Source organism: Tachypleus tridentatus, chromosome 12 (genome assembly GCF_004210375.1).
Source record: "Tachypleus tridentatus isolate NWPU-2018 chromosome 12, ASM421037v1, whole genome shotgun sequence".
Classification (NCBI taxonomy): Eukaryota; Metazoa; Arthropoda; class Merostomata; order Xiphosura; family Limulidae; genus Tachypleus; species Tachypleus tridentatus.
The window spans coordinates 2,848,440-3,118,355 of record NC_134836.1 but is presented as its reverse complement, the minus strand read 5'-3'; the positions used below and the strand labels follow the sequence as shown (position 1 = coordinate 3,118,355).

The window sequence follows — 269,916 nt, the reverse complement described above, 5'->3', positions numbered from 1 at the left end:
TTTGGCTTATGGACATGACAATGGCGAGAGAGAACCAATAAAAATTTCTTTTTTCACATTTCTCTTTCATGTCGGTGCAATTCATTCATAGCAAATGTTTACCCTTGTTTTATGTTGGAGTTTGTACTTTGATTGTGATTTATATTGTTATATGTTGATTGCATCTTTGTTGACAAATTCAGTCATGTCCATACTCCATGACACAATTTTTCAAACCCTATGTTAGTGGACTTTGCCTCTTTATCTGCAGGTAATCCATCTACTTGAACAAAGCACAAAGCTAAGAATGATAAACTGCCACTTTATTTTAATCAGCCTTGGTTATAATTTATAAATTGATAGTGTATCGTTTCCAAATTTTTTCTGGTTTTTTTTTTTTTTTTTGCTTAATTTATATTTTCTGAGAATTTTGTTATAATAGTAACTGATGCATTATGTGTATGCTAAGCTATATGGTTTGGCTTAGCAACCTGACAAAATGATGTCAAAGCTATATTTAAAGAAGCAGAATTGATAATAACTCGTGGGATAAACAAACGCCCATGGGTAGATCCACTCACTCCAACAACTACTGTATCAATAGTTATGTTGATGTATACATAAGGTGAGTGTGTTATATCAACACAATTTTGAATATGCAAATCAGCAAGTCATTTGATAATCACAGTTGATTTACAGTTGCAGTTGAAAGGCGTGTATCGGAACTACATTTGGGCATTACTTAGTGTGATTCAATCAAACATTGATTGCTTTTGAGAATGATTAACTCTTGTCTAGACAAAATATTCGTACACAAAGGTAACAAAGGTATGTTTTGATTGGGGATTTACAATTTTCTAGACAGGAATACCCTTCTTGCCTTAATGGTATTGAAAAATAAAAGAATATAAATCAGTTTGAGGCACCCTATTGAGGTATTATCTGAAGCTAAGCAGTTAGCCATTCCCCTTCTTATTTTAAAAGATCACATAAGATGATCTGTAAGTTGGACCATTTGATTTTCTAGATTTTGCCAATTCCGCAGGAAACCTCTGTAGCATACTTTGCATATGTGTGTTAATCCTGCTTGACTAGAAAATCTAAAAAAAAAAACAGCATGAAGAAGGCGTCACCATTGTCTTCCTCAAAATGATGCCTCAGGTTAATTCTACTTCGTTGATTGGTTAAGAGTTGCCGCCAACAGGTTACCTTCCCTGTGATAAGTTTTTCAAAATCAGTGACGTCAGCAGATAGTTTTATTAGTAGTTGCCATAAACAAACACTCCGTTTGGCTAAAATTAAAACCAACTACACGATTTTTAACTCCTTTTTAGAAGCAGGAATGCTCCTTTATTCAGCATTACTGTACATTGTATGTTTTACACTAAAACTGCGACAAGCAGCGAACTCTCACTAATAAAGTGAAATTTCTAGGCTTAACATTTGGTTACCGATTCGCGTAAAATATTCACTTAAATATCTTCATCAACCAAAAAAGTAGGGTAATCTATAGTTAAAAAAGGCGTTTAAAGTTTAGCCTTCCTTTATAACAAATCTTTGGAACCTAAACCTTTTCCAGCTTATTTCCCGCCTATAACTGCCATTGCGGCAAAAATACATATCGCTATACCACTTAATCGATGTATCCAATGCTTCCTGTAGAACTGTAAACAGATTAACAATTACACTTAACACAATAGTTCACATTCTCATACGATGAAGCTGAAACATAAATCATCTTCATTTACACGCCACACAGTGAAGTACAAGATCCATTAAAATATTCTTATCTCTGATCACCTATGGATCCTACCAAGATTTCACGTTATCACCACCTCTAGTCTTGCTCTATCTGACGACTTTTAACTTTGACAATAGACTTAGTTTCTATTGCAAAAGACCCGAGTAAGGTTGTCACGTTCAAAGTACAACACTCTTGTCTAGTTGCTTTCCATGGTCTATTATTTCGTGGATGAGGAAGAATATTTCTCAGATCTCGTTTCAACAGTTCAATCTTACAGAAATTCATAGACGTTAAGTCCGGAAACTTGATCAGTCTGTCTTCGCGTGAAGTATCTTCAATATGCGTTTCATTCTCCAGTTCTGTGAGATGTGCAACAATTGAATTGGTTTGTCATGCAAGCAATCTGTGTATAGCCTGTGTGGCCTTTCTTTTTTCAGGCATTGGTTATTCTTGATTATTTTATGAACTGTTGCCTGGGACATGTGAAGCGATTTTTCCGCTAACCTTTGTGTTCCTGAAATCGTACTTTTTACAAAACGCTGCGTCTCGCTGAGATATGGCTTGTCGCAGGTCTCTTTCTGAACAAATTTATTAATATTCCACCATTCTTCAATGCTGTTAAATACAATTCGTCTTGGAAATTATATATCGCCGATCTCCCACATCTTTATGACTTAAGTGTATAAATATTTTGCATTAGAAAGAACTGTTCCATATCTATGTAAAGCGATCAATTTTCTGTTTCATCACTTTATACGAAACGCAAACTGTGAAAATGGAGGTTGATACATTCTTTTCTATCGCATCCTCATAGCAACTCTGGCTGTGACGTGACTTACGGAGTTACACATTCAAAATATTTTTAATGTACTGCACTTTCTGTACTCATTTGTATTTCTTATCTATAGTTGTTTAAAACATCTGTAAAACCTAGTTTGGAGCATTTTAAATCCGGCTGAAGTCACGTCTTAAATTCAGCCATAAATGTTCGTTTTCAGTTGTTATAATTTTCACGTTTCGCAACTTGGGTGTACACCTGCGTGTCCGTTTAAAGAATGGTGGCCAAATCCCAGTATTCAATTGGCCTAAGAGTTGGTGGTGGGTGTTTTTGACTAGTTAGTCTTTAATCTATTAATTGAAAATTATGGACAGCAAGCGTATATTGCCTTGTGGAAGGATTTTTGGCAATTCTGAATATCACAAGTTTCTGAAGTTGCGATGCTGCTAACCTTTGAGAATGTATTTGAATACTTTTGAAAAATAAAATGTTAGTGCGCGCTGAAATGATGTAAGTGGGTTTGGGGGTTTACTGTATTTTAACATGATTCTAAATATGAGGTCGATCCAGCAGGTCTAGGCTCGGCATGGCCAGATAGTTAAGGCACTCGACTCGTAATCCGACGGTCGCGGATTCGAATCCCCGTCGCACCAAACATGCTCGTCCTTTCAGCCATGAGGACGTAAAAACCTGATGGTCAATCTCAGTATTCGTTGATAAAATAGTAGCCCAAGAGTTCGCGGTGGGTGGTGATAACTAGCTGCCTTCTCTTTAGTCTTACACTACTAAATTAGGGACAGCAAGCGCAGATAGCTCTCGTGTAGCTTTGCGCCAAAATTCAAAATAAACACTACTAAGATTATTAACTGTTGTTTGGACATGAAATTTGATTAAATTATTTCTCCTTTAACCTGATTGACACATTTCTGTCAGTTTTTGAGGATTTTGTACACTTTCTTACAATACGTAATTTTTGCGCGAAAAAAGCGAAAGGTATAACGTGTTTTCTTTAAAAACTGTGCATCCTTTATGGTTAAAACATGGTAAAATCATTTGTTTAGTGTCTTCTTTCGGACACACAAATATAACTGAAACGAAATTTAACATTACATTAAATAAATATAATAGCAACATGACGAAATACTGAAACGTAGATTCGTTGAACCTTCTTTGAACACCGTTATACAGTTGTTAAAGTGGGGCGATTAGCGCCGGTATGCATATCGTTAAGGAAAATCCAAAATGACGGTATGGCATAACGGCAAAAAAACAAACAAAAAATCTACTCTGCTAAAACATGCCATATCCCACACCTGTTTGGTTTTACGTGAAATCACGTTTGGTTTTTGTTTTTCTACAACTATAACTGGACTATGTTTCTTCTCAGGTCAAACACCAGTGCACTCCACCCTCCCCCAAGTATGCGTTCACTAGCACCTCTACTGTAAACACGGTTTACGTATCAGGTTTACCTACATTTGTTGGAAAACTGAGAATCTATCTGCTATACTTCTTTCGACTAGTACCCGATGACAGTATGACGTCAGGATGACAATTCAAACGTCAGAGTGACAAATACTCGCGGTCATGCTTCTTAGGATTTAAGAATCTCGTGTTCTTCCTGAACAATGCTTAATTCGTCTATTTATAGTGTTGCAACTGCAAACATGTTGTTAGCGGAACTATTGTTCTCTCTTGTCCTTGTGCCCTGCCGGTCGTTTAGGTAAAACTATACCATTCTGTAGTTCCTTTTATGTAATTTAGTTAAAGTTGCCGTCGGGCTTATAAGCACAAAGGCGACGATCTTTTGGGTTATTTTGGAGCAGTAAGCAAGGGATCTAAATGTTGTTGGTTATTTCTTTTAAACACTTTTGTCTAAATAGGGCCCAAGGACATCTCATGAAACAACGGTTTACAAGTATATCTTGTTAAACCATTTTTGAACATCGTAAATAATGTGTTTTCTATTTGTCCATTTCAAATTAAGTGAAGTTCTAGTACACTTACAAAAGTATGGAAGCGTATTTTGAAATATTCAGTTGTTATATATCAGCTATTAAACAATTGTCTTGTTATTTATTTCTTAAAATATGAATAATGAACAACTCGTGAAATACAATGCAAAAATAATTTACGTGTTAATATAAGGCAGTGAACTTGACGTATACTCAAATTCATTAGGAACAACGGTGAATGAGTGTTAAAAGTGACACGGAGTCATACAATTATTATTTTCTTTTATGATTTTGAATATTCACAACCATAGATGATACAGGTGTATTTGATGAAGATTCATGCATAGTACTTTTAACTGTAAGGATCATGTTTTTGTTTGTATTTTTAGCAAGTCCCCTACTTAAGAATAACCACAATAAATCATTTTGCATTCTTTTAACTATCCTGAAGTGGTTGAGGTACATAGATACCTAATAAACACATAGAGCAAAAGGGTATAGAGACTTGTTGTTTTTTTTCATTCTAGTTATTGTATGTAAACTGTTATTAACATTAATAAAGCTAACATATATATCAGTTATTAGGCTTTGATTTACTGATCTTTTAGCAACTTTTTTATTTTAATTTAATCGGGATAAGGAAAAAACCGGGGGGATTCTGACAGTTTACAAATGGGTGATAAAATTGATCTTGGAGGTGTCTCGGTGTCGAACAGAATTGGCTTGGTGGTTGAGGAACTTGATGCGCAATCTGGATGTTGCGGGACGAAACTCGTCGCTGAACATGCTAGTCATATTTGTCATGAAGGTATTATAATGTTACAGTCAACCTCACTATTCGTTATAAAGAGAAGCTAAGTAGCTGATAATGAGTGGTGTTGACTAACTGCTTTCTTTATCACCTATAAATTAGGAACGGCTAGCGCAGAAAGATTTCGAGTAAGTTTGGGCGACTATCCAACAAACAAACAAATATATGAATTGCTTGTCTTTATTTTTATCGCAAAGTGGGATTTTTGTACTCCGTCCATTAGTGAAAATCTAACACCAGATTTTAGCGTTAAAAGTTCGCGAACTTACGCTAATTTACCAAAGGGCCAGCAAGGATACCAGCCTAGAATTTGTATAATGAAATAATTCCCGATGATTGTTTTAACGATCATTTCATTATCCAGTCGAGCTAGTTATGAAACATCTTGACACCAGGCTAGAAATCTTGTTGAATTTTAACGAGTTAAAATTGAATTGAAATAACTATTGGTGATTATTTTATCTGGTTTCCAACCAGACCGATTAAACTGTGGATTTTTAGCAATTTCCCTTAAAGCATGGGAGTTATGAAGTAATTTAATTTTAATTCTCGTCTGTCAGTATAGGGGCGTCAGATTTTGTATCCGAAACCTTGTATGCAGACGTTTTACACTGATGATGCATGAAGGTTGATTCTGAAACAACGAAACATTTCTAAAATAGCAAGAATATTGGTAGACACCTTCAACAATTCGTAAATTTACAACTTTTTTATTATGTAATGCAATGTCACATATTGGGTTATCTGCGCTATTTGTCGCGAGGATTGAACCCTGATGTTTTGCGTTTAAGCCCCAAAGCTATGCAAAGGCTATATGCCCTACCCGTGTCCAGTTTTGAACTGATGTGCTAGAGAGAAAGCAGTTAATTTTGGGCTATTATAATGAAATGGTAGAATAATTTGTCATTTATATCACGTCCCCGTAAAAATGCGGAGTGTAATTTTGCTGCAGTGATACAGAAACCAGAAATCCTGGAACTCAAAGTCCAGCGCACTAACCACTTCCGGACTTCACAAAAAAACTTGAACCAATGGACAGCAATACTTATCAGATTATAATAACATCACAAGCCTTGGATCCCCCTAGTGGATCGGCGGTAAGTTTGACTTTTTACAACGCTAGAAACTGGGTGCGATACCCGTGATAGCCACAGTCACATAGCTAAGAAGTTTTTACAACTGCGCATGACCTAATGGTTAGCGTGCTCCGACTGCGAATCTGAGGGTTCGTGATCTAATTTCTATTGTTAAAAACACGCTTTGCATTTTTGGACTGTGGGTGCGCCATTGGTATAATCCAAGAGCTAGCGGTGGGTGCTGTTGAGTAGCCGTTTGTCTTGTATAATTTATCAGTTCAAAATTAATGGCAGCTACATGTATATGATATTTGTGTACTTTTGCGCAAAAAATTCTAAAAACAACTAATATTCTAATATATCAACTTTAGTAAGCTTTTGAAACGTTCACAGTGTTTGTCAAGTTATTGTTGGAAACATATATGGAAGCCGATATCCGAGAACCTCCTGTTTTTAACAGACCTAACACTACTGTGCAACCAAACCATGTGATACCACAATTCCATAACAGATAAATCCATTTTATTGTGATATACCGAGAACTAGCATCATAATAGAGATTTTGTATTACATAGTAACAAATAGCTTCCTTAAAGTTGTTAACCATATAGCTACATTAAAAAATCACTTTTGTATAAAATAAAATTTTACACACTTAAAATGTATTGTCAGAGTTTTAAAACTAAATTGTTTTCATGAAAATGTTTGAATAATAATAACAAAGGCATGTGATGTTTTTGTTGGCTTGAAAGTTTTACATTTTATACAGTAATTTATGCACGCTGAATCCGAAATTGATATTCATTTTTCTTCACCACGTACAGATTTTTCACAAAACGTCACATGTGCTTTTATTACATAAGTGAATAATTTTCATTGAAATCTGGTCACATTTTGTTATGCTTAAAATGTTGACAACCACTAGCTATAGATTTCTCCAGACCAATCGCGACGTGAGCGTCTTATCGATTGTTCGACAACTCGAACATTATAATAAGCAGTGCTCATTTTGGTAAAGGAAGTAATAATTTAATCTAAGTAAGACTTTTTTCTTTTCCCGATTTTAAATGATGGATAAAAATTAATATTATTTTCGAAATCTGAGTAGCTGATTTATGGAATGTTCGTTATTAGAATCAAAACAACTTTAAATTTGCAGGTTTGTGTAATTATGGGTTATTAAAGCAAAGTTATAAAGGAAAAAAAATGCGTTATAAGTGTCATTACTTTTTGTGGTTTTTAAAAAATAAATATTTTTTCTACCGTACATTTGTAAAGAGCTTAACTTATTTGCATCAATAATTGATAACCACACAGAGTTTCAGCTCATTTTGTTTCATATTGTTGTCCTTCGGTGAGTGAGCGATACGTTTTAGAGATTTACAGCCCGGTATGGCCAGGTGGGTTAATACGTTCGACTCGTAATCTGAGGGTCGCGAGTTCGAATCCCCGTCGCACCAAACATGCTCCCCCTTTCAGCCGTGGGGGCGTTATAATGTGGCGGTCAATCCCACTATTCGTTGGTAAAAGAGTAGCCCAAGAGTTGGTGGGTGGTGATGACTAGCTGCCTTCCCTGTAGTCTTGTACTGCTAACTTAGGGACGGCTAACGCGGATAGCCCTCGTGTAGCTTTGCGCGAAATTCAAAAAACAAAACAAATTTACAGCCCGGCATGGCAAGGTGGGTTAAGGCTTCAAGGGTTATTTATCGTTTTTGCTTTTTAGTTATTTACAAGTCGCAAAGAGAATTTAAAAGATCAAAAATTAAAAAATAAGGATTTTATATTAACAGCTTCGGAATTTGTTAATTACATTCAGATAAAAGACGACAGACAGGAATTAACAAAAGACGTTAGGAAACGTATTTTTTTTAATTCTTATTTTATCAATGTTGCGGCTGGCGCATCAGTAAACCAATGAATCATTTAATGTGGTCTTATTTATATGAGTTGATTACATTGCACATCAAGCTCCTTAACTATGGTACAGATTCAACTCAAAATCAGATTATGGTATTGTGAATGCCTTGTTTAACATTGCACTTAACACTGTTATGAAAAACAATATCCTCTTTTGTTTTGTTTTTCACGTTTCTTTTAGAAACAAATGTTTTGGCCCTCGGAGCGTTTTAAAGAGTGAATACCATTTACATATTCATTTAAAACTACCTTTTTGTTTCAAATAGGATTAGTTTGTTTTTAATTTCGCGCAAAGCTACTCAAGGGCTAAATGCGCTAGTCGTTCCTAATTTAGCAGTGTAAGACTAGAGGGAAGGTAGCTAATCATCACCACCCACCGCCAACTTTTGGGCTATTCTTTTACCAACGAATAGTGGGGTTGACCGTAACATTATAAAGTACCCATGGTTGAAAGGACGACCATGTTTGTTGCGATGGGGATTCGAACCTGCGACCCTCAGATTACAAGTCGGGCGCTTTAACCACCTGGCTATGCCGGACCGTTTTAAATAGGACTGGAAGCTATCTGCGGTAGTCGTCTCTACGTTTGAAATGACAGAAGGCAACAAGTCAACGACGCTAACTCGTGGTATTCTCTAAATGATAAGTGGAATTGTCCTTCATTTTTTACAATGCATTTACGGCCCCAGAGTGCTGAGCACGATTTATATTTTTCGGCAGTAACAGGGCACGAACAGTGGAAATCAGTTCCACAGTCCAACACGCTAATCATTAGGTTGCAACTGATAAGTGGTCATTTAGAATTTGCGTGTACTTGTCACGAAATTGCTTATTTTTGTAAATAAGTGAATGACAGCTGTTTGTAAAAAGAGTTTTTTTATGTACTATATTTTCTAACAAGTACAAAAGCTGTGGTTCTTGGTTGTAACCAAAGAAGTGTAGATACACATATTCAGTAATTAGTACTAAAAGAAAACACACGTTTTAATCAGTATGTCAGAGCAAGATTGTTTGTTTTTACGTTATTCTTCAGTAAGTGTTTATTATTCAGGCTGAAATATCAGTAAATCAAAGAGAGAGAAGTTTGTTTGTTTTTAGAGCAAAGCCAAAATAAGTTATCTGCTGTGTCCACAGCGGAGAATCGAACCCCGAATTTTAGCATCGTAAACCCATTGACTTATTCTGTCCCACAGAGAGAGTCACGAGAGAGAGAGAAAACAATTTTCGTTTTATTTTTTCTAGGTAATGAAATAATCGCCTCAGTTTGTTACTGTTTTTACAATTTAAAATAATCTATATGCAAATCTTTTAGTCCAAAACGTTTACTCCGAGACTGACCCAGATGTTTTAGTCTGTAAGGCTCGGGAGGTTCAAGTCTCGGACTGTTATGTTCCTCTTAACGTGTCCCACACTTTTACCCATGCGTAGGGTGTTGAAACTGTGACTGCCAATCCCGCTCTTCAATTTACAATAGCTGTATAGGTAGCGGGTACTTCTGACTAGTTGCTTTCCCTTTGATCTGTAGTTTTAAATTATGAACCTAAGGGCTCTTTTTTTTCTGGACGTTTAGCCCATGAGTCGCGTAAGGAGCCTTAAAAAAACTAAATATACTAAATAACAAACGTTCTATCATGTGCTTTTTGTTCTTCATAGTGTTTAAGCCAAAGCGGTTGGATCTCGGCGTGACTTTCTGGTTATCGTTTCGTAATGCGAATACGAAAATTTATAGTTCGCACTACGTTGACACAGAAACTTACTATGAAGTTGGTGTCGTGGTTGTGTAGCTTTGCACGAGAAACTAAAACTATAGCAGCTACTTGTGTTAAAATTGCAGTTTTTTTTAAAGACATCTTTATTTGCATGTAATGAAGTACGAGGGTTCATGGCCTTCAATTCAAAGTATAATATTTTTGGAATTTGACTTTCACTTTTATAACACACCTACTGTCCCACGGTATGAAACGCGATTGTTATTTTAATTTTTTGCAGAAACAAAACGTGAGCCATGCACTGCTGGATTCGCAGTCCGGTAAGCTAACCATAGGCCATGCTAAATCCTTTCCAAGTCGAAAATGACTTAAAACTATAAATAGAGGAGGACTAGGAACGTTTATTATCACGGTTTTGCTGGCTTTAGGAAAATCAGAAGAACACAGGATTAACTCAGAATCTAAAAGAAAACGACGACGAAGCTAGCAGCAGAATTTCCATTGTTTAAAACAATGAATTCCATTGCTATTTTAAGTGCGTTGCGCAGTTGTTGTTTTGAAACCTAGTTTGAGCATTTGAGGCTCCTAGGACTTTATTATTTACTTTCTTATTTTGTTTTTGAGACCATTTTTATTTTTCCCATCTCAGTAAAATGTATGTCGAAAACATTGGTTGCCTTTATCTGAACAATAACGTATACACACTTGCAGCAATAAGATATGACATTATTACAACAAAAAAGTTGCAAAAAGTTTCGAACTTTTGGTTAATATCAACCAGTGATGATAAAAGAGCTGTGACACGTTTCGAACATTTAGCTAATGTCAACCAATAACGATAAAATAGATGTGACACGTTTTCAGCTTTTAGCTGGTGTCAACCAAGTGTGATGAAACAGATAACACACGTTCCAAACTTTGTAGCTAAACCCAATCAATGACGATGACTGATGATTAACCATATGATCAAAATTTTGAACTTTAAGTCTCAACTAATTGAGCAACTGCTTATTGTTTTTTGTTTTCTATTCACAAATAACATGACTGGACCTTTGTTTTTCGTCAGGAATCAACTGCTGTATCACTTATTCATGGCTGGTGTACTTTATCGATTTTGGTTTTTTGATGGTGTTTCTTCTTACTTTTATTCTGACTGCTATAGTTTGCTTTTGTTTGTTTGTTTGTTTTGAATTTCGCACAAAGCTACTTGAGGGCTATCTGTGCTAACCGTCCCTAATTTAGCAGTGTAAGACTAGAGGGAAGGCAGCTAGTCATCACCACCCACCGCCAACTCTTGGGCTACTCTTTTACCAACGAATAGTGGGATTGACCGTAATATTATACGCCCCCACGGCTGGGAGGGCGAGCATGTTTGGCGCGAACCCGCGACCCTCGGATTACGAAGCGCACGCCTTAACGCGCTAGGCCATGCCAGGCCCTATAGTTTGCTACCTTATAATAGTTGGCCAAGGATTTATTTATGTTGCTTCTTTTTTCTTTTTTTTTATATTTGTTGAGTAACTAACATTTTGTTGTATCCATCTGGAAACGTTTATTGTCTGGGTCAGCACAACTGTTTTCTAGATTATGTTTTCAAGACTGTGATAAGCTCTTCTTCATTGTCGAACAGCTTATTACAAAACGTTGATTATTACAAAAAGTTGACATTGCAGAAACTTTGTAAACCTATCCGATTTAATTAGACTTAAACGTATGTTATAACTACTTATATTCATTTGGTTATTTTAATTCAGTGAAAGTTTCAAAACAAATGAATTTTTTTGGAGACTGCCATTTCCAAGCTGTTGTGAAATATTGTCTTATACGAGCCATATTTCATGGAAGAATTTTCAAAATTCCAGTTATAAGTTTAACGCTTAAAGTCGTTCAAGAATATTGGCATTTAGATTATCAAAGATCTATTTAAAAGAGAAATTTTCTCCATACCATTTTTGATTAATTATTTTGTAAACTCTGGAGTGAGATTAGAGCATCTGTACATCCTTTCTGCGGTATAACTTGCTGTGCCAGAGTGGAATCAAACATTTTGAAGTGATTATTGTGTCTGGGAGCATCTACAATTAGAAGTACTTTGAGGTAACTTGTTGTTGTTGATAGATCAGAGGTAGAACCAACCGCCACGCGTCTCTACAATGACGACTGAGGGATTAAAGTCTTTTACAAAAACATCAGAAATGGTAAAGTGACTCATGCTCAGGTTGCAGGTTCATAGCTATAATGGGAGAGCTGCAATTAGATTCCAGGGTTTTCAAGAACAATCTAGTAGCCACCTAACACAACCAACTGTAAAAATCAACTTGGCTATGAATCCTGGAGAAATATTATCGTTCTGACAACAAAAGAAAAGGAAGCGATCTAATTAGGCCGTTTGTGAATTAAAAGAAATAATTTCAAGTTTGAATAATGGATTTGTGTCATCCGCATGCATTGAACAATAACAATTTTTAACGTTTCTTTGCTTTGTTTTTGAATTTCTCGCAAAGCTACACGAAGACTAGCTGCGCTATCTGTCCCTAATTTAGCAGACTAGAAGGAAGGTAACTAGTTATTACCACCCGCCGCCAACTCTTGGACTACTTTTTACCAACAAATAGTAGCATTATAACGTCCCCAGAGCTGAAAGGGTGGGCGTATTTGGTGTAACAGGGATCCCAACCCTCAAATACGATTCAAGCGCCCTCACCTGCTCATGCCAGGCCTTTTAAAGTCTATAAACGCCTACTCTACCCACTGCAGTGAGTACAAACTGATTCATCAGTATGGCTGCACACTGGATTTTTAAAGCGAAGTATCAAAAATTAATACACATAGCGAGGCAAAAGCTATTCACCACAGTTCACTTTACATGGGTATTCAGTGTTTTACATATCTTCCTACAGAAGTTAAATATCCTTTCTTATCACAGTAATCAGTACTGTAATCAAATACGAAATTATATCCTAATTCACTATTTTAAGGGCAACTAATTTTTGCCTCGCTATATACGCATGTAGTATGAATCTTCTTGTATGACTACTTAAACCAAGTACCTAGAATCATCAGTACGCTCCAACTCCATGCTGTCTTAAACATGCTTTAAGTGGAGTGGAACTTGGTTTGACATTGAGACTGTCCTGTTTCAAATAAAAAAAATATTGAATAGTTTATATATATATAAATATATTAAGATGTCTATCTTGTATTATCAGGTTTACTGAGTTCCTTTAAATAATCTGTTTGGGTACGCAATATAGCAGAATAACATATGGTTTAAATAATCTGTTTGGGTACACAATATAACAGAATAATATATAGTTTAAATAATCTGTTTGGGTACGCAATATAACAGAATAACATATGGTTTAAATAATCTGTTTGGGTACGCAATATAACAGAATAACATATAGTTTGAGGAAGAAATATTTGCAGGATTAAACTGAATTCTCTTGATTTTGGCTTTGCTTAGAAGAAAGAAACTAGTGATATTGTTAAACACGATGAAATCAACCGTTATTTAACAGTTAAACTCTATCAAAATTGGCAAGTGCATAAGGTGAAACACAGTGTATTAATTCTCCTAAGAGCTTAAGAGGTTTATGAGGGAACAGTTAACATTATTTGTTAAACGTAACTGAGAATTGCACTAGTTAAACAAATAACATAAATTCGACTAACCACTCTGGAGGCCTAAGTCTGAAAGAGAAAAAGAGCTAAGTGAAAGAGTATAGCGTTATATACAAAGTTCTATAATTTTATTCCTTTTATGTACTACTTATGTCATTGTTGTTCATTCTAATAGACAAAATAAATGATATCAATATGTAACACAAATTTTGTTCCTGGACAGTATGTGTTATTTCTTCATTGCTTATGTTGTAAAAGTACAGAAACTGACCATTATTCCCTTCAAACTTTGCTTTTGTGACCTGTATAATGAAATTTAATAATTAACCTATTTTATGTTAAAACAGGCAAATTTGCACATTTTTATTTACATAATGTCTGAATAAATCAATACCAATCAAGATTTACATGTATTTATTCTAAAGTTATACAAAAGTGAACAAAAATGTTTAGAAGTGAGTAGTTTTTCGAGATATGCGACTAATGTAAATCACTTTCACGTATCAGTCCCCAAATACTGTCTCCCATCATGTTTTCGTTATAAACTTCCAGGTCACAAAACCAAAGATTGATGAGGAAAATGGGTCTTTCCCATTTACTTTAGGCATAAGCAATTGAGAAAGAACACTTTATGCCCAGGAACAAGAAAAAGTAAACATTTTATTACATAGTGTAATTTATCCTTGGAGTATCACCTGACACATCGGTGGAAAAAGACTGCTGACCATTTTATTCATGATATTTTTAACCAATTTTACAAAAAATCTTTCTCACGATAGCGTTAATGTGATACCACATATAAATGCCCTAAACCACTAGATAACTAGAGCAAAAAGAACTTCGCCATTTCCTTGGTTAAAGTTCTATGTGAAACTAAATGCACTTATGTGGATGGAAAATTTAAAAATGTTTAATAATATATATTATTACTGTATACTACATACATAATAAGTTATATTTTCATTGATTTAAACTTCATTTATATTAATTAAATTACAACCTTTGATTTTTGTTTAATTTAATATTTTTTGTTAATCTCATGAATTATTCTAAATATTCTAATTTAACCTCGTCATTTCTTTCTGTGTTGAAAACTACATACATTTTGATGGATTACGGTATCAGTATCTTCCATGTTTAGTTTTAATGAATTCTGTAAGTAAGTAATTCCTACCATTCTATATTCCGTGGTGAGCAGAACACAGATAGCCCATTGTGTAGCTTTGTGCTTAATAATAAACACCAACAACCATTCTATATTCACGATTAAAACCTTATATAGACAGTATAGCAGAGACTCCGGGCTGATGTAAATTAAACTACATGTACTTAAGATGATTCTTATCTTAGTAAGAAAGTTCGACACAAATCGTGAGATTCGTCACTGAAACAGAACCGTTTAAAATAACAAATAGTTTCTTTCTTCATCTTTTTAGAAATAAATCATTGTGATTCTTTTACACAAACTTCAGTTTTTGTTGTTTTTTTGGAAAACTGCCAGATTCTTCATTTTGTACCTACTCTGCATGTTAGATCGGAAACGGTGCTAAAATAAGACAAATCAGGTCATGATAAAGAATTTACCAGAAAGAAGCTTCGAAAAACATTAGTTAGAAAAGATTGTTTAAATATTATTGTTTATGCGCTTTTATGACGGAAAAAATAATACAACTGTAGTGTTTGAAGTTGTTTAACCACATCATGGGGACAACCGCAGTTCTAAAGTTGCAGTTTCAGGTTTAAACAATCCTTTTGAGCGGTTAATAAACGAAAACCACCACCTATAACACTAGGCTTCCGTGGGATTGATACTAGAATTTATCTTTGTGATGTCAGAAAAAATCTTACTGGTAGTTTTGTCGTGTGTGTGTGTGCGCGCGCGTTTTCTTATTGCAAAGCTACATCGGGCTATCTCCTGAGTCCACTGAGTGGAATCGAACCTCTGATTTTAGTGTTGTAAATCCGTAGACTTACCGCTGTATCAGCGGGTAACATTTTGTCATATATCTTGAAATATTTGAAGGTTTGGATTTCACGCAAATATACACGAGGTCTATCAGCGCTAGCGGTCCCTAATTTAGCAGTGGAACACTTGGGCTATTTTTACACCAACAAAAAGTGGGATTGGTCGTAACTTTATAACGTGTCGTTTATTTTTCACTTTAAATATATATTTATCAAAATATGATTATATTCGTGGTTATCAGACTGAGTATCTTGGTAGAAAATAGAACTTTCAGTTACTTTTATAACCTACTATGAACTGGTGAAATTTCAATTATAGGTATGATATCTTAAAATAATTTTAATAGATGGCCGATTAAAAAGAACTATGAAGGTGCCTTGAAAGATTTATAGAAATGTTGAACCTCCCTGTTGAAAATTTATGCAGTCATAAATTCGCTCAAATATTTTCATTTGTGATATTTCTGAAAAGTGTGCTTTTTAAAAGGTCCACTCAGCAACGTTTCTTGTCTGTTGTTAATTTATGAACTTTCACTAAATAATACTCTTCTTTTTACGAAAATTCACTTATCGTGAAGCCACAACAAAATGAAAGAAAAGTAGTAAACAAAACCCCCCAAAACACAAGGCAAATACGTAGGTGGTTTCGAGCGAAATAGCACAAAACGAGTTTTGTGTGCAAGTTTGTGACTTGAACAGTATTCATTTTTGTTTAGTGTCTCCTCTGTTTGTACACTATATCTTACACTAAGTAGGTGAATTATAATAGAGTTAAATAAAAACTTTCAAAAAGTAAGTAAGAGAGTAGAGCTGACATTTGCATCACACCCACATAATAGCTCAGGTACACAGTGTAGTAGAATGCTAACAGGCAAAACCAGAATACATTAAATTCAGTTGCGATAGAGTAGTTATATATATGGCTATATGTTAATTCTCGCTTGTGCTATTCAAAATAAAATGCAGTGTCAATTCTACTTTGTCGACAGAACAAAGATTGTTCATTATGTTGCTTTGTGGTGAAAAATAATAATAAAATAAATAATAAAAATAAATAGTTTTTTTAGCTAAAAAGTACTCATTGGTAGTATACTTTAGAAATTATGAACATTGTTTTATGTAATTTAAAATATTGACTTATAATGTTCGCTTTTACTTGGCAAATGACAAGATTTAATTTGGTACTTGTTTATAAAACATGAATATTATTGTTATCAAACTGCTAATTAAAGTAAGAGAATATAATATTAATTTATAGATTTAACAAAATAACTCAAAATGAGTATGCAATTTATGTTGATACCTATACACACGTATATATTTTCATTATTAAAGAGAATTGGTTGATAGATCAAAACTGAGGTTTCTCTCTCACTTATAATATTGTAAGAGGTAATATTAAATCACTTTATTTCAATGTAAAGAACAAAAACTAAATAATGACCGGGAAAAGAAAGAAGAAAATTCAAGCAATATCAGATATTTCAAGCTTAACTGGGTTGATAATGGCGAGAATCACAGAATAGAGTTTCATTCGTTTTCGGGTCGAGAAGACTGCTTCTTGGTTTATTTATTCTATATACAAGTATTCAAATATGTTTTAAATACCTGACCAAATATAATTCTCAGTTTCTTTCAAACTGACGTTTGTAAATGCAGATATAAAATAATTTTATTGGAATGATTTGGTTGAAAGCTGTTTTCTTTTCTTTTTCAGTCGTGTAACCTTAAAATTAATAGCAATAGATTAAATTAAATGAAAAAATAATTTGTTTTAGATATATATATATAGAAATTCCGCAATGTTTTGTATAAGATATTATAATTTACTAGATTCCTAATTTATATTTTGTTATAAATAACTAGCGGCTGATAGAATGGTTCAGTAATAAAAGAAATGTACACCATTGTAGAGAAATATCGGTGCTTGAGAGTTGTAAAGTAATTTTATTCTAACACACTCTTTATATAATATAGTAGAATAAAAGTACTAAAAGTTAACTATTTTCCGTTTCAATTCTATTATCGTTAATTTCTGACGTAAACAAACTGTATACATAGATTAGAACTAAATATTAGACTAACATTAATATAGACAGTTTAATACTTCGGCCTAACTCAGAATATGTATGTCTTAAAATATACATTTTTAGTGTTTAGAATGCATTTATTCTTCAGTTCCGTACTCTTGCCGATATATAAGGATTTTTCTTTTATTGATGTTTGTTTTTAATAAGCTTATCACGTTTATCTCTACGATTATCGTTAGATCTTCATCAAGCTGGTTAAAAGGAATAGCTTTTATTAATTGAAAAATTTTCTTAACAAATTTTCCATTGCTCATAGCCTTAAGGTAACTATTTTCTGGGTATAATTGACAGAAAAAAACGTTGGCTATTTTGAATAAGAAGTGTTACGGCATTTTGAGCTGTGATAAGATTATATAAAATGGTTTGAAAGTGCAGGAATTGCTACATTAGGTGTTATAAGATGTAGCACCAACGACATGTTACATCTTAACGACGTAGTCTAATTGGTCGTTTGGGTCAAGTACTGAGTAACACGTATTTGTGTAAAGAAAAATAAAGATTTATTTATATTCGTATGTGTTGATTCATAATAATTCTACAAAGTTATTTAACTATACAATTTGTTTGATTAAAGTAGAAAGAGTTAGCTAAGAGAATATCTGAAAGCCCTAACTGTTTGTCTTAAGATATGCTTTAATACCTCTCATATTTAGATTGAGCCATTCATATTTCTTAGTAAAGGCGTTTTTAAGACTTCAAAGTACTTAGTAAAATTTTCTAGTATTGATCAGCTATAAAGTGTCGAATTTAATTTCATTTTAAAATGTTCACAGTTTCAATATTCATTATAACATAAACTAACGTACCTGAAGACCGATAAAAATAGTAAGACTTCTAATTGTTTATGCTTTTACCATAAAGTTGTAAATAACACAAACTTACTACTCAACACTGACCCCTCCCGTGATTTTATAGAGATTTTGTTTGCTTGTTTTGGAATTTCGCACAAAGCTACTCGAGGGCTATCTGTGCTAGCCGTCTCCAATTTAGCAGTGCAAGACTAGAGGGAAGGCAGCTAGTCATCACCACCCACCGCCAACTCTTGGACTACTCTTTTACCAACGAATAGTGGGATTGACCGTCACATTATACGCCCCCACGGCTGGGATGGCGAGCATGTTTTAGCGCTACGCGGGCGCGAATCCGCGACCCTCGGATTACGAGTCGCACGCCTTACGCGCTTGGCCATGCCGGGCCTTTTATAGAGATAAATTTCTCCAAAGGAATCTGTACTTTGCCACGTTCAATGCTTAATACAGCCAAGACAGAAGTTCTTTCAGTTTGCATTGTGTTTCTTAGGTAATTCCTTAATCTGCGCACAAAACTAAAAGAATAGTCACAACGCGATATTCCAATAGTCAAAGTCACAAACATTCTCAAGAGCAATTCAGTGCTTAGAAAGATATCCAAAAATCTTTTGTCCACTAAAATACCACGATCAATGCAGACATCTCATTGGGAATTGTAAATGTCCTGGAAATGTACTCTCAGAACTGGAGATAGGAAGTCGAATTATCACAAAGATTTTGAGAAACTCGTTTTATCTCTTCATCTTCCATTATTCTGAAGTGATGTGGATTGAGAACACCCAAAAAGTCAATAACTTCTTTTAATCTCAATATTATTCCATTCAGTTCGTTTGTCGTTCCATCAGTGGTTTGGAAAACAACTTCGATCTTGAACTGGGTATTAGGGTCTTTGAAGAACTCATCTTCAATAATCTCATTTCTTTCCTTTCTTCTCTTTCTATTTTCAGAAAGTAGTATTTCACTAGACGACATGTCTGGCTGCAACCACTCAGTTGATGCAGATCTTGATGACAAGAAATCCACTTGAAATAAAAATGTATCTCAGAACGACTGGTATGGGTATTAACACTTTTATTGATAAGGAGAGAACAACGTTTTAACCTTCCTAGGTCATCTTCATCTTTTTCATCACCCTGAAGATGACCTAGGAAGGTCGAAACGTTATTCTCTTCTTATCAGTCGTTCGGAGATACAAATGCAGATCTTTTTATGTTTTCAAATGAGGAATTAGTTCTCAGTACTTGCAACTTTTGATTAGCCATTTCCATAAATGAAATTATCTGTTACGGACCATTTTATTTTCTTCTGAAGAAATTGAAAGGTTATATCTATTATTTGTAACACTTCATTCCAAAATACTAGTGAATCTAAACATTAAAAATTTAAGTTATGAAAAAGTGATATAGCTAATATCGTGTTTTAACTCAACCAAATCTTTTAAACAACAGATGATATTCTTACAGTTCATAAGCAATGCACATGTTGCTTTAGCTTTAGATAGCCATCTTGTTTTTGACAGGCCTTTCAGTGTTGTAATTCTGATTCGGAGTCGAATTTCATCACCACTTGAGAAATCATCATTGTTTAAAAACACTTTATTGAAAAAATTTCACAAATATAAATTTGTGGAGAATCAGCAAAGAATGTACACATGTTTTGATAATATTTTGAGAGTAGCTTCAAATGAGAGATAAACACCACAGTCTGAATGTGCAATATTTGAATATTTGTCTTTTAATGGTAAATTTAATCCAATAATAATTCTGATGAGATCAAACTGAACAGTCAGAACTTCTTCCCATATCCTCTGACCTTCAGGTAACTGCTTTTTTTAGAGCTACATTCGATAGATTTGTTTGCCAAATATGTCTTAATATCAAGAACTGCTACTGCTTGAAAATGAGACTTATATTTCAGATGTTCTTGATTATGAGTTGATAAATTAATCCAATCTCTTCACAATACCACCTAACCATTTCCAAAGAGCTAGCATCCAAAACTACGCCCCCAAGTAGCAAAGCGATATGTCTACGGACTCACTCCGCTAAAAAGCGGGTTTCGATACATGTGGTGGGCAGAGCATAGATAGCCTATTGTGTAACTATGTGCGTAATTCCAAACAATCAGTCAATCAATCAATCCATGCTTACAGAACATGAAAGCCACCAACGATTTCTCTTTTCATCCAAGTTCTTATAAATTTCATAATAATCCTCAGAGAATCTGTGATTTGCGTTCTTTGGAAACTTTATTCCACGTGGCTGACAAGCACATGCTTCTGTCAGATTGTGTCATTGATTTTCTCTAAATTTAATGTCTTTGTATAGTTCCATGTCCTCTTTATTAACAGATGCTTTAGAATCTAAGTTATTAGTGAATGCTGTTGCCATTCCATGTTCTAGAATTTGTAATGTACCAACGTTTGATTCTACGTGTAACTAACTACAAGGCAGTCTCTCGCTCTTCTACTGCCTCTGTGTTATATGAGTTATATTCTACTACATTTTGTGTTGTACTGTTAGAAATGTGAGCAAAGCTATGAAATTATGATAATTTTCTCTATTTCTTGGAAATTGCTCCTCGTTGTTCTTCACTTCGCTTTGCAGCCTCAGGTTTGTGTTTATACATACTTATCTTCTTTTTTACCCTTGGGGAAAAATTAAAATACAATAAATAAACAGCTTTCATATATATAAGTACATTAAAAAAACCAACAGATTTTGAAGAAACACCTTACAGTCTGTTATTTCTTATATTACTAGTGAGTTAGCAACCACCGCGGAAAATCAAACCCCGGATTATAGTGTAATAAATCCGTGAACTTACCGTTGGCCTACCAAGAGATGACCAGAGAGGAGACAGAAAAGTAAAGATGCTCTAAAACCCACCATCCACATGAATGGATTGATCGTCACTCGTACAACGTACATATTTTGTATGAGAGACATAAAAGCGCATTTTAAATTATGCAGAGTTGTGTCACGTATCATATAAGGCACATTTACTCAGAACATTCTCTCTAAACTTTTATCTACTCTTCATACAATTTAGTCATGAGTCATGTTCGATGTTTTAAAATGCCTGACGTCTGTTTGCTTCTCGATTATTATCACAGAAAATACTGTTAAACCTAAAAATATATTTCAAAAAAATGTTCAGAATTACATGGACTTAAACATAAAAGTTCTTTGGTGCTAGTTTTAAGTCGGAAATTCGTAGCAGTGACCTTTTACAGTGTTACCAGTAAAGATACCATCATTACCTATGATGTTTTCTACATATATTGAATACTGTTTTACATCAGAGGGAAGCTGCACAGTTCATTTTCACACGAATAAGTCGAGAAATAGATTTACTTAGATACGTTTTCTTTACTATTCGTTTTATTTCTCTACGTTTACTCGGCAAAATTCCAAATACTGCAGGAATTTTTATTTAAAAAAAACACTCCACTGCTCTAAACATTTCTGGAATAACATATAATAACCACACAAAACTAAACTAAATCCCGTATGTATTTCATGCAGAAATCAACAAACATTTCTCAGAGTATATGGCGTTGATAATATAAAACATCACATGTAAACACATAGCTTTCACCAGATGCATTCTTCCGTTTCTGACAAGAATCGATGTTTTGTCTGAAAATGGTTATTTTTAGAAGTGGCGCTGTACTAGAGTGAGACTTACTGATGGGCGAGTTTATTTGTAAATTGGATGGGGAGAGGGAAATTTTGACAACTCAATATTAGCCACTGATCCCAAAATAGCTTTAGAATGTTTCGTTGCTTCAATCTATCCTGACAGAGTCTGTTGTCTATTTTTATTTATGGAACCTAACTAACTCGTGATTGGGTGGGAAATATTTGTGAAACGACTCATCCAAACTTCGTCGTCGAATTAAGAGTAGTGTCGTATTTCATTCTTTCACACTTACGCAGTGATAGTATCTCGGATAAGTTTAAAAAGAGAAGTGCTCCTCTTTCTGTTTCAGAACGGCTTTCGAACGTAAGTGGTGATTTTTTTTTATCTTTAATTGTTTTCTTAAATATTTATTCTGACGGTAATTTACTTCAGACTAGTGTGAAATATATCAGGTTCTACTTAGTCAAGAATGTTACCATCTGTGTGTGTGACTGGGAAACATCCGTTTGATTCATATATTGGGTATTTTCTCTGTGTTCCATTTCTTCAATTACGGTGAAATATTTTATTTACCTGGGCTAATTTTATCACCCCGTTTTCCTCAATACCCAACGTGAACCTTCATCACTCCAGACGTTGTGCTGTCTTCAGCAAGTCTCAATAAAAATGATTACTTATGTTTCCCAACAAGCAGTTTTGTATAATCTTTACACATGAATTCATCATTTAAAACTTGTATGTATGCTATGTCCGAGGTGAGTTGATTACATAACTTCGTCGGCTCATCTTCCTCTCCCATTTTGATCATCTATCGTGTCTAGTTTACTAAGTTTATCTAATTTATCACAAACTTCTTCTCTTTCCTAAATACACATTAATTATGATATTGTTCGTTTTATACACTCTAGGAGTGAGAATAACATAGTTTTTTTTTAATTTCATTTTCAATACAAATATCTGGTTATACATCTCAAGACGACTCGTATGGGTATTAAAACTTTATTCGAACAATGTTTCGACCTTCTTAGGTCATCTTCATCGTCATCACGAAATATCTGTTAGTGTGTACTAGCTTTGATATATTCGTTCCAACACGTTCCTTGGGCGGTTACTGTTTGCTAGTTTCTGTTAGTTGTCTGTTTCAGGCCAGGCATGGTCAGGTGGTTAGAGCGTTCGACTCGTAATCTGAGGGTCGCAAGTGTGAATTCTCGTCACACCAAACATGTTCGTCCTTTTAGCTGTAGAAACGTGATAAAGTGACGATTAATCCTATTGTTCTTCGGTACAAGAGTAGCCCCAGAGAAAACAAATAAATAGCATTTCCACCACTTACAATCCTACGTTTTTCTTTAATTTTTACTATGTTTTTCTCATTAAAAAAAGGGTCAAATCTCTTGGATGCATTGCTTATATTATGTTTGTTTAAAGAGGAAAGGTTTGTTTGTTACGTGCTTTTAATAAAAATCTGTAACTATGGCTGATTGAAGATAGATCCAAAAAATTTTGTTAATGCATTTTGATGAAAACTTCACGATTAATTTATATTTTTAGGCAAGCTCCAGGGTGGTTCCGCGCTTGTAGGTCTTCTGAAGATACTTTAATTCAGCTAGGGTTACATCTTTTTCTTTGTTAAACAAAAATCAACAATGTCTCAACATGAGGAAGACCCTGATCCAAGCGAGTACTTATTTGTCTCCCTCGAACAAAAACGCAAAGATCAGACTAAGCCTTACGATGGCAAGAAGATGGTCTGGGTTCCTGAAGAGAAAGAAGGCTTCGTTATCGGTAACATCGTAAGCACGAAAGGCGACCAAGTTACAGTTGACTGTCCAGGCGGTGAGGTAATTCATTTTTGAATTGTTTCTACGAAAAGACATCCAAGTTTGAGAATATAAGACAGAGGATGTTTTTTAAAATGTAAAGTAAGTTTCATTTCAACTATTTAAAAAAATTCCATTGTAGTTTTCCGAGAGATAATTTTTTGACAAAGTAGTTTTAATACATTTCATTGTGTTAAACAGTCAATGTCAGATATCAGTGTAAGAAGAATAACTCTTTAAAATAACTTAATATAGCTGTAACTTCATTGTACTTCAAATATGACTTTATTAGAAGTTTGTTAATAGGCCTGGCATGGTCATATGGTTAGGGCGCTTGTCTCGCACTCTGAGGGTCGCAGATTCGAATTTCCATCCCACATAACGCGCTGACTTTTTCAGCCGCAGGGGCGTTAAAATGTGAAGATCAATCCCACTATTCTTTGGTGATGGCTCTTACACTGCTAAATTAGGGACGGCTAGCGCCGATAGTCCTCATGTAACTTTGTGTGAAATTCAAAACAAAACTTTTGCTAAGAAATGTGAAAGTACTTCAATGTCATCACTGAAAATAATATCGAGAAATTACAAGTCAACCAATAATTGAACTTTTTTTCGCTAAACCTTATAAAATTATTCTCTAACTAGCATATTCGTGAAATGAGTGGATATCATTTGTTACATGACGATTTTAGTAAATTTTTAAAGCTTCGAAAAGCATGCTATTTGTTGTGATCATTGTAATAGGATTTATTCTTCTTTGTTGTTACTTATTTAAATTCACTTGGTAATGAAAAGGTTGATTTAATTGAACATATGTTAGCATTCCAATAATATATTTATACGTAAATTATCATAGGAAATGCTCCCACTGGTACATCGGTATGTCTGCGGACTTACAACGCTAGAAAGCGGGTTTTGATAACTGTGACGGTCGGAGCACAGATAGCCCATTGTGTAGTTTTGTGCTTAATTACAAACAACAACAACCAAAAGAAATCAGGTAAAGTTCTTAGACTGAGATACTTATTTCGTTTAAATACGTAATTCAGATACTACCAACAACACTGTTCAATTCTTAAGTAACAAATATGTGAAAATCGTTGTCTGCACGTATAGTGTTAAAGCTGGTGTTTGTACAGCGATTGTTTGTTTGTTTTATGAATTTCGCGCAAAGCTACTCGAGAGCTATCTGAGCTAGCCGTCCCTAATTTAGCAATGTAAGACTAGAGGGAAGGCAACTAGTCATCACCAGCCACCGTCAACTCTTGAGCTATTCTTTTACCAACGACCGTCACATTATAACGCCCCCACAGCTGAAAGGGCGAGCAAGCATGTTTGATGTGAGGAGGATTCGAACCCGACCCTCAGATTACGAGTCGAACGCCTTAACCCACCTGTCCATGCCGGGCCCCACGAAAAGACAAGACCATACTCGTGAGATGATTGGATAACATTTGTTACATGACGATTTTAGTAAATTTTTAAAGTTTTGAGAAGCGTGTGATTTGTTGTAATCATTGTAATAAGATTTATTCTTTGTTGTTACATTTTATTAATTTTAGTTAATAAGACTAAATAATATTAAATATTTCTATCGCACTCACATCCACATCCATAATGCTCTGAATTTAAAAGACAAAAAAAATCAGTTTGTGACCATAATAAATCCATAACACATATTAATATGAAGCTACATTTTTTGTTGTTTTTTCTTCTATTTTCCCTACAGATATAAATCGGCTAATATTTTCTGCAGGTAAGATTGAACCCACTAAATAAGGATAAGTGGATCTATTTTACAGAAGATTCGTATTCTTACAAAATATTTGCAAATTTTCTCGCCAATAGCCTTATATTATGTGTTTGAGCTATTGAAATTAAACCATAGAATACATATAATCATTACTGGATTATTGGAATAACTATTGCTATACCTTGACATATAGTTTTGTATGACATAAGTTGTTTTTTCTTCCACAGCGAGTGGTGAAGAAGGATCAACTTCAACAAGTTAACCCACCCAAGTTCGAGAAAACCGAAGACATGTCCAATATGACCTACCTGAACGACGCCAGTGTTTTGCATAATTTGAAGGAGCGTTATTTTGCTAAACTTATATACGTAAGTGCCAACTATTTTCAACCATTTTTTATACATGCATTTAAAGGTAGATTCGTTTATTAGAAGGATATTTTTATCTTTCTAGTTCCATGTTTTCACGACTGTTTATAATGTTTCAGTATAATTTAATGAAAGATTCCAAGCTAAAAAAAAAGAAACGTAAACACCTTGCATTTTTTTGTGATTGAAATCTTTTATTAACGATATAAAAAGTAAAATAATTTGAAAAAAAATGTAATTTTTAAATTAAAGTTTATGTTTGGTGAATCATGTTTTTATTGGATTATGTTCACTTTAAAGTGAGAATGTAATTTATTTGTTAACAGTGGCAACTTATTAGAGTGTCTCATGCGAGAGTTTAAAAAAAAACAGCAGCAACAAAGAATGTAATAAACAAACACATCGTGTGTAGAAGTTTGTGAAAAACACAACAATAGATGGAATAAACTATAAAAAATTTGATATCACCGAAAATAGTTTCTACACATTTGTGCGTCTTCTTCAGTCTCACGTTTTCTGAACAGGATGTATGAAACTATTTTCTCTGATATCAGTTTGTTCCATTTACCGTGTTTTTTGTTTTACTTAAACAAACAATGACCATGGCTTTATTTTTTTCTCTGTTGTTACATGCGCGACATAATTATTGGATTGGGTAAGATAGAAAAACATAAATTTCATAGAAATGTTAATATACTTATGATGGTAGTTACGCTGTTCAATTCATTTTCAGCAACGTTCGCGATAACTCATAATAAATTACTTAGGCTTTCATTCAACTTGTGTTTTGAAGACTGACTGACATTGTTCACTACTCTCTGGAACATTCCAATAACTTGTGAGTGAAAACAAAGAAGAATATCTAACAATGCCAACCACACTGATTACTATACCCAGTTCCAACAAATAACAGACGTAGTAGTGACCTATACGATATGTGTCATGTTCTACACATGCAGTTATTCGTGATTTCAACTTTTCCACATTTTAAAATATTCTCACCGGATTCCCCCCTCTTCTCTTCTTTTCTCATGTCTAAAAGTACCGCCTGTACATCAACGTTTTGTCCATTTCCTTGGAGTATCCTGTATAGTACGACTGATCATTTATCACTTAGATAACAACCCACATTTTCTTTCTGTGTACCAAACACTGATATAAGCAAACATTTTTCTCTGAATCGAAGTCACTCGAATTACCGGATACCTCGGTAAAGACGTGTAACTCTCGGGGTAAAGGTAACAAGCAGTAGGGGGTGGGAAGGATATTAACAAAAGGATATTAATTGTATATTTCTCCATAAATAATAAATATGTCTTATTTTGTTATTCTGTACTATGCAGAGGATAGAAAAGATATGCTTTATTGCCTATTACTAATATATTTAACGGGTCTCTTGGCTTTTACAAGGCTTACAAGAATGAGAAGCAACTGCAGAAACTGATTTTCATATCTTAAGTTTAAAATTATTTCACAATAGAATTGTTTGTTTGTTTTGGAATTTAGCACAAAGCTACTCGAGGGCTATCTGTGCTAGCCGCCCCTAATTTAGCAGTGTAAGACTAGAGGGAAGGCAGCTGGTCATCACCACTCACCGCCAACTCTTGGGCTACTCTTTTACCAACGAATAGTGGGATTGATCGTAACAGTATAACGCCCCCACGGCTGGGAGGGCGAGTATGTTTGGCGCGAGGGGGATGCGAACCCGCGACCCTCGGATTACGAGTCGCACGCCTTACGCGCTTGTCCATGCCAGGCCCTACACAATAGAAAGTCATTAAAATATTGTGGTTCGAATAATACTGTAGACTGAAAATCTTCGTGAAATACTTTGGTAAGTATTAGTTTTAATATTTGATACTACTGTTATCTTGGCAATAACGAGCATTACAATATTTTTCAAAAGAGATTTCTGTAAAAAATAGCTCCAAATGTCTTCCAGCTGCTGTACCTCCCTACTTCCTAGTTGCCAGTTTCTGTTAGCTGTTCTTTGAATACCTTTATATCACTGAGGGACAAAACTATATTTTTAGTTAATACTTTGTATGTCAAATATATATATGTCGAAAAATGAGTAAGTGAACATATGATCTCCACTTATAACAGTTTGTACTTTGAACATAACATAATGTTTTGGGACGACAAGCAACCTGTTGGTCCAACTTGGCTGTCCTATCCTCTAAGCCAAACTAAAACTATTAAGCAAACAATAAAATTAATTTATAGCTAACCATTATCATTCATATGTCTATCAAGCTTTCTTTGAATCTCACTCAAATTTACTGCCTCCACAACTTTCAAAGACAACCCATTTCATAGTCCAAACGCATTATTTAAAAATAAAATGGTCTTAGCTGAAGACAGCTTCTACCTTGCCTAAATCTATATTTGTTTCCCCTTGATTCATAATTTTCGCTGCTAAGTATAAAAAATGTTGGTTTACCTTTTGAAGATATGTATCAAATGAGAGAATGTGTCTTAGTACTTTCTTTTTATTTAGACTTACTCTGGCCTCTTCTGTGTGGTTATCAACCCTTACAAACGTTTCCCTATTTACACGAACCGTGTGGTCCAGATCTACAAGGGCAAGAGGAAGACGGAAGTACCGCCTCACCTGTTTGCAGTATCTGACGGCGCTTACAATGCCATGTTGCAGAGTAAGTTTAAATAAGGCTAGAAGCCAGACTTCCTACAACTAATATTTTATAATATTATACAGAATGCCTATAACGTTTGGATCGTCACTGGAATGGATGAGTACTGTTTTATGGAATCTCTGTTTTAAACGAAAAAGATGATCAACACATCTGTGTGAAGAATAATAAGTTGCCTGTGGCATGCGTATCTTTCAGAACAATTTTATTCGTTCTTAAGTGTACATTGTAGTTAAACTTTTTGTCTTTCCTGGATAATTTCGCTCTATTTCACGTAGTTAAGTGAATGATATTTCTTTTTTAAGTAGAAATAAAACGCGTGCTTCAGAAATGTCATGGAGAAAATTTTGACCGCATACATGTACCACTATATTATTTACGCGTCACGAGAGAGTAAAATCAGAATCATTTTTTGAATATGTGTATGTATATGAATAATTCTGTAAAAGGAGTTGACCAGAACTAAAAATTAACGTAATAAATAACGTAGCTAATCTACTATATCTATCTAGCGAGGGATATACAATTCCATAAAACGAGAGCTTGAAATGATTTGAAAGGTGTTGTTTAATGTGTTATTTTTGGCCATAATCTAAATAGTATATCATGAGGTTCAGACAGCTTATGGAATTATCCTTAATCTATATACCACATAGCTAACTGTACAAAACAATAAGACATGATAAATAAACAAAATAATGGATGTATATACATTGAGCACTTTAAACCAATATTGTTAATTAAATTAAATTTTAAGAAAGCGTGGATTATAACTTTGGTTGGTTGTTTATTACTTTGAATTGGAAAAAGGATGATTGTGCTATTTCTATCAGTGGAATATTTGAGTCTCATATTTTACTAGCTGTTTGACCTTTGAACTGACATAACATCTAGATTAAAACACTAATAAAACTATTATTCAGAAAAAGTCAACAAGTCGATTTCCATAACGGATAAAACACACACACCCACATAATGTGTTACTGAAACAAATCTTGGGACATTTGTGTGGAGGATTCTCAAAGAAAATCTCTTGATTTTATTTCAGATAAAAATTAGATTATGACCATAGTAACAACAACAGAAAAAAGGTTTAACATTTACACAGAAAGAGTTCATCTTGTGGATCAGTTGTACTTTTTAGAACTTACAACGCTAAAATCTGTAATTCATTTCTCCATGGTCTGCAGAGTTCAAATACCCCAGTGTTTTGTGTAGCTTTGCGCTAAAAACAAAAATAATTTAAGTGAGATTGTTTAAAAACGAAATAAAAGAACAAACATGTATTAGCTAATATAAGCATGACTTGACAGAACACAAATATTGTAATACTGGTTATAATGAAATATCACGATAAATATTAGATTTATGTTGAAGATACTATCATATACACAAAATGGAAACACATCACTCTGTAACAGATCTAAAGAATACCAAACTTTCTGAATAATTTTCCTTCTAAAATGTAATCTAGAGACATGGTTTTAAGTTAAATGAAATAATTTTCTTTATCTATCAATGAGGATTTTATTTTACAAATTAGCCTGGTTCTAATCATCATTTACAGTCACGTGCTTTAACTTTAAGCAGAAAAAAACAACATTCTAATTATTAATTGTTCTTCAAACATACGGTTGCTGTGAATGTGCTTTGTATTCACTATGAGGAAAACCTATACACTGGATAGGTGAAGTGATAAGGAGTTGAATTCTCCAAAACATGTAGAACCCAATAGCATGCGTAGATCAAACTAAACCTCCCTTCAACTTAGACTTTGAAATTAAATAATTTTTGGAACAGTGAATTTGTTTATTAATTGTTCTTACAAGTAACTACATTTAAACTGATTATTTTAATATTTTTTTTCTTTTCAGATCGAGAAGATCAGTCCTTATTGATCACGTAAGTATCTTATTTGGTACTTTTTCTAAAAAAATATACCTTAAAATTGTTTGTTTCTTAATAAAAATAATAATAATTCACTTGTATTTGTGATATGGACAGTTGAAAAACTGAAAGAAAGAGTATTTTAATGGTGTACATTTCTTCCATTAAAAAAAATTGTAAACTTGGAAAGAACACACACACACAAACGTAACATCGTACACTAGATTAGTCATTAATACCCTATTTCTGTAATGTGAGAGATATAGGGTTTAAAACATTTTTCCTCCGAAAGTGTAGTTTTTAACATACCTAATTAAGGCTATTATTATCACGCCGTATGTATCATTCACTCACAACTTCCAAAAATCTGTAACTATTCCTAGAGAACATTAACTGTGTTATCGTTTGGTTTCTTTCATACGGATATTGTAATCGTTTCTCAATACAAATGAATTTATTATTTGATATTTTTATGATAGCTTTATTTTAAAAGTAATGTCAAGCTCAGTCATAATTTACATCGATCACTGTATATATATGTATGTATGCTTCTGTTTCTTTGATTAAACTACAAATATAAATCTAAGCACAAACACTTGTTTGTTTTTAAACCTCGTAATGCAGACACATTGAATCATTTCTACATAATTTAAAGTGAATTAGGAATACAAGAGTTTAGGAGAAACGTTTCAGAACTTTATCAAGACATCTTTTGGTATAGTAATATTTAAACAAATGGTTAATCTGAGTGTGCTTATCTGCACCTTAGTTTGAGATTTGTATCAAACTTAGTTGTTTATTGAAGCCTGCTTTTGAAATCTCAAATTATTCATTTGTTTTAATCTGGATAATATAAATGAAAATACACCCAAGAATCCCATCCCAATTCTTCTGTTGTTTAAAATTGGTCATCAGAGCCCACAGATCCCTTAAACCCAGTCTTCCAATGTCCCGTCCGTGGTACCGGATTTTATGTCCGATTTTGTTGGACGCAGGAGGGTCAGGTACACCTTCGACCTCTTTTCTCCTCCTCCAATGTCTGAAATTCACGTTTCGCTGTTTAAAAGTTTACCGCGTCTTGACTTCCTGACTCATAAAAAAAATCCTGAAGTTTGCTTCCATCTTCCTCGACCTTTTACAAGCCTCTCCACACCACTGTGAAATTAACATCTTAACGTTGGTATTTACCTTTCAAAAACAGTGGTGAGTCCGGTGCCGGCAAGACTGAGAACACGAAGAAAGTAATTGCTTATTTCGCAAACGTCGGCGCCAGCACCAAAAAGGAGGATCAACAGAAAACTTCTAAGAAGGTAACAGCTTGAAATCTTGCCCGATACACACAAGTTTAGGGCCCACGATTGCCCCTGTTGTGCTCATGTTACACATCTATCTTGAAATATCCCACGTACCTTTGCCTTCATAACATAATGAAGAAAAAAACAAACTTCCCGAATAACAAATTCAGATTTTACACGGTGGCGTTATTTTCTGAGTAACAGCAACTGTTACAGCACGTCAGAATATGACTCTAGCTTTAAGTTAATTGTAAATTACTACTTAATAGGAATAATTATTGTTTAATACATCCTCATAAAATATCCCGTTTTACCATTATCTGTGACTGGGTTTTCTTCGTGGTTATTTTTATTCTGAACAAATTGTATGTAACTAACATTCTAATTTCATTCACTATACCAACGTCAGTGGTATTTGTTTTCTAATCATCACTAACATCTTAACCGTCTATTATCAGTAATTAGGTGACTGCGAAGTGTTACTAATTTGTTGGACTTTTAAAAGCATGAGTTTATATATACACTGCTGGCCAAAATCTTAAGGCCAATGAACACAAAGAAAAAATATGCACATTGCGTTGTTAGTCTCAACCACATATTTGAGTAGAGCTCGAAAGATGAAAATACGAAAAGGGAAAATAAAAATGAAAAACTTTTTTAGCATTTAATAGAGAAAATGCCTATGAAATTAGCCTAAATACTAGCTGGTCAAAAGTTTAAGACCATACTGAAACGAAGTGTCAATCAATAAACACGTAACGAAATTTAGTCATTTGTGTTCAAGCATTAGCGTTGTCAACATCTCCCACTGATATCTCCTGTGTTATATTGGGTAAAACCATGGCAAAGGCTAAAAAACTGACAGAGTTTGAACGTGGCAGAATTGTCGAGCTGCAAAAGCAAGGTCTCTCTCAACGTGCCGTCGCTGGTGAGATTGGGCGTAGTAAAACTGGTGTTGCAAATTACTCAAAAGACCGTGAGGGATACGCAACGAGAATTTCAAGTGGTCAGCCCAAGAAAAATTCGCCGGCGTTGATAAGGAGGATTCGACGGATTGCCCGGTAAGACACCACCCGATCGTCGAACCAGATTAAAGCCCTTATGGACGCAGAATTCAGCTCAAGAACAATAAGACGGCATCTACAAGAGAAAGGCTTTAATAACCGTAAACATCTCCAAAGGCCACGCCTCCTTTCAAACCACGATACAGCTCGGTTACACTTTGCTGAAAAGCACCAAACATGGGACGTAGAAAAATGGAAGTAGGTTTTGTTTTCTGATGAGAAAAAAATTAACCTCGATGATCCAGATGGCTTCCAACGTTATTGGCACGGAGACATTTTCTACACGACACAGTGGAGGAGGTTCCATCATGATCTGGGGTGCTTTCTCCTTCCATGGAACAATGGAGCTTCAGGTTATACAGGGGCGTCGAAAAGCAGCTGGCTACATTGGCATGTTGGAGAGAGCATCCTTATTGACTGAAGGCCCTCGCTTGTGCGGAAATGACTAGATCTTTCAGCAGGACAACGCTGTAATCCACAATGCCCACAGGACAAAGGACTTTTTCATGGCGAATAACGTTATTTTTTTGGACCATCCAGCGTGTTTGCCCGAACTGAACCCCATTTTAAAATGTTTGGGGATGGACGGCAAGAAAAGTCTATAGAAATGGACGTCAATTCCAAACAGTGCATGATCTTCGAGAAGCCATTTTCACCACTTGGAATAACATTCCAGCCAGCCTTCTGCAAACGCTTATATCAACCATGCCAAAGCGAATGTTTGCAGTTATTCGCAATGACGGCCGTGCAACTCACTACTGAGACCTCTTGTTCGCCATTTCCTACCCTGTTTAGCAGGGGTGTAGATCCTGGGGGATGGGGGTATACATCTCCCCCTTCATTTTAGGTGGGGGTATGGTGCATACAATCATCCCCCCTTACAGTTTGGTCTGTTAAATTGTTTTATTGCATCACAGGCTTACAAATTGTGTGTTTGTTCTTATGATTTTAGTGTTCTGACCAGTCTAATTACATAATTAAGCCTAGATGTAGGCTTTTTCAATAGCCGAACTGTACATCTTTAATATAGGCGTGCTTCTAAGCTTTTCGATCTAAGCGATAGTTCGTAAGTATCAGTCAGTAGGCCTAAGTGTAAATGCAAGGCTTGCAAGCACTATCACAGAATCTACCTACGTCTTGTACGTAGTGTAAGATTAAGTAAAATTTTCATCACAACAGATTGAACAGAGCATGAAATTCGAAAATATTACTCCCAAACGTAAACTCCTGTGATCTAGATCTGGCAGGCCATTTGTAGCTTGTAGCTGCATCAATCTTATGTGTATATTGTGCGGTTTTCCTACGCCATTTGTTCTTATGCATGTCTAGCCGGTTTTATTGTCGAATGCCTTACTCTCCTTAGCTGCCGAAGCCGCTGACGTTTAGTACGTTTAGTTTACAATTAACAACAGGTTCGAGCCGCTCGGATCCAGACGTGCCCTACATCACCCCATCCGCTCCCTTTAGTCTGAGCCTTGATTTTACAACAGTGCTCATTAGACCTGTGTTAGTCCCAGCATGGCCAAGCGTGTTAAGTCGTGCGACTCGTAATCTGAGGGTCGCAGGTTCGCATTTCCGTCGCGCCAAACATGCTCGCCCTTTCAGCCGTCGGGGCGTTACAATGTGACTGTCAATCCCACTATTCGTTGGTAAAAGAGTAGCCCAAGAGTTGGCAGTTGGTGGTAATGACTAGCTGCCTTCCCTCTGGTCTTACACTGCTAAATTAGGGACGGCTAGCACAGATAGCCTTCGAGAATCATTGTGCGAGATTCAAAAAATGTGTTTGTGGCTCTCATTAATCCATGAAATTTCAGACTATCACCGCCCTCTAATAAAGTGCTGGTGCTTTATGGTAAAAGAACAATATATTCTCTTATCATAGATAGTAAAAGTATTGTATTTTCTTGTATAACTAGAACACAAAAGGAGCGATTTCAACGGCCTGAAGCCTCTACTCGAATTGTATTGCTAGTTTTTGTTTAGGTGTTTTTATTTAACAGACGTACTTATAGACATTATATCACAGTGTTTGCCTTTTGATGAGCTTTAACAGGAATATAATATATTTGCGATTGTTTAAGTATTTTTCGAGAAACTTGCAAGTACTTGTGTTGTAACTAGCACACACTATTGTCCCATCAATGCCCAGGCGGTCTGTCGGCTCGGTAGTCAATGTGAGGTTCGCACGTTCGACTTAAATACATTGTACAGTTCAGTCTTACTTCCATTTTGTTCTATCTTCGTTCGTTGCACGTTAGAGTTTTTCAATAAAGATTGTATTTTACCCTGTTGAGTCATCTGGGAAACAAATTCCAATTATGACAAGCAAGCGTCTGAAACTTTACGATATTAACAGTTCTACAAGCCAGTTACTGGCACTACAAGTGACAATGCAGGTGCAGATAATCCAACAACCTCAAGCAAAGGAATAAAAACTTGCCATACAGGGGAAATACCATGTTCATCAGAGGACGAGTCTGAAAATGCTTGCGCAACTATTGCACATCATGAACCACCAGATAGTTGTGAAACAAGTTTGTGCAGTAATGAAAAATCTGACACTCCATAGACACAGTGTGAAAGCTATATCATCCAGACGCACAACTAATACCACGACAGAAAGCAAAATCTCAAAATATCAACTTTCAGGGCAAGTGGTTTGATGAGTTCCCATGGCTGCACTTCGACAATCAGACTCAAAAATCATATGTTTTCATTGTCCCAAGACGGAAAATAGAGGCCTTTTTACAGGGAATTTGGAGAGGCCAATGGAGTATACCTTCTTATTCACCGGTTTTTGTAACTGGAAAAAGGCAAAATAGAAATTCAACGAACACCAATCCTCCTCTCAGCTATATTCGCTATATCTCCAGAAGGTTCACTTGATGTAACTACAGTGACTGTCCAGCTATATGATGGAAAAAAGAAGCAGCAGGAAGAATGCAAAAGAAGTCTAGCCAAAATATACAGAAGTTTACCTTCCTTACTGCGTCAAGGTTTAGCATTACGTGGACATACTGATACGGAGTGGAACTTCCTGTAGTTAATAAAGCTCCTGGAAGAGGAAGATCCTGAGTTGACGGCCTACTTGTCAAAGAAAACCACATTCACATCACCCCAGGCTCAGAATGAAATAATGGAGATGTTCATCCATCAAATACTGAGGAACATAGCACACGAAGTGCAGCAAAATAATGCATTATTATTATTCTTTGCATTAATGGTTGATGTCACTCAAGATGTTACAGGTGCCGAACAGGAAGCAATATGTGTACGATACGTAGATGAGAACCTTGACGTCCATGAGACATTTTTTGGTTTGTACAGTGTTTCCAATACAACTGGTGAAACAATATCCTTGACTATACTTGATGTACTGACTAGACTCAATTTACCACTGTCAGGATTAAGAGCACAAACTTATGATGGAACCGCTAACATGAGTGGTGCATACAGTGGATGCAAGGCAAAAATAAAAGAGAAGCAACTGTCAGCTTTGTTTTTTCATTGCGGAGCACACAAGACTAATTTAATAATGCAACATGCAACTGAAGCTTGTAAATGTGTTCGAGATTTTATCAAGTGGATACATGAACTTGATGTCTTGCTTCAGAGGTCAGGCAAATACAAGACAATCTTGTTATCGTCAGACAGCCACAATGATGATGTTAAATACATCCGCCCACTGTGTCCAACACGCTGGTTGTGCCGCCTATCTGCAATTACATGTGCTAATAATCACTAGAGTGTCATTGTTGATTCTTTGTCTGAATTAGCAAATGAAAAATCATATGTAGCGGTGAAAGTACGAGGTCTACTGGACAGATTTGAGAAATGAAAGACAGTTTTAGGATTGTTGATGGCTCAGCATCCATTAGCTGCATTAGAGGAACTAAACCGTGCATTCCAAGCAAAATCAGCAACAGTATCTGACATGATTGAAATATCTGCAATGACAGTTGAGCAATTGCGGGTATTGCGAACAGAGGAAAATTACAACAAGATATTTGATGAAGCTGAGAAAAAGGTTACTTCCCTTGATCTGGTGCCTATTGAACTACCACGCATTCGCAGACCCCCAAGAAGGATCACAGGTGATGGCTCAGCACACCATTCTGCAACAGCTAGAGATTACTACAGAATTAATATTTTGAATTTGTGGACACAGTCATAGAACATCTGACCACTAGATTCAATGCAGACAACAATGACTTGAGCCAATATCTGGCACTTGAGAACATGATCACATCTGGCAAGATTGACAACTCGGTTATAAACTTCTATCCAAAAATCTCTGCACAACGGCTCGAGTTTCAGTTGTCCATGTTCAAAGGAACAACAAAAGCAGTATCTCTGAAAGGTGCGAAGGATGCTTACTGTAAAGTGCATGAAACAAGCCAGCAGATGTTTAGTGAAGTGTTTCTTCTCATGAAAATTTTGCTTGTATGTCCAGTTTCCAGCTGCGAAGGTGAACGCAGCTTTACTGCATTAAGACGGTTGAAGACGTGGTTGAGGTCAACTATGTCTCAGTGCCGCCTGAACCATGTGGCAGTTTGTCACACTTACAATGATGAGGTCGACAAGATAAATATAGAAGAGCTTATGAAAGAATTCATAAACAGATCATCACAAAGGAGGTCTACGTTTGGGAACATGTAGACTAGAGGACTAAATGAATCTTACTTCAATGAAAAGTATGAATAATTATGTGCTACATTGTATTGATGTGTAATTTTTAAGACTTCGCAAAGACATTTTAATTATTTTTATCAAACAACATGAACAGTTTTTCAGTAGATATAAACTTATCAAAGGTAATTACTAATTTTATTAATATTTGAAGACGTAATTCATGCAATGAAAGTTATTAGTAACCTTGTCAAGTATAATGGTCATCTTTTATACTGTGCAGTGTGCAGAAATAAATTCATGTGGCAGTTAATTTGTGACATATTTGTCTTTATTCTATTAACATTTTGAAAACTGTTCACAACATCTCACTTATACAAACCTACATGGAAACCTTGAAGTATCGTGGCAACAAGATTACTCTGTGACTGCATGTTTACAGCTTTCAGGTTCACGTAATAAGAGATTACCAATTTGCAAATTGAACAGTCAACATAAGTGGTTGCAAAAATCATTCCCCTCATCGGGTGTAGAAAAATCTACGCCCCTGCTGTTTAGGACTTATTTTTGGTATGGTCTTAAACTTTTGACCAGCTAGTATTTAGACTAATTTCATAGTGTTCACATTTTCCCTATTAACTGCTAAAAAAGTTTTTTATTTTTATTTTCCCTTTTCTTATTTTCATCTTTCGGGGCTCTACTCAAATAAATGGTTGAGTCTAACAACGCAGAATGCATATTTTTTCTTTATGTTCATTGGCTTTTAGATTGTGGCCAGCAGTGTATAGATATTAAATCTAAACAACTAATCTTTATAGGTAGTTAAAATATTGTAGTTTGAAGTTTTTTTGAATATTGTAGGTTTTAACTTGTGAATTAGAAAATTTACTTTAGAACGTGGCTGGAATTTAATAAAACTGAAGAAGTAAAGAGTGATTTTCGTTTCTATAAAAAACGAATAACTAAATGCTGTTTCGAAATGATCGCAAACATAACATTTTTTTTTTTTTAGTATGAACTGATATTCTAAACATTAAATCTTAACCGAATTTCTGGAGCTTATGTGAGTACACTGAAAATTACTTGGCGCAATAAACATTCACTTTAATGGCCTAAGCTAACGCTGTAAAATCAGTACCGTCACCATGCGGAAGCATGCTACTTAGAAACCACATCTCTCAGCACAACGGCATGGCCTGATTTCAGTCGTTAAACATGTAATATTTTTTTAAGTAGGTTTAAAGATGGACTCTAGATCCAGTTTCATTTAATAAAATCAACTTACATCCTTAGGTGCCAAATAACGTAGAAGTAGTTCAAGATTAATAGTTGTATTGTGTCGCCATACTTAACATTTAATCGTATACTTACAAAGCGTGGCCAACAGCAATACTGAACTTTCTTGTCAGGCAAATTTCCAAAGCTTACTAGTCATCCCTCTATTTTCAGGGCAACTTAGAAGATCAGGTCGTCCAAACCAACCCTGTACTAGAATCTTTTGGTAACGCTAAAACCGTGCGTAATGACAATTCTTCACGTTTCGTAAGTATCTTTGTTTTTCACACTTCTTATGTCATTAGTATACATTGAACGTTAACATTATGCTGCACGAGTATACGCACTAGCTTTCCCCATGTGGTCACGTTTCATGCAATTGGTGATGACAAAAAGTTCTATGAACTACTGAGACAAAGTATCCAAACCTGAACTCATCTTACTTATTTTACGTGTAATTCAAATACATTTTAAAGATTTTCATAACAAACAGTTTGCCTATTGATTGTCAATAAAGTTATTAGATATATTGTTATTATAATGAAGTTTAAGCTCTTTTGTGAACTGAATGTCATTAAATGGAAAGTTAATACGACTTATAAATGCCCTATAAATGTGACATTGTCTTTAAGGTGGTTTATGGGATTGATTATTACTTTTCATGATTTTGTTTGCCAGTCCTCATTGCGTTAAAGCGAAATAGCATATCAGTTACCTACAATGTAACGTATAAACAAACGAATAAATAAATACTTCTGTAAAATATAAAATTAATTTTTATTTTGAACTGTCTTTGAGCAATCTTTTAAGCTGTCTTTTACTGTAAGTTCAGAATGTCAAATGACATCTCATCTCTTCCTTTATGTTAGGTTTTGTTGATCTAATAGTATATAACTAATCAACAACAAATGAGAAAATTCTGAGATTATGTGTTGTTATATGTTGGTTGAAAAAACCACATGAAGCAGCAAAGGAATAAAATTAATTTCTACATACAGACAATAGGTTCGTCATTTTTTTATATTTTCACTTCGTTTATTTTTGGCCTGGCATGGCCAAGCGTGTTAAGGCGTGCGACTCGTAATCCGAGGGTCGCGGGTTCACATCCCCGTCTCGCCAAATATGCTCGCCCTTTCAGCCGGGGGGGCATTGTAATGTGACGGTCAATCCTACTATTCGTTGGTAAAAGAGTAGCCTAAGAGTTGGCGGTTGACTAGCTGCCTTTCCTCTAGTCTTACACTGCTAAACTAGGGACGACTAGCAAAGATAGCCCTCGAGTAGTTTTGTGCAAAATTCCGAAACAAACAAACAAATCGTTTTTTTTTTCAGCAAATAAGCGATAAGTTTTAGGGCGTATAATGTTAAAAACCAGTTGTTTGATACTCGTGGTTGGCACAACACCGATAACCATTGTGTAACTTTGTGTTTAAAAACAAGCAAGTAACTAAAACGTTGCGATTTATTTTACTAGAAGAATTATAAGTAAATTAAGCCCGCTTGTTTTGAAATAGCAATTTATTTAAACATTTTTTAAACCAAGTGTTTGGACTTGTGTAAAAAAATGTTTTCATTTTTATTGTGACTCAGGGTAAGTTCATTCGAATTCATTTCGGTGGTATGGGCAAATTGGCTGGAGCAGATATTGAAACATGTAAGTGATGATTTCTTTTGTGAAAAATTAGTTTTATAAATTACTCTTAAGAATAGGAGCTACATATCTGAAGAATTAAGATAATTAGTTATATCGAAGTATACTTAAACTATTATATTATAGATTACACGTATAAAAACTTGTTATAGTAACATAGTTCATATAAAAGTATAATAATCGTATATTATATGCATAAATAATTAAGATATAATAATCGTAGATTACATCATATAGAGATGGGTTATAAAAATCACGTACATGAATAATTAAGATATAAAGATAACATTAAACACAAAGAATAAAGTCCAAAATCATAGATTACCCTCAAGTATCCAATTTATTAAGCGATTGTTATATTTTAATTCTTTAAATTAGGATATAATAATCGTAGTTTACTAGCCTAAATATTTATATATATATATATATATAATAATCATAGATTATTGTATAATAAATTAGAATATGAAATTGCAGACAACATGAATAAATAACTGTAAGTTACATATGTTCATGTAGCTAGACGCAAGATTACATTGGATATGTTCATTTACATATTCAGTCGTCAGAGGTTATCAGAGATATATGTGTTGACGATAAGAGTGATTCGATTTTGTTATCAATAGATCTGCTCGAAAAGGCTCGTGTGATTTCTCAGCAACCTGCCGAGCGTTCGTACCATATCTTCTATCAGCTCATGTCAAATGGTATTCCTAATATGAGAGGTTAGTATTTATAAAATCAGTTGCTCTCTCTTACATCTAATATTAAAGAACATAGTTGAATTTCTAGTTACATGTGAGCGAGATATTATTTTCTTATTGAGTTTAATAGTAAAGAGATACTATAATTTCACGCTTTGCTGTTTAAAGTGATATGGTTGAGTCAAGCGTGATTTATTCACTTTTCTTTAGTCTAAAATGGTTTAATGCTTAGGCGATCACCTTCATTGTTTTGCTTAATAGCCCTTGTGCAGCATTTCTCTGTTTCTTATTAGCAGTTTCAATGATGATATATTTTAGAATGTATTTAACCATTACACCCCACAAGTTGTACTGTGTGTCCGAAGGCTATCACAGTAATATGTTTTACAGACTTTTCTTTTATAGATCATTAAATTCTAATTTTTTGTTTACTTATACAGTTTGAGCTTGAAACAACATAACGTCTTGAGAAAACATGAGGCCTATTGATCCATCTTGGCTGTTCTACACTCTAAATTAATTTTTTTAAAAAAACAACCTTAAAGCTAGCCCTTATTATTCATGTATTTATCAAGTTTTTCCTTAAACCAGTTTAAATTTACTGCTTCTGCAACATCTGAAAGCAACGTATTTCTAAAGACCAACTACCCTGTTAGAAAAATAAAACTCTCTTAGTTGAAGAAGACTCCTTCCCTGCCAAACTTTATACTTGTGTAACCTAGTCCTAACATTCTCACTGTTAAGAATGAAAAAAAAAATGATGCATCAATACAATCAATTCCCTTTACAATCTTAAACACCTCAATCAGGCCCCCTCCTAATTCTTTTTTTCAAGAGAAAACAATTTGAAAAATTTCAGCTTCTCCTCATATGACAACCCCTCCATCCCAGACACCAGTCTAGTAACCCTTCTCTGAATCTTTTCCAACAATTCAATGTCTTTCTTAAGATACGGAACCCAAGACTGAACACAATATTCCAAACGTGGCCTATGCAATGAAATTATAACCTCTTTTGACTTGTGTCCAGTAGTTCTGCAGATGCATGCTAAAATCCTATTTGCCCTACCTCTAGGAACAGCACGCTGCTTGGATAGCTTTAGAAACTGATCAACTAATACACCAAGATTCCTTTCTTTTATAACAGTGTTAATGTTATACCCATTCAAAGTATACTCATAATTTAAATTATGCTAACCCACGTACATTATCTTGCACTTATTATAATCAAAACCCGTCCCTCATTTATTTGCCCAACACAATAAATTATCTAAATCCTTTTGTAAAGCAGCAGCATTCTCTTTACAGCTGGCGACACCCAAGATCTTAATATCATCTGCAAATTTAAGTAATTTATTAACTGTTCTTTTATCTGTGTCACTGATGTAAATCAAAAAGGACAATGGACCTAAGACTGATCCCTGAGATACTCCAATTGTGACATTAATCCAGTTTGACTGGATTCCATTTGCAACAACTATCCGTTTTTTCCCATCCAGCCACTCTTTTATCCAATTTGCTAATTTAACCTACACACCTACAGTGACAATTTTTATAAACCTTTTATGTGGCACTTTGTCATATGCTTTCTGAAAATCCAGATACACCAAATCTAGATCCTTGCTCTCATTTACATAAGCAGTAACGTTTTCAACGAATGTCAAAAGATTTGTAAGGGAAGATTTTCTCTTAGTGAAACGATGTTGACTATCCAATCAAATTTAAGACTTTGTTAAATGATTTTGCAAAGTATCTTTTAACACTCTTAAAGAGCTTTTCCCACAATTGATGTGAGATTGATGATCTATAATTACTAGAACAACTTTTATTACTTTCAATCCTCTGGTACTTGTCCAATGTTCAAAGACTGACAAAAAATAGTAGTCAGTAGCTTACATATCCGATCTTTAATTGCTTTTAAAACCCTTAAGGAAATATAATATGGCTCAGGAGACTTATCGTTTTTTTTAATTTCCCGATTTTTTCTTAACCAACACGGAATTAGAACAGTTTCCTTGTTCGATCTCATTTCCATCTATCAACTGTTCAAGATGTGGAATACTGTTTAAATCTTCATTCGTGAAAATTGTAGAAAAATCAAGATTTAATAACTCGGCCATTTTCATAATCATCAGATACTAGCCGTTCTTTATTATCTTTCAAGGATTTTACCTCCATTCTAACATTTTGTTTACCCTTAATGTATTTTTAAAAATCCTTACTCTTAATTTGTATATTTTTCGCCAACCTTTCGTCAGACATATTTAATGATGCCAAAATTTCCTGTTTCACCAACCTTCTTGATGTTCTATAATCTTTCAAGTTTTCTATTACATCATTTAATTTTTTTAAATGTATTATGTTCTTTAATTTTATCTCTCATATTGTTTGAGAACCAACCTGGTTTTTTACTTGCAGCTACCCTTTTCTTTCTATAAGAACTGTGTTTACCCTAAATGTTGAAAAAATTTATCTTTAAAACTTTTCACATCTGATCAGTGTCTCCAAGTAACTCATCTGCCCAATTCACAACAGATATTGCTTGTCGCATTCGTTCACAATTTGCTTTTTTATAACTAAAATATAATTATTTATTATTTCTGTAGCATCTAACGTCATAAATAATCTGCCTGTTGGTAATCTGTTATATCTTTAATTATAGAAACTCTTCTTCTCTCTGATGATATCTACGATTACCACTTTGTGTCCCAAGGAAAGGTAGAAATCGATGGTGTGGATGACGCAGATGAAATGCGATTTACTGATGTGAGTTTCGCAAATATAGCAGTTATAGAGTCAGATTGATCGTAAACGCTAAAAGTGTAAATTTTTAAGTTTAGTTTTTAGTATAATTTTTCAAGCATATTGTGGTACTACATTAATAATAAAAAATACAAAACCAACATTTTTTAGTAAAGTGAAAAGTTATATCGTTACTTTTCTAATATCAGTTACAGCTGATTAGTTTCAGTATCTCATTTACCATCATTAGGGCTAGTGTCCGCGATGGTGGTAACTGTGATACTAAAATTAATCGGATGTAACTGATAACAAATATTTTATCTTTCATTCTGCCACAAAATGTCGGCTTTTGTGTTTTTACTCGTAATATTGTTATTTAAAATGTTGAAATTGAAAAATTTTCTTTTTTAAAGTGTCTGTTGAATTTTTGATTTACTACAGAAGCAGGTATTTTAAACACATAAATCCTTCAGGTTATGTGTCTGAATGTAAGTTGATATTAAATTCTTAACCGTTTATTCGCTTAATTTGCCCTTAAATGTGGAGTAAATAACAGAAAATTAAAGATATCGTCTTACTTTTATAACAGTTAATAACTGTGAAATAGGGTAATAATACCCAATCTCTGTGTAAAATAGGGTAATAATACCCAATCTCTGTGTAAAATAGGGTAATAATACCCAATCTCTGTGTAAAATAGGGAAATAATACCCAATCTCTATGCATTTATCTGTTTACATGCAGAACGCCTTCGATGTATTGGGCTTTAACGATGACGAGAAAGATAACATCTATAAGATTGTTGGTTCCGTAATGCATATGGGTGAGATGAAGTTTAAGCAGAGACCTCGAGAAGAGCAAGCTGAGGCCGATGGGACTGAAGAAGGTGAGCGTATTAGTCATCTATTGGGCGTAAACCCTGCTGACCTGTACAAGAACTTTTTAAAGCCCAAGATCAAGGTTGGGAACGAGCTGGTCACCCAGGGCAGAAATAAAGACCAGGTAAGATCTGTTTTTACTTTATAGCATTGACCATGGTCAGAGCCATGGGCACCCGTAAGTAAGAGCATTTGCGTCCCCTCTTACATTTCACAAAAAATTTTCACGTATTATGATGTAACTTAACATCGTAGTTGAATTAAATATCTTTGTAATTCTTATTAAAACTATAAATGTGTGTGTGTATATTTACGTTTAAACACACATTAATTTAGTCTGTTGATGTGCACGGTTAAAGCTGATCCCCAACATACATGTTTTGTCTCCTCCTCTGAAAATATTTCTGTAGGTTCCCATGTTCAGACCTACCCGTTTAAAACAAATGCAGTCTCATCACCTACTTTGTATTTTACAAAACAATTAATACATAATATTTCACTACTTGAAGCCAAATTAAATTATAGTATGTGATGACTTTATAAAATTGTTAAACGTATTAAAAATAATTATCTTGTACCCGAAGAAAAAACATTTCCTTATCGTATAAAGCAAAAAGAGTGCGTTAATTATTGTGGTTACAAAAGTTTATGAAGACGTTTCTTTTTTTTAGTTGTTATTTTATTTTTCTCTTTCTAGTGTTTTTACTCCGTTGGTGCTATTGCTAAGGCTGTATATGATAGACTGTTCAAGTGGCTGGTGAAGAAAGTCAACGAAACCCTTGACACCAAGCAGAAAAGACAGCACTTTATCGGAGTATTGGATATCGCTGGCTTCGAAATTTTTGATGTAAGTCACGATATGTTTGATATTTTATTAATATTTATAACAAATAAAAATTCGACCTTTTAATCGCAAAGCGAATGTGACTCTAAGTTTTACAAAATCTGTTTTACTTCATCGGAAAGATACAGAAACTATACCCCTCAAACATAGTAATTTTATGATAGATGTAATGCTTTTAGTAAAACATTGAAACAACTGATTGAGAGTGTAGTCGAACAGAATTTCTATAAAGTACCCATTGCTGGGTCTGGAGTCGTAATGTAATACCCCCCCCCCTCCGATAGCTCAGCGGTAAATCAGGATGTTTATAACACTTAAAACCGGGTTTCGATACCTTGATGAGTGTAGTACAGATAGCTGTTTCTGTGGTTTTGTTTTATAGAATTTGCCCCACATGACGTTATATATCTATAGTTCTTTATTTGTAACAAAAAGGATTTTGTAATTCATAAATCAATCTCATAGAATTTCAATTAAAATATCACTGTGTAGTAGAACTATTGTCTCAACGATATAATTGGTTTGTAAATGATACTAAATAAGTAATTTTCTGCAAGTTACTGATTTGGTTACTAAAGCACAATTACTTATTGTTTTTGTAGCACAATGGCTTTGAACAGCTGTGCATCAACTTCACGAATGAAAAACTCCAACAGTTTTTCAACCACCACATGTTCGTGTTGGAACAAGAAGAATATAAAAAGGAAGGAATCGAATGGGAATTTATTGACTTTGGTCTTGATTTGCAAGCGTGTATTGAGCTAATTGAGAAGGTAAACATTATTGTACTTTTATTAATCGATAATTAGCAGTTAATCCATTTGCTGTTCTGAATCGTTTCAATTGTGTTTTGTTTTTGCTTGTTACGAACGAATTATATGAGTAATACTTGTAGCAGAAATATTCATCAGAAGAGTTAAATGCGTTTCATAGGAAATTAATCATCTGAATTATATCCCGTAGCCCATGGGTGTCTTGTCCATTCTTGAGGAAGAGTCTATGTTCCCCAAGGCTACAGATAAGTCCTTTGAAGAGAAGTTGAAAAACAACCACTTGGGCAAATCTCCTAACTTTATTAAGCCTAAACCACCTAAACCTGGACAAAGTGAAGCTCATTTCGCTATTGTCCACTATGCCGGAACAGTGAGTATATATGTAATGTACAGATAAATAGTAAAAGATAACAACAGCTTTTACAGATATCGCATATCACAATTATTTCTTCAGTTTATGCACGATAAATGTTTCGATATTCGATATTGGTTGTCTCAGTTGTAACTATCTATGAAGACAATATAATTTTAACTAGTCTTTTACTGAATAAATAAACTTGATACACTGCTATCGTCGTACAAGTTTTCTAGCAAATGAACAAATTGAACCCAGAAGAGTGCATTAATTATTGTCATTACAAAATTTTATGAAGTCCTTTTTTTTGTTTTGTTTTTCATTTTTCTCTTTCTTACTGATGTTTAGTAAGTTGTTATAAATAAATCAAGGACATGTATTTTTTAGATGAAGTTGTTGTTTTATTTTAACTAAAGTTTAACAATTAGTTATGTTAATTAGGCTGAATATGGCGGTGATAACTTGTTACATGAAACAATTAATGTTTCGTTATGATGCTAGCAGTTTTTTGTTACACTTAAAATTGTTGCTTTTTCAGGTTCCTTACAACCTCAGCCATTGGCTTGAGAAGAACAAGGATCCCTTGAATGACACTGTTGTTGATCAGTTTAAACATGCCCAAAATGCACTCATAACTATGATCTTTGAGGATCATCCTGGCCTTGGAGGTGGAGATCAAAGTGGTGGCGGTGGCAAAGGTAAATTTTAGCTGTGTATTATTTTGTGGTATTTAATTATAATAATAACTAAAGATGATTAAAAGCTATACATAAGTACCAAGTGAATGTAGTACTGGTAATCGTGATAAACAAAATTAATGTTATATATATTCGTAGAAGCACAATGTCGTTTTAAGCACAGGTTATTACAGCTAATAATCGAATGCCAAATTAACTGTAATGGCAATTTCATTCAGTCTTCGCACCATATAGTATGAAAATGGGATTAATTTTTTTTACATATAAAATATGAAAACAATGAGTAAAATGTGAACATTTCTGTTAGTATTTAAGTTGTTGTTTTTTATCGTAGATAACTTTATGATGATCATTCATGACTAGTATCATTTTTCAACGCCGTTTTTTTCTTTCCAGGGCGTAAGAAGGGCTCTGGTTTCCAAACTGTTTCTGGTTTATATAGGGTATGTATTAGTTGTAGAAATATGTGCCGTAACAAAGTAGTTAATATCTGGTTTTTGTAAAAGCATAAATAATACATATATAGAAGAAGCGAAACTCGTACATGTTTAAAAATTCGTAGTGTTAATAAAACTGAGATAGTTCAATAGATTAATAACTGATGTTTAGTAAGTTGTTATAAATAAATCAAGGCCATGTATTTCCTAGACGGAATGCGTAATTGAAAATTTGTATTCAGAAATTGTCATCTTGATGTTATATTCCAATATCAATTATTACGTTTATTTTTCTAGTATTACGAATTTCAAACAGATATAAGCAGATTCGTAAGTTACGTAAAACATTAGGTGTTATATTGAGGTTTCATTTTTCAACTAAGCTGTTAAGTACAAATCCGTTTTATGTTCGTAAAACTCGAGCGTAAGGTTGACAATACAATTTCATCAAAGAAATACATTTATTTTCACCTGGAGTGAACTTTCCTGATCCTTTATTTTCATTCCTCCTACAGGAACAACTGAACAAACTGATGACCACCCTCCGAGCCACCCAGCCCCATTTTGTACGATGCATCATTCCAAATGAAACAAAGTCTCCAGGTATCATCCTACCCATAATATAACATCCTTTGTACTTAAACGATTAATCCCAAGCATGGTTAACATAGACTCAAGAACTTGCCAAGTAGTAAAAATTTATTTTGGTATTATTGAATTTCAATTGTTGATTATTGTCATTTCATGGTAAAAATTTAAAGTTATCAAAATTTACATTTTTTGAAAGTGCACAAATAAACTATTTTTAAGGGTTCGTCGGCAACGTTGTTCTGTGCTACTTACCAAACAGAAAGGGAAATTTCTGATGCTATTTTACGTCTAAAGTATAATCAAACTAAAAAATTTTCCTCAAGAAAGCCTGAAAAAAAAAATTATTACGCGCTAAATTAGATGTGGCAAGTCATTAGTATTTAAGTTGTTGTTTTTTTATCATTGTTTTTCAATGAATCACACGAGTTATGCCATTCTCCGTGAACCAGGTGTCGTGTTACAGATAAACTTCAGTTGTGAAACACCTGAGATCCATTTTGCAAAAATCTCGAAAGATCCCACACCAATAATTGTTCTTGACCAACGTATTTTCCTGGTATGAAAATGTATTTATTTTTACATATTATTATGGCCCGGCATGGCCAGGTGGGTTAAGGCGTTTGACTAATAATCTGAGGGTCGCGGGTTCGAATCCTGGTCGCACCAAACATACTCTCCCTTTTAGCCGTGGGAGCGTTATAATGTGGCGGTCAATCCCACTATTCGTTGGTAAAAGAGTAGCCCAAGAGTTGATGGTGGGTGGTGATGACTAGCTGCCTTCCCTCTAGTATTACACTGCTAAATTAGGGACTGCTAACGCAGATAGCCCTCGTATAGCTTTGCGCGAAAATAGAAAAAAAACAAACTTCAGTTAAAGTAATTACACACTAAAGAAAACAATCATTTTTATATAAATAGTTTTGTTTAAAATTGTTGTAGTAGATTAACTGTTAAGCTTTAAGTAAACAGCTCTATAACTTTTCTTATCACCAGGTGTGATTGATTCCCACTTGGTGATGCACCAACTAACTTGTAACGGTGTGCTCGAAGGTATCCGTATCTGCCGGAAGGGCTTCCCTAACAGAATGATCTATCCGGACTTTAAACACAGGTAATACCAGGAATGAGAAGAGATTTGAATGTATTAAGTAATTGATATAGATGGTGTCAGTAAACGGTACTTTATCAAATATTTATGAAATATTTAAAATAATTTTAATAAAATATATACTTCTGATCATTCGAAACTTTTTTTCATAAATATTGGCTTGAAATACTGTTATCACAATACAGTTTTACTTTTAAATTGCCTTTTCAATTGCAAGGGTATTAAAAGTTACTACCAAATAATAAAGTTAGATATTCAGGTCCATTCAGATTTTTAGTATTATTTAATTATTCTACAAAAAAACTGCACCTTAATAAACGTGATGAAATCGATCGGTGTTTTAATATGTAGTAAAAATCACAAAAAGATAATTTACATGTTACGAAAGAAAGACTTGTTAAACATTTTAAAGTTTCTTTACTACAGTTATGTATTATATATTTTTTTAATTGTATATCAGACACTGATGTCAACCATTTTGCTTCATAGTTTTTTTCTAGTTTAATTAATACATTAATTTTATGTTTTAAAAGTTTCAGTCTGAGCGCCAATTCTAGTTGCTATTTTACGTGTCTTTTAGAAATTGACCCTTTTATCCCACCATGATTATTTCAGATATACAATTTTGGCTCCAAATGCAGTTCCCAAAGGAGCATTTGTTGACGCAAAACATGCAACGGAAAAGATCCTAGAGGAAATTCAACTCGAGGCCAATGATTACCGATTGGGTCACACCAAGGCACGTGAAAAATGAAACTTCAACCTACACTTTATCGAGTTTAAGTTTACTAATCATTGTTGACTAGAAGCCCGTATAGTTATTTTTTTACCAATTTCTATACACAAAATTGTAGCAAGAGACTGTAGACATAGACATAGCTTTATTAAAGTGTCTCTTTTGCATAATTCTTTCCTTTATTATCTGTATGGTACTGTAAGGAAGATTAACATTCAGTATTTATACCAATGCAGCTCGCATGGTCTACACCAGTGAAACATCTTACATTCTCTTTGCCCGAAATATCTTTCAGTTCTCTCCTTTAAGTGTGATTTCCAATGCGTGTATAACAGATAAAAAATCCTGCATTTTTTTAGCCCTAGAAGATCAAGCCCTTTCTTGACTGATCAACACACCTAAGGATAATTTGTTAATGTATCCTCCCACACCTGTTGAATACTTTTCCCCAAGTTTTCTTTTCAACATTGCTTAAAAATAGTCGAGAGACGATGATAGCCACGATTTAGCATTTCCTGACAGCCACGACATCTTTTCATAATATGTGTCATAGGGTCATACAACACCTTACCAACCTTTTCCTATTGCCATCCTTTGTGAACTTCTTTTATCTCTAGAATATGTTTTTTCATAGGTCGATCTATTGGTGTTTTTAGAAAAAAAATCATAACCAGTCAATCAATCAGTTAACACCACGAGTGAAAAACACACAAGTTTCTGTGTTGAATAAAATACCCGAATAATTTGTTGCTTTAACTGTTATAAAAGCCATATTAATTATATTTACTCCTTTCAATCAAGTTGATGGTTTTTCACGATCTTTTTTATTATGTGGTTTCATCTCCTAGACTATTTTCACTCTCCTTTCTCCTACAGTTTTATCATAGTGATAGTGACTGCTCAAAATTCAGTTTCGGTCATAGTTGGTTAATTCTTCAAAGATATTTATTTCTTATCCGAATTTACTAACGATCATTATTTTCATTTATCTCAGAAAAGTTGTCATCGCTAGTAGAAAGAAACAGTTGCGCTAACAAAATGTCTTTGTGTAGTACTCGAAAAACATTAATTTCTCTTAAACCTTGAGAGACGTTTTAAGTTCATTTTAGCTATCTGCCAATATATTATACGACAAAAATACTGTCTAGTTGTGGAAGTTAGTGCCATAGGGAATATTTTAGATTTCGAAAGTAAAACTATGGACGATGTTGAATTAAGAATGGTCTAAGCTGTTGTCTTCTGTTTATATGTCATTCCCTTTGCACTAGAAATAAACACAAAAATGATATAATTCTTGGCGTTTCTTATCAATCCTTTGCATGATTAAATAATTTTTTTCCTTCGCCTTTAAAATTTCCCTACCTGGACACTATTTTAGTTTCTACTGCTGCCCATAATTGATTTTTAAATAATGAAGAGGTTGCATAATAATTGTTTGTCATGCTAAACATTTAAAGGATACTTAGGGAAGCACGTGTTTCGTTTTGCTGAGTTAACTTTCCCTTAATATTTTTATTTAAACTGTTTAACTTTGAATTCCTGATACGCAGTATGTTGTTTAAATGGAACTTTGTATCAATTTTTGCCTGATTTTGAAATCGTTTTAGCCTTGTAAGATTCTCTAATAAAGAAGAAAGACTATAAACTTTAACTTTAATAAACAGGAAATGTTTATGGTAAATCTGTTGTGTTGTATCTCATCAAGTGTTTATCTTTTTCTTTTCTAAGCAGTCATTTTAGAAAGTTATTGTTGCCATCTCTGTGTTAGACATTTTCTTTAAACCTTTTTGAGGAAGCGTTTCTAAGTGAAATATACTGTTTGGCTCTACGACTACGTTTTTTCATGTAATCTTGGATTTAAAAATACAAAATATCAGAGTTTGTTTTTGGACTGTCATTGCAGGTGTTCTTCCGAGCTGGAGTGCTTGGTCGGTTAGAGGAAATTCGAGAAGAACGCTTGAGTAAGATATTCACATGGCTACAGAGCTGGATCAGATGGTATCACTGCAAAAAGGAATTCAAAAAGCTACAAGAGCAGAGGTAAAAAATACAATATAAGATTGAATTTTAGAGTGCTTATAAAATCTATTTTATGGTACATAATTTTTAAAAATTATAATTAAGACAATATTCATTTTTCCATGTATAGAAATTACGAGGAAAATTACAGCGCTCACATTGAGCAGATTGAGAGCGTTTAATGATATTAATATAATATATGTGAAGTAGGTGTGATCTAGTGGACCTGAGAGGCCATTGTTCGCATCCTGTTGTCGCAAAGACGCTCTCTGCACGTTTGGGTCGTGGGTACGTTACAATACTTAGAGTGAAATCCCGTTCTTTGATTAGTGTAGACCAAGGGTTTGCGGTGGCTACTGTTTACTAGCTGCTCCCTTCTAATCTGTTAATTCAAAATTAGGAACGGCTAGCACAGATAGCCCTTGTATAGCTTTACGCGAATGTTATAAATAAATTGAACACATACGCATTAAGCTTTTAATTGTTTAAACTTTTCGAACCATTTGTTATATTGTCACGTAGAAACAATAGTTTGTGCTTTCTTTTATAAAATAAAATATGTGATTTACAGAACTTGGAATGTTTACTTCGTGAGTTCAGCATTAAACTTAGCCTTATCTTTCTTCTCTCTTTAAATCTTTATTATTTGTTTTTAGAGTTGCTTTGCTTATTATTCAAAGAAACCTCCGCAAGTTCTTACAGCTTCGAAATTGGCTGTGGTGGAAACTCTACTCCAAGGTACGATGTTTATACTTAACTGTTACTTCAGAAAGGAATTTGTTTCAATTCACGAGTTAATTAGATTTATTTGCAGGATTCAGTTTACTCTCTTGTACCTATGTGAGAATCATAATTAGAAACGTTTACGCATTTTATAAGAAATTTTATAAAATTTTCATAATTGTAATCAGCTTTTGGAAGGTGGATTTAAAAACAAAGAACGTCTTAAGCGTGACACGATTTTTAAAACAAAAGTGTTAACGAACTTTGGATATCTTTACAGAAGTCAGTTCAACCATTCATGCTTATTAATAGAAGATGATTTATACATAACTTAAAAACACTCAACCCTCTTAGACTCAATGTAAGCATTGTGTATTTCTTAATTTCACTGATTATAACGAAATAAAAGGTTAATAAGATGGCACATTGAGGACAGTTGTATGTCTAGTCTAAAGCAATATCTTTATTGGAACAAAAGAAGAATAAATTAACTCTGTTGACGTAATTAGCTGGACACATTTTTCATTCCACACGAATTGATGTGCAGGTCAAGCCTCTTCTCAGTATGGCTAAGGTAGAAGATGAACTCAGGGCGTTAGAAGAAAAACTCAAGGCAGCTACTGAGGCCTTGGAAAAAGAGGAAAAGCTAAGAAAGGAATTAGAGGCTCAAAATGTGAAGATACTTCAGGAGAAAAACGACCTGTTCTTACAACTTGATGCTGAAAGGTCCTCTTCTGGAGATGTAGAAGAACGACTTGCCAAAGCCTTGAGTCAGAAGGGTGATTTGGAATCTCAAGTCCAGGTACGTTACGAGTTTCTTATGCAGACAATTGTTTGTTTGAGTCGCCTTTTTCCTTAAACATTTCACTACGATTAAGTGACTGTTGTTTTTGCCTTTTAAGCACTCATAAAAAACAAACGAATTTCTGTAAATATAAGTAATTTACAGAAAGTAAACTTTAATTTATTTCACGTGATTCCTTAATACCTAGCTTGTCTTTCAATTTTCAAATATTCACATCTGACATGTAACCAGTCAGCTTCATTAGAAAATATATTATGATGGAAATAATTTTATTTGAAAACACAAACTTTACAATTTCTAAACTCTTAATATACAATATAGTATAAAAAAAAGATATTCTGCTATCTACTGCAGCTGTTCACAAAACTTCAAATAACTTCTAACTTCACTGGTCCACACATGTAGATATGGCATAACCTAGTTATTTTGGCTAAGTATAGTGCCTTAGAATAAAGGTTCAAGCATTTTACAGTGACAAGAAGGAAATGTGTGTCGACAGTTGCTAAACAAAGGGAATTATAGTATTATTTCGAACATACAGACATGTATGTTTATTAAACAGTCATAAGATGGGGTGTGGGGGGTATTCTGGTATACCTCTCTTGCCATACCACTAGAAAGTTAGTTTTCTTACACAGTCATGTGCATTTATTAGACCAGTGTTTCTCAACCAAATTTGCCAGATGACCTCTGCTTCCAGACTTTGGTCATTACGACCCTCATTATTTCTGCAAGGATTAAAATATCCTTCATATTTCTTGGTACAGTTCGTCACAATTCATAACAAAGGTAATAAGTGCATCTCTTAGACACCTCGAAGACTCAAAGAAAAAATAATGACTCTGCGTGGAAACCTGCTCACCATTTGAGAGACACTCTATTGGATAGTTGGAGACTAAAGGATAGAAAATATCTTGTTGGTCTCACTTGTTGAAAATTTTCGGAGTGAAAGAGTTTATCACTTTAATTATTTATAGTCACACGAAGTACATGAAGTTTAAAACAATAGTGACACACTTTGAGCCATTCTTCAACCGAGATTTTCAATCAAACCACAAATATAATAACGGAAGTATTTTACATTTTACGTAAAGGATAAAATTTTATGCATTTTTTTGGGACCGAAAAGCCTTTGTTTTTCTTGTCAAGAAAGGTAAAGAATTATTTCGAAATTTCAAGAATGGTAATTGTGAAATCTGAACTAAAAAATGTCGGTGAAATTGTCTCTAACAATATTTATACTTTGAACTTCTCTACTGAATAGGACCTCAATGAACGTCTGAATCAGCAAGAAAACTCAGCAGCCCAAATGAATCAGAACAAGAAGAAACTCGAGGGGGACATCTCTTCATTAAAGAAGGAAATTGAGGATCTTCAACTTGCTCTGCAGAAGGTATTGATAATCATCTAAAAACGCCCTATTTATGCCCTAATAAATATGGCCACACACCTTTTTCATTTCTGAAACTGTTTCCCTGTTATTATAAAGCAAGTGTTTGGCGTGCCACCAATATCTGAACGAAAAATGATGCATATTATTACGGTTTTGTTTCATTCCAAATTATAATGTGTAAATACAGCGTATTATAATATAACACGCAAATAATTATATGTTCTATACTGCTGTTTTTTTTTTTGCTTAAAAGCTATTACTCTCAATCATTTTCTACAAAATATACATTCGTGAAATTTCGAATTCACACGACTGAGTCATAAAGTAAAACGGTAACATCATTATTACAGTATAAGGATTTTTTTTCAACATGACGTTGCCGTTTTAATACTTTTTACGACTGATAAGGTTACAAACAACCTTTCTGTACAACATTTTAAACTGTAATTTCCCATTTACATACACGTTTGCAGGAAACTGAAATTATTTACAATATTCTTTCAGTATGTATGTTACGAGATTTTGATTAGGGTGTGCTAGGTTTGGGTTTAACTGTGTTTGATGATACTTCTGAATCACTAATGTTACTTTACAGGCTGAGCAAGACAAGGCGACAAAAGATCACCAAATCCGAAACCTGAATGACGAGATCGCCCACCAGGATGAACTTATCAACAAATTGAATAAAGAAAAGAAAAGTTTACAGGAAATTAACCAGGTAGGCTTCGAAATTATGCTCTGATAAGTATTTGTATTTCTGTTTGTAGCGAGTAATTATTACTGGTGTTTTCTTTCAAAGTTTAAGTTGTGATTTTTTTCGTTTTTTTTTTCATCCTCTTTGTTTTTGTTTTCTCTTTCGTGCTAGAAAACTTCTGAAGATTTACAGAGTACCGAAGACAAAGTTAATCACCTCAACAAAGTCAAGGCTAAACTAGAACAGACTCTTGATGAGGTACTCTAAAGTTTTACATCAAGCAAAGGCTTAAGTTGCAGTGCTTGCATGTTGTCATCACACAAAGGTTAAAGTTGCATTACTTGCATGTTACTATGATACAAAAGCTTAAGTTGCAGTGCTTGCACGTTGCTACGATACAAAGGTTTAAATTACAGTACTTGCATCTTGTTATGACACAAAGGCTTAAGTTGCAACTCTTAAATGTTGTCGTCACACAAAGGCTAAATTTGCAGCTCTTGAATGTTGTCATCACAGAAAGGCTTAAGCTGCAGTACTTGCATATTTTCATGACACAAAGGAATATGTTGCAACTCTTGAATGTTGTCATGACACAACGGCTAAACCTACAGCTCTTGCGTATTTTCATCAAAATAAAGTTTACATTCCAGTTCTTGCCTATTTTTGTCACACTAAAGCTTAACTTGCTACTCTTGTATGTTGTAATCACACAAAGGCTTAAGGTTTAACTTTCGTACGTTATCATCACAGTAAGACTAAAATGCTCGTGCATTTTATTTGACCTTTTTTAAAAATGAAAAACATTTATTTTTAAGTTTGTTAATTTATCACATTTTATTTTACGCTTTGAGATATTAGCTTTTCATACGATACAATATTAAAATAATATGTTCATTAACCTTTTTCCTCAGAATGTGTTCGAATTTCCTAAACTTTTCAACAAATTTAGGCCAGGTCATGATTAGCGTGTTTGAACTATGAATTCACTGCCCGTTTCCTTAAGACTTTGGTACTTTGGATGTGTGATATAAAAGTGACGACCAAATCCCACTGTTCAATCAGAATGCTACAAAGGTTGACGGAGGATACTGTTCGCTAGTTACCTTTCCTATAGATAACTTTCAATGTAGTTTTGCGCGAAGACCCTAAAACTAACTTCCTAACCCACTATTGTAAAACTTCGGGTGCTTAATGAATATTTTTTGAACTGTATAGTTGGAAGACAACCTTGAACGGGAGAAGAAACTAAGAGGAGATGTTGAGAAAACGAAGAGAAAGGTGGAAGGTGATTTAAAACTTGCTCAAGAAGCGGTAATCGACTTAGAGAAGAATAAGAAAGAAATGGAACAAGCACTTCAGAGGTATGTAACTTAAATAACACAGGCCTGCGAATTTAAACTTATTGAAAGTTGTTTCAGTCTTAATAACAGATTTTTTTATGCTATGCAGATTTCGAAAGTAATATTCTCTTTTTGTCTACAACTTAATTGTTTTTTTTTCAGAAATCAAGTGAAATTATTATTTTGTTTACCACAATGAACAATTTTTATTATAATCCTTGCCATTTTTGGGCTGTAGAACGATGATTAAGACTTTCACGTCTCGATTGGTTTAGAAAATTCTATAATCAGTGGTTGTCAAGATTTTAAGTATAAAAAATTATGACTTAATTTCAACGAAAATAATTCACTTGTACATAGCGTTTTGTGAAAAATCCATACTTAATGGATAAAAATGGTATTGTTTTCGGATTCACTTTACAGTAGTTGCTGTTGAACATGTAAAAAATTTCAAGACAATAAAACCATCGCGGGCATGTGTAATTAAATAACTAATAGTATTAGCTGAAGCAATGAAACAAATTTTATAATCTAATGATTTTTATTTCAACAGGAAAGAGAAAGAAGTAGCTAGTATTGCTTCCAAGTTAGAAGATGAACAAAACCTGGTCGCTAAGCTCCAAAAGCAGATCAAAGAACTCCAGGTACGTGAAAGGTAGTTTTATAGTGTGTCTAGTGCCTGTCAGAAAATTAAATCATGGTTAAGCTTTCTTCTAATCGTTATCAAAAATAAGACTTGAAACATATTCAACCAAAGTGTCCGAAACATTTTTGTTTTCTTGTTAAAAATATGTAGATTGTTTATGCACATGTGTACCTGGATATGTAAGGTGCTGGGAAGAAGCTGTCTTTCATCGCTTAATTTGTTTGTTGCTTCTTTATGCACTTACTACATTCATCAGATATGTTATTTATTTTTACTTTGGCCCGGCATAGCCAGGTGGTGAGAACGCTCGGCTCGTAATCCGAGTGTCGCGGGTTCTACAATTACGACAGAAAGTATTCGTACCCCTGCGTCGTGAGTAGTTTTCTCTTCATAACTTAAAAAGTATCATGATTAGGATAATGAAAGTAGGTTATATTATAAATATTATATAAACACACATCTACATAAATGTTTATGTAAATTGAACGACAAATAAACTGTTTATAAACAAATAACCAAACATAGGAGGAGCAGAAACTGTTCGTACGTCTACTTTAATGGCCAGTTGTGTAGCCTTTTAGGTGAATTACTTGGCGCAATCTCTCCTCATAGCCCTCCATGATTGTTTGACAGTACTCGACTGGTATTTTCTTCCATTCTTCTTTACAGAAGGCCTCCAACTCTTGCAAGTGTTTCGCATGACGCTGATGAACCCTGGTCTTCAACTCATGCCAAACGTTTTCAATTGGGTTGACATCGGGTGACTGCGATGGCCACTCCAGCACGCTTATATGGTTCCTCTGCAACCAGGATTGCACATATCTCGATGTGTGCTTAGGGTCATTGTCGTGATGGAAGATCCAACGACGCCCGAGCCGCAAGTTCCGAGCATCATTCTTGATATAAGTGCCTAATATATCAACGTACTCTTCTTTTTCATGATTCCGTTGACGCGGTGAAGGCTGCCTACACCAGAAGAGCTAAAGGAACCCCATAGCATGATCGAGCCACCTCCGTGTTTAACTGTAGGGACGGTGTTCTTTGGAAGATTTCGTTCCCCCTTCTTACGGAAAATATAGCGAACATAATTGTGGCCGAAAAGCTCGATTTTAGACTCGTCTGATCAAAGAATACTTTTTCAATAGGTAAAGGGTTTATCTACATGCTTTCTTGCATACCTCAATGGTGCTTCTAAATGAACAAGCTTTGAATATGGAGTTCTACGAGGACGGCATGCTTTGAACCTAGAAGAGCGTAACATGTTCGTAACTACAGAGATTCTTACTTTAACCCCAGTTTCCCTTACCAGTTTCTGTATGTCATTACGTGTTAAACGAGGGTTCTTACTAACTTCTCTGAGAAACTCCCTCTTGGTTCTCTCTGGAATTTTGGTGGGGCGTCCGGAACGAGGGAGGTTAGCAGTTGATCCTGTAAGCTTTGAATAGTAGATTTCGGCACATTAAGTTGTGTAGCAATACCGGAAAGAGACACTCGAGACTTGTATTTTATAATAATTTGGTTTTTTAAATCGCTGGACGGTTGTTTCCTGTTCGCCATGATGACCAAGCAGATAATGACGGAGACGGCGCTAAATTGCCGGAAGTACATTTTTTGCTGGCTAAATTCCAATAATTATGAAGCCAGTGTCTAGTTCTGGAATGGTATAATGTAGTTTTTTCGCCAAACTAAATAAATTTTTTACGGGAATAATCTACATTATACCAGGGGTACGTCGTAATTCGGGACGCAGGTGTCGTAACTGTAATTCCCATCACATCATACATGCTTGTCCTTTCAGCCTTCGGGACATTATAGTGTTATGGCCAATCCTATTATTCATTGGTTAAATAGCTGCCCAAGAGTTGGCAGTGGGTGGTGATGACTAGCTGCCGTTCCTTTAGTCTTACATTGATCAATTAGGGACGGCTAGCGCAGATAGCTCTGAAGTTGCTTTGCTCGAAATTAAAAAAACAAACAAATTATTCATGTCACTGTAGTGTTTGTCAAATCCAAACACTAGTCACGCCACTGTAGTGTTTGTGAATCCCACAGATTTGTCATATCTCCATAGTATGTATTAAGCTGACAAATTATGTATGTAAATATAGTGTTTATCAAACCCACACATTAGTCACGTCTCTATAGTGTTTGTCAAACTCACAATTTAGTCCTGTTACTACAGGGTTTGTCAAACCAACATATTAGTCATGATACTATCATCATCATCATCATCATTCACCACTCGATTCCATCAAGGAATCGCAATCGCTTGCGGGTTCTTCAACAGGTATTTAAGTGAGTAGGTTGTTAGCCCACTGCACCGAGCCGTCCCTTATTTAGTAGTGTAAGATTAGAGGGAAGGCAGCTCATGATACTATAGTGTTTATAAAACCCAAACATTAGTTATGCCACTATAGTGTTTGTCAAACCGAAACATTAGTCATGTCACTATAATGTTTGTCAACCCTAAATACTAATCAAACCCATACATATTAGTCATGTCACTATAGTCAAATCCAAACACTAGACATGGCTGTATAATGTTTGTCAAACCACCACATTAATCATGTCGCTATAGTGTTTGTCAAACCCAAATGCCTTGAACTTTAACAGGATTTGCTAGTGTTTGTTAATATTAACACACAAAACTTTGAAACAAGAAATTATATAAGTTTCAACTCTCACAGCTATTTTTGTTGGCAAGAAACTTTAAAGAAGTTTTGAAATTATATTCAACACTAAGTATTTATGGCTCGGTTGAGTGATGGTTACCTGACTCAGACTCATCCGTTAGCAGATGATGTTTGAAAATTCTCTTTGAGTGTCAACAGTCCAGCAAATCCGTCCCTAATTGGGCGGTTCTGAAGATGGTCCACTGAGTAATGACTCACGAATCATCGCACTGGAATGTTGTGATAGTGTGCTTTTAAGGACTCACGTCGTTTCTGTGGATACGGTTACGCTACGGTATACCTGTTGGTAGTGATGATGTTAGAACTTTCAATCTACAGAAAAAAAGTGTTAGCGAATCCGAGCAGTCTAGAGAACAGTGTAGATAACAGTTAGTAGTGATGATGTTAGAACTTTCAATCTATAGAAAGAAAGTGTTAGCGAACCCGAGCACTCTAGAAAATAGTGTTGAGAAAACAGCTACTGCTTGAATTTCTCAGATCAAATACTTTCTGGAGACGCTAGAATCTTTACGAAATTTCTACATAGTATTTTTCATGATGGAAGTGCAGTCTTTACTGAAAGATCCAACTCAAGAACCCCAAGATACCACAGGTTTCCCAGAAGAAAGTGCATCGTTAATCACTAATAGGGGTTTGGTTCTAAAAGCAAAGTGTTCTGAGAACTTTGAAGTTAACATAAAACCCTCACAGGAAAATGTTTCGATTCAAGATAATTCATTGACTGAGAACGTTTTGTAAAAAGATGTGTTTTATCCTCTACAGAAATCTAACTATCGTTCCCCTGGGAGTTTTTTGTCTGTGACCAGCAAAAGAATTATTCGCAAAGCTCAAGAATCTACTTTCACAACCTCTTCTTGCATTATTCACTTTCTTTATGAAGTAGGGTTTGTTTTCTTAATTTTATACCCAATACTGAATGGTTACTTGGCGGTTAACATTTCTTTGCTGATTTGCGATCAACTGTAGCAATGTTCTGTTTTTCTCAACTGACAACTTACAAGGCTAATTTATGTAATTGAACTGAAATATTTTTAATCTTATTTGGCTTGGACGTCTACATAATTGATGTTAAAGGTACGGTACAATTATTTCTACAAATATATCAAATATTTTCTGCCTACAGCATGTTGTAATTAAACCATACATCCTTCAACCAGGCAGCCAGCACTTTATCAAGCTTTAGCAATGGAATATGAGAGTATGATGCATGAATATCGCTATTTAATTGAGAATGTTTTTTTCTAAATAATCCTTAACGTATTTAAATATACTTATATATGTAACAAATTCGTAAATCAGATTCAATATTTAAGGTTAAATATATAAATAAGTAATTTCCCGAATACAAACCGTAGCTGAACTCTACTGTAGGTTAATTATCGTTAGTCGTTTTGAAATAAGGTTGAAATACAACCACCCTAAAATAGAAATCCAATATATAAGTTTCGAAAAGATGCAAGACTGGGTACTTACATTAAAGTTACAAACGTACATTTAACTGGATTACTTTTCACTCAGAAAATTCATTTTCACGCTTATAACGTTAAAATGCTTGTTCTCTAAACCACTCAATATATATAGTCCAGTATATTATAAAACCTAATTCACCTTTTGTTTTCAACAGGCCAGGATTGAAGAGTTAGAAGAAGAACTTGAGGCCGAAAGACAAACCAGAGCAAAAGTAAATATTTTAGATTTTATCTTTATAACTTTAAATAGTTATCATGCAATTGAAAGCCATTTTCTGAAAAAAAAAAAAAAGTTATCTTATTATTACACTGTAATAGCTACATAGGTATTGATTTTATCATTATTGTATGTAAACTGAGTTATGTTTTCTAGGCCGAAAAACAAAGAGCTGATCTCAGTCGTGAACTAGAAGAACTCAGTGAGCGTTTAGACGAAGCTGGTGGTGCTACCTCTGCTCAGGTAAGTTTATTTATGCACACATTATTGCTTCCATACGCCTAAAATGTAGCAAATAAACGAATTTTTATTTAGATGTGTGTTGTTAATATTCTTTAATAATTGTTGCAGTGCTGTCTTATGTCTATCGGGTTTTTCTGTTTCTTGTTTTTCTAACACTTAGGTCGTATATTTACGAAGTATCGAAAGTGGTATTTGTTGTCTAAAGACCATGTGAATGATATTTTTAAAGAGTTCCTTGTAAAAGATGTGAGATAAGTTGCTTGTTACTAAATATAATAACAACATGTCACTAAAATATTGATTTTACTGGACTTATCTGATAATTGGAATTGATGATGTTAGCTATAGTGTTCAGGTTTGTCATTTGAATTGTCTTGCAAAATAAGTAAATCTTTGTGTTTGTCAGATTGAACTGAACAAGAAACGGGAAGTGGAACTTTCCAAACTAAAGCGTGATCTTGAGGAGGCCAATGTCCAGCATGAACAGATCCTCTCGAATATCAGGAAGAAGCACAACGACTCTATTGCTGAACTCAGTGAACAATTTGAACAGATGAGCAAACATAAGACAAAGTAAGCAATATTATAAAACCTTATTAATTAAATGAAAAAGACATCCATGCTAACCACACTGTAGAAAGCTAGTTCATTAGATATTTTTAGTAATAATATGTAAAGATAACAACACAACTTGTTATGTCCATGTTTTAAGTATTAATATGTAGAGGTAATCACACCACATGTATACCTATGTTTTAAGCATTAATATGTAAAGATAATAACGTAATGTAATATATCTTTGTTTCAACCTGTGCACATATCTTGAACTTTGTGTCTTTCTATGACTACTGTATGAAATATTTTAAAGACTTCTTATAAGGTGAATTCGATTAAATGGAACTAGTGTAATTTGTGCAAGATTAGAGTGATTTGGAATAAATGGTGAATTCTGTGTAGGATTGAAAAAGAGAAATCGCAAATGAAGGCCGAATTGGATGACATGCGGGCTAGTCTTGACCAAGTGAACAAAGAAAAGGTCAACTAACAGTTATTTTTTATAGTGAGACGCAGAATAATAGTTTATATTACAAGCATTTTTATATCTAAACTTAGAATAATATTTGATATTACAAACATTTATGTAGCTAAACTTAGAATAGCAGTTAGTTTATATAAAAAGCATTTTTATAGCTAAACTTAGAATAATCATATTTATCAGGTTTTTTTTAATAACTGTAAAACCCTTAGAAGTTAATTTGTCAGAGTTTTGGTGAGTTAATTAAATGAACCTTTTAGATAATAAAACCAAAATGCATTTATTAAATTTTACTTTACAAATAACGAAACGTGTAACTTGATGCGGTCTGAATGTAGGCCAATTCCGAAAAGAACGCTAAACAATTGGAAGTCCAACTACAAGACGCTCAATACAAGTTAGACGAAGCTAATCGTTCATTGGGAGATTTCGATTCTAACAAGAAAAAAATAAGTGGAGAACTCGGCGAACTTCAGAGACAGCTAGAGGAAGCTGAATCTCAAGTTAGTCAGCTCAACAAGCTAAAGATGTCCCTTCAGACTCAGCTAGAAGAGACCAGGAGAGCAGCTGACGAGGAAAGCAGAGTGAGTTCAACTCGAACATATCAATTATACTTTCGAATCTTTATATATTGTATCATGTAAAATCTAATTCAATTTATTTTAAGCAGCTTCTCTGATAGAACTATTAGTCGGAGTCCAATGACAAGTGTTTTATTGGTAAAGTTCATTACAAGTAAATATTTCTGGAAATTGTTGTTGCAAAGTGGTTGGTTCGTGAAATAGTTAAATAACAAAAGTGTAATTGTTAAACGTACACTCGTTACCTTGGTGATGATTAACTCCACTTAATCTGAAAATCGACGTGTAGCGTTACTGAAACCCTTTGAGCCTGATACTGATGACTAGAAATGACACAGTGTGAGCGTTAATGTTGGGTGTACTCACGAGCACTTGGTTCTCTGTTTCTCAGGAGCGCGCTGCAGCGATGGGTAAATGCAGAAATCTGGAACACGAACTGGACGGCCTAAAAGAACAACTGGATGAGGAACAGGAGGCCAAAAATGATCTCCAAAGACAGCTCAGCAAATCTAATGGAGAAATTCAGCAATGGAGGAATAAATTTGAAAGTGAAGGCCTTGCTCGGGTCGAAGAACTGGAAGATGCTAAGTATATGACTTTGATTATATGTATCTAACAATTTTAAACTTATAGTGTCGAAATAGTTAAGCTTTGCAAGTGGAAATAGTTAATTAGCTATATAATTAACTGTTATAAGTTACGAAAATGAATCAATTGTAGTTCTAACTTGTAGCAAAGTTACGTTTTATTGCATTTGTATTTTATGGCAATGTTACTCAAACTCTCTGCTGCTGTCTCTAATGTTGAACTGCTGACGAATGGGAAGATGGGCAGCCAGCCTTATTCTCACATCCAGCGTCCACGACAATGGATGGACTGTCACTTTTATAACGCATGCACAGTTTAAAATATGGAGAGTATTTTGTGGTGTACCACAGATACGAGCCCTTTTCGTTAAACTCAAAGCTCTATCAGAGAGCTAACCCACGCCCTTAAAATTAAATAACACTCACCACGACTATTTATATATTCACTGCACAATAGCACAATAACATAAAATAGCATTGGCCAACTAAATCGGACTGGACGTGTTCAAGTGGTTAGTTAGTTAGTTAGTTTTTTAATTTCGCACAAAGCAGTGTAAGACTAGAGGGAAGGCAGCTAGTCATCACCACCCACCGCCAACTGTTGGGCTACTCTTTTACCAACGAATAGTGGGATTGACCGTAACATTATAACGCCCCCACGGCTGAAAGGGCGAGCATGTTTGGCGTGACCAGGATGCGAACCCGCGACCCTCAGATTACGAGTCGCACGCCTTAACATGCTTGGCCATGCTGGGCCCAAGTGATTAGTGTGGTGTAGTGTCGGCCCAAGAGTCTATGGTTCCTGCCCCTTTATCGCAAATAAAAATAGTTCTCCCACTTTTGGGGCTGCGAGTGTGTTATAAGAGTAATGGTAAAATTCCAACCCCAGTCATCGATTAGATTAGGCCAAGAGTTGCCGATGGGTGCTATTGACTAGCTGTCTTGCCTCTAGTCTACCAGTTCAAACGTAGGGACGGCAAGCAAAGATAGCTCATGAATACCTTTTCACGAATATCTGAAACAAATCAACCCAACTGAATCATTATTGATATTTCTTTTGTCGTGTCTTCCCACAGACACAAGCTTCAAGCAAAGATTCAGGAAGCTGAGGAGAATGTCCAACAGATGAATGTTAAATGTAGCAATCTAGAAAAGGCCAAATCTCGACTTCAAGGAGAGATAGAAGATATGTCCATTGAGGTAGAGAAGGTGAGTACTAACATTAAATAAGTCTTACAATGTTATCTTGTAACGTCTGCCTAACTTGCTACACTTCTGTTACATAATGGCAGTTTATAAATAGTTTAAATGTCGTGTAGTACTTTTTGGTAATTGCATTATGTTTTCAGATTCATTCTGCTATCACACACACATGAAGATACTAGTTCTTTTCACTGTGAAGAACGGTTCGTCTGAGTGATAAGAGCATTTTAAAGTCGTTTTACAATTTATAGCACTCTTGCTTTCCGTCTCCTTAAAATGTTTGTTCTTTTTCTCAGGCCAACAGCCTTGCCACTACATTAGAAAAGAAGCAGAAATCTTTCGACAAGACAATAGCAGAATGGAAGCAAAAGGTGGACGATCTCCGTTCCGAGCTGGACGCCTCCCAGCGGGAGTGCAGAGATTACTCTACTGAACTGTTCAAGCTGAGAACTTCGTATGAGGAGAGTCAGGAGCAGTACGAAGCTGTTAAGCGTGAAAACAAAAACTTGCAAGGTGAATATATCATTGACGTGCAAATTTTTCAGTATTTAGTTAAATGCGAAATTAAGAAAGCAAAACTTGCAAGGTGAATACATCATTGATGTACAAACTTAGTTCAAGTTTAACTGAATCTGAAACCAAAAGAAAAACATGCATGGTAATTATGTTGTTAATATACCAATGTAACGAAATTATAACTATCTAAAATGGCTTTGAAGATAAATAAGAAAACAATAACAACAAAAAAACGAACAAAGTCTCTTTTGGGAAATATCGTTTCCTGGTTTGAGCAATTAATTTAATTTTCCTCTTTTTAATAGCAATTTGGATCAATTTTTCATGACATAATTTCAATTATAATTCGTAAAATATTTAGCTGCAGCTTTCTATTTTAGGCTTGCTGTTTTAGCCTTATTTTGTACATTTCTCATTTGATACTAGATGAAATCAAGGACCTTATTGACCAACTTGGCGTGGGAGGTAGAAGTGTCCATGAGCTGGAGAAATCCAAGAAGAGGTTAGAGATGGAGAAGGATGAGCTCCAGGCAGCTCTGGAGGAAGCAGAGGCTGCATTGGAACAGGAGGAAAACAAGGTTCTCCGCTCACAACTTGAGCTTTCTCAGGTTCGCCAGGAAATCGATCGCAGGATTCAAGATAAAGAGGAAGAATTCGAGAACACAAGGTTTGTGTAGATCTATTTAGTTTAAAGTTTCTTACACCATAGTAGAATGAAATGGGTTTCAAAAACTTTAAAAACCTTGAGTTTTTTTATTGTACCCATCTTGGAAATATATTTTAAACATGTATGGGTTCATTACGGACCCATGGACTTTACGTTTGGTAAGACAGAAAATCAGCTTTTATTTTCAATTTCCTATTCTTTGATGAATGGTTTAACAAACGTGTATGAGCGTTGGATGTTTCTACTTGTTTATAATTGTTTTTTAAAGACTGTATATATATATAATATATATAACTCTACAGGAAGAACCATCAGCGAGCGATCGACTCTATGCAAGCCAGCCTAGAAGCCGAGGCCAGAGGTAAGGCAGAAGCTCTGCGCATGAAGAAAAAACTTGAAAGTGACATCAACGAGTTGGAGATCGCTCTGGACCATGCCAACAAAGCCAATGCTGACGCTCAGAAGAACATCAAGAGGTACCAACAGCAGATCAAAGAACTTCAACAGAGCGTGGAGGAAGAACAAAGAGGGCGTGATGAAGCTAGGGAACAATATGCCATGGCTGAAAGACGTAGTAATGCTCTCCATGGTGAACTGGAAGAAAGCAGGCAACTTCTGGAACAGGTGAGTTAATTCGCCACTGTAATTTCAAACCAGTTAGTGAGGTCGAAAGTACTAATATTTCTCGTTTATTGCTTTAACACTAAAATCTGAAGTCGGAACTACAGAAAATAGTGGTTGGTTTGGTCATCAAGATATCCAGCGAGCGATAAAAAGCACTAGAACTGCTTTTCAACGATAATTTAGTGTTGCAACTTTTGTACTCATCAGCTAACTTCGTATAGACAAATTTGTATAAAAATAAGTTTTTCCCAGTTTGTGTCAAGAATTTAGCGAAAGTGTATTTCTTTTTGAAAATGAATTTACCTATAAAATACTCGTTTCAATGATAAACTGGTCAATATGCACTGGGAAAATCTCCAGAAATCATGATTACCTTAATATCAGGAGCAAATGGAAGGTTGAACGGTGTCATGTTTCCATGATAACATTGTTGGTAAAACCACGATGAGGATCCTGTTGAAATTAAGGCAACCAGAAAGTTAGAAAGGCCTTCCAAAAAGTTAGAATCCAAAGAAAAATGGAGAAGAAAAATACGAAGCAGACAAAATTTAAAAAAAATATATGTACTTTTTTCTCATATTAACCACTTTTATTGTTTTCTGGGATTGGTAGACTTAGGTACTATTGATCAGGCTCTAACCAAAGTCATAAGAAATGAGTGTAGAACATATATTATTGTTTCTATCAAGTATATAAAGTGTTTTAGATGCCATAAACGTGTTGAAAACCATTCTTGAAGTGCACATCAATATCAAAATGGAATGGTTTTCAGCCAAAGTAGCCTAGCCTTGGTTTGAAAAGACTTTTCGTCAACACTCCCCCTCCCCGAAAAAACATACACACACACAAACGCATGTAATGAGTCTAATGACGTTTGTCGAAGTAAAAGATTAAACTTTATACAAAATATTATAAGGGAAATTAGTCTAGCGGATTTTCTTATGTTTAAAGTTTTTATCAAAACATGACAGTTTCTCTATTTCAGTTCAAGATTTTAAGGATATAAAAAATAAAACTTAACGCGCGTTACTCAGAAAAAAATGTGTCATAAATTATGCAGAGTGCGAGGTATAGTATGAGGAGGAATCTGAAGAACAGCTACCACCTACCATCCCATCCAGCTTGAAAACCTAAACAGACAGATAAAAATGTATCAATCAGACCTCTTGTCTGGGTGTCTAGTTTTCGTCTACTAATGCCTTCTGGAACTATAGTTTACCCATTATTTTAACATTTTTTATAACTTCCTTGTTATATATCTGCTATTACTTTATACCAATTTTAACAAACCCTTTCTTTCTACAAGGCTGACCGTGGACGACGGTCAGCAGAAACAGAGCTGGCCGATGTCCACGAACAGATGAATGAATTATCCGCCAATTCTGCCTCCCTGTCTATGGCCAAGAAAAAACTCGAAGGAGAAATGCAAGCTCTGCAAGTAAGACATTCTGTTTATCTTTTTGAATAAGTTGTGATTTACTAATAGTAAAAAGCAATAGTGGTAACACACTGAAATATACATAAATGTGAGTCGTTTTTAGTCCCTTATGTAAATATTTTTATTAATTGCAAATTATTAAACTTATCTTACAGGCGTAAGTAGATCCTTTTACGAATAAAGTGTTTGTTAGGTTTAATAGTGGTTTAAGTTGAAAAATTCAGTTTCTTTCACTCGATTCCATTTCTTGTAGGTATGTATGCCATATAGATAAAATAGAATAAACATAGATGAAACCACAGATTAAATAGGATAAACATTAATATCTCAATTAGTCCGATTTGGACGAGATGCTGAACGAAGCTAAGCAGTCCGAGGAAAAAGCCAAGAAGGCCATGGTGGACGCTGCTCGCCTTGCCGATGAACTAAGAGCCGAACAAGAACATGGCCAACAACAAGAAAAGATGCGTAAAACATTAGAAGTTCAAATGAAGGACCTGCAGGTCCGCCTGGACGAGGCTGAGGCTGCTGCTCTTAAGGGTGGAAAGAAAATTATCCAGAAGCTGGAACAAAAGGTAAATATTATCCCTCTCCTAATTAATCTTATAAGAACTAAAATGGTGGATATTATTCCTCTTCTACCTCTTCTATGTTATAAGAACTAAAATGGTGGATATTATCCCTCTCCTAGTTAATCTTGTGAGAACTAAAACGTTAACGTGGGAACATACTCTGCGTTGTCATAATGATTTTGTGTATATTTGAGCAATATTCTTTTCCGTAAAAACTATTTTATTTTATTATTGCTTTAATCTTCATCAAGAAATTCTGAAATCTTTTCGTTACGTTATTGGACAATATTTATACAGTTAACTATGAAAAATTATGTTCTATATTATAATGTTGTAAGTTATAATCGGCTTAAGTTACAATTTGTTTATATTTTATTGTACCTGAATGTGTTTTAATTATAAGAAAACAAACACACACACAAACCACGGTTATGTGGTTACCTTTACGAATCAAATCTAATTATCTTCATTTTTAATTGATCACTTTTAATCGTATGAACGACTTATATCCGCGTTTAATGATAGTCAAACCATGGTATTATTAGGTGCGAGAACTTGAAAATGAACTGGAAAATGAACAGCGCCGTTATGCGGACGCTTCCAAGAATTCCAGAAAAGGAGAGCGTAGAGTCAAGGAGCTCCAGTTCCAGGCTGAGGAAGACCGCAAGAACCACGAGCGTATGCAAGACCTGGTAGACAAGCTGCAACAGAAACTCAAGACTTATAAGAGGCAGATCGAAGAGGCCGTGAGTATAATTCTACTTCAAATAGCATATAAAATACTTCACTGATTTACGGAGACTGTATGCTTAAAGCGTAGTATAATCACCAAGACTTAAGTCAGTTAGTATAGAGAATGTTAAATTTTACTGTCGTGGGCTATATAAATGAAATGTGATTTTGACATTAAAATATTAATATCTATATATTAATTGGAATAAAGAAAACCACACTTAAGCCATCAAGAATTACTTATAATTATATCTGATGTGTATAAATGTTTTACCTCTGTTTTAAAGGAAGAAATTGCTGCCTTGAACTTAGCCAAATTCCGCAAAGTACAACAAGAGTTGGAGGATGTTGAAGAGAGAGCTGACATGGCTGAGAACACACTTGCTAAACTCCGAGCCAAGAATCGTAGCTCTGCCTCTGCTAGTCGAGGGGCAAGCCCAGGAGTAAATTAAATTTCTTGTAATACGTTCAAAGTAATTTAATAGTTAACAGGGACGTAATCTAATTGTGAATGTTGCTTAGCTTGTGATAAATGAAAATCGTATAATTTTAATTCTTTTAATATTTGATACTTAACTAGGAAATGGTTTTCTAGAACATCTCGGCTGTTTGTAGTTTCTTTTTGTTTTTTTGATTAACATTTAACCCGATTATTAACATTAAGTATTTTTACATTTTCTGGTGGTTACTGCATATTTGTTTCTTTCTCTTTCTTGTTTGTATAACCACTTTTTTAGAAAACATTTGTCAGAAGGATCTGTAATAGTTGTCTCTTCTTTAGAGTTAAATCTTTCATTTGCTCTATAATAGAAGTATTCTTTTTAATTGATGCTTTATTTTAGAAAAATTTGATTTCCATGTCAGATTGATAATAGTTCTGCTTTTCACTCTTTTTAGCCTGTTTTGAGAGCAAGTCGTCCTAGAACTAAAGTTGGAGGTGATGAGGAATAAGCATTTTATCTTATACATTATTTGTAAGTCATTTCCTCAGTTTTTATCGGCATATTTATAAGTTGTTTATTACCTTTATAACTTCCTGCTTACAAGAAGATACCCCAAAATTCTATTTTTAATAAACCATCTCAAAAGTAAACCTTAATTTTTGGTAAATGAGGTTTCTATTTCACATGCGATATTATGATTGTCATCGCATATAAAATGACGTAATTAATCGTATTGAGAGTAACTCGTCACGCTCAGATCACCTGAAATATTGCAACTTCCATTCGTAGCGCATTGTGTTCAAGTTCTTCTGTTGATTACTTCCTTTTTAAACATATGTGAACAGTAGCGACTAATCCTTTGCAAAGTCGAACCTTATCCATTGTTATGACTGACATAAACGTTTAATAGAACTTTTTTTAAATATTTAGTTTAACATGTGAGCATAGTTCATACACAGTAGTGAGTAAAAAACAGAACATGGAGCCTTACTTGAGAGTTAATCTGCGATCCAAAAACTAGAATGAAATAAGCAGTATGGCAAGAAAGCCAGTGATCATATTCGTTGTTATGATTTTCAACAAAAAGTTATTTTCCTTGTTTTTTCTTCTTTAATTCAGGTCTTTTTCGCTTTCTTCTACCAAGATTTCCTCAGGAGATTGAACACTCGCAAAAACTCCCATATCGCTGACTAACCCTACTGACTTTTACGAAATTGAAAAACTTTATAAAACTTAAAAAAAGGAACGTTCAGTGTGTGTGTGTGTGTGTATACGCCTTGTGTGTTTACGTGAACTTCGACATGGCGTGAACCAGATCATCGTCTTTACTATATAAAAATGGTGGAAGTAAATACAAGTGTGTTTCCTGTGTAAAGGATCATCGTTCGAAGTTTTCTTCCTGTGAAAGACTGTGTGTGTGTATTCTACATGATTTGACCTTTCAATTAAAATTATATCCCGAATTTTATTCGTCTTGCCTTTTTTGCTCATCATTGCTCATAATTTTGTTGTTGTTCAGTAACCAATAAATATGATCAAACATACATGAAAATTGCAATGGTTTGCGCACTAGACATAACTGTGTAATCTTAACTATTTCAACATTATAACAGTTTAAAATGGCAAATTACAACACAATACCTCAGATGATTATAGATTTATAGCTTACTTTTTACACATTTAGTTAAATTTCAAGTTATATGTCTCACTAAATACTTAAAAAATTCTTGAGACAATGAAAACTGTTTATTACATTTAACAGGTAATAAATAATGATTAAAACATTGTGGAGACAGCAGAAACTGTTTGAAACATTGTAGAGACAATGAAAACTGTTTATTACATTTAACAGGTAATAAATAATGATTAAAACATTGTGGAGACAGCAGAAACTGTTTGAAACATTGTACACATAATAGAAAATATTTAAAACATTGTAGAGACAACGAAAACTGTTGAAAACGTTGTACAAACAATATAAAATGTTATAGAGACAACGGAAACTGTTTAAAACGTTGTATAGACAATAGAAAATGTTTTAAAATAAGAGTGGGCCTGAACATGGCCTAGTGGTTAACTCTCAGACTATAGAATTTTACCACCACAACCACCGACCTCCCAAAAACAATCGTGCACAGTGCTTTAAGTAAGTTGATGCATTGTAAGGGTATCAAATACCGCTGTTCTATCAGACAAAAATAGCCTAAGTATTGGCGGTGGTTATTGTTGACTGTTTGCCTCCCCTCTAGTGTATCACCTCAAAATTAGAGTCTGCCGGCACAGATAGCACTTAAATAGCTTTACGTGAAAACAAATATTAAAAAGGAGATTGCCAATTGGTGTTTTAATGGTACACCTATGTCCTACATGAAAACGTTCTGATTTCTATAACATCAATAAATAATATTTACAATGACGTAAATCTACTTTTTCAACTGTTAGTAACACTTGACCTTGAAAGAAGGGATATTAATGGAAGTCTTCACAGTTAAAAAGCCCCATATCACCATCCCCACCCACACACAGCAGCCACGGCTCAGATAGCCCACTGTGTATATTTTCCTTAACTACGAACAAACACAATTACAAGACATTGGTGATTTCTTCTTGTCAATCGATTTTATAACTTTTTTTACATTTACATATAGTGCTTTCTCATAACTTCACGTATTATTTTACAGTTTAAGAAATGACTCGGGTTCTAGTCTCTAGATAATAATCACATTAGAAATTACAAGTGTACTAAAAATAAAATATGACTAAAACAAAACATATCGAAGAAAAAAACTACGCCTAATGATGACATTTTGTTTTAAATCTCACTTGGGACCATGTGTATTTAATGATATTAGTACGTCGTATATCGCACAAAGTATGGAAGCTTTCGAAATTAAAAGATTTATTAATTTTTATATTTTATCGGATGAAATGTTTTGTTAGGGTGTGATGGTTTTTTATATTACCTTAGACAGTAATTATATACAATGTCCATTATTACATGTTACTAATCTACGTTTTGGTATTTATATCCATCGTTATCGTTGACTCTTCTAAACTTTAGGTGTTTTAACTAAACACTTTTTTTAGCGTCAATATATTACACATCTTTAGAATTTACGGTTTTTAAAAGTTTAATGTGGGTTTAAGCTATTATCTAGGATTTGTACAGTTGTTAATTGGATCTTAAGCTATTGTCTGAAATTGTGCTGTTGTTAATTAGATCTTAAGCTGTTGTCCGGGATTATGCTGTTGTGAATTGGATCTTAAACTATTGTCTGGGATTGTGCTGTTATTAACAGGAATTTAAACTACCATCTAAAACTGTTATTAGTTTATTTTGTAATCTGTAAAGTTTTTCCATAAACACTACCACAATGTGTTTCAACTCATCGGAAATGTATATGTGTGCATTATAAAATATAAATGTACATATTTTATTATTCTCAATACATTTTAAATAAAAAAAACAGACGTTTTTCTCTCAATAGACAACGTGAATCAGCGCATTCATTCCCTGTAACCTGTTGTTGAATTATAACTCGCATTTAGCTTGATCATAGTAATTCATTATTTTCACAAACTTAAATTGAATAGTTGAAACCGGTAATCAGTACGTAACAGGTCGCAATAATTATTTCAGATATGTATATATATATAAACCACTTGTCTGACCTATCTTTCTATAAACTAAGGTGGTGGGTTTGAGAATGACTGTGATTTATATAATTAGTTAGTTACAAAAGAGGAGCTAACTCGACAATTTCAAACTTGTCATGTATAGATTATAATCATCGCAGACATAACATAGAAAACTTTCAGTATATACAAGTTATCTTGATGTTAGGTTAACTCTTTTAATAAATACTGAAGCATGTAAAAATAATTATTATTCATCATTTATGTTTTACACTCAACAAAACATTTCAATCGTTCTTATTCGTTACTATTTTCACAAATATTTTATGTTTTTTAGATTACAAAATCGTTTTTGTAAATAAAACATAGATGGTTAAAATTATTAATACCAGGATAGATATCCTATATAACCGGTTCTTTAGAGTCAAGAGGTTCGTATTATTACGCTTTCGTTCAGTTTTAGGTTTTTAACTATTTTTGGTTTTCAAACTTCGAGAAACCGATTCGAATATAAATTCTTTATAATTTTATTATAGTAGATGAAAATAAATGTAACTTCTAAATGCCCATAGTTATATAAAGAAAGGGTCATAACATTATGATCGTTAAATGAATTTTTAATAATCATTCTATCTGTGTTTTGTAGGACCAGATTTTGGTTGGGTTTTGTTAAGTACAAGCCACACAATGGGTTATCTGTGTTCTGCCCAACAATGGTATCGAGACCGGGTTTTTTAGCATCATAAGCCCGCAGACTTACCACAAACTCACTTGGAGGGGAGGTCTTGGACCATTGGCAAAATAACGACTTGTGTTAAAAGCATAAAAGAATAAATAAGAGATTAAATCGATAATACTAATTAACTCGGTAATATAACTTATATCAACAAAAATAAGAAACTAATATTCACATAGGAATAAAACCACTAAAGTAATGAGTTTACAGATACAAGACTTTCACTGTCACTGGCACAAGGTTTTTCACAGTCGTGTAACTTGAAATTAAAAGCGAATTATGCTATCCAAAAGTAGATTTTGGAATTATAATAATTCTTGTTCAATTTCCACGTCAAGAAACACTGTATACCTCAAGAGCAAACTATAATGATTCCTCCTTTCATAACTGTCTGATAAAAACAGAATGTCACAGGCTATGACTGTAATTAAGAGTTAAAAGATTCATTAACCACTATAACCACCGTATCCCGTTTTACCTCCTCCACCAAGCCCAATTCCCTTATCTAAAACTACACCAAAAACAACTCTTCCATTTAAATTGACTTTCGGCTTACCCAGACTTGGCAACAAAAGACTGGATAAAGAACCCAGTGGACTATGGCCACCCCCACCACTAAGGTGGATATTGATTCCTTTGCTTGGAACGTAACCACCGTACCCTCTACCATAACTACTACTACCTTCATAACCTCTGTAATCATCCCTGCTGACCCATGTATTGCCATCATATGTTTGTTTGGGGTGAGAAGATAGGTAAAACCCCTGTTGGTGATTGTATCCAGACCTAGAATTATGATGTGCTGGGGCAGGTGGATGATAATTTGGAGCAGCGTGAACAGGGGGTGCGGGAGGATACGGAGCTATACTCCCACTGTAGCTTGAGCTACTTTGCTTGATGCTAAAGTCGCTACTTTGACCATGGTTACTGTTGGAGTTAGAATAAACTATTGGAACAAACGGCTGTTCCCCGGATCTATTTGGACCAAAACCTTGCTGTTGGTTTCGGGAAGTGGAATGAGATACGTGCCCTTTACGAATATTAGAACTCGACATCTGCAGGTCATCATTCTTCTGTGGTTTAAATGGTGCCTTGTCCTGAAACGAGTTGTCTTCATTTACATTCCAGGGGGTTTCAAGTTGAGAGGACAGGGTTTGGGCTCTTAATTTATCTTTGGTGGGAGAAGGCGCAAATACTACGTACTGTGGAGCACCAGTGCTAACGTTTCTCGAAGCAGTTATTATTTTGGAGATTAAACTAGTTATATCAAAGTCGTTATTTATAGGAATGAGATCTTCTTCATCTTGGCCACCATCGTAATTCTCCAACTCTCCTGAGTTTGGTTTAGTATTGTTTTTATCCTCAATAACAAAATGGACGAAGTACTGCTCTTTATCATCTTTTCCAGGAGAAGGACTAACAGGCTTGGCAGTGACCGTAACTGTTATGATGGGTGCAACTGCATATTCTTGATTCAGACGTTTTTCAGGTTTATCAGTCATTCTGATTGTCCCACTGCTATCCTATTCATAACAAAACAAATGATATGTCATATATAATTTAAACAACATAATGTTTTGGCGAAAATCTTATAACAAAATAGTATTTGAATGCGATAGTTCAACATTCGATTGGATATTTGTAAATTAGTACAGTGTGTGCAATTATATAACCTTCAGGTATTGATATCCACTCTCAAAGTGTTTTATATAGGAAAAACCTCTAAATTGGATATACTAGCTTTCTGTGGTCTACATTACAGCGTTTACAAATGTCATCTTTAAAATGCACTGATTTTTTTATTTAATTTATTAATTTATATTTTACAACAAATATGTTTTTAAATCTATGGAGTAACCCATAACAGCCTAAACAATACTATAATGTGCTGTTGTTCACCCCTTTTAAAATTATAATAACTTTCTTAATAATAACAACAAAAACATTTTGAATCAGTTTGCGGCTTTAGTTCAAATGTTTTGTTAAACCATTTTATAGTATGTTTTCTTGTAATGTTTTTGTAAACATTGTAATACAATGAAGAGAGGTGTGGTTTCAAAGTTTCTTGTAAATAAATCGAACGGATGTCATCGAACAGCAGCAACAAGAAAATTACTGTGTTTCATAAGCGCATGAGTAATTAAACTACAGTAACCCTCTATATCTCACTTGTATTATTATTATCATTTTCTCAAAATATTAAAATGGGTACTTTTCAAAGTCAAGAAGTTCTTCACAACTCATTTTTATGTTTTTGCTGGTTTTGTTTCTTAGTAAAGTTGAAAATGGAAAAGCTTGAGTTTACTAGATATATTTGTGCATTAACATTTTGTTCAAGTAGGTTTAACCAACCATAAAGAAGCCTCTTAAGATTATTTCAAATGTTCGTCTGAAACTCAGTTATCGTATTTAGAACGTTCAGCTTTTACTATTAAAATATATAAACCAATATTTATACATATACAATAACCACATCCAATTGCATAATACAGAAAAGTAAATCTTTTGAATTTGTGTGTGTGTGTTTGAAACGTTTTTGTTTCTTCAAAATTATTGGTTTTAAAATTACTGTTTACTATACTGTAAACAAGAAAAAATCCTAAATAGCCACGGCAATTCAAATTTTTCTAGGTAGGATTAGTGTAAATTAATCTACGGCTTTTTTCCTTTTTTATTAGCTGTAATTTTGTGCGCCAGCAACAAAATTAACAAAAATAACAAGCGCAGGTCGCGCCTATACCCGATTCAATTTTATTACTCACAATGATCTCTACGAGTCTACTCTCAAACTAAAATTATTTTAAGTAGGATTAGGGTAAATTAATCTATGAGATATTGGGGTGTGTTAAAAAACAAACTGATAGGGTTTAACCTTCTAAGACCAAAACTGTATTTAGATCTCTAATCGGTCAAGAGATGACGGAGCTACGAGCTAAAAGTTTCTACTTGAAAAACAAACAACAAAAAACAAACAAACTCAGAAACATTATATGAGCCACTATACCACGGCTAAAAATAACCATTTAATAAGAGTTTTAAGATATAACGCTTCTGATGGAGATTGGCGCGTTTAAATACAAAAGAAACATATGGAACTATAATCAGTGATGTCGAGAAACCCACTTGTTTAGAAATTTATATGCAAAAACGGCTCGTTTGGGTTGAGAAAATATTTTACATAGAAGATCGAACAACGTTTCGACCTTCTTCGGTTATCGTCAGGTTCACAAAGAAAGAGGTAACTGACCGGAAGCTCACCACATGTTTGAAAGGGGTTGTGTAACTGAGTGTCGGAATGTAGAGGGCGGTGTTAGATGTTTGAATATATAATTTTATTTATTTTATTATATTAATATAGGTATAGGGAACTTTTTATTTAAACTAAAAAAAGATGTTTAAATGCGAGATGTTAGTAGGTAATTTTGTAAATGAAATATATGAAACAAAGCTATGACATTTACAAGTTCTGCTCTAGAACATGTTAAATCAGGTAATAATACTAAATACTTTGGTAAATAAGGTTTAATTTATTACAAATGAAAAAATACTTCATAATTACGCACACGTCAACAAATATTTGTTCAGATATGCTCATAAATTTTGAACAATAAAATATATACATTTTAAAATCTCAAACAAATCATGCTGAAGAAAAAATTTGATTGCTTTTTCCTGTTACACAACCCCTTCCAAACATGTGGTTAGCTTCCTATCAGTTACCTCTTTCTTTGCAAACCTGACGATGACCGAAGAAGGTGGAAACGTTGTTCGCTCTTCTATGTAAAATATTTTCTCAATCCAAACGAGCCGTTTTTGCATATAAATTTCTCTACAAATGGGTTTTCTCGACATCACTGAACAACGTTTTGACCTTCTTCGGTCATCTTCAGGTTCACAAAGAAAGAAAGGGTTACTGACCGGCAGCCGACCACATGTTTGAAGACGGTTGCGTAATTGAGTGTAAGTGTGTAGAGGGCGTGCTTAGATGTTGGATATATTTATTAATATAGGTATAAAGGTGTTCCTTTGTATTGGTTTATTTTGGGCTTGAGTTGTGTAAGTAAGGATTCTTTAATTTTGCGTTTGTTTATATTTGTTTCTTTATTTAGTATTTAGGTGTTTTCTATGGTTATGTCGTGTTTATTTGATTTGCAATGTTCGAAAACGTATGAAGGTGACATTTTATGTTCCTTGAATCTGGTTTCCATTTTTCTACTTGTTTCTTCAATATAGAAGTCGTGGCAGTTATCACATTGTATTTTATAAATAATGTTGGTGTTGTGATTGTCAGTGTAGTTTTTACACAGTATATACCTTAGTTTTGTGCCTAGTTTTTGAATAAATTTGGTATTAACTGGAATGTCATATTTTGTTGCTAGTTTTTTGCCAAATGTTGGTTATTTTTCTGCTGATGTCGGTAATATAATATGCAGCCGTATATGGTTTCGTGATTTTTTAAATCTTGGGGTATATCTACTTTTGCTAGTTTATTTTGCTTTCTGCCAAAATAAACTACCCATACCAGCCGTTTCTAAATATATAATTTTCTCTACAAGTGGGTTTTCTCGTCATCACGGATTAAGGTAGCATTGTGCGTGTATCCCAAAACAAGTGAAATCCTTCTTAGTTCAGGACACTTCTGAGAAGGCGAGGTTAGTAAAGGTAACTTTTAATATTATTAGATGATTTCGTCAGAGGTTTGAAGCCTCATTTTGAAAATAAATGCAAGATACATTTTATTGCATAAGATGTATGTAAAATTGAATACATAGCTTATGATAAACTTGGCGAGTTAGTTATCTTAATTCTAAATTAAGCAGAAAATAATGTTTGAATAATGTGGTAACGTTTGTCACGAAATGAAAAACGCTCTTTATCTCATAAATTGAATTTTATATAATTAATAAAATTTGTAAAAAAATTATTTGTTGAAAGGTTCCCTGACTATGTTTTTTAATTATTCGTACTGCTACTTACCTGCATTAACCAGCTAGTTGCTGGATCCTCTCTTGCTCTGCCCATCACGACTTCCGCATTGACAGTCCACGCTGCCACGCCTGCATATTAGTACACACAAATAACTACTAAGGAAATTAAGAAGGTTTCATTTGTTTTCAAATAGCGTATATGTTGAGCACAAATGTTGTATCTGAATTTTCTTAATAATTACAATAAAATAAGAGTTGAACTTCATGCTTTTATATTTAGTAAACAGAAAGAAATAAACACGATCAAACTGTTATCATCTAATTGTCCTATGTATCACGTGTATGATCCAAGAGTACATTAAAATATAGTGTATTTGTTGTCTCCCCGTCGATAGAAATTAATCCTTTTCACATGGATTCGTCCATTAGCGGTATGTTTTGGTTTAAAACTTCATATAAAACGTAAGCTGCTCCTACAAAGCTCCTTAACTAGAACATTGTTTTGTACTTGTTATTACTCCTGCATAAAAATTAGTGTTGCAGAGTATGTTCATTACAATACTAAAAGCGAAAACTCTGAAAAACAGCGATATAAAAATAATAAACAGAAGCCACAGGTATAGTATAGATCTTCAGAATACTTAAAACTACACATTAGTATTAAGAAGTAGCCAAGAGAGTTGAATTTCTTGAACATTTTAGTTACTATTCACTAGACTCACATGGCAAACGAAAGAAACGCATACCGTCCTGCCGTACCCCACGAAACCAATGAAAATAAATGTCGCGCATGGTGGTGGAACCTCTTTAGGTTTGATGAAGCGTTAATTACTAATAAAATGATGATGTATTTACCAGTTTGTTATTCCAGACTTGAAATTATGTGTTACAAGGGAACCGGAAACGTTATTTCTGGAAAGATTTGCATCTATTTGGCGTTTTCTTATAAATAGGATAACCTGAGTTCTTGCACAAGGCAAGGTCTAAAAATATTTGGATTTCACCGAAATATTGAAACTAAAAGACTTATGTTTGTTATTGTCATCTTCTATTAGGAAATACAAAAATCTGGATGGATTAACAAACAGCCAGTATTTTTCTTTGCCTTTTTAGATATCGCATATTATTTCACTGGTAAACTGTATGAAATTTATTTTAGTGTAATGTTGTCACTTGAAATCGAACACCAAATATTAACGTTACAAACCCTGAATCTTAATGTTAGGTTACCGGAGAACAAGAAGAGAAGTTAAGTAATTTAAAACGACTTACTTGTGTGAACTATATCCTCGCTACTATTATACTGCACAGTATTTTTTTTTTTAAGTTTTGCTTCCTGAAACGTTTTTGCTGATTGTGACAGGTACTTGGTGGGTATGCACAAATATAGTTTTCGTTTTCCTTCATCACGTAGGAACTCTGAGAAATAGACAGTTAACTGTTTACCGGCAATAACGTATTTAATCGCGTTTATGTTTCTAATACGCTATTAAGTTTAACATAATTAAAAGCGTTTTGCTCCTGATTTTCGTTTGTATTCAATATCCGGTGCATCACGTTGCTGTGTCCAACAGTAGTCAGCAAGCATTGACGGATTCCAGTTGCCCTGATATCGTTTTTCCATTGTAGTAATGTCCTGGTGAAACTGAAGATTTCGGTGAAACGGTACTTGATGGGCAAATATGGATGTGATTTTCGTGATCAGCAGCCAAAAATCTATAAGGAACACCCAACAGTGTTCAAGAAGCAACAGTGTTATCGATACATCAAAAGTTATGGGAGCGGTTAGAAGTTGTATGGATGGTATTAGATATCTGGAAAAAAAAATTGCTGAAATGTTTTTTTACATATTTAATTCTGAATATTTTTAATATTTTAAACCTAGGTGTGTTTCGATAATATAACTAACGTTATATTGAAATGTTATCTGTCAACAAGACTGAACTTACACAACTCCAAATGCTTATTCACAAAACTTCAAACACCTTTTTCTGGAAAAAAATCGTAACTTTGCCCAGAAACTGCGTTTTTGTAATGTTAACATTGGAGCATTGTTCTCACCCAGTGACTCCTGGATACTCACATGATGACGTGTTAAACAGTGCATTGCTATTTCCGTCTAAAAGCTTTTTGACTGAACACACAACACCGGCGTTAACATTGCATGCGAGTCATCCTTGCCTTGACCGTTGTTCTAACTGAAGTTGAAGAGGCTGTTGACCTCCTTTCATGCGTGGAAGTGGCTTCATAGTTCACGAGCGCAAGGACTGACTTATTTATATATACGCAGAAAGTTAGTGAGTGGATGTTAGTCGTGTGTGAACTACCATAAATAACAAGTAACATTCAGTAAGGGATGTGATAAATTTTCAAATATATTAGTTTACGTTTTTAACTTTTCTGTGTGAACGTACTCAACAGTAGTATACTTTTATTAAGTTTGTTTTTTTTAATATACAAATGTAACTGCAATTTTTCAAATTGCTGGGGTCCAGGTGACGTACAAAAGGAAATATATACATATACTAATAACACTGCTCAGTTAATAAAAAAAAGTTGAGACTATGTAAATTATCTTATACTTTGTTATGTCTTCTTTATTTTATTTAGAGTAGTATATTTTTAGGCTTTGAACTTTTTGTAACAAGAAAGTTTTCCCGCTAATTTGAAGCTTCGTCAAACATCCGCCAACAAACACTTAATCTACACCGAATCTAGCTGATAAACTAAACATTTGTCAAAGAGAAAACACACATGAAATGTACAAATTTTCTGAAGAAGGAGTTAGAGCGACCTCTTTTTTTTTTGTAAAACTAACGAAAGAAAAGTTAAAAAATTTAGATTTTAATGCACATTAGTTACAAACTCAAGAGTTAGAAATATTTACGATAACCTTGTAATACAACTTGTGACTTCCCATTTCATATTTACTTGTAGAACCAGATGTTATTTTAGAAATATCATTATTTTTAAATAAATATGTTTTCCCAAACCTTTAAAAATGTAATTAAAATCTATCATATTGATATATTCAGACTTGCACTTATCACTAAACCTACTTAAAATATAATGATGCAATATCTGATACACAAATAGTTTTAGAAATTCACATTTTTTTGTTTCTATATTTAATTTAAAGAAATAACAAAAACAAAACTTTAAATAAGATATTTGTGAAAAACACTTCCAGTTTCTTTTTATAAAAGTTGTATGCTCATATATTCTATGAATTGTAAGGTATTACAAAACACTTCGCACAGTCGTAGGATTTCTGGGTAATGTAAGATTACTTTTTTCATAATTTTTACCTGTTTTCACCCACGTTTATGGAAAACGTTAGCAATATATTTTTAGAGACGTATTGAAAGCAAATAAAAATTCTATTTAGATCAAAAGCCCTTTGACCTTGAAGAGGTATATAATTTGTCATCATCTCTCGGCTTCACAAAAAAATGTCGAAATTACTTGTCTTTCTCTTATGAAACTTGTTTCTTGCATAAAACACTTTTTATGGTAAATTTGTATTAAAGATAGAAGATGTTAGAGGACATCCATATTAAAAGTTCTTCTTTCTTTGTCTGTTAAGTGATTTGAGGGTAACATTCACTTTATATTCACTGCAGTACATCTTATAATGTCAGATACATTTCAGTACTGTCCTCGAAAGTGTTCTATTTCAAGAGTAAAAGAAAGAGCTTTTGAAGTTAATATGTCATGCTGTGTTGTAACATACAGAATGCATAATTCTTCTCGTGCTTCTTAGCATGCACACGTTTTGCTGATGTCACAATAGTACAGATTACAACGTTAAACACACCTTATGTGACGTCATTTTCGTTTCTGCTTACTAAATGACAGACAATACACTACTGTACAATCGTGCGACTGGTTAAAGCAGATGATCCCTCCTGATGGCCTTCGGTCCCCTTTTCAGAAAAATCAGCCCTTTTATGTTGTTTTATTTGTTAAATGAGTTGATGATAGCATTTAGGTTCTTTTCTCATCGCAATACATCTTATAATATCAACTATTTTCTGTTGTTTTAAATAATATGTTCGTCCCAAGTAGTTTTACAGTGAATGTAAAAGTTCTGTAAGTGTGTACGTCATGACCTTTGGTAATTTTTATATTTCCCAGAGTATAAAAAACAAAGTTTTTCAATATTTTGTGTATGACTGCACATGAAAATGACATCTTAGGTGCATAAAACTTCACTGGTTAAACAGTGAAATTATTAACAAATACTAGTGTATTTACCGATTACTCCTGCCACTACAGGTAGTAGTAGCCCCAGAGATATGAGACACTTCATTTTTCTTTTGGATTTCTGCTTCAACTCCTTCTGTATTGCTACAGGATGTCCACGTACAAAATGTACTTCTGAAAGGTAAAAGTAAGTAATTTACATAAAATCTCTAAGGAATTTGGTTAAATGTGAGAGGCTCAACAAACTTCATTTCAAATTTTATATTTTATAATTGTAAAGTGTTTTTTAATGAACTTCCGTTTCAACAGCGATAATTTGGCATTGGTTAAATAAACGAATAGATATGTATATATGTGCGTTCTTCTAAATTTGTATTATTTGATAAAATTTATGAATCAAGTTTTATTTCTGGAGATTTTAAAATATACCCTATTAATTACTATGTGAATTTCGTGTTTTGTACATAGGTAACCTTTTTTTTTTTTTTTTTTTTTCCTTTTCTATTCTCAAGTAAGTTAATTGAAAGTTTTTCCTTAAAATATTCCAATACGGATTAATTTTTCATAAACTTGTAATCGTAGAATCACTTTAGTACTTAATCTTGACAAGTTTTTGGAATTATTTCTGCATCATAGATTAGCTTCAAGAAAATCATGGATTCTTTAGAAGAGATGAACGTTTCTGGAAATAATCAGTTTCGTGTTGATTTCTACTCAAAATGGCTATCAGACATAGAAACATTCTTACAACCATAAAAAACAACAAAAGATAAAATCCTAAACAGTATTCATGATATTTGGATATCTATAAGTTATCCAGAAATTTCAGCAGATCTCAGAAACCATCAATTCCTTGTCAGTTCTAAAGATATTACAAAATCTCTCCACTACTCGATGTTTCTACAAATGTTATTAAAGTGGTTAGTTTCTCTGTATAATGCACTGTGATACCTGTAAAAGGTCTGTGGTGTACTTAGATCCACCCCACCGTGATACCTTTATCAAATATCTGGTGTAACAGATTTAATGTTTGTTTAAGCTTAATATACATCTAGAAATGTATGTGATTTATATTGTTAAATGTGTATGGTGCAAGTCTCGCCTGGTCTCAAATTTGTAAAAGATTTTCAAGCTTAAGAATCAACAATGTATATATGTATTTAAAAGCCAGTATTACTGCCAGCTGAATTTTCGAAAATCTCGCCTAATAAGTATAAAAGGTAGTCATCGCAAGATATTTTGATATTGTTGGGTCGCTACAGTATACTATAAAACTCAGAAGCTACAATTGTGATTAACGCTTATTAATCGTACAACTACAGACATTTTACCAGAACGTTTATAGATTTCTAAAATAACCAACCGTTCAACTTCAGAGAATTAACTTCGAACATTAGTATTTCTACGAAGACATCGCATATGTTCAACAGAAAAACTTGTTAGAAGCGAGAAATACCTTACCTGTTATATGAGTTGTACCGATATCGTGAACAGTCGATAATTTGGATTTTGTATTTCTAGCAAAGCTACACAAGGGCTATCTGCGCTAGCCGTCCCTAATTTAGCAGTATAAGACTAGCGGGAAGGCAGCTAGTCATCACCATCACCGCCAACTCTTGGGCTACTTTTTACCAACGAATAGTGGAATTGACCGTAAACTTATAACGCCCCCACGGCTGAAAGAGGGAGCTTGTTTGGTGTGATGGGGAATCACCACCTGGCCATGCCGGGCCTGTTAGTCGATAAAATATTCAATTCCAGACCAGATATAAGAGTCAGTATTGTTTGTAGGTTTGTTAAAGTTTTGTATAAAAATTGTTGTTTATAATAACCATTATTCTAAATTATATTGTTATTTGTATATTAAAATATATTTCTGTTAAGAAAAAAAATTGTGTATATCAATCCTGTTGACAAATGTGATAGATTTGACATATATTGACATTCAATTCACCTGTAACATGTCTGTAATACTGAGATACCTGTAACAGGTCTGAGTACTGTGTTACGTGTAGCAGACCTGTGTTGCTACGTATAACAGGCATGTGATACTGTAATACATGTAACAGGTGTGTAGCACCGAATTATTTGTAGCAGACCTGTATTAGTTGAGCACATCTGTGCACTGTGTTCTGTGTAGTAGGAGTGTGGCACTGTGATACGTGTAGCAGATCTGTGTCATTAAATATTTAAGCATAAATTCATGTTTCTTGAGCATTATGCACTACCGATTATTCCTTCTGTCTGACAGTAGTATAAAATTAAAAATGTAGACGGCGATAACAGATTAAAAAAAGAACTACATCTACATTTCAATAAAGAAATAATGCTAAATTAAGTGTAAAAAACACAAAATAATAATAATAAAGATTTTATTTTATATTGTGCCAAGAAACGTTGGGTTGTGTATTTTTACTTTGAATACAGTAACTCAGTGCGCCTGAGACGAAGGTACAAAAAACAGTTCAATAAAAATGTGCATTTCTACTTTATTTCAGCAGCCCTTAATAAAAAACAGTCTCAAAAGATCATTTACTTTGAACATAATGTTCAATAACCATAATTATCTCCCAAACGTGATGACAAGCTGTTATGAAAAACAAATTAATCTCTTGTTAATTAACTAGTAATTGATATTTCTGTAAAAATAGTTGTTGTCTGTTTAACAAGTAAATTCGAGGATTAACAGAAAAATAACAGTTTAAATTTGGCTTTTATAATAGTTATTTTGGCATTTAAAGAGCAAATCTCTAAACTTACTTTCTTCATGTTCAAGGTACATTACATAGCTATTCCGTTGACAACATAAACCATCCTGTTTTCAGTATTTTGTTAATGACTGTTTCATTGGAAAGTTAGAGTGAGAGAAATATTAATATTATACGGCTTCTCCCCTCTCCTTGGCTCACTGGCAAATGTAAGGGCTTATGAAGCTAAAATTTGGGATTCGAAAATTGTGGTGGACGCTGCTATGAGCTTAACAACAAACAAATATAATATTTTAATATATTAGAAAAACACGCAATGTTTTGTGAGAAATGTCTGACATTTTATGTGAATGACTTACCTACTTCGGAGCGCCTCATTCATTCGCTTTAGAAAGGCAACTTGTGCACAATTACAGCAATCGAAGAAGCGTTTTTTTAATACTTTGTTTCAATACTACATCACATTTTACATTTTTCAAATATTAAAAATCTCTTCCTTCGAGAGGAGGAATGTTTGAGTGCAGCATGAACAACAGTCTTTGAGCCTTGACTAAAGTTCCAACAACCTCACCGTCGAACACTGTATACAAAAACCTGCTTTACGGATCACGGAACAAAAGAGTATCGCGTGTTTGCCCAACCACAGACTAACCGAGTTGCACTCGAAGAAAAAAAAAAAGACTTCAGAATAAAAGGCCTTCGGCATCACATTAACCTACATGTCGCGCCCTTAGCTTGTCAGGCTTATATTCCTTCTCTGCAATACATGATGACTGAAAACTGTCTAAATAGAGGAACAGGTCAAAAGTCTGATGTGAAGTCAGAATTACGATCGAATAGCACAAAATAACCTTCGTTTCTTCTCTTTACTAAACAGGAATTGTTACAAATAAAGTAATATTAAACCTCGTACTGATTTTGTTGCCCATGAAGTTCTCAATCCTGTAGATGAAATGCTATATTTTCCATAATTTTAAATAATTTTATTCGATTTTGTAAAAACAAACAACAACAACACACTTCTGAATACAATTTTTCTCAGTTTTTGTTTTGTTTTAAGCCAATTTTTAATACTTGGACGCCACTAAAATCTGCGAATGAAACGAAAGTGGCAGTCTGTATCTATTTGATCGATATTACGGTTCTTCCCTTTAATGGCCCGGCATGGCCAGATGGTTAAGGCATTCGACTTGTAATCTGAGGGGCGCGGGTTCGAACCTCTGTCACACCAAACATACTCGCCCTTTCAGCCGTGAGGGCATTATAAGTTGACAGTAAATCCCACTATTTGCTGGTAAAAGAATAGCCAAGAGTTGGTGGTGGGTTGTGATGACTAGCTGCCTTCCCTCTAGTCTTACACTGCAAAATTAGGGACGGCTAGCGCAGATAATCCTCGTGTAGCCTTGCGAGAAATTCAAAACAAACCAATACTTCTTGGGGGTTCGATTACCCTGGGTGGACTCAGCAGATAGACCATTGTGGGTTTCCTCTAAGAAAACACACACACATTCTTTATTTTAATTTGGTAATATAGTTAGATAATTAAAAAAAATTATAATCATTGTCCGAACTGTCCTACCTTGACTAAGAATAACTTTACTCGAAAAAAAGTGTATGATTGAAGTAAAAAATTCTTATTAAGTTCTAAATAGCTTACAACCATTATAAAACAGACACAGAAAATTTAGTCAGTTTTGGCACTATTTAGAATTGGGGGACGTGTTTCATAAAAGTATGTTGAATATTGCAAAAAGTCGAAATGAAGACGGACACATTCACTATGTAATACTTTCAACAATACTAAAACCGTCCATGAACAATTATTAAATAAAGTGTAATATATTTACTTATTAACTCTTTCAACAATATTAAAACCATCCAGAAGCAACATTCAATTAAACACGGGTACATTCACTATTTAAAACATTCAACAATATTAAAACCATCCAGAAACAACATTCAATTAAACACGGGTACATTCACTATTTAAAGCATTCAACAATATTAAAACCATCCAGAAACAACATTCAATTAAACACGGGTACATTCACTATTTAAAACATTCAACAATATTAAAACCATCCAGAAACAACATTCAATTAAACACGGGTACATTCACTATTTAAAGCATTCAACAATATTAAAACCATCCAGAAACAACATTCAATTAAACACGGGTACATTCACTATTTAAAACATTCAACAATATTAAAACCATCCAGAAACAACATTCAATTAAACACGGGTACATTCACTATTTAAAGCATTCAACAATATTAAAACCATCCAGAAACAACATTCAATTAAACACGGGTACATTCACTATTTAAAACATTCAACAATATTAAAACCATCCAGAAACAACATTCAATTAAACACGGGTACATTCACTATTTAAAACATTCAACAATATTAAAACCATCCAGAAACAACATTCAATTAAACACGGGTACATTCACTATTTAAAGCATTCAACAATATTAAAACCATCCAGAAACAACATTCAATTAAACACGGGTACATTCACTATTTAAAACATTCAACAGTATTAAAACCATCCAGAAACAACATTCAATTAAACACGGGTACATTCACTATTTAAAACATTCAACAATATTAAAACCATCCAGAAACAACATTCAATTAAACACGGGTACATTCACTATTTAAAGCATTCAACAATATTAAAACCATCCAGAAACAACATTCAATTAAACACGGGTACATTCACTATTTAAAGCATTCAACAATATTAAAACCATCCAGAAACAACATTCAATTAAACACGGGTACATTCACTATTTAAAACATTCAACAGTATTAAAACCATCCAGAAACAACATTCAATTAAACACGGGTACATTCACTATTTAAAACATTCAACAGTATTAAAACCATCCAGAAACAACATTCAATTAAACACGGGTACATTCACTATTTAAAGCATTCAACAGTATTAAAACCATTCAGAAACAATCCTCAAACAAAGATGGGTTCACTGTCACTTGAAACAAGACTAATAATTCCAGGAATAATGCAGACACTACAATGGCTAAAGTCAGCTGTGCAACACTGTTTTGCTAATTTTGTGTGTAACCACATAAATGAGAGGCATTCAACATTTTAACAATTATGTGATTTTTTTTTACACTGGTTATCAACGTTCACTGATAAATAAAGCTGGAAGGACACTGAAACAATACATTATTTCCTCATGTTTTGTGCAGTTTTATAGAAAAAATAAGAGAGGGGAAAAATACGAAGAAATTGATTAAATGGATCTTTGAAAACTGGAATCAGAAGTTTTTCCTATTAATCATCTCAAGAGCTGTAAAACGAAAACAGTAGATTTACTGGACACGTCCTTTTGTGAGTGTTTTTGTTGTTGCTTTTTAATACCTCTATTCCCATTCCGACAAATTAAAGGCATTGTGATTTTCTGCTTGAAAAGAATTGGGAAAGTGGGCTAGCTGGAAAATTTCAAGACTTGGTCTACATTTTAGTATTCGTACATCGTTCATATCAAAGTAGACAAGAAAGACTGGTTGATGACGTGTCAGATATCACTTTTCTTTTAATTAATCAACCGATAAGCTATTATACTTGTTCATTTTTTTACTTTACTATTCATACACTATAAATATATAAATATCGTCTTACATAAAAACGGAGGTACATGCAAGTTTTTGGTTTCATATTTTTTGTTTTAAAGTTTCTGCGGGCGTTTTCGCTTTTTTTTTTTTACAATTACACATAAGGGGAAGAGCGTTTTGTGTACTAAGGCAATCTTTTACTAATCATGAATTTACATAACTTCTGTTCAGGGAACGGCTCTCCATCTAGTATAAAATACAGCCACTTGATTAATTTAAGGACAGAATTAAGTAAGTTTTGAAATGAAATATATAAATGAAATGTATATATGTATATAACGATACATATTGATTTATTTGTATAGTTCTACTAGTAACATTTGAGCAGCAGACTAGAACTAGCTGGCCAGGTAGTTAAAACCCTCGACTCGTAATCGGAGAGTCGCAGATACGCATCCCCGTCGCATCAAACATGCTCGCCCTTTCAGCCGTAGGGTCGTTATACTGTGACTGTCAATCCCACTTTCGTTGGTAAAAGAGTAGCCCATGAGCTGGCGCTGGGTGGTGATGACTAGCTGCCTTCCCTCTAGTTTTACACTGCTAAATTATGGACGGCTAGCGCAGATAGCCCTCGAGTAGCTTTGAGGATAAATTCAAAACAAACCAAACTTGAACAAGTTGGTCCTGCTACAGGTTGCGTTTCAAGAAGTCCGAGTTTCTCATATCTCTATATCAAACTTGTCCTTTGATGTCTGTTAAAAATAATCTTATAATAATACTTGATAGCAATAGGGCAGTTGTATTTATAGAAATTTTAATAATGTCCTTTGGTATCTGTTAAAAATAATCTTATAACTAGCTTTGAAAGCAATAAGGACAGTTGTATTAACAAACGTTTTATTAACGTACTTTGATATCTGTAGACAAAATGTTTGTAGTATATATTAGCTCTAATAACAATTAGACAGTTTTATTTATAAACATTTTAGTAGTGCCTTTTGATGAATGTTGAATAATAACTTGTTTTGTATTTACATTGGTCTCACCAATTGATATTGTATTCACTTAAAACAACAAAAACGCATATAATAAATATACTTCTTAAATACATTATTTTCTAGGTAAGAAAACTCTTGGCCCGGCATGGCCAAGCGAATTAAGGCGTGCGACTCGTAATCTGAGGGTCGCGGGTGCGCATCCCCGTCGCACCAAACATGCTCGCCCTTTCAGCCGTGGGGGCGTTATAATGTACGATCAATCCCACTATTCGTTGGTAAAAGAGTAGCCCAAGAGTTGGCGGTGGGTGGTGATGACTAGTTGCCTTCCCTCTAGTCTTACACTGCTAAATTAAAGACGGATAGCACAGATAGCCCTCGAGTAGCTTTGTGCGAAATTCAAAAAACAAACAAGAAAACTCTTAACAAATATAATTAATTTCTTGAAACAAACGTTCACAAGACTTTGTGAAATGAAAGTTTTATTTATATAATATTTGAATAGAGACTGTTTGTTATTCCAACATTTAAATCCGGCTATATGGTAACCAAATTAACATACATGACAACCGATTAAACAAATATTAAAGCTGATAAAAGAACAGCGACATTTGGAAAGATTATACACGAATAACAGAGATCCACGAATTAAAACACAGATAAATATATTTAGAAATAAAACACGAAACCAAGCAAAAGAACAAAAACGAGAAAATAGAATATTGTCTGTCCAAAACTAGATGAGCATTCAGATTCAAAACAATTCTGAACTCATCTAAAGCGATTCGTAAATAATGGAAAAAGATATATATCATATCAAAAATTATTAAAATAAACTCGCGTACACCAATTCACAAACAAACTGAAACTTTCAAAAAAGAGTTAATGAAAACACTTGAAGCACGTGATGAACCAAAAATGAACACTAACTATTTTAATACAGTGCATCAGTATATTGAACAAACAAATATTTTTATACTCCAGTTTTTCCAGCTAAAATTTCTAACCTTTAAAGTCAACAAGAAACAGATGGCAACCTTTTGATAAATGAAATAACAAAAACAATCACAAAGAGAGAAGTAATCTTTGAATGTCATTTTTAATAGAACAACTTATATACTATATTTAACCTATCCTTAAATTCAGGCTATATCCCAGCTTTTTTAGAATCAAACAAATGTTTTTATGTTTCTAAAAATAGGTAAACGAGCGAATAAACCAGAGAGATATAGGTCAATTAGTTTTATAGGCAAAAATTTAAAACCAACTTTTAGACTTTCAACATTCTTAGAGATAACATCAAACTTACCTGAAGTGTAAATTGACTTCAGAAGATTTCGGCAAACTACAGATCAGATAGTTAGACTAACTAAAACCATACTAGATGGTTTTAATCAAAACAAAAGCACTATAACCTGCTTTTTCATTCGACACTGTATGGCATAACGAACTTCAATACAAAATGAAGCAAATGAAACTAACGACAGATTTTATTTTTTAGAATAACAGGATAATGTAGAGTATATGTGGAGGGCACATACTCAGGGTATTTTTATCCAGAGGCAGGTATTCCTCAGGAAGGGATAATTAGCCCTATCTCTTTCATCGCTTATGTAAGCGAAATGACGTTAATATACCACAATTTTTGTCTAATATCTCAGTTCACAGCTGATGTGGCTATATGGAAGCGTTACACAACCCCTACACTAGTAGCAACAAATTTCGGACTGGTTCTAAATGAAATGCTACAATATTGTTAAAGGAAAAGAACTAAAATAAAAATCGCTACATCAGCAAAATTTCTTGGTATAGCTTATGATTCAAAATTAATATGGAAAAATCGTATAAACCAAATTATAAATAAAGTATAGGACTAGTAAATGGGCCTGGCATGGCCAAGCGCGTAAGGCGCTAGACTCGTAATCTGAGTGTCGCGGGTTCGAATCCCCGTCGCACCAAACATGCTCGACCTTTCAGCCGTGGGATCGTTATAATGTTACAGTCAATCCCACTATTCGTTGGTAAAAGAGTAGCCCAAGAGTTGGCGGTGGGTGGTGATGACTACCTGCCTTCCCTCTAGTCTTACACTGCTAAATTAGGGACGGCTAGCACAGATAGCCCTTGAGTAGCTTTGTGCGAAATTAAAAACAAACAAACAAACAAGACTAGCAAATTACGCAAGGAGGCTGTCGTGTAAAAGTAATGATACATCATCAGAAAATACCATCAAAATCTATAAATCGTATACAAACCCAGTAATAGAATGTGCAATTCCAGGATAAATGTAACACCATCAAACTTAACTAAATTACAAACAATAAAAAATTCAGTAATTACTAAAGCTTTTAGAGTATCCAAATCACGAAATTCCGATTTCGTGCATAAATATGTAAGTACACAACTAATTCGTGACAGGCTTCTGGGTTGCTCGTTCAAGAATGATTTACTAACTTTTATAGATCGTGATATCATACATGATGATGATAGTATTTCTCACTACTCAGTATGCACATTAAGATAGTTCACCTGCACTAGATAATAATATAGCACTACGATTATATTATCATATGTGTTTTTAAAAGGACTTATTACATGTCAAATACACACTTGATAATATGATCTAGTACGAAAATGACTTTTGTTCATGGAAATGTTTGTTAGTTGTTGTTTTTTATGGAACATATGATAAAATAGCACTAAATGATATGGCATTATAGTAATAGACAGGGCCCTAAAAAGAAGGAATATAAAATCAATGTATATTATTATGTACGAGAATTTAATAGATATTAAATATTGCATTTGACAGTTTGCGTCAAAAAACAGTCAATGGTGTAGAGAGAGATCTGGAAAGTATCTGATTCTCCCAGGTTGTACACAACGACACGACCAAATTACAGTCCAGATCCTACATTCAACAATTGTCTATCGACACCTTTCATAAGACCTGTAAGGACCACAAATTGATGATTCGCATTAGAAACGTTTCAGAAAAACGTTAAACCACTTATTAAATGTATGAAGAATTATGTATAATATATTATATTAAGACTGTACACTAAGTTCAGCCCCGCGGACTATATTTGTATCTGGACTGTTTATGTCAAAAGTAATAACATGAAACAAAATAAAACGAGGGAGCCACCTGCAATAACCTTCCCTCGTTTTGCATTAATAGACTAGTACTAGGGGTAACGCAATTAGTCAACGGTACCCATCAACAAATCTTAGGCTACTCTAATCGAAAACAGATCTGATCGCCACTGTTATAACGTAACTACGTCCAAGAAGTCCAAAGTGTTATTTTTTGTTGTTGTTTTTGTTCATCATAGGAGCATTAATCATAAAGCCTAAAATTCATAGTTCAACCCCGATCCATCTTAAAAGAGAAATACAGTTTCAACGAACGAAATGTTTCTTGTTTGAAAATCAAAATGTATAATTTTTTTTGACAATAAAGACACTCACATCGATATTACAATGACTTCCATAATAAGTACTAATAAACAGTAGTATTTCATTCCAATTTGCGTAGAAGATTTCAATATACGTTTCCTATTTAAAATTTTAATTAAATTTTAAGAATAATCTTACCAAGAACTGTATTTTTCTGTATTTCCATTTCTAAAGCATGATAAGGTTATCCTACGTTTATCTTTAAAGAATTAAGTTAAAACACTTAATTATTCTCATCTGCTAATATGTGTCTAGAACATAACTTCACTTGATCAATATTTCGCTGTTACAGCTTCGTAAGAAGCTATTGATATCCTGCCTGAAGATAATATAGGTACTGATTTTATTTACATTTATAGAAATGTCTTATAATAAACTCGGCCCGGCATAGCCAGGTGGTTGAGACACGCGACTCGTAATCGCGGGTTCGAATCTCCATCGCGCCAAACATGTTCGCCATTTCATCCGTGAGGGCGTTTTAAGTGATGGTCAATCCCACTATTCGTCAGTAAAAGGGTAGCCCCAGAGTTGGCAGTGGGTGATGATGACTAGCTGCCTTTACTCTAATCTTACACTGCAAAATTAGAGACGCCTAGCACATACAGTCCTCATGTAGCTATGCGCGAAATTCAAAAACAAACAAACATAATAAACTCCCGTTTGCGTTAAACGAGATTAAGAATAATTATCTAGCACTATACAACATAAGGTAAACTACTTAAACATAATGTTATTTCAGTCATTTAGTTTCAGTATTATAACGAACTGCTAGTAGTATGTAGGTGTAAACAAACAATCACGGCTTCCTAAAACGTATTTATTTGTTCCAACATAAATGAAAATATAACTGATTTTACAGTATTACGTTTGGCCGGTCAGTACTATGTAAAACAGTGTGACACGTACCCAATCACCTGAGTGATCAGCCTCACGACTGCTTATTTAGTAAATTCGAATGCATTGTGGTTGGACTAATGAAACCAGTTTCGCTGTTAACCTACAAATAGATAAGGTTAATGTTTGTTTTTGGGTCCTAAAGGATGTTTGTTCACACCCACAGACATCTCCCTGTTACATCATAGTTAATTTCACGTCTTCTCGGTATTACGTCATATGCAGCATCATGCTCTATCAGCATAAGTACAAATTTAGTATCACGTTATATTTGTAATATATCAAAGTCTTCGAATCACGTCTTGTCTGTATATATAAGAATTAATGCCACCTTTTGTCTGTAATATATCAGTTTTAGTATCACGTCTTGTCAAAAATATGTCTTTGTTAGTATCTTGTCCTGTGAGTATAGACAGAATTAGTATCACATCTTGTCAGTAATATATCAGAGTTAGTACTTTAAACTTCACACTAGGGAATTCTGGGATATAAACACGTGTGTATGTGTGCATGCATATCGTAGAGCTTAAATGTACCTTCTTATAACAATACGGTGAATAACTAGGAAGGAAATAATATGATCAAACAAGAGCTTAAATTTCATTATTTTCCCGAAGCTCCTTTTTAACGAGTTAAAACAAGATTTTAAGCTATAGATGTATATATATCACCTTCCTTGAAGACTGTATAACCGACTTAACTCTAACTTCTACACTGACGTACAACGTTGTTTTGTTTTGTTAAAACTGTATTAGGCCTAACAGGATATTTTAACTTCCTCAGTGAGTTACCACGACTTAGAGCCAATTTATTTTCTTCGCCTGACAAAACACTTCACTGGAAATTATAATTAGTCAGAGGTCACTGTGCTCACCTATGCATTCATAGTCAGTGACCCAAATATAAATGGCGCATATAAAATATATATAAAATTATCCCGGATCTTCAAACGGTATTCAATGTTACAAATGTATTTAGTGCTAAAAAATACGTAACCCAATGAGTGCCCAATGAAAAAATATATATTAGTATTTTAAGCAATTATAACATGTAGATGAGGATATCCAAACAGTTTTAGAAAAGGCATCTGTCCTGATCCAGAAGAGGAACAGAAATGCAAATTTCGATGCTACTTTCGAGTCTAGCAATCATGTAAACCTTCTCTTATTCTCTTAAAACCCCACCATTTCTGAGTGACTTTTTTGACGCGTTTTGTCCCAATTGGTAACTCGAAAAATACATTATAACTTGGCCCCTTGAGAATAACAAGTTTGGCTTGTTTAAATTAACAGTTTTTTTTATATGTTTTTTAATTCTTTAATCAGTGTTAGATTATTATGCTGGTGTGTCATTGCTGTTTTTATGAATGAGCACAAATATCTTCTTTAAACAGAATGAAATTATGTTACTTCTAATTTTGGAATTCCGCTATAAAAAGAGCACGTCATACGTGTTTTCATGGGGCATTTACTTAGATTGATATATAACGTGTTTGTGATCTATACGTACTTAATCTATTATCATATCGCTGATTAAAGGTGCTGAACCATCCATCAAGTGCATCCCAAGATAATGGTACACCCAGTGTTGTATCGTTCCTAATGGCCTCTCACCGGTAACTCTGGAGGCCTACTACGCTAAAAATCGTGTGTTTCGATACTTGTGGTTGGCAGAACACAGACAGCCCATTGTGTAGCTCGGCGTTTAACAACCAAACCAAAAGCCTTTTTTTGATGTTTACTTGTGGTGATTTACAAGCTAGTTAAAATGTAATTTTGCACATTGTGTTTGATAAAGTACTAAATTTTGATCTTTCAGCTCCAAAAGTATCACATCTTTTAAGATATGCTAAATAAATTAAATGGTCAAAGTTATATTGCTCTTTTGATTTTCGTTCTATTATTATCGTACAGATAATCACTGACAACGTTAACAATAAATGAGAGCTTTAACTCTTGTGAAGGTCTAAGTTACTAATAATAACGCAGTGATCGGACCCTTCCCATCGTCCGATGTGGACAGAAAAAAAAAAACCACAAACAATAATATTAAGAGGGGATTGATTGTCTTCAAGTGATAGTTTGTGTTTACTCAACACTGACCTCCTAATCTACATGGCCTGGCATGGCCAAGCGCGTAAGACGTGCGACTCGTAATTTGAGGGTCGCGGGTTCGCGCCCGCGTCGCGCTAAACATGCTCGCCCTCCCAGCCGTGGTGGTGTATAATGTGACGGTCAATCCCACTATTCGTTGGTAAAAGAGTAGCCCAAGAGTTGGCGGTGGGTGGTGATGACTAGCTGCCTTCCCTCTAGTCTTACACTGCTAAATTAGGGACGGCTAGCACAGATAGCCCTCGAGTAGCTTTGTGCGAAATTCCCAAAACAAACCCTAATCTACTTCGTTTAAGCAAAATATTTTGTCCATGTGTCATACAGCTTAAGAAAAAGTAAAAGAACACAAAAGAAAAAAATAACAAAAAACGTATTCTTTGAAATGGATTGCTGGTCGACGGCTTAATGCCCTAGATGAGTATACTAATTAAATAAACGACTATATTAGATCCACATTCTCTTTGTCACTACTTCGACTGATCAAGGCTGTCTATGGTACCTCTTCACTTGTTGATCTCGTAAGTACACCTAATCTTGATAGTAACAGGTGTTTTTTAGTCGTTTATAAAGCGAAACTTTATTTAAGGTCAGTCTTGGTAACACTAACATTTTATTTACTTTAATATTGTTTACTCTAAAGTTTTGGTTTACTCCAACACTGATCTTTTTTTGCACACTAAAATATTGCTTCGCTCTAAGACGAATCTTGTGCACGCTAGAAGTTTCCCTTACTTTCGGGCTTACTTTATGTACACTAAAAGTTTGCTATGCTCTATTAGGTCAATTTAAATAAGACCATTTGGTGACTAAACTTTTGTGAAATTTCTGTTTAGATGTACTAACAACATCGCCCAGTGACTGTTTACCCAGATTCACAATCACACATACACGAGCGTGTTTTGCGCGCGCGTGATTGCAACACTATTAATATTGTATTCTTCTTTAGCTATTATGGTTTTTAACTAATTAATTAATATATTGTTTCCACCAAATCGGGTGATCGACAAACAGAAATATTCCCGAAATTGAACAACAGGAATTTCACAACTTTAATTTGATATATATCAGAGAGGTACTGTAAAACTGGTTTTTGGTTCCTGTTATCATTGCCAAATTGTCTGAAATAACTTATTGTATTGTTGCCATAAAGAGTTTTTTTCTCAGGGCGTAATGTGAACGTTTATAATATTTTTCAAAAACAAGGATAAACTTTTGTCTTAAGAATGAGCCGTGTTGTTAAGCAGCATTAATTGAAAAATTCTTTATTAGGCTTTAAACAGAAGGTGTCAATGGGATTCTAATTATTCAAAGTTTGCTAAAGCATTAGTTTTATAAATATGCATTTTGTACAATTATAGTCATAGAAGCTTCAGTTTGTAATCCTAACGTGTGGTAAGTTTAAATATTTTGTGCTTGACTTTGTAATTAGATCGAGTGAGCATCAGCGTATTTATTGACCACTTAAATAAAGTTGGGTAAATAGTAAGACCAACCTAAAGAACGTTATCTTGGGGACAAAAGTTATGGAACAATAAAATTAAAAATATTTGTGCCACTACTTATTAGTTTTTTTTTTCCTCACCGCCAATAAGCCACACATTGCCTAGTGTTTAGGGCCTAAGCTGTGAATCTGAAGATTTACGGTCCACATCCCGCTATCATACACACAGTAAGCTGCTCCATACTTTAGTGCTGTGGATTCTTTATAAGAGTGACGGTCAAATCCCACTGTTCGGCTAGACAAGAGTAACCCATTAGTGGCGGTGGGTGCTGTTTTCCTTCCTCTTAAGCTATCTGTTCAACCATGGCTGTGCGTAGATAGTTTTTCTGCAGCTTCTATGCGATATTCTGAGAATAAAAAAATCGTAATTCTCATCACGTGCTGAAGATAATCGTAGTCCAAGTTATAAAAGTCACATTTATTACTTATTATTTGTAGCTTTCAAATGTTTTGAGAGCAATGTTTGTTAGAAACACGACAGAACACGACAAGACGATATTTACCTGGTACTACTAATGCAATTTTCTCTTTAATTCTAGGTATAAATTTGAACCCCTTGTGACACGTATGGAATCTAAATTGTCCACCCTTATGATCGAATTCGCGTGGGTACAAGGTTTGTTCCCACACAAAACACGATAGTGACTGCAAACTCTACTCAATGCGAGTTATGATTTCTCGATTTTATTAAGCCGTTTTCTGAACGATTTTCGCAAGTTCTGTCAACAGAGGTAGCTGAGGAAGGCATATACTATTAATTTATGCAAAAGAAGTACTGTGGTGTGTAACGTCCTTATTGTCTTTTCTGTAATGATATTTGCTTGAGGGACCGGTAAGTAACAGTTGCAGTAGCAAAGGCACTAGTAATAGTAGTAGTGCTGGGGCAACATCACCGGCATGTAACATGAGGGATTACAGACCAGACAATGGTTTTTATCTATCTCTGTTTCAGACCCAGCAGATTCTAATATTCAAAAATGCTTTATCATCTGATCAATCACAGCAAGACAACTTGAATATTTCTTCTATTTTGTGCAAGACGTAAACAGTTTGGTCAACTTTCTAAACTCCTCATCTTTATAGATAAACGTAATTGGCGGATGAATTATTTTAGCAGTAAAATGTTTATTTTTGTTGTTGTTGTTCTTACCTGAATACAGTAAACCGTAAAACACTCTGTAAGTCATCAAATACTTCGAATTCAGTTACATCTACTTGCATACTGGGTGTTAATTGCAAATAAACTAAATATTTAACAATAGTTTGATAATATAACATTTAAGTTATCCGTGTTATTTCGACCGTTAATTAGGCCCGGCATGGCCTAGCGCGTAAGGCGTGCGACTCGTAATGCGAGGGTCGCGGGTTCGCGCCCGCGTCACGCTAAACATGCTCGCCCTCCCAGCCGTGGGGGTGTATAATGTGACGGTGAATCCTACTATTTTTTGGTAAAAGAGTAGCCCAAGAGTTGGCGGTGGGTGGTGATGACTAGCTGCCTTCCCTCTAGTCTTACACTGCTAAATTAGGGACGGCTAGCACAGATAGCCCTCGAGTAGCTTTGTGCGAAATTCCCAAACAAACAAACAAAATCGACCGTTAATTAGTTGATTACACAGACCTGCGGATTTAAACTGCATAAAAGTTGTATTGATTTTAATAATAATTTTCCATAATCCATTTACGCATCTTTTAAAAATAATATTTTGTATTTTATCATTGAGAACTTTTTTACAAATCGGGAAGGAAAAAATTCTTACTTAGCTCAAATTATTATTTAGTTTACTACAATGAACATTTTTTATTATTATGTTTGTTAACAAAATATAAACAAACAGAAGAAAAGGGAAAATCACTGATGTTAAATTGATGTCAATCCTCATTCATCTTAGCCCGGCATGGCAGGTGGTTAAGGTATTCGACTCTTAAGCCGAGGGTCGCGGGTTCGAATCCCCGTCACACCAAACATGTTCGACCTTTCAGCCGTGGGGACGTTATAATGTGACGGTCAATCCCACTATTCGTTGGGAAAATAGTAGCCCAAGAGTTGGCGGTGGGTGGTGATGTAAGCAAAAACCCAGCGAGGTTCTAATATATAAACAAAATAATCAAAGTAAGATACAAGCAAGGAGGATCGAAGCACACTAAAACACCAGGTTGTTTTAGTGACTATCTGATTTAAATGTTATATTGTACTAGCAGCAATCGTGTCCTTCATTTAGATGCGTTGCGTGAAAGGACTTGAGTTAGTTATTCAAGTTTTTATGCGCAAATATTTATATAGCATATTTCCTGCGCTTAGAAAGAAGGTTAGATCACTGCATGGGTGCAGATCGAGCGAGGAAAACGGATTCGAGAAACAGTCATCTTCTGTTGACAGTAGCTACGGAGAAAAATAAACATTGAACTTGCTGATCCAGATACACTGTAGTTAATGATCGGGGCGAAGTTCACTTAGTGTCTCATATTAGCATAACAGGAAGTTGAATATTCTGCTACTTTTGTTTGTTTCTAAACATGTGTTCGCTGGAAACAGTCAAATTCCTGTCGTTGGTACGATAAGAGACACTTCATGGTATGGTCAGGTGGTTAAGATACTCGACTCGTAATCTGAAGGTCGTGGGTTCAAATCCATGTCACACCAAACATGCTCGCTCTTTCAGCCGTGGGGGCGTTATAATGTGAGGGTCAATCCTACTATTCGTTGGTAAAAGAGCAACCCAAGAGTTAGCGGAAGGTGGTGGTAACTAGGTGCCTTCTCTCTAGTCCTACATTGCTGAATTAGGGACGGCTAACGCAGATACCCCTCGAGTAACTTTGCGCGAAATTCAAACCAAACCAATATAAGTGCTAATGAATTTTAACATGGTGGGATCTGTACATAATAAACAAATATAAAAATAATGAATTACATAATTAAATGAGCAAACAAATAAATAAAATATATCGAATACGTAACCAACATGGATTTAAAGTGTTTTATGTAATTAAAATACTTTACTATAAATACATTTAGGCCACAGCACGAGGTGTCGCTTCTCGTCATAATTCTTCCAGAAGAGAAAAACAATTGTTTTGTAAAAAGTTAAAAATATTCATAAATTCTTTAGAAATAATTAAAATCAAATTAAAGTATGCCATTTTCATAAAAGTAAACATGTTTTAAGTTTATCTCTTTTATTGTAAAAATGCTTCTTTTCGCTTCCTCTCGGTGATCAGGTCAAAAATAATGGAATACTTTCTAATCAACTTAAATACTTTGATTGTGTTGTTTGCGTAGGTTTTCCAAAAATGAGCTTATAAATCTGGGAAGGCCTAGGAATTTAAGCTGGTGAACTTTGTTTTCTGACATGTTACTGTAACCCTGTTGGTCTTAGAATAACTAAATAGTTAAATTTCTCGTTTACTGAACTTGAGTGTTGTAGTTTTATTTACCCCAACAATCTCTGTGCATTTGTACCAGAATGGTTAAGAAATTGAAAGAAATATTCTGCTTTTGTTTTGTTTCATCACTTAGGTTCGTCTATCTAGAAACTAATTTGTGCTATTCTAAAATAAATTCTTCTAATAAAAACTAATATAGCAAGGCGTGTCTATTTACTACTTGAAGTTGTACATGAATTTCAAATAACTTTAAACAGATATAAAAGAAAGAAATGTGTCAGCCTTTAAATTAATTTTTAGTGAGCATCAGTTTGCGTCACTAACTAAATCGACGATTATCTGACATTACTGTTAGGCCCGGCATGGCCAAGCGTGTTAAGGCGTGCGACTCGCAATCTGAGGGTCATGGGTTCGCATTCCCCGCTCGCCCTTTTATCCGTGGGGGCGTTATAATGTGACGGTCAATCCCACTATTCATTAATAAAAGAGTAGCTCAAGAGTTGGCGGTGGGTGGTGATGACTAGCTGCCTTCCCTCCATTCTTACTCTGCTAAATTAGGGACGGCTAGCACAGATAGCCCTCGAGTAGCTTTGTGCGAAATTAAAAAACAAACAAACATTACTGTTAAATTACGAAATATACTTTTTAAATATTTTTTCTATTATAACTGCATAATATTTAACTTTATAAACTCGTTAAAAAGGGAGATTGCTTTACTTAAACATTTGTGGTAGCTATCAAAACAAAGAAGCACTAAAACAAACTTTGGTTTACTGCAATGAACCTAGATTTGTGGCGCTGTTACACCGTTATACACTTATACTGCTACTTCAGCTAAGTATTGACATTATGTGGTATAGACATCAGTAACCATGCAAATATTATTGCCACTTAAGAGACAGAACGTAATTATTACCTTTTTAAATTCTAAAGCGCGACACCTTGATGTATTAGATGTGCTATTTGTGTAACGTCTGCCACAAAACAAACAAATGAAATAATACACATTTTCATATAAACAACACCAGTCTATTAAGTTCTTTAATACAAAGATCTAGCGATAGGACATTGACCAGAACCAGGAAAGTTAGTTATTTGTTCAGGTTACTATGCTTGAGTATGTACAGGCACTGGGGTCCTGATTTATTTTTCTCATACACTTTTAATAAAATATAGCGCCTTCGGCTACATACAGAATAACAAGTTATACCATCTAAAACCTCTTCTTTGTTTATTCTTACACGTTTGCTGTTGTTTTTTTTAACTATGAGCCACAAGTTAATTTGGCTATTTAAGGTTATTTTTTGTAATATTTTTTAGCTAATGTACTAGACCCTTGGTATACAGACTTCGGGATAGATTTTTTGTTTGTTTTAGAGCAAAATCACATTGTTGTGTCCACCACTTAAAATTAAACCCCCGATTTTAGCAGGGGACACTTCTGAATAAAATCTTCCAGGTTTATATCTGTTTGTTCAAGTGACTACACTACCAGTATAGAAAAGTAACTGTGTAAATATTTTAGTACCTTTAAGTACAAATAAAAACATTGAATTTTTCTATCGAAACCACTTATTTTAGATTATATTTATCTTGATATTAAACTAGCGGTACAAGTGCTTTAAACACTTACTATTACTTAGCTGATCTTATGCCTGCTTTAGTGTATACATATCTATCAAACTAATTAACTTGATTTCAACAAGAACCTTAGGCTCAACAATAGATCCACTTAACATGTTTGGCTAAGATCTCGTACTCCTTTTTGCTCTTCTCCTAGCCTTCATTTTATAAACTTACTTTCCATGTAACACAACAAATTTGTAAGATAAAGATTAATGTCTGTTGAAAGGTTGTTTAGTGTTGTTATAGCTGATATATTTAAACATGCGTATAAAAGAAAGAAATGTGTCAGCCTTCGGAATTATTTCAAACTGTAGTTGGTATGCCTTCCATGGTACCTTTTCATTACCATATCTTAGTGTTTCGATTGGATGTTGTTGTTGAATGGCCTGTAAAATATATTTACTTCTTTAGACAGTAGATGTGGTTGAACCAGCCCACGTTGGTCTCATAGTTACATATTACAAAGCAGTAGAAATAACAGGTATAGGCCACATGGATTTTTCTATTCCATTTGTCCTGCTTAATGATGTCTAAAATTAGAATTCTTAAGTGGATGCAAAGAAGGTGAGGTTCATTTGTTTGATCTTTGCCTTTCCCAGATCAGTTTCGAGGTATTTTATTCTGGGGTTGATTTATAGTCCTTCTGTAGTTTATCGATATCCTTCGTTAATATTATTTTTTCTTTTTTTTAATTTGTTGATGTCTTTTGCACATTTTCTCTTTTTTATCAAATTAATTTCTATTCGTAATTCTTCTATAACTGTTATGTCTGATTTTTATAATTCTTCTGTTAAATTTCTGTATTTTTTCATATATTTCTGTTGGCGGTCTTCCTTCCATTGTTTTATGATTACCGTTAAATTTTCAATCTTGCTTTGAGGAGATATCGTCATCTTGAAGTATGGTGTTTATTTATGATATATATGTTTTTGTACCATAATATTTACACTTTTTATTTAATTGTTTTTATTGCTGTACTAGTTCTTTTTGGTTATTTTGGAAATAAAATATTACATAATTCAAATTAGTTAACGGCAATAAAAATGTTTTAGTTATTCGACCACAAGTTACTCGTTATAACTAATGCTACAAGTAGACGCTAATACAACATTTTTCACTAAACTGCTAGTTTGTCTCTTACATATCCTACATTCTCATATCTTCACACATACCCCACCCACACATTCTCAATGGCACAGCAGTATGTCTGCAGACTTACAAGTCTAAAAACCAGATTAAATTAGAATTATAGAATCGGTTAAATTAGAATTATAACTAAATTATTGAACTTGAATATATTTTATAAGAGTTAAAACAACGTGGCAAAATATCACATGGAAAACGCTGTTGGTTCATATCCTTATACTCCACCTTTAGTTGCTTTGTTGTACAAAAGTTATCTGCTTTTGTTACATGACATAGATTTTGTGTCTAAATTAGCACAAAGCTATACAATGGGTTATATGTGTTCTGCCCATCACGGGTATCGAAACCCGGTTTCTAGCGTTGTAAGTTCGCAGACATACCGTTGTTGCACTATGGGACGCATGACATAGAACATCACGAGTCAAACCTAATAACGCTTTAAAGGCAGTTAGAGTGGGCAATAAAATATTCTTCTGTGTTCATATAATGTAGACCCTTAGAAAAGGTGCTCAATTGAAACCTTAAAAAATATATTTATTTCATGTGAAATCAAAAGTCGTCCATTACTCAGGCATGAGCTTTGCCAATGTGTTTTTGTTATTTGATAGAAAGTATCATTGTCCAAGTTACTTTTTAAACTTCATCATTAACTGATTATTCACAAGATATAACATAACATACGTTCAACTGTTGTATGTGTGTGTGTTTTTCTTATAGCAAAGCGACATCGAGCCATCTGTTGTGTCCACCGAAGGGAATCGAACCCTTGATTTTAACATTGTAAATCCAAAGCCTTACCACTGTCCTACCGAGGGACTCTACTTTTGTAATGATACCTAGTCGTGAAATGGCATAACAGATGATAAAACTATAAAAACGTGTATATGTGTGTATGTATATATAGACAACATGATACACTGATTTCAATTAAATATGACTAAAAATATTTTTCTCAACCGTGTGGTCGGAAGCATATGTTTGTTTCAAATTAATATGATAAATTTGAGGCAATTCACAAAAAAGGAATATGAAACATTTCGTAAATTTTGTGGATTTAAAAATATAAGCATTTTTTTCATGGTAGTACTAAAGGCATTGGAACTTTCAACCTGAACCTACATTACTAACGAATAATTTCTAATTAGGTTCTTCATGTGAGAGGCCTTCAACAATAATTCGACTTATTTACATCTAAGGTTTTAATATAGACACATATAGTTCCGGTCGGTTTGCGTTCACCTGTTGTGTTAGGAAGACAGGTACAGGACTTGACCAGTTGAGCTTAGTTTAGCTACATACGTCTTTCTTAGAGGCTCTAGTTATCTTCCCGTTTTTGTTCTGTTACACCAAAGAAATGTAACTGTAACACAGAATAACAAGAATGAAGGTTTCACTGTAAATACAATTACTGTAACTTACAGTTGTGTATTTTTACGAACATTGATACTCTCTATTCTCAGTTATCCTATCTAATGGAGACTATTTCACTCTTTATTTAATAGATGTGTCTTTTACTAGTCAACTTTTACCTACAGTCATTCCCCTTAGGAATAGTTTCTTCCCTTGTATTCATAGTTATCCTATATTATGGACATTCTAGTACTCTGTAAATTATTGCTGTCTTTTATTGTGGTAATTTTTTTACTTTGTTTTTATAATGATTCATTCTCAGTAACAATTTGTTACTTGGTATTCATAATTATCTTGTGAAAAATGTTTTACTCTTTATTTCACGGACATATTTTCTTGTTGTCATTTTTTATTACTTTGCATTTAGTCATTTCTTTCTAGAAACAATCTGTTGCTGTGTACCCTCAGTTATCCTAGCTCATTGATATTGTTTTTACTCTGTATTTCACAGATTTTTTTTGCACACATTTACAAATATTCCTCCTTAGGAGCATTTTACTACGTTGTATTCACATACAAATATTCACTCTAAAAGATCAACAATAACAATAAGTTTTACTTTAAGATATGATTTCCACTCACTTCCATTTGTTTCTCCACTGAATAAGTTCTAAACTAAGATACTAAACCAGAAAGTGACTAACCCACCAAACTAATAATTTTTCTTATTGTTGTTTCAGTAGAGAAAACTCTACAATTATTTTATTACTAACGTCAGTTTAAACCTAAGTCCACTCTATATGTTTCTGAGCAGTGCACGATGTCATCACTTAGTCATCGTAAATAGTAGTAATAAAAAAATAATTTTAGTGCAAACTACGTTATCACTACACTTTGAAGTAGGTTTTACTCTTTCATTTTACAGGAATCTGGTGTTATTTTAAAAAGCCTGATACAGGGTGAAACGGGAATTACCAGCCAATAACACTGCACAACAAAGTTTTTGCTTCTTAAACACTGTTGGGTATTCCTTATATATTTTTGCCTGCTGATCACGAAAATCACATCCAAATTTGTCAATCACGTACCGTTTCATCAAAATCTTGGTTTCACCAGGACATTACTACAATGGAAAAACGATATCAGGGCAACTGGAATCCGTCAATGCTTGCTGACTGTTGTTGGACACTGTAACGTGATACACCGGACATTGAATACAAACGAAAATCAGGAACAAAACACTTTTAATTATGTTGAACTTAATAGTGTATTAGAAACATAAACGCAATTAAATACGTTATTGCCGGCAAACAGTTAACTGTCTATTTCTCAGAGTTCCTACGTGATGAAGCAAAACCAAAACTATATTTGTGCATACCCACATAATCAGCAAAAACTTTTCAGGAAGCAAAACTTTTTTAAAAAATTGTTGTGGAGTGTAACAGATGAACATCTCATGACTGTAACATGTAACATACTCAATGCTCTATACATTATACCATCGGTGTCTTTAGGTAGGCAACCTCTATATTATATATGAAGTGCAGAGGTAAAATAAAATCAATACACATTATATTAGATTTTATTATACACATTCAAAGAATACATAAGCTTTCAATCACGAGAAAAAACGTCACAAAGCAAGTAATAAAACATTTCTAATTGTAAAACGGTAATACTAAGAAAAAATGCAAACAAGAATAGTGGAATGATACAACTATACATAGATCATCCGTACATAACTGTTATAATTACAATGTAAAATGCATTCTTGATTTTAATGTTACAATCGTTGGTGGTTATATATTCCTGAATTTTGGCATGAAGTTCGTTAATCATAATATCATCGTCATGTCAGGGTAGGCATCAAGTAACTAAAAGCCTAGACCTTAGGTACATAGAAAAACAAGTGAATCAAAATATGTCTTGACTATTATAGACTAACAGATATTACAAACTCACGTTACATGGTCGGTTGAATTGACCGAACACAAATATTTTGCACTCGCGCATTTTACAGTGTAACAGTCAACCTTAATATTGAAAGTCATGTAGGAATGACCCTTGTATAGTTGTATCATTCATATATTCTTGTTTGCATTGTTTTTTGGCATTGCTATATGGCCCTATGGTATTTTACATTTACTAAATGTTTCTTATTGCTTGTATAACTTCTAAAAATATGATTTGAACTTGATTCAGCAAATAGGTGTGCAACTATCAAATATACTTTATAGTTATACTCCTTATTTAGTGTATAATAAATGAAAAACAATATACAAAACCAATTAAGATTAATGCGTTAAATTATAGTGAAAGTACACAGGTGTATTTTTAATCTTTTTTCTAAATCGCTGAAGTGATTTTTAACAATAATAGTCAGATTTGTTGTCTATCTAAGGTTAGTTTCATTGGTTATGCTCATAAAAAACCGTGTCAAATGTGCTTGTCTAGTTTACTAGTTTGAGCGTTCTTAATTCGTATGCACAACTTTTATAACACATCGTCTTCTACAAATTAACAGTAAATACGGCCTTTAGTTCAATTTCAGGAGGCTTATATACTAGTTTTATTATATATACTAGTTTTTTTAGAAATATTACGTAGAAAGATAAAAATGACAACAAGGACTTTGCATCAGCTACTAAAATTAAACAAAAATATAATTATTTATGACAAAACATATAATAAAGATAATTTTAAAGTGACAAAAGTTTAAATAATTTAGTTCCAAAGAATGAGAACACAATTTTGTGGTAATTTCAAGGAAAAAATTAACTTAGTGCCAACTGCAGCTTGGTATGGCTTAATAATAATGACGCTCGAGATGTTGTTGTTGTTTTTATATTATAGATACGAAATATATGCAGTGGTAGAATAAGATATTAATTATATGTATATCACAATTTCAGCAAATATTAATTCAGTTTACCTAAAATACTGTCATATAAATCCATTTTGCGTTTCAAATGTATCAAACATCCATGGTTTCAATAATTTCGTAAATCATTTAATAAAAGCTAAAACAGCAGTTCTCAAAGTTAGTAACTCGAGGACCCTTTTAATTATAATATTTTTGCGACCCCCAAAGCTGTTGATGTTTTTGTTTTTAAAAACATTTCCGTGTTTTTTTAATTGTATAAATCTTATTTTAAAAATATATTTATCAAATTTTGGCCATGACTTACAGCATCCCCAAAATACCCTCGAAAACTTTGGTTTGAGAATCTCCAGGCAATAGAAATTACTTATAAAATAATAAGTAGCAAAATAGCGTCTAAGTCCTCTCCCAAACTGTCGTAGAAGTTATTCGTGATAGTATAATGGTGACATTTGCTTAAAGAAAGTCAGAAATGTAAGTTGTAATTAAAATAGAAAGGGGAATCAACAGATTTGAAACAGAGAATCACAACGACGGTACCAATATTGAAACAATTTATGATGTTTATTAGTGCCGGACACAATCTAATTTGAATTTCTTCTACAATTTTAGCCTACCAGCACAGTGATAGCCAACATTTAAAATTAATTTACTTTTAACTATCTTCAAGAACTATTAACACTGTTGTAGCTGAATGATAAAACGTCTATTCTACCTTAAGTAAATGGTGTTTCTTCCAGTTTAGCTACTTGAACAACTTTTGGATACATATGAATGTATATTAGATCACAATATTCGATTTTAGTATAACCTATGATTTTACAACCTAACAGTTCAAGTTGTAGGATAAAAGACAGATAACACTACATTTTCAAACACATTTCCTATGTTTATTTATATTATTTTAGAAAAAAAAATATTTTATTATGATTTCGTTTATGAATCAATAACAACATCAGATACTTTTCATTTGCTCAAATAATGTACTCAGAATATTAATCACACTTTATACAAGCGATGTGATAAACTAAAACTATAACATGTTTCTGAGCCACAAACGTCACATTTAACATATGTAATTTGGTTTGCCACCCAGTGGCACAGCAGTATGCCTGCGGACGTATAACGCTCGGATCCAGGTTTCGATATCCGTGGTTTGGCAGAGCGCAGATAGCCCATTGTTTAGTTTTGTGCTTAACTTAAAAACAAACAAACATACTTCCGACCATTGGACAGTGCAAAACATGACGATTAACTTATGGTTGAAGAGCATATGTTTCAGCTTTTACCGAGAAAGGCTATTCATATGACGAAATTGTTAAATGGATGCAAAGCTAAAATACAACACTTTGAAGTGATATTCTTAGAAGTAAAAAGCATCATACTACAAAGTAGTTAGAACCACAATTCACACCATTTTACAACAACACTTTCAGATGAAAAATGAAGGCTATAGCTACGAAAAAAAAAACCTTCCGATCGAAATCGCCACCATACTGAAACCGGGCATATCTTCTGACATAATAACAAGATAATAAACAAAGATTTGAAGTCGATGAATACTAAGATATTAAAAGTTTACAGTTTTCAGTGAAACATAATATTTTAAGCTATATTTTAATGTTTTAAATTAGAATTGAGACTAGAGGAACCTGCAAAACTTAACAATTACATTAAAATCAAAGGGTTTAATGATGTAAACCTTTCTAGCATATTTGAAAGAATATTATATTATATATAATCGAGAGAAAGACTATGTAGAATTACTTCAATTTGCTTTCTTTTAGCCAAGCCACATTAGGCTATCTGCTGAGTTCATCGAGGGAAATCGAACCCCTGATGTGAGCGTTATAAATCTGGAGACATACTGCTGTAGCAGCGGGGGGTAGAATTACTTCAAGATAAAGAGTTAAACCAGTAAGTGTGTTTTAGGAAAGCATTTTGATTTGTGTTTACTGTTGAGAAAAAGGTTTCAACATCACCTGTAACGTCGGTCTACGACAAATTACAGCATATTAGAAGAGTTCAATCCTAAACAAATGTTGAAAGAATGATATAACTAATTTGTGACTTGTATGTGGATTGGACATTGAATTATTTTCACCAGAACATTAAAAAACTCGACCAGCAAAGAACATCGTTCGAGCAATTGGAATCAATGACTTTTTTCATGAGTAAAATGCCTGAAGGAACTGAATTTGCAGCAATTCCATTCGACCGTTTGTTTATTAAATTTATTTATTGAGCTCCAATAGACTATTTTGTCTTTGCTCTGCTTAAACGTGATTTTGAAAGCTAAAATTATGTATAATAAATGATATGTATAAAAGTTTGTCTGCATGTTTGATCTTTCTGTCGCTCACGAAAGTTTGTAACATTAGAGCTTATAATTTCAAGTTATAATGTTTAACTATGGCTGTCAGGCTGAACACGACCAATGATAAAGGAAACGGTTTTAAACACAGCAGGGGACTTGGAATTTTATTCTTACACAGTGCAGTTAACTTTATCAAAGTTACTTTTAAAGATGGAGTTGTTTTATTAACTTTTGTCGTCAAAATTGAAATGTTTTATAAACAATTGATGAAATATAGAACCAAGTATTATATATATATTATACTCCACAAATAAACCACTACGATAATTCATAACATTATTCCACTGAATTTGAAACCAATATTTGTTAAGAAAGAGAGAAGTAATATTGAATCATAATAAGAAACATGTCGGCTCACACAATTCTCATTATGAGCAGTTAAGGGCTGCAGTTTCGAACGAAATAAGTTATACAATGTCAAAATTTTACTTGTTATGTTCACTCGTAGGTGAGAGAATTGGTCTGGTTTAAATATTTTTAACGCACACCTGTCTGTCTCAACCAGACAAATGAGCAATACAAATACAGTTGAATGCAATCTCAATTTTAGATAGTTTTAAACATTTTCGAAATGAAAAAAAGAAAAAAAATATTCGTTGGCAAGTAATATTATTGAAATGTATACTATAATCTATCTAGCAGAATTAGTGAAAAGTAAGTATACAACTGAGTGATCAACACAATATATGCATTGTAATTCTTTTGATGGAGATTCTAGATTGAATAACCAGAGCATTCGGAAATAAAGCAATTTCCTTTCACTCTTACCACCAGATGTCACTCGATATGAATACTGCCCACAAGTACAAATTACGTTTTTATCGAAATAATTTTGTCGGGGCGAAGGCCAAGGTGACATTTATATTTTGATATTTCATTTATTTACAGTTTAGCTGCATATCCAATTTTAGCATTTATTAATTATTTTTTTAAATAAAGAAGCGTAAATTCATTTTGGTTTGATTAACATTACAAACTAGTTTGTGAGGAAGGTAGTACTTTAGTTCAACTTTAAAGTTTGTTTGTATTAATAATAATAATAATAATATCAAAAATGGTAATTAGCCAACAATTGTTACTAACCCGTTTATGATAGTGATGTGAAATTGAAAGACTCCGTAAAATGAAATGAGGAGGCCTAACTACACAACTTAAAAGTTATAATGAAACTTACCACTTAATGTTTAGCCTAGTCTAAGAGTAAGAGCAACAATAATTAAACAGTCTAAAACTCAAGTTTTGGAAATTATGGCATTTCATCTAAACTTTAAAGATTAAAATAAAGAATTGCTCAGTTGCTAGTTTCATTATTATGCTGGCTCTTTACAGAAATGTGTGTTCCATTCAAGTTTCAAGATGTCAGTAGAATAAATGTATAATAATAGTAACACTGAAACTTTTTGGTATTACCTCTTATTGTAATGAGGAATCTTAATTGTTCATATTTTATTTCATCGTTTAAAATTATAATGAGTCTCATACTGTAATAATTTAAGCATATAATATATTTAACCTTACTTTACATCAGCCCAAAATTCAGATCTTGATTATTTTAATTTACCTCAAGAAGCCTCCACTAGCTTGCGAAGTACTCCTTTGTTCAGTGTATGTTACACTTGGAGTTCTCTCATTTGTTTACATTTTGCGGAAACTCTTCTGATGTTTATTCAGTGAGTTTGAGGGATGCCTGCAATGTTGAAATTGTAACTTGCCAACTTATGTTTCGTCTGCGGTATAAACAGATTTAAACATTCCATGTTAAATCTTCACTTGTTGTAGGTAGTAAACCAGTCACTTCTGTCTAGCCACATCTGGAAAACAATTCATTGTTGGTTTAACTGTATTTTTTATACACATACAAGAAATTTTATTTGTTTCCTTGTAATATATTACAGCTATTAATATCATTTTTATCCTCAGAAATATTAGTATAGTCAACAAATCTGTTGATATCTGGATGGTTTATAATTTCTGGCAGGTTTTTAGTCCTCAAAGTTTGAATAACTCTACTTCCATGCAAAGTTTTTGACTACTTTGTCGATTCTAACTTCTCACTTTTGTTTTTGACTTCCAGTTCATCATTCATTTTGCAGTCTTGGATTAAGTTCACAACTGGCATATCTTCAACCACCAGTTTCAAAGTCATATGGGACAAGATTCGAAAGATCAGTGAGCAATATAATTTTGTCCCCCTCTCGATCTTGCTCTCTAATGACCAGCAAGTAGCTGATACCCGGAGCATCACTGATACTCTAGGTGAAAGCTTTTGCCAGGTATCTAGCACTTCTGCTTCTTCTTCCACTTTCTTAGCTGACAAGACTCGGCCAGAGCAATCACCTCTTTCCTTTCAAGCTGATTGTCTCTACAACTATAATCATCCCTTTACACTGGTAGAATTCAAACTGGCCCTTCATCAATCTGGCAGTACATTGGTTGGACCTGATGATGTATACTATGACATGCTGCACCATCTATCTTCTACTTCTCTTGCTATTCTTCTGATTGTTTTTAACCAGATCTGGCAGGAGAATGTTTTTGCTGACATCTGGCACCAAGCTATTGTCCTGCCTTTCTCTAAGCCTGGGAAGGATCCCAAGATTCCTTCAAACTACTGCCCAATTGCTTTGATGAGCTGTCTCTGTAAGACCTTAGAGAGGATGGTCAATGCTCGTCTTGTTTGGTTCCTCGAATCAAACAATAACCTCTTGCCCACCCAGTGTGGGTTCCAATGACAGTGTTCCATCATGGATTGCCTGATTCAGCTTGAAACATCAATCAGAGAAGCCTTTCTCAAACAACAACATTTTGTGTCAATATTCTTTGACATTGAGAAGGCTTATGGTACAACATGGAGGTATGGCATTTTGCAAGACCTCCATATATATGGGTTACATGGTCATTTGCCCATTTTTATTAATTTTTTAATTGTCAGGAGATTCCAACTTGGTATGGGTTTGACACTTTTCCATTCCTTTCTACAGGAACTTGGAGTCCCTCGGGATTGTGTTCTGATTGTCACACTTTTCAGTATAAAAATTAATGCCAATTACTGTTGCAAATGGGCTCCATGTTGACGACTTTCACATCTCACGTCAGTCATTGAACATGAGGTGTATTGAGCAGCAGCTACAGACTGCCCTCAATCGTTTACTGAAGTGGACCACAGTAAATGGCTTTAACTTCTCTTTCTCTAAAACTGTTTGCATGTACTTTTGCCACCAATGGGATATTCACCCTGATTTTGAACTCTATACTGGTGAAGTTGTGCTGCCATCGACCTTAAAGATGCTAGACCCTATTCTTTATCAAGGACTTCAGCTCTGCACTAGGTCTTTCTGCACTTGCCCAGGTCAGAGCTTATACATAGACTCATGTACTTTCTTTGCTCCTCAGCCATTTGCAACTGTCTTTATGCTTCAAAACTTCATTCCTTACCAAAGCGTCCCACCTGGGGTTGTGGTTTCCTTCCTCGGTGGGCCATACTTTTTCAGAACAGATGGTCTGCCATTGCTTATTTTGGCCTTCGTATCCAGGTGCAGTTGGATGAATTGGGTCTGTCCTTGGATAACATTGCTGTATCCACTGGTCTGCCCATCCCGTCATGGCTTCTTACAGTTCCCAGTTGTAACCTATCTTTAAGTCATCTGAGAAAAGTAGACACTCCTTATTGGAAATACTGTCTGTTATTTGGTGAACATCTTTCAAACCATTCTTCCATTTCTTTTTTATACAGATGGTTCAAAATCAAGTGACTGTGTGGGCTCTGTCATAGTTTAAGGTTCAGTGGTTGTGTGCAGAATCCCCTCTACAGCTTTTGTGTTCACTGCTGAACTGTACCCCATTTCTCTTGCCCCGGATCACATAGAAGCTAAGCAATACCCCAACTGTACTATTTATACTGACTTGCTTAGTTCTCTACTGGCCCTGGAGTTACTTCATGTTGGTTCACACCCTGTTTTTGCCGATATTCAAAACCGACTGGCCCATTTTCCTTTAACATTTACTGCTATCCAGTTTTTCTGGATACTGGGTCACGTTGGTATTCACGGGAATGAGCTCGCCGACACAGCAGTTAAGTCTATTTGCTCTGGCACTATCACTGCTGTGCCTGTCCCATAAATGGACTATGGTCCTGTATTCAAGGCTTGGCTCTGTGCCAGCTGGCAGTTGACTTGGAGTGAGCAGCGCAAAAACAAGCTTTTCTAAATAAAACCCTCTATTAGACTTTGAGCATCTTGCTTCCATTAGGATTGGAAAGAGGAAGTTGTTCTAACTAGACCATGCATTGGTCACAGTTTTTTAGCTCATTGTCTTCTTTTATCTGGAACTGATGCACCAGTGTGTAGTTTGTGTAACATTCGGATCACAATAAGCCACATTTTACTTTCTTGTTGTCGTTGCAACTCTAAATGAAGTTACCATTTTAAACATGTTCTCGGCCTGGCATGGCCTAGCGCGTTAAGGAGTGCGCTTCATAATCTAAGGGTCGGGGGTTCACGCCCGAGTTGCGCCAAAACATGCTCGCCCCTCCCAGCCGTGGGGGCATTATAATTTGACGGTCAATCCCACTATTTGTTGGTAAAAGAGTAGCCCAAGAGTTGGCGGTGGGTGGTGATGACTAGCTGCCTTCCCTCTAGTCTTACACTGCTAAATTAGGGATGGCTAGCACAGATAGCCCTCGAGTTGCTTTGTGCGAAATTCCAAAACAAACAAACATGTTCTCTCCCAAGGTTTGTCCATAACATTAGACAGTGTTATTGGTGATGGTAACACTGTCCATCATGGTAATGTTTTTAGTTTTTTAAAGGCCATTAATCTTTTTAATGCCATTTAAGTTTTTTACTTTATACATTACACCTTTTAATGTGGCTCCCTTTTAAAAATCACAGTTCATTTAGTTCAATTTGAAATTAAAAACTGGCTGTAACATTAAGTAATTCAACCAGGACTGGAAAAGTTAACTTCAGGTGACTAACACTACTGTTTGAACTACCTGTTAGTCATCCTGGCAAGTTATTGTTATAATTTTGCTATACATCCTTTAAAAACCTTTTTATTACTTACCTTTTTGAAAATGGCTATAACATCAAATAACTCGGAACCAGAACTGGAAAGGCCAACTTTAGGTGACTGACGGTGGTTTTTGTACTTACCTGTTAGTCTTTCTGGAGAGTTATGATAATTACAGTTATACTACATAAAGTCCTTTACAACCTGAATTACTGTAGTTTTTCACTTTACATTGTAGACTAGATGTAAACATTGGTTTTATGCTGTTTATGTGTTTTTCTTTTTTTTAAACTTTCTTTTGTTTTACCTTAATTTCCTTTTATGTATATTACTAAATTTACTTTCAACTTTTTACCAGATGTTTAGCACAGATAGCCTATTCTGCTTTGTGCCATAAAACACTAAATCAACCAACCAACCAATCCTAGTGTCTTCAATCAGGCATCTTCCATTTTTCCTGCATATCAACTCTGATACCCATTGGAGAGGAGGTGCTTAGTCTGTCAAGCACTGGGAATGCATCTCATATGTTCATCTCCCATTATTTACTTTGGTTAGCTCTTTCATCCTTGTAATGATACCATCATCCACCTATCACTGTACTTCACTCTTCTGTGAAACTGTAACTGGGCAAATTTTCTTTGTTATATATCTTATTTTTCCGGGGCCTATCCAGTATTTTGACCAGGATCCTGCTCTGTAGAGAGTAATGATTATTGAGGTATATTTCAATCACTTAAAATTGTACTCAAACCCACCCTGTAAGGTCATGTTCACTTAATTTTCATGATTTACATAGCCACAAAATGTACTCTGTTCCTTACAGCCACATAAATTAGAGATGGAGTGTTCCACGAGATCACTCATAGGTTATTCCTCACAATATGTTTGTTTTATAAATATTCTTATTCCATACTGGGGTAAAGCAGAAGGGAATAATGCTCATTCCTGCCATTCTTTAAGTTCAATAAATCAGGTTTGATCTGCTTTTTAAACTAGGGTTTTATGGTCACTTATTGCATTGAGTCTGGACATTCCTCCAGACTCTCCACCCACTTTCTGGATTATGAGAGTTTGTACCACTTTTCAGTTTCAAGCCACTGAATATGATAGTGATATAGGATACAAACAATAATATAACCAGTCGTTTGAGATTAGGGTGGTGATGTTCTGCTAGTATAGATAACCAGATGTTCTCCAGTTTGATGCTCCATCTCTGTATGAGTCTGTTCAAAGGGATGTTGTAGCTTTGGAGTGAGCTGTCAAAAATCCAGTTCAGCCCTTTGATTGGATCTCTCATCTTACCCTCACATGAATTTTGGTTCAGATCTGAATCCAATCAACATAAGTCTTCACACATGTATTACAAGTGTTTCTATTCCCTCACTCAGTTATACTCTTGTTCACTGTGTCATATTGTTGACCACAGTGGAAGAATTTATAAGTTAATACAGCACTTATTCTTATGTTGTCCCTTGATGGGTTTTTTTTTATATTTCAAGGGTGTTATTGTGCTGACAGTGGTTCTTGTTGGAATGGTTTTCAATGGGAGTTTACAGGTTCATCTTTGTTATGCTGATCATATGGATGTTCGGTTCCTGGATCACACACCTATTTATCACATTATTAACATATGTCTTCTTCACAGATTGGTGGGTCCAAGATTTCCTTCCCACCTGCTGAATGTGAGGTGAAGATTGTATAATTTTTCCTTCCTGACCAGGTGGCTGGGTTGTGGATTGCATTTGACCTGCTGTTAGTATGATCCCTTTTCCTTACCCCCACACGGTTTTTGGTTCCTGGTGACTGGGTTTTGGATTGTAGTTGATTTGCTGGCAGTGTGACACTCTCTCCTACCTCCATAGTGATGTCAGTTCTTGGAGGCTGAATTTTGGATAATAGTGGACTTACCAATGGTATGATCCTCATCCTACCCCTGCATGGATATCAGTTTTCAGCAACTGGATTTTGGATGCAGTTGACTTACTGTGTATGCTACACCTAGGGGCACATTCATTTAATTTTCACCCACAATCATGTAATTTGTGGGATAGAGATTCAAATATTGTGTAGTTCAGATTCCTATTCAACCATTGTTTTCTCTCTCTTTTTTTTATATGCTCCTCCTACTTTCCACCCATCTGTGACACCTCTTTCCACACTGGGTGAAGTGTATACCTGTTATGGAAGTTGTGCAGGCTCCCACATATGATCCTCAAATGTAAGGATCTCTCTTTTTTTTTAGGATATTCTTCAAATGCATTTTTGTTTTCCTTTTGCATCAGTCCCTCAACCTATTTAGTGTCTGATTCTAGCTATTTACGTGAAGGGAGGTAATGTATTGTATCAGAAGTTATAAATTTCCTATGCTTGAAATATTTTCTGATAAGTACTTGCCTCCTCTTACACTTTGCACTCTTCTTTTTCACTGAAAACTGGTATTTCCATTTTCTGCTAAAACGCAAAATGATAGATCAGTAAAAATAAATAGTATGTGTCACATTCTTATTGATGGAGTGTTGTCCCATGATAATTTACATGCAAATACAGTTGAACTGTTTGATCATAAGGTACATAGGTGTTTGAGGTTTGTAGCATGCAAACAAAATTTTAGCATATAGAGAGCAGTACCGAATAGCTATTTATGTAGCAGAGGTAAGTACTTATCAGAAACATATTTTCAATACAAAAATTGTCTTTGAAAGCAGTTCTGCCTTTTCTTGGTCATTTTTCATTAGTCTCTACATTTGCATAAATTGCAATCAGATAACAAATATTGCTTTGAATTTTGCTTTTGACTTTGCATATTAGCAAAATTTCTTTGGATTTTTTAAAAATCTTTTTCTACATTCCATTTTTTATTTCTTCTGAACTTTTGTATAAAAACTGACTTTATTTCTGTATTGCAATTATTCTTATCATCTCTACTTACATACATATTTTCCCAATCCCTGTGCTTAGCTTTCATTTCCATTTTAATTAATTTGTGGGTTGGTAACTTGCCTTTGTTTAACCAAGTAGGTTTACTCGTGTCTATCAGTTTATGAGGAAGATGTCCATCTTTTGCAGTTTTTAATTTAACTTTAAATATGTTCCATTGCATTTCCTAACAGTCACTAAGTGGTTCCTTGCAATCATTATCTATATTTTTTTATTTCTTCATGATTGCCCCTGTCACAGTAATATTTCATTTTATTTCTTCTTTTAGAAAGGCCCATAAAACAAATGAAATTAAACCGATACAAAATAATTACTTTTATCAAGAAAATTATAGCACTTTGTGACAGAAATATTTTCATCATTTGTAAAAATGAAATTGATTATGTTGTACCGTGTTGTCTGCTTTTTATGTTGAAAAAAGGAAGTTATCTTTGATACATTCAGTGAACCTGAATTCTTCCCTGTTTACAAATGTACTTGTATTACCAATATTTCCATGATATTTTGTTATAGTTAAAATCTCCCCAACTCATCATGTGACTATGCTTCAGTTGAATTGTTTTTTATTAGTAAAGTTAATAAATTATTGTTTTCAGCTGTACCACTTCCACTTGTATGTATGCAACCTAGTAATAGCTCATCTTCAAGAAAATTCTTCATGTTCATTAAAAATGTCAATACCAATAGCATTTAACAAATTGTGTACAAATATAATAATTCCCATTCCCATTTTGTTGGTTATATTTACTGTATACAAGATTACTATATATGTTTGAAATTTAACCTTTTTTACAATTGTCATGATAATTCTTTGGTTTTATTTCAATCATAGTGATTATTAAAGAATTTTTAATGACATTTGTTTAAGTTCATAAATATTGTTTGATAGGGAGTCAGTGTTGGTATACTAAGCATTTCAACTTGAACAAACTGTTATTTGACTTATTTACAGAATCATCTGTGTATTCATTATTTGTTTATTTTTTCCTTTCATTTCTTTTTTCACATTTTCAATGTAACAATTCAATGGAAGATTCCTGACCTTGTGCCCAAAAGGGGAATCAATCATCAGCTTTAACCTATTTCTCTTGGATTCAGCCTGGAATATCTTAAGTTCTTTTCCGGTGCATTTCAGTTTTATCAACAGCTGCATTCTTATATTTTCCTTTAGTATATGTTCTATTTAATTACCTAACTACATTAATTTTTTCCTTTTTTTCTCTTTCGTTTCATAGATTACATTCTCAGTTTGGTTAGAAACATTCATGTTGTGCGTAGCAGTCCATAGGTGTGCTTATGCTTTTCTTTTTGTTTGATAGATTCTTCAACTAACATTATCACATCATTTATTGAAACTTTATCATTTAAATCAGATTCAAACTTAGTCAGTCTATACTCAAAGTGTTCAAGAATACTTTCATATTGTCAAGTTCAGTTTTGACATTAAATAAATACAGTAATTTCCATGATTGATTTTTTGCTTAATTGCAAATTCATTGAATTTGACTTAGTGCTGCCTTAATAGCTTCACATGTTTGAATGCTAATACTTGATACTTAGCACAATACCACATATTTCAGTATTCACACAGAATAAACTTTGAATTATATTTTACAGTGCTATCACATCCTGTTATCTACAGAATGCAACATAAATAATTCAAAGGTGTTTATTATTTTAATCTCATAGATAACGTTTTAAACTTCAACAAAGTTATCTGTTATCTTTTATTTTTATCTCAAGTAAAATGAATTTCAAAGTTCTTAACCTATCCCTATGATGGAAAATTTTCCATTCCTGGAATTATTCTAGTAATCTTTATCTGAACCATTTTCAGTAAGTCATTATCCTTTATTAGATGTGGATATCAAAATGGCACTCAGTTTTCCAAAGGAAGTCTAACTAGTTATTTGTTTGAGATAAGTAATTACCTTTTTTGATTTATAATTAATATGTTTGTAAATGTTTACACATATAAATTTTATTAGTTTTACTGCTAGCAACAGAGCACTGATTCAATCATTTAATGAAGTTACTTATTAACTGCTATGCCACAATTCTTTTCTTCAGTCACAATCTTATGTTTCTATCTACATTAAATGTGTGATCCTAGCAAATAACAACCCAAATGCATTGCATTACACCTACTGCATTTAGAGATCATTTGCCAAATATTTGTCTAACTTACCAGTTGGTCCAACATCTTCTGTACAGTTATAACAAAGAGTTTAATGTCATCAACAAACTTTTTTTATTTAATAATTATGCTTTTATTAGTACCAGTAATGTAAGTAAGAAAAGCAACAGTTTAAACACTGATTCATCCCCCCCCCCCCAAGACGCTACATGGTAACAACAGTCATGTTTGATTGAACTCTATTAATGGCAACATTTTGTTTTTTTTCTCTAACCAGCCAATAATCATATTAACTAGTTCCCATTGTTACCAGTGTAATTTTATTAGCTACTTTTTTGTGCAACATTTTATCAAAAGCATTTTAGAAAACTAAGCACCAAGTTCACACACTTTTGCATTTTCCAGCTAGCAGGTGATACATTTAAAAAAGAAAAACACATTAGTAAGTCAAGATTTATCTGTGTTTGAATAATACTTGAATAAATTTTGACATTCTTTTATATCACTAAATGATTTTTTTTAAAAAAAGTTTTATTAGATTGTAGAAAATATTTCAAAATACAAAAGGAAAACTAAATGGTTTATAATTTGCAAGGCAACTCTCAATGCCTCCATTAAAAATTAGCAAATCTTCAATTCTAAAGCACCTGTCTACTATCAAGGGACTTATCAAAAATGAAAGAGAAAGATGTATCTAATATTAGGCTTTCTTTAAAACCCTAGAGAAAATCTTGTTTGGCCCTGCTGATTTATCTGTTTTTAAAATCTAAATCTTTTTCCTTATTATTGAGGAATGAATACTGACATGATTCAGGTCAATCCTGATGCTTCCCATAAAATATGTAAGGTCAAGAATGTTCCTAATACCTGCTCTTGTGAAACAAGAATGGAATATTTTAAAGCTGAGCCATTTCATAACTTTACCATCAGCAATTTTAAGGCTATTGAAATCAGTTTAATGTAGCTTTGTCTCAGGGGAGCAATTTGAGCCAGCTTTGTTGGTGGTTGTAGTGAGAAGTATGTGTAATTTTTTGTGTAACCAGGCAGTGAATATATTGTAGGTTACATATCAAGTGAATGTTTTTACATTACCCAGTGGCCAATAATTTCATATACTTGTTTTACCCTGTGTGTGTGTGTGTGTGTATTCATTTATTATCACCATACTTTTTAAGCCAAAACAAAACACATTAAACACATTAAAATTTAACAAGAGGGTGGAACATTGTGGACTTGAGCTTCCACATCTTGTTCTCCTAATTTCTAATCTAATTGAGTCTATTTAGTATGTGAGACTAGCAAATTGGAGATTAAGACTGATAGACAGTGTATCCCCACCTCAATGTGGGTCCTACTTCCATATTCACTTCCAAAACCTAGGTTACATTTTATAATCTTACATTATAGCTTGTACACTAGGATCTTTTTTGAATAAATGCAGCATATTTTCTTTAATTTTAATGTATTTTGTTTTGGCTTAAAAAATTATGGTTATAATTAATCAGAGGTTGGGATTTGTTGTTTCTAAGACAGTCCTTCCTCATGCTGATGTTTACTTATTTAACTTCATGTAAATGAATTTATTTATTTACATATATATATGATGGAAAAGGCTTTGCCTGCTTGATTAATATCAGACAAAATACTTTGGCGTGTGCTGAAAATGGCAGATACATATAATGTCATAATGTGAGACATGCCAGATGTACTGATATTTCCTGTCCTTCAAGATCATTCACTTAACATTTTTGCCCCAGAGTGGACTATCAGCATTAAAAAAATATACAGAACAGTTCAACAGTTGTGTAGTACTTAATTCTCATCTGTGTGAATAATATTTTGTTCATCACACCAAAACTCATTAATCCTTTATCAGTCTGTACATTATATTGTTCACACATATTTGTATGTCAACCTGAAATTAATGGAAATTAAGAAGTATTAGTATATTGCACTGGGATAACTATTTACAAATTACAAGAATCTGTTATTAAATTTCTACACTACATTAGAAAGTTCAGAAATCACCCAGTGTAAGATGTTTTCTCATTTGTTTACTGGGATGGCCATAGTTTAGAGAAAATAAATTTATTATGTCTAGTATTATTTCTATGTTGTGTAAAATGAAATAGAGCTTCTCTGGCTGTGTGTGTGTGAATGTCCGTAACCTTCACAGTCACAACATATGGACAACAAGGGGCCACTTGGTCCTTCAAGGTTGTTGTGGAACATCCACACTTTGTTTTTCAGAAATATCAATTCTCTTTTTAATCTCTTCTATAAGGTGCTTGCCTCCACTACCATTGTCTCTAAACCATTACATAAGCCAGTCACCATGGTAAGAAAAATAAAATTGTCTTGACTGGAGCATGGCATGTCTTTTCCAAATATTAAACTTCTGTCATCTTATTCTGTTATTCTCAAAATATACCACAAAGAAATCAGAAACTTTTGGCAGAACAATCACTGGATTACTTTCATTAAGATTACATTAGTTAATTTTCTTCTAAACACATTTTTGGATCCAGAATTAAAAAAGATAAAAACAAATTTCCTTTGGGCCTTCCAGTATCCTACTTTTCCTGCTTTTGTTACCCATATTTTTGTTATCTGAAATAAAAGTTGTTCAAGGATATTTATTTCAGATTATACATGTAATCAGATTTGAAAATGTTGGTGTTTTGTTGGTAGTACTGATCATAACTGTAAGTTATGGTTCAAGAATACTAGATTCAAAATAGATCCTCTCTATTAATTATCTCTTGTTCCAGTGAAACTATCTGAGAGATGTTTACTATTTAAGGACTGGCACAGAGTATAAAATGCTACTTCATAAATATTCTAAGAATTTAAGAGTGAAAATAAAGAATAACTTGTAACAGTATGTCAATCATATTGTATATGCTACGTCAAATTCTGACAAGGCTCGTCAGGCTGGCTGGAATACAACAGAAGCAGTTATAGCATATGAAGGTTTGAATTTGCATTGCTTGCTTTCAAACATAATGCAAACAGTCAAACGTATGTATTAAAACATATTTTTACATTAATTTGATTTGAAGTAAATGAATAGCAATGCCATATGAACAGAACATTTTTTTCAAATTCTTGGCTTGATCAAACATGGACTGAAAAGAAAGTATCCTGAACCTGAGAAGTTCAGGTAATGGTAACTGATGGAATTAATACAGAAATTCTGAGACAGTATACACTTTTGCATACAATTAAGCTATCTTCTACTTTAAAGACTTTTATGCCACTAGCCTTTAGGCAATTCCCACCTAATCTCACAAGATTTATAGTGAATTGCACTACTGTATAATGACATTATGTACCAATGAGGATGAGACATATCTCTACATCAATGCATTTAAACTTCTGGTAATTCACTGGGAATGGTTCCCTGCTGGGACAGTGGTAAGTCTACAGATTTACATCTCTAAATTCAGGGGGTTCGATTCCCCTCAGTGGACAAAGCAGATAGTCTGATGTAACGTTGCTATAAGAAACACACAAACAAACCATTGGGAATGCTCCCATTTCATTCATAGTGGATCATTTTTTTATCATCTATTCTGACAATGCCTTGGTATTCATACATCAACCACTAAAGGGAAACCTGATACAGGACTCCTTGCTTTCAAACTACAAACCTTCCTTATTGGCCAGTTCTCAGCAGGTTTGCCTCCTTGCCTGCTATGAATCTGGTTGCAGACGAACTTTCTCAGCCAGACTATGTTTTGCTCACAGAATGATCTTTTTACCTGCTGGTTTTCTGTTTCAGGTGCTCTCTCTTGAGGTTTCTACTCATATGTGCTATGTCACCTCTCTTATGTCTAAGTTTTCTTTTTTCTGATCACCTCTTTACTCTGCCCTACCTGTTGATGTCTTAAATCAGGACTGGTGTTATCCTTTTCATCAGGTTCACCCCTCTATTTTTTACCTCAGGTCCTGGCCTTAATTTGAGACACTCCTTGTGATGCCCTCTAGATGATACCCCTCTGACTAGTTCAACTTTAGCTCCTTCTTCTATACAACCTGACAACTCAACCCCCTTTTTTTTCTGCTAACTACATATTCTTTCTTGCTTTAACCTTGCATATCATTGTTCTGTCACAGGATTTTGTCCTTTTACCTTCCAATTTGAAATTTGTCTGGTCCATTGCCTATAAAACCAGCATTTCCAATCAGGTAGACTTTCCATTCCCATTCTTGTCATCCATCTACTTCCATAACAACATTGATCCATCCTTAACCACCCTTCTTGTGACTGTCTTATCATTGACCATTTTTCTTCCTTTTACCTGGCAGTTTAACAGTATATCTGCTACCTCCATCATTGCCAGTTATTGGGCAGTCTTATCTACCTTTCACTTTTCTTTATACAGCATGATATTTTCTTCACCATTTTCAAGTCCTTCCTTGTCCATATACGTATTTCCTTAACTGGTACCTTGATAACATCTTGCACACTATACCCATACCCTTTTTGAACTATTGGCAACCTGCAACTTATACCACCTTTCTCTTAAGATATATATATATATGTGACATGTATCCTCTCACTTCTCTTCTGTGGTTGCTGTAGTTTGGTTATCTATGGTATTGACTCTTTCCATACCTCCTTCCTCTGTAAGTTTTCAGCTGCTTGGGAAGGAGACTGCTCCTTTTTTCCTATCTCTCTTCCTTCTATTTCACTCCTATATTATCAGTTAGACTCAGACTTTTGTGTCCTGTTCATGCTTGGCTCATACCTTTTAATTTTGTGGCTCCTGTCTTTCACTCTATGTTCAGTGGAATTTGTCTTTCTCAGAGACACATTTCCTTCTTTCTTTACAAGTAGGGTACATCAATATTTACATTTTGTCTGCTCCTCATTAATGGTTGTTGCTTGCAGATAATTCTACATTTCATCTTATAAGATTTGTCACCTCAATCATTCCCTCACCTCTCATTTTTGTTGGCTATTGGATGAGATCCTTCAAGCTGGCATTTGGATTATCTTTCACAGTTTTGTTGCCCACTGTTTCCACCATTTGGTTTCTCATCTCCTTTTGAGTACTTTCTAAAGGGAACTTGTATAAGTAAATCTTTGCACTGCCCTTTCCAACACTTTAAGATAGGATTCTAGCTTAATTTTGTGCACAGGTGTGTATCATCCTGGAAATTAACATTTTCATTACATGAATATGTATTTCTGATAGGTACCTCTTTTCATATGTTTTCACCTTTTCTTCCCACTTGTGGTGTACCTAAATATTCCTTGCCTCATCAAAGAATGAAGATTAATGAGTGCAAAAGCATAGAGTTGTTACACAAGGATGTGTGTCTCCCTTATATACTGATGGAGGACTATTGCTGCATAATGTCATTATGTAGTAGTGCAATTAACAGTAAACATCTTGTGAGATTAGGTAAGAGTTGCCTTAAAATCTAGTGGCATGAAAATCTGTAAGGCAAAAGTATGGGGAATATAGCTTAATTGTGTGAAGAGGTATCTGTCAGAAATACACTTTCAAGTAAAGCAAATGTTAACATTTGAGTAATATTTCATATTAATATTACATTTATTTATTCAAAGAATGATGAAAGGTTTTGTCATTAGATTATAAATAATTTTCCTTTTTTTTTCTACATATCTTCTATTAGTATTATGTTGGAAGACTTCTTTGGACAAGGAAGATGTAATTGGTCCTGTTACTTGCATTTCTACCTTGATTATTAAAATCCAAAGATGGTGTTTCTGAGGAAGTCATTACTGTTTTTTGTAAAAGGTTGCAAATAACATAGCTTTAGGTTAGGTAGTTTGAAACACATCTTTGGAAACCATACAATTAATTTGTAAGGGTTTTATCAATTTTTTGAGAGAGAGAGAAAAAAAAATATTTTTTTACAACTTTAAAATGTGCTTAAGAAATATAGTTTGTTATTGTAGATGTTACATTTGAATGCGGTGAAATTATTCCTGAAACTAAAATATCTGTGGAATCATTTAGAGTTTTTGGAAGTATCTAAATGCGGATAGCTGAGTAATATTTGGTAAAAACCCATTTGGCTTTTTAGACTTTTAATCAATCACAAATACAACATATACATCACCTTTGGTTAGTGTGATATGTACATACATAGTAGCTGTTTTAGTGTGGTTTGATATGTATGTATGTGTGCGTGTGCATGTGATGCATATATATACATATACACACACATACATATATGTTTCAAGTAGACACATACACTTTTGCCTAACTACTTCCCACCCTTTTTTTAGCCCACTTTATATATTTTTATGACTTCTACTAACATCTTCCTTTTTTTTCCAAGGTTATCAAAAAAGGAAAAAAAAATGAAAACACAAAGGTTTAGAAATAACAGAGAAGGAAAATTGAATTTTGGTGGAAGAAATGTAACTGATGCTAGACAAATTATTAAAGCTAGGCGTGGACAAGAATTTCCAATTTTTGCTAGGAAGAATGAGTTTCTTAGTAGAGGCCAAACTTTCAACCTCAAACGAAAAGTAGGTTTATTCTAAATGATATTAGCTTGTAGATGTGTGGTAATATTTATAGTAATATGTTAATCCTGTCTTTGCCTAAGTTTACCATTGTTAGACAGATCTTTGAAGGCAGGCTGCAGGAAGTGTGTGTGATGATGAACTACTAACTAGAGTGACAAATTTCTTGAAAAAAATTATATCTCTATTAATAGAATGTATCAAATAGCAATTTTAGACTTTTTACTGACATTAGTAAGAAGAAAACTTTCTAATATGTTCAAGTAACCCATAGATACTCGATTCACTATATTTAATCAGTTGAGGTGAGGACTTACCTAGTTCATTTTTTTTATTTTTCAAAGTACAATAAAAGCTGTAATATCTGGTGTCTGCTGGACTTAGCAATGCTGGATAGACAAATATTTATGTTACAAAAGTGTTTCCCTTAGGATATTTTACAGGAAAAAATTGACATCTTTTTAATGTTCTAAACTACATTATTTCTATAATATCTGTAACAATAATAGTTTTAAACAGTAATAATTGAAACATTCTTCCATTGTACAAGAAACAGGTAGGAACAAGACTAACCTAAGTCTCCTAGGCTGGTTTAACCTCTTGAGATCAGATATTTTTAGGTTTATGGCAAGTAATACCATTAGCAGCAAGGCTATCCAATTAATGAAACAATGCATTCTAATATTCATATATTTAAGTAAGAACTTAATAATAATACATTTAATAACTTATTTCTGGGTTAATTTGTATTTTTCTCCTAAGCAAGTTGTTTGCTCTCATTAGAAATAAATCTTAAACACTTTTGAATATAAATATATTATTTTTTAAGAAAATATGTCTGTAAACTAGTCAGTGGTACCTATAACTTTGTTTTGCTGTACGTGTTATATAAACTTTGAACATATATTTTTTACATGTGATGTGTTGTCAAGCAGTAGATTTATGGTAACAACACAATGCATTTCTTGAAATCTGCTATGTCAACTTGTTTCTTAAAGTACTTATCTTCTCATCTACTTAATTCTCCTTGTCCTGGCTTACAGCCATCCTTCATATATATTTTTTGATCCCAGTCTTTGGAATTTCTTTTACCCTTTTGAGAAATGGGCCTCTTAGCTTTTGTTTCCCTTTTCAGTGCCAAGGTTTTACATCTTTGTCTTCCCACCTTTTGCATTATCCCTTGTCACTTCACCTTATTTCTGAGGAATTTCATTGCTCTCAGGAAGGGTTTTCTATAGAAGTTCATTCTCTTCCTTCCACCACATTGGCCCATAATTCTTTTTCTGCTCTATCCCTCACTTAGTTCCTTTTGTTGTTGGAGCTTGTTGGGATGCTCTCATAGCTAAGGTACCCCTCCTCATGCATTTCTGTAATCTTCATCAGCCTTTTTTCTTCATCCAGAGGTTTTCAGGGGTGTTCCTTACTCACTGATGATCCAGACCATGGAAACCCAACATCAGTCTTCACTGTCCACTTTGGCCTGCTGAATCTACATTTCCCCTTCTCATTCCATATCTGAATCCCCTTTCTTCCTTCTGCTTCCCAACATCAAGGTCATTACTTGTCTCATCTCTGACTACATAATTGGATTTGGCCTTGTGGGACCCTGTCTATTTCCATCTTTCCCAGCCATTGCTCTTCTTTTATTGGCTTACAGATGGGTTCTTCAGGTTTTCATCCATGAAGTATCTTTCCCACTTCTTCCTCTTTTCCCCTTTTTCCATTTCCCTTTCCTTCTTCCTTCATTCCCATTTATCTTCAGTGTCTAAATGATGTGATTTTGAATCTTTTTGGAAAGAACACTATTGGAGAGTATTTACCTTTACACTGGGTTAGTGCTCTCTTTTTTTTTTTTAGGCCCTAAGAAAATTGGGGACTGGCATCCAGTCATTAAATTATCTCAACCTGTTTTTTGTCTTTGTTCAGTTATCTATGGAAGTTGTTTTCCATCAGGTCTGTGTATGACCAGTAGTAGCATTTGTGGTGCCTTTTTACACATTTCAACTCTATGAGATGGTACATGGTGAGGGGACCTTCCTAGGAAGATTCTGTATTTTCAATTTACCTCCTATGTAATCTGAACATCCACTAATGTGTTTGCCATTCATGGCAACTTATAAAGGGGAGGAAAGGATCCTGGTGGTTGTGTCTGGGACACTGTGTCACTGAAGACAGGTAGCCTTGAGGTGGCACTCCTAGGGTTAGTTGGCTAGTCACCTGTTAGGCTAGGGTCAACTGAGTACCAGTGTTGGGCATTCTCAACAGATGTTGTGGACATTGTATATGATTCTGGTGTTTGGGTGTAGTGCTTCTGAAGCCCTGGCATTATTGCATTGTTCTTTTTTTGACATTGTGATGTGTCTCCTTGTAGGACCTTATGGTGGGTAGGGTCAGTGAGCACTGGATCATTATCCTACTATGGATATCCAAAATCCTCAAAAAATAGCAAAAAAAAAACAGCTAATTTGAAAATAACCACATCTTGAAGATTCTGACCAGCAATTTTCAACCCATTCTGAACCTGTACTTCATTTTTTGATTTTGTGTTCCTTGTCAGACAAACCTTTAGGGCAAATGTCACCCTTTTTTATTCAGAAGGGGTTAGAGGGGTTTGCAAGCTCTCCAAAATCAATCAAAAAAGTTATGTTCTTGAAATATTTTGATGGAAACATCTACAACAAAACACAGTGAACTCCTCTTGAATTCAAAGGCCATTTAATGTATAGCCATTGAGGTTACTTTTCATGCTACTTTAGATTTCTCATGAACAGTTATTGTTGAGATTGATTTGAAGAACACCCCAGAGTTGGAGATCATCAATGGTTCCTCCAGTGTAACATATCTCCACTCATAAAGAAGGAATTATACTACTTGCCAGTGTTCTTATTTTGATAATTACATTGCCATGTCTACCTGTCACAAGCAAGATAGGCTATCTGAACATGAAATAGTCATGTATTCCCACCCCTCTAAGATGTTTCCAGTGTAAGTAGTATGATCATTCAAAAACACCTTATCATGGTTCTGTGATGTGTGCTTGTTGTGATGGCAAAGACCATGGTTACTGTGAGTGTCAGCTGGATTGTTGCTGCATTAATTGCAGTAGTTCCCACCCTTTTTACAATCATTTTTTGTCCTAAATGGGTGGAGGAGAAAAAACTGTTAACAACATTTCTTATTCAGAGGCTGTGGAAGTTGTTGTCCTCTACTCCATCACTGACATATGCTACTGCATCATGTTCCACTGCAACAGTGAGTGTGCAAACAGAACTTTCTGTGCCTCCATAAGTCTTTTTTTTTTTTTTCATCATGTAAAGAGTTTCTTTCCCTTAGTGAATAAATGAGTTAACAAGTCAGGGTCTATTCCTATCTGTTTTCCCATCATTGCAATGACTATTTGGATCCATCTTCTTTTCCCCAAGAAGTAGAACAATTATTTGTTCATGTCCCCAGTTCCTGGAATATACTTCTATAGACAGAGATCTGCAAATTCAACCAAGGGCAGGATCCGTGGAGGTTGATAGACCTCCATCAAGTAAAGAAAAATGACCTGATCCTAAATGTAAGGTTTCTCTTTCATGTAAATAACAATGGTCACTTTGATACATTAAAACTGTTGGCTTACATTTATGCCTTGATCAATGCCTATCATCCTGTGTATCTCTCCTTATAGGAAACCTTCCTGAAATCTGCTGCTTGTCACCTTTTTGGCAGTTTTCTTTATACAGTAATGACAGGTTGTATGATGGACAAGTTCACGGAGGGTAGCATTGCTAGTTGACCATCATGTACCCACCTTGTCTGTGCACTTGTTATTGGCCAAAGCTATCCATATCTCTTTGGGTCATACTATCACTGTTTGTTTTCTTTACTTATCTCCTGGAGAGACTTACAATCAATCAGACTTTGATACTCTTATAGAACAGTTGTTGTCTCCCTTTTTCTTCTTGAGAGACTTTAATGGGCACAATCCCCTTGAGGGTGGTGCTGATATTGATGAGAGTGTGTGTTCTCAGATCACAACCTGTCTCTTCAGTACTTATTCTTTCTTTTACTTACTTTCATGCACATAGTTAGTCTTTTACTGTTATTGATCTATCAGTTCCCCTTTTTCTTATTTTTTTGGAGGACTAGCCATGACCCATGTGGCAGTGATAATTTTCCCATCTTTGTGAGGGAGGTTGGCTGTGGATGATACCAATTTACCCAAGTGCCATAGTGAATAATGCTGATTGTTTTGCCTTCACTACTTTCTTGGAACTAAATCATACTGTTGTTAGTCATGTATCTATTAACAGTTATGTGGAGACAGTAACTGATTGTATCATTCAAACAGCTGGTTGTATTATCATAAAATCCTCAACATGTTTCCCATGGTATCTTCATCCATGGTGATCTTCCACCTGCCATTAGGCATAAAAGGCTCAGAAACAGGCTTGGGATATCTTTTGCAAGTATTCCACTCTTTCCAACTGCATTTTTATGCATCTGGCATGTACGCATGCTCAGTAGGTTATCTTAATTGCAGGGTATGGCCATACACAATAAACCCTCTCAGATGTTTTCAGTATCAGCAGTTCTGTCACTCGTAGATGTCATGTTGTGGTTCCTTGATGTGTGCTTGTTGTGGTGGCAAGGACCACGATGCCTATGAGTATGAAATGGACCCCTATTGCATCAGTTGCAATGGCTCTCACCTGTCCTACTTTCATTCTTACCCTAAATGGTTGGAAGAAAAAGAGGTGCACCTTTTGAAAAGGATCCACAACATTACTTATTCTGAAGCTTTAAATTGTTGTCCACCACTTCAACTCAAACGTATGCTGCTGCACTTTGTTCCACAACTACAGTGGGAGTGCAGACAGTGCCTCGAAAAGAATCATTCTTGAAACAAATGAAAAGTCTTTTCTGTAGGAACTTGGAGTGTCTAAGGACTGTGTTTTGAGTGTCACACTTTTCAGTATAAAGATTAATGCCATCACTGAACAACTCCTTCTCACTGTTGTAAACGTGCTCTATGTTGACGACTTTCACATCTCATTTCAGTTGTCGAACATGAGGTATAATGTAGCTGTACAGGCTGCCCTCAATCATTTACTGAAGTGGACCAAAGCAAACAGTTTTAACTTCTCTCTCTCTAAAACCATTTGCATGCACTTTTGCCACCACCTTGGAAATGTTTTTAGTTTTTTAAAGGCCATTAATCTTTTTAATGCTATTTAAGTTTTTTAATTTATACATTCAACCATAATGTGATTCCCTTTTAAGAATCAAAGTCCATCTCGGTCAATTTGAAATTAGTAAATGGCCGTGACGTCAAATAACTTGAAACCAAGAGTGGAAAGGCCAACTTTAGGTGACTAACGCTGCTGTTTGAACTACCCATAAGTCATCCTGGCAAGTTAATATTAAAATTTTACTATAAGTGTTTTAAAACTTTTATTATTTTACTTTCTGAAAATGTCCATAATGTCAAATAACTCTACCAGGACTGGAAAGGCCAACTTCAGGTGACTGATGGTGGTTTTTGTACTTACCTGTTAATCTTCTTGGTGAGATATGATAATTACAGTTATGCTACAACAAGTCCTTTACACCTTGTATTACTGTAGTTTTTCTCTTAACATTGTAGACTAGATGTAAACATTGGTTTTTATGCTATTTGTTTTTTAAACTTTGTTTTCTTTTACCTTAATTTACTTTTATGAATTTTACTAAATTTACATTTAATTTTAACTTTTCACTTGATGTTTGGTGCAAATTGCCTAGCTGCTTTGTGCCATAAAACACCAAATCAACCAACCAACCAACTCTTTAATCCAGGAGTGTTGCCTTTTCACCTTCAACTGTGGTGATTATCTTATCTCTTGCCCACAGAACTGGCCTCTCCTACTACACAGCCTTCCTCTTATCCTTCAACTTTGACCATCTATCAACAGAAGTGACTGGTTCTTCATTGTTGGCCCATCTGGCACTCCCATCGTCTGTGCTGTTCTATTATGTCCCACTTGTCAGCCTTTTTTAAATAGATGTTCAACTATGGAATCTTGGTTTTCACCATTACTGGTTATTGATTAATCTTATAAACTACATTTCACCTTTCCTTTTGCCTTACGCTTTTTCTTTCCCCCCTCCTCCTTATTTTGTTCAAATCCTTCCTTATTCACCAACTCCATTCTCCTACTTTGATGTCTAACTCAGAATTTAATGTGTTTCTTTTACATGTTCTTACATGTGCTCCATTGGCTTTGTTTTCCTTATGTTATCTTTCTCTTAAAACATTTTACCTTTGCTTTCTCATCTTTGGTCATTTCTATCAGAATGTTTTTTGGTTTTTTTTCCATTGATGATTTGTGTATTCTCTTTCACTGTACTTCTCAACCCTGAACAAACCTTTCTTTTTAAGATTTTGACTGCTTGGGAAGATGTTTATTCTTTCTATCACATTTCACTCACTTCAAGTTCCCACCTTTGTGTTTGTTCAGACGCAGGTAATCTTTGGTGTTTGGTTTGAGCTGTTTGATTTACATGGCACATATGTCTCTATTTTGGGGTTTCCAACAATATTTGTCTTTACCTTGGGCCCATTCTTTGTCCAGAGATGTAACCACATTACACTTCTGGTGCACTTTCTTCTTGTCTGGTCTAAGAATTTATTTTAGCACAAATGCTTAGGAGAATTCACTCTGCAAGGAGGTTGTGTTGATGGAGGGTTATTTTTGCATGATATGATGCACTAGTGCAGTTCACATTAAACATGATTCTTAGGTGTGAAGTAGCTCAAGACTAATAGCATGCAAATCTCATAAGCTGGTAAGGAAAATGTAAACTTTAAGGGCAAAGGAATCTGTTGATTTATCTAAACCATCCCATCCACAAAACTGAACTTTAAAAATAAAACACTCAAAGCCAGTTCTTATCAGATGTTTATCAAGTCTTTGTATAGAATTTTCTTAAATTAATTGCATCCACCATACATGAAAGCAGCCCACTCTTGGCCAAGCCACCTGTCTTAGCTAAAGATTGTTCCTACCTGGTAAAATTTATGTCCTATCATTCTCCATTAAATATGAGAAAAAAAGGGAAGAAAAATAAAAACACTATCTGTTGGAACCCTTAATTATCTCAAACACTTAAGTCAGATTTTGCTCTAACTCTTCTTTTCATGAGAAGATTTTGGAGACCTTAACCTGTTCTTATATGACAAACTTTCCATTCCATGTATCATTCCAATAGCCTTCCTCTGAACATTTTCCAACAGCCCAGTGTCCTTTTCAGACCAGGTACCCATTACTTTAAGTGTGGCCTAACCAATGAATTATTACTGAGAAAAAGTGTAAATGATATTTACTGCTGAGGGATACAAACTTCATATAATTCAGTTCTTTTATTTAAATTGACAAATATTCACCTTTAGTTTGGAATCTTTTCATGAGATTTGTTATATCAATCACTGTCTTCAATCACTCCATCTGTTCATTCAATATATGCTAGTTTTCTAGATCATGCTCTATTACTTTTAACAATATTCATGACAAAGCTCATGCATTATGGTAAAAATCATAAAATGTGATAAGTTATACTGTTCATAAAATTATATTTAAGTGTTACCATATATATATTGCAAGCATCTCATTTTACTTTCAAGAATTCTTTTCCATGTTTAACGATACAAAAGAAAACAAATATATAAATATATACAAGTTTGTTTTTTTATATCTAGAACTGAGTGAAAGTTTAAAAGTAAAAATGTTAATGTGGAAGAATGGTTTATGTTGTTTCTTTGTGTTTCATTTGTTGTTCTTTGAATAGGAAGTTTTAGTCTTTAATGTCTTGAAAGTTAATGCATGAGAAGATGAAACATGTTTATTCTGGAAAAAAACTTAGTTATCACCATTAATGCCAAGAAATGGAAAGTAAGAAACATAGAAAACTGTGTGTATTATACAGTAAGTTAAGAAACATAACAGTTTGCAGTTAATTATAAAAATGTATTTTATTGATGTTGAGCATAATTTGTTTTTAATTTTAAGTGATTATCTTCTTAGTGAATATTGTCCATAAGTTGTTTTTTTTTCAATTGACACCTTTTAAATATATGATAGTCAGATATATGGTGGTACCAAAATTTCTTTGGCTATAGGTTAAAAATGAGATATTGATTGGAAATAGAAAACCTCAAGTTTGGGTAAGTTTTAATTTTTGATCCTGCTTATTTATAGTTCATTGATAAATGATTGTGTTGAATGAATTATGAAATAAATCAAAGTGTTTTACAATCAGTTAAAATAATAATAATTATTTTATCACAAATTAATTCTGTAGAGAAAATAAACTCTAATATCACTGTTGTTGTTAAGTGGTATTTATCATATTATCAGGGATCCCACATGCCTTGAAATGTAAGGTAGTTTGAAAAGGAGATCAAGAATGTTGGGGAAATTGAAAAAATTGTATTGAAACCATAAATATCTAGAGATATTTGTTACATAACTTTTTTTATTGTATCAAAATCTCATCATTTAACAATTACACTACTTAGTTTTCTTGGTTACTAGTATATCTTAGCATAATATTATTCACTTAGTTTTTAATTAAGCTATTAAAAGTGATCAGATGCCACAAAATTAGAGGTTACCCAATTAATGACTAGCTAGTTAGTGTTACTTCATTGGTTGAAAACCTTATTTTATAGGTTATTTTATGAATTAAGAAAGGGGGGAAGTTTTGTTTTACAAACTCGCTAATTTTCTTTGAAAATGTTATCTTGACATGGGTAATGCATTACAGTTGAAGTACATGTACGGTACCTACACTTTCAGAAAGCTTTTAGTATGGTACCAGTAAAATATTTCTTGAAAAGATTGCACATGATGAACCAAGAGATAAGCTAGATAAATGAAATGAGAGTTGTTTGGATGGTTGAAAACAATGTTTTTAATTAATAAGTCAGTTGGTTGTTACAAGTAATGTGCCATATGGATCTGTACTAGGTTGTTTGCTGTTTTTTGTTTTATTACTGACATTGATAATAGAAAAACTAGTATAGTAGTTACACTTGCAGATATTAAATTAATAGGTACTTAAAATGTACTAAAGATACTGAAATTTTATAGAAGAATTAGACTATTTGTTGATGAACTCAAGAAAATAGTGATGCATATTGGTTATCACAAACTTAATATTTTTAATAGCTTTACAGTGGAAGCTAGATGAGATTATGCACTGGTTAGAATGCCTATCACAAAGTGTTAGCATAAATGCTCAGTTTTCCTTTTTAAATAGCAGAATAATATGAAGCAAACCATCTTAAAGGATAGTCTAATAAATTTTAAAATCTGAGCAACAGCAACAATTAAAAGAGCTTAGACTGAAAACAAATCTCATTGCTGGGTCGTCTTTCAGTGCAACGTGAAACATTGTGATATTCATACCAAGCAAAGAGGAAGTTGTTGGTGTTTTGTAGAACTGCATTACAAAAATTCTGGAAATTGTTGAAATATGTTTTCTTTCTTGTGAACTCATCTACATGCAACTTTCTGTAAAGATTTAACTAAAAGTAAGTATGAAGAGAACTTAATTTAGTCAAGATGCATTTCTACCACTATTTAGCCATGAAGCTATGCAGTGCATTAATGTACATTTTTAACAGCAGAATCATTTTTTTACTTATGAAAAAAGACAAAAACTAATAACATTTCAAGAAAATTTAGAAATTTGAAGAAAAGGTTTTGTATATAATAATTGCAAGGATCTCTGTACAAACAACAGAACTAATTTGCTAATTGTTTTAAAATAAGGGAAAGATGGTTGAGCTGTCAGGAGGAATGATTACTGTTACATCTACTGGAAGACAGGTTAGTGTGCTACATTGTATTTTTACTTGCTCCAAAATTAAATATTATTGTAAGTTGTATTATTTATACTTGAACCTAAACATTAAAAATATTTATTTGGATATTTATATTTAATGGACGAGCTTCTTCTAACATTATACTGTATTATTGATCAAAATACTTATTTATTAGTTATCATTAAAACTGAAACATTAGTGTTGTAGTATTCTTCATTCAAGTGAAACAGACCTTTTTTCTCTCTTCCTTTTTCAGTATTCCAATATGAAAACACAGAATGGTGAAAAGACTGTATTGATTAACAACTCTCAGATAACAGTCACTAAACCCATTAGTCAAGCTGTGGTCAGTACTTAACAGTAAATAGCTATGTCATACTGATAGCCTCTTTTATTTTGTGAGAAACTAATATAGGTGATAAAGTGTTTTTTAGTTTAAAGGCAATTTGTGTACAACATTTTTTAACTCTGTATATCACAGGATGGCTAGTATGGGTATTAACACTTATTAATAAAGCAGAGAACAATGTTTTGATCTTCTTTGGTCATCTTCAGGTTAACAATGTTCTTTGTTAACCTGAAGATGACCCAAGTGGGTTTTTCGTCATTATGAATTTCTTAACCCTTTTGATGTGTCACTCTTTAGACAGTGCTTACCATGAAAGTTGTCAGTTTTGCCATGAAAAATAACAAGTCAGTATATTGAAAACTTTATTCAAAAATAATGTTTGCTTATGTGAGGATTTAAGAAAATTAATGTTTACTTTTTGAAAAAAGTAAAAAAAAAAAATAAGTAAAAAATGTTTCCTTATATTCCTCAAATCGACAGGAGTTGACTGTAAAACATGTTTTTCTTCTCTACATTGCAGTAATCAACAACTGTCAATATCAATGCAGTGATGCTAATAACTCAATTAGTGCCTTGTTTTTCACATCTGCATGTTTTTTGTGTGCTTTCTTCATGTGAGAAATTTCAAAACATGGGATAATACAAAGAGCAGGTTTTTTTGGGCACATGTTACAGAAATAAGTTTGTTTACGTTTGCTTGAAACTTTTCCCTTCTTTTGACATTTTGCTGGTAGAATACTACATACTGCACTTTAGTTTGTGCTTTTTATGCTCAAAGAAAGATGGAAAATGTTTGTTAATTAATCTGGTTGATAACATTGAACTCTTTTATGACAGTTTTTACTTTCATGGACACTTTATTTGCTCTATCCCTATAGTATGCCTTTGATATCTTCTTCCCTGAATCTTATTAGCATCAGTTTCTTATCAGAGTTCTGAATGTTGTAGCATTTATGACTACTCACTAATGCTACTTTAATAATAAAATGCCATAATGTCTGGTACCATTTTTTTGATTTTCTGTTGAAAGCATAAGTAGAACAAAGCTGGTCAAATTTATCTACTCCACCTATGTATCAGTCATATGCAACTTCAGTATATGTGTTATTTATAGATCCTTTGTCTTTCTTGCTGTTAATTTCAACAACTGAAGTCCCTGTATCACCTACTGAGGAAATCATATTTCCCTTTCCAGTGTCTTGCCATAAACAAGCTAGAGTTTTCTTGTTGTTTATCCATATAACTGGCTTGTCCCCTTTCTTCATTTTGATACTTTTCATTTCCAGAGGCAGCCCTTTTTGATTTGCAAGAACTGTACAACATGCACCTATTTGCTGGTTTCTAAGGTAAAGTATGGCACTTGAATAAAAATTGTCCAAATAGATAATATACCCTTTATTTTCAAATCCATTTAGTAGTTTTTGAACTACTTTGTACTCAATTTCCTAATTTTGCATAGGTTGCAGGTATTTTCCAGTGTAAACCTCAAATTTCAACAGAAACCCAGAGCAAAAGTCACATAAAGACTGAACTTTTATTCCCCCATTTTGATGAGGGTTTGGATGGCAAAAAATTGCTTGAAAAAGAGTCTTCTCTTGAATTTGATCATTGTTTCATTCACACATAACTCTGTTGCTATTATAAGACTGAGTGTACAGCTCACCAACAGTGTGAAGTTTGGGTCTTATTTTATGCAATCTGTCATCTTTGTTAAATGTTTCATTATTACAAAAGTGCAAAAATGCACGAATTACCAAGTACTGATCCTTCAACATTACAGACTTAAATCGTGGTGTAGATGTGAGAAAAAACATTTCCCAAGTGGTCTTGTGTACTAATCTTATAGATATTTCTAAATTTATGAAAGCTCTTATGTCATTTTCTGTAACATCAGTTCAGAGTTTGATATCTTGATCTCTCAGAGAAAGGGCCATTCCTACATATGAAATTTTGTGCATATGTGCTTGTTTCCTGGGCAGTAATTTCATAAATAGAGTTAGGAAAAAAATTTCTGAAAGCATCATATGGGCTGAGATTTTCAAAACCAAAAATTTTAAATGTTCCAATAAAATCAACTATTCCTATGGCATATATTTGTACTCAAATTCTCTTTGTATGTAATTTTTCCCCAAACATTTTGTTTCAGATTATTTGTAGTACTCTCACAAATTGTAATATCAGTATCATGTGAATCAGATAAATCTAAATCTGGGATATCTTGGATAACTAAAGAAGTATCAGCATCATTTTCAAAAATGCTGTTACATTTGGAGTCTTTGGAGCCTCAGTAAGTTTTTCTTTGTGCTCATACTATTGAAAATAAGCTGCAAAATAAAACAAAGCAGGTTAGAATTTGACAAAACAGTTAGAGCAAAATTGAAAAAATATTGATGATCAGAAACATAAGCATTTATTATAATCATGAAAACATAATTGTAATGAATGGAACAATAACATAATATTTCATAAAAGAACAAAACAACACCTTTTGAAAAAGAAAATGGAGACAAGTGGTGAAAATAAGCTCACAAGGTAATGTGACATGGTACAACTTCAGCACCCACACAGCAACTAATTGTATTGTAACATGCATGCTAATGATAGTTTCTAACTTACGACAGTTGACAGAAAATGGTATCATATGAGATGCTTTACATTAAGTGACTCTTGCAGATTACAGCAGTGAAGAGACAAATTTTTTTTTGGACTTTTGTCAACTTGCACACTTAAAGGGAAAATGTTTTAGGCGACTTTAGTCGTAAAATGCAGTAAAAGGGTTAAAGTTATTTTTCAGTAATTATAATACTGTTGATGCTATCATTTTTAAGTAGTAAAAGTCCTTTTCTTTTAGAAGGTCTTGTCTCTCAATATGACTGTCAGAAATAGTTATTTTTCTTTATTCATACTAAAGCAGTTTATTTATAAGCTGTGTTTTTATCATTATGTATACTTTAGATAATAATCTGAATGTTGTTATTGTTGAGTTGATGTTTGTTTATTACATTTCCAGGTATTGTTTTTAGATCCTACATCTTGTTCATGTATCAGTAGGCACTGTTTAAACAAAATCATGGTACTGTGCAAAAAAATAAAAATACACAAACTATTAACATTTGAATACATTAATTATGTACAACTAATTCCACTACAGTCTGCATATTAATATGAATTGTTGTTACCTTTAGTTAAGCTTGAAATATCATATATGCATTACACTTACTTATCTACATATATACAAGTTTTATTTATCAATATAGTTATCCAAGACACAACATACATATAAGAGGATGATCTTGAGCATACCAATATCTCAAGAATGTTAAAGGGCCATTAAGTTTGAAATACTTGCAGTTCTAAGAACTGTATCTGTATGTTCAAATATATGTAATGTTGTGAGTGTCATGTTAGTCAAACTGAAAATATAAGATATAGAATGAATCAACACAAGTTTCATGTTAAGAGCCTAAATCAGAGTCCTTTTAAGATGCTTTGAACATTTTTACAATTGTAACTTAAGTACCTCTAGTATATTACAAAAACCTTTCTCTTTCTGTGTTCCATTTTGGTTTTGTAATAATGAACAAAAAAGTTCATAATATGAAAATTGTCAAAGAATTTGAAAGTAATGAGAGTTTTATGTAAATAACTTGAAACTTCTTAAATATTTAGTTACTATTTATTTTCATGTATATGTAATAAGTTGTCTCTCTCTCTGTATATATTAGTTACAGATTCATTTAGCTGTGAAAAGCCTTCTAACAAACTGAAGATATTAAAAATACAGCATTTTGAATCTAGTGGTCTTTTTAATATTTTTTAATATATATAAATATACACACACACACATAATATATATATAAGGTTTGAAAAGAAAATGGTGATATCAGTAATTTTGATCTTCTCAAAAGATTGCTGTTGTGGAGGGCAAGTACTCCATGTTAACCACAAGTTATTATAATAATTTGTTTATGGTTATAACATGTTTCTGTTTTACAGGGCCTGGCATGGCCAGGTGGGTTAAGGCATTTGACTTATAATCTAACGGTTGAGGGTTCAAATCTCTGTTGCACCAAACATACTCACTCTTTCAGCTGTGGGGGCATTATAATGTGACAGTCAATTCCACTATTCGTTGGTAAAAGAGTAGCCCAAGAGTTGGTGGTGATGATTAGCTGCCTTCCCTCTAGTCTTACACTGCTAAATTAGGGACGGCTAGCACAAATAGCCCTCATATAGCTTTATGTAAATTTCCGAAACAAACTGTTTTACAGTTTCATCTTTTATCTGTTTCTTGTGTCTGTAAGATATGGTACCAGCAATGTATGATCTGTTCTTGTGTTATAAGATTATTATAGTATTTAGAAAACAGGCTTTTGATGTTGTATTAAGAAATTCTAAAAATGAAGCTTTGAAGTATTTTTAAAATTATATTCCAGTTACATGTTATTTTTTACATAGATATCAACCCCAAAATCAAAGATTAAGCCTACTTTCCAGAAGTCTCTTTTTTCCAACACAGTACAGCTTGATGATAAACAGCAGATGAAAATACCTAGTACCTCAGGTTTATTAACAAAACAGTTCTCAAGTCCACAAGATATACTTCCTGCATCATATTTAATTCCAGTAAATGAAGTACCAGTAAGTATAATGCCTTATAGGTTAAAATAATCTTTAAATTACTACCTGAAAAAAGAAAGATCCATCTATTGAAAATGTTTGTATTTTATCAGTTTTTTAAATGAAGTTTCTATTTAGGTATATGCAAGCTTTACAACAAGCTGATCAACAAATAGTATAAACGTTTATAGTGATAGAAATACTTATTTCAAGCCACATCTCCTTTCACACATTAGCTTTATCCCAATAAAAGTTTCTCTACTTTGCCTGCTTAAACATTGGTATGAATTATACCTCACTTGCTCCAGTTTTTATATCCTATTATATCACCTATAGTAATTTCAGTCTTGTGACTCTCTCAACCTATGTTAATACAACCTCTACACCTGATTCATGTGTAAGCTCCCCCTTATTCTTTATTATATATCAGTTCTGCTCCTCTGTTTTTCTATGAAGATGCTGCATATTAATCTTGCCCTCATTGGCCCATCCACCTTATCATTGTGGAATTCTAGCTAAAGTTTGAGAAGAGGTAAGAGTGTTTCAGAAATTTACATTTACCCATACCAGACATGAATTTCTGATAATACTTATCTCATAATACCCTGCCCTTCTTCCCCCCTGATAGATAGCCAGTGTTCAAGTTAATAATCTTTCTAGTTTTGGAAAAAGTAATAAGAAGAATAATGGGGAACAAATCCATGGATTTGATATAGGTGGTGCATTAATGTAGATGGAGAGAGATCCACAAGATTAAAATCTCTGTGGGTGATATAGTGAGACAGGAGTTGGAAGAAGTGAGATAAAATTCATATGAATACTTAGATGGGCAAAAAAGAGAAACTTTTGTCAGAATAAGGCTAAAATATGAGAGGATGTAAATATTACTGGAAATACATTTTCATTTTAGGAAAATGTAAACTTTCATTAAGAACAGCACTAAGGATTAATTACGGATAATAAAAAGTTTGATACAGCTTTTATTACAAGGGTTATATAATACAAAAATAACATCAGTTGAATGGTTTTTCTTAATTGTTGAACAATTTCTGTAATTTTTTCTTAATACAAGACTGCAGAAATGAGAATTCTTGCACAGTTATATGTGTATGCTTGAAAATGTATTCTAGTTAATTGTTGTGTAAAATTAAATTACTGCAACAGTGAATTATTTTGTCAACATTACTTGATCACAATGATTAAGTGTTTATGTTCACTGCTGCAATTATATGGTAAAAAATGGTTATATAAAAACATATCCAAATTTTATTCATAAGATCAAGAAAATATGTTGATTCAAAAAGTGAATTTAAGACACTGTGACATTGATGAAGAAAGGTTCATTTTCAAAAGCACTTGGGTTATAGGATATTTTTATCTTATCAACGTAGATTTTTTTACATTGAAAAGTAAAAGTTTCCATATCCTATGTAGCTGCTAAAAATAGAAAATAAAATTGTGATTTCTAAAAATGAAATAATTTAAATATTTCAAGATGACATAAATAACACCTTAAAGAAATAATTATATTTAGTTTGTTTATAGTTTTTCTCAACAAATATTTTATGCATGGTAACTAATAGCAAAAGTTACCATTTCTTATCTTGAAAGGGGGATTTTATTGGCAAACATAATATCACTTTGTTATTACATAATATTTTCACAATTATTTATTTATTTGATATCCAAAGAGAGAGAGATGTTGATTGTGGATATTCAACACTGTCCTTATTTAAATCAAGTTTAGCTGTAAAATATGCAGAGCAAAGTCATATCTCCAAAGTGTTATCAGCTGTTAAGTTTAAAACATTTACAGTAATGATAAAATTAATGTTTAATAATTATAAGAACTTCTGTCTAAATGTAAAAATAGTTTATAACAATGTGTCAACCACACTGTATATGCTACATCCAGTGCTGAGAAGACCTTTTGCTAAATAACAGGGCAACTCAGACTAACTGGGATATTACAAGTATAGTTGCAGGTGATACACTGTTTATATCATCAGAGTATATGAACAATGAATGTAATGATATGAACTAGATTAAGTTGGTAAAGTGTAATTTCTATCAGTTTTGTTTGAATAATTTAAAAGTCAGAATTAGAGTAATGATCAGTAAGCCATAATTATTCTGTATTTTTCTTAACATGATTTTAGCTATTTAATTAACTTTACTTATCATTCAGAAAACTTCCAAATCAGTTGTACACTACTATTGATCATTGTACTCAGAGTCAAGTTACAAAAGTGTTGAATTAAAGTGTATTTTTCTAATTTTTTATCAGAGCATGAGTACTTCCTACACTTACTTAACACTAGCAGGAAGAAAGAATGTCAAAGACAGAATAGAGCCAATTACTCTTCCCACAGAAGAAGGTCATACAATCGTAGTATCTAACCTTCCATTAGTCACAGAAGACGACATGAAGGTTAGTGTAAAATAATTATCTAAATAGCACTGTCAGATATAAGATAGGTACTAAACTTGCAGTACTTGGAATCTAACTATTATTGTGAAAAGTAAGTTATAGTAAAACTTGAAACTCGTATCTAACAATCAGCATTGAAAAATAAGCTATATCAAGATCCAAAAATTGACTGAATCTGAATATTGGCATTGAAAATAAGTTATTAATTTAAGGTTGTATTTGAAGGTTTGTTCTTTAGCCAGGGATTCAGAGATACTCCTAAACATTTGTATGCTCAATAGATGACATTCAGGTAGAATTAGATCTCTCTTTTTTTTCTTTTCTTTTTTTCTTATTAGCAGAAACCATTTGATAACATTTGAGTAATAATCAGACACTTACTCACTCTTACAAGCATGGAGAAATTTGGTTTTTTTTATTTGTGTAATGCTCAAACTTAGAAACAAGTTGTTAAGCAAAACATATGTTGAAGCTGCTTCAATAATATGTAGTAAAAGTCTAGTGTAAAGTGCTGTGGTAAAATTATATGGAACAAAAATTTACTAATAATTGTAATGTTGCAGAGGGATCGCACAGTGTAATTCTACACTTCTCTCTCTCTGTGTAGTTGATCAACAGCACTTTTAAAAAAAGATGTGAATGATAATATATTTAAGTCAACTTGTCATTTAATGGGCTGCAACAGGGTGCTTTTACAATGCAAGCTTACTGTACGTAGTTAAGTGAGTAGCACATGTAGCATCAAATACATTTATATAAAAAAATTGTTTTTTAATTGGAAATATGGAAACATTATAACTGTTTCATATAAAATTTTTTTAACCTGCATGTAAACATTTTATTTCATTTATATGAATTTCTTGTAAAATAAGAGTTTTTTAATTACATACAAACTATTAGTTATGGTAACATCATCAGTAGATTATGTAAATACTATTGAATGTTTGAACCTTTGTTTGACAATGTGTTCTGACCTAAACTAAACTCACAATTCACTCTGTTACTATATACCAAGAAAAAAACTGTCAAATACACCAAGTTAGTTACACATATGTAGCAGATTCTTGTTTCAAAGGGTAAGAATGTTAACCTTGCTTACATGGCATCATAAGCAACACTATCAGTTAACTAACACAACTTTAAACAATGGTTGGACAAATGGATAACTTGAATTAATTTTTGTGACTTTAAAGAATAATATGATAACAATACTGGAAGATAATGCTTTAAAAATATTTCTTAATAATAAGGTACATTTATAAATTTATTGATATGACATCATAAGCAACACTATCAGTTAATTAACAAACAATTTTTAAAAAATGTAAACAATGATAGGAAAAACAGCTTACATTGATTTTTCTTGACTGTAAACAATAAAATGGTAACAGTATTGAGGGATAATACTTTAAAGATATAAACAATAGTAGAACATACAAGTAGCTTACACTAATTTTTTTCCACTATAAAGAATAACAATACTGGAGGATAATGCTATAAAAGTATAAACAATAGTAAGACTTGTAAGTAGTTTACACAAAGTTTCTTGCCTGTAAGGAATAACATGGTATTAGTACTGGAAGATAATGCTTTAAAAGTGTAATCAATGGTAAATCATACAAGTAGCTTACACTGATTTCCTCTCCCCCCTTCCCTCCTTTTTCCCCATAAAGAATAACAATACTGGAGGATAATGGTTTAAATGTATAAACAATAGTAAGACAAATGGACAGTCTACACTGAGTTTCTTGCCTGTAAGGAATAACATGACATCAGTACTGAAAAATGATGGTTTAAAAGTGTAGACAATGGTAGGACAAACGGGTAGTTCAAACTGATTTTCTTCATCATAAGGAATAACATGATAAAACAACACAGAGCCAGTTAGTGCACACACCCTTACTCCCAGGATTGTCATCTAGGGCTTAAATGAATTTCAGATATTTTTGACATGTAGGGTTAAGATAGCACAAAAGAACACATAGGTGCCAAAAATCATCTCTTCCACTGTGATGGTATATGGAAAAAAATGTGACCCCTACAACTTCAGTGTAATCAGAACAGTAGGTGGTGAAAAAAGAATTGTGCATCAAAGAGAGCCTAGTTATCACAAAAATGAGAAGGATGAATCAAAATGCAAAGGGAAGAAGTCTATTGTTAGAAATACAAACTTTACATAAATGACTGAATTAAAGTTTTTTTCTGTTTTGTAGAAATGATTTGTGGATATATATTCTGTTCTTAAAGCTGTATTTTAATGTTATTTCAAAAAACTATGCATGAAATAAAAAAAAACCATTCTTAAAGCAACAATTTTATCTAAATGCTGCAAGATTTCTTTAAATTATAGTCTGTGTTCTTAAGCTGTATGTTGAACTTATTTTAACAGGAGTTGTTTGGAGATATAGGACTTGTTCTTAGAGCAGCAATTTTGCATCAAGGGACAGCCATAGTCACATACTCTAAAAAAGAAGATGCTGTCCGAGCCTGTCAAGTGTACCACAATTGTCCTCTTGATGGTAACTGTTACACCATTACTTTCCTAGTACTTAGATATTCACCCAGTTTAATAATTAGTTCTTTGGTTGTAAACACTTCATTAAAATAAAAGTTTGAGGATTCCAATAGATAATATTGAAGAGAACGTTTTTTTTTTAAATTGGGACAGAGAAATAAATTAACTTAAATAAAACCTCCAATAAAGATAAACTTGTTCTATTAGCCAACATTCATTGTATTAACTGACTTATATTGAATTGCACAACATAGGAATTTTATATGCAAAAACGGCTCGTTTGGGCTGAGAAAACACTTTACATAGAAGAGCGAACAACGTTTCGACCTTCTATGTAAAGTGTTTTCTCAGTCCAAACGAGCCGTTTTTGCATATAAATTTCTCAACAAGTGGGTTTCTCGTCATCACTGATTATTGCACAACATAGGAACTCTGCTAAGTATTTTGGTATGGTAAAGATTTGTTATGTGGTGTTTCATTACACATGACTTATTCACATATATACTTGGTGTAGTTAATTAATGTATTAACATTTACTAGTATCTAGTCATAGTCTTTCATATTGCACATGACACGACTTTATAACTGTACTTGATACTTGTTAGTATGCTACACATGGTCTTTATGCTGTTAGTTAAATTTGATATAGTAAGTTATTATACTAACATATTATAGTATCTAATCAGATTGTATGTGTTTTTACATATTGTTTCACTAGGTAACCCTATGCAGTGCAGTCTTCTACCTGAAAGCAAAACAGAGGTGGTAAAACCTTCAAGGTAGGCCAGTTTTTTTAGCTTAGTGTACTTTGAAAGCTTCTAAATGTGACAAGCAGTACTACTAAAATTTTGTGGTCCCAAATGGATGACAGGATGCAAAGGACCTGTACACTCAGAACCATCACCTCAGAGTATGTGACCTGACATGCAGTGAAATTAGGAAATTAATAGTCTTCCTTTATCACATTCAGCACAACTCTAATGGAAGGATGTAACATCCTCTGTAACAATAGTATGAAAGTGGCAATCTTGAAAGATCTTCACTGACTTTCAGAGGAAATGGGATGGCTGGAATGTGAAGTAACATAAACTGTAACTAGCAAAACAGAAAATGGGAAATCGGTATGAAAACATACAGCTAGATGTCCACTGGTAGTGTAATAAAAAAAAAAAAAACTCTCATCCACTCCTGTGAGTCAGGTAGCTGGTCTTCCAATAAGAGGTCAAAGCCAGTTAATGCACCCCCCTATTCCAGGATTGTCATCTAAAGCTTAACTCAATTCCAGATATTTACATGTGGCCCTTACAGTAGTTGAAAGGCCACTGTTTCACTTTACGATATAATCAAATTGAAAGTTAAAACACTTACTTGGTGTTTACATTAGTAGGGAAGTATTGTAGTTAACTCACCCATTCATTCTCAATTTAAAAAACTATTATACATTTGTTTTAGATATTTGATTATTTGTAAATAATTTGCTTGATTGCCATAAAACATATTCTAGCATAAATTCACAAAAAAATTTTTTCTTCTCACAAGCCCACCCAGTGTGGGTTCCAATGACAGTGCTCCACCATGGATCACCTGATTCAACTTGAAATGTCAATCAGAGAAACCTTTCTCAAATTGTTTTCTTTTATCTGTGACTGATGCACCAATGTGTTGTCTGTGTAATACTCTCAACAATGGCAACATTTTAAACATGTTCTGTCCCAAGGTTTCTCCATAACATTAGATAGTGTTATTGGTGATGGTGACACTGTCTACCCTGGAAATGTTTTTAGTTTTTTAAAGGCTATTAATCTTTTTAATGCAGTTTAAGTTTTTTATTTATACATTCAACCTTTTTAATATAATTCTGTTTTAAGAAGCAAGGTCCATCTAGTTCAATTTGAAATTAGGAAATGTCCATAATGTCAAATAACTCGAAACTGGGACTGGAAAGGCCAATTTCAGGTGACTAACTCTGCTGTTTGAACTACCTGTTAGTCATCCTGGCAAGTTATAATTAAAATTTTCCTGCAAGTCTTTTAGAACTTTTATTACTTTACTTTCTGAAAATGGCCATAACGTCAAATAACTCAGAACCAGGACTGCAAAGGCCAACTTTAGGTGACTAATGGTAATTTTTGAACTTACCTGTTAGTCTTCCTGGTGAGTTATGATAATTGCAATTAAGCAACACAAAGTCCTTTACAACTTGCATTACAGTAGTTTTTCTCTTACTGCTGTAGAGTAGATGTAAACATTGGTTTAATGCTATTTATGTTTTTGTTTTTTTAACTTTGTTTTGTTTTGTTTTACCTTAATTTTCTTTTATGAATTTTACTAAATTAGTTTAATTTTAACTTTTTACTTGATGTTTGGCACAGATAGCCAAGTTGCTTTGTGCCATAAAACACCAAACCAACCAATTAACCAATCTTCTCACAAGTTCTTGATTTTACAAAGTCTAAAACAGAAGTAAAACTGAGACATCTTTACTTTAATCAATAATTCTATGGCATTTATACAGTTTATCACAACAGTTTAAAAAACGTTTACCTCTGAAACTGTAAAGCACCCATTTCTGAACTATTAAGATATTTACCTTCATCTTTTTAAAGAAAAGGTATACTTGAGTTGGATAATTGTCAGTGGATGTTGTACCTGAGATCTAATTTTATGACAGTTACAAACGAGAACTATGTAAATAATTACATCCCAAACATTGTCATACTAACTCCAGTCATAGTTCACATAACGTAGAACAAGACGTGTTTTCATATCTCAACAGTGTTCTGGATTCAGATGTTATATTGCTTTAGAAAAATTCTTTACTTTATAACTATAAAAGTGTGGATAAAATCTGTTAATTAAGTGGAGCCAGAAAATTCTGAAGTGACATTAAAGACTAATGAATTCAGAAAAATGCTCATATCACGTTGTTTCATGCAGGCTTTTCTGAAAAAAATGTAAAATTTGAAAATGGTAGAAAAGAAGTCCTCATCATGTACAAATTATTATCCTAAAGGATTTTTTAATACAGTCTTGGAAAGAGAACAATCAACTGACTTGTAACAGTGTAAATATTTTACTGTGCCATTTTATTTCTGTTATATAAAAAATAACACTTCTCTATAGAGTTGTTTACGATCTATGGTAACTTTGCTTGCCTGTAGCCATCCCCATGGTTGGCATACAATATAATGACTCCATGGGATAGAAGACATGAAATGTTTTTTTGCAGTTTAGTTGTCTTACAAATGCAGATGTTATGATGGAAGATTTACACTACAAGGTGCTTCAATGCAATTTTCTCATTCCATGGTTAAATTATAAAAAAACAAAATGGGTAGCATTTCAGCAAAAGAAATATCTTATCCAAATACCTAATTTGTGAATAAAAGTTCAGTAGTGCTTTGTTCATTGTTTAATCTTGATTTTGTTTAGATAATTGGAAGCATTTCCTTCACCCATAGTTTAGCCTCATTTTTAGCTTTACCAATTACTTTGGGCTTATTGGGGGATGGAACCACATCAAATTACCAAGTGCATGCCAAAAAATGCTTAAATTGTCCTTGTATCTAAAATTAGAATGTGTTAAATGACCTTCCAGTCTTCTGATAGTAAGCTGATGTAGGCACCTTCACACATTAGGCAGCACTGTTCATAAATGATATAAAACTCTTAGAAAAATGAATTTGATCTTTAAATTTGAACAGATTTGGAATTTTCAGTAGAGGTCTAAACACGCAATGAAATAACTTTTGGTTAGACTGTTGATTATGGCACTTAATTTCTTCAAGATTAATGAGTGCAAGCCCTGTATGTCATAAAAAAATCATTATTCATAGTTTTATGATGTCATAGTTCAATGACCTAGATAGAGATAGTTGTTGGATGGTTATATTGATAGTAGAATCTATAAAGTTGCTGAGAAAGGAGTTAAGTTTTAAAATGGATTTTAAGTTGAGTAATCATTGCTATAAAGGCTCACAGGACAGTAATTCTGTATGCACAGGATGTAAAACATTCTTCAACGTTTTCTTTGAAATAAAGTGTAAAGAAAAAAAAAGCTGTCAAAGGTAGTGTATAGTCTGATTTGGGTGAGTTTCTGATAACAATTGACATTGAAATATCCTTGTTGAACACCTGTATCAAGAAAAGGAAGAGTGGAGCACTGTTAGCATACAGGTGAACTTATTGTGGCTACAATTGGCAAATTCTATACATTTTGCAAATTCATTTTCACTTATTAGAATTACAAATATGTAATCAACATGGCAATTATGAATAAGAAATTTGAACTCAGTGAAACAGTCCCTCAGCCGTCATTCACATGAGAACATTAGCCATTTCTGATGCTAACCTAGACCCCATTCTGATTCCATCAATCTGTTCATAAAAGTTGCAAGTAAACTGATAAACAGAGTTCTTCATGAAAGGTTCCATCAGTTGAATAAAAAGCAACTAAATCCATTAATACTTTCATTATCTTTTAGAACAAAGGCCAGTAGTCTCATCTAGAGAAGATTCAGTGAACAGAAGTTCAACATTAAAACAAGGGTGGCAGCTAGGGCTTAACTAGTATGCCATAAAAAAAAAAGTGTTTTGTAGTTTCAAGTGATGTATTTGCTTAATCACATTTCTTATAAGAGTTTAATAATTTTATCTTTATTGTAAGTTTTCAAAGAGATGTGAAACTGCATACAATATAAATATATATTCACCATCACTAAATGGCCTACATTGCTTTGCTGTTCCATTTGCAGTTTCAAAACTGGCTGCAGTTATTTTGTTTGAAGAGTTCACATACTTCAATAAATAATTTGATTTCAAACATTTCTGTTTTAATTGACAAGTTATGTATACCTTCTATTCAATACATTTTCAATGAGAATTTTATGTATTGTCTCAAAATGCCTTATTACAATTAGTAAGTATTTAAACTGAAAACCTGGATTCTTATATCTATTTTCTTTTTTCTTCAAAAACTTGTTTTCATTATCTCTAAGTTTAAGTGTGTATATTAAAAGCAATTCATTATGTGCCATGGTTAGCATGCATTCTTCCTATTTGCCATCCTGACTAGATAAATGTACATCATCAGTTCTCAGGTTTCTGAAATTATTATAAAAATTAAACTCGTTTTTCAATGTGTAGTTATTAAATTTAATGTCATTAAAAGATTCATATAAATATTAGACAATATTTAATTGAAACACTTAATGTTGGAAGCAAATAGATCTAATGGGACAAGGAAATTTGTGAAACTTGAGTAGTCCACAAAGAGTTTCTATTTGGGAAGTAACATGTATGATATCATTATAACTATTAACATCTAAGACATTAGTTTTTGTTCTTTCTTTTTAATTTAGGAAGAATTCAGTCAGTTTCTATTCTCTTAAAAATAGCAATTGGGTGAGTCACTTGGTGCTTACAAATAATTAAGTAAACAACATATAGTTTAAACAATAATACTTCTTGAGTACATTAAAGAGTAGAATCTTTAGAAATAATCATAAAGAAATTGTGAATAAGATGCACACAGAATTAATGACACTTCAGTACTTTCTGTATTCTAATTCCAGGTATGTTTAAATGAAGCAAAAGTAGCATGGAGAAATATAATAGCTGTATTACTTTGTCAGTGTAGTCTTTATTCAAAATGACCAAGCCTTTGTCTAGTTTAGTAATAAGATTACTGTTTAAGCATGTCTAGAGTCATCTTCTCTCCTTTGCTAATGCGAGTATTGCTACCGAGATGTGTATAATGTTTTTAAAAGTTTTGTTACAAAGTGGGTAAACATAATTTTTGAGTTTTATTAACAACAAATAGTTTTAAAAAATCAGATATTCATAATATATTTTTATGGTACTAGAAAATATTTCACACCCTTAGATGAAACACGTTTCCCTCGAGAATATTTCTAGATAAGCTAAAAAACAACTATACAAAGAGTCTAAAAAATTGTCACACCTTTTGAAACCTTTTTAAGTATTGTAATTCCTTCAGATGATTCAATTAGTTTTCCTTCAGTTAATTATTAAGGCAATAGGAAGGGGTAAAATTTAAATAGCCTATCACATGAACCATTTGTCTGAAATACCTTTGATAAGTCCCCCAGTGGCTCAGCAGTATGTCTGTGGACTTACAACGCTAAAATTCGGGTTTCGATACCCATAGTGGGCAGAACACAGATAGCCTATTGTGTAGCTTTGTGCTTAATTAAAAAACAACAACCTTTGACGAGGGAGGTGTGGCTCAACATCTAAAAATAGCAATTGTTGCCAGACTCATATCACTGAATGCAAATAAACTTAAATTTTGCCATTTGGGCCCACATGAGTTGTTCTTCCAAATTCCCTCAAAATTGTTTCAGTGATTTACTTGCAACAATTATTAATTATGTGATACCAGACAAATAATTGATTTGTATATTGCTGCTTGCATATTTGCACATGCACTGAGATACTTAGTGGTTTACATTCAAAATTTAAACTACTGTTTGTTTATGTTATACAAATTACTATGACATCAGCTTGTACTTAATAATCAATATTTTAATAATATACAAGTTTTAAGTTTTTAATTGTATACCCCTTGGTATGAATTCCTGCACATGGTGAGGGGACCTCCCAGGAAAGGTTTTGTTCTTTCAGTTTACCTCCTTTGGGATCTAAACATCCACCTATGTGTTTGCTGTGCGTGGTGACCCATGAAGGGGAGGAGAGGATTCTGGTGGTTGAAGGGTCCAACCCTAACACTCCACTTTGGCCTTGAGTTCTTGTAGACAGGCAGCCTTGTGGTGGGCCCCCCTGGGTCAGTCGGCTGGTACACTTGGGCTAGAGTCAACCAAGTACCAGTGTTGAATGTTCTCAACAAGTGTTGTGGACATTGTATCTGATGCTGGTGTTTGGTTATAGTGCTCATAAAACCCTGGCATTGCTGTAGTGTCCTAGTTTGGCATCATAGTGCATACTCTTGTAGAGCACCATGGTGGGTGGGGTTAGTGGACACTGAAATATTCCTTTTTTTATTATGGATCTTCCAAATGAAAACTGAAGTAAAATAGTGAAAAAACAGTCCATAGGCAAATGATCACGTTTTGAAGATCCTGAGCAGCAATCTTCAACATCTGTAACACCTGCCATACCTCATTTTCTTATCCTACATTCTCTTTTAGACAAACCTTTAGGGCAAATGTCTCCCTTTTTCTTTCAGAAGGGACTAGAGGGACTTGCTGGCTCTCCAAAGTCAGTAAAGAAGCTTTGATCTGGTGACATCCCTTTTTCATTCAGAAGGGACTAGAGGGACTTGCTGGCTCTCCAAAGTCAGTAAAGAAGCTTTGATCTGGTGACATATTGGTGGAAACATCCACATCTCAACACAGTGAACTTCTCTTGAATTTAAAGGTGATTGGGGATATACCTATTGAGGTTAAGCCTCATGCTACTTTGAATTCGTCATGAGGAGTTATTGTTGAGAGCAATTTCAAGAACATCCCTGAGTCACAGATTCTTGCTGGTTTCTCCACGCAAGGAGTTTCAGCAGTGAGGCATATCTCCACTTTCAAAGATGGAATTATGATGCTGCCCAATGTCCTCATTCTGACATTTACATCACAATGTCCACCTGCCAACATCAAGGCAGGTTATCTTAATTGCAGGGTATGGCCATACACAATAAACCCTCTCAGATGTTTTCAGTATCAGCAGTTCTGTCACTCGTAGATGTCATGTTGTGGTTCCTTGATGTGTGCTTGTTGTGGTGGCAAGGACCACGATGCCTATGAGTGTGAAATGGACCCTCATTGTCTCAATTGCAATAGCTCTCACCCATCCTACTTTCATTCTTGCCCTAAATGGTTGGAAGAAAAAGAGGTACAGCATTTGAAAACGATTCATAACATTACTTACCCTGAGGCTCGAAAGTTACTGTCCACCACCTCATGTTGGATGTATGCTGCTGCACTTTGTTCCTACAACTTTAGTGGGAGTGCAGACAGATCTCTCTGTGCCTCCAAAAGAATCGTTCTGAAACCAAATGAAAAATATTTTGACCTTCATGGTTAAAAATGTTGATGAATCAACTTCAACACTCATCTCTGTCCCTAACATACATTCCAACAAACCCCAAGATCTACTTCCTATGGTTCCGGGTACACCTTCTTCTCCCACCTGAAGATGCAAAACAATCATTTGTTCATCTCCTCACTCACTGGAATCTTCTTCCAGTAACAACGACCTGTGCAATTGACCCAGGGCAGGATCCATGGAGGTCAATAGACCTCCCTCGAATAAAAATAGTCGTACCGTCACTGTTTGTTCTCTCTATCTGTTGCCTGGAGAGACCTATGATCAATCAGACCTTGATGCTTTCATTGAACAATGGCCATCTCCCTTTTTAATCCTGAGGAACTTTAATGGACATCATCCCCTCTGGGGAAATGCTAATATATTGATAGGAGGGGTCACTTCATAGAGCATATGCTCTCTGATCACAACCTTTCTCTTTTCAATACTCATTCTTTTACTTATTTTCCTGTAACTAGTCAATCCTATACTGCTATTGATCTCGCAATTTGCTCCACGTCACTATTCTCCCATTTCTCATGGAGTGTTCACAATAATCTACGAGGCAGTGATAATTTTCCTATAATTTTGAGAGAGACTGGCAGTGGTTGATGCCACCTGACCCACCTGCCTTGGTTGAAGCTGGATCAAACAAATTGGCTCTCTTTCACTGACCTCACCAAACTTGATCCTACCATCATCTGTAAGCCATCAATAGATACTGTATGGCAGCAGTAACTGACTGTATTATACAAGCAGCTGTTCAATGTATTCCTAAAACCTTGACACATTTTCCATGATATCCTCATCTGTGGTGGAATCCTGCCTGCCACATGGCACTGAAGGCTCAAAAACGGGCTTGGAATACTTTTCATAGGTATCCCACACTCTCGCACTGCATCTCTTCCCAACAGTCCCATTCACATCCTTGATGGATAAGACATTGAAGCCAGAAGGAATCTTGGATAAAGTTCACAACCAGTATATCTTCTACCACCAGTTCCAAAGTTATATGGGACAAGATTCGAAAGTTCAATGAGTAATATAATTCTGTTCCCCTCTCAATATTGCTCTCTGATGGCCAGGAAGTAGATACTTCAGGTGAAAGCTTTTGCCAGGTATCTAGCACTTCTACTTCTCCACCTTCTTAGCTATTAAGACTTGGACAGAGTGATCACCTCTTTTATTTCAAGCTGAATGTCTCTATAACTATAATTGTCCATTTACACTGATGGAACTGAAACTGGCCCATCATCAGTCTGGAAGTAGATCTGTTGGACCTCATGATGTACACTATGAAATGCTGAACCATCTATCTCCTGCTTCTCATGCTATTCTTCTGATTGTTTTTAACCAGATCTGGCAGGAGAATGTTTTTTCTTGATGCCTGGTGCCTGACTCTTGTCCTACCTTTCTTTAATCCTGGGAAAGATACCAAGATTCCTTCAAACTACTGCCTAATCGCTTTGACGAACTGTCTCTAAGACCTTAGAGAGGATGATTAATGCTCGTCTTGTTTGTTTCCTTGAATCAAACAACCTCCTCTTGCCCATCCAGTGTGGGTTCCAATGACAGGGCACTGCTTTGGACCACCTGATTTGACTTGAAATGTCAGTCAGAGAAGTTTTTCTCAAATGACAACATCTTGTATCAATATTCTTTGACATTGAGAAGGCTTATGATACAACATGGAGGTATGGCATTTGGCAAGACCTCCATATATATGGGTTATGTGGCCATTTGCCCATTTTTATTAATTTTTTAATGGACAGGAGATTCCAAGTTCGTGTGGGTCCAACACTGCACCTTTTTTTTCTACAGGAACTTGGAGTTCCTCAGGGCTGTCTTTTGAGTGTCACACTTTTCATTATAAAAATTCATGCCATCACTGAAAAACTCCCTCTCCAGCTTTAACTTCTTTCTCTCTAAAACCATTTGCATGCACTTTTACCACCAACGAGGAGGGGGTTTCACCCTGATCCTGAACTCCGTATTGGTGAAGCTGTGCTGCCTGTGATCCCTGATACAAAATTCTTGGGGCTTATCTTTGACTGTAAGCTGATTTTTATACCACACATCAAGCAGCTGCGGGTCAAATGTACAAGAGCAATGAACATCCTCCGTGTCCTCTCTTACACCACTTGGGGAGCAGATCGATGTTCTGTGCTAAAGATGTATTGTGCTCTTATTCAGTCGAAACTGGTCACAATAAGCCACATTTTACTTTCTTGCCATCGTTACAACTCTCAACGATGGCACCATTTTAAACATGTTCTGACCCAGGGTTTCTCCATGACATTAGACAGTGATGGTGATGGTTACACTGTCCACCTTGGAAGTGTTTTTAGTTTTTTAAAGGCCATTAATCTTTTTAATGCTATTTAAGTTTTTTAATTTATACACTTGACCTTAATATGATTCCCTTTTAGCAATCAAAATCCATCTTGTTCGATTTGAAATTAGTAAATGGCTGTAAGATCAAATAACTTGAAACCAGGACTGGAAAGGCCAACTTTAGGTGACTAATGCTGCTGTTTGAACTACCTGTTAGTCATCCTGGCAAGTTAATATTAAAATTTTCCTGCAAGTCTTTTAGAACTTTTATTACTTTACTTTCTGAAAATGGCCATAACATGAAATAACTCGGAACCAGGACTGGAAAAGCCAACTTCAGGTGACTGAAGGTGGTTTTTGGTCTTATCTGTTAGTCTTCCTGGCAAGTTATGATAATTACAATTATGCTGCAGAAAGTCCTTTACAACTTGTATTACTGTAGTTTTTCTGTTACTGCTGTAGGCCTGATGTAAACATTGGTTTTATTGCTATTTATGTTTTTTTTAACTTTGTTTTGTTTTACCTTAATTTCCTTTTATGAATTTTACTAAATTTACTTTTAATTTTAACTTTTCACCAGATGTTTGGCACAGATAGCAAAGCTGCATTGTACCATAAAACACCAAACCAATTTAATTGTACAAGCTAGTATTTAAAAGAATCTTGAATTCTCCGTAGTGTGACAGGTGTGTCATGTTTTCTCTAGGCATACCTTCTTGTATTTGTTCACCACCACTCCAATGAGTATGAACTTTAATGTCATTTCATTACTACAAAATCTTCATGACTCATGTAAATCATAATTTTTATAGCATTTAATTTTGTTTGGTTGTAGAGCCATCAGCTAGAAAATCAGGCTCTTAACATGTTTATAGTTTTCTTATGTTTAATTCTATATTATTTATAACCAGTAGAAAGCCAAAGTTTTCATCTGTTAAAATGACTTTATATTATATTGTTCTCTGAACAGAGAATTATCAATTTCTCTTAGAGCAAGCTTTGTTCCCATGGGAAACATATCAACTTGCATAAGAGGAATTTGTAACAGCTCCAGCCATGTAGCTAGAAAGCCAAAAACATTAGGATCATTATGGGACATTGATTTCTGCATATTATTATTCTATATTCTTTGATGTACTTTTTAATTAAATAAAATCATTTTTGTGCACTGCTATCATTAATATAAAAGAAACAGGGTTATGTGTCATTGACAGTTGGCAGCAAAAAAAGTCCAGATATGTACTTTATTTCTTGTTTTTCATGTGTATTCTTTATATATTATAATAAATGTAAAAATAGGAATATATTTAAGTTAGTTAAAGTTAGATTAGATTGTAGGTAATGTAATTCAGTAGCATAATATAAGCTCCACGTTCACTGAGTGATTTACAATTTTTAATGCCATGAATAGTAGACGTGGCTCAACAAGCAATAAAATTTAATTATAAATAGATGTACTGTTACAAGCTTAAAGCTACTTAGTATAAACAAATCTAATGTCATGTTACAATTTGAAGTTATTTTGGAAAGAAAGAAAGAGTAATTTAGATTTATTTCAATTTTTGGTGGTGATGGTTATGAAGTCTGTCAATCTGACTTACCTTTTATAGAATTAGGGTAGGGATAATAATATAAAATATAAAGTTTTACTAAAAACAAACATCTGAAATATATTTAGGAGGGTTTGGAGATTACACAAATGAAATTTGGGATTTTTGAGATGAAAAAGTATTTTTAGTTGTATGTGAATATCACTTTGCACTCAGACTAGTAAAAAAAAAAAAAGTGATATATTCACAGACAAATCTGTAGTAAAATTACTTCATTACAAAACTGATTTTACTGAGTACAAATGACTTGTAATATTTATAAAAAGCCTGCCTGATATTGTGAAGATACCCATCCTGTATGAAATGTTAGTAGTAACAAACTTTAAACAAGTGCAAAGTGGCACATGGTCAGTCAATTCAAATGAACCTGTGTAGAAAAAGATTTGTAAATGAGTGATCATTAACTATAAGTTGTGCTTGTAAAATATCACATCCAGTATCTTTTAAGCTTGATCTTAAACTTTTTATACCACATTCACTTCTAGTTATACCTAATTGTAACATGTTTTATAAAAATAACAATTTCAATATAGATCAGCATGTCTTATTTTTCAGACCCCAGTCTTATTTATCAGGAGGGATTAAGCCATCCTTTCTTAGGAACCAAGGAATTGGTAAGCAGATCAACCAGACAGCAAGTCTGCCTCCACAACTGGTATCTACTCCTTCAGCTTCATGTGGGCCTGTAAAGTTTACTGTAAGAATGCCATGATTTATTTGCTACTCCAGTGAGTAAAAACGAAATTACCAAATAACTATGACACTTTTTTCCAATGGGTTGTGTTTATTCATTTGCCTACATCTTTACACAAAAATGCTGCTCATGAATAGTTTATGTGGATGTATTCATATTTCTATGGATCAAGCTTCTATTTGTTTTTGTGTAAACAATTATGAAATTAAAGACTTCTTTTAAATAAATGTTGTATTTTAAATTATATTTGTCAGCAGAAACCTCATATAGATGCTGTTCATCTGTGAAGTTAAGCTCAGATATCTCCATATTCTAATAAGAATTGTGTCCAAAATTCAAAAATTGTAAATCTGTTTACATTTTTCACACTATGAACACAAGCTAAGTAGAAACTATGGTGGAGAAAATCAGTTGTTTTTTCAGAGCATATTACTTTTAACAATTTGTTTAGAACAGCAGTAGAATTTTCTCTGTAATGATTCTTTTTAATCTGTATATAACATGCTCTCAAACCATGTTCAAATCATGAGACATTCTTTAGTATGCTTTATTTCAAATTACATATTTTAAACTGGTAAGTCAGTGATAGATTTGTAAACTGTACCAGTGAAAGAACAATATTGTGTATAATTACCTACAGTTAAAGTGATTTAACTCAGTCATTGTAATTGATTCCATGCATCCAGTAGTGTCACATGTGTTTAAATCATTTCTTGCCAAAACTAATCAGTTTATTGAAATTGTTGTTTTTGGTAATTAGTGTTTTTGATTAATTCAAGGCTTTTCAGCTTAATTAATTAGCATCACAACACAAAAATGATCAACTAATTAAAATTAGTGTTTCTGGTTATTCTTATTTTCAGTTGTTTCAAATGAGAATAATTATTAGTTGAATGTAGTTGATTAATGAACCTGATAACTTATCAATTAGCAAATTTCTCTAAGTGTCCAGGTCTATCTACATAAGAGACATTGTTATTTGTTTCATTGTTATTTCTGTTATTACTGAAGCATGATTTATATGTATTGTAAGAGAGGTATTTCCAACATCAGTGCAATATGTAGAGTTTTTTATGGTTACTGTGAGACAGATAAAAAGAAAAAAAAATGTTGCTGCTGCCCAAAAAATAATCAAAGAGAACTATGTTAATAAAATATTCATTTCGACCTGCAGAAAATAATTACATTGGTACAACATGCAGCTAAGTTTAAGGGTAGATTTGCTATGCTAGATAAATGCTGTACAGGTAAAATCATATATTTGTGGATGTTCATAATATTTTATCAATCTATATTTTAAAGCTGTAAATTTTAGTGCTCTTGCTTTTACTTGCAAAATATAATAATCTGATGTAGATGAACTGAAGAAATTTATAATTTCGTAGTAACTCTTGTTTGAAAAATAATAGTTCTCACACTTCAACTGTATCTTATGTGCTTTATGTGAACTGTTTACAAATACTGTCTTTGGTTTATATAGCTACCTAATAATAATCAGTTTTTAAAGGGGGAGAGAGAGTTTCAATTGTAAGTCTTTCTAATTGCTTAGTCCTTAAGTCCAATTCAATTAATTTTATGCAGAAACCTTCCAAGCTAATGTGTAAAGAGATTATTCTCATTGCTATTGTTCTCTAAAAAAATAACTTACTTTTGAGCCTTCCAAATTTTTCTTATGTCATCCTTTAACCAGTCTGTTGTTGCTGCCTTAGGAATTCAGATTTCACTAAAAAACCTTTTGTTTTTAAGAATTTTTTTTGTGTTCTTATACTTACCAACTTTTAAACTTTATAAGTTTAATAGGGAAACCATTATTCATAATTCTAGTATTTCTAGATTTATTAAGTTATTAGTATGGCATCAACTTTATACATGTATCCTTAACAGCAGTAGACATGAAATGTATGTTATATTTAGTTAATCATTCTGACCAGTCAATGTACTAGATGAAAAAATGAGTTGTATACCTGACCAATCACATAACAGTGTACCAGATGAAGAAGTTTGTCTTATAGTTAAACGATAACTAGCCAGTCAATGTATCAGCTGGAAAAGTGTGTCGTGTAGTTGTTAAATAATAAACCAGTCAGTGTACTGGAAGGAGAAGTGCCTTTTAGTTGTTTAATAATTAGCCATTCAGTGTACTAGGTGGAGAAATTTGTCTTTTAGTTGTTGGATAATTAGTCAGCCAGTGCCCCAGATGGAGAAGTCTTTTATTTACTGAATAATTAGCCAGTCAGCATACCAGATGGAGATGTATCATGTAGTTGTTGAATAATTAGCCAGTCAGTGTACCAGATAGAGAATTGCATCTTTTAGTTGTTGGATATTTAGTCAGCCAAGTGTGCCAGATGGAAAAGTCTTTTTTTTTTTGCTGAATAATTAGCCAGTCAATGTACCAGATAGAGAATTGCATCTTGTAGTTGTTGAATACTTAGCCAGTCAGTGTAAGAGATGGATAAGTGTGTGTTCTAGTTGTTAGATAATAAACCAGTCAGTGTACCATATGGAGAAGTGTATCCTTTAGTTTTTGAATAACTAGCCAGTCAGTGTTCCAGGTGGAGAAATAAGTTGTTGAATAAGTAGCCAGTCAGTGTAAGAGATGGATAAGTGTGTGTTCTAGTTGTTAAATAATAAGCCAGTCAGTGTACCAGATGGAGAAATTTGTCTTTTAGTTGCTGAATAACTAGTCAGTCAGTGTTCCAGGTGGAGAAATTCCTGATTTAGTTGTTGAATAATTTATCAGTCAGTGTATCAGTTGTAGAAGTGTCTTTTATTTGTTGAATATTAGAACGTCTATTCAGAATGAAATAAAAATTGAAGACTATATGGAGTAGTGTTTAGAAAAGAGAGCTAATATGAGAGAAGTTTATGAAGGAGTTTATGCAAGAATATGACAGGTTGATAAATGTGTAGGGTATGTGCTTTGCTGTCCCCATAAGTGAAATAATTTCTTTGGAGCACACATAATCTTTAGAAGATCTTTTCAGGGTTCACTAAACATTGATACATTTTTGTTAAGCACCTGAAACACTACACCCTGAAGTCACTTTCAAAGACTTATTGGAGTTCTTATGTTGAAGCCATAAAGATAGTGTGTGGGCAACTGTCTGAATTATTGGATGCTTTGCTTAAAGTATTATGAAGTGGCAATGTTCTGTTGGAGATTACAGATGTTGAGAAAGCATTTGAATCATTTTTTTTTTCATTGTAGGTATGATTATGTAGAATGATGCACTTAGCATCATCAGTTGCATGACTGATTTTAAATCTGACTAGGAGAGATTTGAAGTTAGTGTTTTAATTATTTGCTAGATAAAGTCCTTATGGAAACTGAGGAATGCTTCAACTTATTGCAGGAATTGAATCCTCTCTTGGCTTTCCTACATCTGGAAGTTACAGTAAATTAAACAACTGAAGAGTTGGGTCCAGTTTCTTGTGTTTGTAGATGGTTCAGGTGTGGCTGGAGAACCTGATGTCATAGGTATATAGATGGTTCAGATATGGCTAGAGAACAGAATGTTTTTGGTTCATAGGTGATACAGAAATAGCTAGAGAAATAACCTTACTTTCCTTCTCTTACTTCATTATGTGATTTCTCTGTTACAAGTGCTATAGTACCTGGTATGGAAAGATATGACCAAATTGGATTCCACTATTTATAGTTCTAATTAAAGCTGCAAGAGCTGAACAATCCTTCAATAAACTTTGATGATAATGAACAAAAAAAAAAATCCCTCCACTCAACAACATCATAGAGAGACTGTTGGTTGAAAGTAGAATTGTAAGAAAAGTAATTTTTTCTCCGATGTAATCAAAAGAGTTGCTGCAACCACAGTTCACTAAAGATGTAATTTACTGTTTAACAATTATAAACAGTGATAAATGTTGTTGCTTTTTGTTTTGTGAACTTTAGACCATAATTTGGAAAAATTAATTTATATTTAGTGCTTTTGATCCACAAGGGCATATATTTTGTAGTATTATTATTGTTGCTGTTATTCCAATTAACATGTTAAACTGATGTAACAGAATGATTGATGTTTAAGTTCCTTTGACTTTCTATAGATTAATTTTAGGCTTGTTGCTAATTTACATGTTTTTATTTCTTGTATACCATGTGTATACATTTTTAGGAGGGGGGCTTCACATTTTTTACACCAGAGTCCTGTAAAGTCTAGCAAGATCTTACAACTCAAGATTGCTTACTTATTAAAGCAATTTTAACTCAGGCTTTTTTATACTGTTCTACAGTCTTTTGATGTTGTATTCATAAGTAATGCTAATAAAGCTAAATTTCATTGTTTTGCAACCTAGATTTGTTCAAAGTGGCTTGAAGATATTTTCAAAATTTAGCATCTGCTAAAATAGATATTTGTACCAATTGAAAATATAACGCGTAATAATAATTTATAGCAGGAACAAAATCAGCTTCCAATGTGAATCCTATATTTCTCTCTCGCTGAGTGTTTACAATTGTGAGAATGGAGGATTTTTCATCTCAACAGCTTCGAGGGGTTATTCTCACTCTGACTGACTATGCTTACTGCCCACAATCATTTAAAAAATAACAAAATTCTGTATTTTGTTGGAAAAAAATTGAAATTACATTTCAATATATTTCAACCCCAAAAGGCATTTTATTAAAATATTGTTTGGTTGCTTGTTTCAGATATTCTCTTCAGCCAGCACGTGGACTGTATGCAGTGGCCGTTCCTAATTTTTGATTGATGGACAAGAAAAAAGGCACCTACTCAACATCACTCATTGACAACTCTTGGTCTACTAGCTAGCTGGCCCAGCATGACCAGGTGGGTTAAGGCATTCGACTCGTAATCTGAGTGTTGCGAGTTTGAATCCCAGTCGCACCAAACATGTTCGCCCTTTTAGCCGTGGAGACATTATAATGTGGCGGTCAATCCCACTATTCTTTGGAGTACCCCAAGAATTGGCAGTGGGTTATGATGACTAGCTGCCTTCTCTCTAGTCTTGCACTGCTAAATTAGGGACAAGTTAGCACAGATAGCCCTCATGAAGCTTTGCGCGAAATTCAAAAGCAAACAAAACTAGGTAGCTCTAATCAAAAAGTCAATCTTATCATGCACCTTAGGCCTGAAAGGGTGGATATAAACCAAGCACCCTCAAATTCAATGTTCGGAATGTTAAATATTAGGCTATGCCACATCCAAATCATAACTGGGAGAGAATACTTTATTGTCATGTATACTGAACCTTAACACCACAGATGCAGAAGGATTAACAAACTAACTTTTAACATTTTCACCAATGAAAAACACTCTTTTAAGACCAGTAAAGAGTCTAATATAAAGACAGCTGTTCATGTAATACAGATTAACTCATTTGCATAAATTTAGTTTGTACCTGCACATCTTTTACATTGTCAAAACAGTGCTTGAGAATGCTATACTTTTAAGTTATTTCAGTAATTTTTTTCATTGTAAATAAAACATCTAACTCAAGTTTAGCAACATAACCCTTTTAGAGCAACCAATTGAAAATGAACTTCTTAGCCATTTTAGGAACCATAAGAAAAAATACAAACATTTATTATTAATTTATTTTCGAGTTCAAAAGGTTTTAACATATTTAGAAAATATTATTATCAGCAAACCTCATATGGTCATTGTTTAGTCTTCCTGCAGAGGTAGAGATAGCTATTTTGGATTGGTTAGGCAACTCAGAGTTGTGTGAAAAGCATACCAGTGCTAGATGAGTTTGAGGGGGCTTGTCCCCCTGGAAAATTTTGAAAACTGGGTACTCTGAAATTGAATTTTTGGCTATTTTTAATATATTTTATTGGAAGTAGTAGTATTTATAAGCACTTCATTATGATTCATAAAAGTATGTGTTCACTGGTGCTTACAATCAACATAGCTATAAGCAAGTTCAGGCATGTACACTGGCAGATTACATAGGTAATGCATTATGCATTATTACACTCATTCATACATACTACTACAAGTCTATCTATTTACCTAGAAACAATTTCTTAAGTACAAATTAAAATTTAAAAAGCCCTACAATTTCTATGGAAAATGTTAGTCGGTCTACCAGACCTTCTCTGGCACACATGCCCTGGAACAAGAAGGCCAAACCAATTAATTATTCTGAAAAACAACTAAAAATAGTTGTATGAAACAAAATTTCAATAGAACAATTTTCATTTTTGGAAAACATTTTTCTTTTGTTATTATTCAACATAAAACTGTACATTAGACTATTTTTGCTGTATCCATTGCAGGTAAAGAAACCCGATTTTTAGCATCTAAAGCCCAGAAACGTACTGTTAAATCACTGGGGGCAAGGTTTTATTTCAAAATGACTAAAACTGTTATTTAAAAGTATAGTCCATAGGTTTTCTGAAATGAAATACAAGAATAAAATACAGATTATTCTTGTATTTTTCAGCTATAATCTAGTATTTCTCGAACTAGTAGTAGTCAAAAAATTAATATTACTGATTTACTCGCATTATTAAAATTCACAGCCACTACCTTCTTAAAAACAGCAAATGTTTACGTATAATTAAAAGACAAAAAGAAGCCAGATAAATGGGTCTAAATGTCTTGAATATATTTATCTTCGATTTTAAAACCTTTAGCTAAACAAAACTTTTTTTACCCTAATAACTATCTTGTTACAAAAAATAAGTAAATATTTAAAAAAAATTTAGAAATATAAATGTAAAAATTATGATATTTCATTAAGATTTTCATACGCAATGTTAGACATGCAGAGATACGTTGGACAGAAATACGCCATTATTCCCAGTTTATATACCTATCTGATTAACACATAAACGACCTAAGATCATGTTAGCCTTAATAAGTTGAAGAGAAGACATCAGTATGTTTACCAAATAAACACTAAAAGACCCATGATTCTGAAATCTTTAACTTAGCCTTTTGTGCAATGTCGACGTATTTGCAAACTGTTTGTTTTTACGATAATAAAATACTAAAAATGAAATTGCATGCTGTCATAACAATACCGGATAACATAGATATTTATCGAACGATGGCGCTATTTCATTTAGAAACTAATGCAGTTATATTAAATTTCCCATGATTAGTTTTCCACAAATTAGAAAACTTATAAACAAAAATAGTATTCAAGCGTAAGCCCATCATACGACATCATTAGAAACTTACTAGAGCTAAAATCAAGAGATGTGTGTTATCTATTTCCAAAGTATTACGCACACTAGTAATATATAGGTTTATCAGAGCAAGGGCTAAAAAGATGTCAAGTTTACATGAAATTCATATTAATCTCTTATTGGTTGAGGCTTTTTTTTAATATATAAAATCAATTATTTATGTTATATACAGAATAAGTGTTTGATAGATGATAAACATACAATAGCATGGATAATAAACAGCCCCCAGTATGCGGATGTACAACGGGTTTTGATAGCCGTAGAGGGTAGAGCACAGATAGCCAGTTGTGTAGCTTTGTGCTTCATTACAAACATAAGCAAATCAGCATTACCTTATTGTAACGGATTTGCCGTTATTCGCTTATTTTAGTACCTACGCTTCTTTCAGTATAGTTTTTTTTTTCTGCATGTGTTTTGCGTAAGTCTTGCCTGTTCCCTAAATTTGTAAATTTTCGAACGTAAGAATCAACGAGAAATTCGCGTGATTCATATAAAAGCAGCTAAATGAAAGACAGTATTATTATTAGTCAGCGTTCCATAGGTTTCGGAAGCCATTGTTGTGATGTACACTTATTAATCGGAAAACTACAGCATTTGACCAGAAAGGTTTATAGATTTCAGACATTACGAACCGTTTAACTTCGGTAAATTAACATTTGGTATTGTTATTTGTATGAGAACATTAAATATTGTCGCCTGTGAAACTTATGGGTGAAGTAATTCTTGATGACGAGAAACCCATTTGAAATAAGAATGTATCTCAGTCGTTCTGAGATACAAACTTACGAGTGATTCAAGCTCAGCCAACCGTGGACTTCAATAAAAGATTCAGTTCCAGACCAGATAGAAGACTCGATATTGTTTGTAAATTTGTAAAACAGTTATATAGAAACCAATATTTGTAATAACTGTTATTATAAATTGGGCTGTTCAAGGAGAAGCTATCTTTTTTGATATTGTTTAACATAGTGTTTTTACATAACTTAAATCAAAATGCTTTAGTAATGTTGCAGCATTTTTTTTGTTTTCATGTTTCGCCCTGTGTTGAGCTGTTGACTGCTTCTTGTTTGGGTAAATGTAAAACAGATCAATACGTATAACTAACTAGAGGGAAAATTCATAAATATTCTAAGTTTACACAGAGGAAACTGACAATATCAATATTTCATGCGTGCCATTTTTCCGCTGAAACGCGGATTCCCGCGGTTTTCAAACGGCCAACGATCACCCACGAGATTCGTGTAAATTCGAGGAGAAAATATGAGCGATTTGGGGGCCGGGTAGGTGGTTTTTGAGGAGAAATCGTATTTTGTCAATGTTTATTGCAGAAAAAAAAATCTGACCGCCATCTTGGAGGCAGTCTCGTTTCGTCTCGTTGCAGGTCTCGTGGTCTGGTATCGTGTGCATACCAGACGATAAAATATTCTCTACGCTCCAAAGAAACAACAGCGATTGAAATGTTTAAAAGGAAAGATGTTCATTTTGATCCTGTAGACAAGAGAATGTGTAAGGACATTAGATCAGCAGCTTCAAAGTATACCTCAAAGCTGAGGGAGAATCAGAAGAAAAGGGCAGAAAGGCTTGAGGCCTATGGTTCTGTGAAATCTGGCCCAGCCACCTTGGCTAAAGAAAAAGTCCAGAAAGCCGCAGAGGCACAGAGAGCTGCCCATTCAGAGAGGGAGAGAAAAAAGCTCGGAAGAGAGCACTGGAAACCCTTGTCTGGAAAAGAGGAAAGTAGCCAAGATTGATTAAAGGAAATTAAGTGATTTGAAATTTGACTGTAATTTATGCAGCAGAGCAGAAGTTGATATCAGTGACTGAAAAACATTTTATTATTATCTGCAGCATACAGTGCCAGTGGTTTATTTTATAGCATATCATTAATTTTATTTTGAAGCAATGTCAAAGCTTTCCTTGATTTGCTTTCAGTTTGTATTGTGAAAGAATGAAAAATATACTGATATTGAGGTACCAGTAATTTACTGACAAGATTGTATAGATGAACAAGTTTTACTGTAGGTAGTCATGCAGAGTAATTTTAAGTAATTTGAAATTTTAATGGAATACATGCAGCAGAGCAGTAGTTGTTGATGTCAGTGACTGTACAAAATTTAATTTCTGAGGCATATCACTGATATCAGTAGTTTAATATTGAACCATATCAGTAGTTGAATTTTTAAGCAATGTCATAGCTTTCCTTCATATGCTGTTTTAGTTTGTATTGTCAATTTGTGAAAGAATGGAAAATTCACTGACATTAAGGTACCAGTAGTATAATGACAAGATTGCATAGATGAACAATTTGAACTGTAGGTAGTCATGATTAGTCAAAAGAGTAATTTTATGTGATTTGAAAATTGTATGGAATTTATGCAGCAGAGAAGTAGTTATTGGCAATGACTGTAAAACATTTAATTGGCAGCATACCAGTAGTTGATGATGATGATATTATTGATGACAAAAAGGATAATAATGAAATGATTTGTATTTGAAATATTTACTGAGTTATTTTGGCTTTATTAACTCATATTACTAATATATATTTTGATTTAGAAAAAAAAGTAAACTGAATAAATAGCAAATAAACAATCTTAAATTTCATTTATTTACTTTTTATTTTATTTGTTAATTTTAGATATTTTGATATATCTTCTAAAAAATGAATGCAAATTAAAAGAATAAATCAATCTGCTAAAAACTGTAAATTAAAGTTATAGTTTTTATTAGTTTGATTTAGTCTTTTAATTTCCTTTTGTTATTTTATATGATATATATTGTGTACTTTTCCAACATTGCAATGTCAAAAAACATAAAGAAATTATGTCCCAGATTGCACCAAATCACACCAAATAGCATCCATTTTTTAAAAATTTCCCGGGGGAGCATGCCCCCAGACATGGCGCCAGGCTATATACCTCTTCCTCTTTTTTTCATAAATGTCATTGGCATGCCTGATATTTAAAAAATATTAAAGTTACCTGAAGAATGTTACTCAACTCGAGAAATTCATTAAAAATACTTGTTATAAAGTATATTATTAACCGTTGAACTTTTTATTTATTGTTAGAGAGGGATGGGAAAGTCATACATTCATAAAACAGGCGTACTGTATGGTGAACTAGTAGGTTGCTACACATTGTAAAAACTAAAACTGAAATATTTGTAAAAGTCGCATACAATATAAATGCCGTAAGTTATATTTCTTATTAAAATCTCTTCACACGCTAGCTTCTAAATGTTATTGTTCTATAACTAATGTTTTATAGAATTCAACGGATTTGGAGTATAATGCTTATTTAACAATATTTATTTACGTAAATAAAATAAACTACATCAAGTTTGAAAACGGTTCCTTTTATTAGAAAACGATGACGAAAAGTCATCTAAAATGAGAGAAGCTTTCCTCTTTTTTTTTCCGTTCTTGAAAAAGCTAAATTTAATTCAAGTTGACTGCCACTCGATTTTATAGTCATTTTACTTATTGCAACACCAAAAGTGGATATCAGTATCGTAAACTTTTTGTGTTTGAATATATACTCTTCAAAAAAAAGAAAGGCAAAATATGAGACAAATTGTCAACAAGTTTATTTCGGGGAGTTCTGTATGACATGTGTAAAACTTTGCACATTCACTGCTGAACATCCAAAGTCTGCAAAGGCGAAGTCCACGCTCACTAGGTGAAGTTTAACGTCAGTAACGAGTATGCCCCCCGTGAGCATCAATAATTGCTTGGCATCTCCTGTCCATGGAAGTAATGAGATGACGAATCACATCCTGTGGAATGGCTGTCCACTCAGCCTGCAAAGCTGCTGCAAGCTGAGGTAGAGTCTGCGGTTGAGGTTGTCGCCGTCGCAGACGTTGGTCCAACTCGTCCCAAAGATGTTCGATGGGGTTTAAATCTGGTGATCTGGAGAGCCAGGGAAGAACGTTGATGTTGTGGTGTCTCAAGAAGACGTTCACCATGATGGGTTGCACATGGGGCCTAAGAATCTCGTCGACGTATCGTTGAGCCATAAGATTCCCTCGAATGTGTAAAAGGTCTGTTATGGCAATGTAGGCGATGGCAGCCCACATCATGATGCTGCCACCACCATATCTGTCAACATCCTGCACACAGTTTGCTGCAAAACGTTCACCTCGGCGACGGTAAACACGGGCCCTTCCATCTTGCCTACGAAGCATACAACGTGATTCATCGCTGAACCAAACATGCCCCCATCGTCGATGAGGCCATACCCGATGTGCCCGAGTCCACTGCAGCCGTGCTTGACGATGTTGCTGGGTGAGGATGACGCCTCTGACTGGACATCGAGGTCGGATTCCTGCATCTCGTAGACGGTTGCGTACGGTCTGATCGGAAATCTTACGCAGCCCTGGTATGGTTGAGGCAGTAAACGTCGCAGTGGTGGTCATATCCCGAAGGTGATGCAACTGGATGTAGCGATCTTGTGCGGGCGTGGTCACACGAGGTCTGCCAGATCGTGGACGGTCACGAGTTGATCCATGTTGTTGGTGACGATTCCATAGCCTAGTGATGGTGCTTGGGTAGACATTCACAGCTCTGGCAACATCTGATCGAGATTCGCCTGCTTCCAATCGACCAATGGCGTTGTTGCGTTGTGCTTCAGTCAGTCTTGGCGTAACTGTATTGCGTGTCGGTGGCTTAACACTGAGCTATGGAAACCGAGAACCCGTCACTTTTATAGGGATTTTGCACATGTTGCACTTGCAGAACATGCAGATCTCTCAAACAAATTTATTGGACACGCATGCGTTTTGGCGAAAAATCCGATGTTTTCCTCCGTTTTCAAAGTGCACAACTTTTATTGTCATTTTGGTCTGACAATCAGTGCCTTAACACGTGAAACATCACATACTCTGAGCTTGTAACGTTATTATATATATTTCTCTTTAAAATAACAAAAATATCCCTTTTGCGTTTCTTGTTTTGAAGAGTATACAATTTTAATAGTAACGACATGAGTTTTAGCATGATCACGTGGTACAATGATTAGCTTGCAAGACTATGGATCTTTGCATCCCATTATCGCAAATAATAATAACGTTATACACTGAGCCTGTGAGTGCATTAAGATAATGACAGTTAAATCTTATTCTTCAATTAAACAAAATGAGCCAAAGAATTTGCGATGGGTTTCGATAGCCCTTGAGTAGCTTCACGTGAATATCCAAGAAGAAAAAAGTAATCCATTGCATTTCCCGCTCGAGAGACTATTCAATGCATTATTACGAAATGATATGTCAGCAAGAACGATCGTTCTTCTCTGTCCGACTATAATTAATCCAGTCTTAACAGTGAATTCTCAACATCAGCGATTAAGCATTCTGATATGGACCATAATCATTGCAACATTAAGAGTAGACATAACAGTATCATCATTCACTATATGTAGTGTAAAAATACATTGGCTATCTAACCATGGTTTTTAGCGTTGTAAGTAGGTAAAGTTACCTCTGCCTGTCCTATCACTGTGCCTTCAACTTTCAATGCATCATTAATAACAGATATGTCAGTATCAGTCACTGTACTACTCTATCAGAACTGTACTGAAAGTTATGATAACAGTAAACATATCAGCACTAGTCACTGTACTTCTCGATCTGCATCATGATCAAAGTTATGTTAACGGCACACACATCAGCTACAGTAGCTGTGCTATTCGATCTGGACCATAATCAAAGTTATATTAACGGCACACATAACAGTATTAATTACTGTGCTTCTCTATCTGGATCATAATTAACGTTATATTAACCTTAGACATATAAGCACCAGTTATTGTACTTCATCCAGTTCGTAATCACCACAGTGATTGGATGGGAAGTTTTATAAATGTCCCTACATTTCATCATCTAACCCTAACCTCTGTTATGGAAGGTTGCAGGAAACGGCAGAATATCATCATCTTATTTCAAATATTTTCTGTAGTGCCTCAAGCGAACAAAGTTTACTAAGGCTTTACTATATAAAATGTATAATAAAATAGATTCGTGATTTTTTTATTTGATTTTTTTTAGTTAGGCACACAGAAAATCCATTGTCTTCACAATATAAATATTTCAACTGTAAGCGACTTACTTCTGTTTTAGACCCGGCATGGCCAGGTGGGTTAAGGCGTTCGATTCGTAATCTGAGGGTCGCTTGTTCGAATCCCCGTTGTGCTAAACATGCTCTCCCTTTCAGCCGTGGGGGCGTTATAATGTGACGATTAATCCCACTATTCGTTGGTAAAAGAGTAGCCCAAGAGTTGGCGGTGGGTGGTGATGACTATCTGCCTTCCCTCTAGTCTTACAGACAGCCCTTGTGTAGCTTTGCGCAAAATTCAAAACAAACATTCTGTTTTATTTTTTAATTTCACACAAAGCTACACGAGGGATATCTGCGCTAGCCGTCCCTAATTTTGCAGTGTAAGACTAGAGGTAAGGCAGCTAGTTATCATCACCCACCGCCAACTCTTGGGCTACTCGTTTACCAATGGATAGTGGGATTGACCTTCACATTATAACGCTGCCTGAAACGACTGAAAGATAGAGCATGTGTGAAGTGACGGAGATTCGAACCCGCGACCCTCGGATTACTAGTCGAATGCCTTAACCCACTTGGGTATGCCGGGTTTTATGTTACTTATACTTAACGACGAACATATGATAATTTGTTTACTCTGTTGTTTAATGAAAACTTCCATGTCCAACAATAACAGTGTCTCACAATTTCCTTTGAAAATGTATTAAAATAAAAAACGAACAATTAAAAAGTGGTTCAAACTGAAGCTGAAAAAAATTCTATAGGCAACAAGAACATAGTATTGCAATCTGCTAGCCGCAGGGAAAACTAATATGGTATTTGATATTCAAAGATTTATTTGGAAAACAAGTTCGTATATTGCTAGCCCCCGGTGGCTCAGCGTTATGTCTGCGGACTTACAACACTAAAAACCGGGTCTCGATACCCGTGGTGGGCAGAGCACAGATAGCCCATTGTGTAGCTTTGTGCTTAATTCCAAACAACGACAAAAATCGTATATTGCTAGGATTGTTTCCCCAACAATTTCTTAGTAATTTAGCGACATGTTAATAAACTTATGATGAATTATTCAAGATTAAAAATAGCAAAGATTTTTTTAACGTGAAAATAACTACGTCAAAGCACAAAGAACATTCATAATACATCATGTGAGCCTAATTTTAGTTGGTAATTATATATGACGTACTAAGAGTCGACCATTAATCATTCTTTGATGAAAACAAGATACGTAATATAAAACAGTAACAACGGGCTTGGCTCGGCATGGCCAGGTGGGTTAAGGCGTGCGACTCGTAATCTGAGAGTCGCGGGTTCGCATTCCCGTCGCACCAAACATGCTCGCCCTTACAGCCGTGGGGACGTTATAATGTACGTATTCGTTGGTAAAAGAATAGTCCAAGAGTTGGCGGTGGGTGATAATAACTAGCTGCCTTCTTATACTGCTAAATTAAGGACAGCTATTGCAAATAGCCCTTGAGTAGCTTTGTGCGAAATGCAAAAACAAACAAACAAACAGGTTTAATCAGTTACGCTTGAAATGAAAAGAAAAAATTTACAACAAAAACAACCTAGAGAGATTTTGAAGCCATTTCATTGTTAATCGTAAACGAAGATAGAAATTCAAATAATTACTTGAAAAGTATGATTTCGGCTAATCTGTTGTTGACGGTTACTTTTATCTATGTGTAATTAAGTAAACGTATATGATTGTATCTTTCGGCGAAACATTTAAATAACGCCCTGTCAGTTTTATGTACCAGTTCTTATATTTTATTTTAATTTGGGGTTTCAAGAAATTGTATCTCTCTTTAAATACATACTATAGTGAAAGAATAGATAAATTCACTGTTGTCGAAAACGCTCACAAAGTTTTAAGATATTGTAGTTAAGCGCTAATATTGAAATGTTTCTTTGAAAGGTACCTAACCCTAAAATTACCGACTTATTTCTGCATTGTTCAGTACAGATGGGGTTATACTGGATCATAATCTATTAATTTTTTCTATAATAGCACTCAATGAGAAAAAATGCTGAAATTCACTGGATGGAATCTGTGCAAGTTGGACTAGTTAATACAGAAGATATCTTTGAAACTGCGTGTTAACTTGTTGGCTCGGCCACTTTCAAAAATATTTGAAATGTATTACTTTAAAAGGTTTAGCAAGTTATTCAAAGATACAGTACATATAAATCTCCATGTATTTCAGAGTTGTTTCACGTCAGCTAGTTCGATCAGTGAAAGTTTTACAAAGTGTACTGTATTAACTTTCATTAATATACATTTGTGTTTTTTCACAACAGTTTATATTTATATAGTCAATTATCAGATTAACCTAAATATTTGAAATTTCAGTAATTTGCCAGTTTTGGTAGACACCAACCATAACGTTTTTAGTTCGGCTAAGCGTGACCCAGAAGTTAGTGTTTTCTGACTGTGAATCAAATGACTCACGATTCGCAACTCATTGCCGCAAAATGCTCTACGCTTGTTAGGCAAGAGTTGTCCGAGAAAATCGGTGTTGGGTACTGATCTTTTATCTATTCCTCTATTATGCCCCTGCTAAGACAGTGATAAGTTTACGTACTTACGCTGCTAAAATCCGGAGTTCGATTATCCTCAGTGGACACAATAGGTAGATAATGTGGCTTTGCTCTAAAAAACAGTCAAACCCTCTCCGTGATGACGAGAAAACCCACTTGTAGAGAAAAATATATATGTAAAAACGGCTGGTGTGGGTAAAAAAACTAGGTAGAGGAGTGAACAACGTTCTTCGCTCCTCTACACAGAGTTCTCTTTATCCATACCAGCCGTTTTACATATATATTAGCCAACCCTCTATTATATCGACTAAGAAATAGAGACAGTTATCTGTAGATGGCATTTGTGTAACTTTGTGTGATTTTTTTAAAATATAGAACCTAGAACACACACAAAAATAAACTCACTATAACAGTTACAATTTAAACTTCAAAAGCTAGCAAAGCATCATAAACTGATAGGCCTGATATTTTTAAAAAAAAATCACGTTAATTGCAGATCTTGGTTCTCACATTCTTGTGCCCCGCTGGTACAGCGGTAAGCCTACGGATTTACAACGCTAAAATTAGGGGTTTGATTCCCTTGGTGAACACAGTAGACAGCCTGATGTGGTTTTGCTAAAATAAAAACACACTCACATTCTTCTTAATTTGTCCATTTTAGATTCAAAATCAGAGACATAGAAAATATCATAATTTGAAACTTTAGCCAAGATTCTTATAGTATTTCAGAATTCTCAATACTTTTCTTTATCATATGAATATTTATTCTTAGAGTTTCGGTGACTGTCTTTTGTTTTACTCTTTTCTAATTGATAGTTGGCTCATTTTGCAACTTTATAAATGAAGTTTCAAGATTAAGGCTATATATAAACATAATTGTGAAAACAATTTACCAACAATATATATGTAAAAACGGCTCGTTTGGGGTGAGAAAATTTTTCTACGTAGAAGAGTCTGTGAACCTGACGATGACCGAAGAAGGTCGAAACGTTGTTCGCTCATCGACGTAAAAAAAATTTCTCAACCTAAACGAGCTGTTTTTACATACATATTTTTCTCTACAAGTGGGTTTTTTCGACATCATTGAATTTACCAACAATTCCGGTTGAAGATGATGAATGTTTTAATGTCTTTTTTGGGATATGTTTGTGGGGGCAGCTTGGTTCAGACTCGTTAAATAATGATTGGTAGTTTGATATTTGCTTGCGACAAATTGCTGTATCCTTGCGCAATTTAAAAACTTTATAATAGTTAGTAACTGAGAGGGTAACCTGCGATGAACTGAGAATGTGTTACCATCCTTACCCGCTTATGTCTATAAAACCGATGTTTGACACCAGTTCCTAAGTGCCGTTTGAGTATTGGAGGAATTTGATCTTAGAGATTTGTTCGTAAATATATTACCAGAATATGGTTCAAAAGTGACATTTACCTATATAATTTTAACACATGTAAGATAAGTAGATATGACTTCAATGAAAACTTAAATGTTAACGTAAAAATTAATAAAGCAATTGTTTAAAATAGAGCTATAATCCCTAACCGAAAATTAGTTCATTCTTATTACTGTAGTTTATATGCCCTATGACCAATCAGAACTTTCATCCATATACATTCCGCTGTTTATTAATAGATGTCACTACGTCTAATAATTCTCACAAAATTTACATGTATTTTCTAAGACTTTTTACCTGTTTGTTTTTGCAAAGCTACATGTTGAACTAATTGCTCTGTGTTCACCACAGGGAATCGAATCCCAGATTTTCTTAGTCCTAATTTAGCAGTGTAAGACTAGAGGAAATGCAGCTAGTCATCACCATCCATCACCAACTCTTGGGCTACTCTTTGACCAACGAATAGTGGGATTGACTGACACATAATCGTCAGTATAACTTCCAGCGATATAAGAAAAATATACAAAAGGAACGCAACTTTCTCCGCAAAGCCACTTAGCCCGAAAGCTTTAGTATTTAACCTTCATCTAAGTTGTACACCATGAGAAATGATCATATAGATATGGTTGTTAATATTTCCTTTTGTTCTTCTGAAGCACGTGGGAATCCTCAAAATTTTCATAAAATAATGTGATTTTTTTGACGTGCACAGATTTTGCCATCTTTTCCTTTTATTTGTTCTATAGATATGTTCTTTGCTGAAAATATCTTGGATAGTGTTCCTATTTGTTCTATAGATATGTTCTTTGCTGAAAATATCTTGGATAGCGCTCCTAGCAGATTTTATGAAGGCCTCGAACCGCTTCTTCAGTGACTTTTTTTGACGAGGTCGATTATTTGTTCAGGTCACTGGAATAGAAGCAATAATTACTAATAATGAATTTGTCATAGCACATTTACACAAATATTAATTTTATGAAAGAAGATATATATTTATTTAAATAAACAGTGTTATATTGGTAAATTATTACCTTAGTGTTAATGGCTAATAACTTAGATGAAATTGATAAATATCACGATTCACACTGAAACATTTATTGTTCGAACAATATGACAGTATGACTAGTGTCTCAACAACTACTAGATCTCTCGTCCACCAGCTAAACTGAAGTATTCTGGTATTACACGAAATACCTCAGTAGCACTGGGTATAGCAGATGCAATGTAGTTGACATATTCTTCTCTACTTTTATTCATAAGTTATAACAAATATGTATATATTTAACCTACTCTTTGTTTGTTTGAAGTTAAATCAATGCTTCACAATGGCAATCTGTGCTCAGCCCATCACGGATGATTTTTTGGGGGGGAATATAATATGTGATTTATGTAAATGTATCGGTAATCTTAAATCGTGTAATTTTGGTTTAATTGCAATCTTAAAAGAATAATACATGTTTTAAAATGCGTAAATTGTAGACATTTGCGGTCAACTGGTGAAATGGATAATCTAAGGAAAAGAATAAATTTACATTAATTTCATGTTACATAGTTCGTAAATAACCCATTATATGCCAGTAAATAAACATCATTACAAATGTATCTTGATAAAAGTTTTCCCTTTTGGGGAATGTAATCTAAAACATAAAATGTAATTTTTCGAAAAATATTTTATAATTTCTCTTGCGACCACAGTGACACAGAGATATATCTGCGGACTTACAATGCTAGGTACTTGGTTTCAATACCCATAATGAGCAAAGCAGAGATAACCACTTGTGTAGCTTTGTGCTTAACCTAAAAACAAAATCACTCAGTTGAGTTTTTAGCGCCATTTTAAATACCTGTAGTAAGAGGGCAGAAGGAACTGGTTGAGGGCCTGAGTTAGAGTTATGCTGATCACTCTGGCCCTGTGTATTTACTTTAAATATATTAATAGGTCCACTCAAACAATGTAAAGGAAGGAGGAAGAGGTCTAGTGTACCTGACCCTCCTGGGTATACAAATTTATATACCCAAACACCAAGAGAGAGAGAAGGAACTGTAAAACTGTGAAAACAGTTAATAAGACTTATAGTGAAGAAAAAGTAAGTAAAAGTATGAAATTATAGGATAAATAAATTACATTTATATTATAAGGAAAATAATTATTAGAATAACATCTTAATTTAAAAAGGAAATTATACTGACTAATTATATTTATTTTTTAACATTTGTAATGCACATCGTTTATACATGGACTGTATTAAGTTTGTATATTTGAAAAGTATATGAATTTATTTTAGATGATTTATGTTCGAAAACAGTATTTGTATTGTTGTTAGTTATATATTCTCAGTAAAACTATTTTCCGAAGATTGACATTTAATATCAAAATACCAGTAGAAGAAATTAATAAAAGAAGAGCCAAAAGTAACAAATTTTAATGTTTTAATAGATATATTAGTAATATATTTTTCTAAAACAATATTGATTTCATGCTTTATGCTTCACAACAAACAAACAAAAGTAAAACTACATTTCTGTGTTCACTGAATAATTTTCAAACATAGATACTGCTTAACAGCACCTTAATACAAATGGTTGTTAACACTCACGTCTTAAATTCCTGAAATATCTTTTACTGTGGCATCTGTTGGTGATTGTGTAACTGTGTGTCGAAATGTAGAGGGCGGTATTAGAGGGCGACTGTACGAGAAGTGTAAGTTTTTGTGTTTTTCGCAGTGTATTTGTACTTACCTGTTACCATTATGTCTGAACTAGCATACCGTACACCACTATTAACAGTACACGCTCACACGATCGTTAAGAAACTAAGGAATTTAAACCAACGAATTATTAATAGAAGAAATGACATTTATTTTATTCAACAATGTAGAAAAGAACAACTAACCCCTAATTTTGTGAAGGTAAAACTTTCAAAAAATTTTAATACATACACAAACATTATCCAAAATTTACAGAAAAAACTACTGAAAGCCATGTTGAACACAAAATACAAAGAACTACATGACTTACAAAAACAAAAATGAATCTATACCATCAACTGGCATGCTGCATTAAACCAGAGATTTACGGACTTATACAACGAAACATAAACCAAATCAATACTAAAAACGACAGAGACAAAAAGATCTGCCACAACAAAAAACTAGAAAAACTAAGATGCAAACAACAGAAATGACACCAAAACGACAAACCGTTGACTAACCTCATAATTAACAGATCCGACCGTCAATTAAACACAGACGAGAAACAACTACTTAACAAAGGACTCAACTTCGCTATAGCACCTAGGTACATTCCAACCATAGAAATCAAAACATGTTTAGAAGACCTAGCCAGGAGACTTGTGATACTTTCTACAGAGAACAAAAACAAGGAAACAACCAAAAACAACCAACAGAAAGAAGACAACATAGATAATTTTATTGACATTCAACAGCCAAACTTCCCAGGTAAAATTACAAATTTATATTTTCCAGAAACACCTAAAACCAACATCTTAAACGATTTTTTCAAAGAATTTTCTCACAAAACCATCAACATAATTTCACAAAACAGAAAACTGAAAAACAACCTTACAAAAATAGACATTAATTGCATTAAAAACCTAAAACAAGACAAAAACATAAAAATTCTAAAAGCAGATAAAGGTAACGCTATAGTCATAATGAACACGAATGAATACATCCAAAAAATGAATAACATCCTATCAGACACGAACAAATTTAAACCAATACACACAAATCTAACAAAGACACACGAGACGCAACTGAACAAATTACTACTACAAATGAAAAAAGCCAACACAATTTCACAAACACTTTATTCCTACCTACGTAAAACCGACTCACGCACACCGCAAATATACGGCATCCCCAAACCTCATAAACAAGATTGTCCATTACGACCAATAATGTCCACATATGAATCGTTTAATTACAACCTTGGTAAATACATAGCATGGGCATTCTCCAAATATGTAACATCAGCCAGCTCATTTATCAAAGACTCTTTTAATTTCAAGTCTAATCTAAATCAACTTAATCATAAAGCCTTAATGGCCAGTTTCGATGTTATATCCCTCTTTACAGAAGTTCCAACCACTGAAGCCTGCAAGATAGCCTTAGAACTCTATATCCGAGACCCTAACCCAACTATAAAAAATTCCCAGTAACCAGTTAGCAACCCTCATAGAATTCACCACGATAAAGACAAACTTCATGTTCAACAACCAAAACTATATACAAACAAATGGCCTAAGCATGGGCAACCCAGTATCACCAGTTCTAGCCAATATTTTTATGACACAAGTTGAAACACAAGCAATTAACACAGCATTACATCCACCACTATACTGGTACAGATATGTAGATGACACGGTTGCGGGATTCAAATCTACAGAACACATACTTAATTTTTTCAATCACATTAACTCTATACATTCCAACATCAACTTCACATGTGAACAGGAAGAAAACAATCAAATATCATTTCTTAACCTCAAAATTACAAGAACTGATACACAATTTCAAACAGAAATCCACCGAAAAATCACCCATACTGGACTATACATTCCTTGGGACTCAGCACATGAAAAAAAACCGAAGAAGGTCGAAACGTTGTTCGCTCTTCTATGTAAAAGTGTTTTCTCAGCCCAAACGAGCCGTTTTTGCATATAAACGTTTCGACCTTCTTCAGTCATCGTCAGGTTCACAAAGAAAGAGGTAGCTGACCGGAAGCTGACCACATGTTTGAAAGGGGGGTTGTGTAACTGAGTGTCGGAATGTAGAGGGCGGTGTTAGATGTTTGAATATATAATTTTATTTATTTTATTATATTAATATAGGTATAAAGGCGTGCCTTTATATTGGTTTATTTTGGGTTTAAGTTGTTGTATAAGTAAGGCTTCTTTAATTTTGCGTTTGTTTATGTTTGTTTCTTTATTTACTATTTAAGTGTTTTCTATGGTTATGTTGTGTTTATTTGACTTGCAGTGTTCGAAAACGTGTGAAGGTGACTTTTTATGTTCTTTGAATCTGGTTTCCATTTTTCTACTTGTTTCTCCAATATAGAAGTCGTGGCAGTTATCACATTGTATTTTATAAATAATGTTGGTGTGGTGTTTGTCATTGTAGTTTTTACATAGTATAGACCTCAGTTTTGTGCCTGGTTTTTGAATAAATTTGGTATTAACTGGAATGTCATATTTTGTTACTAGCTTTTGCCAAATGATGGTTATTTGCTGATGTCAGGAATATATGGTATACAGCAGTATATGGTTTCGTGATTTTTTGATTCGTGAGATATATTTACTTTTGTTGGTTGATTTTGCTTTCTGTCTAGGTGTGTGCGTATAATGTTTTCTACGGTTTGTGGAGGAAACTTATTGATGTTGATGAAGTATTGTTTTATTTTGTCTAATTCATCGTTGATTTTATCTGGTGAGTATAGTTTTATGGCTGTGTTTATTTGGTTTCTTAGTATGTTGAGTTTTTGTATAAAGGTAAAAATTCATCCTTCACCATTTCTTATTTTTGGATAGAATCTGAAGGACACTATAAATTTAACCTCTAAGATGATTACGTTCACAAGCTTGAGCAAAACAGACAATTTGATTTCAGTGTTTACAGAATCAGTCATTAGTAAACAAGTGGATGGTCCTTAACGGAAGACATTCAAAACTTATTGGGCTATTAGCAGATGTAATCAGAACAGTAAGAATTTCTCCAAGCTAGAGTCAAATTTTAAGTTATATCAAAATTTATTACGTGTTTGTAAATATACTTTTAACGATTATGCAAAATAAAAATAAGTGATAGATGTAAACGTTAAAAACAAATAAAGTATAGCAATTATAAAAAAAAACTGAAAGAAGAAAATAAATAATGCAAAACAACAGTAATGGGTTGCCTGTACTCTGTTGGAAAAAACAAAATTTTAATGTTATAAGTCCCACAGATTTACTCTTCAGCTATCGTAGGGTAAGCAACTGAAAGAGAAAAGCAAATTATAAAAGTGTGAATATACATAACAAAATTTACAATAGGTCTTATAAAGAACAATAACATTACGTATTAGAAAATGTTGGCAAGTTTATACACTTACAAAAGCAAAACAAAACAACAACAACAACAAAGAAACTTGTACAAAATTTAAGTTATATATGTAATCATTGCACAAAAGAAAAATGAATTTCAAAAGTATAACAACAATTTGATTAAGAAACGAATATATTTTGTTACTTATGCTTTTCATTAGAAATTTGAGACAAAACTCTGATTGCACTAATGCAGGCTCAAAAAATTATATCGTTATACTAAGAATGTTGGTACACGTTATAGAAATTAGTTTGAAGTAAATATATTGATAAAAATTGAAACGCTATGATTGGTAAAAGCCAAAAAGCTATGATTACCATGAGTATTCTAAAAGTATTAAAGATTTGTTGTTGTTTTCTTTAATTTTGCACAAAGCTACACAAGGGCTATCTGTGCTAGTTGTTTCTAATTTAGCAGCGTAAGACTAGAGGGAAGGCAGATAGTCATCACCACCCACCGCCAACTCTTGGGCTACTCTTTTACCAATGAATAGTGGGATTGACCGGCATATTATAACTCCCCCAGAGCTAAAAGGGCGAGCATGTTTGGTGTGACGGGTATTCGAACCCCTGACCCTCAGATTATGAGTCAGACGCCTTAACCACCTGGCCGTACCTGGCCTAATATTAAAAAGAACACTGCTTGTAGATAACATACTGAAAATATTGGAATTATTAGAGAAAGGAAAAAATTATAAAAATTGAAAGAATTATCACCACGAGAAACACGTAACTTCATTTAATATTTTCCGTCTTACATTAGAAAGTAATTAATTATTAATATTGTAGCGATATCCCATCTCTTGTACCGATTGGACTTCGACACTTTGTGCCAACAAATGACACGGGCATTGTTTCCACAGTATCAATCACAAGATAAGGTTGTAAATTATATCTTATTTTAGATATTGATAACAGATGAATTATAATAAATATAAATGATGTAAAAGTTTTGTGACAAAATTGAATAATAAAAGTTAGCACATTAATATATACATTTAGTATATTTATCTGTGCAAGATGTAAGAGGAGCAACTGTAACTGGTGCTATAAATATAGGAATGTGTGAGGACCACACTTGTTAAAAAATTATTGTAGTACAGTACTCTGATATTTGAGTCTTCGGAATCAGTCAGAAAAAAAAAATATATACATACAGTTCAGTCTAAATTCAGTACTTTAAAACAACTGAACTAGTATAAAATACTTTCTATTTTCTATTGTAAAATAAACAGTTTACAGTATTTGTTTTACTCAAATACTTAGAAAAGCATAAGCGAACTTATGAAAATCACTTAATTTTCGTTATCAATAGCTGTAGTGATCATTATACCACTCATTCAAGTATCTGACATTATGAAGATATTTGAAAAAATCGGTGTTAACACTAGTGCTATATTTATTAGTTGACATTTAGTGATTACTCTGACATCATGCCATAATGCAGGAAGGTTATAAAATGTTATAATGAATGCATATCAAAAAGTTTCATGAATCATTTTAGAAATTAAAATGTTCACTTTCATGAAATCTTGAAATAAAGTCTAGTCGTGTGATATTTTCCATCAATTGCAGTCCAGTCTATTGCAGTATTATTCACTAGAAATTTTATCTTAGGCATTGAGGTAACTGTTCACATTCTTTAGTCATTCTGTGTTGCAGGTGTAGTCACAGGTGTTAGCTAGGGGAGTACAAATCAAATGGTAAAACTCTTACAAAATTCGAAGTTACACAGTAATTTTCATGTTAGCAAACTCGGGTGTCGATCCTAGTTAGAAGCAGGGAAACAAGAAGTTGAATAATCAGACCACGAAAGTCTAATTAGAAATTGTACCTTAGAAATTCAAACCCGCGACCCTCGGATTACGAGTCAGACGCCTTAACACGCTTGGCCATGCTGGGCCGCTACTCGAGGGCTAACTGCGCTAGCCGTCCCTAATTTAGCAGTGTTAGACTAGAGGGAATGCAGCTAGTCATCACCACCCACCGCTAACTCTTGAGCTACTCTTTTACCAATGAATAGTGGGATTGACCGGCATATTATAACTCCCCAGAGCTAAAAGGGCGAGCATGTTTGGTGTGACGGGTATTCAAACCCGCGACCCTCGGATTACGAGTAGAGTGCCTTAACCACTTGGCCATGCCGGACCTTAGAAGAAAGGTAACTGGATGACAGCATCCATCGTTAACTTTTTAATTACGGCTGAAAGGGCGAGCATGCTTGATGACAAGGTCCTACCTAGTCCACGAACTAGTTGATTGCTTTAATGACCAGGTCAGGCTAGGCATGGGAATTCTGAAACGTATATACGTGTCTAGGTGAAAAATATATTTGGTCAGTCGTTTTACAAATCGAAAGTATAAACATTATATCCAATAAATTCCGAAATATGAATTCTTTAATATGTAAAGTTGATTATGTATGTACACTTGACACACACACACACACGCACGCACACATAATAATGATCATATGTTACTAGAAGGAATTTACAATACAAATTAGTTTTATCACAAAAATGTAATTATGGAAATGCTTTGAATATTCACAAAGAACATTTTTGACCATTGTTACTCTCTTGTAATGTATATTTCTGAAAATAATAATTTAAGTTAATTCAGTTCCCAGAAATAAGCTTAAAAACTAGAAACTTTAAAATTATTGTAAATAATTTTTTTCTGAAATATTGCTCATCTGATTGTTAACCAAACTATTTTTATTTACATCCTGTTACATGACATCCACAGTAATTTACTAAATAATAATTACCTTCATCTTAAACTGCCACATGCTTTTTACCTTCCAATAAAGATGAAAACATTGATAAAGGAAGTGTTTTTTTTTCTTATTTGTGCTTTAAATAAAAAATCATTCATTTAGTCATATTAAGAAAAATGTCACTGGGAAGGTTTGTCAGTTCGTTGTTTCTGACAAAAAAATAGGGAGGTATATATATATATTTATATAACTTTTAGATATCTATACACGAATTAACGAGAAGACGTATGATCAAATACAGTTTCTCACAGAAATAAAATTATATTTAACAAATTTAAATTACCAAAATGAGGTTTCAGTAAAGATGCATATTTATATATTACAATTACTTCACAACATTATACATGTACAAACCATCCTTCCTGTCCTTTATTTTTCTCATTATTAGTGAATTAGTATGGTATCGTTGCAGTTGCTATTGGCTCAAATGAGACGTATTTTTGAACTTTTATTTGCGTGTCTCTCGATTTAAGTTCTTAACTTGGTATGCATTCAATAATCAAGTGAATGTATATTGTATCACCATTTTTTTCTGCCTTTTTGTGTTCACTGAATGATAAGAACATTTCCGTGAAAAAGAAATACTATATATTTTTACTATTTTCCGGCCTGAGAAAGTTTACGCTATTATTATTGACTGTACTTTTAATACGAAATATAAACTTATGTTTTAATATTTGTAAGGTGTAACTGATTTCTTATTACATATATATTAAAAATATATATGTTTGTTTTAGTTTAATATATTTTAAGAGGTATATGTAACTTATATTATTAAATGCGTGCTGTGACGTTTTCGCTTATTCACTAAATATGTAGAAGATTCTCAAGCGTAAAAATGAACAATGTATACTAGTGATTGCCAGTATTGTTGCCAACTAAACTTTCGAGAACCTCGCATATGCGCCAAGAGGCAGTTTTAATATTGTTGGTTGCTAAAATTAGTATACTATAAACCTTGGAAGCTATAAATGCTTCTCAATCAGGAAATTACAGATATTTAACGAGGAACGTTTATAAATTTCGGATGTTATAAACCATTTAACTTCAGGGAACAAACTTTGTACGTTGGTATTTCTACGATGGCTTGGCTTACATATTTTCATCGGTGAAAAACCCATATGTGTTTAGTCAAGTACCTAGTTAGTTAACAAATGAGCGAACTGGACCGATATCACCAGAAATTCATTAGTTCATCATGAACAATCGATAAAATATCCCGATAGAAGACTTCATATTATTTGTAAGTTTGTATTTGTTTGTTTTTGAATTTCTCGCAAAGCTACACGAGGGCTATTTGCGCTAGCCGCCCCTAATTTAGCAGTGTAAGGGAAGGCAGGTAGTCTTCACCACCCAGCGTCAACTCTTGGGCTACTCTTTTACCAACAAATAATTTTATTGACCAGACTTTATAATACCTCCACGGCTGAAAGGGCGAGCATATTTGGTGTGACAGGGATTTGAACTCTTGACCTTTATATTACGAGTCGAGCGCTCGTAATTGGCTTTGCCAATGCCTGGCTGTTGTAAGTTTGTAAAACTTTTGTATGTGAATTATTATTTTTAATAACCGCTTTATAAGTTGTATTGTTGTTTGTGTATTAAAATATGTCTGTGTTAAAAAAGAAAACTGGGCGTATAAATTATGTTGGCAAATATCATAAATTTGAAATTAACATTAAAATTTCCGGCTATTTGAAATCATAATACATAAGATAACAAATTGGAGGCTTGTCTGAGATAAATCAGAAGACGTAACAAGAGGTATTTCTACTAAATAAGTCACCTGTAAGGAAAGATCGGAAGATCGCCGTGATTTAAATGCATATGTACTTAATATTTGCATGTGGAACTTTTCACATGAAGTCAAATTAACCACCTATATTTCAAGGTATACGTGAGATTAGTTATTTTTTGAAGGCAAAAAATGTCGATATATTACAAGAAAGCGGGACTGCAGCATCATAGTTCATGCAGGTTAAATAACCTGTGAATACATCTTGGTTATTTAACAGTGACGTTATGACTGATATTTAATTAATTTTGCTCATAAGCGATGGTAATATAATTGTGGACAGTGTATGTTTTTTCTTATAGCAAAGCTACATCAGGCTATCTGCTGAGTCCACCGAGGGGAATCGAACCACTGATTTTAGTGTTGTATATCTGGGGTCTTACCGCTGTACAAGCGATTGTAGACACATTAGACTAGCTTGTCCAAAACAGTTATCATAACTGTACCATGATTGTGTATTGTTTAATCGTATCTGTATTTTGATTATGGATTGATTAATCTTGTCTGTATCATGGTTGCATATTGTTCAATCTTGTCTGTATCATGACTATGGATTGATTTATCTTGTCTGTGTCATGAATGTAGTTCTGTCCTCTAATAGCTTGCCCATTTTGATACAGGGTTTAGATGAAACGGCTAAATTAATCTTTCTTACGTAATGACAACATTCAGTTTTCACATTAATTACTAGCGAACAGCCTAATATTTAATTGGTTGATAACAAATAGAGTTATCCTTCTTTAACTAAATAAGGATGTTATGTTTATAAATTGATTGGTTAAGATATAGGCTATTTTCTAAATTAAACACTCAAAATAAGAAATAGTCAAGGCGACGACTTTTTAATAGTAAATCAGGTAGTCAAGCGGTGCCAAAAAAGACTCTCCAAGTAGTCGCTAAAATCGATGACTACCTAATATGACCATTAAATATGAGTCATTTTTACTATTGTGTAGTCGGAAAATATTCAGGTGATGGTGGCAGGGATACCTGGCAGGTAATAAATTTGACTGTTCTATGATAGTCGTTATGACTTTCGTTCGGTAGTCATTCTGACCAATGCTGACTACCTGACGATAGTCTCACTGCCTACCTGCAAACCACTAGAGAGTAGTCATGACCCTATTCGTCCAAGGAGCGGTTATCATTATGACCATCCATTAACAATGGACTGTTGTCATTATGACTATCCAACGACCATGGAAGATAAGTCATGTTGACCTGGTCAGGACCACCTCTGCAAGTCACTGTTAGGCAAAGAGACCATCGTCAGTCAGTTGTGGTCAGCAGAACCATCACTGAGCAGTCAACCCCGCTGCCATCTGATGATTTAACCTAAGTCCCAGTAACCTGCCACCACCATGAAAAATATAAAATGTATTTTAGCAGCACCATTTTTATTCCAAACTGAACACAAGTGTGCATCAATATACATGTACCAAAATAAAATTCAAGATGCAGCAACAATTTGAAAATAAACAACTGAACTTTACATTTGGTTTTTGCAAATTCACCCTGGATCAAATACACATGACAAGTAACTATACCAGATCTAATATAACCTTATGGCTTTGAACACTTTCCTCTTCCTTTACCTTTGGACGTTTTGACAGATTTCCCGCTGCTATGTTTTTGACATTCAAGAGATGAAGCAACTGAAGAACACATCTGTCTGCATCTTTTTCAGATTTGGTAATTTTCCTGGACTCATCATAGAGCTTCAGAACAACTCTTTCAACAAAGTTAAAAATGTTCTCGAGTTTTGTTGAAAATGCAGAGTTGAAGATATAGAAACTCCCTTCATACATAGTGAATACTTCTACAAAATCTTCAGTGGCACAAACCTCAAAGCCATCAACATATAGGTTGAATTCCTGATCACAAAACTGAGAAATTGAACCACATTGAATGTATGTATATACACTCTCAGCAGGTTCCCTAAATTCAGTACCCACCATGATACTTTCACTTTACCAAGGGATACCAAGAATGGCAATATTAGATCAGGCATGTGTGAGGACTGTTTCATAAGAAATGGTAGCATTGGATTATTTTCTGGTGATATGTTTCTGTCCTGCAGGTGAGAATTTACTGAGTCCTTATATTGAGAGAGAAAGTTGGACACTCCTTTTTCTGCATCATTTCCTAGCCGCTTAAATTCATTCAATAGCTGTGCTGGTGATGCCACAGGGAAAGGATAATGCTCTATAAGTTCATTGACAGGAGTGTTGTCAGTGATCAGTTTCCTACAATCATGCAGAGTTTTGTCCATAAGCAAGTCCATTTTACAAAGATCACCCTTTTTTCTGCAATGCAGACGAGTTTTCATCCATTCCTTGTGTTTTTCGGTGGAAGTTTCATCCTCTCCAAATGGCTTTTCACACAAGTATTGCTTTAATCCATATAGCCTCTGTTCTGAGATGTGGTTTGGAGATGGGGTTTCATCTGTTGCAGTTTTCGTCGTTTTCTTTCTTTCTTGGACTATAGGCAATGATGAATCCTTCTGCTTTCTATTATTCTGGAATTTCTGACGAAGCCTCATCCTTCACAGCTCCTGCAATTAGAATTGACAGAATTAGTTCTATTGAGAATGAATAACAAAACTGCCCTGGTATAACTATAATTATTTTAAACAGTATTCCTTTTAAACCACCTTTGGCATTTTACAGGTTTAATCTGAGAAACTGAAAGTCATACACATACTGATTAATAAATCAGTTGTACGAGTTCATCTTGACAATGTATTATCTTTAGCGTCAAATTAGTTGAGTTTCATTAGTTGAGTCATGTTACACTGTATACAAACAAAACAAATATTTAAAAGTATCAAAATAGTATTTTTCACAGCCCCTCCTTGGTAGATATATGTACTTGTGTGTATTTTAAAAAATATAACTTCCCACAAAATTTTCACTTCTTTCTTCACTAATATTGTGCAACACAAAATATGCCGTGTAATTTATTTTGTAACTAATAAGCATATTTCTTGCAGAATACATTTACACCCTTACAAGTAGTGATATGGTCATTCCTGTTATGCACTTCAGGACGAATTTCATTGGGCTCATTGGCTTTTGAGCTCATAAAGTCAAAGGTATAGAAAAAAGAATATATTTGTGATGAAAATACATTTCACAACAAACGTAACATAATGCACATGTTGGGGTGTTAGATTTGGGGCATCTGACTGCTGAGGGTAGCGCTTAAATATTTCATCCACTACTTGGTCATACTGCCTTGAAGTGGGATATCTGGAAAATAGAGGTTGGGTAGGCTATCAAGTACAGATGAGGACATCTGAAGAGATATAATTACACGCTTATAATCAGAAATGGTACACATGGTATTCACTGCACAGCACTTACAAGGTATAGTTGGAAACCTCAGTGTAGACTGCATCCAGAAAATGGAAGCGACCTTCTTTCTCAACAGGCTTCCCTTGCGACAACAGCAAAGCAGTAGATCTAGGCAGACATGACAAATTTTCCAGCTTAAAGAGTACTGGCCAAGGCTTGAATGCTAAGATGCTGACCAAAGAAAATATCAGATAGTTCAAAGAACACAAATTGGGGTTGACTGATTACAATGAAGGCCTAATTGTCTCAAGTGAAAGATGAAACTATTTCTCCAACAGATTGAAAAATCTGTTTGACATTCATTAGGACATATCCTACCATGATGATATGGACTGAATTTGTTCAGTACTGAGACCAGGTGAAGATGCACTCTGCTTGCTTGAAGGCACCTCATAGTTCGGTGGATTGTGGTCAAAAATAAATTTTTAACGGGTCTAAATTTGTAATAAAAAATTTGTTTGTTTGTTTTGGAATTTCGCACAAAGCTACTCGAGGGCTATCTGTGCTAGCCGTCCCTAATTTAGCAGTGTAAGACTAGAGGGAAGGCAGCTAGTCATCACCACCCACCGCCAACTCTTGGGCTACTCTTTTACCAACGAATAGTGGGATTGGCCGTCACATTATAACGCCCCCACGGCTGGGAGGGTGAGCATGTTTGGCGCGACCCTCAGATTACGAAATGCACGCCTTAACGCGCTAGGCCATGCCAAGCCCAATAAAAAAATTAACAATAGTAATTGTGCTATGTTGAATAATGTATATTGAACAATTTTATTTCTTTTTTTTCGGAATAAAGTTTCCGCAGAGTGATTTCCAATGACTACATAAATGATTATAATCACTCAAATTTAAATGGGTTGCGCATTCTTACAAACGACTTACCACAACAGCTATCTTTTCATCAGAGGCTCCAGCATTGGAAACCAGAGAAACGCGCAACTTTGCTCGTGGTTTTGGAATGTCAGACCATTGAACATCCACACAGTCCTGCCAGTCTTCCATGTACACTTGAGCTAACAAGTTGGTAGCATCTACATCCAGATTTAGGTTGCCAGAAATCTTACTGGGCAACAATCCCAGAACATCCACTGACACCACAATTTTTTTTTCATTGTAGGTAATGTGGTAGGATAAAGCCGTCTCTCTGGAATCTAAAGGTATGGTACTGATCAAAAATGCTTTATATGTATACACATGCAGAAAAGTTGTCATTGAAGAAAAACTACAAAACGCCAAAAAGATATATTAAATTTCCATAAATTTAACACCAGCAGGACTGGTATAAATCAGCTAAATAAGTAATTTGGATTTTCCCTAACAAATAGTAGCCTTTAAAAGGTGAAAACAAATATAAGTAGTCTGACCTCAATAGATGGTGATGATAGTGCTGAGTGGTGATTTTGGTGCAAATTTGGATGATACATATTAATATGACACAAGTTCTCTCTGTTGGAAAATTTTGATGAAATGTGTCACAAAAAGGCAGGAACAAATTTACATAAAATATGTCAAATCTTTTGATGAAATTTGTCACTGGAAGGTACACACCAAGTTATATAAAATAGGTTAAAATATACCACTGACTGTCGAGTTCTGTTTAAAATTTGTCATCATTCAATCGCCACGAATGTAGTAATGTAGGATGATCATATTTTCACCTTTGTTCACATGACAAGGAAATAGGTAATGATCATAAAGATTTGGAATGCTCAGGAGTTCATAGCTTCTCATTGGCTCTACAATGTAAGCATGAAGATGCCTGTGATAATCAACAGTTTGGTATCTTTGACAATACAAAAAAGGTTTTCCCCAAGGAACAAAGTAACAGATTACTGAAGAAAATTGAAGACTGTCGAATTCATAGCTACTGATAACCATTGTCCCTGTGTTGTATGTGAGGCAGTTGATTGTACAACCTGATGCTTTAGTGACAAAATCGCCTTCCCCAAGGTTTCGCTCATCTCCGAGTGAATTCACAGGCAATCTGACAGGATTAGTCAGGTCAAGGTCAAAGGCATCTATTCCAAGACATCCATTGCTTTCCAAATGTGAACAGAGTTTATTTTGGTGTTTCATTGCCATTGTTTTGGCTAGATTCCTCCTGTTTTTCGTACGTCTTGCAACATCACAACAAAAAAACCTATGTTTGGCCTCAAATCTCATGGTCCACACATTCCTCAGTGGACCAGATCTGAGGGTCATCTCTGGGTAATGCAAAATAAAATGTCCGTTTGGCTTGAGAGTTCTATTTGGAAATTCCTTTTCATAAAGAGAATGGAACTGTTGTATTACATCATTTAAGAATTCAATGCTTGTATATGACATTGATGGACACTATCAATTCTACCATATCCAGCGGAGCCAACAGAACTTCCCATTTGTTGTTGCCTTCTGGCACTGTATCACCCACCAGTAATGGAAATAACCTTAAGAGACACCAAACTTGCACAGCTTTTTGCTTAATGTGTACAGACCCTCTCAAAATAACAAGCTTAGGTATATTGATTTTATCAGTTCCTTTGTAGTGGAACTCCTTCACTCTGCCTGCAAGGTACTGAAGGCTGAAGTATCCAGACAAGACATACTGATCTATGAGTAAAACTAAAATTTCTGACACCAAGCCAGATTCAAAAAGGTCATGTAATATATCAGGTGGTAGAGCATTTACCACATGAAATTGCTGCAGAACGTTCAGGGGCGATCTTTTTTTAACCCCATATGTACTTGACAAAGTCGGTTCAGTTTCGACCATTGCAACTTGGTAATTATAGGATGCAATAGATCTCTCTGGACATTTTGAAATATCAGTCAACTTTCTTAAATAATCCCTAGTTACCATGCAGAATCTACATGATCTGAGAGCAGAAAATGATTCAAGAAACCCTCCAATAGCATGACTTCCCAAATTATCTGCAACAACAATTAGAGGTGCACCTCCGAATTTGAATGTTCCCTCTGGTTTGATAATGTAAATACCAATGTTTTCAAGAACAAATAGTTCTTCAATCAAAGGTCTCATCGCTGTATTTAGCCCATGTTTTCTTTACATTTTGGCTCTTCACCAAGATTGCTAAGAATATACAATGAAGCTGAGATCTCAAAGCAGGTTCAATATTGCCTAACTGATAGTAGAAAGCAGCATATTTGTAAGCAGGAGCTCGTATTCCAGCCTGGTTCAAAGCTGTAAACTCATCAAAATACAAAATGATTTGAAGGGCAAGGGGAGTTTCTTGCCAGAATGGATGGTTTTTGAAATGTTCACCATCAACGACATCTCTAAGACAATCATCAGCTAACTGGCGAGGATAAACAACCTGGCTAAAAATATCATCATGTTTAAGCAAACACTTCAGAGTATCTAATAAAGAAACATACTGCATTGTGTCATGTTTCCCATCACCATCAATTCCCAGGTCATATACAACAGGTTTTACAAATGACAAATTATCTTCAATGTAAGACTAGAAATTATTGTGGTCAGTGAAATTTTCAATCATGAAATGTAAGTCAATACATTCTTTCTTGCAAGCTTCCATCACTGAGGAATTCCCTCACTGATCAATGTTCTTTTTATGGTTTGGAATAAATGTTCATCTTCGGCAGCCATAATAGAACAGGACAAATTTAAAAATTTACTTGTAGTTTTGTAAGTATTTTTTTTTCATTTTCACGCAGCTGCAGAATTGTTTTAGCTAAGGTTCTTTACTTCTCTGTGACAACTATCTCCTTATTACCATCAGCTGCCTCATCACTGTCAGAGTTTTTAAACCTCTGTTCGATAAAGTACTCAGCACATTCACCACCAGCTTCATTATCATGCATACTCTTAGTAACAAACCATCCATGCTTTTTATTTATATGTCTTTTCAAACATTTGATACTTTTCAATGGTCTTTCACATCCATTAACACCACATGGGACAACAAATCCAGACTTATGCTCATGAACCAAAGAAAAATGTGAAAGAAGCTTGCTAACTTTATAATTACATTTAATGCAAGGTAAAATATTGAAAACTTCTGACTGTTCTGCCATGTTTAACTCCAAAGTTTACCAAACTTCACAGTGTCTATTATAAACTTGAAACGTAAAATGTATCATTTATTTAACTATATTTAACGATAAATTTCAACAATAACAACTAGCAAATGTCGGTCGCCCGCGAACTGACGGTGTATTCTCGGACTTGCCCTCAATCTAGCGAATAAAAACGTACTTCAAAATGCAAATTCTTGCCACAACCCCCCGGGGGTGGCCAAAAACATTCATTGGCCAGACTTCAACCTAACTAACATATTCACCAAATTGGACAGAAATCCGAAAGGAATTGTGGACTGTAGAGTGAACACAAGGAAATCTCTGCATACGCATACGCATGCTGATGCGTGATCCATAGTATCCCTCGATTTTCGTAAGGGTATACAATTTTTTATTATTTTAGCTACACAACTCGGTTGCTCATGACTCGATGCAATATCCCCCGGATCCTACATTTCTCTCACCGGTATGGATTATGGGAGGGACCCAAAGTCTGAGAAAGTTCCCTGGGAGCAAAGGGTTAGGGGAATATTTTGCAGGATCACAGGCCTTCTATTCATAGTGTACGGCCTGGCGCTGGCTCCTATCTCGCATCATTCGATTTCAAAGTATAAAGTTTAAAAATTTAAATACACTTTGTACCTAAAGAGAGTTTTAGATAATTTGTAATATTAAATTAAAGAAACACACATTAAACACAACATATGTTTCACTTTTTCGCTGTTTTCAAATGATTTGTCTTGCCGCCCCCATTTGTAACTCCATTGCTGGCTGTGTCAGTGGATCCCGCCATAATACACACGTCGCATAAAGTGTGAACGCTTTAGCAATTGTAGCTCTGCTGATATATTAAAAATAAGGATTTATTATTTACTTATTATCGTATGTCATCTTTCATTATCAAAGGTCTATAAAATAATAACAGACGAGGTCCTTTTTAATGAATATACAACTTTCATCTGTGTAGCGGTGGCCGTAACAAATCATTTTAGCAGTAGTGTAGTTGGCGCTAAATTTAACAGAGCAGCAACATGGATCATTGCGGGATTTTGATTCTTCCACAGGATATGCATTCAAGATACCAAATATGTGTATTTGTGATGTAAAGACTGGGGATTGTTTTCGATTTCATACTTAAACTAAACTAAACTAACGTGGCAGGGGTTCAGTTTAGAGAGAGAGAGAAATCAGAAGAGGTCTCTCTCCAACCGGGGTGTTCAGGAACGTTGTGGTTCCTCTACGTCCCTTTTCGTGGATTATTAAGATTAAGTGGTGGTTTTTTTTGTTTTGTTTTTTATTTATTTAATAAATTAATTATTGTTATTATTCTTGACTTTTTGGGTGGAGGATGTCTCTCTAAATGTTGCCTTGGGTGGAGGAAAAGGCAGCAGCGGAAAGAAAGGCCGGGACCTGTCCCGAAAGGAAGAAGTTGAGCAGATGTGAACATGAATATGATTCAAATCCAGATCAAATCAAACGGCACGATTCAGGGTCTGGCTAAAGAGTTGCCTAGGCTGGGATCTATAAATCCAATGCCTAAAGATTTTGATGTGGGGGGAAACGGGAGTGCCCCGAGAAAACCCACTTTCACAGGACAGGCGCCGAAAGTTCTGCCTGTCGTGTGCCTTGTATCTGAAAAAAAAAGGGATTCACGTTAATGACATGGATTTTATTTATTTAGATTCTTTGTTGAGTGGATTGTGATTCTTGAAATATGTTGTAAGGTGATATGTATTTTGTTGGTGCACTTGATAATTTGCGTAATGATGCCGTTAGTTTGTTTCTATTTTCTGCTTTTAGATAATATTTGAGAGAAAGTTCTGTTATTCTATCTCTTATAGTTGGTAAATTGCTAATTTGGTGTAGATAATTTGTTGGCGTAAATGATGGTAGGCTGAATGCAGATTTTAATATTCTGTTTTGTTGCACTTGGATTTTCTGGAGTGTGTTGTTTGACATATTGTATGTTACATGACATCCGTACTCTATTAGTGGACGGATGTAAGCCTTGTATATTTGTATAATGGTGTTCGGTGCGCATTTCGATTGTTTACCAGTTATAGTCTTTAGATATGAAATCCTTTTTCTGATTGATGAGTGTATATTGTTTATGTGTTTTTTCCATGTTAGTTTTGTGTCAAAAGTGACGCCAAGGAATGTGATGTTTTTGCTCATGTTAATGACTGTGTTTCCAAGTGATAGTTTTATTTTTTCTAGATTTTTTCTTTGCTTCTTTAGTTTTCTATAGAAGGTGATTGCTTGTGTTTTTGTTGGATTTAACACGACTCTCCACTTGTTGCTCCATGTTGAGACGTTGTTTAGTGATTCTTGTACGCGAGACATGGCCATTACTGGGTTTCTGGAGGTGCTCCAGATTGCGATGTCGTCTGCGTATTGTGAATTGTGTGTGTATGTTAGATTTGTAAAAGGTATGTCACTGACGAAAATTATGTATAGAAGTGGAGAGAGGACTGATCCTTGGGGCACTCCTGCCGTTATATTAAATAATTTGGATATACTTTTATTGACTTTTACTTGTGCTGTTCTATTGGTTAAGAAATTTGAAATCCATTTGACTATCGTGGGATTTATTTGTAGGTGATTTAGTTTGTATATGATGGCGTTGTGCCATATGCTGTCGAATCCTTTTTTGACATCTAGGAATACCCCGATAGTTACTTGATTGTTGTTGTAAGCTTTGTAGATTGATTCGGTGAGTCGTGTGAGGTGATCCGTTGTTTGTCTATTTTTTCTGGAGGCATTTTGAGTTTCTGGAAGGATGTTGTTCGATTCGCAAAAATGGAGGAGACGGTTGGAGATAATTCTCTCCATCAGTTTGCCAAGGCAGCTTAACAGACTGATGGGGCGGAAATTATCTGGATTTGTTCTATTAGTTTGTTTCTTGGGGATCGTTGTTATGATGGCTTTTTTCCACGTGTCAGGGTAGTACCCGGTCGCTAGTGAAATGTTCATGATGTTTGTGAGGTGTTGTAGTAGGAGAGTGGAGCTTTTTTTCAGAATAATATTTGGTATTTGGTCATGTCCGGGGGAAGTATTTTTCAAGTTTTTGATATTAATTTTTAGTTCAGTTATGGTTATTTTTCTATTAATTGAACTTGAGTATGCTTCTAGTGTCTCGCCAGGGAATCGTGGTGAGAATGAAGCTTGGTTTGTATTTATGAAGTTGTTGACATGGTGTTGGTGTTGTGTGTCAAAGTCGACTCAGAAGATTTCATACTTGCTTCAAAGTATTACCTAAATATAAATACGAGTTGTACAAAAACATAGGGATGGATTCACTTCAGCTAATCTAGAAAGTTAAACATTCGTATTCTTATATTGTTTTATTGAAACATAGTATAGGAAAATAAGACATAAACGATTAATATTTACCTGGATTTCTTCTTTCCGTCTTCTGCGCGGTTGCATGGCAATTGTGCAATGTCAGTACAAGTTTCGGTCATTATAAATTCTATAAACGTCATATGTAATTCTCCAATGTGATACAAAATATTGCTGTGTGTGATTTCTCCTCCCTCCCGTCCCCTTTGGGTTAATAGTGTCATCCCTACCTTCGGCCGCCGCTAAAGAGTCTTCACTCCCCCCCACCCCGTGTATGTATTGTTCTATGTGAGCCCCTAAATCCCCCCTCGACCACCTTGAGGAATGATCAACCTCTCTCCACAAATAACACCTACAGCCCTCCTTGCACAAGGAACTCCCGCCTTCAGATAAACTCGACCTGGTACACCCCTCTGGAAAAGAGATAGTCTTGCTCGCGCCTGATGTAGCTGGTTTCCATTTGTACTCGATTTGCGTTGCGGACCACTAGACGAATCGAATGCATTTTTCGAACGTGTAGTGTCAGCGCGAGTGTTAACCATGTGGGGAAAGCTTATTTCATTCATAACTTGGATCGTTGTGGATTGTAATAATTTCTTGCAAAGTTTAGCCCTGGTTACGTTTCAATTGTTGCATTTATGGAACAAAATACATGTATAGAGTCATTTGCTTGAACTGCGCCTTAATGCTATAAGAAACATCAAGAGTGTCAATTCATGAGTTAATGCTGCCTATGGTGTTGGTCTTCCTGACCACAAAGTAGTCCTTAAGATTAGCATAGCAGTGCTGCTATGAAGTAGTCAAGGTGACTGGGAAGTGGTCAAACAGACTGGGGCATGGTCATTCTGACTGGGAAGTTGTCAAACTGACTAACAGCTTAAATTGACTAAGTGTCAGTCAAACTGACTAGTAATAGATCATCGTTACTATTTAATAGTCAATTTCATATCCACGACTACAAAATGAGAGTCATCTAGCTTATTGATACATTTTACATAATCCATTTGACAGCGACCACGATATCTCTAAAGCAAAAAATAGACGTGACTGTGCCCTGGTAGTCGTAATGAACAACTTTTATTTTAGAGTGTAATAAGTGAAGAGAGACTAGTGTTCTAAGTAGTATCCTCACAACACGAGATACTGTCGATAGTTGTGAGAATAATAATAATAAATGGAATAATTTTTTAAAAAACAGCTTTTGAAACATCAGAAGTAATATCTTCAAAACACAAGCTGAAGAAACGGCAGAATGTATAAAAATCCAGTTCAAATCCTTCCTAAGTTTCACACAGAGCCGTTCTTTATTTACAGCTGTTAAACAGATAAGGACAACTATCAGCAGCAGTTACCACTCTTATGTAACTATTCTTAACCGAACAATGAGACTAATTAATGTAGTTAAAATACTTTGCAGTTAAAAGCATGGAATTTGTTCAGTTGTTTATTGTAGTTTGTACCCGGGGCCATCCTATTAGCAGCCCTCAACGCTATCCACTAGACAACACCTTATGTTTCCACCAACTTAAATAATTTGTAGGTCTTATATAAGTATTAAACATTTGTGTTATGATGTAATCAGTACAGGTGTTTTCCTATTGTAATATTTCTTTTTAACTTAAAATCACAAAAATCTTATTATATGTATTGCTTATTAACGTAAAACATATTGTTGTTCATCTATTCCAAGTTGCTTTGTGTCTCTGTGTAAAGGATATTCAAATTCATAGACAGTTTTATTCATCATCCTCTCTTTGAAAAAAAAAATACTTAAAAATAAACTAACAAAAACACTATATCATTTCATTAAAAGCTTTTACGTTATGATAATTTCAAATCTATTTCTAATCTATCAAGAGTTTTCTCTTTAAATTAATATAAATATATGTCTCTACAAAACACATATCCCGTCTACTTTTTACGTAAATAAGTGAACAGAATAAAAACGAAAGTAAATCGTTAGTCACAATTTACAGAAATGACTTTTCCTTAAATGTATCCACACGGACAGATGATGTTGTTATGTAGTATCAAATAAACTGAATTAAATAAAACTGTAAAAAGTGTCAAGTTAACCATTTTACTAAATATTGTTCAAACATGTTTTTTGTGTGTTTCCATAATGAATTTTAATGACGATAGGTTAAATTGTTTATTCCAATATTTTTTCTCTTTATAAACGATTTTACTTTTTAATTGCAAGTAACATTTGCAAATCTAAACTATCAGTTAATTCAACATGTTAAGTTATAATGTTTATATCACACCACCAACCAGTAACATAGATCAATCTTGTGTCAGCTTTATACTTGCTTTCAACCTATTTGACTAGTTTGAATACTTTCAGCCAAAATAACGCATAAGATTAGAAACTATGTCTAAAGAATTGTGGATAGTACTTTAATAGAAAGATTGCGAAGTTTTAAGATGGCTAAAGATCACTAAAGCAGCTTCGAACTTCTGCTATAAAAAGGCTGTGTCTGTTTGTCTTTGGACAAAACATGATGTTTCCCCATCATGAATCCACACAAGAAGACTTCATAACTTTAATAATAAACATCACTAAACACTGCTGTATACTTTTATTCCCATACATAATACAACAATTCAGGAGATCTACAAAACATAAAGCACAAGACACACCAAAGAAAATAAGTCAGCACAATAATCACAACAGAAAGTAGATAAAATGCATGGACTTGGCCTTGAGAAAAGGTCAAGTACAAAGTGACCCTCCAATATCTTCAAGACCGAAATGCACTTTACCCTTCCAGATATATAAGGCTGAAACTCCGATAAAAGTCACAGACAGAAAAAAAGACAAAAAGATCACTTTTAGTTAGTCCATGAAGAAGAAATATTTCCACTTTGAAAGTGCTCGTTTTCATCATGCCTAAGCGGTTTCCCGCTAGGACAGCGGTAAGTCTTCGTATTTTCAACGCTAAAATCAGAGGTTCGACTTCCCTCAGTGGACATATCAGATAGCCCATTGTGGCTTTGCTATAAGAAAAACACACACACAAACATCTGTCCAATTGTAGTTTACAACAGCAGTTATTGAGAGTTTTCACTTGGAAACAGGTAGGATACAAAGAACTACTTCATTCTCTAACCGCTGTATGTAATAGTTTGTGTTTTTCACGTACTAAGGATACGAAATAACTTTTTTAAATATAAAATTAGATTCCTGTTTGTGTTATCTTATTATATGCTCTACTATTTTATATAAAAAAAAGTTGACATGATATTCATAAGATATTAAGAGTAATTACTTACCAACTAATTTTTTAACACATGCCGGCGAGATGGTTAAGGCACTCGACTCGTAATCCGAGGGTTGCGGGTTCGAATACTCGTCACACCAAACATGCTCACCCTTTCAGTCGTGGGGACATTATAAAGTGAAGTTCAATTCCCGCTATTCATTGGTAAAAGAGTAGCCTGTTGGTGGTGGTGACTAGCTGCCTTCCCTCTAGTCTTACACTGCTAAATTAGGGACGGCTAGCGCAGATATTCCTTGTGTAGCTTTGCGCGAAATTCAAAAAGACAAAAGAACCCCTCTAGTTTTATACTGTTATATTAGGGACGGCTAGCGCAAATATCCTTCGTGTAGCTTTGCGCGAAATTCACAAACTAAACTTCTGCATGTCGCCTGAAAGAAGTTTCACGATCTTCTTTGTAGTTCACAATAGCCATTTTATGGATATGTTGAAAGTCTCGGATTTCCTCCGAGGTGGGCCCCCTGTACTTCTGGAGTTATCAGTCAGTACAGTTGTAGATCCAGCTAGCTGCAAAACAGAGGGATTTGTATTATAGTTTGGTGTAATTACTTAGAGTAAGGTAACAGTTTTCTATATTCTACGGAAACAAGAATGGTACGTTTTTATTCTCTGACAGTGAGCGTGGAATCAATGTTTTATCATGTGTTTTATTTTGTTGGTTTTGTATTTCACGCAAATATTCTCAAGAGCTGCCTGGTATTGCCATTCTTAATTTTGAAGTGATAAATTAGAAGGAAGGCAGCTGGTCAACACCACTCATTGTCAAGTCATTGACTACTCTTTACCAATGAATATTGATGTAACTGTCTAAAATGAACACGGCGCTATAATCAGGGTTCAACAACAACAACAACAAATTAGTAATAACGACACTTAGAAATAAATTGAACACTTATCAAAATACAGTTAATAAACAAGTACCTCAACATTTTAGACCATTAGAATGAGATTAACTATAACTTTATAACGACTTCACGGCTGAAAGGACGAACATCTTCGGTGATGTAAATCCAACCCTGCAGGTTGCAAATTGAGCGCTCTTACCACAAGTACTTTTACTATTGAACTCTACATAACGACGATTATTAGTAACTGTAGATTAATCGATATGACAGAAATGATTATACAAGATGCTATGTTTTCATATAATACAACATATAGGCATAATTGTATTTGAAGTCTAAAAAATAACAATAAATATGTATACTTGTATCTAGAGACTGATTTTGATTAAACCTATTTTGCGTTAATTCTCTTTCCGTCATTCCTTATTATATCACAATGATTAATTATTTATGAATTGTAAATTGAATGTTTTTTCCAGAACTGTGTACACTAGAATGAAAATTGTTCAAACAAATGATATAATAAAACAAAGGTACACCGAGGTTTACTGATTCCATATCATGAAATTTATTGATGTAATAATATATGTCACAACGAAAGTTGCAATTTACAATGAACATTTGATATAGAAAACTTCACGAACTTTATTCACATGTGTGTAGGAGCGAGTGGGATCTGTCCTTCAAAATCCAAGTGTTTGGGCAAATTGTTTCCTCGATTTGGGCAAAATAAGAAAATACAGTAATTTCATTTTAAGCGGGTAAGAATCCTACATACCAGCGTGTAATTATACTGCATTTTATATTCGAGTGATTGAAGTTATTAAACGATAATGACAGCTTACACTTAAACCAATAAGCAATATATGTTTACAAAACTTGCCATGGCGCTTAACAAAAAAGGTATGTATGACTGTTGCTGCTAGTCTATGTATTGAAAGTATAAAATGAAATGTGTAGACAATAAAACTGTAGAAAATATTTGTTGATTTTTTTTAATTTAGAGTTCCAGTTGATTAAAGATGTTTGTTTTTCATTTAAAATGTTGGTGATATAACAGAAAATAGCTTAATTCAGAAACGATTTAAGTTGAAAATTGAATCGATATTTTTACTTTCATGATAAATTTTATGTACTTCTCTGTAGACTAGGTGATCCGAAACTACATCTTTAGGTTTATTATACTAACATTCATTACACTTATAAGGTTTCACGCCCTCCCTTCTTACACCCTTATTACTAAAGTCGGGACGGGTAGACAGTAGTCGAACTGTTTTATATGGATAACTGTATTTTGGCTTTTATGACTCTTGCTATTTTGAGAAATCAAGCGTAATGTGGCCCACATTCATTGATTTTTGTATAGGTTAGATACATAAACCGAACGACACACTGAAATTGTTATAAGTCCCAGAAAAATTAGAAATCTTTCTTAGTTAGAGCTTTCAAAACATAGAAAAAGTCATATATCTGTTGACTTTATAATATAGGGTGATGTAGAAATATACCGCCATCACTTTATAATTCCCTGTCGTTACTCTGATGTTTTGAAGTCATGTGTTTTATCTGTTTCGTTTTTCTTTGGTTACGTTCTCTTCTGTTACAGCGGCATGTCTGTGGACTTACACCAGTGTAATCTTGGTTTTGATACCGGTGGTGGGCAGAACACGGATAGCCCACTGTGTAGTTTTGTAATTAACTCCAAACAAATTCTCTTTAATTACAATATTTAGGTTGAAATGTTATTAACCTTGGAAAAACATGTGGAAGTGATATTTTTGTGACACTACATAATGATATCAAACATAAACCTTTGGAATAACTAATTAAGAGAGGATCTTTAAATAAATCTCCATACTACATGAACTTGCATCGTCTCGTATTATACTACAAATTGTGCAAATATTCTGTATGAGGTTATTTGAAGATTCATGAGAACATCTGTATTTTATGTTACATTATGTTAAACAAAAAACTACTTCTGATTAAGCTTGTAAGTCGTATAGGCAACAACGTACCAACATAAGACTGAAAAAAAAGACTGGAAAATAAAGCAGTATGCAATTTTTTAATTTACCCTGTAACAAGCTTTTCTGTCATCGGAACGAAAGACTTTCGTTTGGGACTACAAGACACTAATTATGACAGTTGCAAGTGGGTACACAAGTCAACTAAAACAATGAAATTTACAAGTAAAGCAAGGAATAAATGATAATGAGTCCAGTTCTACGCCAATAACATCGATTACATAAAAATTTATACTCTCAGTAACTTATATTAAAGCCATAATATTTCTAACCCTATCAACATTACTTATTTAACTTTAACGACTTTTGCATTTAACATTAAATTTCTGCCTGTTAATATTATTAGGAAAAGGTGAACAACATTTAAAACTTAAATATAGTCTTGCACGTATAGATAACCTGCCATTTTCTGTTTGTATGTCTTCGCTAACTTCGGAACTTCGCTAAAAGAATTAAAAGTGGAAAACCTGGAAAAACCTGAAAACCTCTGGAGAAACCTAGAGGTCAAAAATAGCCCTGATGTTTGAGGCAGTCACACTTTTGGTCCGGAGACATCATTTTTATATGGTTTGGCAGCATAATCCATTCAAACTCATGGGAATATACTATGATGTGACTGGTCCAGCAATTAGAGTGGATTCGTCTTCCTTTAGTGATTGGTTTCCAGTGACTAAGGGATTAACATTACATAATGTGAAAGGTTATCTGTGTATACAGTTTATCATACAGTATAGTTTATCTTAAATAAACATTTTTTCCAGCTGAGTAGTATGAGATCACATCTCACATCCATGAACACAAATCTTTAAACTTACGTATCCTTCTAGTTAGAATCACTTTATGTGAGAATCCTTTCCGTTTTCACTAATATGCAAACACTGTTATTTGTTCTTGACACGTTTGTTTATCGTTCATCTTTCATTGGCATTTCACAACTATCATTTAACAAATGTTTGTTGTACATAGCTCGTCAGTAAAGACTGAAACGTTTGTTTAATATTTCACAACACGGCCATAAGACTAGTTAGCCTGTGATAAAGTATACTTGAACCATTTGGTTATTTTAGGGTGTTTTAACTCCAAACTTCTGCCGATAACGTTATTCGTTAAGTTACATTAGTTTTGGTTAATTACTCTTTTTGCCATATTTCAGATTGTTCTAACTGCCTTTATTAGTCTTACTATTACTACTGAACTTTCTCTAGACTTGTCTCATAGACTTATAAATTAACGTTTTCTGTACAAAAGTTAAAGAAAATAATACGAAAAATAAGTAAGAAAAAATTATAAAGTACCCAACTTTTTTCATAACAGAGGATACTGTATGAAATAGTTAACGGACATTTAGTTGCTGAATGGAGTTGATAACAACACGATTAGTTATCCACATGTTGTGTCAACAACTGGAGCTGTGGTGCAGTTTCTAGAGGGTATAGCTAACGTACAATACGCAATAATCTGATCAGAACAAAGATGTGATTGTCTATCTCGGGAAAGAGCACCAAAGTGTCTAACTGGGAGTGAGAAGGGCGAGCAGAAAAGTGTTCTTGTGTTCCATAGTTAAGATAAACTCTGTTTCTTCTTTATAACTACTTTCATTAGTACTATTGACTGGAATATCTAATATATATAGTTTTATTTTTAGTGTTCTACCTTGATTATAGAAATTAATTTGTATTGTTAGCTCAGTATAACATGTATTAAATAATAATTTCAGTTTCCTAAGCTAGTCAAACTCGTGAGATATTACTGGGTTTACTGAAGAAAATACTGTTACAAGCGAGAGTATCGAACTCATGGAACAATACATTCTAATCTCCGTAAATAGAGGCGTAAGAAAAATATACTTAATTGATTGTACTGATGGTGGCAAGGTTGATTTTTATTTGTGCTTACTTTGATAGAAAGTTATTGATATTTATTTAGTGAATCCTTTACATTGTTTAATATATGTAAAAATAGACAAGATGAGTCTCACGCTAAGTGTGATTGGATTTAAAATTGTTTAAAATAAAAATATGCAATATTAAGTAAAAATACACAATATTTTGACTTGCTGTCACATTATGTGTGGTTTAAGACAAAAAACTATGCGAGTCTTCATTTTGACATTAAGTAAAAACTGTGTTGTATACTAATTTAAATTTATAATACATCATATGATATCTCATGTCCTATGTTAGATTATTAAAATGACATCTCACCTGGAACTTCCGTAGTTGAAGCTGAACTGTCATAATGCATATTTGTACAGAAACAACTGGCACGTTACCAGACGAGTGCAACAAAACAAATTGGAATTTAACTGCTGTTAACGATTTTTTATGTAAACCTTGTTGTCATAAGCAATGAAATTCAACAGATCCATAATTCAGATTTCAATGGAGTTCAGATATATCTTTAATAATTGTTTGTATAAAGAATTTCTTGCTATAATTCATCGGAAGTATTTGATCTTTGTTGAATTAACTAAAACTAAAAAGGAAACACTTTTTCATAATTTTCTATACAAAGTAAGAAAGAAGTGAGACTAGTATGTTACACTTAATTCTCTCTTTCGCGTATCGAACTAAGCCTCATATCACAAACATCTGAGCCACTAATGCTGCAGATAAGAAACCTTACAGGCTGAAAGGATAAAGAAAATCCCCAAACTTTTATCAATAAACGTTAAGCTTTATTCATGGCTTGTTTGCTCAATAAGGTTGGCGTTAATGTGTTAAAATAATGTTTTCCCATCTTTTCTCTGAGATATTATTGGCTTGTCGAGACTTAGAAAAAAAAAAAGTATTTTAAGCGCCGTCGAGTTTCACACATTCACAATAACATTATGTGACAATATTGTCAAAATCCTAATATCAGTGCGGATCAGTGACAAAAATATCGACGAACGATCTAGAGCTGTGTGTGTATCTACTACTCACATTGGTAACGCTACCTGATGGAAGAATTAGCTGTATATCTGTGGAATGTCTATTTCATTTTACTACGAAAACCAAAATTTTCAGGTAAATTGTCTTTAATCAAACTTAACTCAGGATATCAAATGGATAAAACACGACTTGTTTCAGTTGCTCTATTGTAAACGACATAAACTTGTTAAAGTAAAATATGTTTAGTACAATTACAAACTTACAAAATCTTCGGTAGGTGAGTTTGGTTACGTCACGAACATTATTTCTTTCAGTCGTGTACTCTAACACGTTCTGTTACAGTACAATGCGACAAAAAAAGGTATGTTTGGAACAGTTGAGGGCATCAGAAGGTCATATATCAATGTGCAAAAGGAAATTTCATTTTAGTACAACTGAGTGCAATGTGAAATAATACTTTGGTGTGAGGCAAAAACGGAAAGTTAATTTTGATACAGACGATAAAAAACAAAAGACAAGAGCACAGATAATGTTGGTTTAAATAAGATATACTTGTATGTAGAATTTCACGCAAAACTACTTAAGAGTTATCTGCAATAGCCATCTCTACTTTGAAAGTGATAGAGTAGCAGGATTTGTCATCAAATTATAACGTCCCCACAGATGAAATGGATTGAATATTCAGTCATCTGACCGAATTTGAATCTGTGACCGGGCGATTGCAATTTAAGTACCCAAACTACCAGGCCATGTTTGGTTATGTTCTCTCAAATAAAATGAAGTATTTATGACTAGTATAACGGTGCTTAAGCGGCTGCGAAAAGCGTATGTAGGAATTTTCCCTTTGTAATGTATAGTACTATCTACATCCTCCCATGCCTTACGTGGCCTGGTGGTCAGTGCATTCAACTAGCAATTTGAGGGTCGTGTGCTCAAGTCCTCACGACTCTGAACAGGCTCGCCCTTTCAGCCACGAAGGCATTATAATATCATGGTTAATCATGCTATCCATTGGTAATAAATAAAGTGGCCCAAGAGTTGGTGGTGGACGGTGTTGCTAGCTGCCTTACCTCTAGTCTATCACTGTCAAATTAGGGGATGGCTAGTACAGTTATCCCTCGTGTAGCTTTGCACGAAATTCAAAATAAACCAAACCCTCCCTTACGCATATAGTGACGTCTTCTGTACTTGTCTACTCCTAATTTTATTATTGCATTTATAATGATAAAAGCTCGTGTTTGTGTGTGACTGCCATAACACCAAGGGGAAAGATCCTGGAAACCTGAAATTTTGCACTAGGTGGACCCTGGGGGTGTGCACCTGGGTAATAGTACTTATCCATGCGCCTGCGTAATTTTTTATGAGGCGCGGTAGAGAAAACCACAAAGAAAAGAACATGTGACCGCCATATCTCCAAGAGGAAGGAGCCTAGAAACCTGAAAGTTTGCACCTGTACTAAGAGAATCTGAGAGTGTGCACCTGGGTATTATTACTTATCCTCAAGTGTACTCACATGTGTATTTTTAATGTGACAAGCTCGTGAAAAACCATATAGTGACTACCATAGCCCCAACAGGAAAGAACCAAGAAACTTGAAATTTTGTGCACATACTAAATTGGACCCAGGATATGCAACTGGATATTATTACTTATCCACATGCGTGTGCGAATGCACGTGTGCATCTATTTATGAAACAACCTAACAAAAAAACCACATCGAATAGTTTAGTTTGTTTTGAATTTCGCGCAAAACTACACGAGGGCTATCTGCGCTAGCCATCCCTAATTTTGCAGTGTAATAATAGAGGGAAGGCACTCGCCGCCAACTCTTGGATTACTCTTTTACCAACGAATAGTGGGATTGAACGTAACATTATAACGCCCCCACGACTGAGAAGGCGACCATGTTTGGTGTGACGGGGATTCGAACCCGCGACCCTCGGATTACGAGTCGAGTGTCTTAACCACCTGGCCATGCCAAGCCACATCGAATAGAAGAGTGACCACCATAGCCCCAAGAAAGAACGTAAAACCTGAAATTTTGTACCTATACTAAGTGTACCCGAAGGTATGCACCTGAGTATTATTTAACCTGTTCACGTGCGCGCAAATATTTTTAATGAAACAAGGTAACAAAAACTCACAGCAAAGAAGTGTTTCCTTATATAACAACTTCTAATAAATAGATAAGCCGGCAAATTTTGGTAACAATGCACACCGGCAATGGCTTTTGTGTCATGTTGCTTAGCAAGAAAAGTATACAGGACATACTTTTATGCTACAAAATACATACATTGACATGTTCATCTAGATTATATGAACCTAATAACCCAAGCGAAGTCGGGTACTTGTGCTAGTAGCATAATAAAGTTGAAAAAGTTTCTCATACACGCTCATGTGTTACTCTTTCAATTATATAGATTTCCATAAGCTGCAGGTCTGGGGGCTTATCACGCTAAAAATCAATTTTCGATACAAGCAGTAGGCAGAGCACAAATAGTTCTCTCTATCACTTTGCGCTTAAACCAAATAAGCTGTGTGTTCCGTCTGTATTCTTGTTCCTCGTTTATCTTAGTGAATAATATATTTCCCAATTTATCCCCGTGTTTTATCTCATTAGCTCCACTTGTCCTTCGTTCCTCAGTGGGTCAGAGGTAAATTTATGGACTTTAATAATAGAATCCAGAGTTAGATTCTGGGACAAATTTATAATATCGTCCTCTGAACAAATGTTTGGTTTAATTTCCTAGCTTGAGTTCGAGTCACAACACACGAAGGAAACACTTCTCGGTTTTTCTCAATAACATCATCATCCTTAGCTGAAACAGTGATCGGCTCACTAACCACCTTGGGTTCGGCAACAACTTTTTCCTCAGTCAAGTTGTTTCCCAACAATAACGATATACACCTACCTGGCAGAATAAGTCTTGCTCTAATCACAACTGATCCCTAAATTAGGTTTGATGTTAAGTAAATGTTATAAAGAGGAACATTAATAAAACCACCCTTAATACCCTGACCTATAACGGACTCAACAGTGGCAGTATACTTTTAACGACAATGATTGGGCCATTCCAGTTCCAGGTAAAATACGTATGGGTATGGAATTAGCAGGGTCATTTGTCAAAGACACAGAACCAACAGATATAAAATGTCTAAATTTCGCCCTAACTTCAGCCTTTTCATCAGTAGCCATCTAAACAATATCGGGTAATCTGATGAAACTTCGCCCGCCCATATATGGACAGAAAAAAAAATGGGTGTTACTTCCTTTTCTTTTTTCTCTTTCAAACTCCAACAATTGGACATAACTTGTGTAACGTGGTCGTGAATTGACTTGCAGGCAGGCCGAGTGGGTTGTTTTGGCTTAGCCTTTCGAGTTTCAACTAATACTGTCTGCTGTTACGTGAAATATTTATTTGAAGTGATGGCTTTACAGTTAAAACAAATAGACTCGAGACTAAGACTTCCAATAACACTTTTTATTTAAGTCGTCAAACATTTAATATTTACATACATGTATATATATATATATAATATCTATCTTTATTCATGTTTATCATAGGCAATCATTTTAACTTTATTGACATAATGACTAATGTTTAGGCCCGGCATGGCCTAGCGCGTAAGGCGTGCGACTCGTAATCCGAGGTTCGCGCCCGCGTCGCGCTAAACATGCTCGCCCTCCCAGCCGTGGGGGTGTATAATGTGATGGTCAATCCCACTATTCGTTGGTAAAAGAGTAGCCCAAGAGTTGGCAGTGGGTGGTGATGACTAGCTGCCTTCCCTCTAGTCTTACACTGCTAAATTAGGGACGGCTAGCACAGATAGCCCTCGAGTAGCTTTGTGCGAAATTCCCAAACAAACAAAGACTAATGTTTAAAAAAACAATAGCATTATAATACTTACAGATTGCTTGGACGAGAAATGACGTTTCTACTAACAGTAAGAGACATCTTCTCTCTTTTCTCTTGAAGGATTAGATCGGAATGCTTGGTAGAATTTTGAAGATTTTTGTATAATCTGGTGTCTGTTATAGAACCTTTCATACTAGTAGAGAGGCGATTTGTCGGCCTATTCATAATGCAAAGTGCCAGCTCGCTTCCTGTTTATGAATTTCTAAGCTCGTTAGAATGCGTCTTCAAATGGTCGAAGTTTCTTTCCTGTTTACGAACTTCTAAGTTAGTTAGTTAATCAATTACTGGAAACAATAGCCCATGCTGTACCGTCGGTCCACTATCCAAGGTTCATCCTGGTTCATCATCCAAGTTTCATACCACCTTTTAACCTTGATAGCATTTATTTTTTCCAGTCTAAACACATAGCGGAAGTTTGTCAAGAGCTTTCTCTGATTCTCTGTCGTAAATAAGTCTTTCGTTGTCCTTGATAGAGTCAGTTCTTTTTAAACTAGATATCATTTGATCACAGAGTAACAACTTTCTTGGTATGTTCTTGGAGTTGTCATTGTTCTATAAACATCATTGCTTCCTAAACATATTTTATCATGCTTTATTACTTCCTATTTATTAAAATAATTATTCGAGGCATCCAGATATCTAGCGATGTCTCGAAAGAAAAACTTAATATTTTCTTGTTTTTGAATTAAGCACAAAGATACACAATGGCTATCTGTGCTCTGCCCACCACTGGTATCGAAACCCGAATTTTAGCGTTGTAAGTCCCTCGACATACCGCTGAGCCACTGTGGGGGCAAATATTTTCTTCTATCAAAACTATGAAACAGTAGAACTCAAAACACATTGTTTTGCAATAACTTTAGTTGATAGATTAGTTATTTAAAGTTGTCGAGGAGTTTCTGATGCAAAGTTTTATTCCGCGATTATAATAGTATGTCAGCAGGCCCGCCGACAGGGAAGCAGTGGAGGCAACTGCCTGTGGACCTGGACGAAAGAAATTTGGTTATACAGTAAAACCCACAAAGCATCTTTAAGCTATATTTTCATTTAATCATAAAAAGCATAGTTTTTGGCTTTTCTTTCCATATACAATCTTGATTTAAAAATAACTGATACAATAACTTAAGTAATAATTAACAAAACCTTTTTACTTTATATATTTAATAAATATTTGTTGTTACTTTATCAATGTTTTCACGTTTTCCTGTGAATTAAAAACGGCTGCGTCTACGATTTTGACTTGTTTATAAACTCGTTGATGTTCTAATTTGGCCCGGCATGCCCAAGCGTGTTAAGGCGTGCGACTCATAATCTGAGAGTCGCGGGTTCGCATCCCCATCACACCAAACATGCACGCCCTTTCAGCCGTGGGGGCGTTATAAAGTTACTGTCAATCTCACTATTTGTTGGTAAAAGAGTAGCCCATGAATTGGTGGTGGGTGGTGATAACTAGCTGCCTTCCCTCTAGTCTTACACTGCTAAATTAGGGGCAGATAGCCCTCGAATAGCTTGTGCGAAATTCAAAAACAAACAAACTGTTTTAATTTAGGATATTCTCTTTAATAAGCTTTTAAAATGTTAAAAAAGGGAGCAAGAGAAGAATGTTTACTCCGAGGACTGTGCTGGCTCTCAAAGATTTTGCATATGATAAATTAAAGGAAACTGTATACGCCAGTAGCTGACATGTGACAAATGAAAAAAGTTGTATGGTTTAGTATCTGACACGTTACAAAGTAAAGTAAGCTGTACAAGTTGGTATCTGACACGTGACAAAGGATGTTTGTTTGTTGGTTTTTGAATTTAGAGCAAAGTTACTCGAGGACTATCTGCGCTAGCCGTTAAGAACTTTATATTATTTCGTGTAAGCAACTGTGGTTTTCTTGCTACAATTTAAAGTTACTATGGAAAGAAAGGAGACGGATAATTTTGATTTATTCTGTATGGTGGTTACGATTTCACATAAAATTAGGAAAGTTAATGTAGCAGATAATATCTGAAGCTTTCTCGAAAAAAAGTTGGAAATTTATTTCGGATGTTTTACAGATTACTTAAAAAATAAATTTGTTAATTTTCAAATGGAGAAAAGTATTTTAAATTTTAGGTTGAAAATCACTTTACACTAGGAGCAGTGACTACTTTGACTCCATATATTAAAACATTAATTTTTAGTACAAATACTTTATCAGAAATTGTGGCCTTTTATGTACATAAGACTAATAATGTTTATTGAAAGCTTGCCAATTCCGTGAAGATACATAAGTCGTATCGGGCGATGTGTCAACATAGTCGTGTTACGGCTTCACCGTACAATACTCGCTACATCCCTAGTAAAATCCACTGTTGTCCAAGTCTTTTATAAAATGTTAAATTCGAATGTGATTTTGCAAAATCATTAACAATGCTAGACTAAAATGTTTCTTGAACAGTGTAATATCTAATTCGACGGAAGAGATATATTTTGTTTCTTCTTGGACTGCTACACTCTACGAATTACGTACTTAACATAAAATACCACGTAACTGTATTGTTTCATCATCCTCATAGCTAAGATTTTTGAATACAATGTTCTTGCACAGTTTTAAAATTTATATTATCCGTTAATCATTCTTAGCCTGCCAGCATGATCGACACGATGTTGATGTTAGGGCTCTGGGTTTTATTTTTTTAATTTTATAATTTATTATTTTGCCCCGTGATAAAAAATAAAATAAAATAAATGTAACTGCCACAAATGAAGGCACCGGCAAATGTTATTTATAATTTTCTTTAATTTGTAACTGCACCTCCCACGTTAGACCTTCTAAAAATTATTGATATTTTCATCATTATTTCCATCCAAATATTCACATATTATTTTAAAACTAATAGAATAATAAAACATTAATTTTTTGAGCAGAAGCAACTCGTATTCAATGTAATTAGCTATTATTTATGTTACTTAAAATATCATTTGCGATAAATACTTTATTTAATCTCTAAGTGAGTGGAAGAAAATTCAAACGTAAGAATTCTGGATATGCTTATTTATAAACTTCATGTTATGAAAAACAATTCTTAAGCCTTAAACTGCTTCAATGATGGAAACTTTACTATATTAAAAAAAAAACTGACTATAGAAATAGCAGTGCGTAGAAAGAAAAACTGATTGGTGGTGCAAATTAAATATTTCTAAATAAAAAGGTATCCTTGTTTTTACATAGCTGAAGATTCATAAAGATCTTTTCACAAATTAAAATAACATTTTGACTGTTTGCTAAAGTTTGTTATCTAGTGGCAACAAATTAAAATGACCATTTTTATTTTAAATAAAAACACGCATAAACCAAAATCAGATATTTTATAATTTATTTTATTATTGTAAAATTTACAACCTTACAAAATGCTTCTAAGTTTTAAAATTTAAGACAATTTTTCAAAGTATAATCAAATTTGTTGTTCCTTATTACAAACAATAAACATACATATAAACTATTTCAATTTTTCAAAGGATAGTCAAATTTGTTCCTTATTACAAACAATAAACATGCATATAAACTATTTCAATTTTTCAAAGTATAGTCAATTTTTTGTCCTTTATTACGAACAGTAAACACATATATAAATTATTTCTAATGGAAATTACAATTTTGTCACATAAATATCAAGTGTAAGGTTATTCTTTAATTTTGATGACCTAAGTATAGTTGTGCATAATTTCTTGACGAAATAAACCGTTACCTATTTTTGATTGGATGATGTACATTGCATGGTTATACGTCACCTATATCAATATATATATGTATATGTTGAGTCATATGCAATATTAAAATAGTATATTCTTATAAAGACAGTTTCTGGTTTTAAGGTACTTTAAATGATTCGATATTTTTTGTTTACACTTTCACTGAAGAGGTAAATACACTAAGTATATTAGTAAAATAGATGTACCTAATCTGGTATCATTATTACAATTATTATAAACACGAAACAATAACAATGTTTAAAACATTATGGTGCTGTAGTAAATAAATATGTGATTATTTCAAACAAAAATGAATTTATTATTTTATTGTTGTAATTTATCTATTGAAGGTTTTGCTCCAATTGAATTATCTTAGACCAAAATTAACGTAATAATTCAATAAAATTCTCCATGTTTTTGCAAATAGATGGATTCAATATGCTGATGTTTAAAATATATACTGATCGTTCTGTTAAAACAGGTGGTCTGATAACGACACTTTGTGAAAAAACTTACAAAATGACGATTTTTTTACTTTTCCTAATAAAACGTAATGTCATAAATATATATTGTAAAACACTATTAACTTCCTAGTGGGAAGTGTTACATTTGTCCATATATAACGCTAAATTCAGGAGCTTGATTCTTCGTGGTGGGCAGATCAGATAACCTAAAGTGGCTTTAATTTAAAACAACGAAATAAAACTATTATAAAAAATATAGATTAAAATGTTGTTTTTTCGACCAAATGATTTTGAGCGTTTTCTTCGAAACTATTCCTAGCTTCAGGAACCTACGAATACTAGCAAAATAAACGTATTTTCTTTCCAAAGAAGTTTGTATAAAATGGCATTGTACAATAATTTTATGCTATATACATTTCAAGATAACAGATGACGCAATTCTCGACGTGTGTAGTTCGAAAAGTTTCAATCGGGAAAAACATCTCCACACATACAAATGAAATAATAACCATTTTAACAAATTATACAATTTTATAGCAGACAGCACTTTAACACCATTTGAAGTTTTAAATCTACAGAAGTTTAGTTACAATATTTAAACACAATTCTATATGTATTATCAGTATTTCATGTGTTTTATGACTAAAAATGGTTGATGCAGGTCACACATCATAAAGAGACTGTCTGCTGTATTGCATGAAATAGAAATATGAAAAAACAAATACCCCATAAACAAATGGTAAATAATAAATAGTTATTATTTAATGTTTTTATCATTTCGGGCCTATAGTGAGTTTAAACACAAGATTATCAAACCTGCAATGTTAGAAGTGTGTTTTTACAACAGACAAAAAGAAGTAACTGAGTGAGTTACAAATCTATATATATTACTTCAGAATCAGGTTAATATTATTTTTTTTTGTTTAATTTAAGCGCAAAACTATGCAATGAGTTATCTGCGTTTTACACACCACGGTAGCACAGATAGCCCTCCTCTGCGCGAAATTCAAAACAAACTAAACCAAATACACTACGGGTACTGAAACTGCTTTTATAGTTTAAGCTCTTTACTGCTGAACTACCTGGGGGAAGGTGGGTGAAAAAACTTTAAAAAATATAAAATTTTGGGAGGCAACAATGCCATGCTTCTAAAGTTTGAAAGTTAAATGGTAATCTACAATCTTAAAATTAAATATAAAAATCAATTATGATAAATATTAAATAATTAAATAGTGGTATAAAGGTCATGTGTGTGTATACACAATGAAAATACACGTGAGCGCATGCGTTTCAATATTTATAAGCTCAAGTACATTTATATTCGCACACATGCGTTATAGAAAAGCAAGTATTTCAATCTTTCCCGCCCGGCATGGCCAGGTGGTTAAGGCACTCGACTCGTAATCTGAAAGTCGCGGTTCGAATCCCCGTTCAACATACCATTCTCGCCCTTTCAGCCCTGGGGACGTTTTAATGTGACTGTTGATCCCACTATTCCTTGTTAAAAGAGTTGCCCGAGAGTTGGCGGTAGGTGGTAATGACTATCTGCCTTCCCTGTAGTCTTACACTGCTAAATTAGGGACAGTTAGCCATTTCATTAATTAAACCTTTTATAAAATCATGAACAGTTTCTTCATTATAGTTTCATTCATAGATTTCTTTCTTGAGCGAAAGGAAAATAGTGAACGTCTCAGTCTATTTAAGACGACGAAAGCATTTTCTTCATTATCTAAGGTTGTCAAATTTTTGTTGTTTACCAAATGACTTTGTGTTTCCATTTCTATTCCGGTTTTGATGTTTTTTTGTTGTTGTTTTTATTATGTTTATTTTGAACAATCACATTATATTTGTTGCAACTCTTTATTTTGTCTAGAAATTTGTATATACTTTGATCTTTCACAGATATATCTAGTCTGTAATCGTGGTTATACTTTTCAGGATTAATACGATCAGATCCAACGAAATCAAGATTTTTTTTGAGGTATTCATTATCCAATTGCGTAAATATTGATACATTCGTTTATTTTTATGCGTTACTGCACGGACGTCATTCTGTATATTGTACCCTTGATTTGGTATTTTCAGTAGTTAGTTTTTATTAGAAAAACGTTTCTGGGCTGTCCTATTATAACTGAAATTGTTTTTAGCGTGCTCTTCTTTGTCGGCGTCTCCGTTCTTAAACTTTTTGTAACGTTTATTAAGAGTTTGGAACTTAAATAATTCTTTATTTGTACGAGTTTTTAACAACTCACTGTTTTCATTCCATGTCGGGTTACTGCTTTTCCACCAGTGATGTTGTTGTTGTGCTCGACCAAGATCGTATTTTTGCCAATGCTTCTGGTGTATATCTCTAATATCATATTTTATACCTTTTGGAATTGATAAGTCTGAAACTCTAGCGTGCAATTCTGGAAATGACGTTTTTGTACATTTAGTGTTGTATTTATAAAATGGCAGCTGAATTGTTTTTCCAAACTGCCATGCATCGTTATTGTAACTAAACAATTTATTATCAGCGGAAGAAAACTTGTCAAGATAAAGATTGTCAGATATCTTTGGTCCTTCTACCACTGTGGCAACCAGAACCAGGCAAGCAAATCTAAGAATACGTAGCCAAAACATGTGTTTGTAATTCTGAAAATAAAGTGAACAAATAGATAAATATTAGTGAAGCTAATCACCTTTCTTTTCATAATAGTAATAAAAGATTCAATAAAAGGACAATGATGAGTGTAATACGACAATAATATTCTTTGAGAGTTTTTTTTTTCTTATAACATAACACGAACCTTTAAAACTTGAGTGTATAATTTAGCACGTTCCAGAAGCTGGTTGTCGCTAGCACAGTGTTTAATAGATCACTAACTACATTACACTAACGTAAAGTGGCATGAGTATGGCTTTGTCGTTACCGTATCAAATTAGGGATCCGAGGATCTCGAGTTCGAGATATGAGGCTAACAAACACGCTCTGCGTTTTAAGTTGTGAGTGTATTATAAAAGCTTCAGCCAATAGTGCTATATATTTAAGTATAGCCAACCCAAAGATTCATATCCATTGGGACCATGAGATAAAGAAGCCAAAAACACGTCACTTCGTGCGACCGCATACATGAAAGAGAAAACTAAATATTTGCCAAAAGACTTGTTTAAACTAAGAGTAAACCTAATGTAAAACATTAAAATGATACGTATAAAGGAGAGAAAATGAAACGTATCGATTATTTAAGAAAGCACTGACAAGGTGTTGGAAGTGTTAAAACTTATGTAGAAATAAGGGAACAATTAATAATATATTACTGAAAGGTTTAAGATGCACCACATTGAAGTTACTGTTTATATTGTTGAGAATTCGTCAACAGACGTAGTTTATGCATTTCAAATAAATATAGGTCATGAGTATGTCGCATCATGACTCAAAAAAAGGACATCATAACCTCTTGATAGGCTGCATGACAACGTGGATGAGTTTTCATGGCATCTTAGGGGAAATGTATTCATTTTCTCAGTGTCATGATCCTGGCCACAGTTTGGTGTGACAGCAGATTCAACAGACACATTGAAACTGATAGAAAAGCAATGAACTTTAATATAAACATTTGGATAACTGGAAAAACAACAACAAACACACACAAACCTGAAAGGGTCGGATCTCTGCTGGACATTTATGTTAAATGAAAAGCAGCCACTTTAGACCACATTTGATAAACATAGTAAACAACATCTAGAACCTTTATGATCGAACAGACATTGTGAATGGTGTGCTGTATTAGCTGTCATTCGTACAAACATGTACTTGGATGTGCCTAGGTCATTTTCAAAAATTATACGGAATCCACCTTACTATAGAAGTTAGAGACACCAGGAAACGTCACAAAAATATGTCAACCTACTTTGTAATTTTATAAGAATTTTAACCAATGACACCACAATATAGTAGTGCGTTGTCCGTCAGTCAGTCAGTCAGTAGACACTAAAATGACGTCACATAATCCGTACTGTTATGATGCTGGAAAAACGTGCGCATGCCATGAATCACGAAAAGAATTATGCACTCTGTCGGCTGCAACACAGCATGAAATAGGAACTTGTAAAACCTTAAATAAAATTTTTATTACTTCTAATTTTTCGTTTTATTTACTCTTGAAACAGAACAATTTCGGGTACCCTGCAGAAGTACATCTACATTTATATTGGGATTTCAATCCCACCACAGTAAAAGGGTTCGTCCATTCAGCCGTGGAGACATAATAAGAGACAATCAACCCTACTCTTCGTTGAAAAGGACAAGCAGTGAGTTGGTAGTGGGTGACGTTTACAAGCTGCTACTCCTAAACTAGAAAAGTTATCACAGATAGCCCTAGAACAGCTTAAAGGCATCAAACATTTAATATTAACACAATATATCTTTATTCTTGTTTATTATAGGCAATAATTTAACTATGAACATGATGATTAATGTTTAAGAAATAATAGCATTTTAATACTTACAAAGAGCTTGGGCGAGAACTGGCGTTTCTACTAACAGTTTTACTTTTGAATTTCGCACAAAACTACACGAGGGTTATCTGCGCTCTACTAACGATAAGAGACATCTCTCCTTTCTATTGAATGATCGGGGTACTTGCAAGATTTTTGAAGATATTTCTCTATTCTGGAGTCTGTTATAGAACCTTTTATACCAGTGGAAAAGTGATTTGTCGGCCTATTCATAATGCAAAGTGCCAACTCTCTTCCTGTTTATGAATTTCTAAGGTCGTTAGAATGCGTCTTCAAATGGTCAAAGTATCTTTCCTGTTTACGAACTTCTAAGTTAGTTAGTTAATCAATTACTGGAAACAATAGCCCATGCTGTACCGTCGGTCCACTATCCAAGGTTCATCCTGGTTCATCATCCAAGTTTCATACCACCTTTTAACCTTGATAGCATTTATTTTTTCCAGTCTAAACACATAGCGGAAGTTTGTCAAGAGCTTTCTCTGATTCTCTGTCGTAAATAAGTCTTTCGTTGTCCTTGATAGAGTCAGTTCTTTTTAAACTAGATATCATTTGATCATAGAGTAACAACTTTCTTGGTATGTTCTTGGAGTTGTCATTGTTCTATAAACATCATTGCTTCCTAAACATATTTTATCATGCTTTATTACTTCCTATTTATTAAAATAATTATTCGAGGCATCCAGATATCTAGCGATCACTCACATGACCAGGATTTTTAAAGAAATAACAAACAGGCTTTGATGGTTTTGATAAAGTTTTATCATGACTGTCTGAAGATGTCGAATCCTCATCTTCAGTGGATTTAGCAGGTACAGGTTTTTAATGAGCTGGTAGGATTTTCTTTTTATGAAAAGTGGTTTTATGTGTTAAGAGTAATCATTTGAAAGAGAAGATGCTTCCTGTAGTGTTTCAACTTTCTTTTCATCAAAATAACTTTTGAGGTTGTCACTTGTACAGCGTTTAAATTATTCAATTAGACATGATTGCCTTAATTTGTCGAAACTGTTGCTAATATGCATAGAATTACACCATTGGTCGAAATAAGCTTCATTTTCATGGGCGAATTCCATACAAATTTGGCTATCTTGCTTGCAATAACCTCAAAACTTTTGGCGATAATCCTCTGGTACTAACTCATATGCTTTGAAGATAGCTACTTTAACCTTATCATAATCTGCATAATCTTCTGGAGAAAGAGCAGCAAAAGAGTTTTTTTTTTGTTTTACAAGTTAAAACACTCTATAATAATAATGATGAGACACTCTATGGTCTGGGCAACTTTATCAAAATGTTGGAAATACTTATCAACTTCATTTTCATTGAATGGTGGTACCTTAATATATCGATTGAGTTCAAAGTTGTCATTTTGTCTTAATCGATCGGAGTTGAATGTAATTTCCATTTCTTTTAGCCCAATTTCCTTTACAGCTTTCTGGGCTTTGATATGGGTTTGTTCTACCTCGAGACGTTTACTTTCTCTTTCTGGGCTTCGATGTGGGCTTATTCAAGCTCAATTTCTTTGAGTTTTAATTGGATTTCTGGCTTACTTTTGTCACTCAACTCTGGTTGGCTAATGTTTCCTTAGACAACAAATCATCATCGACTAGCATTTCAACAATACACTTTTTAGTTCATTTTTTTTCTTTTTGATTTTTATCTTCTAATTCTAAAATTTTGGCAATTTCACGTTATTCAGCTTTGCTATATTTTTGTATAACTGAATAATTAAACTGATTCACTAATTGCTTAATTAATGCACCGATTACTTCACTAATTAACCCACTAAATGACACTTATATCATTATTTATTTTCTACTTACAGAAAGAAATTTCAATATTCTTAACTTTAATAAATTTTCATTCTCGTTACGTTTTAACATGTTTTCTGCAAACAAACATCTAAATATAAAAAATAAAGCTTACAACAAATACACGATGTCATAGTGCTGTAAATTAAGTTTGTAGTGTTTTGGCTGTACCATGTGACTACAAGGTCATTTACATAACTCTTGCGAATATATGGGATGATCGGTAGAATTATAATGTAAAAGATCCAGAAGATTTTAATAACTATTCCCGTATATTTTAGCTACTCTTGGAAAATCTACATAATAAAGTCTTAAGTTTGCTCTTTTCTTTATTTTCACTCTAGGATTTTACACCGTCATTTTGTGATATAAAACAGTTATTACTCCAAAGGATGGCGCTTTTAAAGATTTATTTAGATCTTTAAACCACTGATCTATCTGCGAGTGCTTTGGATTGATTTAACGATCTTTATTTGCTTGCTTTACTGTTTCTAAAAGATAAAGTGCGATTTTATAAAATTAAATTTTGTTTGTAAATATAGAATTTTATATTAGATGGTCCCGTAACCTACTTATAGTAGTTTTTGTCAGAATGGAAATAAAAGTTTTGTCTCCATATCGGGTTTTGTTTACTTGCATACAAGTTTATGCATTTGTCTTTTGTTTAATTTTTTTCCAATATTTTCTCATGGAGTCAATTTTTTTTACTGCATTTGTGTTAATAATTACTGGTATGGGCTTGCAATATATTGTAATTTCGCCTGTGGAGAAATCGGTTGCTTTACAAGTATTGGGAATACTTGATCAGGAAGAAGATAAATATCCACCCATTTACGCTCATCGAGGTGGTGGGCATGATGCTCCCGAAAATACATTGGCAGCTTTTCGAAAAGTAAGGTTTTTTAATATTTTAAGTTAGTGTTTTGTCAGTAACTATGCTTGGGTAACTATACTGTATAACAATAAGTTGTAATATTATTATTAATAATATGTAATATATTTGCAAAATTTATTTCCTTTTTTAATTATTGTCGTAATAATAATAATAAAACTTGTGAATTATCAGATAATTTTTTGTTTTCGCACAAAGCTACTCGAGAGCTATCTGCGCTAGCCGTCCCTAATTTAGGAGTGTAAGACTAGAGGGAAGGCAACTAGTCATCACCACCCACCGCCAACTCTTGGGATACTCTTTTATCAACGAATAGTGGGATTGACCGTAACATTATAACGCCCCCACGGCTGATAGGGCGAGCATGTTTGGTGCGACGGGGATGCGAACCCGCGACTCTCAGATTACGAGTCGCACACCTTAACACGCTTGGCCATGCCGGGTCTATTGGATAATTTGTGTACTTGTACCAATAAAATGAAATAGAGAACTTGTTGTGGTTAATAATAACAACAACTCAATATAAAGGGCACATCCCTTATGTACAATATGATAACTAGCACCACATTGTTCCTCATGAAGTTTTATAGGTTTATGATTTTTTTAACGTGAATTAAGGTTTTTGCCTAGCTTTGGCCCAAAATAATTATTGCTGAAAGTAGATAAAGATTCTAAAATTAATTTCAAAACTAAAGATAAGAGTATAAAAATAATACTAAAACTGAAGGACATGTGAGAACATCCCAAAAATAATGTTTTTTTTTGTTTTTAACTAAATGATAAAGCATTTGACAACAAAGGCAACAAAACTACCATCTCCTACAATCAAAAATCAAGTTTGTGTTGTGTGATGTTGATAAAGTTAAGCAAATAATAAAACTGTTGTTGAACGAAATAGTGCCATTATTATTTTATTGTTTGTACAGATATTTATTGTTAAATATTTATTCAGTTTTGAACAAAGATTATTAAAAACATGTTAATTGTATAAAGATAATTAACATGATATAAAATTGAAAGTGATATTTGTTATTTGTAAATGTTTATGATGTCACTGATGGTATGATTATCTTTTCACACACTCAGTAAACTTTTTTTTAATGTGGTTCTAATAGGAATGTGGATGGTTTTGAACTTAAAAGAAATGTTACTGATAATTATCTTTATAATTAGCAGTAGTAATTAAAGTTAAAAACATGACTACAAAGATATGATGTTGTTTTGATCCAGGGGTGAAATTCTGCAAGTACTTACAGTGAGTACCAAACTTATTTTTAAAGCAATATTAGTACTGAGAATTTTTTTGAGCTTTGTCATTTTTTTCTCTTTACACCTAGAACTTTTGTTTTCAAAAACAGGTTCACTTCACTCTGCTGAGTATCTCCATTTTGCTTTTGAGAATTTTACCCCTGCTTTTTATTAATAATTAGTTGCTAAGAATTAGTCATCACAGTAGTTTACAAGTTTAAGATGGGTTAATTGTTAAAGTAATTTGTTTTTATCTCTTAAAGATCAATTTCACTCTGCTGCTATGTGACTTATTGATTTTGAAAAGTTCTTTATAATAGAATTTTTTAATTAACTTCCTCCAGAAATCAAATAATTAAAACCTGGTCATGAGAAATAAAATATTTTCATTGGATATTAGTCCAAGTTTGGTGAAGAGATTGTGTGTTAGTTAAAATCTAATTCATTATATTTTAGAGAATGCAATTAGTATGGGTTATTAATCTTCTTTTTCTTTCTTAATTCTGAATGATAACATTATGTTAAATCTTGTGAAGGATGTGGTAATGCAAGTTTCTAATTATTAAGGCTTTAGTGATTGTTGAGACAAGAAAGCATAAAAATTATCCTTTCATCCAAAGAAGAGCTTTATGCCCATTAGAATTTTAGTAGCTAAAAGCTAGGGATCTGGGAAATTAGCCTTAACTTTAATTTTGTACATTGTATGTAGAATGTAATAATGCTGTGATGTAAATATTCTGTTATTGTTGTTGTAATTATTTGCATGTTTGACTGATAAGGATGGCCTTATATTGTCATTAATATGCATTTATTGTTGCATGTTGTTATGTCTACCTTATACTTGGTGTATTCTACAAATTTCCCATTAAATATCAAGTTTTTCAAATACAAAAGTTAATTAATAAAAGCCTTAAAATTAGGCCTGTAAATACAGGTAATAAGTAATAAATTTAGGATGATTTAATCAAAGATTAGGGATCAATGAAGAATGAAAAAAGATTTATAGAGAACTAATATGCCTAGCCAAATTTCTGTTTAAATGTATTTAGTGCTAAAATATTGTTAGTGAGTGTGAGGTTTATACATGTAGCTCTGTGTTTTGGTTTTATCTAAGCACAGTGATTAAAAAGAAAAAGGTTTAGGTGTTACTGATTTATTCAAATAATTTCCTGCTTTAACCTTTGTACCCCGGTAAGTCTATGGATTTACAACACTAAAATTAGGGGTTTGATTTCATTCAGTGGACTCGGCAGATAGTCCAATGTGGCTTTGCCATAAGAAAGCACACACCCTTTTGCAATAGGTCAAGGATAAAAGGCCATGTCATCATATTTGTTGACTTGCATTCAAAATTCTATTGAACTACTATTTTAGGAATTTATGTCAAAAATTGTTTGGAATCAAACTGTAGATTATAACTCAAACTATAATATTATGTACAAGTTAATTTCATACTTTAAAAGTAAATATTAAAAGAACACGTATAAATTTTAGTGAGTCACATGGTATGTTGAGTCCAGCACTGTTTAAAATGAAATCTTTGTCAAAATACTAATTCTATAATTTTGTACAAATTAGGACTAAATTTACTAATACTGACTATAAAATTAGAACCTCATATCTTTATTTTGCTGAGATATGGCTTGTGTAGTGAATTGAATATATGGCCCCATTAAACTTTCCATTTTTTTAAACTGCCCTTTATATACACTTACTTCAATATATGACATGTGAATAACCAATTAACAGCTTAGAATATTCCCAAAGTGGTTTTCTCACCAATTTAATCTTTGAAAAGGCTTCCATGTTTGTCCGATCCAAGATTTCAATGAGATGGTGTTTTCTTTAGTCTGCTGAAAAGTTTCATACTTTATAAAATCTAAATAAATCTTAGTTAGTAAACTTAATAAATTATAATGGGATTCAATGGTTTTCAGTCTAGTTATTTATGATTTTTTGGTTATTTAACTGTGCATGTGTGTGTGTGTGTGTGTGTGTGTGTGTCTATATAACCTTAAAAAAAGTGTTTGATGTCCTCCATGTGTGAAATTTTAAAAGGCCTGACAATCTATGTCCAGCAAAAACTGAGTACATAGGTCATAGAGAGAAGGGAATTTTTTGCTTTACTTCTTGGTTTGTTATTTTATATTTTAAGAATAATTTTAATAATTGAAATGTGACTGAATATTACAAAATATTTGTCAGTTAAAACACAGCCAAGACAAGGAAGACTAATGGTCAGTTCTATATTGCTGGATTGGTGATCTGAATACATGTGCACTATGTCAATGCAAGTTATGTAGGCAGAACTGGAAGATAAATATAATAAATATATATAAGTTTATATAAAATTTGTATTTTTGTGTTGTAGTCACTCTACCATGAAAAAAGTATAATTTATATTTATTTCCTTAATGATGGTTAAGAGATTGGTTAAGTGACAGATTCCTCATAGTTAAAGTATCTACAAGATATCTGAAGAAAAATAAGATATAAAGTCTCAGTGAAAATCAACATTTGAAATGTATTTAGAAAGTTTTAGAGATTATGTTAGATTTTTGGGATGAAGAACAGTTGTTTTTTTTTATCATAATATGAAATCACTTTGCAATCAGACTGATAATGAAACAGATTCTATTTTCACAAACAAATCTTTAGTAAAAATATTTTATTACAAAATCTGATTTTTTATGTACGAAAAGCTTGTAATCTTTACTAAAAGTCTACCAAATTTTGTGAAGATACACGTACTGTATCAAAAGTTATAATGTGTATAGACAAACTCATGTATATTATGCCAAACCTGCTGTAGAAAGGTTAAAATAAAATTTCAGAAAATTCTTATGTTAAACTGAGAACACTGAGTGAAAGTAACGATAGGATTTTTTTTTTTTTTTTTTCTCAGTAAGTTCATAATTTATCTGACAATCCTCCCAAAAAGCAGCTGGAAATACAAGATAAAACAAAGACTATAGATCAGTAAATTATACCAAAAGTAAATAATTTTGGAAGATTTAGAACTATGACATCAGTCATTGGAAGAAAAGCAAGAAAAGTGAAAAAAAGGTGAACACAATAACAAATATGGCATAGAAGAATGTGAATATTTTGAAAAAGTATTGCTTGAAACTTGGAAATCTGTGATATCAAAATACACTAAAAGTGACTGAAATTTACAGTGTTACTGGAAGAATACTATCAAAATTTAAAAGAACACAAGTAGAATAGAACAAAAAGTGAATAAAAAAAATATGAATTATAGTGAAACCATTGATATTTAGTTTAGACATGTAGCTGTTCATGAAATTACAGCTTTCACTATTGTTACAGTATCCTAAGGTGTGGGTTATAGAGTTAAGACAGTGCAGAAAGATATAATTTCACACACTGGATAGACATCAGAGGCTAGATAAAGACTCTAACACACACACACACACACACACACACACACACACACACACACACACAATGAACAAGTTATAGGGACCAACTGGTGTCTTGTCTCTTAGGTTATAGGAATACCGACTAAGAGCAGACTTACCCTCTACAACAGTATCTTTCTAAGCTGTGTTATTACAAGAAATCCACAGCTCTTAAACCACTAACTTTATAGGATTGCTTCCACTTCTCTTGACCATACAAAATCCAGTGAATTATATTCACTAATGAATGTGGGAAATTTATCAGACCCAAATCTGTCCTTCTCAAGTTAACAAAAGGAATATTGAACAGCAGAATTACAATACTAATTTTGTTACTGACATCTGAAGACCAGTATCAGTAACAATAGGCAATCTACCATTGAAAATGAAAAATTACTTGGGTACTGTTTTGTTTTTTGTTATTTCAATTGACTTTGAATGACTCCTTATAAACAAAGTATATTCAAAATGGTGAGTTGACTGTTTTGTTAATTCATGAAATTTGATAAAGCATAATCTCAAAAGTTGTCTGAACTGAGAGATCTCTCTCTCTCTCTCTCACACACACACACACACACACACACTTTTTTTTTTTTTTTAAGTGCAACTTAATGTTTACAATGTTTTGAAGAAAAATAATGCAATGTAAAATGTTGTCACATAAAAGCTTTAATCTCCATCCATCTCAGCCTTGCCATGGCAACCAATAGTTTATTTACTGATAATCTCCTCTATTATATCTTTTAGTATTTTGATATTTGTTAAAAATTAAAATGTTATACCAATCTTTTCTGAAATATTTAGTTATATTGCAGTTTTATCAGTACAAAATAGAAAATTCTTTTTAATGAAAGATTCTTTAAAAATTTCAGGCATTAGACCACTTTTGTTTAGACACCATGTTGACCTGGCACTAGGATTTAATAAATTTTATGATAGGCATAATAGAGTAATGGGTATTCACTGGCAGTCTGTAAACCTTTATCTGTTGTCATATATTGAAATATGTTTTTAGACATACTGAAACAGTAGAAAATAATGTTATTAGTCACTGAGCATCATCCAGTGTATGAGTGAAAATGGGAGAGGCATTTACTATTTTGTTATGGCGATGTAGAAAGATTATTTCTACTGTTTGTGTTTTAGCTGCATCTGTATGACTTTTTTAATTTGGATTTTAGACAGAAATGTTGTAGACCTAGAGCCGATATTGATTGTGAAAAGAAACTTGGCAGTAAGTACTTGGCACTGATAGTGTCAGTTTATATAATAACTTAGCAAATGTTTGATTTATTTAAAAACTAGCCTGCATCTAGAAACGTACCATTTATGAAATGAGTTAATTTGAGTATATGATCATACCATGGAATTTTTGGATGATTTTTCTTAATGTATAGCCCATCTTTACAAGATGTTGAAGAAACCACAGGATGTCTGGTATCAAAACAGATTATGAAAAGGTATTCACTGCCTATCTTTGACTTCAGTTCCTCAAGATCCACTGATCCTATGCTAAGAAACATATCAGTGATTCTCCTGTAAAAACATTTCTATAATAATTACAAAATTGAAATTAAAAATGAATTACTTAGTAAATCTGTAGTCCAGCTGGAAAGAAGGTATTACATTTCATGTAAGAAACTGTTAATTACTATCAAAATTGTCATTTATGCTAGTACTGTTTGAGTATAAATTTATCTCTAAAAATGATTTTCCACCTTTGAAATGGTTTATTCGTTTTGGAGTCTTTGACTAAAAAGAAGAAGAAAGCTAAAAAAAAATCTTGGAATGAATATGTTATAGTACTTTATCTTTGATAGAACTCTGAATTATCATGTTTGCAGTAGGTGCTTAAACATCAAAAGTACTATAGTAGTGAATGAGATCTTCATAGAATGAAACAGTCTGAAGTCTACTTATGTTGAATTCAGGTGATTGAAAAAACAATTTCAATATAATAACTTTAGTATTTGGCATGTTACTAAATTATTAAAATTGGAAAAATGAAAGTTGCCATTGTAGACATTAGCCCTCAACAGTCCACAGGAAAGTATGAACATCATTATCAGTTTTTTGTCTTTTTCATACTTCAAAAGATAACAGTAATTTTCACATGCATGATTTTATGTACTTTATGTTCAAAGCAGTCAACTTTAGGTGTTTTGTTGGTATATTTGAAATATCATACACTTCTCTTTTTTTATGTTTATTACCACAGATTTTACATAAAAAATAATTTAATATTATTACTACTGAAATTCAGAATGAAACTGAAAAAAAAGAAGCTGTGACTTGGTTGGATTTTCATGTCACCATCTTCATCAAATGGCTTAAGTACATTTATTATTTTCCTTCCTTTTTGTTTCAGGCAAAAGAAAATGGGGCAACTGGTGTGGAATTTGATATTTCTTTAACCAAAGACAGTGTTGCAGTACTTTTACATGATGACACTGTTGACAGAACCACCAGTGGCTCTGGAAGTATCAGGGATATGACATTTCATGAAGTGAGAGAACTTGATGCTTCCAAACATCACCCTCAGAGGTACAACTATTAAGAAATACATTACATTTGCAAATACTTCTATCAACCTGTATCATTCCATTTTTGGATGGTATTAGTTAGTGCATATTTGAAAATGTAAGTCTCATTTAAGATGTTCTTATAACAACAAGCTTAAAGTGATGAGCATGGCCTTAGTTTCTGGAACTATCTCTAAAGTTTAGGAAGTAGTTTGAACCATAAATATAAACACTAAGTAACACTGAAATTTGTGGTTGAGTCTGTTAGTGATTGAATTACCCTAGTCTGTTAGTCACTTAAGGAGTTATCAATGCATGATGTATTCAGTTTACAGTTAACTTGTTAGTCATTTAGTTTAGTGCTATGAATATTGAGTTGGGGTTTTGATGAAGAAATGGAGATATTAAATTAGTAAATGGGATTTATGTTAAAAAAATATATTTGAAGTTAGGCAACCATATTTTGCAAACTGGATCCAGGAACTTGTATAAAAATGTGTAACTGTCATCACCATAATTTCAAATGCAGGCAAAACTTCAGAAATTTGCTTTGTTTGAGACAGTTGTATTTTCTGAGCATGCCTATTTTAGGGTTTTATTTAAAAAAAAAAAAAAAGAACAGGAAAGTGACCTGTGATATATTCAAGGCTATAACTGTAGCAACTGCATTAATGTCATTACATGATGATGTTATATTTAAAATAATAATAACTGATTAAACATTTATTTCCACTGCAAAGTTCATTTTGAGTACAAAATGAAATTAAAGGATATTTTGGGGTGATTTTTCAAATATGGAACTTTTTTTTTCCTAAGGGACAACATTCCTCATTGGGAACACATGATCACTAAATCCTATTAGAGAAGGGTTGTTACACTAAAAATGGAATTGTAAGCTGTAGAAATACAATATTTTTGTTAATATTAAGTGAAATAGTCTTTCTTCTTTTTCTTTTTTTAAATAGTCTTTGCTTAGTGGTTCATTACTAGATGTATTATCAAAGTGTACCCTTAATTCTTTAACGTAAGTGGATGTATTCATTAAAGCAAAGCCTTTACATTTGTAGTCTGTTTTCACAATTATGTTATTATTATTCTTGTTGATAACTAATCTCACATTTTTGAAAGGTGGAGTTTTAAAAGGTAATTCTTAAAACTATTTAAAATTCTATCAACATTGTTTTTAAGTTTCTCAATACTGTTTTCTGTAATAGATTGTGCTTTAGGAAAATGTATGGGTTTAGGAAAATCAAAAGATACAGGAGAAGAATTGAATTGTGGTTCATTCACATTGTTATTGGCCTTAGATATATCTGTAGGTGGGATAAGAATATATTTTTGTGAAATCTTAATTTTTAGAATCACTGGTAAAGAGATGAATGAATACCAAGGGTTTAAGTTAACCCAAAATAGCAAAATTAGGACCTGTAGAAAGAATGAAAATGCAGGCCTTGGAAAATTTATGCTATCTAGAATTCTAATCCTGTCATTTAAATCATGGTCATCAAAATTATTTGTGCCCATGATTTTCTTTAGTATTTCTCTGTTCATAATCTCTCAATTTTGTTAGCAGTGATATACATCCATTGACAGACTATATTTATATGCTTCTCCACGATATCTTGATTAGGGTTGCATGGTTAGATTCTTAGTATCAAGAATACCATTTAATTATTATACTTTGGTAATGGAGAAATTTGCTGTATTATATACAGCTTGTTGTTTCAGTGACCTAAAATTATAATTAACTGAACTAAGTGAAAAGATGGGTATCATTACTCTTTCTAGCCCAAATTTTCCACTACATTAATCCTATTAGCTCAAAAGTGAATTAAAAAGAAATAGTCAGATGGACAATAAGTAAGTCATTCATAGTAAAGTGGGAGAAAAGATTGACAAATTTAGTATGCATTTTCAACTTTAAGTGAACTGAAGTAAATTTGTGAGTTACCTAACTATGGTCAGTATTAAGAATTAGTATTTAAAGTTGTATTTAGATAGTCAATCATAATTATCCATAATATTGTAAACTAAGATGAATGATATTTTTGTAAATAGCTTCTTTCTCTAACTTTTAATTTTAGTTGCATGTGAGTTGTAATGTAATTATAATCATTTATAGATCCCAAAAAAAGTCTATCATACTTTTGTTTTGTGAATGGATTGAAGAACATGTAGTTAAGCAGCCTTAGGAAGTAGTTTGACATGTTGCACATGTAGTAGAGCTTGGTTTATATTTTTTATATGCTTCATATACTTTTTAAGTGTAGTTATTTGTTGTTTTCAGTCAAATGAAATATTTTCCTATATGTAGACTATTTTTATGAACTTCTCTAACCTTTTGGTATTGCTTTAAAACTATTTTGGTCTCTATTTTAAGCCTTTCATTATTTACTGCTCAGATTCAACATTCTTTTACTTTATCTATCAGATTATTTTATATAATGCTCAGAGAAGCTAACAAATTTTTAGAGTTGGTGATCAGTTTACTTGTACAACTGCAAAGTTTGAAACGCATCTTTATAAAACCATTAACAGATAGCCAAAATGTTTTATAATACAGAAGTTTTGAGAAATATATTATGTGAAGAAATGCTCATACAGAGGTGGTAAATGAAAAAACGGAAAAAGCATGAGTAAACAAATTGGCATATTCCTTATTCACAAAGATGTAGTGAATTTACGTACTAACTAGCTTCTAATTGTTTGTACTCGGAATGGCTGTAAAAGGTATCTATACATCTCCAAAAGACAAGGACAGAAACAATTATACTGCACTTTCAAATTGGACATTGTTCTGGATGCAGCATCCAATAATCCTGGTTTACCTACTTTAATGACTGTTCCAAATAGCATATCCAAAGGAACATAATCTCAATTTGTATAATTTGTTTTTAAGTATCTGTGTTATCCCTTGAGATAGGTTTTCTCCACTCCAGGGAGTAGATGGAAACGTCTGTGAAATAACTTTACCTAAGCAAAAGGATTAGTACTTTAATGAAAGCCTTTTCACGTCAGTTAACAAGAATGTTATGAGTAAATGTACAAACATTTACCAAATATACATGACTGGTGTGTACAGACGTATGAAAAGCTATTTACGTAAGGATGAGATTAACAGTCATTTCTACTATGCCATTTTCATAATTAAGAAAGAATCAAATTTTAAGAGTTAGGTTTTCACATTTGTGTGTGTGTGTAATGCAATGTGTGTATGAACCCACACGAGTGTGTGTGTGTATAATATATATATATTAATCAATATTTTGCACATGTATGTGCAGTATTTTCAACTAAGGAACTATTTTGCATAACTGAGTAATGGTAATACATGAGTTGCCTAAATAAAAATAATTGACACACAAGTTTTCAATTTCTTTCCCTTAGCACTCCCAGGATTTTCTAATATAGTTTTGAATATAAGAAACTAAGACTTCAGTACACATTTTTATACTTGGTAATGTATTAATAAAGAGTGTAAAATATGCATCTTCTGCATTAAAAGCTTGTTCTTGTACATGTATAGTGTGATAGTTTTTATTAAGAAAATGTACTTAAAATAATGGTGACATCAATAAAATGTTTCTTAATGTGGGTTTTAGTTCACTCTATGAAGGTGAGAAAATTCCCACTCTAGAAGAAGGTGTACAAGAATGTTTAAAGCTTAACTTGAGGATGATTTTTGATGTAAAAGAATATGATGAAAAGGTAAGTGTATATGTATTTTCCATATGTAAGTTTTATTCCAGTGCAGTGTGGCATTTGTTTTTTTTTTTTTTATGTTTTTAGTTGTGTGTGTGTGTGTGTGTGTGTGTATACACATGTATACAAAGCTTTTAACAATTCCAGGAAACATTTGTGCAAGTTTCATAAAATGTTATTGGTTTTCTCTATATTTGAAGTTATAAGTTTAGAAATATAAGGAAACATAATGGACAGAAAGGACCATCTTCGAGATTGTCCTTGCACATTCAGTGTTGGTTAAGGTAAGAATATAAACCCATCCTTTTAAGGAAATTGGCATTTCTCCTCTAGAGTCCTATTTTACTAAATTATTTTGTGAAGCTTGTATTGTCAGATTATAATTTAATCCCACTATCCTCTTTAAAAATAGGAGTAACATTAGCTGATTTCCATCCTGATATTCATTGTATGTATGTAGGTGTCTTGTGGAAAAAACAAGCACAGTATATGTGGGTGCCTTGTGGGAGAACAAGTATGGTAAATGGAGTTTACTATATGCTTCCTGCACTTCAGTTGCTAGATAAATTTTTCAAAATTTCAATATACTTTGTGTTGGTTTTATTGTTGGTTGTTGATCAAGAGAGCCACTTAGTTTCTCTTGCTTTAATTGTTCACAAGACTTTTTGAGTCACTAAGAATGTCATATCATGTTAGGAAAGATTATTATAACATGAAATATGCTAAAGATGGTAACAGTGGTAGTTTCTCATGGTAAATACGGTGATATTCAAAGTCTTTAATGTAGATAACATGTGCATCTATAAAGAGAGAGAGAGAGAGAGACTGTTATTATGTTAGTTTTCCTTGTTTTTTCAGCTAGATTTAGAAAGTTTTGTTAGGCAGTTGGTGAGTTTGTAAGAAATTCTACATTTTACACATTTTGCAGTTCCTTCTTTAGTGTAGGTTTTGATTTTCACTGTTTTTGCTCTGTTTTCAGACACATTTGCTAATTGTAGATTTTTAGTTTTAAGAGATTAATTTTGGTGCCCTTTCAGCCGTGGTGGACAATCCCACTATTCATTGGTAAAAGAGTAGACCATGAGTTGGCGGTGGGTGGTGATGACTAGTTGCCTTCAGTCTAGTCTTACACTGCTAAATTAAGGATGGCTAGTGCAGATAGCCCTCGTGTAGCTTTGCACAAAATTCAAAAAACAAAACATTAATTTTGGGTTTAAACATTATTAATACTGTAGTTTAATTTCATCTATAACTATTGAGAAAAACCTAATAAAGATTTCTACCTTTTGCTTGACATTTAACTTTTGTTATGGTTTGTTAATAAAGACAGTTTGGTCTTTTTTTCAATACAGTTTTGTGTTCACTTTATCAGACTCTGTTAGTCTGGGATAATTAGATCTTTGATACTGTGGTTTCTACTTGTTTACTCTGAAGCAGTTTTGTGAATTTGAAATACAACAGTCATGACAGTTAACAACTGTGTACTGTCTTTTCATGCTTTTTTCTGGTTTGTCAGTAATCAGTCTCGTGAAGTAAACACAGAAAGAAACAAACAAGAGAGTTTGGAGAAATGCTACAAATATTTCATAAAAACTTACTACCATGATATTACTGTGACAAATTAAAACAAAATGTTTTCCATTTGATGTCTATCCTAGATTGGATTATTGTTGAATTCTGCATCAGAACAATATCAACAATGGTAATAGACTAATAGTTATAAGTTTTGGTAATAAGAGATTTATTAAATTAGTAGTAATAACTTTTGATAGTCTTGTAGTTTGCATTCACATCAGTGGACTGAGTAACGTTTTTTCATTCTATTAGAATTTAACTAGCAACACATTGGTTGTGATAACAAAACTGTAGCACTACTTCTAGCCATCATGTTCTCCAAAGAACTTTGATTGTTATAATAATTTTCAGAATAGGTGAAAAGTGAGACGGAGGGTTCTAACTAGTGCCTTCAAAGTGTTTGTTCCAATGAACAGTGTTCTATTCAATTTCTAGAAATCAAATTATTCTTCATTAGTTTATTGTAATATAAAATGATAGAATTTGTAGGCTGTCTTTCAGCTTCTGAAACTTAAAAACCAATAATTTGTTATTGCTAATTGAATGTGTCATAACTTGCTAATTAATTGTAATAGCAGTAGCACACTATCCTATATACATTCCAAGAATTGTAGGACAGTTGTCAAATTTTCAAAATTCTCTCCATCTAGCTTGTTGTAACTTTGTACTTCTTTTGGAAATTTACTGTAATTATATAGTCACATTTACAACTATTATTTATTTATTCTTCTTGTTGTTTAATACCATATGAAAAGAATTGACTCTTGACTATTAATTGGCATGTTATTTTAAAGGCATTGAAAGCAGTTTTGGATATATTTGAAAAGTACTCAGAGCTGTATAAAGTTGCTGTAGTGGCATCATTCTACCCTAACTTCATATATCAAGTAAGGATACTTTCCTTGTGTTTTTGTCAATTATATAACTTTAGTGAGGAACTGTTTACTAGCAATACAGACTAAATAAAGAAAAAGTTACAGGGTGTTATAAGTTCTGTTTCCTATTTGTTATAATTTGATATTTAAACAAAACTTAAAAGCTGGAAGAAATATTTACAAACTGGCAAGTGTTTGTTCTTTATATTGTAAATGTGTCTCATAATTAAAAATTTTAAGATCTAAATGTAAAAATTAGTCCATTAACCCTTTCATTATTAGTTTAGTGGATTCCACCCAGCTCGTAACCACAAAAGTACCCATGATAGTAATTATACTATGATCTTTTATAATGTACACATATATTTATTGGTAAACATTGCAAGGTTTTTATACATTTTCATTCAGAGTATATACTGTGCAGTTTGCAGAGTAATTTTCATTGTAAGATTAAAAATACTTTACAGATGAAAATTTTCAAATTTTGCATCTGAAATCTTTATAACATCCACATAATTATCAAATGTGTATTTTAAGAAAACACTTTATATTTAAGCTGTTATTTTTCACTATGGAATCAGAATCTCTATGCTTGTTAGGTAGATTTGACTGATCTCATAACTACAATTAAAAATTTAGGAAATATAAATTGTGGCGTTTTTGCTTCAGAATGATTACAGATTATAAAACAAAAATGTAGATGTTTACTGTAAATAGCTTAAATGTCATAACATTATACATTTATATAGATTTATTATATTTAACTTTCAGCTATTGCTGGCTAATACTACAGAAGTTAAAATGACATAATGCACATGTGTTCTTGTTATCACATTCAAGAATATAAAACTGATCTATACAAAGTGGCTGTATTTTAGTTGACTAGTATTTTGTAAAATACAGTCACATTTCATTTATAATACATTGTTACTATTTATGAATGAGTTTTTAATCCTTTTTTTTTTAAAAAACAACATAGAACAGTAAATCAAATAAACCATACAATTATCTCTTCTGGTTACGACCTTTGTGCTTGGCTGCTGCTCGTTGTAGGTTGTTAAGCCTTAAGAAATTTCAACATGGAGGATGTGAACCAAAATAATTTTTTTTAGGTTATATATATACTTGATAACGAAAAAAGTCTGAAATTGCTATATATACCATAGGATTCCATTATAATTTATCAATCAAGTTTAGTAACTGGCTGTATTTTGATTAAAAAAAAATAAAATAAACTGCAAACAGGCTAAAGATTAAACTTGCCAGCATGAAGGTTTATCTCAAAAGAAAGAGACAATATCATTATCTTTGAAAATGGTTAATAAAACCACTTGTGGGGGCATTCTGAACTTTCAATTATTTATTCACATGTTGTATATAGAATTAAGTGTATATAAGGCACTGTGTCTAATTCAATACATTAGTAATGTCTCAACATATATAAACGATATAAAGTTTTTATTTTATATTCTAGCTTTTCAATATCAGTAATTTAAATTCTTAATTCATACAAAACTACAGACTGTATTTTGACATCGCAAATATCTACTTTGAACTAGTGCTGCATTAAACATACCACATGACACACGTATTTAGGTGTGTGTTTAAATATACTTTTAAGAAATTAAATAATTTATAACATGAAAATTTGAATTATAATAAAGTTTTATACCAAACTTGACATAAATTTATAAAACATAGTTCAACAAAATTTTGAATGTGTGTCAAGAAATGCAATGACATGGCCTTTGACCTGTCATGATAAGGTTAAAAGAACTTTGCACGTTAATTTATTTCCTCTGCTGTAGTTGCTATCCATTGGATATACAACAGTGATCTTCTTTTTTCACAGGAATAAAACTTGAGTAAAATAAAAGAAAGCATTCAGAAGTTGTGACATGAGGGCAGAAGTATCCTTGTTCTATGTGTTTCTCAAATCCCAATTAAAGTTTGTATTATTTTTCTAATATACTTATAAAAATGCACCTGTGTTATTACGGATGCCTTTTTATCTTCCTGAGGCCCTTTCAAAGAAATTTATTGCTTGATTTTCTTCCTCTCTGACAAACCATTTTTAGAAATGGTGTATTTATGACTCTTCTTTTGGATTCAACTCTCTTAAATCTTCGTACATAATTTTTATTCTACTTCTATTGTCAGTCTTCAGTCTGCAAATGTTTTCATATTTTTCTCATTATAGTAGCAGTCCTTGAAATTAGGACATCCAATCCATGGCAAATAAAAACTATCATTAGTGCATTAATTATAGTAACACTGCAGCAAATGTTGTGGTTCATTCTGAAGAGATTCTTCCACTTAGAGACAAGCTTAATATATAATCAAGGTAAAAAAAAACAAAACAATTGTATCAGATATTTGTACTGATTAAATTGAAAAATTGGAGGCATTTTTTACAAGTTGGCGTGGTGGTTAGGGTGCTCAACTCCTTGTCACTGAATATGCTTGCCCTTTCAGCTGTAGGACCATTATAATGAAATGTTCAGTCTAGATAATCAATGGAAAAAAAAAAAAAAAAGCTCAAGAGTTGGTGGTGGGCAGTATTGACTAGCTGCCTTTCTTCTCATCTGTCACTACTAAATTATGATTGGCCAGCAAAGATATCCCTCAAATAGCTTTGTGCTAAATTCAAAGAACTAACTAGTAGATTTTACAGGTTAAACCATCAATTTCATCATGTTTCATTAGTATAATATTCAACTGTAATGGCAAATCAAAATTAAAATGAAACTCATTATTTAATGCTAGCAAAATACATATATTCCTAACAACTTTGTTTTTGAATATTGCAAACACTTTTAAACTTAAACTTTGACAGTGTTAATCAAGTTATAATACGTAAAGAAATGAAGTAAAAAGTGATTATCTTGTGTGATTTTTATTTTCTCTTAATTTTAAAACTATATTATTGAGATGAGAATGTATAATTTATTTGTGAAAGAAGGCAATGCTTTACTGAGTCACTTTAAAATGGTATTGCTGCTTTTGGCTTACACAAATTTTGCATTCGCCTTGGATTGTTATAGCAGTCCATTTAAATTCAGCCATAATTACCATCAAGTTTTGATGAGGGGATTCTATCATTTAATATTTTAGTTCATTATTGGTAGTTTTATTTTTATATAAAATCTTGATATTGCATCTTAATTATAATTACAAGTAATAAATCAAAAAAATGTTTTCTTTCTTATGACACTATTCTTTTTGCTGTTGTACATGATGTTTTTGTTAATATGCAATGCTATGAATTTGTTGTATGCTGTAACTAAGTTTAGTTTTATTTTAGATCTCATCTAATAAAAAATTATAGTTATTTTTTCCAAATGTTTTATTTACAGCTGAACAGGATTTGCATTTTTCTACTCAATTTCATGACAAGCCCAAAAATTTAATTAGATATTTAATTATTCTCTCATATGACAAAGATGTTCTGTAGTTAGAACATACTTAATAGAAAAAGCACTTTGTTGTCTATCAGGAAAAGGATGAAAAAGTGTGGCAGCTTATTATGAAGTCTTTAAAAATAAATGATTACTGTAAATTGTTTACTAAAAAACAATGCTACAAATTTCTATAAAACCTAAGAATGAAGTATATGAAAACAAATTACACCATGTGCCAAAAGTGTTTCTGAACCTTTATGTAAGATTATAAGTAATGTGATCGTGTGAGTGGCATTAATCTTATCAAGAAGACCATCCTTACATCGTTACAAGATTTTATTTGAATCGTGTTCAAAATTATATTAATCTACTTTGTTTCTGTTATACCAATTGGTATAGCATAAAATCTTACTGAATAATCCTTATTTTAATAGTATACAAGTTTTAAGTTCTTAATTTTTACAGCATTGTTTAAAAAAACAAACAAACCTGAATTTCCCCTACTGTAACACATACTTTCTGTGCATCTTCTCATTTCTACTCCATCCACCACCCCTCCTAAAAGTAGGAAATAAAACATAAGTTACTCACTATAAAATTAGTCATTCAAACGCAAACTAACGTGGCAGGGGTTTAGTTTAGAGAGAGAGAGAAATCGTAAGAATTCTCTCTCCAACTGGGGTGTTCAGGAACGTTGTGGTTCCTCTTCGTCCCCTTTCGTGAAAGGTTATTAGGTTTAGTTTTTTTATTATTTATTTATTAAATAATTTTTTACTCTTTTTTTTTTGGGGGGGGTGAAGGAGGTCACTCTTAATGTTATCCAAAACCGAGGCAAAGGCAGCACCGGAGAGAACGGCCAGGTCCCGTCCCGAAAGGCAGAAGTCAAAGTAAATATGAACACGAACTCAAACGACCGACCGGGTCTGGCAATAAAATTGCCTGGGCTGGGATCTAAAAATCCAGTGCCTAAGTTTTTGCTGTGGGGGGGGAAACGGGAGTCCCCCGAGAAAACCCACTTTCACAGGACAGGCAAAACTTTCGGCGCCTATCCTGTGCCCGATATCTGAAAAAGAGAATACATCTTATTAACGTGAGTTTAGTTCTTTAGATACTTTGTTGTGTACTTTGTGATTCTTGAAATATGTTGTAAGGTGAAATGTATTTTGTTGGTGCACTAGTTAATTTGTATAGTGATGCCGTTAATTTGTTTCTGTTCTCTGCTTTTAGATAATATTTGTGTGATATTTCCGTTAGTCTATTTCTTAGTGTTGGTAAGTTGTTGATTTGATGTATATAATTTACTGGCGTGAATGACGGTAGACTGAATGCAGATCTTAGTATTCTGTTCTGTTGAACTTAGATTTTCTGGAGTGTGTTATTTGACATATTGTATGTTACTTGACATCCATACTCTATTAGTGGACGGATGTAAGCCTTGTATATTTGGATAATGGTGTTTGGTGAACATTTCGATTATCTACTGGTTAGAATCATTAGGTGTGAAATCCGTTTTCTAATTGATGAGTGTATATTGTTAACATGTTTTTTCCATGTTAGTTTTGTGTCAAAAGTGATGCCAAGGAATGTGATGTTTTTGCTCATGTTAGTGGTCATATTTCTGAGTGATAATTTTATTTTGTCTAGATTTTTTCTTTGTTTTTTTTTAATTTCCTGTAGAAGGTGATTGCTTGTGTTTTGGTTGGATTTAAAACTACTCTCCACTTGTTACTCCATGTTGAGACGTTGTTCAGTGATTCTAGTACGCGAGACATGGCCATCACTGGGTTTCTGGAGGTGCTCCAGATAGCGATGTCATCTGCGTATTGTGAATTATGCGTGTGTGTTAGATTTGGGAAAGGTATGTCACTGACGAAAATAATATATAGAAGTGGAGAGAGGACTGATCTTAGGGGCACTCCTGCGGTTATATTAAATGATTTAGATATAGTTTTATTGACTTTTACTTGTGCTGTTCTATCTGTTAAGAAATTTGATATCCATTTGACTATCGTGGGATTTATTTGTAGGTGATTTAGTTTGTATATGATGGCGTTGTGCCATACGCTGTCGAATGCTTTTTTGACATCTAGGAATACTCCGATAGTTACTTGATTGTTGTTAAAAGCTTTATACGCTGATTCGGTGAGTCGTGTAAGGTGATCCGTTGTTTGTCTATTTTTTCTGGAGGCATTTTGAGTTTCTGGAAGGATGTTGTTCGATTCGCAAAAATGGAGGAGACGGTTGGAGATAATTCTCTCCATCAGTTTGCCAAGGCAGCTTAACAGACTGATGGGGCGGAAATTATCTGGATTTGTTCTATTAGTTTGTTTCTTGGGGATCGTTGTTATGATGGCTTTTTTCCACGTGTCAGGGTAGTACCCGGTCGCTAGTGAAATGCTCATGATGTTTGTGAGGTGTTGTAGTAGGAGAGTGGAGCTTTTTTTCAGAATAATATTTGGTATTTGGTCATGTCCGGGGGAAGTATTTTTCAAGTTTTTGATATTAATTTTTAGTTCAGTTATGGTTATTTTTCTATTAATTGAACTTGAGTATGCTTCTAGTGTCTCGCCAGGGAATCGTGGTGAGAATGAAGCTTTGTTTGTATTTATGAAGTTGTTGACATGATGTTGGTGTTGTGTGTTAAAGTCGACTGAATTTAGGTCGCTAAAGGAGTATTCGTAGTAGTCAGCTAATAGGTCAGCTTTCTCTGCGTCCATCCTTGCGATTTTATTGTTGTGTGTGATATGTTGTAGCATGTGATTTGTGTTTTTGTCTTAAAAAATAGTATTGAATTTTTTCCAAAATTCTTTTGGATTGTTCTTGATTTTTTCTAAGTTTTTTACAAAAGTTTTGCCAATTAGTTTCTTTTCTTGTTTAATTTTTGCATTTCTTCTATTGATTTGTGTTTTGATAGATGGATCACGTGTAATATAGTGTTGTTCGTCTTAATTGTCTGCGTTTGATTATTAGTGCGTGAATTTCTGGTGTTATAGTCCATTGATTATGTGATTGCCTTCTTCTTGTTTTAGGGATTGTGTTTTTTATGGCTTTCTGTATGGCGTACGTGACTCCCTCTGCATACACCTATACCAAAACAGACTGGCTCACTTTCAATGCTACACTTGACTCATACTTACCCCACCCAATTGAACATGCTAACAACAAAACAGAATTAGACAATTATGTAAATCAAGTTACAGAATTGATTTCATCGTATGAGTCGTTGGCGGCTGAAAAGTGTGTAGGTGTATGGTCATTTATTAGGTGCATTTTGTTACTAGAAAGAAAAATTTTTTAAACACAACCCTCTGCGTGTGTTTCTGTTTCCCCTTAGTTCTGTATGCGGAGAATTAAAATCCCCAATAATAATTGGTTTGGGTTTGCGATTAACACATTTTTGTAGGAAGATAATGTCAATATCTTTAGTGGGTGAACAATATATGGCTAGAATCGGAAAAGTTAGCCGGTTGTTAAAGTGTATATTTATGCTAGATCTAAAGCAATCTTTTGTTGAGATTAAATGCGAAATTAGTCATTGTTCAGACACTGTAATATTTATAGCATTCAATTTTGTTTGGTTACAGAGCTGTCAAAAAAGAAAATCACTCATCTTGCCACATCCAACTGTCACATTAAGTCATTCAGGACTTGTTAATAGTTCTTTCTTACATTTAATTCTACATTATTTATAACCCAGAGTTTTCATCTATTAAATGATATATTTTATAAGGTTTTCTGAATGTAGAATTGTCAATTTGACTGCTAATCCAAACTTTATTTTCATGGGAAAGATAATGACTAACGATAAAAGCTTTCGTCGCATAGTTGTAAAGCCAAGAAAAAAAGATCTGTGTACATTATTTCTTGTTTTTCGTGTTAATTTTTTGTTTATTGCTGCAAAAGTAACTAAAATATAAAAACTAGGGTTCTCTTTACATTTCTTAAGATTAGATTACTTAAAATATATAACAATATAACAAAATATTTCACAAGGTGCTCAAGGGTGACATAATTCAATAACCTAACATGACCTCCTTGTTCTCCAAGTGATTTACAGCTTATAATGGCAGGAATGTTTAGGCATAGTTCAGAGGGTAATAAAACAATAAAATTTAATTATAAATAGATGCATGCTATTAAAAGTTTTCACAGCTACTCAAAATAAAGAAATGTAGTTTCATGTTACAATTTGAAGTCTTTATAGAAAGAAAAAAAGGTAATATTGATTTTGAGTTTGTGCATGTGTGTGTGTGTATTTGAGATTGGTCAATTGACTAATGCTGTACAGTGTTAGGGTAAAGAAAATAACAGATAAAATATATAGTTTTACTGAAAAAACATCTGAAATGTATTTAGGAGGTTTTACAAATTACACAAAGGAAATTTGAGATTTTTGAAATCAGATGTATTTTTTAGTTTAAAGTTACTTCCCACATACTATTCAAAACAAATAATCAATATATTCACAGAGAAATCTTTATTGTAGTTTAACAAAAATACTTTACTATTTAAATATAATTTTTGTTCTATATAAAAGGCATAATGTTAACTGAAAGCCTACCAAATTTTGTGAAGATATGCATAATATATTGAAAGTTAAAAGCATTAAATCTATAAAGACTTTCAACAGATACAGAGGACATGTGGTTGGTTAAGTGATCCCATGTCAAAAGAGTTAATAGAATGGGAACTACATGAGACACAATTGCAATTTGTAGTATAGTGGATGTTAATACCTCACATTTTCCATGGTGAAAGGAGCCATGGTAACTCGAACAATGTCCATGTAATAAGTGACCATCATCTGCATTCATGTCATTGTCTCCAAAGTAATTATTACACTTTTGTTGGTTATTATCTTACTGACAGTGTCTTTCATTTAACTTCTCTAAACTTACTTGTCCCTTCTTCTTGAGGAGCCTTGCCCTTTATTCTTATGATGCAAATCATGTCATTATCAGTAACTATGTAGTAGGAGCTTGGATTGCTAATTTTTTCATCAGTAGCATTCTTTGATCAAGAACCATTGGATTCTTCAATTTTATTGAAAGGATTTGTGATCGTATTTTTTCCCCTCACTTCTCATATCTCCTATACCCACTGCCTTCCCTCTGACCAGCTAGCATCTATCAAAGCTGGTTCAGGAACCACTGTATCAGCTGGCCATTAAACCTGTTCTACATCTTTCACTAGGTTGTTATTCCAGATACTTTGTTGTTCCCAAGAAAACTTGAAACTTGGAGGCCTGTCCTCAATTTGTCCTACTTCATTTGCTTCATTCAACTGCCCCACTTTACCGTGGAATCCTTTCTTTCCCTACAATGAGTGTTTTCTCTGGGCTTATGGATGATCAAGATGGATATTGCCAGTACTTATTTCCACATCCCTACATCACCATAATCTTATCTGGATCTTGAGTTCATCAATTTTGCATACACTGTATTAAAAGTTTTATAGTATTAAAACTATATAAAAATAAAAATTGCCTCATGGTTAGTCCCTGGGACTGAGCCTACTTTCTCAGTCATGTAGTCAGTCTTAGAATACATTAGAATTATTTTGTAAATCTGGTGTAGTTTAGGAGTTATCTTCTAAAGAATTTGTTACTATAAGTAAATATTCTTTGAAGAGATGAGTATTGAAAAATGTTGACTTGTCCATATATTGCTTTGTTATAAATTATATTTGTTGTATTTTCTCATTTACTTGCACTTACCGTATTTTGATTTTAGTAGTTGTTTACAAATTTTCTTTTTTTATCTTGTTCAGCTAAGAAGTGCCAACCCTAACATTGTTTGTGCTTTAACTTGGCGACCAAATTTTATTTCTTATGATGGTATTGTGAATGGGCAGCCACGATTCAGAGTACCTTGGAAAAAGAATTTAGCAGTGGTTGGTGACTACCTTTTGGATTGGTCTATCCATAGCTGGCTGTGGTATGTTACAGGTGTGTCTGTTGTTCTAATCCACAAGGATTGCATTTCTCAGTAAGTCAGAAAATTTTTTATTCTTTTGGAAAAAAACAAAAAACCAGTTTTCAGCTTTATGTATTTTTGTCATTTTGTGACCATACTCCAAGGCAGTGAGAATTAAGTAATAGAGCCAAATTTATCTTTAAAAGAAAATAAATATGCTACTTCTGTTTATATAAAATTTTGTAAATCATTTTATCATATAAATTTAAGCATTTAGAAGATAATCCAATTTCTTTAGTGGATTAGTTAAAGCTGTACTTTTCTGGTTTCTTCATACATATACGTTGCAGCTAAATAAAATATAAAGGTGATGGAAATTCTTTTATGATTGGTAAAAACCAATTAAAAATAATAACCCTAGATTGAACTACTTTTTTTTTTGTTCAGAGAATATTTAAGAATGTGGAATTCTCGAAATATTCAAGTTATTCCATGGACAGTCAACCATCCAACAGAGAAACAGCATTTTTTGAAAATTCTTCGCACTTCAGTTATAACAGATTCCATGCAGGTCAATTTTAGAAATACAGAAGCATTTTATTAAGATTTTGAATATTCTGGATTGGAAACCAAAAATGCTTATCTTGAGAGTTGAAATTGTTTCATGATCTTATGGCAAATTATGAGTTAAAATTTAATTTTTCACATTCTTTTGGAAATATAATTTAAGTGGGAATTTTCCTAATAATATATGATAAGAGATTTTGGGAAATATGTCACTGGCACTTTATATTGTAAAGTCATTTTCAATTCCATATAAAATGGCACCTATTTTAGCAGTGATTTAATATATAATTAATGGTTGTAAACATAGAGACACTTAGAACAGGTACAATGGAGTTGACAAACAATTCAAAACCTGCAAAAAATGTTCCTGGTATACTACTGAAAACTGAGAGATTTTAACAATCATTTAATGAAATACTGATGAATAGTAACTTTGGTAAACTAACTTGGATACATTTTATACACACCAAAAAAGGTTAAGAGAGTGGAATGAAATTTAATACTTTTTTAACATTTATGATCTCTGTAAAGTTCAGTTCTTTATCTGCATTATATAAAAAAAAAAAACTATTATAGTAAATGCTAATATCATTTTTTTTTCTTTCTTTCTTCTTTTCTTCCTGATTGTACATTCCAACACAACTGATGACAAACTGCATAAGCATATAGTTGATAGGTTTTATTCAGTCAGAACTCACAATTTGGTCACCAGCAGTGATAAAAGTTTATGGTGTTATTTCTTATGTATTGAATTGCTAGTCAAATGGGTTAAGATTACTCATAGCAAAATTACATTGTGACTTCAGTTTAACTATAAATAATCACTTATAACTGAGCTGTTGAGGTAAGATTGCTTCACTCATGCAGCACCTTATTTAAGAGTTTGTGCACAAGAGGCTTTATAAGCTCACAGCTATTCCATTTCTAGCTTTATGTGATCCTTCATATTTAAAGGAAGCTCAAAACATAAGCATTGACAATATAATATTTATATGAAGTAGAATTGATGTTGCTTTTTAAGAAAATATAATGAAAGAAATTAAGTTTTTAACAATATAAATGTTTATGGCAGCTCAAAAATTTTACAATAAGCATGCCTAATTTTACATGTTGTGCAAAAATGCACGTATTGCTTATCAATCTTATTCTAGTGCTGCTTATTTTCATACGTTTAGATTTTTAAAACATGTCTATAAAACTGTTCAGTGATTTTGGATGAAGCCTAATTTATTTAGGTTGTATACGGAACCCTTGGAGTACATCACCTACCAGACATTAGAGAAGGTTTTTATGAGGTAATCATCTGTCTCAACCAAGAAAGTATTGTAGAATAAACTGTGTATTTCTGCAGATAAATTGTGTGTTGAAACTTCAATAATTTCAAAGTCCATAATTGATAAATTATTTTAATCTGAGAATTATTTTATGAAGGTTTTATTACTTTTCAAAAGAAATCTTATAATGGATATCTGCAATGAATGGAAATTCTTCTTGCAATTTAAATTGTGTATGCTAGTAAAATAGAACTATCATAAAGGTTTCACCAAAAGATCTTAGCAGCAGAAACATGTTACTAGGGTAACAATTTCTGTGTTTTGGAATTGATTAAAAAATCAGTAGCACAAAAAATATGGTTTATGTATAATAATATAGGAAGGTTATTTGTAGTTTTGGAGTACTTGCACAGACAAAGATCTGCTCAAGTAGTTTTAATTGTCATCTCTGAACTATAAAAAGTGGGTAAAACTAAAATAATTTAAACATGCTTTAAACAACATAAAGTATGATGTTTACACTGTGGTATACACTGAATATAACAGTCAATGTTAGAAATTTAAAAAGCACTGTGGCACAGTGAATGATTAATTTAATATTAATCAAATTGTGTGTATGTGTGTGTTAGTCAAAATATTTATCCATCCTACAAAGGAGCTATATTGAAATATTCCAAAGTCATATGTTTCATTATAGAAATACTTTATTTTTCAATCAATTATAAAGTCTTTTGGATTTTTTTATAGTTTTGTTTTTAAGATCCTTTTTAATGCGTGTGTGCAAGACTATTTAGTGAATAGACTAATTTCTTGTTCATTTTTATGGGGAGATAAAGACAGCATAAATTTTGAGTTTCCATAGATTGAAAAGTTTAGTGTAAGTTAATAATTTTTTTCATGAGCAAATAAAATATCAGATTAGTATAATAATAAACAAAATAAAACAGGGCTATAAACCAATAAATCATTCTATAGGCATCACACGTTTTTTTGTTTAATATTTACAAACATTTTAACCCATTTAAATATTAAATGTAGCAGCTGTACATCATGTATTTCATATTCACATTCAACATTGGAAGTGGACTGTACTCTATACAACATATCAGCACTGAGTGGGTTAACATGAATACAATAACTTAGCCTTTTGGGTGTAACTAGAAGCATTTTACTGATAAATTTTTAGTTACAGAACTAAAATCACAAAATTTAAATAAAAGTTTCAAATGAGGTTTAGAATATTACAAAAAGTAGCCATTGCATGTGTTTAAGTAAAGAACTGGTAAATTATTTTGTTCCTCTGTGTGCTCAAGTAGATAAAGATATTGAAGTATAGAATATTATGCTGATTGTTTGAGATTTCTAAAATCGTTTGAAAACTTTGAATTAATGTGCAAATGTAAGAACTTAATTTTTCTGTCTATGAAAGTAGGAAAAAAAATTCAAATGTGGTATGTAATGCTTATTGATAAAGTTTTCAAACATTATGTGAAAATATTGAGTTGATATGCTGAATATAAGAACTTAATCTTTTTTCTGTGTGTGAAGATAAACCTGTTGCAAGTTTGTTTTTTGCAAGGAGTCAAAAAAGTTCAATTTGTGAACAAAGCAGCTTATTATGTGTTTAAAAAAAAAAAAGAATTTTAAAACAAGTTCTAATACATTATTTTGTGTTTTTTGTGGGAAATGTAGGAAGACAAAAGGGGTTTTGTAATCAAAGATTTATCATGGAAGTTTCAAAACTAATATATGCTTGTAATTTACTTGCAAATTTTAGGCATTGTATAGTTTAACATTTAGACTTTGTTTTAATTACTAGAGTTTTCTTATTAGGTGTTTTGATTAATTAGCAAAAGTACCAGGCTTTGCTTGGATTATAATGTTGATAGTATGTGTATTATGAACTCATTTTAGCATAAATGCGTTTAACCTGTGTACTTTTGTTACTAAACAAGATGATATAAAATCCATTGTTGGAATGCATTGTTACCAAAATGCACTGGCTTCTCTATATATTAGATGTTATACAAGGAACCACTTCTTTTCTATGTGGTCTATCTCTAAGTTGCCTCACTGAAAAGATGTGTATGCCCACATTCAAATAGATAAGTAATAATATCTAGATTCACACCCTCATGGACTATTTGGTAATAAGACCCAGATATACGCCATCAGGGTCTACTTGGTATGGGTGCAAAAGTTTAGGTTTCTAGGTTTTTTTTCTCTTCCTGGAGCTATGATGACCCCCACAGATAAACAGAACAGAGATGTTCTTTTATTATTATAGAAGATTTTTCATGCAAAATTTGTTCCATAATTGTGATTTAGTATGATTTATAGTAAGGATACGTAAAACTTTACCAGAGTAATGCTTAGCTTCTATTGTTATAAAGCAGGGGTGTGCAACAGGCGGCCCGCGGGCCACAACCCGGCCCGCCAAGCCATTTAGTGTGACCCTAGTTGTTGTAATCTAACCATGTGGCCTGATCTGTAATCCAACGCAAATGGAATATTTTTAAAAGCATCGATCCTACGGGATTCCCAGGCTTCGACTCGACAAACTTCTAAAATTATCTTTGCTAGAGAGGAGCAGGCCGAATTCGATTGGTCGGCCTCCTTAGGGCATGAATAGGTGACGTGCACTAGCACTATTGTCTACGACTCAACGTCATGTCCTGAACCTCGCCTTCGCCCGCTGGCGACAATTTTCCCTAACCTCTGCTGTCCGTCATTCATTATTGGTGAAAATTTTATTACCTTTTACAGTTACTACAAGAGATTGAAGGTAAATTGATTATTATTTAGCATATTGTTGTGACTTTACTGAATTTATTAAAATTTTGCTTTCAGATGCATCTGATTCTATGTACAGTGTGACCTCGTTATTCGCGGGGTTACGTTCTTTACCCTCCCGCGAATAGCGAAAACCGCGAATATTGGATGCAGTTTTAAAACGTATATGTATGCGATTATATACTATATGAAATGCTTCCCAAACACTAATGATACTTATACTCATTGATGCAGTAATAATGTAGCAATATTGCATACTGTTATGTATTTCACTAAATTGTACCGTGCGTTACCGGGCTGTGCTTTGCCGTTTGCGTTGTTGGGGAAGCTGAGGCAGTCAGCCAATAGCAGTCCAATCTTGTTTGGTGAAGACGACAATTGATAAAACGGCTTGATTGAGTAAATACAACAGAAATCTCCTCGAAAAGCCCTTTCAGTCTCTGTGACCTACAAAACGCAGTTCGCGCATAACCCGCGAATATGCGGGGCCGCGAATGGCGAACCGCGAATAGGCGAGGTCACACTGTATTTTGCTATTCTCAATTAATTTAAGTACCGGAAGGCTATGATCGGGATGCCAATTTAGAAACATGTGTTTCTGTCCATAAGAGGTTCCATGTGTAAATAAATTCTATGTTTTTTCTACTTTGCTATTTTCGTGAGAATAATTTTTGTTTTGATTTCAGGGCTAGTAAAATGTCAGCAGTTAAGAAACGAAAAATTGATGATGAGGGAAGGTTATTCAACAGTGAATGGTGCACAAAATATCTTGTTGTCCCACATAATCAAGGTGTTGTCTGCCTCGTCTGTCAAACTACAATTGCAGTCATGAAAGAGTACAATATTAAGCGACATTACGCAACTAAGCACTCCTCCCAGTTTGATGAAATTGTTGGTCAGGCACGAAAGGACAAAATTGAACATTTAAAACATCCATTGAAAAGCAACAAGGTGTTTTTACCACTTTCAAGAAAAATTCAGAACTGGTGACAAAACTGAGTTTTAAGCTTTGTGAATGTATGGCAGAAAAGGGAAAGCCTTTCAGTGATGGAGAATTTATTAAAAATTGTTTAACAATATTCACAGAATATGCATGTCCAGAGAAAAAATATTTGGTGGAGCAAACTAGCCTTTCCCGCTTTACTGTCTCACATGGGACAAAAGATCTTTCAGAGGACATCAAAGAAACTTTGAAAGAGAGATTGAATTTGTGTGAAGCTTTCAGTCTGGCTTTGGATGAAAGCACTGATATCAATGACACATCCCAACTTGTCATTTTCATCAGAGCTGTTACTGCAGGCTTTGATGTTTTCGAAGAGTTTTTAGATATAGCAAGCCTTTCCTCCACAACCACAGGACAGGATATTTGTGAACAAGTGCTTAAGGTTGTAGAAAAGTTTGAACTGAATCCTGATGAGCTGGACAGTGAGTATTCAGATGTTTTGTACTTCTCTGCTGTACGTTGGCTTAGTAGAGCTGCTACTTTGAAGAGATTCTGGAATCTGCGAGAGGAGATTAAGTTCTTCATGGAGAGCAAACGTCAGAATGTGGACTTCTTGAGCAATGAGAACTGGCTGAATGACTTAGCATTCCTCACAGACATTACACAGCATCTGTCTGATTTAAACTTAAAACTACAAGGGAAAAGTCAACTTGTGAATAAGTTGTTTGAGCATATTTGTGCTTTTGAGAAGAAATTGGAACTTTTCCAGGTTCAGTTGAGAAGAGCCATATTGACCCATTTTACATGTCTTGCAACCAGGAAACTGGAATTTCCTAATCTGGATTGCACCAAATATGGAACCAGTGTACAAAAGCTGCGTGATGAGTTTGCAAACAGATTTCCAGATTTCAGACAAACTGAAATTAGATTGAAATTGTTCGCTCAACCTTTTGATTTGGCAGTGGAAGACAGTCCTGATGATTGCCAAATGGAACTCATTGAACTGCAGGCTGACATGGACACTAAAAGGAAATTCTCTGAAAACAGTTTGCTAGACTTTTACAAACTCTGTGTATGCGTGAAAAGTTTCCCAATTTGTCCGTCATGCACAAAGAATTGCCTCCCTTTTTGGTAGCGCCTACTGCTGTTAGCAATTTTTCTCCAAAATGAAGCTCATCAAAACCAAATGTAGAAGTCAGCTGACTGATGAACATTTGACCAGTCAGTTAAGAGTGGCAACCACTTCTGTCAAAGCTGATATTGACAAGCTCTGCAAGGACTCTAAATTTCAAGTGTCGCACTAAAATGATCACTCATGCAAAAATATAAAATATTATTGCTTGCATTTTTAGAATTTTTTTTAATTTATTGTGCATGTACACGAATAAGCTTGTTTTTTAAGTGGCCCCGCTTGATTGATGAAGTTGGTTATATGGCCCACCGACGAAAAATGTTGCACACCCCTGTTATAAAGCAACTTGACTTATTGTCCAACTTGCAATTTATATTACTTTTTGTTAGATGAAAAGTTATATAAGTATACATATAACGTACAGTTCATAATTTCTAAATGGCAGAACAAATGTAGAGGTTTGTATATTTTCTTTTAAAATTACTAATTTATTGTGAAGGTGACAACAAATTCCTACTATTATGATGAACCTTTTTTCTTTCACTAATCAAGTGTATGCTATATGTAATGATTCATTGGATATGCTCATAGTTTTATTATTTGGAAATAATTGTGTTGAGAAACTGTATGTCTTTAATTATCTTCAAATATGTAATTGTACGAATAGACCATATGCATGATATACATATTCTGGGGTACAAAATGCTCAAAAAAATATTGGGACAAATTTATATATATTATTAAATATGTTCTATCACTAGGTGGATTCTTTTGTAAAACTATTGTAAAGTCCAGTCCATGTAGCGATAAGTTCATTTATTTCTTCAACAAGAGAAGAACATTTGTTATAGGCTGTGTTCCATGTATGTCTAACTTCACAAATACTTTTTGTATAGAAATTCCAAGACTAATGACATATGTAACTCACAAATACAAAAACGTTCTTGTAGAATTTCAGTCACACTATCAAACTGTCCCCAAATTCAGTCATTTATTGAATGCTCATTAGTTACTCATAAATTAACTGCATCACTGGGTTTCATTTTTATATTATTCTCTTATTGTTATGTCCTGTGTAAACTTACTAGATTCTGTAGAGGCCATAACTTTCAAGAACTTTGTAAATTAACCCTCACTAGCAAACAAACATCTAAATCAAAATCCTGAAAATATAACTTACAAGACTGACTTTTCTGTGCAAATATGCAAATAAAATGGCACACTAAACTGTCCACCCATATTTTTTTTGTTTTTTTCTTAAAGTTATTATGAACAAATAGAAAGTCTAATGAATACACTGGTAGCTTTCTTCTTCTCTGGTGGTCCCATGAAAATGGTGTTGATAAGAATGTGACTACTTCCACAAGTAAATTTTTCTCTGCTGGTGATGGTTTGTTCACTGAAATACTCCTAAAGATAATCACAGTGAATGACCTTCAGCTTGGACTGTCTATTCTGTTTTATACTGTAAACTACACCATTGATTATATATGCAAAAACGGCTCGTTTGGGTTGAGAAAATATTTGACGTAGAAGAGCGAACAACGTTTCGACCTTCTGCGGTCATCATCAGGTTCACAAAGAAAGAAAGAGGTAACTGACCGGAAGCTGACCACATGTTTGTAAGGGGTTGTGTAACTGAGTGTCGGAATGTAGAGGGCGGTGTTAGATGTTTGAATATATAATTTTATTTTATTATATTTAATATAGGTATAAAGGCGTTCCTTTGTATTGGTTTATTTTGGGTTTAAGTTGTTGTATAAGTAAGGCTTCTTTAATTTTGCGTTTGTTTATGTTTGTTTCTTTATTTAGTATTTGAGTGTTTTCTATGGTTATGTTGTGTTTATTTGACTTGCAGTGTTCGAAAACGTGTGAAGGTGACTTTTTATGTTCTTTGAATCTGGTTTCCATTTTTCTACTTGTTTCTCCAATATAGAAGTCGTGGCAGTTATCACATTGTATTTTATAAATAATGTTGGTGTGGTGTTTGTCATTGTAGTTTTTACATAGTATAGACCTCAGTTTTGTGCCTGGTTTTTGAATAAATTTGGTATTAACTGGAATGTCATATTTTGTTACTAGTTTTTGCCAAATGCTGGTTATTTTCTTCACATGTTAAGTTAATGTGAACTTCACATGTGAACAGGAAGAAAACAATCAAATATCATTTCTTAAACCTCAAAATTACAAGAACCAATACACAATTTAAAACAGAAATCCACCGAAAAATCACCCATACTGGACTATACATTCCTTGGGACTTAGCACATAAAACAAAACAAAAACTTAACATACTAAGAAACCGAATAAATACAGCCATAAAACTATGCTCACCAGATAAAATTAACGATGAATAGACAAAATAAAACAATACTTGATCAACATCAATAAGTTTCTTCCACAAACCATAGAAAACATTATACGCACACACCTAGACAGAAAGCAAAATCAACCAACAAAAGTAAATATATCTCACGAATCACAAAATCACGAAACCATATATTGCTGCATACCATATATTGCCGACATCAGCAGACAAATAACCAGCATTTGGCAAAAACTAGTAACAAAATATGACATTCCAGTTAATACCAAATTTATTCAAAAACCAGGCACAAAACTTAGGTCTATACTATGTAAAAACTACACTGACAAACACCACACCAACATTATTTATAAAATACAATGTGATAACTGCCACGACTTCTATATTGGAGAAACAAGTAGAAAAATGGAAACTAGATTCAAAGAACATAAAAAGTCACCTTCACACATTTTTAAAACTGCAAGTCAAATAAACACAACATAACCATAGAAAACACTCAAATACTAAATAAAGAAACAAACATAAACAGATGCAAAATTAAAGAAGCCTTACTTGTACAACAACTTAAGCCCAAAATAAACCAATACAAAGGAACGCCTTTATATCTATATTAAATATAATAAAATAAAATTTATATATTCAAACATCTAACACTGCCCTCTACATTCCGACACTCAATTACACAAGCCCTCGCAAACATGTGGTCAGCTTCCGGTCAGTTACCTCTTTCTTTCTTTGTGAACCTGATGATGACCGCAGAAGGTCGAAACGTTGTTCGCTCCTCTACGTCAAATATTTTCTCAACCCAAACGAGCCATTTTTGCATATATATTTCTCTACAAGTGGATTTTCTCGACATTACTACACCATTGATTATTTTGAGTGCAATGTGTAACCCTTTCAAATACTTGTTTAACTTTCAAGCTCATTCATTCTTGTGGTGGGTATTGTACAGCTATGTCATGTTACAATGATAAAAATCCAATCCAATATTATCTGTATCAACATCATATTGACTTTTTTTTTTTAACTAACTGGTTGAAGTTTTTTGAATAATGTATAACTTCAATAGTTATTTTTCACACTCTCTGCATAGTTTCTTTGAGACTGTCTTCTGGATGCGAGTAAAGAAGATCCAATTGTAATTCAAGTTCTCTCCCAAAGAAAACTGGTGATGATGTGTTAACTGTAACTGCATCTACTGCTGTTTATTAATTAACAAGTAACACTGGAATATATCGATCCCATGCTTTCTGATGTTCACCCACATAAATTGCTTACTGATTCCAAAATGTAAAGTTCTTTCTATCCATTGTGTCATCATAAGATGTTTGTTCCGATATTTTTTATATCAAGGATTTGACATATTTCTGCAAAAAAGACTGATCCATGTTCCATCCCTGATCTTAGTGAATTTCCATAGGCATGCCAAATCTTAAAATATAATTCACTAACAAGTTCTCTTGCCAGTGTTGCTGCTTCTTAATTACAAACAGCATATGCTTTTGGCTGTTTGGTGAAATATTTCATTACAATATGATTTATTTATTCCCAGTGCTACTTTTTGGCAGATATCAGCACATTGACAGCAACCCTCTGAAGTGGTGTTCCAACACAGCACTGTTCTAACTGCCATGCTCATTCTTTTTGCTCATGGCATAGTTCTAATGATTTACATCAATTCTTTACAGGTCCCCATCCAGCATCATCATAATATTCAAATGTTCAACTGTTGAAAGGTTGTGGAAATGGCAGTACTTTGGAATATATAGATTGTGGAAATATCAACTATGGTCATTGTTTTTATCTATTTGTATCTTCTGATTTCCAGCATAACCAGCCATCTTGTAACAAATCCTACTGTGCAGAAAGTGAATACTGTAAATATAAAGCATTGTACCATGTAAAAAATGCTTCTAATTTTTGTTTGAGCCTTAAGTCATTTCCATTATTACCTATATGGGAAAACGTTTACACACAGTCATATAATACAGCACTGAAACAGCTGGTGACATTTTGCTAATACAAGAATAAGGGCTTGTTCTTACTTCGGTTTGGCTAGTGCTTGTTTACAACCAACAGTACAACAACAAGTATTTGATTTTTTCAAGTAACTTGTGTAGAGGACAAACTGCTTGAAGAATGATTTTATGATGATAGTAAAAGTATAGGCCAAAAACTTCTATTACCTCATGTCTTTGACACTGACCAATTTTGAGAAATATAAATAGATGTGTAGAGTATAGACACTCCCTCTGCTGACTGTGTATCACAGGAAACCCTCCTTTTGTCAAACAATTCATAGTTTTGGTGATTAGGTTAAGTTTATTTTTCTTTCTTTAATTAAGAATTTTTCTTATTCCTTCATTTTAGAACCAAATACACTCAGTTTATAACCGCCATTATACTGTATGATGTTAAAGAATCGTACTTTGTAAATGAATTATCTCACCATGAGGTAATTAACAATTTCCCTTATTTTATTATAAGTAGTATAAGCCTAGTATTATCAAGAATAACATGGAATCAAGGAAAAAAGCTTTTGTCACTGTGTATGTAACTGTCTTTTACCAAAGTATATGTATTCAACTTAATCTGGTCATTGAAAATTACATATTAGATAAACTACAGAAATATTGCGTATAACAAAACAAAAAAAACATTTGACTGCTAAACATATCTATTATATAACTTGTAAGTATAATTTCCTAGCAAATTTTAAACTAACCCCTACATATAAATATAATTTTATTTAAACTTGCTACAGTCGTTTAACGGTTCATACTGTTCAATTACTTTACATAGGTTGCATTAATGAAGCAAAAAAGTTTTTCTTCTAATTAATTTTTCTGTTGCATTTTAATAGTTTTTTTTTTATTAAAAGCCAACCAATTTCTTTTATGCGACATTAATTGTAAGGTGTTTGTTTACTAACGTACTAGTATGGGTCGGGCATAGCCTAGTGGTTAGCATCATAGACTGCAGGCCGAATGGTTCGTGATCCGAGACATGATGCCACTGCATAAATATGCACTATATTCAGCTGTGAGTGCATTATAAAAGTGACTGTCAATCCATTTGTTTGATTGAAAGAGCGAGACAAACATTTTGCAGTGGTAGTTACTGTTAGCTAGTTGATTTTCTCTTGGTCAGGTTTTCTGAACTGGAATTAGACCTCGTGTGCCTAACGTGCCATTCAGATCCAAAGTTACAGCTACTTTTTTTTTTTATATTTTATGCAGCTTTTTAATTTAAGAAACAACGACAGTTACTTATAAACATTTCAGAATTGAAAGAATCCCAACTACGAAAACTGGCTGGGCAAAACTCGTTTTAAAAGTGAAAATACTTTCTTTTTCCAGTAGATTTATAAAATTTTCTCATTAACTTTGTTTATCAGAGTCTGCGCTTTATACTACAAGATTATCACGTTTGTGTAATATGCAAATATTAAATATCATATTATTGTAGTATTCCCTATTTCCTCATCCCCAGTGGCTCAGATGTAATTCTGCCGATTCATGCTGCTAAATATTGAGGTTTGAATACCACGTAATCGTAATAGGCACAGCATGATTAGCAGCTCAGTCTATACCTTTTGTACTGAACTACAAATAAACAGGCAAAAAATTTACCGTTTCACAGTCTTCCTGCAGAGTAGTCAGTTAGACCCTCTAACTGAAAGCTCAAATTGTCTTATTTTTCTTCAATCCAGGCTGTGCATTTCCTCTTAAATTAAAAAGTGTAAGGTAAAATAAAACTCAACATTTACCGTTAAATAAAGAAAGTAAAAGTTAAAGCTAATAAAGTATAAACAATTACAGTACTTGCTTTTCACAAACATTACACTCGTGTTTTTTGTTTTGAATTACGCACAAAGCTACACAATGGGCTATCTGTGCTCTGCCCGCCACGTGTATCGAAACTTGTTTTTAGTGTGTAAGTACGCAGACTACCACTGTGCCACTGGGGGACACATTAATGTGACCAACTCTTAAGTTAAAGTCAAATCTGACACAACTGTTACTCTTTGTAAGACTTTAAAAAATTATGCTCAAACCACCAATGTAAAATTCAGAGTTAAGTGGTACTAAACGCTGTGTTACAAAGTTGTTTTTTGTGTTAAAGTAAAAGGTCTAGAGTTATACTTGAAACCCAAGTTACAAAAGGATTCCTTACAGAAGCAAGCCTGGCTTTATGAATATACGAGTATGCCATGTGATTAAACCTTGTAATAATATAGTGTTTATTCTTATATATGTGCAAGTTTCACATAACATATAATAACAACTACTATTATGTTAACTTTATTATACCTGCCTTCGTTCCTTTATTCTCACGTTGATAATACCTGTTCTGCAGGAAGCGAATATTCCTGCAGTGCTATAGGTTTTGCAAGGCCGTCGACAGAAGTGTCTTCCGATGGTCGTTCGGATGGTGTATAAAAGTTAAGATACCCTATTCAACATTGTTTTTCAAACTGAGCCCTGGGGCTCCGCAAGGAAAATGTTAGAATGTTAATATTTTTTCCTAAAACTACAAAATCGAATCAGAGTACGCTGTACAGTAAAGTAAAACATATTTTTAACCCTCATACACACGGTGGGGGTCAAAACCGGGCCCACTTGTGTTTAAGTTGTTATAGAAATATCAAAGGTGTGACTTTTGGGCCTAAAAATGTACCTAATTTAATCTTTACTAATAACATGTTATACTAATACGTTTAACATGTATTTTATGCAAATGGGGTATTACACCCCTTGTCTAATGTCGAATTTCACGTTTTCCACATTGGGGGTCATTTTTGACCCCCGTTTAAAAAACTCAATTACATTTCTGGTAAACAATCAAATAATATATTGATATGAAATTTTGTGTTCTAGAGCATTCTAGAACACTCTATAAATGTTCTCGAGCATTCTAGAATATTCATATCTACGTTGCATAGAGAGCCCTTAATCGATGATGAATCAGGAAAACCTGAAATAATATCATACTATAACTCCACCAAAGGAGGAGTCGATACACTAGACCAAATAGTTTGATTCTTTTCCACAAAAAGAAAGACCAGAAGGTGGCCAATGGCACTATTTTATAACATTCTTGATGCTGCCGCATACAATGCTTACCTTCTCTATCGCCAGCGCCATCCAGAATTCGCATCAACGTACCAAAAAAAGAGCAAGACGTGAATTTCTGAAGTTGCTTACTGATGAATTACTGCCTGAAGAAGATACAAATGAAGTGATCCCTCCAAAAAGACAAAAAGTTGCTGAAGAGAACGTTAGGAAATGGTGTCAAATATGCGCACGTGATTCAAGGAAAAAAACTTCTTCAAAGTGTATCAAATGTAGTAAAATGGCTTGCAATGACCATAAATTTACCAAGAGTGTATGCATAAATTATATAGAATAAATATTGTGTCCAAATTTATACTTTGCTTATATGAAAATAAATTTTTTTTCAATATTTTTGGTGGGGGTCAAAAATGACCCCCAGTGTGGGCAACGTAATTTTTTTTAGTGTGTGTACTAGGTTTAATATAACACGTATTGAGGCTTTTAATATTTTATTCTGCCTAATTCCAGGCGATTTTATTTAGCTTAGGCAGTGTTTCTTAAGCTGCGTTCAATCGAACCCCAGGGGTTCGGTGAGTCAGTCTCAGGAGTTCGGTGGAGGTCAAGACATACACTGTGTGTGTGTGTGTGTCCGTTCCATTCACCCCACTCGTATGATTCGTGACGTCATGCTCCACTTGGCCATCATTGGCTGCGGCTGATCACGTCACTTGGCCTTAATATCTGTGCTGCAAGGAACTTCGTGCGCTTAGCAGTCGACTTGTGACTCTAGTAATCGTGCATCATTTGTAATTTTTTTTCTTAATCTTTCAATCCTTTCATACTATGTCGAGCACAAACAAAAAGTGGTCGGTTGAATACGTACAATATGGATTCACGTATATAACGGAACATGATGGGAGTCGGCGTCCTCAATGCATGATTTGCAATGCCAAGTTGAGCAATTCTAGTCTAGCACCAGCAAAATTAAGAGAACACTGCCTGAAGCTGCATGGAGATGGGAAATACAAGAACACAACGCTTGCTGAATTCAAGATAAAGAGGAGCTAGGTTCGATGAAAAGGCTACTTTGCCTGTTCTTGGCTTTATACCCATCGACAAACCGATCCTCACAGCATTGTATGAAGTTGCATGCTTGATCGCAAAGCAGGGCAAACCCCACACCATTGGTGAAGCATTCGTAAACCAGCTGCATTGAAGATGGCGAATATCATGCTGGGAAAAGCTGCTGAAAATAAGTTATCTCAAATTCCTCTTTCAAATCACACCATCAGCAGCAGAATAGATGACATGAGCAATGACATTTTTGCTCAAGTAGTTGCAGATCTGATTTAAAGCCCAGAAAAAATTCAGCTTTCAACTCGACGAGACCACCAACATTTCCAATCTAAGCCAGCTTGTTGTATTCATGCCCTATGTGAAGAACGACGAGATAAAATATTTTTTTATTTTGTAAGCCTCTTAAAACAATAACTAAGGCAGCTGACGTGAAGAAACTTGTGGATGACTTCTTCAGAGACTGATCTTTCATGGGATATGGTTTGTGCAGTTTGTTTGGATGGAGCTCCAGTCATACTGGGATGAAACTCTGGTTTTGGTGTGCTTGGGAAAGCCGATGTACCACACTTCATTGTAACGCACTGTGTTCAGCACAGGCATGCGTTGTCAACAAAACCTTGCCTTCAAAACTGGTAGAAATATTAAAAATTGTAGTGGAATGTGGGAACTTTGTGCGAAATAGTGCCCTGAAACACTGTATCTTCAAAGAGCTGTATAATGAAATGGGCTCTGAATTAGAGGTACTTCTGTACCATTCTAACGTTCGGTGGTTATCCCAGGAAAAGGTGCTGAATCGTGTTTTTGCCATGTGTGTGGAATTAGCCCTGTTTTTTTTGAGATCACCAACATTGTCATGCAGATTGCTTTAAAAAATCTGAGTTCATTCTCATTTTGGAATACATGGCCGATATCTTCAATGCTCTCAATCATCTTAATTAACAGATACAGGGCAGTGGAGTCAACATCATCGAAGCGGGAAAAAACCTGAAGGCTTTTCAAAAAAGGCTACCATTATGGAAACGATGAACAGAGAATGATAACTTTGCAAACTTTCCCCTGCTGGACGACTGTGTAAGTAAGATCGAAGATGTGTCTGAAATCAGAGACATTTCTGTACCCGAGGAACTGAAGCAAGTAATTGCCATGCACTTAGATGAGCTTGCAAAGTCTCTCGACAGATACTTCCCCACCAGAGAGTCATGTACAGCATGGGTGAGACAGTTGTTCACGTTTAGTGTTGCAACAGCAGATTGCAATGATGAATACCTCGACAAAATCATTGAACTTCAGCAGAGCCAGGTTCAACAGCAACTTTTCAGAACAACAATGCTCTCAACGTTTTGATGTTACTAAATCGTAGCGTACCCTCTTATTGCTAAGGAAGCCCTTGAGATACTTATACCGTTTGTTGCAACGTATCTTTGCGAACAATCCTTTTCGAGGATGGTAGACATAAAAACGAAGAAAAGGAACAGACTTTGTTGCGAAAATGATATGAGAGTGGCACTTGCCAAGGTGAAGCCGCGCATTTCTGAACTTGTCTCTCAAAGGCAACAGCAAGAATCACCTTGATTTGCAGTAAATATTCATTGAGTTATGTTTTTGTTTCTGTGTGAAATTCATGTTTTGTTGGTTTTGTTCTTTGAACACAGTGAAATTGTGTACAACTGATGCATGGTTTATTTTGTGCACTAATAAAATATCTACTTACATTTTTAATTTGAAAAAAAATCATTTTATTTTTCCGATTACGAAGGGTTCAGTGAATGCAAGTACGAAACTTTCAAGGTTCAGTACCTCAAACAAGGTTGAGAACCACTAGCTTAGGGGAAGTTCTCGCCGTGAAAATGTTAATACAATCTCAATTAACTTCGACAGTGGCACCACTAGTAGATGTGGCACCATCTCAAGATCGCATGCGTCATTGGAAATGCAAGATAGCCTAGTAGTTTTCGTATAAAACATCAGTCAACCCTGGGTAGTGATGCCAACTGTTTTTTTAAAAGCCAATTCTAGATTAGCAGCTAAATCTCGAAGGAAATGAAACATAGCGTCATAGCTTAAACTTGTCCAAATTTGAAAAATTGTAATGCAATTAGATATAGTATCAATTGTTTCATTTTCAAAGTATATTTATATGAAATATAATTATATTTATGACATTCATAATTGTTAAGTTAAATTCGTTGTAGTTTAATTAGACAAACTTGGTATTAATGAGCTTTAAGATGTCATATGCTCGCATGACGTCATATTTCATTTCCTTCGAGATTTAGAGAACGTCAGATCTGGCTCAATATTTTATTTGGCTTAAAAATTTCTGTTAAAAAACAAAAAAAATGTAAAAATAATAGGTTAACCTTTTGGTTTAGAAAATATTATTCCAGCGGCCTCGCCTTTTTTCCCACAAATCATCGTTATGGCAATACTGATATTAGATCAGCATGTCATTGTATGATGATAAAACTTAAGTGCTTAACAAGTTTTAATTAAAAAGCTATTTTGTGTCCACGACAATACTTTTGAAGTGACAAAAATATAAGAAAACGCTTTTAGACAAATCAATAATTAGTTGAGTATCAGTAATAAATCGGATACGAGTAAAAACCTTCCTAGGTCTAATACGAATTCATCGGCGTTGTCGTCATGTGTAAGCACTTTAACGCAGAATGATGCAAGAAGTAGCAGACCAAGAAAGAATGGTTTCGTTTGAATTTCGCGCAAAGCTGCTCGAGGTCTATCTGTGCTAGCCGTCCCTAATTTAGCAGTGTAAGACTAGAGGGAAAGCAGCTAGTCATCACCACTCACCGCCAACTCTTGGGGCTACTCTTTTACCAATGGGTCCGGCATGGCCAAGCGTGTTAAGGCGTGCGACTCGTAACCTGAGGGTCGCGGGTTCGCATCCCCGTCGCGCCAAACATGCTCGCCCTTTCAGCCGTGGGGGCGTTATAATGTGACGGTCAATCCCACTATTCGTTGGTAAAAGAGTAGCCCAAGAGTTGGCGGTGGGTGGTGATGACTAGCTGCCTTCCCTCTAGTCTTACACTGCTAAATTAGGGACGGCTAGCACAGATAGCCCTCGAGTAGCTTTGTGCGAAATTCAAAACAAACAAACTTTTACCAACGAATAGTGGGATTGACCGTCACATTATAATGCTCCCACGACTGAAAGAGCGAGCATGTTTGGTATGACGAAGATTCGAACCCGCGCCCCTCGAATTACGAGGTGAGTGCCTTAACCATCTGGCCATCCTGGGCTAACAAGAAAGAAAAAGTATGATGAAAATTTTATTGCATATGATTTTACATGGACAGGTAATGAAGATGGACCTAGTCGGTTGTGTGTTGAATGTGGAACAGTGTTGAGTAACAGTAGTTTGCATCCAGTAAAGTTAAAACGGTATCTAGAAACCAAACACTCCCAATTACAAAATTCGATTTTAGAGTATTTCAAAAGAAAGTGTTTGCAATTAAATGCAAGGAAAACTACTCTTCGTTTGTCCATCAGGATAACAAAAGTGTTCTTATTGTTTCATATCGTGTTAGTTACCGTACTGCAAAAGCAGGTGAGCTCAAAAAATTGCTGAAGATTTAATAGAGTGCACGATAGATGAGAAATTTCTTTAAAACATTAATTCTGTGCCCCTTTCTGACAAATCGCTTTTTCGAAGAATCAAGGATGTATCAGCAAATTGTCTAACGGAGTTAATAAGGCGAGTAAAAGTGAGTCCCATTTTTTCGCTTCAGATGGATGAATCAACAGATGTCTCAGATTATGCGATATTGCTTATTTGTTCGCTATATTCACGAAGCTAGTTTTGAAGAAGACATGCTAATTTGCATAACGTTGCCCACTCAAACAACAGGCGAAGAAATATTTAAAGTGATCAATTTATTTATGGAAGAATATGAGATCCAATGGCAGCTTTGCTCAAGTATTTGCACTGATGGGGCTGTAGCTATAACTGGAAAATTTTCAGGCGCAGTAGTACGCATAAAAAAGAAAAACCTAGAGATCGAGATTATCCACTGCTTTCTTTATCGCAATGTACTTGCAATAAAACGAATGCCAGAAGACTTAGAGGTATTGAATGATGTCATAAAAATAGTTAATTTTATAAAATCAAGACCACCTAATGCGAAGATCTTCAGTTTACTTTGTAAGGATGTGGGAAGTTTGCATAAAAATTTGCTGCTTCATACTGAAGTCCAATGGCTTTCTCGGAGAAAAGTGCTTGGTCGGTTTTACGAACTGCGTGAGGAGATAGGTTTCGTTTTATCTAAATGCTATTTTGAACTTGCATACAAATTAAAGGACAAATGCTGGATGCAGAAAGTGGCTTATTTTTCGGACGTATTTGCCTATCTATATAAAGGGAATGCTACAATTCAGGGTACCAGGGTAACGTACCTCAAACCTCAGAGAAAAATGGAAGCGTTTAAATATAAGCTAAAACTTTGGGATGAATGTATACCTATGGAAGAACTTGATTGCTTCGAAAATCTCAGTGTTTTTTGTTTTTTTTTTTACTTATGAATGAAATGTCCTTAAGTGAAGGTGCAAAAGTTTCAATCTTGCACCATATATCTGATTTGTGTACAACTATTGGGGAGCACTTCCCTCCTCGTTTAGAAAACATTACTGTGGATTCAAAATCCCTTTGTTAACTCTGCAAGTACCAATGATTGCTCTTTGAAAGAGAAAGAGCAACTTATAGAAATTACAACTGATTACACTCTAAAAACAAAATTTCAGTAGAAAGAAATTATACAGTTTTGGATTCAAATGGTCATGGAATACTCTGATGTAAGTAGCAGATCTTTGAAAATTTTGATGTGTTTTCCAACAACATATCTTTGTGAGCAAACATTTTCCCTGTATATAGCTACAAAGACCAAATTTAAAAACAGGCTAAATATTGAGGATGATTTGCGCTTACAGGTAACAACCGTAGCTCCAAATATTGAACTACTTTGTGAACAAAAGCAAACCCATCCGAGCCACTAATAAATAAATAAGTATACTGTACTTTTAATGATATAAATTTTGCAAGCAGAATTTTTTAAACAAGTAGTAGAAGTAAAAATGTTTATTTAAATATTGATATTTGTAATAAATTTATATTCTGAAAGCTTGAAGTAAGCTATCTGATGCTAATGGGGCCTGGCATGGCCAAGCGCGTAAGGCGTGCGACTCGTAATCTGAGGGGCGCGGGTTCGCGTCGCGCTAAACATGCTCGCCCTCCCAGCCGTGGGGGCGTATAATGTGACGGTCAATCCCGCTATTCGTTGGTAAAAGAGTAGCCCAAGAGTTGGCGGTGGGTGGTGATGACTAGCTGCCTTCCCTCTAGTCTTACACTGCTAAATTAGGGACGGCTAGCACAGATAGCCCTCGAGTAGCTTTGTGCGAAATTCCAAAACAAAACCTGATGCTAATGATCGATGTTTCTATTTGTAGTGTATTTTTTTTATTAAGGCTCCGAAATGTTTTTTCTTTCTGATGTGAAGCTTCGCATGTCTAAAAAGTTTGGAAACTCCTGCACTATTGCATGCAATAGTAGTGGAGGAAATTATCAACATTGCTACTGGTAAGGATAGGACCAGAATTTGAATGAATACTCCACCACAAGATATGATGAGCAACCTATTGACGTCTTAGAACATGTATCCTACATATGTGGAAATGTTTTTTCTTGGATGAATGATCAGCCACGTGGCATATCGACGAGGCCTAACATCTTAGCACTCGTCGATGGACACGTGACCTTGTTACAGTTCTTCTTCTTCAGCTCCTTTAGCTTAGACGTGGATTGTGACTTGTTTATTTCCAGCTCTTTGTACTCTCATTCTCTAGGAATATTGGATTTGACATAAGGGCTACTGTCGAAACGTTTATACTCTCGTTCCTAAAATATGTGTCCGTCAATGGTCATTTACAAACTCTCTCTGTTAATCTGAAGATGACTTAAGAAGGTCGAAACGTTGTTCTCTCCATATCAATAAAAGTGTTAATACCCATAACAGCTGTTCTGAGATACATTTTTATTTCAAATGAGTTTCTCTTCATCAAGAAATATGAGTTTTGTAAGTTGAATTTTTGCAAAGAGAAGTTATTAAGTTGCATTTTCATGCCTTGATAAACGATTCATTTATTTTGAACATACTTCTTTGTTCAATTAAATACTCACTTATTGTTAAAATTGAAAGCTTTTATCAGGGAACGATGCTTTCTGAGACCAATCAGAATTTAATCACAGAGGAAGAAAGTATAACTTGCGTAAAGACACAAGAAAAAGAGTGAGAAAAGCTAGAAAAAGCATCTTACCGTACTAAGAGCTTTCACCAACCAAACACAAGTAACTACCTCTTGCATGCAAGAGAAAATGATTACAAAAGGATATGATTGTAACAGTCTAGACATCTCAAAAATAGGTATGGTCTCTTAGGTATTCATTGACAATACCAGGTGTTTCCAGGCACTTGTCTTGTGATAAAGTGGTAAGAAGCTTTTGTAGGATAAAGTTATGTAATAAGTAAGATAAGCAACATCTTGCTCTAAGTTTGCAAATACTTGAAGAGCAGTAAGGGGCCGTAAAGGCTATATAAGGCACTCTGATGACAAATACCAGTGTGGCGTTATGCTTTATAGTTTTACTCAGGAACACTGATTTTGTTGAATACTCGTATACCTCGATAGTAGATAAGGAGGGCCTTTTTCAACTATAAATAGAAAAAGTGCTGGAAGAAAATACCTGTTTGCACCACTATTTCATTCTGAATGGTGGAGATATGACGCAACTTAAACTGTTAGTGCTTAAAGGTATGGCAAAGAAATGACAGATGAGGTTTAATTATAATAAATGCAAAATAATGCATGTAGGTTATATCATAATTTGATTTGTAAGTATAATTTAACAGTGTCTTGAAAGAAAGAGCTCTTGAAGTAATAGTCGATTAATCTCTAAAGCCATCTAAGCAGTGTGCTGCTATTAGCGGTAGAGCAAATATGATTTTAAGATGTATTTACAGAAATATTGAATACAAGTCCAAAGAGGTTATAATTTCATTGTACAAGTCGCTGGTTATGCCACACTTAGAATATTATGTTCAGTCTTGGGCTCCTTACCTTAGGAAAGACGTTGAATTGTTGGAAAGGGTTCAGGGAAGGGTACTACAATGGTGTCTGGGACTGCCTTACGTGGAGAGGCTGGAATCTCTCAAATTGTTTTCTTTTGAAAAATGAAGTGTTTGAGATTGTGAAGGAAATTTAGAGTGCTGATACGTCATCTTTTTTTCATATTTTACAGTGCAAATAGTAGAACTAGTGGACACAAATAACTTTTAGCAGGGTAAGAGCTATTTTCAGCTAAAACAGTTTCATTTTTCTAACAAGGTGGTTGGTTTTTGGAATAAGTTGCTTTCGTATGTTGTAGAAGCAGCAAATCGAAGTGAGTTTAAGAAAAGGCTTACTTTTGTACATGAATGACAAGAGCTGGTTTTAAGATTTAAATAAAAAATAATCTAGAGGATAGAATAGCCGAGATAGACCAGTGGGTTCCATGTTGACCCAAAACATTCTGTTAAAGCTTTGACAATT

The 269,916-nt window shown here is 33.7% G+C and overlaps 5 protein-coding genes and 1 long non-coding RNA gene across 22 annotated transcripts; 3 read left to right on the top strand and 3 right to left on the bottom strand.

Moving 5' to 3' along the window:
• Nucleotides 1-18,125: 18,125 nt before the first annotated feature.
• On the bottom strand, nucleotides 18,126-21,442 carry LOC143235187 (uncharacterized). The gene is made up of 2 exons (XR_013018966.1): nucleotides 21,284-21,442; nucleotides 18,126-21,104 (listed from the first exon to the last, which is right to left on the bottom strand). It is a non-coding gene; the product is annotated as an uncharacterized LOC143235187 (long non-coding RNA).
• Nucleotides 21,443-21,945: 503 nt separating this feature from the next.
• LOC143235185 (myosin heavy chain, muscle-like) lies at nucleotides 21,946-72,464 on the top strand. 4 transcript variants are annotated; one of them, XR_013018964.1, is made up of 43 exons: nucleotides 21,946-22,465; nucleotides 23,654-23,943; nucleotides 25,903-26,043; nucleotides 28,544-28,700; nucleotides 30,572-30,599; nucleotides 31,786-31,894; nucleotides 39,022-39,114; nucleotides 40,435-40,498; nucleotides 41,122-41,220; nucleotides 43,861-43,964; nucleotides 44,685-44,942; nucleotides 45,516-45,665; nucleotides 46,265-46,435; nucleotides 46,626-46,805; nucleotides 47,329-47,488; nucleotides 47,885-47,931; nucleotides 48,441-48,528; nucleotides 49,510-49,627; nucleotides 50,240-50,363; nucleotides 52,264-52,400; nucleotides 53,036-53,117; nucleotides 53,650-53,904; nucleotides 55,172-55,300; nucleotides 55,896-56,018; nucleotides 56,166-56,252; nucleotides 57,210-57,355; nucleotides 57,888-57,978; nucleotides 62,298-62,354; nucleotides 62,516-62,602; nucleotides 63,009-63,175; nucleotides 63,560-63,638; nucleotides 63,977-64,222; nucleotides 64,611-64,807; nucleotides 65,883-66,015; nucleotides 66,306-66,522; nucleotides 66,952-67,192; nucleotides 67,495-67,816; nucleotides 69,123-69,254; nucleotides 69,590-69,829; nucleotides 70,372-70,572; nucleotides 70,846-71,017; nucleotides 71,456-71,532; nucleotides 72,121-72,464. XR_013018964.1 is itself a non-coding variant. In XM_076473090.1 (43 exons), exons 2-42 carry the CDS (start codon nucleotides 23,749-23,751, stop codon nucleotides 71,507-71,509), a joined length of 5,865 nt encoding a protein of 1,954 aa, XP_076329205.1. In that variant the 5' UTR covers nucleotides 21,946-22,465; nucleotides 23,654-23,748; the 3' UTR covers nucleotides 71,510-71,532; nucleotides 72,121-72,464. The 4 variants fall into 4 exon arrangements, 2 of the variants coding, with proteins under 2 accessions (XP_076329205.1, XP_076329206.1); XM_076473090.1 differs by having other exon boundaries at nucleotides 70,846-71,001; XR_013018965.1 differs by lacking the exon at nucleotides 21,946-22,465 and adding an exon at nucleotides 22,477-22,857.
• Nucleotides 72,465-75,693: 3,229 nt separating this feature from the next.
• On the bottom strand, nucleotides 75,694-87,733 carry LOC143235186 (uncharacterized). The gene is made up of 4 exons (XM_076473092.1): nucleotides 87,575-87,733; nucleotides 84,559-84,681; nucleotides 80,351-80,430; nucleotides 75,694-76,896 (listed from the first exon to the last, which is right to left on the bottom strand). The coding sequence occupies exons 1-4, from the start codon at nucleotides 87,591-87,593 to the stop codon at nucleotides 75,820-75,822; spliced, it is 1,299 nt and encodes a 432-aa protein (XP_076329207.1). The 5' UTR covers nucleotides 87,594-87,733; the 3' UTR covers nucleotides 75,694-75,819.
• A 25,511-nt stretch (nucleotides 87,734-113,244) lies between these two features.
• LOC143235182 (polymerase delta-interacting protein 3-like) lies at nucleotides 113,245-171,365 on the top strand. 7 transcript variants are annotated; one of them, XM_076473080.1, is made up of 11 exons: nucleotides 113,245-113,378; nucleotides 128,935-129,127; nucleotides 137,268-137,312; nucleotides 138,925-138,981; nucleotides 139,234-139,323; nucleotides 143,785-143,967; nucleotides 146,234-146,377; nucleotides 148,767-148,896; nucleotides 149,611-149,671; nucleotides 161,450-161,622; nucleotides 166,258-171,365. In XM_076473080.1, exons 2-10 carry the CDS (start codon nucleotides 128,957-128,959, stop codon nucleotides 161,604-161,606), a joined length of 1,038 nt encoding a protein of 345 aa, XP_076329195.1. In that variant the 5' UTR covers nucleotides 113,245-113,378; nucleotides 128,935-128,956; the 3' UTR covers nucleotides 161,607-161,622; nucleotides 166,258-171,365. The 7 variants fall into 7 exon arrangements, with proteins under 7 accessions (XP_076329195.1, XP_076329196.1, XP_076329194.1 ...); XM_076473081.1 differs by lacking the exon at nucleotides 166,258-171,365 and adding an exon at nucleotides 165,722-165,903; XM_076473079.1 differs by lacking the exon at nucleotides 166,258-171,365 and having other exon boundaries at nucleotides 161,450-161,815.
• A 19,436-nt stretch (nucleotides 171,366-190,801) lies between these two features.
• LOC143235183 (uncharacterized) lies at nucleotides 190,802-213,828 on the bottom strand. 5 transcript variants are annotated; one of them, XM_076473086.1, is made up of 4 exons: nucleotides 213,095-213,547; nucleotides 203,436-203,947; nucleotides 193,662-193,930; nucleotides 190,802-191,977 (listed from the first exon to the last, which is right to left on the bottom strand). In XM_076473086.1, exon 4 carries the CDS (start codon nucleotides 191,963-191,965, stop codon nucleotides 191,243-191,245), a length of 723 nt encoding a protein of 240 aa, XP_076329201.1. In that variant the 5' UTR covers nucleotides 191,966-191,977; nucleotides 193,662-193,930; nucleotides 203,436-203,947; nucleotides 213,095-213,547; the 3' UTR covers nucleotides 190,802-191,242. The 5 variants fall into 5 exon arrangements, 4 of the variants coding, with proteins under 4 accessions (XP_076329201.1, XP_076329203.1, XP_076329202.1 ...); XM_076473088.1 differs by lacking the exon at nucleotides 193,662-193,930 and having other exon boundaries at nucleotides 213,095-213,555; XM_076473087.1 differs by lacking the exon at nucleotides 203,436-203,947.
• A 10,200-nt stretch (nucleotides 213,829-224,028) lies between these two features.
• On the top strand, nucleotides 224,029-258,897 carry LOC143235180 (glycerophosphodiester phosphodiesterase 1-like). 4 transcript variants are annotated; one of them, XR_013018961.1, is made up of 7 exons: nucleotides 224,029-224,487; nucleotides 231,526-231,701; nucleotides 235,282-235,387; nucleotides 237,751-237,843; nucleotides 247,002-247,219; nucleotides 247,595-249,009; nucleotides 252,468-252,579. XR_013018961.1 is itself a non-coding variant. In XM_076473078.1 (6 exons), the coding sequence occupies exons 1-6, from the start codon at nucleotides 224,188-224,190 to the stop codon at nucleotides 258,004-258,006; spliced, it is 1,026 nt and encodes a 341-aa protein (XP_076329193.1). In that variant the 5' UTR covers nucleotides 224,029-224,187; the 3' UTR covers nucleotides 258,007-258,897. The 4 variants fall into 4 exon arrangements, 3 of the variants coding, with proteins under 3 accessions (XP_076329193.1, XP_076329191.1, XP_076329192.1); XM_076473078.1 differs by lacking the exons at nucleotides 247,595-249,009; nucleotides 252,468-252,579 and adding an exon at nucleotides 257,874-258,897; XM_076473076.1 differs by lacking the exon at nucleotides 247,595-249,009 and having other exon boundaries at nucleotides 252,468-252,771.
• The last annotated feature ends 11,019 nt before the right edge of the window (nucleotides 258,898-269,916 follow it).

Excerpts from the sequence above, each read along its gene's own strand:
- LOC143235185 (XM_076473090.1), top strand. The coding sequence starts at position 23,749 with ATGTCTCAACATGAGGAAGACCCTGATCCAAGCGAGTACTTATTTGTC. Across the intron at positions 40,499-41,121 it reads TGGAGCAGATATTGAAACAT|ATCTGCTCGAAAAGGCTCGT; the intron begins GTAAGTGATGAT and ends TGTTATCAATAG. Across the intron at positions 63,176-63,559 it reads ATGAGCAAACATAAGACAAA|GATTGAAAAAGAGAAATCGC; the intron begins GTAAGCAATATT and ends AATTCTGTGTAG.
- LOC143235186 (XM_076473092.1), bottom strand. Across the intron at positions 80,431-84,558 it reads TGTAGTGGCAGGAGTAATCG|GCGTGGCAGCGTGGACTGTC; the intron begins GTAAATACACTA and ends ACTAATATGCAG. Across the intron at positions 76,897-80,350 it reads CAACTAGCTGGTTAATGCAG|GATAGCAGTGGGACAATCAG; the intron begins GTAAGTAGCAGT and ends TGTTATGAATAG.
- LOC143235182 (XM_076473080.1), top strand. The coding sequence starts at position 128,957 with ATGAAAACACAAAGGTTTAGAAATAACAGAGAAGGAAAATTGAATTTT. Across the intron at positions 129,128-137,267 it reads CTTTCAACCTCAAACGAAAA|GTTAAAAATGAGATATTGAT; the intron begins GTAGGTTTATTC and ends CTTTGGCTATAG. Across the intron at positions 149,672-161,449 it reads GAGGTGGTAAAACCTTCAAG|ACCCCAGTCTTATTTATCAG; the intron begins GTAGGCCAGTTT and ends CTTATTTTTCAG.
- LOC143235183 (XM_076473088.1), bottom strand. The coding sequence starts at position 191,965 with ATGAGGCTTCGTCAGAAATTCCAGAATAATAGAAAGCAGAAGGATTCA.
- LOC143235180 (XM_076473076.1), top strand. The coding sequence starts at position 224,188 with ATGGAAATAAAAGTTTTGTCTCCATATCGGGTTTTGTTTACTTGCATA. Across the intron at positions 224,488-231,525 it reads CATTGGCAGCTTTTCGAAAA|GCAAAAGAAAATGGGGCAAC; the intron begins GTAAGGTTTTTT and ends TTTTTGTTTCAG. Across the intron at positions 231,702-235,281 it reads TCCAAACATCACCCTCAGAG|TTCACTCTATGAAGGTGAGA; the intron begins GTACAACTATTA and ends TGTGGGTTTTAG.